General features: G+C 44.1%; 3 protein-coding genes and 1 non-coding gene across 4 annotated transcripts; all 4 read left to right on the top strand.

The window, feature by feature from the left end:
- The first annotated feature begins 7,464 nt into the window (after positions 1–7,464).
- LOC135887443 (intraflagellar transport protein 56) lies at positions 7,465–94,931 on the top strand. Its single transcript, XM_065415203.1, has 18 exons — positions 7,465–7,517; positions 7,637–7,774; positions 8,337–8,429; positions 26,114–26,228; positions 42,708–42,757; positions 47,765–47,910; positions 50,101–50,272; positions 50,688–50,762; positions 55,385–55,487; positions 59,384–59,439; positions 63,076–63,129; positions 63,582–63,645; positions 71,527–71,615; positions 76,588–76,671; positions 78,230–78,299; positions 89,754–89,860; positions 92,915–93,048; positions 94,820–94,931. Exons 1-18 carry the CDS (start codon positions 7,515–7,517, stop codon positions 94,929–94,931), a joined length of 1,665 nt encoding a protein of 554 aa, XP_065271275.1. The 5' UTR covers positions 7,465–7,514.
- A 25,390-nt stretch (positions 94,932–120,321) lies between these two features.
- UBN2 (ubinuclein 2) lies at positions 120,322–222,733 on the top strand. Its single transcript, XM_065415717.1, has 17 exons — positions 120,322–120,771; positions 126,005–126,097; positions 132,679–132,780; positions 153,899–154,036; positions 155,788–155,900; positions 164,658–165,156; positions 170,736–170,806; positions 171,625–171,754; positions 173,207–173,325; positions 174,041–174,154; positions 176,157–176,300; positions 189,085–189,135; positions 191,142–191,184; positions 193,177–194,715; positions 219,090–219,336; positions 220,022–220,111; positions 222,243–222,733. Exons 1-17 carry the CDS (start codon positions 120,322–120,324, stop codon positions 222,290–222,292), a joined length of 3,993 nt encoding a protein of 1,330 aa, XP_065271789.1. The 3' UTR covers positions 222,293–222,733.
- Positions 222,734–232,611: 9,878 nt separating this feature from the next.
- TRNAR-CCU (transfer RNA arginine (anticodon CCU)) lies at positions 232,612–232,684 on the top strand. Its single transcript has one exon. It is a non-coding gene; the product is annotated as a tRNA-Arg (tRNA).
- Positions 232,685–236,003: 3,319 nt separating this feature from the next.
- Positions 236,004–237,043, top strand: FMC1 (formation of mitochondrial complex V assembly factor 1 homolog). The gene is made up of 2 exons (XM_065400914.1): positions 236,004–236,166; positions 236,741–237,043. Exons 1-2 carry the CDS (start codon positions 236,029–236,031, stop codon positions 236,942–236,944), a joined length of 342 nt encoding a protein of 113 aa, XP_065256986.1. The 5' UTR covers positions 236,004–236,028; the 3' UTR covers positions 236,945–237,043.
- Positions 237,044–251,269: the final 14,226 nt, after the last annotated feature.

A 251,269-nucleotide genomic window follows, 5' to 3' on the forward strand; every position in this document is an offset into this window, starting at 1 on the left:
TATTTTTATACTCCTCCCTGGTCATTTGTCCAATCTTTCCCTTCTTGTAAGCTTCTTTTTTGCGTTTAAGGTCAGCAAGGATTTCACTGTTAAGCCAAGCTGGTCGCCTGCCATATTTACTATTCTTTCTACACGTCGGGATGGTTTGTTCCTGAAACCACAATAAGGATTCTTTAAAATACAGCCAGCTCTCCTGGATCCAACATAAAACAATAATTCTGAAAGATATGAACTGCCCCATTCATCTCAATTATGTGTTGGCTCAGTTTACCAATGATGATTATTTAATTGTCAACATGGTTAACTTGCTGTTTCAAAACAAGTAAGAAAAGAGAAGAGAGATCACAGACCTGCACAATTTACTGTGAATGGTTTCTCCTTTGATGCCATGAGCAGACCATTGAAAGCAAAAGGCCAGAGCGACAGTGGCATATTCAGATGCATGTGAGCCCAACCAATGGAGAGGCAATCCCACAGGCACCAGCACGGCACACAAGCATCACTCAATGGGGTGAGCCAATATTAGAGAGCTTGTAAGGCATCAAAGCTCGGCAATCCAGCCAACCTTCACTTCTAGAGAAGTGGGGACCAGGTCTGCTCTGGTTGTGAGTGTGGTCGTTTCCTCCCTGGCTCTAATGGCTTCTGCTGCTCCCTTTGCTACATGTTGTCTGCAGACTTGGCAGATGTCATTTACACCTCATACATGGTAGGTTGCAGGGCTGCTACTGGCAGGTCAAACTTCTGTCATTTATTGAATGACTACAGAGTTTCCTTCTCAGAGAGATACACCAGAAATGCATCTTCCATAAAATCCTTTATGCTCTGCCCTGTAAGGCTGAGGTTAGCTGAAATAAGGTATGTTGCACACTGTGCCACCTCATGGCTTAACAGCATAATACAGTTTAGCATTCCATTACATCTCCCCCTTTAATATGTTCCTACCGTTTACAAAATGTACCTACATGTATCTTTGAAGTTCAGTATAAATTAGTCTGTTAAATATCTCTGAATCATACTGGCTTTTTAATTACACAACCTGAACGTGTAACAGCTTGGTCATCTGGGTGTCCATTAGTTGCAACAACTGAATGTGGTCAGTTTGGAATCCACTGTCTGTAGAGTTTTCTCTGTCGATTGTTCTCTCTGAGAAACAAACTTTAGATGCCAATGGTTTCTGTTGAACTCTCCACTTTTGGTCTCAATCACATATCTGGGCTCTAAAGTTATTTCTCTTTATGACAGCTGAAGTTGTCCATCCTCTCTCTATATCCAATTTGACATGAACATGGTCACCAGATTCTAGACCCAGCAGTTCTCTGAGTGTTGTGTGATGTAAACGTGTTTATAAGCTCTTTTTACTTTTATCTGATTTAGTTACTTTTTTCATGTCTGGCCACTTTGGAAATAGATTCTTTTCAAAAGTTGGAGCAGTAGTTCTGAGTTGTCTTCCCATCAGAAGTCATTTTGGACTCTATCCCATAGCTGCTATTGATGTTGACCTGTAGCTCAGAGAAAAAGGAATATATCTTCCTGTTCTAGGGTTTTCTTGGCTGTCTGTACAGCTCTCTCAGCCTCTCCATTCACTTCTGAGTAACATGGGCTGCTAGTAATATGATCAAAATCGTATTTTGTTCAGAATGACTTAAATTCTGCTGCAGTGAATTGTGGTCCATTGTCCATCCCTTGTTGTTCTGGAATGCCAAAATGAGCAAAAGTGCACTTCAGTTTCTTGTGACATGTTATGTCTCTCAAGTACATTATTTCTATATACATGGGAAAATAGTCCCCTACGACCAGGTAATGATATCCTCTGTATTCGCATAAATCTGAAGCTAGTCTCTTCCAACGTCTGTTTGGTAGATGTGTTGTTATTAAAGGTTCTTTGTGTTGTGTTTGTCTATTAGTTCTGCAATGTTCACATGCAGATACTTTATTGTTTATATCCTTGCTGATGCCAAGCCACTGCACTGGCTGGTTGGCCCATATATGGCATTTAGTTAATCCTTGATGTCCTTCATGGATGAGGTTTAATATTTCTTCTGTCATTTCATTTGGAATTACAATGCAGTCGTCTTAATCTTGAGTCCCTTCTATTTACTTAATTGTCTATGTACCACAGAGTAGTCTCTTATCAGTTCCTTAGTATCCTTTATAGTTGAGCCAGCCGGCCCTAATGTAATTTAGAGCTTATTAAAGTTGCATGTCTGTTGAGGTTGCTTTTTGTAACCTCTTTTCTGACACTGATCTGTGTGCATCCCCGTATGCCTTTACATCATCTTTGAGATCACAGGTAGCTGAGTGTGTGACAGTCTATACCAGGGGTAGGCAACCTATGGCACGCGTACCAAAGGCGGCACGCGAGCTGATTTTCAGTGGTACTCACACTGCCGGGTCCTGGCCACTGATCTGGGGGGCTCTGCATTTTAATTTAATTTTAAATGAAGCTTCTTAAACATTTTTAAAACCTTATTTACTTTACATACAACAATAGTTTAGTTATATATTATAGATTAATAGAAAGAGACATTCTAAAAACGTTAAAATGTATTACTGGCACGCAAAACCTTAAATTAGAGTGAATAAATGAAGATTCGGCACACCACTTCTGAAAGGTTGCCGAACCCTGGTCTATACGATCACGTTCATCACTTTTACAAGACTATGGTAAATTCTGTACAAAGTATGCCTTGTGAGGTAACATTTGAAAATTCATAATCTGCTGAACATTATTACCCCATTGAAATATATGTAGCAACACTGTATGTGATGTTATGATATTCTATTGTATGATTGTTACTGAAATGTGTTGTAATTCTGGGTAAAGCCCACAAACCAGTTTTTCAGAGACAAAGACACACTGGCCCCAGCGACGTGTTAAAAAAAACTATCAACTGCTTAAGCGGCCATTGTTCAGCAGGAGAAGGTGTGATTTCGAAATTTACATTGCATCACAGGAACATTTCAAGCCTCGCATCCACAAGAGACTGCTTGTCGCCTACACCCCAGCTGAGGGTAATCCTCAAAGAAGGGAGAGGGATATAAGAATGAGAGACAGTGACCTCCAATTCACCTCTCCTCCTCCCATCTCTCTGCTCATGACATCAATGAATACCAGAGAGACTCTGAACCAAGGGGGAAGGGGGCAAGGGAGGAGTTCCAGGCTGAAAAGAGGATCCAGTCTGTAAAATTTACTGCAGCATATGGTGAGACAAAATCTTTTGCTTTTAAGTTCACTTGTTAAATTAGGTATTAATTTGCGTTTTACTCTTTTATTTTCTTTTGTAGCCAATCCTGACTTTTATGCATCATCACTTGTAATCACTTAAAATCTATCTTTCTGTACTTATTAAACATATCTTATTGTTTTGTCTTAACCAGTGTTTGAATTAAAGTGTGTGGGATAACAAGGCTGGCACATTATCATTTTCCTTTGATGAAATGATGGACTTTCTATGAACTTGTACTGTTCAGGAGGGTGCTGAGCAGCACAAGATGCACATTTCAGGGAACAAGGCTCAGATTAAGAATTTGCAAGTATCGCCCGATATGTAATTCATGAGTGAATGGTCAGAGTGCTCATGTATTTAGCTGGGAGTGAATTTACGTGCTGAAGATTGTGTGAGCAGGCCAGGGGTGGCTTTTTATACAGCAAAGCAGTGTAAAGGCCTAGGGATTTGTTGAAGGTTTTGTTGTGTTCTTCCATTGAAGATCCATATATCAAAACATGGCTAGAGAATTGAAGGGGCTCAGCTATTCAACAGTCCAAATCGTACCCTGGGTAACATCACAGTGTGATGCTGGGTTCCATGACAGAGTGTCTGCTACTACGAGATTTTTCTCAGGAACATATTTAGAAGTTGGGTTAAATCACACTAACCTTATTAATAGACGTGGACATCTCAGCAGTGCTTGAGCCAACCCTTTTCCATTGATGAGGGTTTTATGGTCTTTTATCATTGTAAATTAATCCAATCCACACAGATATCTGTAAAAGTTTTCATATGCCCATACACTTGCCAGGCCCTTGTTTTCATTCACTCTGTATATCTTTTCTGCTTCTGTGAGTGTGCGAGAGCAAAACACAACTGGCTTCCACACAGATTTGTGTTGTTGCAACAGTATACCACCTAGGCCATAGAGGTGTTTGCATCCACACTGACCATTGTGGGTTTGTTCGCATGTTGAGACTGGAGCTGCTGAAATAATTTATTTTGCCTTTTAGAAGGCAATGTCTTGATTTAGCCCCCATAGCCAAGATGCATTGGACAGTTCATGCAGTGATTTTGTCACTGTAGAAAGGTCTTGTAGGTATCGACCAAGGTAATTTACCATGCCCAGTACACTCTCAGTTCTGGTACATTTGTTGGTGCAGTCCATTCTCAGATTCCTTTTAGTTTCTCAGGGCTCAGACTGAGTCCATCTTTCTTTATTGACTGTCCCAAAAGCTCAATTTGGGGTAGGCGGAAAACACACTTTTCTTTAACTTCAGTCTGGTCTGACTGATTAGGCCTAGGGCTTTGTTGAAGGTTTTGGTGTGTTCTTCCATTGAAGATCCATATATCAAAACATTGTCCATGAAAAGTACAACTCCGTTCGTGTTCGTTAACAGTTCTGCCATCTTTCTTTGGAAAATTTCAGGTGCACTGGTAATCCCAAAAGGTAATCTTCGAAAGTAAAATCTCCCAAAGGGGTTGATAAATGTGTCAGTTCAGCACTTTCTTTGGCTAGAGGAATTTGCCAGAGTTGGCTCGAGGCATTCAGCTTGGGAGAATACTTTAGTTCCTTTCATTTTGGGAAGGAAATCATCCAGAGTTGGGAGAACATATTTTTCTCTCCCAGTTGCTTTATTAAGTCTTTTAAGATTCACACAGATTCATATTTTTCCACTTTCTTTATAACTACTACCATTGGGGCACACCATACTGTTGGTCTTTGTAAGTTGTTTCTCTGGCCCATGTGTTCGGAGTACTTTCAGGGCTAGTCAGGGCTGTGTCAGGTGACTTCCATTCTGGGAGGGGTTGAAGGTTAGACGTCCGCTTCTGGATCATTTAAAAGTCACTAGTGTTTCCATGAATATTCAGTTTCACTCTCCAGGCAAGCTCTGTGTCATGAGATGTGATAGACGACAGAAACAATGGGTTTTGATTGTCAATAATATGAGTTAACACCCTGACGGCTTTGGTGCAACAAACAACTGCAAAATGTCCATATTTTGTGCAGTGTTGGAGAAGCCATGTTGGTCCCAGGATATTAGACGTACAAGGTGAGTGAGGTAGTATCTTTTATTGGACCAAATTCTGTTGGTGAGAGAGACAAGGTTTTGAGTTTATGCAGAGCTCTTCTTCAGGTCTGGGGAACTTATTCAGAATGTCACAGCTAAAGACAAGATGGAACACATTGTTTAGCACATATTTCAAGGGACCGTTCAAGGTGAAGTGGCCCATTAACACTTCACTTACACCATTTTAATAAGCCATAAAGCCAATGTCTATTCAGACCATGATATTTAGTTTCTAGCAAAGTTAAGAATTTAAGCTCCCAGACTCGTCTTTTTAAAGTTTTGTGCTGGTTTCCTTTGAGGACGAGGACAACAATCTATAACCCACTAACAACCCCCTCAGCTGCTCTCCCACTTCCTTTCTTCCCTATGCCTGGAGGAAAGTTAATGGGCCATTTGGGGAGGAACTCATCTACAGGAACTCCTCACTTAAAGTCCTTCCTGTTAACGTTGTTTCCTTTTTACATTGCTGATCAGTTTAGAGAACATGCTCATTTAAAGTTGCGCAATGCTCCCTTATAACGTTGTTTGGCAGCCGCCTGCTTTGTCCACTGCTTGCAGAAAGAGCTAGTGATGGGGACTTGGAACGAAGATGGACAGGCCCCCCATCAGCTCCCCGCTCCCCTAAGTTCCCTGTGTGGCAGCCGCCCAGCAGGCTATCAATTGCCGGCAGTTCAGCTGTCCCTCCCCACACTGCTGTGTGTTGCTCCTGCCCTCTGCCTTGGAGCTGCTCCCGGGAGCCTCCTGCTTGCTGTGCATGGTGGGGGGGGGGGGGGCGGAAGGGGGACTAATGTCAGGGTGTCCCCCCCCCCGCTTCTGCCCCCCTCCTGCCCCATCTCCATAGAGCAGAGGGGGGACACAACAGGGCTCAGGACGGAGGGAGCTTTCTGGCAGCAGCTGCTGTTTCAACTTGCTGATCTACTTAAAAAGGCAATGTACTTATAGGAGGTCAGCGTACTTAAAGGGGCAATGAGCATCTCTCTCTCTCTCTCACTGAGTGTGTGTCTCTGTCTGCCATGCTGTCTCCCCTCCCTCCATTTGTGCTGCCTTGTAGAGTGTGAGGCTACATTAACAACAATGTGTTAACCCTTGAAGGCTCACCTGTTCTAGTTCATCATTTAGCAGTAAGGCATTCCCTGGGAAATATCCCACCCTCTTCCACCCACTGACTTCACCATCTGAACCAAGCTTCACAATCATCATTGCTGTGTACAGTTTTGTTTGTTTAAAACTTATACTCTATGTGTGTGTGTGTGTGTGTGTGTGTGTGTGTGTGTGTGTGTGTGTGTGTGTATATATATATATACATAGTCTTTTGTCTGGTGAAAAAAATTTCCATGGAACCTAACCCCTCTTATTTACATTAATTCTTATGGGGAAATTGGATTCACTTAACATCATTTCGCTTAAAGTCGCATTTTTCAGGAACATAACTACAATGTTAAGCGAGGAGTTACTGTATTGAGTTGTCTGTAAAGGTCCGCGCACACTGATGGCAGTGAAGAGTACAGTGATGACATCACATACCACATGCTGATACATGTCATGACATCACCACTGAATCATTTGTTCCCTGGCACAAAAATCAGTAGTTCCCTGTTCTGATTTTCATTATTTAGTGTTATATCCCATGTAGAGCCTCTAAGCATGTTGTCAAAGGATGTTACTATGTTCTCGCCTGACAAAAGCACTGGTGTTGTACCACAGCCCCAAGTTTTCTGCTGCACAATCACACTATTACCAACCCCAGGCACTGAAAAAGCAGGAGTCAGACACCAAAAATCTGTTCTCTTCGCTTTCTTGATTGATGAGCCTCTCAAGCGTGCCTGGGTCCTGTTTTCAAGCTTGTCTCCATACCCCTGACGGCTGGGCTTGTATTATAAATGAAAACTCACAGTCTCATCTCAACCGCTCGTCCCCACGAGCTGGGACATTAACCACAAATAAATAAATAAATAAATATTGTGACACTGCGGCGATAAAATTACACCCAGCTCCTTGGGTTGCTATGGAGATAAGCGCGCGCCACACCGGAAATGTCCCGTTCTGAAACTCTCCCCGGAGAATCCAGCGGCTCCTCTTTTGCGCTAGCCGCGGGGTCGGGGCCGGAACTGTGAGCTGGGACGTGAGTTCCAGCCGGGCCCTATTCGGTGTCTCACTGACTCATTCTTCCCTCCCCCCCGCGCCGTTACCGGGGTAACGGAGTCGTTGGAGAAGCGAGGAGCCCAGGGGCAAGATGGTGAGGGACAGGGCGGGGAGGGGGTCGCCGCTTGTGGGACCCAGGAGCGGGGAGGTCTGACGCCCCCCAGCGCCTCCCCGCTCTCACCCGGTCTCCCCTCTTCTTTCTGCCCCCTCCAGATGCTCTCCCGGGCCAAGCCGGCCGTGGGGGGCGCCCCGCCGCAGGGTGACAAACGGAAGAAGAAAGGCAAGAAAGTCCCGCAGCTGGAGGAGCTGCTGGCCCAGAGGGACTTCACCGGCGCCATCGCCCTGCTGGAGGTAACGGGGGAGCGGGGCTCGGCCTACGGGGCTCTGCGCTCCCGCAGCTAACGAGCTAACTCCGCCAGTCTCCCAGACAACGGGGGTGCGAGTGGGAGGGGCCGCAGGTCACCGGGTCAGTGCAGGATTGGTGCCCAGAGCACAGCCACCGGGGCCTTGCCCAAACCCTTCTCCCAATGACTGGGGTGATGAGGCTCCTTCTGGCAGACTGTTCCCAATTGCAGCAGAGCTCCCTGTTTGGAAAAAGTTCCAGCTCTTTCAACTTAATTTGTTTTTTCTGTTCTTTCTCACACCCTAGATATGCCCCCTGCACCCGCCTGAATAATCACTTGCCCTCCTTTACGTTTACAGCTTTAAAATATTTGTACAGAGACTATGTGACTGGATAGAAACTGCCTGTCCTTGAAAATGTGATATTGACACTGCCTGACTTCCGTGTCCAGGGTTGTCAAGCCAGCAGAAATCATCCTAATATTAATTTTATAAATGAATTTGTTTCACATGAGACAATCCGACAAAATTTGACAGCTGGTGTCATTTTTGCATCCCTTTTTCTTTGAAGTTTAAACGGCATGTGGGGGAACAAGATGAGGACACCGACCTTTGGATTGGATACTGTGCCTTTCACCTGGGGGACTACAAGAGAGCATTGGAGGTGAGATGAAGAAATTCTGCTTCCTGCTGGAGAGAATCAGGATGTTGTCCTAAAGTGGTGGCAGCAGGCAGGAGAGATGGTTTTTGGTGGTGCGGAAGAAATGGGCCAGGCCATTTGTGTATAAATCCAGCAGCAATAGAGCAAACTATACAGAAAGGCAGTTTGGATTAGGGAAATAGGAGTTTCTACACTGAAACAGTCTATTGGTCCAGCATCCTAGTTAATCTTTGCCCCAAAGCCTAACTTGTCCTTTTCTTAATTTCATGACATTCTTTTCCCTACTTGGTGTGTACACCTTCAGAAAATAATATGTGGAAAGTTATTTTTGAGCTGGGTGGAACCTTGTTATGTGTTGAGTGTTGTTATGTGTTGAGTTAAAACCTTGTTGCGATTGATGGGTATGAATACACTCTTCAGTTAATTTATCCTTACAGTTATGCTAACCACAGCCCCCCACCTAAAAGTAAAGGGTTATGTGAACCCACCGAACAGGTTTGGACTGTATGGGCATGGCGTGTGTGTGTGCGCGCTAAATATTGTTTTTGGTGGGGGTTGGGGGCACACATGCACAGGACCAGAGAGACACAGAGACTACCTGGAAAAATCCAAGCAAAACCTATAACCAAATGAGACCCCGAGAGAAACTTAGAGAGAGGTTCTGGGATGCTGGCTGAAAAGAAGCTTGGACCTGTAAGCTAAGAAACTCCTCATTTTGCCTTCGGTTAATCCTGTACACCTCTACCCCGATATAATGCGGCCCGATATAACACGAATTCGGATATAACGCGGTAAAGTAGTGCAGTGCTCTGGGGGGGCGGGGCTACGCACTCTGGCGGATCAAAGCAAGTTTGATATAACGCGGTTTCACCTATAACGTGGTAGGATTTTTTGGCTCCCAAGGACAGCGTTATATCAGGGTAGAGGTGTATTTGGAAAAGCAGGACTTTGATGCAATCTTGTTTATTTACAAGGAATGTACACAGGAATTGTGAGATTCCATCTTCAATACTTCCAGCAGGAACATCCCCAGGGCCCTGAACTTTGAATATCCATTCAGGTCAAAAAGAGACAACACAATCATATCCCCACCTTCGTTATTTAACCAAGCGGTAGTATTACATATTTAATTATTTTTAATCTTTTTTTCTCGGTCCCTCTAGCCCCTTAATTGATATGAATTTTCTGATGTCTGCATAAAACCTTCCTTTTACCCCCAAAGAGTTGTCAAGGTTATTAGAAAATATGTTTATTCAAATAATCTATAGATTATCAAGTTGCTTGCATCATATAGTGCCTATTGTACTCCATTTGGGTAAGAAGGTGCCTCTGTGGGATTCTGCCTTCTCCCCACTATCATCCCCATGACCCTTCTGCCTCTCCCACTGTGAAATAGAATTTGCTGCCAGTCCTGGATCACTGAGCCCATACTCTGTTCTCAGGTGTGCCCACACATCACTCTCTCTTGACATCTAGCAAAACCTAAGTCTGCTTCTCTTGACTATCTTGCCTTGTGCCATTCTGAAACGAGCCTTCACAGCCTATTAATTTGTTTCTATACCCTCCCATTTTCACACCTCCCTTTAGCCCTGGGAAAAATACTAAAGTGAATTCATAGAATTAGGGATCACAGGGGAAAAAACATCCCTCCATAGTTTTAGAGAATTATGCTGTGAAACTATGATGACTTTTTCCCTTATAGAATTAGATGGAGATTTTTGCTCACATGTACAGGGTTAAATGGGTTTCCAGACTTGGGTTGGAATCATAGAATATCAGGGTTGGAAGGGACCTCAGGCGGTCATCTAGTCCAACCCCCTGCTCAAAGCAGGACCAATCCCCAACTAAATCATCCCAGCCAGGGCTTTGTCAAGCGTGACCTTAAAAACATCTAAGGAAGGAGATTCCACCACCTCCCTAGGTAACCCATTCCAGTGCTTCACCAGCCTCCTAGTGAAAAAGTTTTTCCTAATATCCAACCTAAACCTCCCCCACTGCAACTTGAGACCATTACTCCTTGTTCTGTCATCTAGTACCACTGAGAACAGTCTAGATCCATCCTCTTTGGCACTGCTTTTTAGGTAGTTGAAAGTAGCTATCAAATCCCCCCTCATTCTTCTCTTCTGCAGACTAAATAATCCCAGTTCCCTCAGCCTCGCCTCATAAGTCATATGCTCCAGCCCCCTAATCATTTTTGTTGCCCTCCGCTGGACTCTCCAATTTTTCCACATCCTTGTAGTGTGGGGCCGAAAACTGGACACAGTACTCCAGATGAGGCCTCACCAATGCCGAATAGAGGGGAATGATCACGTCGCTCGATCTGCTGGCAATGCTCCTACTTATACAGCCCAAAATGCCGTTAGCCTTCTTGACAACAAGGGCACACTGTTGACTCGTATCCAGCTTCTTGTCCACTGTAACCCCTAGGTCCTTTTCTGCAGAACTGCTTCCTAGCCACTCGGTCCCTAGTCTGTAGCAGTGCCTGGGATTCTTCCGTCCTAAGTTCAGGACTCTGCACTTGTCCTTGTTGAACCTCATCCGATTTCTTTTGGCCCAATCCTCTAATTTGTCTAGTCCCTCTGTATCCTATCCCTACCCTCCAGCGTATCTACCACTCCTCCCAGTTTAGTGTCATCTGCAAACTTGCTGAGGGTGCAATCCACACCATCCTCCAGATCATTAATGAAGATATCGAACAAAACTGACCTTTGGGGAACTCCGCTTGATACCGGCTGCTAACTAGACATGGAGCCATTGATCACTACCCCTTGAGCCCTATGATCTAGCAAGCTTTCTATCCACCTTATAGTCTATTCATCCAGCCCATATTTCTTTAACTTGCTGGCAAGAATACTGTGGGAGACCATGTCAAAAGCTTTGCTCAAATCAAGGAATAACACGTCCACTGCTTTCCCCTCATCCACAGTCAGTTATCTCATCATAGAAGGCAATTAGGTTAGTCAGGCATGACTTGCCCTTGGTGAATCCATGCTGACTGTTCCTGATCACTTTCCTCTCCTCTAAGTGCTTCAAAATTGATTCCTTGAGGACCTGCCCCATGATTTTGCCAGGGATTGAGGTGAGGCTGACTGGCCTGTAGTTTCCCGGAGATGGAATATCCCTTCCCAACCAGCCCTGAATATGTCTGCAAGATTTTTGAGGATATTTCATTTTACCCTTATTCTGGAACAATGAGCAGGGGACAGAAGTCAGGAGCAGGTTGAAATATCTCACTCGGTTAATTCTCTTATCTACAATTGCCAGGGATGCTTGGAATTGGTAGACCTCAACCTTTTCCATCACCATAAATATTGGAATTGGGTAGGCTAAAGGGCATGAGTTGGCAGTAATGAAACTTTCTTTAGTTGCATCTGGTAATATCTGCTTGTGGAGACGGAGAGACATTCCGTAAAAAAAATTGTTAAGTTTATCCTGTTGCATTGAATACTTTGTAGGGGCTTACATTACTAGAAGGAAATCCAGGATGAATTTTAAATTTCGAACACTCTCTTGGATGCAAGAGTAAAAGAGGACCTGACACATCAGTAAATAAAATAATCCAGTCTGTCTAAATCTGTTTCACCACCAGGCGGTGATATTGATTCAGGTCTTTAAAAAGTGCCAGTATTTGTATTCATCTCTTCTGCTGTCTGCTAATAGAGGCATTAGGAGCCGGTCTGTGTTTATACACATATACATATACACGTGGACCAGCTTTTAACTTAAAATGTAAAGTGGCTTGGAACTTTTTTTATGCACATGTAGAGAAGTCTCAATTTTTTTCACTGCGTATCTCTCCATCCCCACAAACAGATAGTTTCCAGATGTAACTAAAGAAGATTTCGGTGATTTTTTTATCCTCACAGCTGTCTTTCACAAGGCACAGAGTTGCTTGATATTTAAAAAAAAAAAAATAAGAAAATTAATTTGTTAAAGGCGCTGAGCATAATGTGCTTTGTTCTACACAAATGACTGATGAAATTAAATGGTTTACATGGCAACATTCAAGCATATGGAATGAACATAAATGTAGAAGGAAGTTAGAGGTGAGGTATTACATATCCAGTACCTTTGCATAACTGTGGCTGATTACTTTAAAATCTTAAATTTGGACCCCGTGTCCAACAGTGGTGTTGTAATACTTAATGTGCATTTTATTTTATTTATTTTTGCTATTATGGAATTCCTGATACTGTCTTTTTATGTCCATATTTTAGTCTGTGCAAAACCACGACTTACAGTTATTTAAAAAGGTATATACTGGAATCTACAACAGATGAGTTCCATTATCGAGTGGGGTTTCCTGGCGGATATGATGTCACCAGAACAGTGCATGCCACGGTGTGACATGGAATAGGGAGCTTTAAAGGGTCAGAAAAGATTAGAAAAAAGTTGTTTGTGCTGATGTCCCTTTTACCCTCGTTATCTGGGACATAGAATATATTACATAGCCCCGCAGTTAACTTTATACTGTTACTAGTCCCCTATTGGCCATTCTATTGACTTATTCTATAACGTGGTCAGGGAGGGACCAGTAGCACACATTCTATGTCAGAATCTAATATGAAATAAAGGTAATAGAGTTTGAGGCCAGAAGGGACCACCAGATCATCTAGTCGGACCTCCTGTATGTCACAGGCCACCAACAGCACTCTCACACTAAACCCAACCACTGACACTAGACCAAAGTATTACAGCACAGAAGAGACCCAACTATTATGTGGCACAGGCAAATAATAGGAGGAACTGCAGTGTATGAGTGGCAGGGAAATGATTAAGTGAGATCTAGCTAGACAATCCTGGTAAGGGACCTGTATCCCTTGCTGCAGAAGAATTCCCAAGGTTCCTGCCAATCTGACCTGGGGAAAAATCCCTTCCCAAACCTGCATATGATCAGTTAGACTCAGCATGTGAGCAAGAATCTGCCAGCTATGCCAGTGAGGGAGAGAATGCTCAGTCCCACCTTAGAACACTGGCCCACCCTGTCCAGTGTTCCCCTCCATCTGTGGTCATCTCTCATCCTTCAGAGGAAGGACACAAAAGCAGGCAAGCAAATATAAACCCAGAATAGATTGGGGGATGAGGAAAATCCCTTCCTGACACCTGCAGGGGACTGACTGAAGCTCTGAAACATGAGCTTTTTGGAAACATAAACTGGAAGGAGTTCTATTGGGAGGTTGTTCCAGAACCTCGCTTCTCTGATTATTAGAAACCTACTTCTAATTTCCAGCCTGAATTTGCTTATGGCCAGTTTATACCCATTTGTGCCTATGCCATCATTGTCATCTAACTTAAACATCTCTTCACCCTCCCTGGTGTTCACTCCCCTGATATATTTATAGAGAGCAATCATATCCTCTCTTAGCCTTCTTTTTGCTAGTCTAAACAAGCCAAACTCTTCCAATCTCATTTCATAAGATAGGCCCTCCATTCCCCTGATTATCCTGGTAACTGTTCTCTACACACCTGTTCCTGTTTGAATTCATCTTTCTTGAGCAGGGGTGACCAGAATTGTATACAATATTCTGAAAGAGGTATTATCAGTGCCTTGTATATTGGCATTAATACTTCTCTTTCTCTACTGGAAATGCTATGCTTGTCAGGAATCAGGGTCTGCAACAGAGCTAGTCTGGAAGCAGCGCCTGCGGCAGAACCAGTCTATGGGCAATCTAATGAGTGCAGCTGGCCTGTAGTAGACTGCCTGAGTGGCTACACTGCCTGATTGATTGGAAGGGTCAGAAGACTGGATCTTAGGCCCAACAGTAGCAGCAATTCAGCGGCTGCTCAAAGCATTTGCCCAGGGCTGTGATAGCTCCTGCCTTGTTCCAGCCCTGCTCCTGCCTTGCCTCACTCCAGATAACCCAGTTCTGACCCAGGACTTGTACTCATGGCTCCTTACTCCAGCTGTGACCTTAGGCTTGGGCACCTGGCTTCCGATTCCTGGGTATTGATTCCTGCTCTGACCACTAGGCGTGACTCCTGCTCCAACTGCTCACATCCTGGCCACTGACATAATCTGATATATCCTAGTTTTGCCAGAAGCTGAGATTGGGTGACAGGGCATGGATCATGGATCACTTGATGATAACCTGTCTGTTCATTCCCTTTGGGGCACCTGCCATTGGCCACTGTCAGAGGACAGGATACTGGCCTTGATGGACCTTTGGTTTGACCCAGTATGGCTGTTCTTATGTTCTAGTATTTTTCTTTTTCACAGCCACATCACATTAGTGGCTTGTAGTCATCCTATGATCTACCAGCACACCCAGGTCTCCCACCTCCTCTCTCACCTTTGTTCCAACTGATGAGGCCCCAGCTTGTGGCAGAAATTCTAATGATTAGACACTAAGTGCATGACCTTGAATTTTGTACTATTGAATTTCATCCCACTTCTTTCAGAGTAGCAGCCGTGTTAGTCTGTATCCGCAAAAAGAACAGGAGTACTTGTGGCACCTTAGAGACTAACAAATTTATTAGAGCATAAGCTTTCGTGGGCTACAACCCACTTCTTCGGATGCATATAGAGTGAAACATGTATTGAGGAGATATATATACACACATACAGAGAGCATGAACAGGTGGGAGTTGTCTGACCAACTCTGAGAGGCCAATTAAGTAAGAGAAAAAAAACTTTTGAAGTGATAATCAAGATAGCTCAGTACAGACAGTTTGATAAGAAGCAAGTGTGAAAATACTTACAAGGGGAGATAGATTCAGTGTTTGTAATGGCTCAGCCATTCCCAGTCTTTATTTAATCCTGAGTTGATTGTGTCTAGTTTGCATATCAATTCCAGCTCAGCAGTCTCTCGTTGGAGTCTGTTTTTGAAGTTTTTCTGTTTTAAGATAGCCACCCGCAGGTCTGTCATAGAATGGCCAGACAGGTTAAAGTGTTCTCCCACTGGTTTTTGAGTATTATGATTCCTGATGTCAGATTTGTGTCCATTAATTCTTTTGCGTAGAGACTGTCCGGATTGGCCAATGTACATGGCAGAGGGGCATTGCTGGCACATGATGGCATATATCACATTGGTAGATGTGCAGGTGAACGAGCCCCTGATGGTATGGCTGATGTGATTAGGCCCTATGATGATGTCACTTGAATAGATATGTGGACAGAGTTGGCATCGGGCTTTGTTACAAGGATAGGTTCCTGGGTCAGTGTTTTTGTTCAGTGATGTGTGGTTGCTGGTGAGTATTTGCTTTAGGTTGGGGGGTTGTCTGTAAGCGAGGACAGGTCTGTCTCCCAAGATCTGTGAGAGTAAAGGATCATCTTTCAGGATAGGTTGTAGATCTCTGATGATGCGCTGGAGAGGTTTTAGTTGGGGGCTGAAGGTGACAGCTAGTGGTGTTCTATTATTTTCTTTGTTGGCCCTGTCTTGTAGGAGGTGACTTCTGGGTACTCGTCTGGCTCTGTCAATCTGTTTTTTCACTTCAGCAGGTGGGTATTGTAGTTTTAAGAATGCTTGATAGAGATCTTGTAGGTGCTTGTCTCTATCTGAGGGATTGGAGCAAATGCGGTTATATCTTAGAGCTTGGCTGTAGACAATGGATCGTGTGGTGTGTCCTGGATGGAAGCTGGAGGCATGTAGGTAAGTGTAGCGGTCAGTAGGTTTCCGGTATAGGGTGGTATTTATGTGACCATCGCTTATTAGCACAGTAGTGTCCAGGAAATGGACCGCTTGTGTGGATTGATCTAGGCTGAGGTTGATGGTGGGATGGAAATTATTGAAATCATGGTGGAATTCCTCAAGGGCTTCTTTTCCATGGGTCCAGATGATGAAGATGTTATCAATGTAGCACAAGTAGAGTAGGGGCGTTAGGGGACGAGAGCTAAGGAAGCGTTGTTCTAAGTCAGCCATAAAAATGTTGGCATACTGTGGGGCCATGTGGGTACCCATAGCAGTGCCGCTGACTTGAAGGTATATATTGTCCCCAAATGTGAAATAGTTGTGGGTGTCTCTAGTTGCGGACAGTCTCTACGCAAAAGAATTAATGGACACAAATCTGACATCAGGAATCATAATACTCAAAAACCAGTGGGAGAACACTTTAACCTGTCTGGCCATTCTATGACAGACCTGCGGGTGGCTATCTTAAAACAGAAAAACTTCAAAAATAGACTCCAACGAGAGACTGCTGAGCTGGAATTGATATGCAAACTAGACACAATCAACTCAGGATTAAATAAAGACTGGGAATGGCTGAGCCATTACAAACACTGAATCTATCTCCCCTTGTAAGTATTTTCACACTTGCTTCTTATCAAACTGTCTGTACTGAGCTATCTTGATTATCACTTCAAAAGTTTTTTTTCTCTTACTTAATTGGCCTCTCAGAGTTGGTCAGACAACTCCCACCTGTTCATGCTCTCTGTATGTGTGTATATATATCTCCTCAATACATGTTTCACTCTATATGCATCCGAAGAAGTGGGTTGTAGCCCACGAAAGCTTATGCTCTAATAAATTTGTTAGTCTCTAAGGTGCCACAAGTACTCCTGTTCTTCATCCCACTTCTGTGGCTCCAGTCTTCAAGGTCATCTAGATCTTCCTGTATAACATGCCAATCCACCTCTGTATTGACTATGCCTCCCAACTTTGTATCATTAGTAAATTTCATTAACACACTCCTACTTTTTGTGCCATGGCCCCAGCATTGGATAAGATTGGTCCAAAGAGCAGTCCTTGAGGAACTTCACTAGTAACTGCCCTCCAGTCCGATAATTTCAGCACAACTTGTTGCCTTCTCCCCTTTAGCCAGTTTCTTATCCATTTTACAGTTCTTGTACTAATCCCCATCTTTTGTAATTTAACTAATAATTTCCTATGTGGTATCATGTCAGAGCTTTACTGAAGTCCAAGTATATTAGATCTGCTCCATTTCCCTTATCTAAAAATCAGTTTTCTTCTCAAAGAAGGAAAATTTGGTTAATCTGGCATGATTTGCCTATGGTAAACCCATGTTAAATTACAGCCCCCTTCCGTTTACCTCCATGAATTTAATTATTCTTCCCTTCACAGTTTGTTCTACAGCCGTGTGTACTACTGAGGTTAGACTAACAGGTCGATAGAAGCCTGGATCACTTTTTCCCCTTTCTTAAATATAGGTACGCCACTAGCTATTCTCCAGTCATACAAAACTACCCTAAATAAATTTATTAAAAATCCTTGATTCCAGACTACTTAACTCACATGCCAGTTCTTTCAGTATTTTGAGTTGGACATTATCCAGTCTCCTCAATTTGAGTGTATTAAGTTCTTTAAGTTTTTCTTCCACCTGTGGTAATTTGCATATCTGTACACTCTCTTCCATCAGCTGTCCTGCCTTTTTGCCTGTGTTCCATTTTATCATCCATATTGAAAATGTAGGCAAAGCATTTGTTTTAGTCTTTGGACTATACCTAGATTATCTTTAATCTCCTCTCCATTCACACTGCAAAGCAGCCCAACCTCCTCCTCTTTTTAATTATATAACTAAAAAGCCTCCTTGGCAAGAGCTAATCCATCTTGACTTTTAGCAATTCTCACTTTATTACTATATTTTCTAACCTCCAAGATGTAGCCTTTTTTGCTTATCAGTCCCTTTTTGCATTACCTATAGGCTCTCTGCTTACTCCTAATAACCTTTGAGGTAATTATTCATCCTACTGGGTCTGGAGCCTTTCCCCACAAGTTTTTTTTTCTCCCCACCCCCATTCCCCTAGCTCAGGATGCAAATTGATGATAGCTTGTGTATAGTTGATTTAAAGAAATTCAAAGCCTCCTATACATTTAAGTCAGTGATACTCAGCAGGCAGCCCATGGGCCAAATGTGACCTGCCAAGACTTCCTATGTGGCCCGCCAGCTCACTTTAAAAAATGTTTATAATTAAATCCATGAACTGTGATGCGCTGCCAATCATCTGCCTATGACTTCCTTAGTAAGTAACTTACCGATAGTGCTTAATTTGTAATGAAAGAGGTACTGGGGCTCAGCCCCGGCAAGCCCCAGCACAAATTAAGCACTGGCTGGGTGGCTGGAGAGTGGCAGTTGCTGGCTGGGTATCACGCTCTGAAGGCAGCGTCAATGCAAGCAGCAGCACAAAAGTAAGGGTGGCATGGTGTGTTGTATTGTCACCCTTGCTTCTGCGCTGCCCCTGCCAACAGTGCTGCCTTCAGAGCTGGGTGGCCAGAGAGTGGCAGCTGCTGGCTGGGCACCCAGCTCTGAAGGCAGCACCACCGCCAGCAGAAGAGCAGAAGTAAGGGTGGCAATAGCGGTGGCTCTGCCTTCAGAGCTGGGAGGCGAGAGAACAGTGGGTTGCTGCCCAGAGGTGCCAGGGCTATCAACTGCCAAGCCTAGAGGTGCTGTGGCTCAGCCCTGGCAGGCCCTGGCACAAATTAAGCACTGCTTACTGGATCTTAAGTTCATGCGATAGCATGGGCTGTGATTGAGCCACCCATTTTTTCATTAGTGATGGAAATGGAGTCAAAAATAAATGTGAGTGGAAGTAAATGTGACAGTCGACAGTGAAAACTGAGCTTTTAACACAAACTGGACCGCAGATTTTCTTTCTATTATGACACCTCATTTAAACACAAAACATTTGTGTTTAATATGCCAAACCACTGTATCTGTCTGTAAAGTCATTGATGTGAGGCACCACTTCGAATCAAAACACAGTCATTTCAACGTGTCCTATCCTCCCGGCAGTGTTGCAAGTTGTGACAAAATTGAAAATCTGAAGTCTTCATATCACTCTTCAAATGTCATTCTCACAATATCAGTGACTGTACAGGGAAAAAAATCAATGGCTGCTTCTCTTCAGATGATGTTGGTACCAGCTAAAAAGAAAAAGTCTTTCCTAGATGCCAAGTTTGTGAAGGAGTACATATTGGAAATGCTGGAGGAGCTTTTTGCCAGAAATAAAAACAAAGATGACGTGAACCGTGTGAAGCAAGTTCCTCTGTCTGATTCCACAGTAGTGTAAAGATTGGAGGTAATTTATGAGGATTGTCTGTCAGGACTGTTTTCCGATTTGAAAAACATGTCTCTTGTGGTGGATGAATCAAGCAATTTAAGTGACGCTGCCCAGCTATCGCTGTTTGTTAGATTTTATGATAGTGAAATTTTCAAGGAAGAATTTTTGTGCTTAATCAGGGCTGGCCTTACCATGAGGCGAACTGAGGCGGCCGCCTCAGGTGCCAGACTTTGGGGGGGCGCCACTAGGACCCAGAGTGTAGAAAATTGTGTCTGCTTCTGGTGCATATGTATTCTCTCTGCTCTAGATGCACAGAGATGGTGGAGTGCTGTGCTGGAGGAAGGAGGACACAAGAGACATAGCAGGCAGGCAGGAGAAAAGGTGAGAGGGAATAACAGAAAGCAGCAGGAGCTGCAGGGAGAGAGAGGAGGAGGAGCCTCTTATGTACCTCTCTAGCACCCCCAGGAGCCTGGACTGATTAACATCAGCTTCTCAGGGAGCTTCCTGTTTCCTGCTGCTTCCCTGAACCCACCTGAGGAGAACAGGCAATTGGAGCCAGTTAGGCCCTTAAGATGCTGATATCTTCCCTCTCTCAGGCCCTGCTACCAGCCTGCTTATTTGTCCCCTTCATTTGAGTGTTGAGAGCCACTATAACTGGCACAGAACAGCAGTCATGAGTGAAAGAAGAAAACGCCCCTCTGGGGCCGCATTCAGAAAAAGAAAGAAAGCAAAGGAAGCTTTTCTATCTAAGCAGGAAGGAGCTCTCCTAAGATAGACACACATGTTCATGGTGAGCCTTCTGGCCCCAGTGAGGATGTGAGTGGTGAGGAGATGCCTGATCTTCCAGTTAGTCAGAGTGCAGGTGACCTGGCAGCTACTGCAGCATCCATATCTCCATCTCAAATGGATGTAACCATGCACATTCCTGAAGAAAAGTGTAGATCAGAGAAGTCTGTGGTGGAGGCGCAAGAAACAGCTGCTGCTGAGTTTAGTTCCTTAAGTCTAGATCATCCAGGACTGTGGACCCACTTGAGCAGTAGCCTGAGAGACTTCCTTGTACTGCATGGGCCACAGCAAGTGAAAAACTTCATGTTCCCCAAAGACAATGAAAATAGAAGTTTCCATCCAACATATTACTGGCGTGAAATCCCCAATGGTGACAAAGTGGAGAGGCCATGGCTTATGTACTCAAAAACCCAGAATGCTGCATACTGTGTTTGTTGCAAACTCTTCCAATCTAATGTTCCAGCCACATTGGGTTCTACAGGAACAAAGGACTGGAAAAATCTGGCTAGAAATCTGGCATGCCATGAGAAGGCAGCAAACCACCAGAGAGCATTCCATAGGTGGAAAGAGCTTGAGATGAGACTAAGGTTAAAGGCCACCATAGATGATCAGCATCAAGAGAAGATTGCATCAGAGTCTCTTTACTGGCAAAATGTTCTGAAAAGGCTTATTGCCATTGTGAGAATGCTTGCTACCCAAAACCTAGCACTGCGTGGCACTTCAGATCAGCTGTATGTGCCAAACAATGGAAACTTCCTTCAAATTGTGGAGCTGATGGCTGAGTTTGATGCTATATTCCAGGAGCATCTAAGAAGAGTCACCACCCAAGAAATGTACACACACCACTATCTTGGAAAAACAATTCAAAATGAGATCATACAGTTACTGGCATCAAAAGTCAAACAGAAGATTGTGGCAGATCTGAAGTCTGTTTACTCTGTTATTCTGGACTGCACACCTGACATCAGCCATACGGAACACATGCCTTTAATGGTGCGTTTTGTAACAACAACAGAATCTAGTGAAAATGTCTCTGCAATGGTGACTGTCAGAGAGCATTTTCTAGAATGTATTGACATTGATGATACTACAGGAGCTGGTATGACAAATATGCTTCTTAAAAAGCTGGAAGATACGGGAATTGCGATAGCTGATGTGAGAGGTCAGGGCTACGATAATGGTGCCAACATGAGAGGAAAGAACAGAGGAGTGCAGACACGGATCCAAGAGTTAAACCCTCGAGCTTATTTTGTCCCATGCAGTTCTCATTCATTGAACTTGGCAGTCAGTGATGCAGCATCAGCTTCTAGTGAGGCTGCTGAATTTTTTAGTGTAATTCAAAGCATCTATGTATTTTTCTCTGCATCAAGTCATGGATGGCAAATTTTGAAGCAACATCTGGGAACATCCTCTCTGACACTGAAACCACTGAGTGCCACACGATGGGAAAGTCGAGTGGAGGCGATAAAGCCTATCAAACACCAAATTGGGAAGATAGATGATGCCATAGTTGCCATTATGGAGGATAATGCTATGACAGGAACTGTTCTTGGGAGAACAGTGGCAGAGGAAAATGGAATCACCAGAAACATACATAACTTCAAATTTCTGTGTGGCTTAGTGTTGTGACATGACATACTGTTTGAAATAAATGTTGTAAGCAAGAGACTCCAAGGTGTTGACCTTGATATATCTGGAGCAATGGAACAACTGGACAAAGCAAAGTCATACCTACAGCCTTACTGGTCAGATGAGGGATTTCAAAAGTTCTGAAGAGTGCACAGAAGTTGGCAGAGGAACTTCACACTGAAGCTATTTTCCCACCCATTCAAGAATACACAAGAGTCACCGAAGAAGAAGACATTTTGATTGCAAGGCACGGGATAATCCCATAAGAGACCCCAAACAACAATTCAAAGTTGAATTCTTTAACCAGGTGCTAGATTGTGCAATACAGTCAGTTGAAGAACGCTTCATGCAGCTCAAGGAACACAGCAGTATATTTGGGCTGTTGTATGATATTCCAAAACTCCTCACTGTACCTGAAGAAGATCTACACCAGCAATGCAGGGCACTAGAGACAGTGTTGACACATGATGACATGCGCGATATTGATGCGAGTGATTTAGGTGATGAACTGAAAGTCCTTTCAAGATACATTTCAGCAGGATCAACTCCAAAGGCTGTTCTGGAATATATGTGCACAAATAAGATGTGTACCCTCTTTCCAAATGCTTTTGTTGCTCTGCGCGTACTTCTAACACTTCCTGTAACAGTTTCCAGTGGAGAACGCAGGTTCTCCAAGCTGAAGTTAATAAAAACACATCTACGCTCCACAATGACACAGGAGAGGCTGGTCGGCAGGAAGCAGTTCAAATCTTTGCAACCAAGAAGGCAAGGAAAGCACCACTTTGATTATTCAAACAGATAGATAAAAATGTCAGTGTTTACTATGCAGACAAGAAAAGTTACATTTGCTGTTCAGGCTTTTGAAAGTTAAGTCAAGTATCAGAGGGGTAGCCGTGTTAGTCTGGATCTGTAAAAAGCAACAGAGAGTCCTGTGGCACCTTTAAGACTAACAGATGTATTGGAGCATAAGCTTTCGTGGGTGAATACCCACTTCGTCAGATGTGAAGTGGGTATTCACCCACGAAAGCTCATGCTCCAATACGTCTGTTAGTCTTAAAGGTGCCACAGGACTCTCTGTTGAAAGTTAAGTGTTACTTAAGATTTTTGAACAAGGCATTTTAAGTTGTTAGTTCTCCTCTATTGGGGTAGGTAGAAGAGTAGAACAGGAAGAAGGCAGAATTGAGACCTTTCAAAGTTTTGGCCCAAGCGAGGGGGCATGGGGGCATCATTTGAAATCCCCGCCTCAGGTGCCAAAATGTTGTGGGCCGGCCCTGTATTTAAAACCAATAGAAACCTACACCACAGGAGAGATCATTTTTGAAAAGGTAAAAGGCTTTTTTTGGGGGGAGGGGGACGGGGGGGGAAGGTTTGAATCTGCAGAAAATAAACTTGCTTGTTATAGATGGAGGTCAATCCATGACAAGGAGATAGAAGGGTTTTGCTTGACATTTGGCAGCGATACACCCTTAGTTAAATACACTTCACTGCATCATTCACCAGACTGTCCTGTGTGTGCCTTTCAGAGGAATCTTGAAATCTTTCAGACTTAACAGGAAAGGTGTTGACCTTTCCCACTTTGCGTGTTCTTGCTACAGATGAAACTGTTACTCCGGAGGGCATTCTGCTTCAAAAAATTAAAAATTCTGCGCACAATATTTTAAATTCTGCAATTGTTATTTGTCAATAAATAAATGCAGAGGCTCCAGCATGGCGGTGGGGAGCACAGGCCACTGGCTGCACGAAAGTGGGAGATCACCCTGCAGCCACCTCACCCCCGGGACACAGAGTCAGCGGTGAGGCTGCACCCTACCCTGACACAGCACAAGGCCTGGGCTTGCCCCAGAAACACCCTGGGGCCCTGCCCCTCTGTGCCAGGCACACCAGATGTGAGGCAGGAAGGCTTAACCAGGCAGGATCCAAGTATGGAGGGGCTCAATGTGGGGGGGATCCAGGTGTGGGGTGAGAGGATTCTCTGTGGGACAATCTGGTTGCAAGCAGCTCAGTTGGGGGGTCTAGGTGTGGGGGGATCTGGATGCAGAGAGGCTCATCGGGGGGGGGGTTCCAGGTGCAGGGGCTCCATTCTATATCCAGGAAGTTAATCTCCCATTATGATACTGTTCCTGGTTGTATTTATCTTTCCGAATAATATTAGAGATCTCTATCCATATCCCAGTCCAATCCTGAGGGGTCTATAAGCAGATCCCTAACACTGTCCCAGTAGAACCTTTTCGACAATCCTTCCCCAAAGTGATTTTGACCCAAACAGATTCTGTTTTGTTCATGCTATCACATCCTAATTCTGTACAGTTTACTGCATCATTGCTGTATTTTGCTACTCCACCACCTTTACCTTTATTTCTATCTTTCCTAAACAGCACACACTCTTCAATACATGTATTCAAATCATGATTACTATTCCACCATGTTTCTGTAATCCCTATAATATCCAGTTTGACCTCATCCACCAGTAGTTCCAGTTCCTCCATTTTATTACCCAGATTCCTTGTATTCTTGTACAACCATGTCAGTTGTTTCCCTTAGACCTCCCCCAGTTTTCTAGCCAGATTAGGTACAGTCCTTTCACTAACACAGTGGTCTCCAAAGTGGAGTGCGCAAGAGGATCCTTGGGGGTGTGTGGTAGGAGGAGCACTTTTTTTTTTTGCTTTGGCACGGCAGGGGGTGTGTGCTCAAAATTTTTTTACTGATAGGGGTGCGCGATCAAAAAAGTTTGGAGACCACTGCACTAACAGACTGCAGTCAATATTTGTACTTTTCTTCTTGTTGTCCATACTGTTACTTTCTGATGTTCTTTTATCCCTTACTGTATCTTCATTTAACTGATTTTCCTCCTCCTGTGCAGTGAAGCCAGGCATGGAAATTTCGCAAGTCTCTCTCAACTTTCTCCCAACATTCCTAATTTTAAGCCCTTCTTATCAATTGTGCCAGTGTTGATCTCAGAAGGTTAATGTCCCAGCTGCTCAAGTGGAGTCCATCAGTCAAGAAAAGTCTTCTTTCTGTGAGTGCCTCCCAATGGTCAATCATCCCAAAACCTTCCTCATACCACCAATCCTTGAGCTAGCTGCTGATCTTCATTATCTTGTCACCTCTTCACCCTTCTCTAGAGACAAGTATTCCGCTGAAGATCACCTGAGCTTCTTTAAGTGACTTACCCAGCCTAGCATGGTGGTCATTGATCCATTCAGAGTCTCTGATCACATAGATCTGTCTCTTCCTGGTGTTGGTATGAATCTGTCTTATGTTCTCTCTCGCAGTATGCTCTAAATTATCCTCATTTTTCCTTGGTCTCAGTTCTTGGTTATCTGCATCTCTTCCTCTCTTCTGCAGGGACTGGCTTCCCTTCTTTTCTTCCTTGCCACCCCAGCTTCTGCCTGTTTCTCCTCTTTGTTCCCCAATGCTGCAAACCTGTTAACTCAATTTCACCACCACTAGCCAATCTCTTCCTCTGCCTTGTCCTTGTGGTCACATTGTTTCATGGATCACACTCCTCTTCTGTCAGTCCACACAAGGTCCTTTTTGTTTGGCAAGTGTCTGCAAATCTTGAATTGTCTGTACCACCTCCTCTCTCCTTTCCTGCATTGCCTTCAAATTCCTGTCCCAAAGGTAGTTCATACCACTCACTTACTTTTTCGTACTTTGGAAAAAATTAGCTGATCTGTATCATCTGGTAACACTTTGTCCAGTATCAGAAAGGGAGAGTAATATTGTCTACCTCAGCGGTTCCCAAACTGTGGTACGTGTACCCCTGGTGGTACGCGAGACATCTCTGGGGGGTACACGGGAGAAATTGTGTATAGGTGGATTTCATTTATTAATTATTTTATTTATTGCATTTTCATAATAGGCTACCCAGACAAAGCTTTAAAACTCTGTGGGAATTTGTTATATAAAATATGGTAGTTAATTTACTTCAAGATGTACCAGTGAGAACACAGAAACGCTGATGAATAGAGCCCTCACTTCCAATCACCGTACAGTGCGGGTTCAGTTGCCCAGCAACTGTCCAGTATAACTGAGCTCAGAACGTAGTCAGGGTTTTCAGTTGTATACGTCACACTATAACTATATCTGTACGTAACAGTGAAATATAGACAGATGGCTAAAGACAGGTAGTGTTAAGAAGAACATGTAAAATATCAGTGCTGAGAAGGAATGGGGTATGTGGGCAGCTGGTAGATCTGGAAGGGGGTATGCAATAAGAAAAGTTTGGAAACCTCTGGTCTACATAATGCTTGTCTTGCTGTCAAATGTCTGGGACATCACAGAGAAAGTGTCTCAAAAACCTTCTGTCTTTCAGGAGTATGAGGCTTTGACCAAGCAACCAGGTTGCAACCCTGATGTCTGGGTGAACCTAGCATGCACTTACTTCCTTTTGGGGATGTATACACAAGCTGAACAGGCAGGCTTGAAAGGTGAGGTGTGTCTCTTGGATTGACTGTGGTGGGAGTTTTGGTGACTTAAAAACCTTTACAATGTGTGACATTGCACTCCATATGATTTTATGAAAATATGCTAATGAGTGTGAATATAATGTAACTGGAATATGCTTCATGCAAAAGGACTCTTGTAAGGTATCATTACAAAGCCTATAATTTACTGAGTGTGGTCATCCAATTTGTATAAATGTATCATTCTTGTATCTGAAACTAGAAATATGAACTATAACTCTTAGGTCCTATTGTAATTATGCAAAGTGTGGGCCACTAATGGTGGTTTGGAATCTTGATAGCTCCCATCAACTAGAACAATTGGTTGTAAATGGCTCTGTTTACTTGCAAGCCTTCCTGTGAGCCAGGCCAGGAAGAATGAAGGCTTGGGGTCTCACAGGACATGTGGCCATTTCACCTGGTACTGGAATCCATCTTAAACCTGGTGCTTTTCCATTTAGAAGGGGGCCCAGAGAGACAAAAGATTGTGCCAAAGCTATATAAGGGGTTGGAACAGAACAAAGGAGGTTCCAGTCATGATAAATCCCCTAGTTACCACCTGAGCTGGAGCGAACAAGAACTGTACCGGGGAAAGGATTGGGCCCAGACTAGGAAGGAGTCCAGTCTGTGAAAGAAGCTTATTGGAACATCTCTGAGGGTGAGATTTTATCTGTAATTAGTTTCTTAATGTATTAGGCTTAGACTTGCGTGTTTTGTTTTATTTTGCTTGGTAACTTACTTTGTTCTGTCTGTTATTACTTGGAACCACTTAAATCCTACTTTTTATACTTAATAAAATCACTTTAGTTTATTATTGAACCCAGAGTAAGTAATTAATACCTGGGGGAGCAAACAGCTGTGCATATCTCTCTATCAGTGTTATAGAGGGCGGACAATTTATGAGTTTACCCTGTATAAGCTTTATACAGAGTAAAACAGATTTTTGGGGGGTTTGGATCCCATTGGGAGCTGGGTGTCTGGGTGCTGGAGACAGGAGCACTTCTTAAGCTGTTTTCAGTTAAGTCTGCAGCTTTGGGGCGCGTGGTTCAGACCTTGGGTCTGTGTTGCAGCAGATTAGTGTATCTGGCTCAACAAGACAGGGTTCTGGAGGCCCAAACTGTCAGAGAAAACTGGCTCAGAGGTAGTTTCAGCGTATCAGGTGACAGTCCCAAGGGGGTTTCTGTGACCAAACCCATCACACAATGCATCCTACAGAAAGTATTTTATGCTTTTGGAAAGTAAGATCTGAAACAAGAATGCAAGAAGCTGATTTATCCAACATCTTGGCAGGGGGTTAGACTAGATGACTTTTGCGGTCCCTTCTAACCCTATGATTCTATTATTCTAAGCTGATGTTCAAAGCTGTTTTTATTTAACAAGAGGGTTGTAATGTCTCTTGCTCTGTAAGAAAGTCTTGGGCAGGTGAAGCATCTGGAATTGAAATGGTCTATTAGAAATAAATTTCTCCTGATTATGTAATGACTTGGATAATGGAGTGGAGCGTATGCTTATAAAATTTGCAGATGACACTAAGATGGAGGAGTTGCAAGCACTTCAGTGACAGGATTAGAATACAAAATGACCTTGATAAATTGGGGAACTGGTCTGAGGTCAACAAGATGAAATTCAATAAAGATGAGCACAAAGTACTACACTGAGCAGCTGGTTAACCGGGGTGGGGGAGACAGAGAACTCAGGATTAAATGTTCGCAGACCTTATTGCGACTCCCCAAGACCCCCTAGATCAATGGAGAGGTGGATGTTGTACTTGAGGTCGGAGAGGGAAAAAGAAATGAAGCTCTCCAGAGAAGTAGTTGGATTGGCCAAAGACAGCATCACAGTTGCCAGTGACAGTGTTACCATGGCAAAAGACATTGTGGAGAAAGGCAGAGATGCAGAGACAATACACAGCCAGAATGCTCTGCTGCAGCATGTGCTGCTGTTGGGCAGCAGGCAATGCAGTGCTCTAAACCAGGACACAGCCATGTCCTGTAGTCCCTGGGCAACATAGGGTACTGGGAACATCAGCATCTGCTCCCTGCAGCCGTGCTGCAGAGGTCTTTCCCTTCACGGACCCAGGGCCGGCTCCAGGGTTTTGGCAGCCCCAAGCAGCCCCCCCCCCCCCCCCCCCCCCCAAAAAAAGCCGCGATCGCGATCTGCGGCGGCAATTCGGTGGAAGGTCCTTTGCTCCAAGCGGGAGTGAGGGACTGTCCGCTGAATTGCCGCCAAATAGCTGGACCTGCCACCCATCTCCGGAGTGGCCACCCCAAGCACCTGCTTGCCAAGCTGGTGCCTGGAGCCGGCCCTGCACAGACCCACACTCAGGAAAGTGAGAACAGTTGCTCCTGGGAGCCAAGCTCTTTTGAGCTATCTAGCACCCCTGATAACTTCAAGCCTTGCTACTCAACACCGGAAGGCCCAAGAACAAGAAGAGGTAGAGGCCAGGCATATACTTGCTTGTGGCTTACCCCCCTCCTCTTGTGTTCTGCCCTTCACTGCATTGTGTCACTTTGAATTTTGTTTTATTATTGTTTTAATTAAAGATTTATTTCTGGTGTTATATAATAGACTGTTTAATAATAAAATCTGTAAAAGGTTCACTCATAAAAGAGTCATCAATGCATTTTACATAAAAAAATATCCCTAAATTTAAAATAATTCTGAAAAACCCTATGAGTTAGCTAGGCACAGGTGCAAAGTAAAATAAGGATTGCCACATTGTTCCACTTCCGCCACCCCTAAACATGAACATAAGAATGGCCATACTGGGTCAGACCAGTGGTCCATCTAGCCCAGTGGCCTGTCTTCTGACGGTGGCTGGTGCCAGGTGCTTCAAAAGTAATGAACAGGACCATAGGCGCCGACTCCGTGGGTGCTCCGGGGCTGGAGCACCCATGGGGAAAAATTGGTGGGTGCTCTGCACCCACTGGCAGCTCCCCGTCCCAGCTCACCTTCACCCTGCCTCCTCCCCAAGCGCGCCGGGTCCCTGCTTCTCCCCCTAGCTCCCAGCGCTTGCCGCTGTGAAACAGCTGTTTCGCGGTGGCAAGTGCTGGTTGGGAGGGGGGAGGAGCGGGACCACGGTGCACTCAGGGGAGGGGGCGGGGATTTGGGGAAGGAGTCCAATAGGGGCAAGGAGGTGGCGGAGTTGGGGCGGGGACTTTGGGGAAGGGGTTGGAATGGGGGGGTAGGGGCGGGAGGGGGCAGAGTCGTGGCGGGGGGTCGTGCACCCACCGGCACCAGGAAAAGTCGGCACCTATGAACAGGACTACTCAATTTCAGTGATCCATCCCATTGTCTAGCCCCTGCTTCTAGCAGTCAGAGGTTTAGGGACAGCCAAAGCATGGGGTTGTGTCCCTGACCATCTTAGCTAGAAGCCATTGATGGATCTATCCTCCATGAAATTATCTACTTCTTTTTGAACCTAGTTATATTTTTGACCTTCAAAACATCCCCTGGGAACCAATTCCAAAGGTTGACTGTGTGGTGTGTGAAGAGATACTTCCTAATGTTTTTGTTTTAAACTTATTTCCTATTATTTTAATTGGTTGACTCCTGGTTCTTGTGTTTATGTGAAGGGTAAATACAACTTTTCTCCACACCATTCATAATTTTATATTTTATAGACCGCTATTGTATCTCCCCTTTGTTCAGCTTGTAAAAGAGATGACTGTCTCAGCCTTTTTATTCTCTCCTCATACGGAAGCTATTCCATGCCTCCAAATAGTTTTTGTTGCCCTTCTTTGTACTTTTTCCAGTTCTAATATAACTTTTTTGAGATGGGGGCAAGCAGAACTGCATACAGTATTCAAGGTGTGAGCATACCATGGATTTATATAGTGGCATTATGATATTTTCTGTTTTATCATCTATCCCTTTCCTAATGGTTCCTAATGTTCTGTTAGCTGTTTTGACTGCTGCCACACATTGAACAGATGTTTTCAGAGAACTATCCACCATGACCCCAAGATTTCTTTTTGAGCAGTAACAGCTAAATTAGACTTAATCATTTTGTATGTGTAGTTTTGATTTTTTTTCCAAAGTGCATTACTTTGCATTTATCAACATTGAATTTCAGCTGCGATTTTGTTGCCTAGTCATCCTGTTTTCTGAGATCCAATTGTAACTCTTTGCAGTCTGATTTGGACTTAACTGACTTGAGTAATTTTGTATCATCTGCAAACTTTGCCATCTCACTGTTTACCTTCTTTTCCAGATCACTTATGAATATCACTGAACTGCACATCCCAGTACCCCACTATTTACCTCTCTCCACTGTGAAAGCTGACCATTTATGTCTACTCTCTGTTTCCTATCTTTTAACCTGCTACTTATCCATGAGAGGACCTTCCCTCTAATCTCATGATTCCTTGTTTTGCTTAAGAGTCTTTGGTGTTGGAGTTTGTCAGAGGCTTTCTGAAAGTCCAAGTACACTATATCAACTGGATCACCCTTATCCCCATGTTTGTTCACCCCCTCAGTGAATTCTAATAGATTAGTGAGGCATGATTTCCCTTTATGAAAGCTATGTTGACTCTTCTCCAACATATCGTGTTAATTTGTGTGTTTGATAATTCTGTTCTTTATTATAGTTTCAACCAATTTGCCTGGTACTGAAGTTAGTCTTATCAGCCTGTGATTGCCTCTGGAGCCTTTTTTTAAAAATCACCATTATGTTAGCTGTCCACTAGTCATCAGGTACAGAGGCTGATTTAAGCAATAGGTTACATATCAGAGTTAGTATTTCTGCAGTTTCATATTTGAGTTTCTTGAGAACTTTTGCATTACTCACAATCCATCCCTCCCACCCTCTCCAAAGGTTAAAAGCTGGTTATGCAGCTGCACATTTCCAGGCCTGAGACTCAAAGTAAAAGCAATAGGCAGCCCTGACAGTATTGCCCTGGCTGTTTCCATTTTGTGTTGGATGTCTTGCTGGCTGCTCAAACTGCTGAGCAAGTCTCAGCGCCTCAGCCTCCAACCCAAGGTTTTCTCCCTTACTTTCACAAATATTATGCAAAATACAACATGCTGCTATAATCTTAGTTACGTTTTTTTCTGCAGCTTTCAACCCATTCTATGAACAGTGCCACCTTCATTTCAAATGGCCAAATGCACACTCCAGTGTCATTCTGCTACTATGGAGGCGATAGTTAAATAGTTGCTTTCTTCTGTTAAAGTGGCCTGTGAAATGCTTCACCATAGAAGCAGAGAATAAATCAGGTGTCCCTGGATAATCTCCTCGGAAAGGTTATTCCATTGCTGAATGCTCTCAACTGAGAACGTTTTGTCCCCAACTCTCACATATTTCATGCCGGGTTTTGTGTTCTGGATTGTCCCAAAGGAGAGCAACTGTCTTGGACATTTATAGGTTTAAATTTTGTCTTTAATGTATCTGGGGCTTTATCCATTAACTGTTTTGAAGGTTAGGGCCAAGGTCTGAAAATGGCATCTGAAACTGACTGGGAGCCAGTAGATGGACTTGGGCATGGACCTGATGTATTCACAGTGACCTAGACTATGGAGGAGGCAAGCAGCCACATTCTGTACCAGTTGGAGTCTGGTGCATTGCCTTCATATTCAGCTAATTACAGTAATCCAGCGTGGAGATGACAAATGCATAGATCACTGTGGCCAAGTTCTCGTCCAGGAGGAAGGGGTGAAATATCCTAGAGAGCAGGAGGTGAAAGAAGGTTTGTTAGACACTGATGATACCTAGTGAGGAGTCAAACATCAGCCTTAGGCTTTGCACAACTTTGACTAGGGGCTCTCTGCTTTCAGTGAAAGGGGGAACAGGGTCTTGGCTACTTCTTAAAAGTATTTTCTCTTTCCAATCAGCATCACTTCAGTCTTGCCTGGCTTCAGCTAGAACAGTGGTTCTCAACCTATTTACCACTGTGGACCGCATATATGGCCCGCAATGTGTTATGTAGGTCACATCCAATACTACCTGTATGGCCCTGAGGATTTCACATGGGCTGCAGCTCTGTGCTGATTGGGCTGCAGGTTGAGAACCACTGAGCAAGAGTCGGCTGATCTTCATTCAAGAGTTCATCTCTTTGAACATCTTAGCCTATTTTCTTGTCTTGCTTTTTAAGCTCAGTGGGAGCTGCAAAACAGGAATAGGTGACAGTTTCTTCTTCAGCTATTTCTAAGTTATCCAGATTGGAACAGATGAAAAGTGTGTTTTAGTTATGCCTAAATAACTGGAAAAACAATTAAACTGACTTATTTCAAATTTACAGTTCAGAAAACTAAAACATTTGGTCAGAGACCAACTTAATAGGCAGAAGGTTTAAAACAAACAAAAGGAAGTATTTTTTCACACAACACACAGTCAACCTGTGGAACTCCTTGCCAGAGGATGTTGTGAAGGCCAAGACTATAACAAGGTTAAAAAAAGAACTAGATAAATTCATGGAGGATAGGTCCATCAGTGGCTATTAGCCAGGATGGGCAGGGATGGTGTCCCTAGTTTCTGTTTGCCAGAAGCTGGGAATGGGCGACAGGGGATGGATCACTTGATGATTACTTGTTCTGTTCATTCCCTCTGGGGCACCTGACATTGGCTACTGTCAGAAGACAGGATACTGGGCTAGATGGACCTTTGGTCTGACCCAGTATGGCCCTTCTTATGTTCTTATGTAGAGGAAAATTACAATCCCCACTGAATATGTTGGATACACTTCTTAGCAATTGAAAGAGAGGGTCTTCAAGTATGCATCATTGTGGATCCCCCAGTAGTTATGCATGCACCTTATTTGCGCAAATCTGATTTTTTTTTTTTAATGGCATTGTTCATTGGGGCAGTGCATGTGCCCTGTGCAAGGGCATAAAGGGTGGAGTGGCCACAACCCTCCCTCCTTCAGTTCTTTCTTGCTGCCCATAGTAGCAAGGTGGAATCCAGTGAGTCTCTGACCCGCTACTCCTACTGAGCTCAACCTTTTTCAAACAATTCTGTGAAGAAATCTATATTCGCCCTCTTATTTTTTTTCTTCTTCAATTTGGACATTCTAAAACCAACTCCTACCCCATACAATGGGGCTAGGCACTCTCTGCCTACTGCTATGGCAGACTTAAAATCTTCTAGGTTTAAACCCTGTCTGATCTGTGACTTACTCATCCTTTCTGGTTGATGGACATTATTGCTGCTTATTCTGTTTGGAGGAAAGTCACATCTCAAATAAGTACACCTCTACCCCGATATAACGCAACCCGATATAACATGAATTTGGATATAACGCGGTAAAGCAGTGCTCCGGCGGGGGGGGGGGGGGGGGAGGGGGGGCGAGGATGCGCACTCCAGCAGATCAAAGCAAGTTCGATATAATGCGGTTTCACCTGTAACGCGGTAAGATTTTTTTGGTTCCCGAGGACAGCGTTATATCGGGGTAGAGGTGTATGTGGTTTGTAAATCTTTCTCAAGGACTTGGAGGTCAAGGGACGCATGACTGAAACTGTACTTGCTTGAACAATCAATGTACACCACCTAGGACCCGGAAGAGAATACTACCTCCAAAGAACAAAGAGAGTACTTTTCAGTGAGTGCTCCTTCTAGTAGGCACCACACCACAGGGTTGATCAGGAATGGAAAAAGAAGGGGAAAAAACGCTGTCAAAATTGGTAGACTGGCACTGAGGCCAGCTGACATTAGGTTGGCCTGAACTCCAGCTCTTCTAGCACAGACAACTTCATTATTGGAGCCAGCAATTGTGTCCGAACCAATGGGTGAGGCTGAAAGGCAAAGCCAAACAGAGCCTAGACATAGTTCCAAACATTGGGCAACACCCATCTCGGAAGGAGGAGAAGAGATTTGTCTTGTGAACCCCAAGTTTCACTTCATTTGAAAAGTACTTGCTTACAGAATCAGACATAAAAATACAAATGTGTCACAACATGCTATTACTGAAAAATTGTTTCTCATTTTTATCATGGAATATAAATATTGTACTTACATTTCAGTGTATAGTGTATGTAAAGCAGTATAAACAAATCATTGTCTGTATGAAATTTTAGTTTGTACTGACTTTGCTAGTGGTTTTTATGTAGCCTGTTGTAAAACTAGGCAAATATCTAGATGAGTTGATGCACCCTCTGGAAGACCTCTGTGTATTCCCAAGGATACATGTACCCCTGGTTGAGAACCACTGGTCTAAGTCATTTGCTGAGGTGGGAATGACAGCAAATCGGCACTAACAAAGATTCTAGAACCAACCACTGTGCCGATTATGGGCCTGAGGTACACTCTTACAGAGCACCCTGGATCACCTCTGGAGACATCTTTGGCATGGGGCTGATACCTGATATCAGAACTAAGCCCAGTTTATTACCACAGGGCTTCTCTTAAGATAAGATCTCCCTTCCTTCTCCCACAGGAATTGGCAGGGGGAGGCATGCTGCTGGAAATAACACAGCACAGGAGAAGGCAAGTCCAGTGATAAAGAGAATGTGGGCAGGCAGCATGAGGCTGACAGCCCATTGGGAGAGGGTTGTTTTGTGGCATTGTGCACAAGAAAGGCTAGCAAAGTGGGAAGGCTCTTCTTTCATAAAGGAGAGGGAAGGAGCAGGAGCTATTGTTGGGAGGAAGAAAAATCTAGGAAGGGATAAGAATGAGTCTAAAAATCACCCATTAAATTACTTTAAATATCTACAAGTTAATACAAGGAAATTCCATCTCTGGGAAGGGGACATTTTGGGATGAGCTCTGCTTTCATGGTTTAGGATGTCAATAGAATTATTGTCCCGTGTTACAAGGAAGGCTTTGCTCACTCTGCAGGTTTGTGACCACACAGATACAGTACCTGCATAATTTTCCTTTTTTGTAGAGGTGCCACATACATTCATTTATATGGTGCATTAATGGCCAGCTGGGTGGGTAGGGCAGAGATGGGGATACTCATTAGTTGGGGAGATACAGCCAAGGGAAGGTTTTTGGAAGAAGGACTTTCCCAGCAGAACTTAGTAGCTCTGTAGGATAAGCAACTTCAGTTGTGGGGCTCTTAAGGTGTACATCTTAAGAGCTCCACAGCTGGGGATGTGTGCCCTATGGAGTTCCCAATCTTGGCAGAGCAGGGTCTGCTGCAGTGAAGTTTAGGAGCTCCATAGAGGAGGTGCCTTCTGTAAACTCCCCTCCTCTTCTTGGTTTGAACATTAACAGCTTCCTGTATGCAATCTCCTTCTCAAAACTCCCTGTTCTTCCTGCCAACTGTTGCCACATACGCCTTTACACAGAGAAGGAAGAGAGATTTGTTGTGATAATTGGGTCTACAAATTTACTCAATTGTCAGCTCAACTGTAAAAAGAGAGTATTAGTTCATAAATATCACAATAACTGTCCTATATCAACAAATGTTGATGAGAAAAGATGCAAAAATGAGACAGACTGAATTAGTCCAAACAGAAAGGGTTATAGATATAACTTAAGGGCTGTGTTATGGTCATGCTTGGTAAACAAGAAGAATGTGGATCCAGAAATCAGTGAACCAAAGTTGGTGTGGAACTTGCCTACTTGGTGGAAAAAATAATGAGGGATTGGGCTGTTTTACCCATCACTCCATTTTGGGGGACTTAAAAAAGAGACTTTGGGAGAAAAATTGGCTACTGGAGCGAGCTTTATCATCATGGCTGCTACTTCCACCATCTCCTGGGACCTTGTCCCTTTGTCGTCCTGATCCTGAAAGATGTCCTGACAAAACCATGCCAGAGAGAGGGAGCCAGATGACATCTCTTCCTCCATCAGTTTGGCTGAAACCTGAACACACCTGGAAGGAGAGACTTTGTCTCTCTCCTGCACCATTCCCATGTGTTCTTTTTCCTTCCCTGCCTTATTTCTTCTCTCTTCTATCCCTCTCCTTTTTCCTTCTATATAATAAGAGTCTGGCTTACCCATCCAAGCCTGCATATTTTGCAACACTGTTAAACCTGTGACCAGAAAGAAGCAACTAAAAGGGATGCCCTACAAAGCCCAGTGCTGGTACGAGTTTGCCAGGTCTCAGAGTGGCTGATAAGATTGTGTGCTGGGCCTGTGTTTCTCCATTAATGAGGTTGCAAGTGAAAGTTAGCACCAGAGTCAGAAGCTAGATTTTCTGTTCGTCCCTCCTCCTCACCCACACCTTTTGTGTGTTTTTTTTCTTGTTTTGTCTTTTTAGAAATGGGATCAAATTTTAACAACAGCAGCAATAACAGCTCCAGCCCATCTCAACTAATTTATAGAATCATAGAATGGTAGGACTGCAAGGGACTCAAGAGTTTTTTAGTCCAGTCTCCTATTCTCAAGGCAGGACTAAGTATTGAGTGGAGAGGACTCTTCTCTTTTTCCCCAAAAGGACAACAGATATCTTTAATACCATCTAGGGCCTGGTCTATACTACGAGTTTAGGTCGAATTTAGCAGCGTTAAATCGAATTAAGCCTGGACACGTCCACACGACGAAGCCCTTTTTTTCGACTTAAAGGGCCCTTTAAACCGGTTTCTTTACTCCACCTCCGACGAGGGGACTAGCGCTAAAATCGGCCTTTGCGGGTCGGATTTGGGGTAGTATGGATGGAATTCGACGTTATTGGCCTCTGGGAGCTATCCCACGGTGCTTCATTGTGACCTCTCTGGACAGCACTCTCAACTCAAACAACAAGGAGTCTGGTGGCACCTTAAAGACCAACAGATTTATTTGGGCATAAGCTTTCGTGGGTAAAAACCTCACTTCTTCAGATATCTGAAGAAGTGAGGTTTTTACCCACGAAAGCTTATGCCCAAATAAATCTGTTGGTCTTTAAGGTGCCACCAGACTCCTTGTTGTTTTTGTAGATACAGACTAACACGCCTACCCCCTGATACTTGACTCTCAACTCAGATGCACTGACCAGGTAGACAGGAAAAGCCCCGCGAACTTTTGAATTTCATTTCCGGTTTGCCCAGCGTGGAGAGCACAGGTGACCATGCAGAGCTCATCAGCACAGGTAACCATGATGGAGTCCCAGGATCGCAAAAGAGCTCCAGCATGGACAGAACGGGAGGTACGGGATCTGCTCGCCATATGGGGAGACGAATCAGTGCTAGCTGAACTCCGTAGCAGTAAACAAAATGGCAAAATATTAGAAAAAGTCTCAAAGGCCATGAAGGACAGAGGCCATAACAGGGACGCACAGCAGTGCTGCGTGAAAATTAAGGAGCTAAGGCAAGCCTACCACAAAGCCAGAGAGGCAAACGGAAGGTCCGGGGCAGAGCCGCAAACATGCCGCTTCTACGCGGAGCTGCATGCCATGCTAGGGGGTGCAGCCACCACTACCGCAACCGTGTGCTTTGACTCCATCAATGGAGAATCACGCAACAGGGAAGCGGGTTCGGGGTATGAGGAAGATGATGATGAAGACAATGAAGATAGCTCACAGCAAGGAAGCGGAGAAACCGGTTTCCCCAACAGCCAGGATATGTTTATCACCCTGGACCTGGAACCAGTAACCCCCGAACTCACCCAAGGCGTGCTCCCAGACCCTGAGGGCGCACAAGGGACCTCTGGTGAGTGTACCTTTGTAAATATTACACATGGTTTAAAAGCAAGCGTGTTTAATGATTAATTTGCCCTGGCAATCGTGGCCAGTACAGCTACTGGAAAAGTCTGTTAACGTGTATGGGGATGGAGCAGAAATCCTCCAGGGACATCTCCAGAAAGCTCTACTTCATGTACTCCCAAAGCCTTTGCAAAAGGTTTCTGGGGAGGGCTGCCTTATCCCGTCTGCCATGGTAGGATACTTTACCACGCCAGGCCAGTAGCACGTAGTCTGGAATCATTGCATAACAAAGCATGGCAGCGTATAGTCCCAGTGTTTGCTGGCATGCAGACAACATCCGTTCCTTATCTCTCTTTGTTATCCTCAGGAGAGTGATATCATTCACGGTCACCTGGTTGAAATGGGGTGATTTTATTAAGGGGACATTCAGAGGTGCCCGTTCCTGCTCGGCTGAACAGAAATGTTCCCCGCTGTTAGCCACGCGGTGGGGGGGAGGGGTGAAGTGATCATCCCAGAGAATTGGGTGTGGGGGGGGGGGATAGTTGGGTTTGTGCTGCATGTTAACCCGGAAACCGCAGCCCCTCCTTTTACATTGCAAACCCATTTTAAATGGCCAACCCAACGGGTGTTTGGTATGGGAAATGAGGGTGCTACTGTTTGAAACCATATCCACATGTTAAGAAGGTTAAAAAAGCCAAAAGACTGTGGCTTACCATGGCTGCCTGCAAGCCGAAATCTGTTGCCTGGCACTGTGTGAGTGATCTCTCACACCAAACCGGCAGGCCCTCAATATAAGAGGAAAAATGCGACCTTGTAACGAAAGCACATGTGCTGTGTAATGTGAACAGCAAAATTTAACGTGAAAGAGTGTACCCATTGTTCTCTAACATGTCTTTTTTAACCACCTCTCCCTTCTCCTCCACCAGCTGCAAATGTTTCTCCTTCACAGAGGCTAGTGAAGATTAGAAGGCAAAAATGGTGGACTCGGGATGATATGTTCTCGGAGCTCCAGATGTCCTCCCACGCTGACAGAGCACAGCAGAAAGCGTGGAGGCAGTCAATGTCAGAGTGCAAAAAAGCACAATATGAATGAGAGGAGAGGTGGTGGGCTGAAGAGAGCAAGTGGCGGGCTGAAGAGGATAGGTGGCGTCAGCTTGCTGACAGAAGGCAAGAGTCGATGCTCCGGCTGCTGGAGCATCAAACTGATATGCTCCAGCGTATGGTTGAGCTGCAGGAAAGGCAGCAGGAGCAGAGACCGCCGCTACAGCCCCTGTGTAACCAACAGCCCTCCTCCCCAAGTTCCATAGCCTCCTCACCCAGACGCCCAAGAACGCGGTGGGGGGGGCCTCCGGCCACCCAGTCACTCCACCCCAGATGATTGCCCAAGCATCAGAAGGCTGGCCTTCAATAAGTTTTAAAGTTTTAAACTGCAGTGTGTCCTTTTCCTTCCCTCCTCCCCCACCCCTCCCGGGCTACCTTGGCAGTTATCCCCCTAGTTGTGTGATGAATGAATAAAGAATGCATGAATGTGAAGTAACAATGACTTTATTGCCACTGCAAGCGGTGCTCGAAGGGGGGAAGGGAGTGTGGTTAGTTTACAGGGAAGTAGAGTGAACCGGGGGGTGGGGGGGAGCGGAGGGTTCATCAAGGAGAAACAAACAGAAGTTTCACACCGTAGCATGGCCAGTCACAAAACTGGTTTTCAAAGCTTCTCTGATGCGCACCGCGCCCTGCTGTAGTCTTCTAACCGCCCTGGTGTCTGGCTGCGCGTAATCAGCGGCCAGGCGATTTGCCTCAACCTCCCACCCCACCATAAATGTCTCCCTGTTACTCTCACAGATATTGTGGAGCGCACAGCAAGCAGCAATAACAATTGGAATATTGGCTTCGCTGAGGTCTATCCGAGTCAGTAAACTGCGCCAGCGCGCTTTTAAACGTCCAAATGCACATTCCACCACCATTCGGCACTTGCTCAGCCTGTAGTTGAACAGGTCCTGACTACTGTCCAGGCTGCCTGTGTACGGCTTCATGAGCCATGGCATTAAGGGGTAGGCTGGGTCCCCAAGGATAACGATAGGCATTTCAACATCCCCAACGGTTATTTTCTGGTCCGGGAAGAAAGTCCCTTCCTCCAGCTTTCGAAACAGAGCAGAGTTCCTGAAGACGCGAGCATCATGTACCTTTCCCGGCCATCCCACGTTGATGTTAGTGAAACGTCCCTTTTGATCCACCAGGGCTTGCAGCAGCATTGAAGATTACCCCTTGCGGTTTATGTACTCGGTTGCTTGGTGCTCCGGTGCCAAGATAGGGATATGGGTTCCGTCTGTCGCCCCACCACAGTTTGGGAATCCCATTGCAGCAAAGCCATCCACTATGACCTGCACGTTTCCCAGAGTCACTACCCTTGATATCAGCAGGTCTTTGATTGCGTTGGCTACTTGGATCACAGCAGCCCCCACAGTAGATTTGCCCACTCCAAATTGATTCCCGACTGACCGGTAGCTGTCTGGCGTTGCAAGCTTCCACAGGGCTATCGCCACTCGCTTCTCAACTGTGAGGGCTGCTCTCATCCTGGTATTCTGGCGCTTCAGGGCAGGGGAAAGCAAGTCACAAAGTTCCATGAAAGTGCCCTTATGCATGCGAAAGTTTCGCAGCCACTGGGAATTGTCCCACACCTGCAACACGATGCTGTCCCACCAGGCTGTGCTTGTTTCCCGGGCCCAGAATCAGCGTTCCACGCCATGAACCTGCCCCAGTAACACCATGATTTGCACATTTCTGGGGCCTGTACTTTGTGAGAGGTCTACGTCCATGTCAATTTCCTCATCACTCTCGTCGCCGCGCTGCAATCGCCTCCTCGCCTGGTTTTGCTTTGGCATGTTCTGGCTCTGCATATACTCCAGGACAATGCGCGTGGTGTTCATAGTGCTCATAATTGCCGCGGTGATCTGAGTGGGCTCCATGATCCCAGTGCTATGGCGTCTGGGCTGAAAAAAGGCACGAAACTATTGTCTGACGGAGGGAGGGAGGGGCGAGTGACGACATGGCTTACGGGTACAGGGAATTAAAATCAACAAAGGTGGCTGTGCATCAGGGAGAAACACAAACAACTGTCACACAGAATGGCCCCCCCAAAGATTGAACTCAAAACCCTGGGTTTAGCAGGCCGTTGATTTCACGGAGGGAGGGGGAAGCAAATGAATACAGAAAAAATCTGGTCCATCTATTTTTTACATCTTAACCTGGCAGCAGACGGTGCAGCATGACTGATAGCCATCGGCATCTTCTGGGTGCTTGGCAGAAAATGCTGTATTATGACTGCTAGCCATCATCGTCAAGACGGTTCAATAGGACTGCCGGCAGGACTGAGTCTCCAGGAGACAAAACATGTCTATCCAGGTGCCTCTGACCGAACTCACTGAGGAATATGACGATGACGGATATCAATCGTAATACACCATCCACTGCCAAAAGGCAAGGAGCTGCTGCTGTATAGCAATGCAGCCCCACGTCTGCCAGCACCCAGATAGCCGATGACGGCTACCAGTCATACTGCACCGTCTACTGCCAAAAGGCAATTAGCTGCTGCTGTGTAGCAATGCAGTACCACGTCTGCCGGCACCCAGATGACATATGGTGACGGTGAGCTGAGCTGAGCGGGCTCCATGCTTGCCGTGGTATGTTGTCTGCACACGTAACCCAGGTAAAAAGGCGTGAATCAATTGCCGTTGCTCTGACGGAGGGGGAGGGGCCTGACGACATGTACCCAGAACCCCCCGCGACACTGTTTTTGCATCATCACGCATTGGGATCTCAACCCAGAATTCCAATGGGCGGCGGAGACTGCGGAAACTGTGGGATAGCTACCCACAGTGCAACGCTCCGGAAGTCGACGCTAGCCTCGGTACTGTGGACGCGGTCCGCCGACTTAATGCACTTAGAGCATTTTATGTGGGGACACACACAATCGACTGTATAAAACCGATTTCTATAAAACCGGCTTCTATAAATTCGACCTAATTTCGTAGCGTAGACATACCCTAGGAGACTGGCAGTCATGGGGGTTTTCCCTTCTAAAAATTCTCTCCAGCTAAAGGAACAAGGGCTGTTGTTAAAAAGAAAGCCTTATTTACTATTTTACATTTCAAATGCTTTAACTGTTTTTTCCTTTTCTGTATCTTTAATAAAAGGTTAAAATGATTTTAATGGTGTATTTGCCATGGTACTCAGCAGTCCAAAGTCTCTGTATACCAAACCCTGAAACTTGTTTAAAACTCTTTAATGTTGGACAGTGACTGGGTTATAATACCTTTGACACTCTGGGTCCCATTTATTCCATCTAAATTGATATAAGTTAGAGCTGATTTGTGTTAGCAGGCCTAAATAGATAGTGTTGTAGCAGGATGGTGTAGTGCCTGGGTTCTCTGCTGTGCTAGGCCTTGCCTCATAATTCCAGGAATATTGCCATGTAATTTTTAAGGGTCTTGCAACATAATTTACATCAATTGTGGCACATAGTACTTGAAGCCTTGATTAAGGGTTGGTTGCCTGTATTTCTTTAGAGATGCATTGTGCTCAGCGTGCTTTGTATAGCATCTTTCATACAAACGCTATCAAATGTACTAAATGTTTTAGAGAGAAGTAATAAAACCATGGAGTTAAGGAAGACAAGAGGCAAAGGCATGGGAAAAATGTGTGTTCAGCAGAGAATTAAAAAGAGCTGTAGAACTGATGAAGATGAGAAATACAGGAAGACTCGTAAACAATGTCAAGATTGTGAGAAATTGCGAAGAAGTTCAGCTATAGGCTATGTGGGGTGGGTGGGTGGGTCAGTGAGGTGTGCTTGGGCAAGCTAGTAGTGTATATGAGGGGGTCTTACAAACAGTGAGGGAAAACTTGAATTAGAAATGTTCCTTGTGTTAGTACCAGGGCTCTGAAACGTACTGTTGGATTTTCGTTTCAGCACCTAAAAGTCGACTCCAGAATCGTCTGCTCTTTCACCTAGCACATAAGGTATGTATGTCTCTTTGCTCATACTTCGTGTTTCTTTCTGAATTTTGATCTGTAATTGGTGCTGGATTAACAACCTTCCAGAATGCGTCCTCAGGATAGGTACATCATGGGTAGCAGCAGAACAAACCTTCGCAACCACTAACACAACTGCATTATCTGACATGGAGGAATCATCTGTAGGTGTAAGAGGGGAGCTCAGAGAAGACACCGGTCTGCTAGGAACTAGAATGAGACCCACCAGTTCACTTCACATAGGCCTAATAGAAACAGTCTGATGGTATTTTTTGGCCGTTGCCACCCTAGGACCTGATTAGAACCATTAACATAAAAGGCAGCTACTTCCACTTCCTTTCTTCTAAGATCATCTAGTTCTTCCTAGGTGGGGCGCATCTTGGAACTAACATTTTAAGTAGGGCTGTTGATTATTCGCAGTTAACTCACGCGATTAACTCAAAAAAAATTATTCATGATTAAAAAAATTAATCACGATTAATCGCACTGTTAAATAATAGATTACCAGTTGAAATGTATTAAATATTTTTGGATATTTTTCTACATTTTCAAATATATTGATTTCAATTACAACACAGAATACAAAGTATATAGTACTCACTTTATATTATTTTTTATTACAAATATTTGCACTGTAAAAATTATAAACAAAAGAAATAGTATTTTCCAATTCACCTCATATAAGTACTGTAGTGCAATCTCTTTATCGTGAAAGTGCAACTTACAAATGTAGTTGGTTTTTTTGTTACATAACTGCACTCAAAAACAAAACAGTGTAAAACTTTAGAGCCTACAAGTCCACTCAGCCATACTTCTTGTGCAGCCAATCGCTAGGACAAACAAGTTTGTTTACATTTATGGGAGATATTGCTGCCTGCTTCTTATTTACAATGTCACCAGAAAGTGAGAACAGGCATTCGCATAGCCCTATTGTAGCTGCGTTGCAAGGTATTTATGTGCCAGATATGCTAAACATTTGTATGCCCCATCATGCTTCGGCCACCATTCCAGAGGACATGTTTCCATGCTGATGATTCTAGTTAAAAAAAAAAATGTGTTAATTAAATTTGTGACTGAACTCCTTGAGGGAGAATTGTATGTCTCCTGTTCTGTTTTACCCGCATTCTGCCATATATTTCATGTTATAGCAATCTCGGATGATAACCCAGCACATGTTGTTCATTTTAAGAACACTTTCACAGCAGATTTGACAAAATGCAAAGAAGGTACCAATGTGAGATTTCTAAAAATAGCTACAGCACTCGACCCAAGGTTTAAGAATCTGAAGTGCCGTCCAAAATCTGAATGGGATGAGATGTGGAGCATGCATTCAGAAGTCTTAAAAGAGCAACACTTTGATGCGGAAACTACAGAACACAAACCACCAAAAAGAAAATCAACCTTCTGCTGATGGCATCTGACTCATGATGAAAATGAACATGCGTCGGTTGGTCCGCTCTGCTTTGGATCGTTATCAAGCAGAAGCCATTATCAGCATGGACGCATGTCCTCTGGAATGGTGGTTGAAGCATGAAGGGACATATGAATCTTTAGCGCATCTGGCATGTAAATATCTTGCGACGCCAGCTACAACACTGGCATGCGAATGCTGTTCTCACTTTCAGGTGACGTAAAAAAGAAGCAGCGGGCAACATTATCTCCTGCAAACTTGTTTGTCTGAGTGATTGGCTGAAGTAGGACTGAGTGGATTTGTAGGCTCTAAAGTTTTACATCGTTTTATTTTTGAATGCAGTTATTTTTTTGTACATAATTCTTTATTTGTAAGTTCAACTTTCATGCTAAAGAGATTGCACTACAGAACTTGTATAAGGTGAATTGAAAAATACGATTTCTTTTGTTTTTTACAATGCAAATATTTGCAATCAAAAATAAATATAAAGTGAGCACTGTACACTTTGCATTCTATGTTGTAATTGAAGTCAATATATTTGAAAATGTAGAAAACATCCAAAAAATTTAAATAAATGGTATTCTCTTATTAACAGCGCAATTAATTGTGATTAATTTTTTTAATCGCTTGACAGCCCTAATTTTAAGTAAAAAGACTGGTAAAAGATATAAAAATCTCCTGAGCTATTTAGTTCCCCCAAAACACAATCTTGTTTATAGCAGGGAGATTTCATTTCATTTCAACAATGATTGAGGCACAACCTTCACTTTGCTGCATCTTGGTATGTTCAAGAATAATTAAACAGATTTTAGAGGTGTTGGTCTGTCTTATCCTAGCCCACTCATGAGAGCTCCTTCACTTCTACCCTGCAAATTGGATTGCTTTTGTTCTATAAATAGATCACAGTTTATTACTAACAAGGGAACTTTTATCTCCATGGCATGAACCACTTGTGAATAAGTGGCTCTGTCAATTTAGAAACATCAAAGGTTAAGAAAACAACCACACCAAGATGTGCTTTTTTCAGAGTAAATGTATTGATAAAATTGGATTGTCTTTCACAGTGGCCTTTTAAACTTGACAAAAAAACAGATAAAATGCTACTATTCTAAGCCCTCCACTTCCCAACAAAAGTCTTTATTATGTATGTATTATGAAGTCGCTGTGATTTTTGTGAGACCTTATAACCTAAGCAAGGTCACAGAAATCCCAAGTGCTGCAAGAAGTGGTATTTGTTATTCAAGCTCCAAATCTAGCAAAGCGGGTAAGCATATGCTTAACTTTAAGTATATGAATATGCTTAAAATTCAGAATTTGCTTAAGTGCTTTGCTGGATTGGGTCCTCATTAGGTGTTTGGGCATCAGTAGGTAGTGCATTATTCCCTCTGACTCATTTTTGTGCCATGCCCCCAACATGCAGCAAAAGGGCACTACTTCTAGAGAAGCTGTGTTTTGGGTGAGAGATAAAACCCAGATACTGGCACTTTCTGCAAAAACTCCTGTTAACACTGTTGTCCCAGCCAAATTCTAATTTGGATGGTTGCATTCTGTCTACCTAAGTCTCTCTGCTGGTTTATTTGAAAACATAATTCTTTATTTCCTTGCCTAAAATCTGTTGTGTAGTGGCACTGGCACAAATTGACTAACACCCAGAGGTGTCTACGCTACAATGGTGGTTGAACAATCACTATGAATATAGTCTGCAAAGTACAGTAGATTCTCAGAGTTACAAACACCTTGGGAATGGAGGTTGTTTGTAACTCTGAAATGTTTGTAACTCTGAACAAAACGTTATGGTTGTTCTTTCAAAAGTTTATGACTGAACATTGACTTAATACAGCTTTGAAACTTTATTATGCAGAAGAAAAATGCTGCTTTTAACCATCTTAATGTAAAAGAAACAAACACAGAAACAGTTTCCTTACCTTTTTAAACTTTCCCTTTATTTTGTTAGTAGTTTACATTTAACACTATACTGTATTTTCTAGTCTTGTCTTTTCTTGTCTCTGCTGCTGCCTGCTTGCGTACTTCGGGTTCCAAATGAGGGGTGTGGTTGACCGGTCAGTTCGTAACTCTGATGTTCGTAACTCTGAGGTTCTACTGTACTTTAGGAGGCTTTGGAATGAAAGATACTATGAAGCATAGGTGGCGAGTTATATGGGCCCGTGGTGCGCATGCTCCACCAATATTCAAGAAGGTGGGCCCAGCTCCACCAATGTTTGGGCTTATATTTTCAGAGCTATCCCGTCCATAAGATGGACTGAGGCAACGACCCCGGGCCCTGCGCTTTGGGGAGACGTGGGGTCCAGGGTGGCCTGAGGGGTTAGTGGGGGGCCTGGTGCTGGCAGCAGCGAGTGACCTGGCCCCAGCCCGCCCCATTCTGCTCCGCTCTGCCCCACCCCGCCTCTTCCCACCCCTGCTCCGCCCATGCCCCTCCCCCACTCCATCCCTTCCCCCAAGTCCCTGCCCCGCATCTTTCTGGCTTTCGCTCCCTCCCCCGAGCGACGCAGGGAGCTGGCGGGGCAGAGCAGGGTGGGCCGGGGCTGGGACCCATTCTGGGCACCACCAAAAATTATATAAACCTGGCGCCCATGCTATGAAGATATAAAATTACTGTTTTTGAGCACTGTTGGCTGTGCTGAAGTGTTATTGCATGACCAGCTCAAGCAAGAGGGAAAGAGATATGAAGCAAAGATGAGCAGCTAGATATTTTAAATGTGGGAGACCTATCAATTTAAAAAAAAAAACAACCCACCCTAATTTAAAAACCAGCAATAATAGCAATAGAGCGGGTTCATAATTACCATTGCTAGCAGCAACGTATATAAGAAGGGGAAGCATCAGAATTGTAAGTGACTTGAATGGTCCGATTAAATGGACATTCTTGGCTACTTTATAATTTTGATGCAATTGCAAAATTGTTTGTTAACCATGCTCTCTCCATTTTACATTTGCGCATTTGTTATGTAAAATGCAACAATTCTTTTAAATGGAAACTATTACATTACACTGTATGGAATCACAGAAATTGGAGATGTGAGGTCTGGGGAAACAGAGAACTAGTCAGTGCTACAAAATAGTATTGTGGGAATTGTCTTTGCAATAGCCTTTTGTTCAGCAAGAGTTGTGGGTTTTTTTGTTTTGTTTTTGGTGGAGAGGGATGGGAACTTATTTCCTGAGAACTAAGCTTTGGATCCAAAACCAACAAATCTTAGCTCAAATTATAGTAGTAAAATGTTATATTACAGATTTATTTTGAGTATGGAGTATCTAGTCCATCTCCCTGCTGTTACCCCCTACATCGTGGCATATCAGATTTAAGTATGTCTGAATCAGACTTACAGTTGTGTGTTTAGGCTCAGTTATTTCCAATGATGGCATTCTACGTCTTCCCTCAACAGATTTCTCCATTGGCTAAACAAGTCTTAAAGTTAGAAAGCAACTCCTAATGTCTAATCTGAATCTTCTCTGCTGCAGTTCAATCTCACTTAGTATTGTTGTATGCCCTTCCTGATTAATATGACTAATTGCTCTTGTTTTCCTTGCTGAACTCTTTTGGAGGTTGTCTGTCTCTTTCTCTTTAGTTCAGCGATGAAAAGAAATTGATGAGCTTCCACCAGAATTTGCAGGACATCACAGAAGATCAGCTCAGTCTGGCATCTATCCACTATATGCGGTCCCACTACCAAGAGGCTATTGATATCTACAAACGCATACTGCTTGATAACCGGTTGGTGTCTCTTTTTCTCTTCCCCTCCATTCTCAGCCTCACTGCAGTATCTCTGACGAATTTGTGTTTTCATTCCATGTAGTTGCTTGGCTTCTGGAAACTTATTTGTGGTGGTATCGACACTTTTGTGTCTTTCCCTCTGTGAGAAGGGGACAATGCAGCCATCTCCATTTTGTCACTGGAATCAGAACTGTTACACCAATAAGGCACAAGGGGAATGTGTCCATCCCAATCCCCTATTTTTAATGTGCTTTGTTCTGTGACCCATCCTGGGACCCCCTTTCCTGTTTCTTATGAAATGCTACAGAATTACAAGCAGAGCAGAAAATGTTCTGAGTGTGTCTTACCCACAATACAAAGCATGTACCTGTCGCTTTAGTTTTGTTTTGTTTGGCTCATTGCCTGCCTGGCCCTGATTTTTAGTTACTGAACTCTCTTCCACCTCAACCTTCATAAGAAATCCTCAGTCTTGTTGTTTTTATTCAAGGGATCCTGTGTGTCCTTTTGAGCTCTGAGGATTCTTTCCATTCCCATTTATCCTGTTATTACCTCTGTCCCAGGATTCCACATTATAGCCACCAACCTCAGCCAGGAAGTGGATAAGGAACCAAACCTTTGGAGATGTTGCTGTTGAGCAGCACAAGGCATGTGTTTTCCCCCAACCACATCTTCACAGACAGTTTTTAGTGTGCTGCCTGCGTAATATTCTCTAGATGCTGCTGGCCTGGGAAGCAGGGTCCAGAGTCAAAGGAAGGCTTGGCAATGTATAAACTGCTATTCTGGAACAGGTCAATGGTCTTTTGCCTCTGCAAGTGTGTAATGCTGAATGCTTCAGAGAAAGCTGAAATACCTCCATAATACTTATATCATTGTGTAATTCTGTGCTTTGGGAGGAAATTTCAGCCTGACAGTCCCTAGGCTATGATCAGCTTATGCCCTGAAACATAAAGATCAATAACCTTTGTGAGACAAGGTGGGTGAGGTAATATCTTTTATTGGACCAGCTTTTGTTGGTGTGAGACACAAGCTTTTGAGCTTACACAGTTCTTCAGGTCAGACCAACAGAAGTCGGTCCAGTAAAAGATATTACCTTACCCACCTTGTCTTTCTGATAACTAGAACTGACACGGCTACCACAACACTGCATACGGTAACCTTTGTAACAGTTATCCTACAAATTGTTGTTACTGCAAATGTTTTTCTTATTCCTGTAAATGTCTAGTCCTTTTTGGCTTGATACCGTGCAGTAGTGAGTTTCACAGGTTAATTATATGTGACATAAAAGTAAATACTAACATTAAAGAAATCTTTTTGAAGTTTTGTATGCATACAATATACTTGGCAAAGGAAAACAGTCAAATTACCTTGTATACATTATGTGGATGAACCTTAGGGCAGGTCTACACTAACCCCCCAATTCGAACTAAGGTACGCAACTTCAGCTACGTGAATAACGTAGCTGAAGTTCGAAGTACCTTAGTTCGAACTTACCTCGGTCCACACGCGGCAGGCAGGCTCCCCCGTCGACTCCGCGGTACTCCTCTCGCCAAGCAGGAGTACCGCAGTCGACGGCGAGCACTTCCGGGTTCGACTTATCGCGTCCAGACAAGACGCGATAAGTCGAACCCAGAAGTTCGATCGCTCGCCGCCGAACTACCGGGTAAGTGTAGACCTACCCTTAGTTCATCAGTCCAAATAAAATGATTGCGTTCTCTCTTACATTCCTTCACATGGGGTTATCGCCAATTCCCAAAATAACAAGCCCCAAATTTCACAGGTCATTCTTGTATGCACGAGTGGCTTGGAAGAAACTAGCTCGTTTCACCCTCATGATGTTGGGATAATGTGTTGTAACATTGACTCAATACATGTTGAATCATGGTGTCTGTGCATGACAGAGAATGTCTTCATATGTGCAAATGTCACAATACAATTACTTCCTCCTGTGGGACAAATGCAGTTGGCATCCCTGCAGACGCAACCCTGAATAGTTTTGTGCTTGTCTGTAGGAGAAGCTGAATCCAGAAAGTCACATATAAGGCTGTTCTCAGGAACTCAATATTTGTTGTATTTGTAAAGGGTACATGGGAAGGTGAGGGAAAGTCATAACAGACTTTAATATTCCTTTTCAGCACAATTTTCTGTCAGGAGATGAATGCTTCTGTGAACACTTCCTCTTTTGCCCTTCAGGGAATACCTGGCTCTCAACGTATATGTGGCTTTATGTTACTACAAACTGGATTACTATGATGTGTCACAAGAGGTGCTGGCTGTTTACCTTCAGCAAGTTCCTGACAGCACCATAGCTCTTAACCTCAAGGCTTGTAACCACTTCCGTCTTTACAATGGCAAGGCTGCTGAGGTATCTATTGGAAAGCCCTTCTGGCTTGTCAGTCTCATATGAAGTCCCATGCAAGTTTATTTTCCCTGTTGTGTTATCTGCCTTATACTTAATCACAGTTATTGTCAAATGGCATTTTATCATGTCAGTATTCTCCCCCAAAGGATATCACCTATCCATAGTCCTCACATTGTTGGGCACTTAGGTTTTCTGTTCGCATGCTGGCCTTTCCATTTTCTCAATGCAAGTTTTGCTTTACATTTGTATGAATTATCCATTTGCAACAGTCATCACGATGAAGTGGGGGGTTGTTTGTTTTCCTCCACCAACCCAGCTTATCACAGCTGGAGTTGCCTTCTTATCAGATGTGGTGTGGATCTGCACTTGTGGGGGGTATTTTTGATAAACTTTTTATAGGTATAATATTTAATTTCAGGCAGAACTCAAGAGCCTGATGGACAATGCCTCGTCATCTTTTGAGTTTGCTAAGGAGCTCATTAAGCACAATCTGGTGAGTAATGGATTCATCTAAGCTGTGGATCTCAAACTCTGGTCTGCAGAGCTTTTCTTAATATACCACTATTGAAAACTGGGAATTAAGCAGTAGGAGGTGGGGTGTTAAGAGGTTATGTGAATCCATAATATAAACAATGGAGGCAGTCTGATCAATACTCTTCCCACTTTTATTTAATCAGTTTCATTTTCTGATGCTTTCCTTGTCTCTGTGCCACGTTCAAGACTAGAACCTGCATTCCTACCCCCACTTTATACTTTGTCTTCTGGGGCAAAGTTGTTGCATTACACCATTCTGGTCTTTTTACATTGTCATGGCTTGTTACCATGTCATGAAAAAATGTTGCTTTATCCTCAAGGATAAGTTAGGATGCTTTAAATGTCCTGTGAGCCTGTCCTTGCAAGATATTTGGGATTAGGCTTGGCAAACCAGTCAATTGACTGCCTATTATTTGATCATGATCAAATATTTGTCATATATTCCAGCAAGAATGCCCTGATATAGATGGCAGCCTATCTTTTTGATTGCATCATGGTGCCATTCTTTCTTTCTTTAGAATGTCATTTAATTGTATTTCACATTTTTTTGAGTTAAAATAACTCAGTTAAGTACTGTTTTTTTGTAATTAGGCATACATATCTATCTAAGGCTAAGCCTGTTGGAGACCATACAGTCTTACTCGTTTTGTTATCGTTCTAATAAATCAGTGGTTTAAAATATTTGACCATTTTTGATGTTGTTTGACCAATTATTTTTGGACTGGTCAAATCCCCAACCCTCCTTGAACAGCCCTGTCAAAATCAGGACTTCAATGCAAAAATCAGAATGGGTGAGGATCCTGAACAATGTTGTCTAACCATGGTACAATGTCAGTGGAATTAAAATGTCTCAAGATAATAGTCTCTATTTGCAAAGTTAATGACTAGGAACTCATGGTGGGCAGATACTGAGGCAAAGTAAAAATATTTGTGTTTGAAGTAGGAGATATACTGATCATCTGGCAACATTCTACTCCAGTGATTTTATTGCTACTCTGGTGAATGACCGGTTGTAGTAGTTTGCTTTTATTTGATGTTGGTGAGTTGCTCAGTTTGGCGTGCTCATTGGATGGAAGAAGGCAAGGACATCTGGTATGGGTTTTAACCAGGCCACAACTTTATTAGTCAAATTACATCCAAAGTTTGCATTGGAGGACACCCAGCATGGTCACTTGCACCCCATTGACCCTTTGCCAATTCTTAGGGGCCCCCTCTTCAGGGGGTGCCAGTCATCACACTAGGAAGGTCTGTGCATGTCTCCAATTGCCTTGTAGCATCCCTCCTCCTTTCTGAGGTTGAGGCGAGAGGGAGCCTCGACCCCTTTGCCTGCACCACCATCAAGTGCATTGGTGGGGTGGGTTCCCCAGGATAATGTCCTGACCCCTGGTTCTCATTTTCCCCTAGGGGTTAGACATGATGCCCTCAGGATGCCCACTATGTTACCTTTTTGTATCTGGAGCCTAAATCAGCAAGTTCCTGTACCCGGTACCTGCCACAAGGAGGTGCCTGCCTTAGCTTGGCTGCCTCAAGCCCACTACCTAGAAGTTTGGCCAACCCAATACCAAGAGCATCCAGAAACAAATTGGCACCTGTATCAGAGAGGTGCACTCCATCCTCAATAAAGCTCAGCTGCACTCTGGGCTATGTGGCCATGTCTGATAACTGAAGCACCTCTGGACCCCAGCCATGTTGATATTTTCCAGCTGGCCTTCCTTCAGGCCCTATCCACCTTTTGTGGGTATGCTGCAGTCCACCAAACCCTGCAGTCCAATATCTCTAGCGATACTGTCCCCATGCCAAGAAATATTTGCCAGCAGTCCAATATCCCACTTAGCCTTCAAAATCAGTTTGAGGCCAGGGCACGTTCTAAGGTCGTTCTCCCCTAAATGGATAATTATGATGTCCAGTGTGTCCTTTCGGTGCGCCAGCCCATGCAAGAGGGACATGAGTTGGTCCCAGGTCATGCACTGGCTGCCGTGCCAAGACAAAGTCATGTCCCGCCTGAGGCCCAGCTGCGAACTTCTCGCCCGAATTACATGCTCTCTTATAAGCCCAGTGCACAATACCATGCCCTCAATCCATATTCTCAGCTGTGTGTGTGCTGTGTGATCATTTTATGTGATCAGCATGGGGAAGGAAGCAGACATGGTTAAAACCTGTGGCACTTACAGCCCATCCCCGGTGTTGGCTTCCCCTCAGGCAGCTGCATGTAAGATTGTAGATCGCCAGCGTCCTTTAGCCTGGACTTCTAATGCGCACAGATCTAACTGGGTAGCCACTGTGTGGCCCCCATACAGAACGAGTGGGAGCCGTATTCTCTTGGTGGCAAGCTCAAGAATGACAGCCCCTTCCTAAACACTCCCACAAACTGGAATTTGGTTAGGAAGGAACATTCCCCATGCAGGAACAGGGAACCCTCACCAGGTGGCTGTTGAGTCACATATGCCTGCAATGCCTGTACCAGACATGGATCCATCTCACCAGAGTGGTGCAGAGCAACAGCCTCGCTGACCCCTCTTTGATTGTTTTTTGACCTGCGGACCTTGAGCTGTAGAGAGTCAGCTTCCCATTGTACATTCTGTAGTTTGATATCCTGCACTGAAGAGTCACCCTTCGCTGATGGGACCAGCTCACTGACCCAAAAGGCCCCAAAGAAAGGCTGCCTTGAAGAATATAGCTTCACCCCCAACCCAAATGGCAGATCTGAGGAAGAATCTTGACTAATTGTCTAAGGACCTGCAAGGTCACTGGCTCCCTAACATTGTTCTGTGTCCCAGCAGCCTAGGCCCAACCTCCAGCATCCTACAGGCCATGAATCCCTGACGGGGTCCAGATGACCTGCAGACTTGCAGCAAAAGGACACCCCAGCTAACTGGTTAGCTGTAGCCAGTGATGCAAGCCCCCACCTATATAGCAAGCCCATAAACTGCCAAATTTGTGGTTCTAGTATAGACCAGGCCCTGGGAAGACCCACAACCTCCTTGAATGCCTGAAACTCCTCAAACACTGTCATGTAAGCCAAAAAGGTGCACAGTGCAAGATTCCGTAGGGCTGCCAGCATTAGGTTGGGCACCGCCATGGCCTCCAGTGCTAGTGTTCAGAATTGGTCAACATGCAATCAAGAAAGAGTGTCCGCTATATCATTGTTAAGCCCAGGTATGTGCTTGGCAGTGAAATAAGTACAGCATACAAGGCAATGGAGAATGAAAGACCTCATCAATTCATTACCCTGGCCGATTTAGTGGACTGAGAGTTCACCACATGAACAGCCGCTAGATTGTTGCACCAAAACCTGATCCTCTTGTCCTTGAACTCCCCATCCCAGATGGTGACTGCCACCAAAATTGGGAAGAACACCAGGAATGTGACTGATGTCTTTCAAAATTCCAGACTCCCTCCACTCCTGGGGCCACTCACGGGCACACCAATGCTCCCTGAAATAGAAACCAAAACCTATCCCTCCCACTGCAGAGGATGTGAGGGAGATTTCCATACCATTTGACAGATATGAGGCACTGTCCCAGACTGAGGTATCAATAGAGGAGGTTTTGGAACAAACTGATAAATTAAACAGTAACAAGTCACCAGGACCAGATGGTATTCACCCAGGAGTTCTGAAGAAACTCAAATATGAAATTGCAGATCTACTAACTGTGGTACCCTGAAAATCCTGTTGGAGCTGGAAATTTCTCAGGGCCTGTCCTTTCCCATCGTAGGAGCCACCAAAGCACACCCCTTGCTAGACTTGGGGCCCTCTTCTTTTTGTTCAGTAAGCTGCACTGTGATTGACAAACTTATCCAAATGTAGGTTGCCAACCCTCCAATATTGTCCTGGAGTTTCCAGGAATTAAAGATTAATCTTTAATTAAAGATTATGTCATGTGATGAAACCTCCAGGAATACGTCCAACTAAAATTGGCAACCCTATTGAAATGGCACATTGGCTGAACCACAAACCAAGTCACAACAAGCTTATCCATAATTTTTTTCTAACATATTATGCATTCAAGAGTTAAAGCTGTTTTCTGATTTCAGTGGTGGAATTATGTTTTGATCCTTTTACCAATGATTCAGCAGGTGATAAGCTTCCTTCCCAAGTCACACCTGAACCAATGTCCCATATGGTGTTGTGGGAGGAGGGAATTGTCGTGTGAAACTGAAGACCTGACTATTTTTGGTCATTTAAAGATCACGTGACACTTTTCACATGTCTAGGATTATTAGCCCTAATATTTTGGTATAATTATAATTAAAGTGAATTGTAATTTTCCATCTATATTCCCCTTGCAGTATCAGTTTAGTTCATATTCTGCCTAACTTGTTCGACACTGTTATGTGTTGTTGCGTTGAACTGTTGAATAGCTGATGTGTTCTGCTCCAGGAATAATTACTATTTACTGATGGGTTAAGTATTTTTGTAAAATGTGAGATGTTTATAATTATTAATAAACTAGGGGTCCAGCTAATGCTGAATCCATTGACTATAACAGGTCATTACTGTGGAAATTTCAAGGATGATTATGAGATCACAGACTGGAACACTCTATAGGACTAACAAGATGGGTGCTTTCTTTTCTGCAGGTTGTATTCCGAGGTGGGGAAGGGGCTCTGCAGGTTCTGCCACCCCTGGTTGATGTTATTCCTGAAGCCAGATTGAACCTGGTGATTTACTATCTCCGGCAAGGTAATGAAATCTCCCTCTGTCTCTCTCTTAGATGCAGGGATTAAAAACTTTTCTTTTTCTGTGACATCTGTTCATCATCTCACAACTAGCCTTCTTCAAATGGGCCACAGCATTCTTTGCACTATTTCATCTGTGGTAAATAAGCTAATGTCTTACATACTTTCTTGACTTCTGAAGGAAGTCCATTTGCAAAGGGCTGAACAAATCCACTTCAGCAGAAGATCAGAGACTTTTTTTTACACTAGTGAAACACTTCCCCTTAAGCCTGCTAAAATGCTAAAAATGTACACAGGATTGCCACCCAGGCAATGCAAATTATTTCTGTAAATGTGGCACAAACAGGCTGTAAAAAAAAACCAGTTTCTTCTCTTCTGGGGACCAGAAACAAGGCTGCAGTCTGCGAACAAGACAATCCATTCTACACACATTTGCCAACTGTTGAAAAATGTAGGTAGATTCCCGGGACAGCAAGAGTTTCTTGTGTTTCCAAGTCATTTCTGTCTTTGCTTTGGGTTCCTTTTGTATTTTTTATTGGTTACAATGCCTCCCTCTCCCCTGATGCTCATCACCACTGTATTTCTCCATTGAGAAGTGGATTGATTGATGATTTGGTGTTAACTGCAGGAACCTGTGTAATGGGATATGTTGATCACTTTTCCACTCATTGACTTCCTTATTCATGGTATTTCATCATCTCTGCATGACTAGTTATTTAGAGCAGTGTACTTAAAAGCAGTAGATGTTATCTCCTTTGTCTTTATGGTTTAGTCCCACACATTCTGTTTTATTGTCTTTCAAAGGAGGTTGCAGTAATGTTGACTATTTCAGCTAGTAACCTTTACCACTTTGTCACCTAGTTGTCTAGAGTTGGGGCTGGTCTACAATGAAAAGTTATATCCGCATAGCTGTCTCTCGGGTGTAAAAAAAATCTACCCCCCATAGCAATGTAGTTAAGCCAACCTAACTCTAGTGTAGGCAGTGCTAAGGCAATGGAAGAATTCTTCCATCAACCTAGCTACAACCTCTTGGGGAAGTGAATTAATTACAGGGATGGCGAACCCATCCTCTTGCTGTAGTAAGTGTCCTACACTGAAGCGCTACAGGTGCCATAGCCTTGGTCAGGTTGGTTCTTTTTAGATGAAAGAAATAAAACTGTGATAACCCCACAAAACTCAAAATAATCAAAAAAACTTTAGACTTCTGACCTAAGGAGCAGAAATAAACCACACCGTAAACCTTACATACCAATAAGTGCATCAAGGCATTTGAGTGGCTATAAAAGTATTAAAAGAAAAAGCTCTATGGGCCTTCTGTAGCTTAATTATATTGATTCTGAAGCTTGATGTGCTGATTTTTAGCAACATATTTATGCCATGCCAATAAGATTATTGAAATTTAATCCCTTTGTCAGAGGACATGTCTCAAATGAGTTTTCTGCTTGCTATTCACGTGCATCCTAGACTGTCTCTGTATCTGCTATGGCAAAGTACCTTCTTCTCCTCAGCAGGCTCAAGTCCTTTTTAGCCTTGGAGACACAGGCTTGGGCAAAGCAAATCCTCGTAGGTGGCACAGGGTCTGGCTATTCCTTCCCTCAGTCAGTCCCTTGTGTTGTTTTTCTTCCCTTCTAGGGACAGAGTGCAGCCTTCCTTGCTGGAAGGGTTCAGAGCCTTGCTGCACCTAGCTTACTGGCAGCTTCCCTGCTTCTCTCACTCTCTCCCACCCCCCTTCCACACCGGGGAGGGTTTAAAAAGGTCTCAAACAGTTGGAGCCAGCTGAACCTAATTGGTTCCCTGGTCAGGGCCGGCTCTAGGCACCAGCAAAACAAGCTGGTGCTTGGGGCGGCACATTTTTAGGGGCGGCATGGCCGGCGCCAGAATGCCGCCCCTAAAAATGTGCCCCGGCCGCCCTAACTCACCTTCGCTGCTGCTGCCGCTCGCGCGCCGCTACTCGCCCTCCCTCCCAGGCTCTCAAGCCTGGGAGGGAGGGGAAGCAGCGGCGCGCGAATCAGCTGTTTCGCGCGCCGCGGCCGCTCGGGGTCTCCCCCTCCCTCCCAGGCTCTCAAACCTGGGAGGGAGGGGGAGATACCGAGCGGCCGCGGCGCGCAAAATAGCCGTTTCGCGCACCGCTGCTCCCCCTCCCTCCCAGGCTTGAGAGCCTGGGAGGGAGGGGGAGAAGCGGCGCCCGTGCCGCGGCCACTCGGAGTCTCCCCCTCCCTCCCTCCCTCCCAGGCTCTCAAACCTGGGAGGGAGGGGGAGATCCCGAGCGGCCGCGGCGCGCAAAACAGCCGTTTCGCGCGCCGCGGCCACTCGGAGTCTCCCCCTCCCTCCCAGGTTTGAGAGCCTGGGAGGGAGGGGGAGACTCCGAGTGGCCGCGGCACGGGCGCCGCTTCTCCCCCTCCCTCCCAGGTTTGAGAGCCTGGGGGGAGGAGGCAGGGAAGGGGCGGAGTTGAGGCGGGGCCGGGGGTGGGGTAATTAAAAAACGGGGCGGGGGGGGGGGCGGCCAAAATTGTTTTTGCTTTGGGCGGCAAAAATCCTAGAGCCGGCCCTGTCCCTGGTAACCCCTTTTCCAGCTGAACCTTATTTCCCCATGGTTATCTCTCCTCCGTGGTTTGGGAGAGGCTTTTTAACCCCCTGGGACTAATTACTACCCCCCCCCTTTTGTAGCCATTTGTCCTGGATTTGCCACACTGCACATCCAGTTGGTACTCAGCTTCATTACTTGAGCTGTCACAAATTTTAGTACATAGATGTGCTCTCTTTTCCTATTGCCATAAATGGATATAGCTCACTTATGGCACATACTGTACAGAACCTCATTAATATCATTTTGCTAATCCACAAGCCCTTTAATTCTCACAAAAATGGCAATTTCACCTGATTTCTCATCAAAGATTTAATACCAGAGATCTGCAGTAAGATTAAGTCATATTAAGACTTCATTACTTTTACAAATTGTACTAAAATGCATGTACTAGTGAACCAATAATACTTGGTATTTAAGAGCAAAGTATTTAAAAAAAATTATTGGCCTCATATGTACCTAGGTACCTCATGAGTATGTGAGGTTTGATTTATTTTGTAGTGTTTTGAAGATGTAAATGGTGTATAAGTATTATACAATGAAGTATCATTAAAGTTAAACTGTACTTGTCAAAATACATGAACAAAATATGCTATTCTATAGTACCTTCGTTTAAAAAAAAAAAATTTGCTTAATTATCAACACCTGGTAATTTGCAATGGATTTCCTGTTTATTAGTGTGAATTAACTTTGCTGGGTAATTGTGTGACAGAAAAGCCCCGCGCTAATATATACAAGTGAAGGGGATGGAGTTAAGATGTTCTAAGACTGGATCCTTTTTTTTTTTTTTAGAATGTACTTGTTTTAGTATATAACTTTTTTGTGTGAGTAAAATTCTTTAACTTTTGCACTAACAGTGCTTTTTACATGGGAGAATTAGGGTCAGATACACTAATTTGCCAAATGTTGAGGTATTAATAATGAAACCGTAAAGTCTGTATTCAGAAGCAGCTAACCCAGTCTTGCCCTGAGGGAGGAATAAACATGTTAGGGGAGACAGGAGTATGAAGGATTTATTATCTTGACCTTGCACTATTGAGAACTCATCCACTGGACTATGAACAACGGGCCAAGTGATCTCTGTACTAGGGAAAATGTAGTAATAAATAAGCTATTACTCAAACCATGTGTTATACAGGCTCAAGAAAGCCACCACCAGCAAGGTATACATTTACACAGATTTATAGTCCCCTTACTCCTCCCCTTCAAATGCTTTATCTATCTGTGACTGGGTAAAGGAATGTTGTGGAGGATGAGTGGTCTGTCTGAATACAATTCACTGTGGTTTGTCATGCATGTAACTTTTGGTATTTCAGATGATGTGCAGGAGGCTTATAACCTGATTAAGGACCTGGAACCTACAACTCCACAGGTAATTTGAGACTTATGGCATGGTTACTTAAAGAAAGAGTTTGTAAGTTGGGGTAGAATCTGCCATGTCCAAGCCAGTACCCTGACGATTCATCCCCTTTAACACCCTGCATTCATCCTTCCACCACCTTTCACCAGTGCTAAAGCTTTGTATGTGTGAAATATATACATGCATGTATTATTTTATTTATCATGTTTATTATGGTAGTGTGTAGGAGCCAGTGGAAAACAGGGCCCCATTTTGCAAATGTAAATGCACTGTACAAATGTAGAATAAGAGACAATCCCTAACCTGAAGAGCTTACAGTCTAAATAGACAAGACAGACGCAGGGTATAGGAAAGGGATAGAATGCAAAAACAGAGTGAACAATGCGGCGGTGGCAAATGTAATGTTAGTTTTGCGATTTTGTTATTTAAATCCTTTCAATTGGGTTATGTTAAGTGTATTAGCTAGACAGGAAGAGTGATGGTGGGAGGTGTTGGAGGAACAGCCAATCAGCACAGGAGAAGGAATGTTCGGAGTGAAAACTGCCGTGTCCTTGGCTCCTGCTTGAACTGCTCTCTGCAGCTCCTGGACTGACTTATGTCTCTTGCTGACTCTTCCCTGCAGTTTTTTTCTCAAAGATCACATGGCTGGGGAGGAGAGGGAAGACTTTATGGGTCCTTGTGAAGGGATGGGGTTGTCCTCTGCATAGGTCTGGGTCTGGGAGGTGCTAGGGGGAAGAGGTGGTCCCAGCTGGGCCTCATTTCAACACCTCATCCCAGTTCAACACTACCTATTTGAACTGCTTTCTGCAGCTGCTGGGCCAGCTTCAGTCTCTTGCTCCTCCCTGCATTTTCTTTCTCAAAGCCCACATATTATAGAAACACATGCACTGTATAAATACAGTGGATCTGAACAAGAGAAAATGTCTAAAATAGACACTGAGGAAGACATACTCTGGAAGATTATATGATACAGTGACCAAAACTCCTGAGACCTGTGTACCCTAGAACTTCCACCATTGCTGATGGTGGAGTAGCACCAGCAATGAATTATGAGTCCTAGTTTTAGCAGCATTGGAGCAGCTACTGATGGCTTTGCCACTCAAATTATGCAAGTCATCCCAAACTCATGCTGATAAAAACTTTTGTCCACTCCACTTGTTCATGTGTTAGCTGTTTGTGTTCATGTATTCTGTATCTATTTATTGGTAATGGAGGTGTGCTGTAAATGTTACATGAACATGAGATGAGAGTGGCAAAACTACAGGCAAATTATGCAGATCATCCTAGATGAGTACCAATACATCTTTTATACCACACCACAGCCATTGTGAATTGTGCATATGCCATATATGTTACAGAAAAAATGTTTTACAAAGTTTTAAAATGTTTATTGGTACTGTTTTATTATCTCTCTCTGCCTGTAAAGCCAGGCTCCTGTAGTTATCATGAGTCCCACTGTGCAGGCTTTTTAAGAGAGAGAAATTATAATGAATAAATGTTAGAAAGATTTAATATTACCTAAAAGAGCTTTTTCAAAAATAATGTAATTTTTAACATCTGACATTTTAGGATCTTCCATGGCTCGAATCAAATGCTGGTTCCCACTGGCAAAATGGAAATCTTTCTATAGCAATGGAATAAATTCCTTTATTTAGCCCTGCAGAGACCTTCTACAACTGTAAATCTGTCACTGGTTCTAGATTGAATGTTATCAAGTCCTGCTCCTCAGTGTTTGTCAGGAAATTTATATTTCAGGGAAAAGAGGAAACATTTCTCTGGTAGGCTTTTTTGAAAAGGTGACTGGAGCTCTTTGGGTTAAGAATGATAGATCCATCTCCACATGAAGGACTTCTTCTATGTGTGTGTCTGATTTATAAATACATTCCTCACATACATGCTGGTACTCGCCACAAGGCTGATAATATACAGTATGTTAATACGCATAAGAAGGGCCAGATTGGGTCATACCAATGGTTCATCTAGCCCAGTGTCCTGGCTTCCAAGAGTGGCCGGTGCCAGATGCTTCAGAGAGAATGAACAGAATCGGGCAACTGAGTGATCCATCCCCTGTTGTCCAGTCCCAGCTTCTTGCAGTAAGAGGCTTAAGACACTCAGCACATGGGGTCATAGGCGCCGACTCTGTGGGTGCTCTGGGGTTGGAGCACCGACGGGGAAAAATTGGTGGGTGCTCAGCACCCACCAGCAGCCACCCGCCCAGCTCACCTCTGCCTCTGCTCCACCTCCTCCCCGAGCGTGCCGCAGGGAAGAGCCGGGGTGGGGATTTGGGGAAGGGGTCCAATAGGGGCAGGGAGGGGGCAGAGTTGGGGCGGGGACTTTGGGGAAGGGGTTGGAATGGGGGTGGGGAAAGGGTGGAGTCGGGGTGGGGCCAGAGGCGGGGTGGGGGTACGAGCACCCACTGGCGCCGGGGAAAATTGGTGCCTATGCATGGGGTTGTATCCCTGGCCATCTTGGCTAAAAGCCAATCCGAGTGGTTCTCAACCAGAGGTCTGGGGCCTCCTGGGGGGCCACAAGTAGGTTTCAGATGGTCTGCCAAAATAAACCAAAGAGCAGGGCCGACGTTAGACTCACTGGGACTCAGATCAAAAAGCCAAAGCCCAAGCTGCATGGCGCTGAAGCCAAAGCCTTAGCTTTGCGAGGCCCTCTGTGGTGCGGAGCCACAGGCAGTTGCCCTGCTTGCTACCCCTAATACCAACCAGCCCTGGCTTTTAATCTACTGGATATGCAGAAAATCAGTTGTTCTGGCTGAATGCAGACAGATAAGTTGCATTCTGGCTGAATGGTCCAGTGACCTGTGTAAAATGTAGTGAGTTTCTCAGTCCAGCTCCTCTTATTTATTATTGGTAACATGCCATTGTTGTGCTAATGGACAAGTTCCACCAAAAACCATAATCACAGTTGGCATTAATTGTCCCCCTCTTTGCCATCTCAGCAGAGGGGTTCAAGAACTGCAGAGGCTTCAGAGGTGCCTCTCTCCAGGGCAGTGTGGAGGAACTATATATACATATGTGGGAAAACTTGCAATGCTTCTGCCTTTGCTGTACCTGACTTACAGGCAGAGGACTTCAGCCTCCAGCACTGTCAATTTAATACCTTTTACCAGCACCAGATTTAATTTTTCATGCTGGTTGAAAGATATCAGTCTGTTTGACAGCCCTGGGGACTCAAGTTCTCTTTATTCACAGGGTAGATGTAATACTGGCAGAGGCAATGCAAACTTCCATACCCTGAGGCAGAGACACATATCCTCCTCCCTGGAGTGACCACTTATACACCTGAAAGGGGAGTTCAGTCTACTTGGGCCCCTCTGCTGCGACTGATAACAGCAGGACAATTCCTGGCAATTTTGATGGTGTTTTTATAATGTTGCTGTCTCTACACAGGACCTTGATTCAGAACCCTAGCTCATTTCACTTAAACAACTGGCTCACATGCAGGATTGATTTTTTTTTTTTTGGTTATTATTTATTACACGCTGCTGGAGTGCAGTCATATCTGACTACTAATAAAATGAAGTTTGAATAGAGTTGGCATGGGCAGGAACAAAATAATTTCTAAGTTGCCTGCAGTTGTTTTGTATGTCTTCTGAATTCTTTAACTTGTCTTCTCTGATCCTCTTGTTTGTTGCAGGAGTACATACTCAAGGGAGTGGTGAATGCAGCCCTTGGACAGGAAATGGGCTCAGTGAGTAAAACCCCTCTGGTGCTCCAGCATTTACATCAGTACTAGGGGAGAAAGAAATGTGGTATCTGGAATGCAGCTAATGGGAAAGAGGTGGTACTTTCACACTCAAATCCCATGCTTTCTGAGTCCCTTCATTTCTTCTGTCTCCATAATTCACAGTCCAAAGTGAGTGAATTGTGAGTTTCTGTTACTAGCTCTGAGACTCATTCAAACTGAACTGAGCCTCTCTATCCTGCTTACAAAAGCCTTGCTTCCTTTTTAAATGATTCTGTGTATATGGGTCCATGCAATAAGATTCCTTCCTTCCTTGTTTATTGTACCTCTGTCCCCATCTTTCCCCTCACCCCACAATATGTGTATTCACCCTACTCACCCCCCTTGGAGCATGCGTTCATTCTGTCCCATGGCACCACTCCATGCTCTGGATCTCATGTCATTTGTTTCTCTCCAAGAGGGATCATCTGAAAATTGCTCAACAGTTCTTCCAGCTTGTGGGAGGATCAGCCAGTGAATGTGGTACGTTTGAAATTTTCTTTCTCCATTATGTAAATGCTCTTCTACTGATACTACAGTATATACCAGGGGTTCTCAACCTTTTTCTTTCTGCAGCCCACCTAAACATGCTATAAAAACTCCACAGCCCACATGTGCCACAACTGTTTTTCTGCATGTACAAGCCAGGCTGTCATTAAGGGGTAGCCAGCAGGACAACTGTCCAGGGCCCCAACCCACAGGGGGCCCCACGAAGCTAAGCTGCTCAGGCTTCACCTTGAGGCCCAGTTGTCAGGGCTGGGCTGGTGGGGCTTTGGCTTTCTGCCCTGGGCCCCAGTGAGTCTAATGCTGGCCCTGCTTGGTGGACCTCCTGATACCTGCTTGTGGCCCCCAGGGGGCCTTGGACCCCTGGTTGAGAACTGCTGGTATATACTGTCTTATAATAGTGCCTATGCAATTGCTGACTCTCAGCATGTCTAGTGCCAGGCATTGTGTTGCTGTAGTTATGCTGGTAACAGCATAATGTTTCCACATAGTACATCTGCTGTCATACGAAACTGAAGATATGCTCTGACACACATGTGCACACAATTTTCAGCATCTTATAGACACCTACATTGTTCCAGTTAGAGCAATGGGTTTGTAATAAAACAGGATCTCTATCAATGTAAAATGGTACTTCTATCATAAACAGTCATATTAACAGCAGCATTTGGGCTGGAGATGGGCCCAGTGATATACCAAATACACAGTACAGTAAAAGCTGTTTTATCCGGCACTTGGCTAACCGGAAAGCTCTATAAACTGGCATTTCTGATCTTCATTAAAATTCTGGTTTATAGTCCAGTTGCCGTGGGGCCGGCAGGGGGTTGGGGTGCTGGAGGGAATGTGGGTTCTGGGAGGGAGTTTCAGTGCGGGAGAGGGCTCAGGACAGCAAGTTGGGGCACGGAAGGAGGTGCAGGGTGCCAGATCTGGGGGGTGCTCACCTTGGACGGCTCCCCGCAAGCGGCAACCTGTCCCAGCTGCTCCTAGGCAGAGGCTTGGCAGGCGGCTCTGCGCGCTGCCTCCACCCACAGGCACCACCCCCGCAGCTCCCAATGGCTGCGGTTCCCAGCCAATGGGAGCTGCGGAGCTAGCGCTCAGAGCAGGGCAGAGCTGCCTGCCGTGCCTAGTAGTAGCTGGGACAGGTCGCCGCTTGCGGGGAGTCGCCCAAGGTGAGCACCCCCTGGATCTGACACCCCGCACTCCCTCCCGCACATCCCAACCCCCAGCCACACACCCCCTCCCGCACCCAAACTCCTCCCTCTTAGTTAACTGGCATTTTTTACTTAGCGGCAACCCCCATTCTCCCAACATGCCAGATAAAACAGCTTTTACTGTATTATCTTCAAGTAGCATATTTTTGTCTAAATTAGAGTGTAAGCTCCTTGAGGCAGAGACAGTGTTTTATATGTTCAGGGCAGCACATGCTAATAGCATAATAAAGAGGAACAATAAGAACTCTCAGTGCAATGTTCTAAAATGTGCTATACTTATATATATTATAACACACCAGCCATTCTATTGCCTGCTTAAGGTCATTCTGTTGACCTCGGACTTTGCATTTGCTTCCCTAGATTTAGGATGGGGATTATAGTTTTACTGCCTTTGTATGAGAGCCTTTGCTAACATAGTTGGCCTAGAAGTCAAAATCTAGCACTTCCTTCTATTGCCAGTCCTTGGTGGTCTCCCAGGAGTAAAGAGCTAGTACCACTAGATTGTCTGTCTGTTTAAAGTCTTATACAGTGCCCTGGATCAGCATATCTAACTGTTACACAAAACTAGAAAGGAATGATGGTTTGTGTTTCGTAAAGTAAAGAAAATCCTGCGTTAGTGTTGGCGGGGGGGGGGGGGGGGGTTGGAAGGGGGCCAGATAAGTGATTGATAGCACCTTCACAAGCCTGTTAACTTACTGGGAATTTTCAAAGATCAATGGACAAACAGAAAAAGCAGAGCACTTTTTTTCTCTGCTGTGATTCTGGTCTTTCTACATCTCTCACTCTCTACAGAGATCCCAGGATCATACATGGAGATGGAAAATGTTTAAAAAACTGTTGAGAACAGGGTAGTTTATGAGAACTATGTCACACATTCAGCAAAGTCTTACAGAGGTCAGCGGTTAGATCTCTGTTGTTTCTGGTTAGATTACTGACTTAGAAAATTAAAAAGCACACAGTGAGCAGAGTTAGGGTATGAGTCCTTCCGTTCAGGAGCTGTGTAAGTCTAGACTTTTAATTATTGTGTGGTTTCAGAAAAACCCAAGAAGCATCCATTATATAGCAACCATTATCTACCTTTCTTCCGCAATAAAACCTGCCCAAAATCAACAGCTGTACACTGTATTTCGGCTAGGAAAAAAGATGGCTAAAACTATTGGTCACCAATGTCTCATAAACTGGAATTGACATTGCAAATGAGGGCACTAGACCGGGGTGGCCAACCTGTGGCTCTGGAGCCACATGCGGCTCTTCAGAATTAATATGCGGCTCCTTGTATAGGCACCGACTCCAGGGCTGGAGCTACAGGTGCCAGCTTTCCAATGTGCCGGGAGTGCTCACTTCTTAACCCCTGGCTCTGCCACGGGCCCTGCCCCCAGGGACTCCATCCCTTCCCGCCCCCTTCCCTGAGCCTGCAGTGCCCTCGCTTCTACCCCCCCGTCTCCCCAGAGCCTCCTGCACACCACGAAACAGCTGATCGAGAGATGCGGGGATGGGGGGGGAAGGCACTGATCGGCGGGGCTGCCGGTGGGTGGGAGGCACTGGGAGCGGGGTGGGGGAGCTGATGGGGGGTGTGTGCTGCTGACGTATTACTGTGGCTCTTTGGCAATGTACATTGTCAAATTCTGGCTCCTTCTCAGGCTCAGGTTGGCCACCCCTCACTAGAGGTTGCTTTTTTGTTTTTGTTTTTTACTGTCCCCTATACTCCTGGCAGTTAATGCCAGTGCTCTGAGTGATCTTTCCCAATAGCTCACCTTTCTTTAGCCTCATGCTAGAAAAAGAAATAAGGATCAGATTCCTTGGCGAGAGTAAAAGAAGAACTGAATGGGGGAAACGCAGTGAATTATCACATTTTTAACACTTTCACTTAATAAATGGTATATAATTTCTGTGGCTGAGCATAACTCTTAGTGAGTATCCAGTTCTCATTAGACAAACTTAATTCTTAATATGAGTGGATCCTGTAGCCCACTCAAGTGGCTGCTGCTGGCACACCTATAGCCGGTAGCTCTACCTCCTAGAACACAAGGATTGCACACGATGCCAAAATAATGGGGAGTAAGCACCCCCTCTTCATCTTCAGTAGTTTTAAGACCAAATCTGGCATTTGGTAAAGGAAAAACATCAAATCACTGGGAGGGAAAACTCCTTTCTGGACTTCATATTACCTCCTTTTGGCTCACTTTAAGTTACACAAAGTATGGAGCTTCTCAAAATGAGGTTTTTTTCCTCTTTCTGTGTGAATCACTTGGGATGGATTAGGTCTTTAAAATCCCAACTTTCCTATTTTACTTCCATTTCATTATTCAAAATGGAACAGAGCTAAGGCAAAGTCACCCATTCACTTCTTGCCATAACAAGTAGTATCCATGGTAAACCAGGGTTGGTGATAGTGGCACCAATCCATGACTATTTTGTGTTCTTTTTATTATCTTTTTAATACCATATTTTATATAGTCATCATCCCAAAGCATTCTATGAACAATAGTTATTCAGGAAATATTTCATCCAACACTGGTACTGTACCAGCACAATACTGGTCAGATATTTAACAAAGCACAGTAATGCTACTTATACCTAAGAACACGGAGTGAAGAATAATATTCTGTTAAAGTGAAATCATAGATAATTGCATTTTGCCTACATAAAATTATCCTCTAACAGGGAATTTGGGCAGAACACTGGAGCAAACAGACTTTCATAGTGTGCCGTTGAATTTTTGTACGACCACAGTTAGTCAGGGACTCAGCTTGTCTTTTCCCAAGATAGCGCTTATCTAGCAGCACAATATCATCAAAACAGTGCTGGGGCTTTAGTTTATTACTGACTCCAAGAAAAGAGTATGCTATACTGAATTATAGACACTGCTTCCTGTAGGTTTTCCTCTGGGTGTTTCCCCAAGTACTGATAAGGACCAATTACTTTTCTTAGATGTGATCGGATCATAACCTGAAGTCTTCTTACTTGTTATGGAATTTGTGCCCCTTAATAATGGTGAAAATCTCAGTTCAGTTTTGGACTCTTTCCTACTTCAACTGCCACCAAAGAACAATGAGGATAATGAACAGGAATGACAAAACTTTCTTGGCAGCTGGCCATGACTGTGGAACTTGCTGCAGGAGATCAGAATGACTGCAAACCTTGTCACCATCAGTGCAGAATGCAAAACTTACTTCTTCCACTTAGCTTTTCCACAATAACAAAAACTGTGAGGGAGAGAAACAGATTCTTCTTTAGAATTTGTAAGGTGCTCAGATCTTATAGTGATGAGTGAAGTAAAATTGCCTGAAATAATATGAGTTAGTAAGGTTTGTAATCTTTATGGGGAAAGTGAACTAAGTCTAGTGGAGTATTCAGCCCATCACATAATGATGGATGGGGACATGATGGTATCTCTGGCACATACATATGGAAATAACATACAGGATATTATGGTCTCTGGCCATTAATGGGAAAATAGTCCCAGTCTCCAGCCATTATGTGTTGTATGTTCGGAGTTCATAAACCAGTATATAGAATTTTCGAAGGGATAGTTTACAGGAAGGGAAAAAGGGGTGTCTGTGGCTATATTCTGAAAGTTCAGTGGGAGGCTGTATTTTACAAATATGGGAAAATGGGTGTTATGAAGAGGAAAAACTAGAGCGCTAAGATTAATGCCCCAGTTGACTGTGTCTTGGAAATGTGTAGTATTAGCCTGAGTTGTATGAGATGTATGGATATTACTTTAATAAAATGCATTTTTTTAAAAATAACTCTGCGGAGGGGAATGTGCTGGGATACGGTGATCTCCAACTAGAAAGTGGAAGATGAGTGGGAATTGGGGGTGGGGAGAATAAATCTCAAGAATTTCTTGACCCTTGAACATTCTTTTGTTATAAATTAATGTTCCATTACCTTGATTAATTTATAAAGAACATATATTCTTAACTTTTACTCTCCTTAAATATTTCTTTATATTTTGTTTGGATCTTGTATAATATAAATTGCTATGGATTTATGAACTTAAATATCTTGCTAGGTGTGTGTGGGGGGTCTCTTTCGGGATCTCTTTGTGCCTTCCATTGCCTTGAGGGGAGTGGAAGAACACTGAGGTGTATTTAACTTATTGCCCTGACACATGAAGAAGCATGTAGTGATGGGCATACATGTGAGTGAAGGGAAAATTAAACACACAAGCCAATTTCTGTTCCCAAGTAGGTACTAGAATATAATACATAGTGAAGTGACCTGGGAAGCCAAAGTGTAGAGCAGTAGTCCCCAAACTGTGGGGTGTGCCCTCTCCCAGGGGAACGCAGAGGAACATGCGGGGGGAGGAGCTGGCCAGCCCCCACGAGTGGTGGGGAGGGAGCACCACCCAGCTCCGACCTCAGCCCCACAGCTCCACTCCGCCCCCAGACCAGCTCTGCCTCCAGTGGCAGCTGCACTCCGCCCCCTGCTCTGTCCCCAGCCTAGCTCCAGCCCCAACCGCAGCTCCACTCCACCCGCCAGCCCAGCTCTGGCTCTGGCCCCTTCTCTGCTCCTAGCCCAGTTCTGGCCCCAGCTGCAACTCCACTTCCTGCCCAGTTCTGCCCTCTTTCCCTCTCTGCCCCCAGGCTAGCTCCGCTTCTAGCCCTAGCTCCTCCCACATCCCCAGTTCTGTCCCCAGCTCCGCCTTCAGCCCAAGTTCCTCTGCTGCGGAAGCCATGGCTGTGCAGTAATTGGGGGAGGGGGTAGCACGGACAGATTCCATTACTGGTAAGAGGGGGTGTGACAGGAAAAGTTTGGGCACCACTGGTGTAGAAAAACCACACTAGAGAAATCCTACAAGGAAGGACAATAAGATTGGAGTCTGGCTGTGGATAGAGAAGGGGAGCAAAAACATACCCATTTTCAGTTGGTTTCTTACATTCCCCATTAGTGGACTCTATTTAAACACTCAAGTTGTTGTTTCATTTTTACATTCAACCAAAGTGTGTGTGTGTTTTATACAAAGACATCACACCTAGAAGTGATATTAAGGTATTAAATTGCAGAGCCATGTGATAACACTTTTGATTGCCTCCTAATCCTCTGTCCACTAGAATAAATCCCCCTGGGATATGGATTAATTTTTCAGGGCTCCCGAACAACTTCAAACTGCTGCTTCATTAAAAAAGCAAAAACAAAACTTTTTTCCTCTCAAATGGGGAATTTTCCATTCCATAACTCCAGCCCAAGGCCCAGATAAAACCTTCAGCTAGGGATGGATTTTCTGTGTTTGAAAACTGTCATAATATTGGAGTTAACTATACATCTACCCCCTTCATGACTTCCTCAAGGGCATACCCTTAGGTCTCAAGCCTTTAGCTGTACCCTTTTTTGGGGCAGGAACCAGTGTTCTTCTCTCTCCAGATCCGAATTTTAGAGCTGCAGTCCCCTTACAATTCACTGTGATGATTGTCCCAGCCAGTCTGACTTTATTTCAGCACCTGCAGTTCTGCTGTTTCTCAGGGACAATAACAGTTAATCAGTGACCAGTCAGCTTTCACAAAGCATAGTACAATTATTTATGACACAAGCATTACAGAGAAAACACATTATAAAACAATAAACAGCCTACATATGTGCTAAACTTACCAGCTATTTCCATCATCCACATGAAATCCTGATAGGTCCATATACATATTTGTCAGTTCTTTGTTGCAGAATGGGGCTGTCCTGAGTAAAATCAAGCTGACTCTGTACAGTTTGGGGCTTTTGTCTTTCAGACCTCCTGAATCAGGTAAATTAAGTCAATGCTACTTCTCCCAGGGGGTGTAGCTTCACCGGTCTGGATATCTGCATAAGCAGCATTGGGAACTTGCATTAATTATTAACATCCCTCCTCTAAGTGATTCCAGATTACATAGGAACCCCACCCAGTGAACCAGGAACACAGAGATACACATGACGCTTATTGATACAATAGTCAATGAATATCCCCTGGGTCCATAACCTTTGGCTCATCTCAATACATGAGATATTGAGGTTTCCACACTTCCAGGGTCTCACATCTGTCACAAAAACGCCACAACTTCCAATCCTGTTATCTCTTGACCCTGCAGGACAAGAAATGGAAGCTATATACCCATATACTAAGTAGTATTGCCTGGTGGATAGAGTACTGGACTGGGACTCGCGATGTGGGTTCTATTGGTGGCTCTGCCACTGGTTGTCTGAGTGACCTTGAGCAAATCACCTCACCTCTCTTTGCCTAATTATTCCCCATCTGTAAAATGGGAATAATGATACTGACCTTCCTTTGTAAAGTGCTTTGAGATCTACTGATGAAAAGTGGTGTATAAGAGTACTGTGTTGTTAGTATACCATTGTGAAGGGAGATTAACAGTTTTCCAGTGGGACATGGCAAGGCCTGGTATGGAGTCCAATATAAAGGACTTGATATATGTGAACATTTTAGGTTTAGAAAAGTTATTTTGGGAAACAATCTTGCATTATCTGTGGAGCAGGATAGGGAAGGATGACCAGATGAACTAATAGCTCTTCTTCATCTGTAGTGTAGCCCCTTGTCTGAAAGAGGCAGGTTATACTTTATTCTAGGACTTTGTTGGCAATTTGGGAGGCAGATATCCAAGTTAATTTTCCACCACCACCCAATTTTAAATATCTGCCTTTTCCTCTCATGCCTTAGATACAATCCCAGGGAGACAGTGCATGGCCTCCTGCTTCTTTCTGCTCAGACAATTTGATGATGTCCTGATTTACCTCAACTCAGTCAAGGTCAGTAGAGCACCTTAACTACTGCTGTGTTTACCAGCTTTTTCTGGTAAGAGCTTTTTCTCTCAGGCCTTTGTGTGCATAATTCCCATTGAGCGAAGAAGAGCTCTTACTTATCTGGGGTGGGAAACTTTCTTTGGGTGGCTGATCTTTTTTTCTATCTTTTCTATCTTTTGTTGTGTTGTTGTTGTTGTTGAAGTGAAAACAATGGCACATTCTTGTATATAATATTGATATACATAATATCAAGAGGTTTATCTTCAGCTGCAAACCAGCGTTCTCTACTTGCTGAGTGACAGGAGCTGCCTGCCTTCCAAACTCAACCAACAGAGGGAACTAATATATGCATGGAAAAGCCTGACTTTGTAGCCTTTGATTAATTTAGCGTGCAAATTGCACAAGTCACTAATAACAGGTTATTTTGCTCAAGCGGCTACACAAATTTATTAAAGGAGATGAGATTGGTGAATCACACACAGACACGAGGACTTTATTTAGTACTTAAATACATACAGGTATAATAGCAATAATAGAAAAGCAAAATAAGTATAGCAGAACAATCCCCTGCATTATGCATTCTCACAACCATATGGAGACAATCGGAAGTATTAGCGGATGGAAGGAAAAGTAAGTGGAGAACATCAGAAGTGAGGTATGACAATCTAAACTTCCGCATCCTGTCATGCTGATATGCCCACTGGGGTTGGTCTGACAACCTTTTAATACCCTTTTTCCTTACATCCCCCATGCATCCGGTAACCATATTTAGATTGCCTATCAGCTCCTGTCCATGTGTGGCTTTCGGGGAAACCATAATTGGGGTTCTGATTGCTGACATAAGCTATTTGTGTCAATACATTTCCCAATATTTTCAGCACATTAATGTGGTTAACCTGATGGTTACATATACCAAAAATCCCCTAAAAATCTGTTATTTCAAGCTTAAACTCCTCTTTTGTGGTTTGTTTATCACAAGATGCCGATTACTAAATCTTATAACCTTAGGTCAAGCACTTTAGGCTAACTATCTAGGCCTCCTACTTTTGCAGAGCCTATAACACATATTTTTACATTTGTTTTCCCTACTTACATTACATCTTTAATTATTTTTATCATCAACATCTTTACACATTTTAACTTTCCCTAACGTATAGGCTATAATTTGATTTTAAACGTAAACCTTCCAAGAGCAAATCAGGGGTCAAGGGTGAATAACCTATCCCATCCAGCACAGTGCAGTATTGCACACACACACATACTTACATTTGTCTGTCATTTGCATGCCTGAAGGAGCAGCTTCCTGAGCTCAGTTGGTGAAGAGATTCTGATTTGCACATGAGCAGATCTTTCCTGGGCCCACCCACTAGAGGACACCAGTGTACACAGGCGCACACACACACACACCCTCCCCTATTCCTTTGATCATTCACTTGGAATATGTACAAACAGTTCCTGTAGTTTATTTGATATTATTTATATTATCTCAGTATAATATAGCAGAGTTCGAAGTAACTTTGGAAATGGGAAGTAGATGAGAAGGAAAGCAGATTAGAAATTAAACATGCAGATGAGATGACTAAAATAAAGGCACTAGATCATGAAGCTGACAAACAATGACTGTTGGATTAAAGGGCAGCTAAGGAGTGCCAGAGAAATAGGGTTCTGTACAAAGCCAGTTCCAGAAGTCTAGGATAACCCAGCCTATGAGTGCTTGAACATTCCCTGCTGACTAAGGCCTGGTGCCAGTTGGCACCAGGCCCCTCCATACATTCCAAATCAAGGGTGATTAGGTTAACCCCTTGTATACCATGCATTGCCAGTGCTTTCAAGCATAAAGAGCTCACAAAAGAATCTAATATGTCCATACTTGCAGATGAAAGATGTGTCCCTAGGCATGGCTAAACATTAACAAGGGTGGGTAAGGGAATAGTACTTTGATGCTCCCAAACAAAGCAGCCAATGATCTTTTAGGTCCTCTCAGCCCTACAACTTTTATCCATGATTTTGTAAACACTTAGAGGCCAGAGCAGTTTAACTGGATACATGTAACAGGACACATTTTTTGCTCTAAGAGCCTTGTTTGTACATCTGCACTTACTATGCTATCTAACTATGTTTATCAGTGCATTCTGGGGAAATCTGGGCAACTACCCAGTAGTGCCTCCACAAGTAATAGACTGGGCTGAGGGCATGCAAACAAAGCAATTTCAGCAGCATGTGGAACAATGCACTCTGGGACGTCATATCAGAGAGCCTGGAGGAAGGAGGGCAGGTTAAACTGGTTATATGAATATAACTAGAGCATCCACTTCACTCTGTAAAAAGGAGTGCTGAACTGGATAAAGGAAGCCAACCATTTGCCTAGAACTCTGAGACTTGGTCTACTCCAGAAAAATGTGGTATGCTAATAACCACTTGCCCCTCCCACCTTCTCATTGTCCCCCAAGAATGCATGGAACACATCACATGTCTGCACATATACATGTTTCCAATGGCATGCAAGTGATCATAATGCTGTTTCGATTAGACATGCTTCAAGCAAAATTAATAGGGTTGCCCAGAGGATTCAGGGGGCCTGGGGCAAAGCAATTTTGGGGGCCCCTTCCATAAAAAAAAGTTGCAGTACTATAGAATACTATATTCTCGTGGGGGCCCCTGTGGGGCCCGGGGCCTGGGGCAAATTGCCCCACTTGCCCCCCCTCTCCCCCCGGGCGGCCCTGAAAATTAACCACCATGTGGTCCACCTCTGTCAGTCTCCTCTAGTGCAGTGCCAATGTGCTCATCAAGAGCAAATAAAATTAGGATGCATAAGGAATGGGAAACAGATTAATACAGAAAAGATGGTGCCAATATATACATTGGTGGTACGCCCTCAATTGGAATACCGTTCAGTTCTGGTCACTCCAGGGGACATCAGAATTAGAGAGGGTTCAGAGAAAGGTAATGAGAATGATTAGGGACATGAAAAAATTCTCATATGAAGAGAGATTGAAAAAGTTTGAAACTGTAGGCTTTAGAGAAAAAAAGAATAAAAGGAGACAGGAGAAAAGTATACAAAATAATGATACAAAGAAGGTAGATTGTGAACTTCTATTCACTCTCTCAGAGAACAAGAACAAGGAGAGTCAGTGGAATTGTGGCAAATTCAAAACGGATCATTTCGAAGGAAATATATTTTTCAGATAAGACACAGTTAACCTGTGGAATTTATTGCCACCAGATGATATTGAGGCCAACCTCTTAGCAGGATTCAAAAAGATTGGACATTTTATATACCCACTAGACTATCCAGAGTTATAGCAATAAATATTTTAAAAATCTTTTTGAAGGAATACACACCCTTATACTTGAGAGCATAAGGTGACTTCTAAACTGCGGGGATTGGAAGGAACTGTTCCCTGGGAGTAGGCTATCCCATACTGCCTACTGCAGGGTTTTTTGCACCTTCCTCTGAAGCAGCTGGTACTGGCCACTCTCTAAACCAGGATGCAGGCTAGATGGACCACTGGTCTAAGCCAGGCTGGCAACTCCTATATTCCTATAGCCCTAATGGTACAAATAGTTCTCCCACTACTTCCTACCAGTCAGGTCTTAGGTGGCCTGCCCAGTATGGTTTATGCTTTGTAGCACAGAGGCCAATTTTGATGGAAGCCACTTAGGTTTACAAGTAGAGCTGAGAACACTATGGAACTCATTTGCATTATATTCCCCCAGTAATCATCTTTATTAGTGACTGAGTTAAAACTGCATGTCTCAAAGGACGCCGTGCTATGAGTGTGCCAGCCGGTCTGAGGGCAACATGCTGGCACTGATGACCATCTGGGGAGATGAGATAATCCAGGCCAAGATGAGTCCTGGTCATAAGGAACACGTTAGTGTACAGCTGAGTGTCTGAATGGCTAGCTGAGATGTACATTACTCAGAACGGCACACGGTGTTATGAAAAGATCAAGGGACTTAAGGTCCAGTTCTACAAGACCCAAGATAACAATAGTAAGTCTAGTGCAGGGTAGAAAATGTGCCTGTTCTGCAACCAGAAGGGCATGGCTACTGTGAATTCACAGCAGCATTAGTACTTACACAAGGTCTGTTCCCCCCCAATTTATGTTCACTTCTGTAGTGCAGATACAACCTAACTGGGGTGAAATGCTGTTAGCTGACCCTAGTTGCTGTCAGAGTTTTTAATCATGTTTATAGCTGACCATGTCAATACCTGATAACAGACTCTCTTAAAAGTTGTATAATGGACGTGGCCTTATTTGTGCTGATTCCCACAGCATAAAGAATTTTGAGATGTAAAGTCACAGGAAGGGTAGCACTGAAATTCTCTGGCATCCAGTGCTGAAGGACTTAGAAGTGAACTTTGAGTGAGAAGGCTGGCTGTATTTGTACAAAAGGAAGTGGTGATGCAGAGAAGCTAGCTTCTTGCTTACCAAGTTTCCCTAACCCTGGGACTTGTTCTAACCCTGACAAAACCATTGTTGAGGGAGAATACTCAGCACAGTATTATGATTCTGAATGTCACCTAGCTAGCCTCACAAAACAAGAGAGCCCCACTGCTCACTCTTTTAAACCACTGGAGAGTCAGAGCTACCCGTTCACCAGCCCAGATTTTAAGGTGTTGGGGAAATATGAGGGGTCATGGAGGAAGTGGCCACAGCTTCATAGCAGGTCTTAGCATGCCCAGAATGAAAGCCAAACCCAACAAAAGCTGCCACCCTGTAATTTTTGGCTTGGAACATTCTCCAAACCAACCATGATTAATACCCAGGAATGTTTCAGTTTTGATTGTAATCACATAGTCAGGATGGAAAGCCCCTCCATAATTCTTTAGCCACTGTTTGTAAATGCCTAATGTTTACAGTGTATCATTTGGGTTTTTTTCCAATTGTCTGCTATAGGCTGACTCAGATTTTTGGTCTTTATTTTTAATGTTGTACACCATGGTTTTCTGTCTGGCTGGCTTATTTTCCAGAGTTATTTCTACAATGATGACACTTTTAACTTTAACTACGCCCAAGCCAAAGCTGCCACTGGCAATACCAGCGAGGGTGAGGAGGTATGTATATGCTTTCTTAAAAAAAAACAATGGAATTATTTCTTACGTAACCTCCTCCCCCCACACACACACTTTCACCCCCACACTTTTTGATTCTGCATATTGTGTGGAAATGGAGCTGCTGCTTCCTGCAGGAATTGAGATATATATCTTGCTTTCAGTGAACCTTATTCAGGGGAGTCGGAATCCTGCTAACCTCACACGATTGGGTATGTGGGGATCATGCTGTGAGTGCAGCGCTCCAAGCTATCTCTAACTGATCAAGGAATGCTCTCTTGATCAGTGTTCGGTGTACTGTGCCTGAGATCATAGGCATACTTGGGGCTTGTAGGGATCACTGAGCAACAGATACCGGATAGATGAGAGCTTTAGGTGTCCCCCTTGGAGGTTTGTGAGAAACAAACTTTCTTCCCCTGGGAGGAGGAAAGCAAGAGGAAATGCTCCCCATCCTATTCAGCAGCATCCATTAGTACTTAAGGAGGTTTATTTCTCCCCAAACATAGCTTTTGGGGGGGGGGCATCTGATGTTGAATTATCCCTGAAATGCACAAAAGCAATTGGCTGTTGGGAAGAAAGAAGAGAGATTTCCCACAAGGGTTAAAAAAGTCAGAGGACAGACCAAAAAAAACCCCAAACCCATGTGATTTTATTTTAAGCAAATCGTGTGATTTTTATAGACCAAAAAAAAATGAAATGGTTTTCTTTTGAGTTTTAAATTTGAGTCCCAGGAGCAATATGGTGACAGGTTTTTCCTGAAAGACTGCTAGAGTTGACGCAGGTAATGCACTGTCTATACTAGCACTGTGTTGATGAAAGAATGTAGACTTTAGCTTTGCGTTGTTGGGGGGTTGTTATTGCATTGATGTTGGTGGGTACCTGCGTCAAGTGTGGTGTGGATAGATGCAAAACAAGTCAACTTAGGTCAACCTAACGTAGTGTAGACCAGGCCTCAGGAACTCAACAAAATCATCCCAGCCCTCCTTAGATGTGGAATGACTGTAACGCCACTATATGTTGTAAAAAGCTAGTATTTTGACACAGAGCCTTGATAAAACTAATGGTTAAGGACTGTTATTGCTAGTCCAGGAATGCTCTGTTACATACAATATGTGGCAGAGGGGTGGGAAGGGATCATCATCACAGTGAGACTTCTGGTATTTTAGAAAGACGCTGATTTCATTCTTTGCACTGCATTCTAAATTAATGCATTCTCAGTTGTTGCCTATGCAAACTAGTCTCTTCTCTCAGCCCCCATCTTCCTTTATGGCTGGCTTGCTATGTACCAACACCCGCTGGCAGCTGTTCAAGTGAGGCCACACCATAGTTTGGCATTTTAGAGCTCCAGATAATACCATGATAAATGTTGTACTGTTTGAATTCCCCACTTACCAGACACAGAGAGATGCCCCTATGGATTACAATTTCACACTCTTCCCATCAAGCTGTTGTTGAGTATTCTCCGGCCTGGGCCTTGGCTACATATTGGAACAAGGACATGGTCTACTGTGTATATGGGAGAGCAGATGCACATAATTTTCTTTTTCCTTCTTTCCTGCAGGTGTTCCTCTTGATCCAGAGTGAGAAGATAAAGAATGATTATGTTTACCTTAGCTGGCTGGCTCGTTGCTGTGAGTCACTTTTCTTGCAAGATTGCAGGGTGTGGATCCTCCTGTTTTGCATTAGTGTTGCCAATCCACCTTCCCTAATAGTTTTTAATGTTGTGGGTGGATTTAGTACTTATGAAAGTGAAGTGCAAATAGCACTGGCTCTAGCAAGCTGTAGTGCGAGCAAGTATTGTGCAAGCAGTATATCTTTGGCTGCATAACCACTCTTATTTCAGTTCTGGCCCAACACAGCTCTGCCAACGCACCTCCTTCCTGACCTGTAGGACCTCATCCTTCCAAGTCTAGGACGTTGTCTGAGCAGAGATTGCCAATTATAATAGATTACATTAATTGCTATTAAATTAATATTGGTTCGCTCCAGTTTTTACAAAATCCTTCTCATGGAAAGGTGCTAATATACAAGTGATGTATAATATAAAACCTTAGAGGAATAGGAAGAGGTGAGAGGAAGGGAAAGATAGTCTAGTGGATAGGGCACCAACCTAGCAGTCGGGGCCTGGGTTCAATTCTACAGACTTCCTCTGTGATCTTGGATAAGTCACTTACACTTGTGCCTCAGTTCCCCATCTATAAAATGGGGACAGTAGTTCCCTAACTCAAAGGGGATGCTGTGAAGATAAAATCCATTCGTGACTGTGCAATGCTCAACTACCTTGGTGAAGAAGACCATAGAATATCTAGATCGATAAAGAACATGGTGGCTGTTACTGTGATTTGAGAGCACATGGGCAGTACCACTGTTTCAGAGCAGAGTACCCCAGAGGTGGCCTTTGCTACAGGCTTGTGCAGCTCAAATCTGGAGACTTTTCCTGAAGCAACTCTTTCCTTGTAGCCTCAGCACAACAGTAAGAATGTTCATTAGACTGCCCTTCTCCCACCCCAATGACTTCCAGAGCAGCAACAGTAGCTTCATTATGCTGTGTTGGAGGTAGAGTCACCATCTATGCTATGCCCTTCCCAGACAGGTAACTGGAGACTTCTACACCACACACATTGACCAACCATCCCTGATTCTGCTTGGGGACCTCACAGTTTCTTACTTCATTAATCCATAAATCTAGAATATTTGTTTATTGTGAATTTTATGTTTTGACATTTACCCATTGTGACCGGGGTCCCAGGGGAGCCACACTGAGGTTACTCAATTAGGGCAAACTATAAAGAATGGGGCAGACAATCCCCAAAGCTGGTGGATATTCCAATACCAAGCCATGTGGCAAACCCAGGACAAACAGCTACAAAGGGGGTAGTAATCAGTCCCAGGGGGTTAAAAAGGCCTCTCCCAAGCCACTGAAGAAAGAGAACCATGGGGAAATAAGGTTCAGCTGGGCAAGGGGTTACTAGGGAACTAATTAGGTTCAGCTGGCTCCAACTGCTTGGGACCTTTTTAAACCCTCCCCGGCGTGGAAGGGGGGGGGAGAGAGAGTGAGAGAACCAGGGAAGCTGCCAGTAAGTTAGGAGCAGCAAGGCTCTGAACCCTTCCTGCAAGGAAGGCTGCACTCTGTCCCCAGAAGGGAAGATAAACAAGCACAAGGGGCTGACTGAGGGAAGGAATAGCCAGCCCCTGTGCTACCTGCAAGGATTTGCCTTGCCCAAGCCTGTGTCTCCAAGGCTAAAAAGGACTGAGCCTGCTGAGGAGAAGAAGGTACTTTGCCACACTTGGTGTCAGAAGTGGGATTTAGTGAGGCGTTGTGGCAAGCCATCTCAGGGCAAGGTAAATCACACACGCACACATGCACACACGCACACAAAATGGAGGACGTAGTGAAGGCGTTGATTCAGGCCACTGCAGCCCAACAAGAGGCTACCAGAGTACAGATGACAGCCCAGCAAGAGTCAGTACGTGTCCAACAGGAGACAAACCAATTGCTGATGAACCAGGCGGCCCAAGATCGAGCCACCCTGAATGATGTAGTGAACCAGTTGAAAGCCCTGACCGCGCTGACGCATGGGCCCCAGGGGACCCGGCCGCTACGCGCAAGCAACTATTTACAGAAGATGACAACGGATGACGATATAGAGGCGTATCTCCTTGCATTCGAGAGGACGGCACTGCGGGAGGCTTGGCCCCAAGATCAGTGGGCAGGCCTCCTGGCTCCATTTCTGTGTGGGGAGGCTCAGAAGGCCTATTTCGATATGACCATAGAAGCAGCTATGGATTACCCCCAGCTGAAGGCGGAAATCCTGGCGAGGTCAGGGGTGACGCCGGCCATAAGGGCCCAGCGCTTCCACGAGTGGAAGTACCGGGACGACAAAGCGCCGAGGTCCCAGCTATTTGACTTGATCCACCTCGCCCGGAAGTGGCTCCGCCCTGAGACCCATGGGCCGGAGAAGGTGGTGGAAATCCTGGTGTTGGACAGGTACATGAGGGGGTTGCCACCGGGCGTACGAGGGTGGGTCCGCCAAAATGATCCCTCCTCGTATGATGAGCTAGTTGCCCTTGTAGAGAGACACTTAGCAGCCCAAGAACTTTCTCGGACCCCCGGGGAAGGAAGGCGCCAGAATCGGAGACCAGTCTCTGCACCGAGGCCCCGGTTTGCCCTAGCGCCAGGCCGGACAATGGAGGGGAGGAAGGAGGCAGAAGAGCAGCCCGTGGTCCCGGAGAGACTTGAGGACTGGGGGAGAAAGACTCGAGAGATAAAGCCCAGCAGCCCGAAAAATAGGGGGCTGCCCCGAGCGGGGTACCGATGTTATGCCTGTGGCGAAATGGGGCATATCGCTGCCCAATGCCCGAATCTAGGAGAGCCTATGCAATGCGAACTGGGAGATATAGGGGGACCATGTGATCTAATAAGTCTAGTCGGGGTTGCGATGGTCCCTCATAGATACACTAGGCCAGTTAAGATGAATGGTATAAAGACCACAGCCTTAGTAGACTCGGGAAGTGCAATCACGTTAGTCTCGGGGAAGCTGGTCAGACAAGACCAACTATCCCGGGCCAAACGCTCGGGAATATCCTGTGTGCATGGGGATGTCAACTATTATCCAACCATCCCCGTAAAAATAGAAGTTTTCGGAAGCCCCACTAGGTTGACGGTGGGAGTAGTTCCAAAACTCCCCTACCCTGTCCTTATCGGACGAGACTTCCCGGGGTTTGATAGCCTACTCCCTGGGGAGAAGGTAGAAGAAAATAATGACCCTGGGACCCAGGGCGTGGCCCAGATCGTTAACCCTCCCCCAACCTTCCATGAATTTAGCCAGGATTTGTTCTCCCCGCCGGGGAAGTCCAAGAAGACTAGGAGGGAACGGAGGGCGGATAAAAGGAGAGGGACAAGGGTCCTGACCCAGTGCCAGAAGTCTACGCTTGTAGGGGAAAGAAGGGGCTCGACTGACAGTGGGACTGGGTCGGCGATCAACAACCCTATCGCCGGACCTGGTTCCCCAGGGGCTTCCCCCGAGGGGGAGACGGAGGTAGACCCCCCCGAGTTTAGACAAATGGGGACCGCACGCGGGAATTTCGGTCAGGATCAGGCCAATGATCCCATATACCACAATATTCTCAAAGAAGTAGTCGAGGTAAATGGGGTACCCGTGGAGGGGAGAGTTAAGGGCGCGGGGCCATATTATATGATTAAGAATGACCTGCTATACAGAGTAGTCCGGGTCCAAGAGCAAGTCATATAACAACTCTTGGTCCCACGGAAGCATCAAAGAGCCGTAATGGAGCTGGCCCACAGCCATCTGTTCGGGGGCCATCTAGGGGTAGATAAGACCCTGGATCGGATTCTACAGAGGTTTTTTTGGCCTGGCGTTTATGCAGCAGTCCGACGATATTGCACATCCTGTCCAGAATGCCAGATACATGGGCCCCGACCCCACTTAAGGGCCCCTCTGGTACCTCTGCCAATTATCGAGGTCCCATTTGAGCGTATAGCTATGGACATAGTAGGGCCATTGGAAAAGTCAGCCCGGGGCCATCAATACATTCTGGTAGTACTAGATTATGCCACCCGATACCCCGAGGCCATACCCCTACGGAATACCACGTCCAAGACCATAGCCAAAGAATTAGTCCAGATTTTTTCCAGAGTAGGAATACCTAAGGAGATCCTGACGGACCAAGGGACCCCCTTTGTGTCTAAGCTGATGAAGGACCTGTGTACAATGCTCCACATACGGACCCTTAGAACATCGGTCTACCATCCCCAGACCGATGGCCTGGTCGAACGCTTTAATAGGACATTGAAGAACCTGTTACGTAAAGTGATTAGTCGTGACGGGAAAGACTGGGACGCCCTGCTGCCTTACTTGCTGTTTGCCGTACGGGAGGTACCTCAGGCTTCCACTGGATTCTCCCCCTTCGAGCTGTTATACGGTCGCCACCCCAGGGGCATACTGGACCTGGCTAAAGAAGACTGGGAAGAACAGCCGAACCCTGGGAGAAACGTTGTTGAACATGTGTTGCAGATGAAAGACAGAATAGCCCAAGTCACCCCCCTTGTGCGCGAACACATGGAGAAGGCCCAAGGGGCACAACGGACAAACTACGATCGCCGAGCAACGACCCGGAAGTTCCAGGTGGGGGACCGGGTGATGGTGCTCATACCCACGGCCAAGAGCAAGCTCCTGGCCAGGTGGCAGGGGCCATACGAGGTAATAGAAGCGATAGGAGAAGTCGACTATAAGGTCCGACAGCCGGGCCGCCGGAAGCTGGAGCAGATCTACCATATAAATCTGCTGAAACCTTGGCACGATAGAGAAGCTCCGGTGGCTGCACTGGGGGTGCCATCCCCTAAAAGCAACCAGCCCGACCTGGTGGGGATATCCCCGGAGTTGACTCCGGAACAACGATCAGAAGTGATCAGCCTGATCAAACGCAACCAGGATGTGTTCTCCGAAAAGCCGGGCAGGACTACGGAGGTTCACCATCACATCCTCACGGAGCCTGGAGTGAAAGTGAACATTAAGCCATACCGGATCCCAGAGGCCAAGAGAGAAGAGATTAGGACAGAGGTCAGGAAAATGCTGGCCTTAGGAGTCATTGAAGAATCTCATAGCCAATGGTCCAGCCCCGTGGTTTTAGTGCCTAAGCCAGACGGCAGTATGAGGTTCTGCAATGACTTCCGCAAACTCAATGAGGTGTCCCAATTTGATGCCTACCCTATACCCAGGATAGATGAGCTGATTGACAGATTGGGAAAGGCACGGTTTATGTCTACCCTTGACCTTACCAAGGGCTATTGGCAGATCCCCCTGGCCAAGGCCAACAAGGAGAAGACCGCCTTTGCAACGCCAGAAGGTCTATATCAGTACACTGTTCTCCCCTTTGGGTTGCATGGGGCCCCCGCTACTTTCCAACGGCTAATGGACAAACTGTTGCGACCCCATGGGAAGTACGCGGCAGCCTATCTCGATGACGTCATCATATATAGCCCCGACTGGGAGACTCATGTGGAGAAGGTGGAAGCGGTCCTGGACACCCTCAGGAAGGCGGGGCTGACTGCCAATCCCTCCAAATGTTCGATCGGGTTAGCTGAGGCTAAGTACCTTGGGTATATAGTGGGGAGGGGCGTGGTGAAGCCCCAGCTCAACAAGTTAGAAGCTATACAGGAGTGGCCCCGACCACTCCGGAAGAAACAGGTCAGAGCATTCCTGGGACTAGTGGGGTACTATAGGCGGTTCATTCCCCACTTCGCCACCAGGGCATGCCCATTAACGGACCTAACAAAAGCTCGGGGCCCTGACATAGTAAAATGGTCCGCTGCGGCCGAGGGCGCTTTTGCGGATCTGAGGACGGCCCTCTGCACAGACCCCGTACTAGTAGCCCCAGACTGGGGGAAGGAGTTTATCCTACAAACCGACGCCTCTGAAGTAGGGCTGGGAGCGGTGCTTTCCCAAATGGTCGGAGATGATGAACACCCCGTCCTCTTCCTCAGTAGGAAGCTCCTACCTAGGGAACGGAAATACGCCGTGGTGGAGAAGGAATGCCTGGCTGTGAAATGGGCCATAGAGAGCCTCCGCTACTATCTACTTGGACGGAGATTTACCCTTGTCACAGACCATGCCCCTTTGCAGTGGATGCACCAAAACAAGGACAAAAACGTGAGAGTAACAAGATGGTTCCTGTCGCTTCAACCCTTCCACTTCACAGTACGACATAGGTCTGGGACCCGACATGGCAATGCGGATGGCCTGTCGAGAGTGCACTGCTTTCCGACCCAAGTAGCCCAACCCCGTAGTGTTGAGCAGGGGGGGGGATATGTGGCAAACCCAGGACAAACAGCTACAAAGGGGGTAGTAATCAGTCCCAGGGGGTTAAAAAGGCCTCTCCCAAGCCACTGAAGAAAGAGAACCATGGGGAAATAAGGTTCAGCTGGGCAAGGGGTTACTAGGGAACTAATTAGGTTCAGCTGGCTCCAACTGCTTGGGACCTTTTTAAACCCTCCCCGGCGTGGAAGGGGGGGGGGGAAGAGAGAGTGAGAGAACTAGGGAAGCTGCCAGTAAGTTAGGAGCAGCAAGGCTCTGAACCCTTCCTGCAAGGAAGGCTGCACTCTGTCCCCAGAAGGGAAGATAAACAAGCACAAGGGGCTGACTGAGGGAAGGAATAGCCAGCCCCTGTGCTACCTGCAAGGATTTGCCTTGCCCAAGCCTGTGTCTCCAAGGCTAAAAAGGACTGAGCCTGCTGAGGAGAAGAAGGTACTTTGCCACAGCCAACACAAAACAGCTTCTATAATACCTTACTGGTTACCAAGAAACCAAAACACAGTTCCCTTAAAGCAACCCAGCCTTGGGCTTCCACCCAGACACCCAAGTCAGATATGAGAATTACTGAAAATCTTATTCATCATAGAAGAAAGTTCTACCAATCCCAAAGGATCAGACACATTACCTCTCAGGTTAAGGAATATCTCAGATCTTACCCAAATACATGCTTACAGCCAATTCTGATTAACTAAACTAAAATTTATTAAAAAAGAAAAGAGAGAGAGTATTAGTTAAAAGCTCAGTATACATACAGACTTGAGTACAGTTCTGAGATCAGTTTTATAGTAGAGATGGTAAGTTTTATAGTTGCAAAGAGTTCTTTCAGAATTAGTCCATAGGTTATAGTCCAACATTCATATTCAGGGTGATCCAGGTGGGACTGGAGATCTGTGTCTTACAATTGAAACTTCCCCTGCGTAAAGCATCAAGCAGATCTGAGATAAAAAGGATCAGGACCCAAGGGTGTTTTATACAGTTTCATGTCTTCTCTTGACAGCTCGGAGTTCTTAGGTGAACAATAGGCAATCATCGAGACTTTGAAGTAGACTTATTTCCTAAGCATCACCGGTAACTAGCTACAGGGATTAACATAAGGCAATTACCTGTTTTCCACCATTCGCAGGTGATTTGCTATACATTTCAAAGAGAGTTCAATACAGTGATATCACTATATTTACAGTTCATTTAAATGTTAAGATCTTCTTTTGATCTCAATTAATAGAATACAGCAAAGACAGGAACCATTTGGTTACATTGTTAACCTCTAACAATATACAGGTCTGTCTCATCTTACGCGCGGGTTCCGTCCCGCGGTTAGCGCGTAAAGCGAAAACCGTGTATAGCCAAAACCCTATTGAGTTCAATGGCGGGCGAAATCGCCCACACTACAGGTATAGTATTAAAACTGTTGTTTTTCTCTTTTTTGTTTTTGTTTTTGCCGACCACGTAAAGTTGAAATCGCGCATGTTAAATGCGCATAAGATGCAACAGACCTGTATATGTTAACACACGAAAACACAATCGTTATCTACCAATATGTCCCTAAAGGTTGAATTTGGGTCATTTATCCTGCAGGATGCTTAACCCTTTCTGGCCATGTGTCACACCCATGGATAAAGTTTTACCTGATGGGAGAACCCAAGATGCAGAATGAAATGGTGGTGCTGATTCAGTAGGTGGTGCGCTTCCATTTAATTCTGTACTAAAGCAATTCCCTACTATGGTGCTAGGGATGCTGTAAGATCCTTGTGGTCATGAAAAGATCCCATGGAACTTTCATAAGAATAGTTAATTATTCTTGGGTACATTAGGTAATTGTAGCATTAGAAATTATTTTCTTCATGCTAAGTTTCCACTGAAGTTTCATTAGAGTTCCTGTATTCTTCCATATCTCTTAAAATGTTGAGGTGTGCTTCTAAATAGCTGCCACAATTTATTACAGGGGCAGCTGCTTTCAGTGGTGGATGAAATTATCCCTTGATGTGTAAAGTATATATATTACTTTGAGATCCTTCTGGATGAAAGATGCTATAGAAATGTAAAGTATTCTAGCATATTCATTTCTGAATATGAGCAGATATTGTAGGAACATAAGAATGGCCATACTGGGTCAGATCAATGGTCCATCTAGCCCAATATCCTGTCTTCTGCCAATGCCAGATGCTTCAGCGGGAATGAACAGAATGGGGCAATTATCGAGTGATCCATCCCCTGTCCTCCAGTCCCAGAATCTGGCAGTCAGAGGCTTAGCCATCTTGGCTAATAGCCACTGATGACCTATCCTCCATGAACTTATCTAATTCTTTTTTTAACCTAGTTGTACTTTTGGCCTTCAGATCATCCCTTGGATATTTCTGTCCTCAAATATTTGCAGTAGGCTAGAGATGCTGGAAATGCAACTGATTCAGGGCTGTATGTAATATGTGTGGTCTCGAGCTATTGTACCAATTATTTAGACCTTATCTCAAAGAGGAGGTGAAAAGCCATTACTGTTTCACTTCCCAGTATGGCGCACTGTTTCTCTATATGCACAGATTGCTAGTTGTTACTAAATTATAAAGGCATTTTTTCCCCATAAGGAATCATGGTTTGTGAGATTTTCAGTGCTCAGACATCTGGTCGTCATATGTGGGGCTAAGACCTGTGTCCTCTCTGCTGAGTGTGCTACTACTGAAGCTGAAGAAACAAAAATCTAGTCTGGTGTCTCAGTTTCTGCCATACCAGGAGAGTCCAATAATTACCTGTTCTTATGTACTATCTCCAATAGTGGCCATTTCAGGATATTTGATAACAGGATGTAACTTCCCCATAATGCACCTACTTGTACAATACTATACCATGTAGGTTGTGAAGGAAGGGTGGATTTTTTCCTGACTCCAGTTGGTGAACAGTTTGTGCTCAGACATATGAGAAGTTCTTGTAATTTTTAATGTAGTTATCCCTAGATTATAGTTTTACTTAGAATCAGATAGAGAGAGGTTGGTTGTGCAGAGAAACTACTCTGGAGTATGTTTCTAGTGCAGTGTGAAGGGATTTATATTGGTATCTGATAAATGTCAGAAATGATTGTTACTCCACTTGACTTCTGTACACATAATGCCAAGCATTCCCTCACCTTGAAGAGCACAAGAATTTTCCCCATATTAATGACCAGTGCACAGAATGAATATTTGGTGGAACTCTGAGAGGAGGTAGACACCTGATCCAAGGGGATTTTTCCCCCTTCACAATAAGAAAACATTGGGATATGCCTGGAATTAATAAGCCAAACTTTAGGTTAAATACTTCCTTACCTTCAGAGGATCTGTTTGTGGAATTTTCTGTCTCCAAAAGTACTGGATGAAACTCTTTTACTGGGATTCATGAAAAAGTCTATTCTGGCACTTATGACTAGTTGTGTTATACCAGAGATGTTTCAGGTTAATGGCTGGTAGCAGTTCTTGCTCACATATGCACTGTTAAAATGACCACAAGATCTATGGAATCTGGAAAGAATTTCCTCATAGGGTGCACAATGGCAAGGATCTTGTGGATATTTTTATCTTTCTTTGGACTAATGAGAACTATGGGGATTCAGTATTTAAAATGAGGTGGGTGCCAGGCATTCGGGACATCAGTCCTTCATGTCTGTCTTATTTTCTATGAACATGAGTGGGTAATATTAAGTCTCACTGTTCAAATAGATTAGAGAGTAGGAGGATGTCACAGTCCAGTACCCTATAAGAAATACATTCTCTGTTTATTCAACATTCTCCACTCTATGCCCCATAATAATATCTGACATCATGGGACTTCAGCAGTGGTAGTTAGTTCCACCTCACGCATGTCCTCTACCCAAAACTGAAGAAGTAAAAGGATTTAAGTGAATTTCAATTGCTTAATTGTTGTCTAAATGCTGTAATTATTAGCGCATGTGTTGCAAACTGGATACAAACTCTTTTCAGATTCTGTTCAACAAACATGGTTGACTTGTGTCCAGACAACAGCTTACTCTCCTCCTCTCTTTACCCACCCCTCCTACTATAATCATATTCCAACCAAGTTTGTGCATCTGCATCATTGATTCTTCCTACTCATATCGTAAGTGTAGTCTGGGAAAATCTTGGGTAGCTGTAGGTCTCCTACACTGCCTAAGCAGAGGGATAGAGTGTCCTGAGGACGTGCACAAAGACTCTTTCAGCATGCAAGGAAATTTGTTTTGGATGGTCCTGCACAGAGCTCTTGGAAGGAGGAGGAGTCAGAGAGGCACCATTAGAGCATCCTATCAACACAGCAAAATAACAGTGCTGATCAGTGTCAGCCCAGGCCTCTGGCAAGGGTGAAACACTGTTAGCTGCTGTGGTTTAACTATTAACCATGCTACTAAGTGGTAACAAACACAGTTAAGTGTTGTAGTGTGGACAAGGGCTTATCTTATAGATTCTTATTGAATACATGTACAAAACATACTCTAGACTTTTTCCTATTTGTACTGTATGTCATCTCTAAAATCCACCATTCCAAGGGAATACGCTCACTTCAAAGAATGCTGGTTTATCCTGCCCTTGCACAGAAGCTGTGGAAACAAGCAGCAAAGTCATGAAATTGAACTTAGAGCTATTGGTAGTATCTGAAACTAAAGAGGTTCATGTGTTGAGCTGTAGATAACCTTTTGAGTCTAAAACTCTGCAGACATAGGTGGCTAGGACTTCTTTAATTTTGTAGTTACTGTGTGCAAACTAAGATAATGAGAGCAATATGAACTTCTGCTTCAAAGCCTAAAATGGGGATCAGGAATTGTTTCTTTCATGTATAGCATTGTATAACTAACGATGTGTTATATGATTTCTCTTGGGTTTTATTTCCATCCCCCTTTCCCTCATCCTGTTAAACATTTGGTATTGTCTGCAGTCAGGGGTAGAATACCAGACTAACTAGAGCAATGGACTGACTTGATGTGTCACCAGGCTGGATGCCAGACTAGATGGACCATTGAGTTCCAGCATAGTAAGTGCTGTATCTGTGAAATATAAATCTGACGTGGTGTAGATTTCATAACTCTTCTTTCTTATGTTTGCAAACTGTAGCACTTTACCACCATCATTGATGTGGCTGAGGGGATGGTTAGCTTTCATTCAAACCCCATGTGTTTCAGTAGGGAGCAGGCACTTTGGTGAAGTGGTTGATAACATTATGAACATTTTAGCCCTGTTGTTACTGGGCAGTGCACTATGGCATTCCTTCACCTTCTCCAACTTTCTGTTCTCATTGTAGATATCATGAATAAGAAGCCTCGACTGGCCTGGGAGCTCTACCTGAAGATGGAAACCTCAGGAGAGTCCTTCAGTCTCTTGCAACTCATTGCAAATGACTGCTACAAGGTGAGTCTTCTCTTTGAGGCCTGGTATCTAGTTTGTTAATTCTGTGGCACTACACTCAGATGCCTTGTCTACAGCAGACTCCTCTTCTTAAAATTCCTCACCATTGCTACCTTTAGTGAAGCTCCACAATGTATAGAGGCTGGTAGAGATCTGTCAACATTTAAACCAGCATGTCTTCTAGTTAGACTGTTGACTGGGCTACACTAGGGCTAATCACAATTTCTACCTCTAGTAGAGTTTCAATGGTGGGAGCAATGGGAAATTTTAAGAGAAAAATCTAATATAGACACAACCAGAGGCTATAAGTTGGAGTTCTTTCTGGGACAGCAGATTCTGCCCTTCCAGCCCAGATGTGAAGCTTACAACCTGATCCCCCACAAACCCACCACAGGGACCTGCTACAAGCTTCCCAAGATACACAAACAAAGGAACCCAGGCAGATCCATCATATCTGGCCACAGGACTTTTACTGAAGGAATATTAGGTCTCATAGAAACCATCCTCAAACCACTCAGAATTATAGCGTTGGAAGGGACCTCAGAAGATCATCTAGTCCAACCCCCTGCTCAAAACAGGACCAATCCCCAGACAGATTTTTACCCCAGTTCCCTAAATGGTCCCCTCAAGGATTGAACTCACAACCCTGGGTTTAGCAGGCCAATGCTCAAACCACTGAGCTATCCCTCCCCCCACAAAGGCCCACCTTCCTCCAAGATGTTACTGACTTCCTCCAGAAACTCCAACATCAACATTCTCCCCCAGAACACTATCCTTGCCACCATGGATGTCACGTTCCCTATACACCAACATTCCTCACCATGACAGCATTGCTGCCTGCCTCAAATACTTACAAGATAATATACAACCCTCAAAGATCCACCTAAACACATCGCCAAACTCATCAAATTCATCCTCACACACAGTCACTTCACATTTAACAAACACTTTCTCCGAATATTGGGAACAGCCACGTGTACTAAGATGGCCTCCCAGTATGCCAACCTCTTCATGGGCCACCTCGAGGAAAATTTCTGGAAAAATGCACCACAAAACCAATGATATACATAGTTACATCAATGATGTTTTCCTCATCTGGACAGATGACCTCAGTTCCTTCAGATTTCCACCACAACTTCAACCACAACCGCCCATCCATCATACTCTCTAGAAAACACCCACAACAGCATCAACTTCCTGGATACCACAGTCAGCTTCAGCAATGAGACCCCACAAATGATTGTATGCAAGAAATCCACAAGAAATCACTACACTTACCTCCTCAGCTCCTGCAACCACCCCAGACACACCAAGAAATTTGTTATCAACAGCCAGGCATTTAATCACACTCAAAACTGCCTTCACTAAACAAGGACACTCCACCAGAGAAATAGATCACATTGTGGAATGGGCCATTCAGATACCCCAGGAGAATCTGCTTCAATACGGGGGGGACGGGACCCCATATACGGGGTGTCATAAAACAATTACAATTATAGAAGTTGGTTCAGTAAAAGGTTTTACCTTACCTACCTTGTCAGTCTTAGCACAGATGCTCTGGTGTTTGTTTTTCCACCTTCAAGAGTAGGTACAATAAACTAATAGATGAGATCAACATCTTCAGCCTCTAGCACTGGGATTCTTGCCCACTCCTTTAGATTGAGACACAGGCCATGAAAGATTTCAAAAGCACATTGATAATTGTCCTGTGATAATGTAGCAGTGCATTGCTGGAAATTGTCTCTCTCCCAGGACTGGTGTGCACATGTGTTTAACCTTTTTTCACTCTTCCTATGAGAACAAATATGAAGCTAAATCTGTCTGTGATTAGATACCCTCTGAGGGAGTTGAGGCTATGTTCCCTGATTAATTTCCCACAGGTCCTCCCCACTACAATCAAGGCCTTGTCCAGACCAGGATTTAAAGTTAGGTTGTTAGCATGTGTTCGCTAACACAGGCTAACTAATATGTTTTAGAAGTCTAGTGTAGACAAGGCAGCATATACTTGAATGTATGCTAAACTGCCCTAGGCTTGACTTGACCAACTAGCACATATTAAAATATACGCTGCCTTATGTACAGTAGACTTTTAAAACATGTTAGCATGTTACATCTTTTAAAACCCACCTTAGAAAAGGTCCAAGAGAAGAAATGAGAGTTCCCCATCTGTACCAATCCAGGTGCCCCTAGACCTATCCTGCAAGTGGATAACTAAGGTGGAATAGTTGGGTGTACACATGATTTTCCCGTCGGTTCAGGAAAGCTCTGAATTGCAACACTACTACATTTGATTTTTCTTCTACTTTTATAGCTAGGGGTAAAAATTAGTTCTGAACTAATACCCCAGCAGCCTTCAGAGCTGTATTTATGGCCAAATCTAGACTAGGAAAATCCATTATGTTTCAAAATATGTGGATAAACTTGTTTTAACTAACATGCTTTTAAACAAGACTTTGCACCTAGGGTATACAGGGAAAGTCATGCATAAAGACTAGGGCTGTCTTTCATTGGACTAACTTCTGTTGGTGAGAAAGACAAACTTTCGAATTTATATCAGGTTGACGATGCTGTGTAAGCCTTAAAGTTTCTCTCTCACCAACAGAAGTTGGTCCAATAAAAGATATTACTTCATCCCCCTTATCTCTCTAATATCCTGGAATCAACATGGCTACAACATTACATACAAAAATAAGGGGATGATATTTTCGACTAGCTCTATTAGCTCATAGTTGAATGTGGTTTACCTAGTGGGGAGTCTAGAGTTGATCATGACCAGTTAATAAAGGTCACAACTTGGCCTGTCTATACTGTTTAAAATCACGTTAGATAAAACTATTTTCCTAGTCTGTACATAGCCTATGTGGAATTGGAATGTACCTGTTCTAGTTACAGACTACCTGGAAAGAACAGGAAAATGCATGCTGTTCCCATGACTTGTTCCTCTTGTTAACACCAGACAAACAGCATCAGAACCAGCCCGTAACTTTGGATCTCATTCTGTATAGGCAGTCTTGTGACCTGAAATGTGTAAAGTTTTTTTTTTTCCTTCCTACACAGATGGGCCAGTTTTACTATTCAGCCAAAGCCTTTGATGTTCTGGAGAGACTGGACCCTAACCCTGAATACTGGGAAGGCAAGAGGGGTGCCTGTGTGGGCATCTTCCAAATGATCTTAGCTGGCCGAGAACCTAAGTACGTACCGTTGCTGTGTATGAACTTTTCTCGTTAGTCTTCCGTTCCCAGCTAGCTGTAGCTAGAACCGCAGTCACAGCTGCTTTTGTGAAGAGATGCATGACTTCAGGAACAGATGTCCCCTAACCCTCCATTTTTTTTGTCTTTTGAAAGAGACCTGTACTGCCCCAGTAGTTGCACACTCAATAACCATTTTTGATCTCTAGCTTCCAGCACAACAGGGACAGGATATGTGGTGGAGGATAGTCTATCAGCTAGTGCTCTGCACTGCAGGGACCTCAAATAGATTGCTGGTCATTGTTCTTGTAGTAGCTAAACTACAGACACAGCATGCTTATTCCCTAAAGACAGGGAGGGAGGACCTCATTTCACTGATTAGGGAGAGGTATTGATGGCCTGTGAATGGAAGTCATATCCACTCCTCCTTGGTCTTGGAATTTCAAGGATGGCAGAATTAAAATAGGTGGATGGTTACTCACAACTCCAGGAGGGACGAAGAACATGTTTCTGAATGATAAATGAATGTTTTTAGTGAAGGCCTAATCTCTCTTTCTGCAAATTTTGTTCAATCCAAGCTTAGCTTGGATATTGGTTTGATTAAACCTCCAAGAGAAAAGAGGAAATGGTCCTTCCCATTTATTGTTTTGCCTTTGGCCTACCTCACTGGATAAGGGAATGAGGGAGGATAGAGGGGATACCTTCTGTTCCTGTTCTCCAGTAAAAAGTCTGCTGTGCTGCTGGGTGACCAAGCTCTGCAAGCAGTGGCATTAACTAATGCACCCTCCAATTTTCCCTCTGGCAGAGTTCCTGTACGTTCTGGTTAAGATTCACATAATCTCTAGAATTCTTACTTTTCTCCCCATTTGGGGCCACACAGAGGAGGAGTTGCAGTTGCTTTCTTAAATGCATACCTTTCAAGAAAACAGGAGCACCCATAGCCCTGGCATCTGTTACTGTCTCCCTTGTCTGCCCTCCATTTTCTAACAGTGCCCCTTACTAAAGTAGTGAAGATACACTAGTGCACCTCAGTCTCTGAACTGGAATTGAGTTAATCCTTCCACAAAAATCTGAATTCTGCATGGAGATGGCAGACATCTGAGAAACAAACTGATTTACTTATGTCAGGTCTTGTTCCCCCTAAATGCAAACCACCTCAAACTATGAATTAATTCATCAGATATCTCTAGCTAAACATGATTAGATCTGGTTAGTAGTTGAATGGGAACCCTCCAAGGAAAACATAGGGTATTTCAGGGAGTCATGCTTCTGAAGGCAGCACTCTTATTTCTTAGTAATAAAAAATACATAATGCTTCATGTTGTGAAAACACATTGACTAATTAGTGCTGAGCAGTGCTCCTCTGTTGAAATAGGTGTTGCTGTGCTGTTGAAGTTGTCTGTCAGATGGCCTGAAAAACTGAAGCTCTAACAATTTGCCATTAAATGTCTTGTGACATTTTTTGCAAGAGTAGGAATGTTAAATTTTATATCCTGGCAAGCTACAGTATGAATAATAATTTTTGCTGATCTAGAATTTCCCTTCTAGTTCCAACTAGATACAATATTCTTTATTTCTTGATTCATACTATTGTGTAGGTTTACTGTGGTGTTTATTAGCTGTCACCTTCCTCCTCAGTCGTAGGTGAAGTAGATTGCATACCGAGAGTCTGTGCTTTGCAATCCTTCAGGATGTAAAGATGCACAGAAATTTCAGCTGTTTCTAACCAAGTGCTCATCACCCTGCTTTAAACCTTTGTCTTCTGTCTTTTCAGAGAGACACTGCGGGAAGTGCTACATCTCCTAAGGAGCACTGGTAACCCTCAGGTAGAGTATATCATCCGCATCATGAAGAAGTGGGCCAAAGAGAACAGAGTGCCTGTCTAAGACAGCACACCACCAAGAAAACCAGGTCAGATGCCATCTTTTTGTGCATAGCGGAGGGCATGGAACCCAGCCCCTCCCCTTCATTCACCCTCCCACCCCACACACATCTTCCTTGTAGTCTTCGTTTAGGGCTGGCCTATCATCAAACATTAAAGAGACTGCCAAACATTAAAGAGACTCAGATGGAGCAAAAAGTGTACTGCAGTTGGACTGCACAAAATGTCTATGATTTTGATATGAAGGATTTCTTTTGGACAGAAGGGGTTTGAATTCCATACTCTTCCCTACCAGATCCGAGTGGCATTTTTTCTGTTCTACATCAATCCCAGTGTCTAGTTCAAGGGTTCTCAACCTTTTTCATATTTTGATTCCAATGTTCAGCAACTCAAACTTCTCCTCACAGGCACTCCAGACTCCTTTGCACCAGCTCCCACAGTATTGCATAAGATGTACTGTGGCAATTTGAGAGGTTTATATTTTAAAATAGTTCTCCTGGCCTTCAAAGAAGAACTCAGCAAATCTGCTTCAGTACAAAAGTGGTGAGAGCAAATGGAAGAAGGATTGTGTTATCTTAGTGATTGACTTACTATTAACAGTTAACATGTTTTTAATATTCCTGGCCTACTTCAGTGTGGAACACACCACATCCTGAGCAACAGCCATTTTGAGATGGATCCTACTGACTAATTTATAACCTCTTTATCTCTTTCCTTTTTGTCCAAAAGGATTTGCTATCCCTTGGCCAAAGTCAGTTTAATTCTGAACATGAAGCTAATCAACCACAAATGCAAGGCCCCAGAATTGCTTACTCATTTTCAAGGAAGATAGTTACAAGATTTGGGCAATTGCATTTCAAAGCATGAGGTTCTGATTGGCTGAGCTGTTTCTTGCTATAGAGTCTGACCCTGCAAACATTTGTGCATGTTAGTAAATTTGCTCATGTGAGTTGTCCCACCAGTTTACCTCTCACATCAATAAAGTTATTCATGTATGTTTACAGGATCAGGCCCTTCACCAGTCACTACCTTAGACAGCAATGTATCGTGCGTTTGCTTGACAGTTTTGCCCAGCAAATACTCTGCTGTGTTTCAAGGTGGTCTGGAAAGGGAACTGGGGAGAATCCTTTTCAGAATAGACCACTTAATCCTAAAGGAGATGAAATTCTAAGAAGATGCACAATAGATATGATATAGAAATGAATTGTAGGGCTTACAGTACATAATATCTGTACATTATTTGTAAAGGAAAAATTACTTAACTTATAAAGTATTTTTGTACCTTGTGACAAGATATTTCATTGAACACTATGATGTCTGTACCTTGATTAAAGCTTATACTTGGATTTTCAGTCTAACTTCTTGCTTGGCTTTGTTGCCTCGTGATGAGGCTGGCAATTGAGATGGCAAATTTATTTCACTGCAGAGGTGGGTGGATGTATGATTGACTGACTGCCAAATCAGCATTTCATGATCAGATGAAGATGAACCATGTTAAAGCATACTGGCCCAACGGCCTATGTACTGACCTTTGATGTTAGATCCTGAAATGAGGGCGGCTGGATAACCCTTATATTTGTAAGTGGTTTTGTTTTTGTTTTTCTTACTCCTGAAGAGATTCTGAATTCTCCCCAGCTTCTCAGGAATAGGCTCCTAACTCTGAGGATATCGCTAGGCCTCCTCTGCTGGAGCTCAGGAACTTCAGTTACCTTTTATCATCTTACTGTAGCAGAGACAAAGGTGTTTCTCCAGCATGCCCAAGTCTTCAAACAAGAACTTCCACCTGTATCATCGATGTGATGTCTGGCATGATTTGATAGACTGTAGGCCACCTGCTTTTATATGAAAAGAAGGAAAGCTTCCATTTTAAGGACCCCCACCATAATAGTGATGGGAATAAGGTCCTCAAACCATGACAGGAATAAGGGTAGGGTCACCATGTTGCAAAAAGAGACCACATAATGGATCAGTAAATGCTTTCATTAAAGGCAGTTACATAAAACATTCCATTTGTAAGAGGCATTTTTATTTTCCTTTCCAGTTTAATTAACTTAGAAACAGATTGGAATGGCTGCTGTGAGCCTTGGTTAAAGCTATAGAAAAATTAATGTAGTGGCTTTGTGATAGATGTTAAATGCAGCTAATTATTCTGTTCACTGATGCTTAACCAGCAGGAAAGCCTGATAGCCTCTAGATGTAGGCTGGTAGACAACAATCATAAAATCGTAGGACTGAAAGAGACCTCGAGAGGTCATAGAATCATAGAATATCAGGGTTGGAAGGGACGTCAGGAGGTCATCTAGTCCAACCCCCTGCTCAAAGTAGGACCAGGTCTTCTAGTCTACACCCTGCATTCAAGTCAGGACTAAGGCCTGGTCTACACTGTGGGGAGGGGGGCAGGGGGGTGCGAGCTAAGTCGGTCTAAGTTACGCAACTTCAGCTACGAAAATAGTGTAGCTGATGTCGACGTACTTAGAGCTACTTACCGCAGTGTCTTCACTGCGGTAGGTCAACTGCTGACGCTCCCCCGTCGACTCCACGTATGCTTCTTGCTCTGGTGGAGTACCAGAGTTGACGGGAGAGCGCTTGGTGGTCGATTTATCGTGTCTTCACTAGACGCGATAAATCGACCCCCGCTGGATCGATTGCTCCGGACGTAAGTGTAGACATGCCCTAAGTATTATCTAGACCAGGGATAGGCAAACTATGGCACGCGTGCCAAAGGCGGCACGCGAGCTGATTTTCAGTGGCACTCACACTGCCCGGGTCCTGGCCACCGGTCCGGGGGGCTCTGCATTTTAATTTAATTGTAAATGAAGCTTCTTAAACATTTTAAAAACCTTATTTACTTTACATACAACAATAGTTTAATTATATAATATAGACTTATAGAGAGAGACCTTCTAAAAACGTTAAAATGTATTACTGGCATGCGAATACTTAAATTAGAGTGAATAAATGAAGACTCGGCACACCACTTCGGAAAGGTTGCCGACTCCTGATCTAGACCATCCCTGACAGGTGTTTGTCTAACCTGCTCTTAAAAATCTCCAATGACGGAGATGCCACAACCTCCTTAGGCAATTTATTCCAGTGCTTAACTATCCTGACTGGAAGTTTTTCCTAATTTTCAACCTAAACCTCCCTTGCTGCAATTTAACTCTATTGCTGCTTGTCCTATCCTCAGAGGTTAACAAGAACAATTTTTCTCCTTCTTCCTTGTAACAACCTTTTATGTACTTGAAAACTGTTATCATGTCTCCCTTCAGTCTTCTCTTCTCTAGACTAAACAAACCCAATTTTTTCAATCTTTCCACATAGGTCAAGTTTTCTAGCCCTTTAATCATTTCTGTTGCTCTCCTCTGGTCTTTCTCCAATTTGTCCACATCTTTCCTGCAATTTAGCACCCAGAACTGGACGAAATTCTCCAGTTGAGGCCTTATGAGCGAGGAGTAGAGTAGAAGAATTATTTCTCATGTCTTGCTTACAACACTCCTGCTAATACATCCTAGAATTATGTTTGGTTTTTTTGCAACAGTGTTACACTGTTGACTCATATTTAGCTTATGATCCAATATGACCCCCAGATCCCTTTCTGCAGTACTACTTCCTAGGCAGTCATTTTCCATTTTGTATGTGTGCAATTGATTGTTCCTTCCTAAGTTGAGTACTTTGCATTTGTCCTTATTTCATCCTATTTACTTCAGACCACTTCTCCCGTTTGTCGAGATTATTTTGAATTTTAATCCTATCCTCCAAAGCACTTGCAATGCTCCCAGCTTGGTATTGTCCACAAACTTTATAAATGTACTCTCTATGCCATTATCTAAATCATTGATGAAGATATTGAACAGAACTGGACCCAGGACCGATCCTTGTGGGACCCCCCCCTTGATATGTCCTTCCAGCTTGACTGTGAACCACTGATCATTACTTTCTGGGAACGGTTTTCCAACCAGTTATACACCCACCTTATAGTAGCTCTATATAGGTTGTATTCCCTAGCTTGCTTATGAGAAGGTCATGTGAGAGAGTATCAAGAGCCATACTAAAGTCAAGCTATGCCACATCTACCACTTTCCCCCATCCACAAGGTTTGTTATCCTGTCAAAGAAAGCTATTAGGTTGGTTTGACATGATTTGTTCTTGACAAATCCATGCTGATTATTACTTTCATAGATTCATAGATTCTAGGACTGGAAGGGACCTTGAGAGGTCATCGAGTCCAGTCCCCTGCCCGCATGGCAGGACCAAATACTGTCTAGACCATCCCTGATAGACATTTATCTAACCTACTCTTAAATATCTCCAGAGATGGAGATTCCACAACCTCCCTAGGCAATTTATTCCAGTGTTTAACCACCCTGACAGTTAGGAACTTTTTCCTAATGTCCAACCTAGACCTCCCTTGCTGCAGTTTAAGCCCATTGCTTCTTGTTCTATCCTTAGAGGCTAAGGTGAACAAGTTTTCTCCCTCCTCCTTATGACACCCTTTTAGATACCTGAAACTGCTATCATGTCCCCTCTCAGTCTTCTCTTTCCCAAACTAAACAAACCCAATTCTTTCAGCCTTCCTTCATAGGTCATGTTCTCAAGACCTTTAATCATTCTTGTTGCTCTTCTCTGGACCCTCTCCAATTTCTCCACATCTTTCTTGAAATGCGGTGCCCAGAACTGGACACAATACTCCAGCTGAGGCCTAACCAGAGCAGAGTAGAGCAGAAGAATGACTTCTCGTGTCTTGCTCACAACACACCTGTTAATACATCCTAGAATCATGTTTGCTTTTTTTGCAACAGCATCACACTGTTGACTCATATTTAGCTTGTGGTCCACTATAACCCCTAGATCCCTTTCTGCTGTACTCCTTCCTAGACAGTCTCTTCCCATTCTGTATGTGTGAAACTGATTTTTTCTTCCTAAGTGGAGCACTTTGCATTTGTCTTTGTTAAACTTCATCCTGTTTAACTCAGACCATTTCTCCAATTTGTCCAGATCATTTTGAATTATGACCCTGTCCTCCAAAGCAGTTGCAATCCCTCCCAGTTTGGTATCATCCGCAAACTTAATAAGCGTACTTTCTATGCCAATATCTAAGTCGTTAATGAAGATATTGAACAGAGCCGGTCCCAAAACAGACCCCTGCGGAACCCCACTTGTTATGCCTTTCCAGCAGGATTGGGAACCATTAATAACAACTCTCTGAGTACGGTTATCCAGCCAGTTATGCACCCACCTTATAGTAGCCCCATCTAAATTGTATTTGCCTAGTTTATCGATAAGAATATCATGCGAGACCGTATCAAATGCCTTACTAAAGTCTAGGTATACCACATCCACAGTTTCTCCCTTATCCACAAGACTCGTTATCCTATCAAAGAAAGCTATCAGATTGGTTTGACACGATTTGTTCTTTACAAATCCATGCTGGCTATTCCCTATCACCTTACCACCTTCCAAGTGTTTACAGATGATTTCCTTAATTACTTGCTCCATTATCTTCCCTGGCACAGAAGTTAAACTAACAGGTCTGTAGTTTCCTGGGTTGTTTTTATTTCCCTTTTTATAGATGGGCACTATATTTGCCCTTTTCCAGTCTTCTGGAATCTCTCCCGTCTCCCATGATTTTCCAAAGATAATAGCTAGAGCCTCAGATACCTCCTCTATTAGCTCCTTGAGTATTCTAGGATGCATTTAATCAGGCCCTGGTGACTTGCAGGCATCTAACTTTTCTAAGTGATTTTTAACTTGTTCTTTTTTTATTTTATCTGCTAAACCTACCCCCTTCCCATTAGTATTCACTATGTTAGGCATACTTATCACCTTATTATCTTATAAGCAATGTGAGCTCATGGGCTAATTTTAAACTTTCTTTTAAGAGTTGTATTTTTGTGACAATTAGAATTTCCATAATTGTCATAGTTTAAATATTTCTTATTTTAAAATGTCTTAGCTGGTTGTGACTATCTCAGGTTGATCCATGACCAACTAAAACATTTTGATACATGCTGGTCGTTTTTCTTTCTTTTTTTTTAAACAAGTTAAATTCCTCTTAGCAAGTACTGTAAACAGTGTTACTTAACATGACTTCCAACGCATTTCCCCAGTGTAGATCAAGTCTATGTGCTGACATTAAAGGTGATCTGAATTAGGGGAGGGATTGAACTTTTTGCTTTATAATGTATAAAGAAGACCTGAAAGGTTTAGTTCAGAAAGTTCTTCTGCAAATAGTGTCCCTATGCATGCTCCACTGTAGGTGCGCTTACGCCCCCCTGCACCTTTGATCAGAGATTTCTCATAGTAGTGTCTGTTCAGCCCTCACATGCATGTTACTCAGTCTCATGCTCCGTGCTGTCGTTATATAGCATTGTACAGGCGCGCCCTCAGTTCCTTCTCAATTGCCTCAGCCTAAGATGGAGGCTTTGCAGTTGTCTGTCTTGAGTTTTACCTCAACTGTGTCCCCTTAGTTAATTATAGTTGTTCTTAGTAGTAGTAGTTCAGTTTAGCTATTGTGATGGAATCACCGGGGCACAACATGGAACTGTGGGATCATTGTGCCCCCATAACTCTCCAGACTGGGCTCTCTCACACGCTGCTTTGTTAGTGACAAGCAGCAAACCCCTCCAGGTGCTATCACTCAGCCACCAGCATACAGACACACACACAGCTAAATTGCATGAATGCTCTCTAAGCCATTCATGAATGATATAGAGGGAGACACCAGCAAATCCCCCCAGCTTTGCACCCCAGAAATGTACCATCTTACACTGCTCAAGACTTTCTCTTGAACAATGCAAGCTCATTATTTTGCCACTTTGTCAAGGGATAGAAGACATGAATCAGCTTTTGTAATCAGAGCAGATTCCCCAAGCACTTTAGACAAACTCACTAGTAAAGATAAAAACATTAAAATAAGTTTATTAACTACAGAAAGACAGATTTTTAAGTGATTATAAGTGGTAGGCATAAAGGTCAGAGATAGTTACCTTAAACATGCATTCTAAATTCTAACCTTTCAGACTAAGCAATATTTGACTCAAATAGCTTTTCTCACCCCACTGGATGTCACAGGCAGGTTACAGTTCCTAATACACAGGCTGAATTTCCTTCTCACTCTTGGACCAATCTCCCCAGTTCAAAGTCTTTGGGTAGGTCTACACTTACCTGGTAGTTCGGCGGCAAGCAAATCGAACTTCTGGGTTCGACTTATCGCGTCTTGTCTGGACGCGATAAGTCGAACCTGGAAGTGCTCGCCGTCAACTGCGGTACTCCAGCTCTGCGAGAGGAGTACGCGAAGTCGACAGGGGAGCCTGCCTGCCGCGTCTGGACGGAGGTAAGTTCGAACTAAGGTACTTCAAACTTCAGCTACGTTATTCACGTAGCTGAAGTTGCGTACCTTAGTTCGAATTGGGGGGTTAGTGTAGACCTGCTCTTTGTCTTTCCAGCATTCTTGTTGCCTTCAGAGTAGGTGGGGGAGGAGAGAGGTGGTCTCATAGAATCATAGAATATTAGGATTGGAAGAGACCTCAGGAGGTCATCTAGTCCAATCCCCTTCTCAAAGCAGGACCAACACCAACTAAATCATCCCAGCCTGTAGTGGTCCATGGGATTCTTCCTTCCTAAGTGCAGGACTCTGCACTTGTCCTTGTTGAACCTCATCACATTTCTTTTGGCCCAATCCTCCAATTTGTCTAGGTCACTCTGGACCCTGTCCCTACCCTCCAGCATATCTACCCCTCCCCCCAGCTTAGTGCCATCTGCAAACTTGCTGAGGTGCAATTCATCCCATCATCCAGATCATTAATAAAGATGTTGAACAAAACTGGCCCCAGGACTGACCCCTGGGGCACTCCGCTTGATACTGACTGCCAACTAGACATCAAGCTGTTGATCACTACCCATTGAGCTTGACAATCTAGCCAGCTTTCTGTCCACCTTATAGTCCATTCATCCAATCCATACTACTTTAACTTGCTGGCAAGAATACTGTGGAGACAGTATCAAAAGCTTTGCTAAAGTCAAGCTATATCACATCCACCACTTTCCCCATATCCATAGAGCCAGTTATCTCATCATAGAAGGAAATGAGATTGGTCAGGCATAACTTGCCCTTGGTGAATCCATGTTGACTCTTCCCGATCACCTTCCTCTTCTCCAAGTGTTTCAAAATGGATTCCTTCATGATTTTGCCGGGGCCTGAAGTGAGGCTGACTGGTCTGTAGTTCCCCCGGTTCTCTTTCTTCCCTTTTAAAAATATGGGCACTATATTTGCCTTTTTCCAATGGTCCGTGACCTCCCCCGATCGCCACGAATTTTCAAAGATAATGGCCAATGGCTCTGCAATCACATCAGCCAACTCCTTTAGCACCCTCGGATGCATTAGATCTGGACCTCGGATGTGTGCTCGTCCAGTTTTTCTAAATAGTCCCGAACCACTTCTTTCTCCACAGAGGGCTGGTCACCTTCTCCCCATACTGTGCTGCCCAGTGCAGCAGTCTGGGAGCTGACCTTGTCTGTGAAGACTGAGGCAAATAAAGCACTGAATACTTTAGGTTTTTCCACATCATCTGTCACTATGTTGCCTCCCTCATTCTGTAAGGGTCCCACACTTTCCCTGACCTTCTTGTTGCTAACATACCTATAGAAACCCTTCTTGTTATCCTTCACATCCCTTGCTAGCTGCAACTCCAATTGTACCTTGGCCTTCCTGATTACACCCCTGCATGCTCTAGCAATATTTTTATACTCCTCCCTAGTCATCTGTCCAAATTTCCACTTCTTGTAAGCTTCCTTTTTGAGTTTAAGCTCACCGAAGATTTCACTGTTAAGCCAAGCTGGTCGCCTGCCATATTTGCTATTTTTTCTGCACATTGGGATGGTTTGTTCCTGCGCCCTCAGTAAGGCTTCTTTAAAATACAGACAGCTCTCCTGGACTACTTGGCCGCTCATATTAGCCTCCCAGGGGATCCTGCCCATCAGTTCCCTAAGGGAGTCTAAGTCTGCTTTTCTGAAGTCCAGGCTCCGTATTTTGCTACTCTCCTTTCTTCCTTTTGTCAGGATCCTGAACTCAACCATCTCATGGTCACTGCTGCCTAGGTTGCCACCCACTTCTACTTCCTTTACCAATTCTTCCCTGTTTGTAAGCAGCAGGTCAAGAGGAGCACAGCCCCTAGTTGGTTCCTCCAGCACTTGTACCAGGAAGTTGTCTCCAACACTCTCCAAAAACTTCCTGGATTGTCTGTGCATAGCTGTATTGCTCTCCCAGCAGATGTCAGGGTGATTGAAGTCCCCCATTAGAACCAGGGCCTGTGATCTGGAAACTTCAGTTAGTTGTCCGAAGAAAGCCTTGCCTACGTCATCCTTCTGATCCGGTGGTCTATAGCACACGCCCACCATGACATCACCCTTGTTGCTCTCGCCTCTAAACTTAACCCAAAGACTCTCATCAGGCTTTTCTCCAGTTTCATACTGGAGCTCTGAGCAATCATACCGCTCTCTTACATACAATGCAACTCCTCTACCTTTCCTCCCGTATCTGTCCTTCCTGAACAGTTTATACCCATCCATGACAGTGCTCCAGTCATGTGAACTGCCCCACCAAGTTTCTGTTATTCCAATCACATCATAGTTCCTTGACTGTGACAGGACTTCCAGTCTTCCTGCTTGTTTCCCAGGCTTCTTGCGTTTGTGTACACGCACCTAAGATAACTAGCCGATTGCCCTACTTTCTCAGTATGAATCAGGAGGCTTCCCGTCTTGTACCCTCCTCCTTGTGTTTCCTCCCGGTATCCCACTTACCTCTGGGCTTAGGTCACCATCATGATGCCACTGGCCCTTATTTTATACTCTCAATTCATGTCCCAGGAAAGTTACTGGCCCAAACATGTCCTGGTGTGTCTTGCTGAGTCACAGAGTTGAGCAATCCCCATTGTGTGGTGCTTGCACAACTGAGTCACAGAGTTGAGCAATCTTCTTTGTGTGGTGCGCAACTGTCTCTTGCAGAACTGTAAATCTCTTGTTTACAATTCTCCTGCTGTTCAATGGCTCGTGATGGTCGCTTAACACCCATTTGGGGGTGGGTCACCCCTTGTTGCCTCTGGAAAGCCAGCTGTGGTCATCTCCCAGACTTGCAACATATTTCAATAACAACTATCTAGCAAAATCTCAATTTCATAATATATATACACACATATACACCTCTACCCCGATATAATGCGACCCGATATAACACGAATTCGGATATAACACGGTAAAGCAGTGCTCCGGGGGGGCGGGGCTGCACACTCCGGCAGATCAAAGCAAGTTTGATATAACGTGGTTTCACCTATAACGCAGTAAGATTTTGTGGACAGAGTTATATCGGGGTAGAGGGGTGTGTGTGTGTACACACACACACACACACACACACACACACACACACACACACACACACACACACACACACACACACACACACACCAATGAGTTTAGCAGATCATGACCTTTCATATGATACCTTAACAAGGCATGCTTTGTATGCAATATCACAACCATATACGAATGATGAATATGGGAGTTACAGGTTGCTACCTTGAGGTACAGTGCATCACAACTATAGTAGTTTTAAAAAAACCTTTACAAAAATATTTTTATAGATAGATAGTTTCTTCTGTCCTGGAGTTTTACTGTACTGGAAGGGTCTGCCCGGTTCTCCAGGTTTCAAACATTGCCTGTCATGCTGGGAGGCAATCCAAGTGAATGCCTTGGGGAATCTCATATTTCCTAAAAGTGCAACTTCTGTCTGGCATTAAAATCTAGAGCCAGAAAAAAACAGGAGATCAAACTTCGACCCCTTATGATGGAGACCTCACTGCACCCAGCATCTGACCCAAGCCAGGGGACCACCCCCCCACTTCCTGTATGCCAGTTTCTGAGTAAGTTCACTGAATCCAAGCCTCACTCCTCAAGGATATTTAAGAGGAAGATCCAAGAATCCTCCCGTATGACTCCCAAAGACCATCCCTCGAGTTCTCCGGGTAGGAATTCTACCTCAAAGAAGTCATGGTCTCTGATGACTCCAGCCATTTCAGCACTCATTTCTCTCCAACCTGGTACCCGCGAAACTGCTTGTTCCTCAGGTACCAAGGGTGCTGCTGTCAGACCTAAAGACTATAAAGTCTCAGGCTCCAAGAGGTCATCGGTATTGTCAGTGGAGCTAAGGCGGCAAGAAGAGCTCTACTTCTCGGTATCAAAAAAGCCCACTTGAGAGCTGTCTGGACTCCTCTCGGAGCAGTCGAGATTCATGATTCTGTCAACTTCCTCAGCCATTATCGCTTCAGCAGGGATATTTTGTCCATTTTTGGAAGTAAGTGTAGCATGTAGACTGTTTTCTGCTGTGTAATAGCACTCTTTTGACTTCCTCTGAGCAGTTTGTTTCTAATCCTGTGAACCATCGAGCAGCAATGCTTTGAGATAAAGAAGTCTGAGATTAGGGTGAAGGATCTTCACGCCTTTCTGGGAGAGGAGATGAGGAGTGACCTGGAGAGTGATTGGTGAGTAAACAGCCAGCTGTATCAGGTAAGGAAACCATGCCTGTCTGGGCCATATCAGAATTATTAGAATAACTCGGCCTTGTCCTTTTTTATTTTGAGGAGAACTTTGGATATTAGAGAAGTTGGAGGAATGTGTATTATAGACCCGACAGCCACTGAAGGTGAAAGGCATCCCCCAAGGATCGATGACCCAATCCACCTCTTGAGCAGAAAAGGGGATAAGTCAAATACAAAATGGAAACTGGTAGCTACAAAATACAGCCTGAACCCTGAGAGGAGTTATTGTACAGCTAATGTAAAAGAGGAGAGATTGAAGCAGAGACACTTTCTTCTTCAATATCCAAAATACAAGAAAGTTCAAAAAAGCTCTTTCAGATTATCAGGAGTCATAAATGACTTCATCAAACAGTGATGAAGCAAAACTGTACCTGATGCTGTGAGAAAGGAGAGTAATGGTACAGATGGCATGGTGTTACACAGCAATCTGCCACTGGATCAGTAACAAAAAATGGACACGGGATCAAACTCCAAATATGTATGTAACCCTATCTTGGATGGGTCCTACCCACCTGACATAGCTGAGGAAGGTGTTTTTTTCTTAAACTTTGGCAACACCTGAATAACTTGTCATACCAATAAAATCTCACTAAATCATACTGTGGGGGAAGGAAGGGTAGTCTTATCTCCTTAACTGATAGAAGCAAGCTCAAGGGGAGGTGGTCTCCTTGACCAGAATCTGAACTGGTCCAATAGAGCAGCATTCCTCTCTTACTAATCCCTGAATCTAGCATGTGGCCATATAACCTTTAAGAACTGACAGTTGGGCCTGAGCAATCTCCCGGTGACAGATATCAAATTTGTTCTGTGGCAAAAGCCACATTCCATTTTTAATGATAGTCTGTGGTATACATTTAGGTTTACATGCCCCCTCAATCTGCAGTGGATCTCCCTCTGATGTCAACAGTTTGCAGTAAGGTCAAAGTAGAATATGGCCGTTAGCTAAACTAAGTTTAGTTATTCAGTGTCTTCTTGGATATTTTTACTTTTAAGAGCACAACTTTTCTTCTTTTGAGTGATGTTCCATGTGTGTATTCCACATGTGGGATACACAGGTTCCACCATGTGCCTGAGTCTGGAATTTTTTAGTAAGCAGTGTCGGTTGGTCCACACATGCACTGTAGTTCTCCTTGTGCCCCAAACTGAGGATATATGGGATGGTGCGGACCGACGCCTCTCCTGTTCTGTCTTACTGCTGCATGGTCTAAGTTGGAATCATCTTTGTCCTCAGCTCCTTCAGCTGCTGTCATTTCTGTAAATATATTGTAAATTGTTTAGTATTTTTCTCCTTTTTAGACTCCAGTATAGTTTAGTGAAGTAGTTGTTCCCCTTTTTCCCCCACCCTGGGGAATTTGCTCACTTCCCCAGGAAGGCAGGGATTATGCCCAGAGTCTCGGAGTTCAGAAATTGTTTCCTGCCCACGCTCTTTTTTCAGTGAGCAAAGAACATCAACGCTGTCGCTACTGCCTCAGCAAGGCTCACATCTCAGACAAGAGCACCATTTGTCTCTCCTTTTCCCCCAGAACTCGTGAGGGCTGGGAACTGAGACTTAAGAAACACCTGAGGGCCAGACAATGAGACCCCAATCAGATCCAGGCTGGGGAAACCGCATGGTACATCAGCCTCATCAAACAGGCAGCACCCCTCCAAGCACAAGCTCAGGAGTGGAAGCTAAGACTTCTAACTGTAAAAAGAAGGCTTCCATGAGAGTAAGGGGCACTCTGATAGGCAGAGGGACAAATCATCTTCATCCAAGACTGCCCCGAAAAGAAAGCATCCCTCCCCAATCTCATTAAAGTCGGGAGACTCTGTGTGCACAGGTGCTAAAGACTTAGGCATGAATAAAACTTCTTAGCAAGAGAAAGTGGTGTGTAAGGCTATGGATTTGCTGGTTCTAACATCTAATGCACAGGAAAAACATCCCTCTGTTGCTTCCTTCCACATCCAGAGCCAATGCAGTGTCTATACCAACACAGCCCTGGAGGGATCCCATTTCCACTATGACCAGGGATTCGACAGATCCACCAATGGACTGACCCCACACCTCAGGGTCTTCTGAGACCTATATCTTCCCCAGAGGACATTTTTGCTCTCCCCTTTCATTCCTCCTCTCTGGCCTATCTCTGTTCAGGGACATAGAATAGCTTTCTCCTTTGAAGTAACTAAGGGTGCAGAGCTGTTCTCCCCTCACACCTGCAAGCCTTGGCACGCAACCATTGGTACTGTTGGTTCTGCTGGGAATCTAGGATCTGACCTTTTCTTCTGATGAGTTGGAAGTTCCTCAGGAGTCTCAGAGGTATCAGGCAGAGATGGTCCTGGACAGAAGCCCTAGAAGATTAGGTTTCATTCTCCTGCCAAGAATGATTTGCGAGAGACTGGTAATACTCTATGCCATGCAGCCCTCCCCAGCTGGTTGATCCCTCCTACTGGCACTATTGGGGCCCATGGGATCAGTACATGAGCTGTATTTGCCACCATGAACCAGCTCTGTTGGAGTATTCAGAGAAGGAAGGTAAACTGGATATGATGGTTCCAGGGACAATTTCATCATTTTCACTGGCTAAGGATCACCTGAGGTATGGCTTCCTTCCCATTACATTAATATCTATGGCAGGTGTAGGCAACCTATGGCACGCGTGCCGAAGGCGGCACGCGAGCTGATTTTCAGTGGCACTCACACTGCCCGGGGCCTGGCCACCAGTCCGGGGGGCTCTGCATTTTAATTTAATTTTAAATGAAGCTTCTTAAACATTTTAAAAACCTTATTTACTTTACATACAACAATAGTTTAGTTATATATTATAGACTTATAGAAAGAGACCTTCTAAAAGCGTTAAAATGTATTACTGGCATGCAAAACCTTAAATCAGAGTGAATAAATGAAGACTCGGCACACCACTTCTGAAAGGTTGCCGACCCCTGATTTATGGAAAATCCATCAAGACAGAGCTTAAATCATCCTTATTGCACCCAGCAGGCTGAGACAGTTCTGGTTTACAGACCTAATGAAGCTTTTGTCTCAACTGCCCATTAACACCTGCCCATTTCTAGATCGTCTAACACAGCACAAGGACACTTTCAGACAGACACCCCAATCTGGAACCACTGCAGCTCAGAGCCCCGTAGTTGGATGGGCATCAATGTAGAGCACTTATGTTCCAGAGTGGGGCAATCAACCCTTAACCAAAGCAGGAAAGACTCTACTAGAAGATGTTATTCAGCTAAATGGAGGAATTTCTCCTCTTGGGCTCAGCAAGGCCAGTTATCTCCAGAATCTGCTGGAATCCCTGCTGTCCTGGAATACCTATTTACCCTTAAGGCTTCAAGTCTCTCTTTGGGTTCATTTAGCAGCAATCAATGCTTTTCATCCTCCTGTTAATAATCGCACAATCTTCACTCATTCTGTCATAGCTACATTTTTAAAGGGGGTCCTTTGATCCTTTCAACCCCATGGGTGGAGTTTGTGTCCCAGTGGGACCCCAATTTTGTTCTTTCATCTCTCACCAGACCTTCCTTCGATCCTCTAGCAGGTGGAGGGTCTGCAGCTCCTCACAGCTGCCTGGCTGCGTGGCTCTTACCATGGCTGGGCAGCAGCTCTGAGGCCCCAGCCAGAGTCGGGTTGGGGTACGAGCCACGTGGGGAGCCGCGAATCATCCACACGCCTTGGGCAGGGGGCCCGCAGGGCAGATACACGGGCTGGGGGCTACTCTTGGCCCCCCCATCCTGGGCAGGTGGAGGGTCCATGGCTCCTGGCCCACTCCGGCTTCCGGCTTGGCCAAGGGCCCTGACCCCCCCACTTTTGGGAAGGCTCTGCTGAGGCTGTGCCCAGGGAACTTTTACTGCAAAAATTAGGTGATGAGTCAGCTAAGTGCCTGCAAGGTTAGGTGGCAGCCAAGTGGCAGTTATGTGGATCGCACTGGAGCCTAAACAGGGATTTAGGCATCCAAGTATCTTTGTGGATCTGGCCATTATAAAATGTCCATCATTTAAGTAACTCAAAGCATTTTGCAAATCAGTGTGAGAAAGGCATGAAAGAACTGTTTAAGAAATTGGTAAACAGAGGCAAAAAACAGTTGAGTGATTTTCCTAAAATCCCACAGCAAGTTGGTGGTAGTGCTGGGAAAACAACTCAGCAGTTGAGTCCCAATTTCCTGCTCCATTTGCTCCCCAAAAGGTTGATTTGGATCCACTAATCTTTCTGGTTCTCATGGAGACAGCTTACAAATATTCACCTAAGCTTGTCCTTTCTCTGGGGGATAACACTGCTCAATGCTTGTTCCTGCCCTAATAGCCCTCCTTATCTTGTTACCTGTTCAGTAGTTTGAATTGCTTTGGGGAATTAATGAAGTACTGGTAACAATTAAAGATGACATTGAAGAGGAAATAGCTAGCTGCTTAATAAGCAGTCTGTTCTGGTCTGAATGTGCCCAATTTTATTCTCATCTAGTTTCAAAAGCAGGATTGTGCCCGCTCACTACCTGCATAAGATCCCTCAAAGGGAAAACATCTATAATACAAATATATATTTTGTACAATGTGTTACTTACAGGCTTCAAGCAAGAATGTTAACAGCTTCTCTTTTAGAACTATTGCCTTTGTTTTCAGAAGTTCCCATTTTCAAGTGTTTGCTGAAAAGGATTCCTCATCAAGGATAACCCTCCTTATTCATGTTACAAATGGGTGTGGTGGCTGCTTAAAACAAAACTGTGACTCATGAAAGTTTTGTTTAAAGCTTGACTGTGAATATAAATAAGACACAATAACCTGGCTTCAACATTTCGAAGACAGATCTGCAACCTTAGACTGCCTCCAGATGTGCTGGTCTGATAGAACAGCTTTTTATATCAGTCAGGTATCCCCTTCAGGCAAACTTCTTTAAAGAAACAGTGCAAATAAACAAAACAGCATTTAAGACAAAACTCCAGGGGACACAATCCCTCCTGTCCCTGAAAATTACCTGGCATTTCTAAACTGCAAAATGACCAACCCTGACTCACTGTTTCTACCAATATGTAGGTAGACAGCTCAGCTGAATTTTAGCACCACAGTGGTCACAATCAGCATTTTACAGGCATGTGTTGCTCAATTTAAATGTCTCTTTCAGCTAGCCCAGCAGTTCTCAACAAGGAGTCTGGAGCTCCCTGGCTCAGGGGGACCATGAGCAGGTTTCAGGGGGTCCACCGAGCAGGGCCGGCATTAGACTCACGGTGGCCCAGGGCAGAAAGATGAAGCACCACCATCCAGGGCTGAAGCCTGGGTCCCTGAGCCTTGCCACCCAAGGCTGAAGCTGAAGCCTGAGCAACTTAGTTTTGCAGGGCCCCCTGTGGCACGGGTCCCTGGGCAATTGTCCTGCTTACTGCCCCATAACCCCGGCCCTGGCTTTTATATGCAGAAAAACAGTTGGTGAGGCACAAGCGGGCCATGGAGTTTTTACAACATGTTGGGAGGCCTCAGAAAGAAGGTTGAGAACCCCTGAGCTAGCCTGTTCACTGAAGGCTTTTTTTAAAAACAATGTTTATCTTCTATGTTTTCAGGTTAGTGGGGTCCTCTCTTCAAAATCTTTTCTGTATTTTTCTTCTATGTATTTCTTTTTGATTTTCCAAGTGATCTGTTCATAACCCCTCAAAAGGAAACAACAAGCACCTTAATTAGCAGGCCTGTTACATGTCTTCAGTGGTCTACAGTTCCCAGAAACAACAACCAAAAAAACCCCAACCCAACCTGTCATCACTTTTTACCATAGAGAGTTGTTTTGGTCTCCTGGAACTTATCCTTCATCAATGGGAGAAATCCAACAGCAAAGGTGCTACTTCTGTCACAGGCTTACTGTTTACCAGCGGGTTTGCCTCATATTTTGGGTGTTCCAAGTCCATCAATGTGCAGTGCCTTCCCTGACTTCAGCAAAATGAAGCAGCTAAACATAAATACACTTCTAAAGGTAAAATGTGTTCTATAGCTACAGTACCTGTCTATGTATGAAAACTGCTGTTACTTGCAAAACTCCTCGTTGGTCACTGAAGATTTGAGCTCTAACCAGAAGCTGCCAAGTGGCTTCTGACCTTAGCCCAATGAGCTATAGGTCCAAACTTCCTCCTTCAAACAGTAAGGCTGTGACCAGATTACAGAATGCAAAACCTTGTATGGAGGAGAGGGCTATGTTTCACAGCCACTGCCCTGAAATAGTGATTTTATTTGGACCAATACCCTCATTAAGTATATCTTTATTATACATGGCTAAATGCAGGTTTTCTGCACGTCCTCACTGTCGGGTATCTCTGCATCTATCTAGAATCCTTCTGAATTATTTTACTTCACCTTCATCAAAGAAATACCAGACAACTTTACATATTCATCTCAAAATTACTGTTCTTCTGAGGGCTGGTAAACTCTCTTCCTTCCTTATAATTTAACAGATGCCTCCTTCAAGAAGAGAACTTCAAACTCCCTCCAGAAGGCTTGCTCACTGCATTGGGTATTTCAGTCTCTAAGTCTTATGCAGACAGGAAACCTTCAAAATAAAGAAGCAAAAAAGGGAATCTGTATTCTGTACTGGATCACTTAAACGTTGGTCTGAATGGTTGCATCCTGAGGAGAAAAAAAATAAATGGTCATGACATGTACATTTACTACACTTGTCTTTTATAGTTTATGACCCCACAATGAATGTTTATCTTGAAACTTGCAAAGATAATGTATCCCGCAACAGGACTTTGACTCCAAAGAATAGAGTGGATGACAAAGCAGAAAACTCATAACTCACTTTGAGAGAGGCTTCTGATTCCTCTTTCCAAACTACTTTGTTGTATGGTAAACCGCCAGAATATCCTGCTGGTGCATTCAAACAAATCTCTAAAGACCAACAACAGCAAAAATGTTTGAATTGCCTTAAAGAATTGTGTTCTGTTTATATTTCATGCAACAACTGATTCCAGTGACCACTCTTATTGCATCTGCTGCCATGTGTCTTCTTTTCAATCTCTGATCTAGATATACTATCCCCCAGCACTTCTGGGCTCTCTGATGATGCAATATTCTTAGGAAATTCTCTGGATAAATCCATTAATGAAACTATTAATCTGAAAAACCTTCAGACAATCTGAAAGACAAGAGAAGAACTTTCACTGTAGGCTTATACATAAGGCTTCTGGCTTTAAGTTTGCACCATAAAACAATCCAGATTAAAAAAGAAATTGGTTTTTATCCAATAAACTCTGGAAATGGTGCACTATGGAGGTGTGATTTCTAACGTGCACTAATGTGTTGCACATTAATTGGTCTACATCGACCCTGCTGGTATGCACTAAAGCACTACATTAAAGCACACTAGGGAACATCTCAAAGAGATTACTCATTACAGTATATGATACTGAAATAAGTAATAATATACATTACTCATTACCATATGTATAAAAAGAGCTCCACAAAACCCCAATTTTTGGACATCTATATAAAACTCAAAAATTGCTAAAAAATAAATCCTGAAAAATGAAATGACTAAACCCCCCAAAACAGAAGTCCTATTTATACAAAAAGAGACCACTCTCCTTATCAGATAAGTTGACTTGTTCTTGGTAACTTCAATTTAAATCCAAAGAAAGATCCAGACCTAAGATTACAATTATCTAGTGCCAAAGGAATAAGGAAATATGTTGCTGCAATCTCACAATTTAAATTAGACATATACAACAAATAACAGTAAGCTTATCATGTAACGCAAGTCAAGAGGAGGAAAAATACAACCATGAAGACTGTGGCATAGGTGCTGACTCTGTGGGTGCTCCAGCGCCGGAGCACCAACGGAAAAAAACAAGTGGGTGCTCAGCACCCACTGGCAGCCCCACCGATCAGCTACTTCCCTTTCCCCGCAGTGCCTCCCGCCTACCGGCAGGCCCTGCTGATCAACTCCTCCCCCATCTCTCCCAGGACCTCCCGCCTGCTGGTGATCAGCTGTTCAGCAGCATGCAGGAGACACTGGGGGAGGAGCAGGGGCAGGAAGAGGCAGGGTGGGGGTGGGGCTTGGGGAAGGGGCAGAGCAGGGGCAGGGTGGGGGTGGGGGTCGAGCACCACCTGGGAACTCAGGAAGTCGGTGCCTCTGCCTGCCAGAACCTTGCAGGCACTATTTCCTGTTTTCTCCTGTCAAAGAAACAAACATTCAGACACTGTACGCAAAATCTGGCCAGGGTGTGTATGCAAATATGACTCTTTATACCCAACCTCCACACTGAACGCAAATTCAAGGTAGTTTTCCAGCTACTATGTATTGATTAAAAATTTGAGCTGGTCTACATTTATCATTTCTCTGAATGTAGATAGCCAGTTTACCAGTGATTTCTCTGCCTTCCGACCAACAACTTAGTTTTACAGTAGGTAGCCTCCTAAGGGTTGTCTTCAAATTTGCAATACAAGTTGTGCCCATGCTCAACCTAGAGGATAGTATCCATGTGTTCCTTTTTCTAAATAAAAACAATCTTCTGTTGGCTCTCACATCCTTGTCAAATTGAAAAGAAGTATTCAGCAAAAGGGGTTCACAGCAGCTGGCTCAAAGTTCCATGGATCCCACACAAGACCGGTTACCTGAGCACCAAGTTCCTCCCTCAATAAGCTTCAGTGAAATATGGAGTTTAATCTCACAGAACCTAACCTAGCCCTAAAATTTCAATCTGGCAGGGTCAGTAAATCTTGATTTGATGGTTTCCTATGCCTGTCCAGCGAGTAGAGCAGGGATTCTCAAACTTCATTGCACAGTGCCCCCCTGCTGAGAACAATAATTGCTACACAACCCCTGGAGGGGGGACCAAAGCCTGAGCCCACCCAAGCCGTGCCATTCCGGGACGGGGGGCCAAAACCAAAGCCCCACCCCTCTTGTGGGGGAGGGAGGGGGAAGGAGAAAGAGTCGAATCCCAAGGGCTTCAGCCCCAGGCGGGAGGCCTGTTACTTGAGGGCCCCCCCACACATACTCAGGGCTCAAGCCCTTGGGCTTCGGCCCCAGGCAGTGGGGCTCAGGCTTCAGTCCTGGGCCCCAGCAAGGCTAATGCCAGCCCTTGCCAACCCCATTAAAATGGGGTTGTGACCCACTTTGGGGTCCCGACCCACAGTTTGGGAACCACTGGAATAGAGCAATGCCATTTGACCCCATCAGATACAAGTTTCAAGAAAACAATAGAGGAAAAGTGATTTTACAAATCATATGTTTTATTCATTATGGTGCCGGAGTCCAAACACAACTTGCTTTTATGAAAACCTGGATGAAAGCTGCAAGTTTTCAGGGCTGAGAAGTCCTCTTGGATAGCAACACTTGCCAAAGACTGCCAGGCTTCAAAGGGAAATCCTACATTTCTCAGAGTTACAGTCCATCAGCAGTGTTTTTCCTATTGCTTCTTTCTACTCAGAAACAAAGCAATAGCTTACACTTTCAAGTAAAAAAGTATGATTTGCACTATCTTTGCCCAGGCTATTTGAATTCAGATGAGAGAAAAAACAGTGGCTAATCTATGCAACTGAAAGACTATGAGGTGGGCTGAGCAGGAGGACAAGGGAAACTGAGAACTAAGTTCATCCTCCACAACATCTTCAAAACATAGGACAAGCCACCCTGGCCCCATTTATCCAGAATAAGAACACATCCTATGTTGTTCAACCCTGAAAAAGTGTATGGCTGACTGCCTCTTAAAAATCTACATTTTAGACTCTTACTCCCCTTTCTCGGATTGCTAACATGGCAAACTTTTAAAAGTTATTCTTAGTATAACTCCGTACCTATCTCCTGGGCCCTGGCTTTCCCTTTCTAGGATATGTCTATATCTAAGTGATGGTGACAATGAAGCTTCAAAAAGTTCTTGGCAGGAATTGTATGGACACAAGATATTTTCATGCTTTGTTCCCTGTTAGTGATTTGAAAGGATTTGTGGGATTTAGCTTGTTTTTGTTTTGGCATACTTGTATGTCCCCACCAGGGCTGTCAGGATTTCCCCCCCCCCCCCCCTCCCTGTAATAAGTGACTCTCTCTTTTCCTTGCTTTATTTCCATACTATCCCATGCTCTTGCTTACCCCCTTATACCAGCAGAGCTCAACGGCTATCAGGATCACAGAAATACAAAGCTGCAGGAAACCTTGAGAGGTCATCCACTCCATCCCAACACACTGAGGCAAGACCAATTATGCCTAGACCATCCCTGACAGATGTTTGTCTAACCTGTTCTTAAAAACCTCCAATAATGGGGATTCTACAACCTCCCTTGATAAGCTAGTCCAGTACTTAACTATCCTTATAGTTAGAATGTTTTTCCTAATATCTAAAATAAGGGTCCCATGCTGCAGGCTAAGCACATTAATTCTTGCCCTACCTTCAGTGGACATGGAGAATAATTGATCACCATCTTCTCTATAATAGCCCTTAACATATTTGAAGACTTATCAGGTTCCCGCCCCCCAGTCTTCATTTCTCAAGACTAAACATATCCCATTTTTTAAACCTTTCCTCATAGGTCAAGAGTTTTATCTTTTTTGTTGCTCTCCTCTGGACTCTCTCCAGTTTGTCTACAACTTTTCTAAAGTGTGGTACCCCAAACTGGACACAATCCTCCATCTGGGCCATCACCAATGCCACATAAAGTGGAACAATTACCTCCCATGTTTTACATACAACAGTCCTCTTAATACACAAGATATAGAATATTTGCTTTTTCTGAAACTGCATCACATTGTTACTCATAATCAATTTATGATCCACTATAACTATGAGATTTCCTGCAGTGTTGCTGCTTACCCAATTATTTCCCATTTTGTATTTGTGCATTTTGATTTTTTCCTTCCTAAGTGTAGAACTTTGCACTTGTCTTTACTGAATTTTATCTTGTTGATTTCCGATCAATTCCCCAATATATCCAGGTCCTTTTGAATTCTAATTCTGTCCTCCAAAGTGCTTTGAACCCTTCCCAGTTCGGTGTCATTTGAAAATTTTATAAGCATACTTTCCACTCCATCATCTCAGTCGTTAATAAACATATTGATTAGTTCTAGACACAGGACAAACTCCTGTGGAATCCTAGTAGATATGTCGCTCCAGTTTGACAGCAAACCACTGATAACTACTCTGAGTACAGTTTTGCAAGCAATTTTGCACCCAATTTATAGTAATTTCATGTAGATCACATTTTCTTAGTTTGTTTATTAGAATGTCATGTAGGATTGTGTCAAAAGCCTTACTAAAATCAAAATATATTTACACATAGTACTCCTCCCCCCCCCCCATCCACTAGGCAAATAACCCTGTCAAAGAAGGAAATTAAGTAGGTTTGGCATGATTTGTTCTCAATAAATCCATGTTAACTAGTATTTATCAAAATTATAAATTAATCAATTTGTTCCAGTATCTTTCTGAGTATCAAAGACAGGCTGACTGGTTTATAATTCCCTGGGTTCTCTTTGGTCCTTTTTTAAATATAGGTACTTTGTTTGCTCTTCCCCAGTCCTCTAGCCTCTCATGCATGCTCCATGAATTTTCATAGATTCCAAGGCCAGAAGGGAACATTGTGATAATCTTGTCTGCCCTCGTGTATAACACAGGCCATAGAACTTCCCCAAAATAATTCCTAGAACAGATCTTTTAGAAAAAATCCAATCTTGATTTTAAAATTGCCAGTGATGGAGAATCCATCATGAACCTTGGTAAATTGTTCCAATGGTTAATTACTCTGTTAAAAAAATGTCCTGTCTGAATTTGGCTGGCTTCAACTTCCAGCCATTGGATCTTGTTATATCTTTCTCTGCAAGATGGAAGAGCCCATTATTAAAAATTTGTTCCTCATGCAAGGAGATTTTAGCACTGGCACTATGAGACTGCTAGTACTCAAACTGAAGTACCCCAGGGTCACATAGCTTTTTTCCTACTCACTATCTAGAGGTGCATCAGGAGCTAGTCATCTTATTCCCTAGTGTTAACTGGTAGTCTGTAGCAGGCACCATTGTGTGCTTTATCTGTTTGGACATCAAGCCACAAGCATTTAAGATAATGTTCTTTAAAGTTATCAGTTATCAGAACCAGGCAATGCCCTGACAGAGTGCCACTCCTGTTCCCCTTTTGCCCACTTGATCCCTAAATAGGTAATAGTCATTGATTTTTATCATTCCAGTTGTGCAATTCATACCATCAAGTTTCAGTAATATTAACTATCTCAAACTTACGCTCATAAATGAGGAATTCCAAGTCTATTTATTTTACCCAGGATCCTGGCATTGGTATATAGCCAACGAAAGAATTTATTTTCTTCATGCCCTTTGGTTCCTTGATTAATGTTCTCAACATTGTGATTCTGTGCTAAATAAGTGGGCATATCTTCCCTCTTTTTACCCTCCCCTTTTGTTATTAGTTTACAAAAGGGGAGGACAAAAAGGAGAAAGATATGAGTACTCATTCAGTTCTTGAAGGTAACTCATGGTTCCAAAATTGCTTCACATAGTTCCTTAAGTAAATCTGAGGTGGATTTCAAAAGGGCCAGACCATCTGAATACATCTAATTTATCATAATATTTTAATCTGTTATTTCCCTCTTCTGGCTTGTGTTCCTTTTGTCTTATTGTTAACATTGTGTTAAACATCTAGTCATAACCTTTTTAGTGAAGACTGGGGAAAAAAAGGTATTAAACACATCAGCCTTCTTGGTGATGGTGTCATCCATTATTCACTCACCTCTCCAGTGAAGTAAAGGCCTTACACTTTCCTTCCTCTTTCTCCTACTGTATTTTAGACTCACTTCTTATTGCCTTTTATGGCCCTTGCTAGCTGTAACTCTGTGCTGTGCCTTTCTGATTTTATCACTACATCCATGTGCTAGTCTTTTGTACTCCTGGCAATCTGTCCATGTTTCCACTTTTTGTAAGATTCTTTTTTGATTTTCCGGTTATTAAAGAGCTCCTGCTGCAGCCATATTGGTCTCATTCTCTCCTGTCTTTCCTCTACAGGGGGATACTTTCCTGTTTTGCCTTCAAAGATGACAGCTGAGCCCCCCTGGCTGGTTTGCGCCACGGGTAGGACTGGGCCCGGCACTCCTAGAGCAGGAGAAGGATTTTACTAAACCAAAATGTGCAGTCCCCAACGGGACCGGGGCTCGCTGGGAGACCTCTGCTGGTGGCGCCGTGAGGAAGGCCCAATCCGGGCAGCTGAGTGAAGCGGGTCAGGACTCAGGAGCCAGCCCCTCCCCAACCGCGTCACACGCACCCGCACCGGACGGGCCCAGCCGCTGGGGTGGGCCCCGCTGCTCCCTGGGGAAGGGGGATGAGGGGACGCCTCTGGCGGCGTGCCCGGCAGCTGGGCCCTGCGTTTCGCGCTGCAGCCCCGCCATGGGGGTCACGGTGCGGCCCAGGTCCGTGCCCCACGCAGGCCTCGCGGCGAGACACCCCCACTGTCCAGCTTGGCTCTGTGCAAAACCCCCATGCCGTGACCTCCGCACTCGTGGCCCTTTAAGAGCCTTACCGCAGGCAGCGTGCATATTTCCAAGGCAACTGTGGGCGGGAGCAGGCGTCAGCAGCGGGTGGGCGCTGGGGCTGCCGTGACGTAGCAGTCGATGAGCAATAACAGCGACGTGGGGCGGTTCGCCCGTGGCCCACGTCGTCTTGCGCATGCGCGACCTAGCGGCCTGCTTCTATTTATGTGGGGGGGCTCCAAAATGGCGGCGGTAGCAGCGAGGAGAACGTAGGGGGCAGCTCCGATCGGGTGGGGAGGGAGGGAGAGGGAGGAGGAGCCGGCGGGGGAGTGTCGCCGTGCGGGTGAGGCGGGGGGCCGGTGAGCGGGGGGGGGGGGTCGGAGGATGGCGGAGCCGCGCCGGGTGCCGTTCATTAGTCTGGCACCCGTGAGGCGACGCGAGGGCGAGAGCCCGTCCCTGGAGCGCGAGCCCGGGGGCCGCGAGCCGGAGCCGGAGCAGCCGCTATTGCTAGGGCGCGAGGTGGTGCCGCCGCCCGACCAACAGCATGAGCTTTCCCGGCCGGAGCCACAGGCTCAGCTGCCGCGCGAGACCAGCCCCCGGCCGGAACCGCCGCGTGAGACCAGCCGGCCTGAGCAGCAGCGCGAGCCCCCCCGGCCGGAGCCGCCGCCGGCGCAACAGCAACAGCGCGAGAGCAGCCGGCAGGAGCCGCCGCCGCCGCAGGAGGCACCACCGCCACGCCAGACGGTCCGCCTGGAGGTGGTGCTGAAGGACCCAACCGAGGAGAGCTGCGTGGAGTTCAGCTACCCCGAGCTGCTGCTGTGCGGGGAGCCGCGGGTACGGGACCCCAACTCCTCCCCGGGGAGCTGCGCACAGCGCCCGCCCCACAGACGCCCTCGGAGCGGGGCCTGCTCCCTCTCCCTGTCTGGCTCACAGCCGGCCGCGCCCGCAGCCTCTCGGCTCCGGCGGCGCAGATAAGGCGCTTGTTACTGAGCGACTTTTAGACGGGGGTGGGCTCCGCCGGAGTTGGATCGGGCAGCGCGCTGCTGAGGAGCCCAGTTGCCCTGCTCCTCTGCCGTGTGCCCTGTGCGGAGGACGGGGCTCCATCTCCGCACTTGCTGGCTGGTGTCTCAAGTACAAGTCCCCTCCTTAGGCTCCAATATGCTGCCCCAGTGCGTGGGGGAAGCCTTGCTATTATTACGTGCCTCTCCCAGGTCTTTCTCCCCTGTGAGCTGGTCAAGTGTTGCCTTTCCTGCTGTTATAAGCTCTGCCAAACAGCTGCAGAGTGAAACTGACAGCTCCTGTCAGGTCACAGTTGTCTGCAAGGTTTTCATCAGCAGGATGAAACTGAGTCAGAGCTGTGTGAAGTTCTTGGCTTGGCAAAAGTACAGTGTTAGCAGTAGCAGTGCTGGAGCCATGCGTCTGTAGACTCGGGTTTATTGGGAATGTTAGAACTGCTGAAAACTTCACTTAATGAGGAAAAAACCCTGAATTCTGGGGGGGAGGGGTCAAAACTGGTGGGGTAGACCCCAGAACTCCCCAAGAAAAGCTACTCATTTGGCACTGGTGAGTGGATTACAAAAAAAGCTTGTGGATACAACTTCATGGGAAATAGGCAGCACCTGCTGCTCATCAGAGACCAGCATGTGGAGCAATGCTAAAGTAGATACTCTAGGCCTATCCTATTCTTTTCAGTTCTTGAGTGTTGAATGCTGCCCATCACCATAATATCTGAGCATTTTTTTTGTATAATATGCTGGCAGTAGTGAAGTCGCTAGAGGACTCGTAATTGTTGCTTTTCTTTCTTTTAGTATATAGAAAATTCTCGGGTATGTTTTCTCTTTTTTGGAGGGGGGGTGAGGAAAGGGGGTAGCTGACATCTTTCTGGTTATGGTGGATATATTGATTACAAAAGGCTTAAATGCCATTGTCCGTAGCACCACTAGACTTGAACATCCAGAGCATTGAGTAGATAAGCCCCGGGCTCTCATTCAAAGCCTTTCAAGAAGGTGGTACTACAACCTTATATTCTACCCTCTTTGACCTTTTCCTCTGGAAGGAATAGCATCACTTTATCCTTGAAATATAGAGGGATTACAGAAAATCAACAACTTCACTCCTAATTATTTCTTTGGGATCTACTTCCCATAGTGAGATCCCTTCCTACAGCTACTTTGAGCATATAGTGCCAGTTCAGGCTACTTAAATGGCTGGTCTGCACATTGGTGGAAACCTGTATATTGCATATGGGGCTGTATGGAATATTACAGTACCAAATTTGTTCACTGTTCCTGTAAGAACATTAAGGAGTGTTAGGAGAGGGGGTTGGAAGTTGATGTTAAATGTTCAGAGGTTTTGTGTTTGTGGAGGTTGACTTCTTCCCAACTTTTCTTTAGTCCAGTTTTCCCTGATGGTCTTAATATATTTAATTCTGGTAACATATAATATTCATATTTGGCTGGTAGGTAATAATCTGATATACTTCATTTCCACATCTCTTTTCCCCTCTTTGAAAGCAAGAGAACATGAAATATGAGTTTTGACCATTGTTAGTGGTTGTGCTGACAACGGCCTTGCCTACACTAAAACAGTCGTATTGCTTTAACTATGCAGTATAGTTAAAGTGTAAACTTCTGCTCGTATGCATATGGATATACTGGTTTTTAAAGGTGCTTACATCAGTATAGCTATTCCTCTAAGGGAATGGGAATAAGCTATACTAGTCTGAATCCACCCTGGGGTAGTACTGGTATACCTATACTCGTTTAAAAAAAACATGCCCCCTCAGTGATCGTTATACCAGTACAACTTTCACATATAGACCAGTTAAAAAAATATTGGCAGGTTAGTGGATTTTAGTACCACTGGGATGAGAAGGAACATGTTTCACGTTAGGTATTGGAAAAGACAAGAATTATACATGCTCTCATGTTTATCAATTCCCTGCAGAGTCCTACTTTATAATAACAGGTCATGATGTCTTCTCTCCCCTGAACAGTGTGAAACCATCAAATGGTGAGATTTTTTTCCATAAAGAACCTCCATCCTTTTGAAGTGGTCCTTTGAGTTTTCATTCCTCCCTTCCTCTTTTGAAATTGTTGAACAGTAGAGGTTTAAAAAAGAAGTGTTAAGGTAAAGACAGGAGTGAAAGTCTACTCCATTAAATGAGGATAACAAGAAAGGGAGAAAACACTTAATCCAGCCATATTATAAAGGCACAATTGTGACTCCGTAGCTACTAGTATTGAATTTTTCACTGAAAGCAGGGAGATATGAGACGAGAGGGTAGCCCTGCAAGATACAGGGGCCATAGGCCTTGGGGTGGTGATAATCTCTTTTGGGCCTGCTGTTTTTCAGTCTGATACTTCCCACTTTTCTGGATATGTTACAGATGCAATTTTTCAGAGCAAACTAAAATAACAGGGAAATGGCTTTCATGGTGTTTAAATGAGAGCCAAGTTTAAATGAGAACTGATGACATTTGTCGTGTAGAAGAACCACACTAACGTTTTGCCAGTTAATGCAGTGAGGAAAATATCCTTATTAAATGAGCCTTAAGAACTAACACTCTTATCCTTTATGGCTCTTTCAATAGAATCTCTTTGGGCCTATTTCTTCCTTTCCAGCAGAGATTGAAATTGTTATTGGCACTGTTGGCTTTTTTTTTTTAAAGTAGTTTTAGCTTTTAGAATTTAGCATAATTTTTAGCAATACACCTCTACCTCGATATAATGCTGTCCTCGGGAGCCAAAAAATCTTACCGCGTTATAGGTGAAACCGCGTTATATTGAACTTGCTTTGATCCACCGGAGTGTGCAGCCCCGCCCCCCGGAGCACTGCTTTACCGCATTATATCCGAATTTGTGTTATATCGGGTCGCGTTATATCAAGGTAGAGGTGTATATCAGATTTTAAAATAAGGTCTTTATATAAACTTGTTGAGTTTTACACATTACTATTGCACAAAAGAAGATTCGTTTTTGAAAGCTTTTGTTTGCTCCCAACTTGCTTATAAGGAGTTGCTGAACAGTTTGGTGTTGTGTAACAAGATAGGGAGTATACCTTTCCATCTTACAGTCTGATAGAACTGGAATAGCCCGAGAGGAATCCCCAAGAGACAGATGATTACTGCAAGAAGTGGAAGGGCATTTCACAGTTTTGTCATACATATTTCCAAAGGAAGTTATATAACTTTTAAATGTCATTATAATAATTGACCCCTTGTTGGCAGACTCAGTGAAGAGCCCAAAAATTTAATGGCCATGAAGAATGAATTCCTCTTTCCAGCCTAAAGATGGGTTTCCCACCCCAAGTCAGAAACAGATGGCGGGTTTACATGGAAGAAATTTATGCTGTCCTTGCTCTGTTTTTCCTCTGGATAGATGGAGAAATTCATTTGTCAAGGCTTTTAGTTTAGTGCTGACAAGATGTGCTCTACTAACTCTTAAGTATGAAAGATTGTGGCATGTGATTAGCAGGATGTCTTGGTAAGTTGCAGTAGTAATAGTTGTCCTTAAATGTTAAGAAGCCTGGGTATTAACTAACAAAAGTGATATTACAATCTAGTGTGGCTTTTAGGGTCCCAACAGGAGGAAGATTAACCTAGAAATAAAGGGCTGATGTATGCCAGTGTAAGATTGTGCTTGTTAAGTTGTTACCTCTGCTGCCAATGTTTTGTCTTCATGTAACATTTAAAGTATAAGATATATTCTCTAACTTAAGTATAGACCAGGATTTTTCCATTTAGGAATGAAAGTGACCAAGGGGTTAAGTTTAGTTAATCCTGCAGTAAATTTTAGATACCATTACAGAATTTCTTAGATAAGTAATTTCTTCTACCCCTTCTCTAAGCACTTGGTTCAAAAGCCCTCTGAACTTTAGAAATGTGGGCCTTGCAGACCCACTTCACTGTGGCCCCATCACACTGAATTAGAGAATAGTTCACAATCCTTCGTTGGGCTAGAATTGCAACTAGTTGGTCCTAGGTTGGTCTTCCATGTCCTAATTAGAGTAGGCACTTATCTTTCTGTAAGTTTAGAATGTCACTAATTTTCTTATCCTGAAGTGCTAAAGTAAAACTAGAATAGAAAGGCCAGGCTCAGCAAAATTAGTTGGCATCCATTAAGGACTGCATTAGCCTGAAAAAACATTCTGTGGACCATTTTAGTATTTTTTGTTACAACTCCCCTATTCTATAGATGAAATCTTGTCTGAGGAAAGTAATCCTGCTTCCTTTGCTACCCCTTACTCCCGAACAAAAATCCTTATGTTCTTGTCTACAGGTCCCCCCTCGTCCCCCTGCCAGTCCTTACGTCAGTTTATCCATAGCTGGGTGAATATGGCTTTTTTGAAACCAGTACCTCTTTCCTGTTTATTTGTACAGTGAGGTCATAATCTCTAGTCTGCATCATCCCTATGGCTGCCATAGCAGCAGATGCGGACAGTATGTACTGTGACTCCTCCTGGCTCCTTCAAACAATAAGGAGATGGTGAGAGAATGCAAAGGGAATTACCCTCTTTTCCATTTTGGCTACGCTTTATTGAGCGTCATAGTTCTTTTGCATTGCTTCCATGCTGAAAACATACCAAATTCATCTTTTTTCATCACAAAATATCACATCCAAATGGTGTTGATAAACAATAAGAGAGTACATTTAGTTGGAGGTAATTCTTCCTTTTGTTGCTCCTCAAACAGCAGTTCTCCCATGTCTGCCAAATGCTGAGGCTTGCCAGGTAGGATAACTACTTGGGCAAATGGGTATACTGTACCTTGGAATATGCCTGATTTCAGATATGCCAGCAAAAGAGTTATGAACTGAAATATAAGATAGATGAGTAAAAGGGCAATTGTGTAGCTCTGACTGATCTGAATAGTTCTAACTCCTTTTTAATAGCTATTGGAAACAGAAAAGTTCCTCTGTATATTTAAAAAAAAAATTTTTTTTTTTTGCAAAGTGAATTCTAACTACTTAGGCTATTAGAACACAATTTGATATTAAATAAGGCTTCATTTCATCATGTCTTTCTGTGAAACAGAATGAATGTGTAATTTCCACCTCTCTTCTCTCAGAAGAAACCTACCCACTCAGAAGATCCATTTAATGATGAACAACGTGAGCGGTATGAGGTGGAAACGCTGGCCAAGAAATTTGAGGCAAAATATGTGAGTATTTTAGCAGAGCTACTGTAACATCCCATTTTTTAGTAATAACATTGGTTGCTAACATTTTCAGGGTTTTTTTGGGTATGGTTGCTACTCTGACTTCGCAGCTGCTTCTTATACCTATATCAGTCAAGTTTCTCATCTTATTTAATTTGCTCAGTTTGTAATGGACACACTTTCTGTCTGATAAGGCTATACTAATGAAAAAAACTCAACTAGATATTATCTGTGCCTTGGAACATATTCTTAGGTGAGTTCCCTAAGCAAATATCTGCACCTGTTATACAGTGGTTTGTACTCATGATAGATCTCTCAAGGGAAGAAGTCAGTTGCACTTCTTCAGTACTGGATGGGAAATCTCAGAGGAAAAACGTATGTGCTGCAGAATACAAGGATGGTGACAATAGATGGTACTCTTCTCTCTATATTTGTACCAGTGATGCAGACCGCTCTGCAAGAGGATTCTTTTCCCCACGCTACCATCACAGTCCACTTCTAGTCTTCAGATGTGTCCGTCATTATTTAAAACCCAAAAAAACCCAAAAATTCGGATGGTGCAGTTTTTTGGATGAAAGATAAAAATGTAGGTACTGACCACTGTGGTTATCGTGATTAAGACCATGATTTTGCCACAGGTATTTGTATTAAAAGTCACTGACAGGATGCGGGCAATAAACAGTAAATCACAGAAATGTACACATACTAGTTCAGTTTTCATTAAATCAATACAGAAGCTTTTAAATTGCCTGTTAAACCTTATATAATTTTGACAAGATCTACTGACAAGATTAATTGTTAGAGGGTTCAAATGGTCATTTACTAACAGAGCTTTCCATGATTCTGAAAGCCGAAGCTTGTATCCTGCCGCTCTGGGCTGAAGCCAAAGCCTGAGCCCCGCTGCCTATAACTTAGCTTGTTACCCAGTAATGCCCTGCTTGTTACTCACTAACGTTGGCCTCAGCAACAACAGTGCACAAAACGCTATTTTCAACACTTGTACTGCAGATGTTAAAGGAAATAAGTGATTTCTCCTCCAATCTAATGCTTTTTAATGGAATTTTCAAGAACCCTAGACATCTCTTAAAATCACCAAATCCGTGACCTCTGTGACAGAATCGTAGCCTTACTGATGATCTTTTTTCCTAACACTAGTTGTGTAAGCCCTATTTGATACGATATTCTCTTTTTTTCCTGAATTGTTGTGTAGTAGTATTGGGCACTGTTAAATAGTTGGTACATTCTACCTCAAATGTAGATGCAGCAAGATAGAGCCATACTTGTTTTGGGATGCCTCTATTGGAAAGTATAATAGAAATTTCAGTCTTTAATGAGTTTTATCCGGCAGCTGCCACATCACAATAAACTTGCAGGCTGCTGGGGACAAGCACTAAAATAGTACTGAGAGTAATTTGAACAACACTGTGTAGTAATGTAAACAAGCCAGGGTGGATAAAAATCAGTGATTTTTTTTTTTTTTTAAGATTTTAAAAATTTAAATCAAAATAATTTTTTCTTTTTAAATAGGTTGTCATAATTTCACATATGTAAAGGCCTAAATTTACTATAATCTATTAAAATCACTTAAAAATATTAAGTAGTATATTTGGTGCTGAAATTTTCAAGGAAGTCAAACCACTGAACTGGGGGAAGTCATGGGCTAAGCACCTGGAACCAGAGTTTGACAGCAGTAACTGCCGGTGCAGAGAATATTTTTCATTTCAGTTAATTCAGTTAGTTTAGTTCAATGAGTAGTTCATTCAGAGTTGAAAAACTGATTGGGAATGAAAAAGGAGGAAAGCTTGTTTTCTTCTTTATCTGTGGATAAAAAGTAGGCATGAGAGGATGAGATCTGCTAGTTCTAAAATCTTGAAGGATATGGTGACCAGAAACAATCACTAATTGCACTAATTTACTAATTGCAGATATTTTCTTTGTTTAATAAATCAGTGAGTTTTAAATGCAAAAGTTCTTTTGATTAAACTTGTTTCTTGTGTCTAGCACCTTTTAAGGTAATTATATTAACTAATAAAAAAAACTAAATGCGGTTGTGCCTTTTTTTATTTATTTCCAATTTCAATCCAAATAGAACTTGACAGAAATCATAAGTAAAAATTAATCATCTAGTGAATAAGAAATCGCCATCTACTAACATTAAAAAAAATCAGAATCCAAATAAATATATGTTAAGATATGTAATCGCTTAAATAAATGTGTATAGAGTATAGCCTCCTGGTTAGTAAAAAAATTACTGAATTTAGTGTAAAAACTACATTTAGTTGCAAATAAGCATGTTTGAAATGGTCACCAATGAATGAGATGCAGTTTTTTCTTTAAGAAAATAGCTAAAAAGTACAAATGCAAAGCATGATTAAAATCAGTTGTTTAAATCAATGTTCCCTGCTTGGTAATTCAAATCATGATTAATTTATTTGAATTGCTTTGATTTTTAAATAGTCCAGCGTGAAAAAAGCTTCCACTAATAAATGTCAAAGTAGAAACCAAGAGATGATAGATAAGACCACACCCAGCCAGCTCCTTAAATTCACATGGATAGTCTTAGATGATACATTATGAGCTGGCAATAAAAACAACTTAATCGAATTTAGAAGACTAACAGCCCAGGATATTGAAGTGTGGTGCCTTTCACTAACAAAAAGACTTTTGGTATTAATGTCCCTATGTAAACTGATTTTTCTGACTTCTCTGGAATTTTTCCTATCAAAAAGGCAAGTTTCCTTAATAGGATAAGAAACATTCAGTCTATATCAATATATTATACAGAGATAATTGTGTTTTAGACACAATGCCTTAGACGTGTTATGGGGGATGAGATTGCTAATGAGGAGAGAGGACATAGGTATGTAAAATGTCTGGTATAGAAAAAGGCAGTTGAATACTATTGTTTACCCTGTCCAATAATAAAAGAGCAAGATGGCACTTACTGAACTTGAGAAAAATTTAAAGTGTTAAAAACAATATTTATATACAGTATATCATTATGTTATGAAATGCATTTCCTTGGTAATGTCTTGAAATATTGTGGAGAGACAATTTTTTCATATTTAAAGGTGCAACTAAACTCCTATCCTAAGGTCAGTTTTCACCTCCCATTTCCCTTGTAACTTTAAAAAAAAAAAAAATGTTCACTCACAGTGAAGTAGAACTTTTTTCTGGTTTGTAGAGATTTAAAAACTAATTCTTTTTGGAAAATTAACTGGTTAATGTTTGTATATATTGAGAATGGAGTTAAATGCTCTAATTATGGCTAGGTCCACACTACCTGCCCGATTCGGCGGGTAGAGATCGATCTTCTGGGATCGATTTATCGCGTCTCATCTGGACACGATAAATCGATCCCAGAAGCGCTTCCCTGTCGACTGCGGAACTCCTGCTCGCCGAGAGGAGGAAGCGCTGTCGACGGGGGAGCTTGCCTGTGCCGCGTGGACCCGCAGTAAGTAAACTTAGTTCGATCTAGGAAACGTCGACTTCAGCTACGCTATTCTCGTAGCTGAAGTTGCGTTTCCTAGATCGATTCCCCCGCCCCAGTGTGGACCAGCCCTATGAGTGTTTATAGTGTCAGTCACTAAAGTATCCAGATCAGAGTTCCCCAAACTGTGGGGCACGCTCCCCTAGGGGGCATGAAGGAATGTTCGGGGGGGGCACAGCGGGGCCTGGGCCAGCCCCTACAGGGGGCGGGGAGGGAGCACCACCCAGCCCTGCTCTGCTCCAGCACCAGTCTGGGTCCGTGGCCCCGAACTGCAGCTTGGCCCCCGACCATGGCTCTGATAGATTCCATTACTGGTAAGAGGGGGCATGACAGAAAAAGTTTGGGGACCACTCATCTGGATGCTGTGTTTCACCGGAACACCCTGTTGATTCAGCTGGTAAATAGCCAGCATCAGAACCTTATGCATAGGCTAGTTTTCAAGCAGACTTGTGTGTGTGTAATATATATAAATAAATAAAAATCAGGCATAAGTCTCATTGAACCAAATAAAGAAGGGGAAGGGAAAAAGCATGCCAGTAGAAATTTTTTCCATAAAAGTAGATGCATTCTGTGAGCATTTGAACAGGGACACCTTTACATAGCTGCTCATTTGGTCAGGCAGAATTTTCTAGGTGGATTGACTCCTGCAAATGTTAGACTTCAACACAAAAAGTATGCTCTGAATGGCCCCATTCTCCACTTGATCCATGCAGCCACTTCCCTTCCCTGACTAAATCAAGTCTATGGTCCATGCTTCACATTACTATCTAAATGACCAATCCATGTAATTCTTCTAAGATCACGCTGAGCTTTCAAACACCACATAGATTACAGATGCTAAGAGGGAGAGTGGACCCAGAACCTTATTCTTTCTTCTGGATGTAGAGGCTTAAGTCACTTAAAAGGATGGAATCATCAGGCACAGTTCAACTCATTAAGTTTTGGGTGCATATTGTGCAATGAAGTATTTTCATTGTCTTTTTGTGTTCAAAATAATTCAATACATGGTTTTCTGCACATCACGTTTAATATGATGAAAAGACACAATTACACAGTGCATACTTTACTATGAAAAAAAGTAATGAGCTGAAAGGTACTTGGTCCTTCCTCTTCAACTGCCACTGATATCTGCAGCTAAAACTGAATAGGCTTCTGATTCTGAAACTTATCTAAGCGCAGTCTCTGTGCATCTTAAAAGCACCACCTTTATTTCCACATTGGTAGGTGGGGTCTCTTGAATAACTTTGATGAGAGACATAGGCAATACCAGGTTTCAGAGTAGCAGCCGTGTTAGTCTGTATCCGCAAAAATAACAGGAGTACTTGTGGCACCTTAGAGACTAACAAATTTATTAGAGCATAAGCTTTCGTGGGCTACAACCCACTTCTTCGGATGCATATAGAGGGATATATGCATCCGAAGAAGTGGGTTGTAGCCCACGAAAGCTTATGCTCTAATAAATTTGTTAGTCTCTAAGGTGCCACAAGTACTCCTGTTATTTTTATAGGCAATACCTTGAGTGATGTATATATCAGATTGAATTAGCTGAAATGGATGTAATCTTTGACTTTTTCAGTGAATGGCTTTGATTTGACTAGGGATTTTCTTTGACGTTGTTACTTGATTATTTTTGAAATGCAGCGGATTGTAGTATGTTGCTACATCTTGTCTTAATTCGTACAGGTACAGATGATAAAGTTGCATGTGAAAAGGTGGAAGCTTTGATGTTTTTTTGGAAGTTTGGATGGCCAGCACCAATAATAGTCTTGGGGTACTAAGAGTTTTGGTTAGTGGCTCAGTGTTAGGACACTTCACTTCATTCCAACCCAAGAATCCACTTTCTGACAACTTAAGCCCAGGTTCACCTGGTTTGGATACATATGGTATCCACAAGCAGGTCTCAGACTCCAATATCTCAGGTGGTGTCTACAAGTGGGTCTTACAGTTGTGACTGCAGACCATCTGCAGCAGAATGCGAGCATGCCCACGAGAAGCACTCTTTCCCTGGTAATATTGCTAGAGGACCATATTAAAATTAGGTGTTACAAAATTAAAACCAGGAAGCTCAAACCAAAAGCTAAATTTGCCCTTGTATATTTTTTCCTTAGTTGCCATTTGCTATTGAAAGGGATATGCTCAAGTCATCTTATTTAAAAAAAAAATTTTTTTTTTTTTAAGACAAGAGGCTTTGTTCTTCACATTTGTGTTTGTCTGCCTGCAGCTATAATACTTTATGATGAGGGCTGTCAAGTGATTAAAAAAATTAATCTCGATTAATTGCGCTGTTAATAGAATACCATTTATTTAAATATTTTGGATGTTTTCTACATTTTCAAATATATTGATTTCAATTACAACACAAAATGCAAAGTGTTCTCACTTTATATTTTTGATTACAAATATTTGCACTGTAAAAAACAAAAGAAATAGTATTTTTCAGTTCACCTACTACAAGTACTGTAGTGCAATCTCTTTATCATGAAAGTTGAGCTTACGGATGTAGAATTATGTTTAAAAAAAAAAACCCAAAAACTGCATTCAAAAAAATAAAACAATGTAAAACTTTAAGGTCTAAAAGTCCACTCAGTCCTTCTTCTTGGTCAGCCAATTGCTCAGACAAACAATTTTTTTACATTTGGAGGAGATAATGCTGCCCGTTTCTTGTTTACGATGTCACCTGAAAGTGAGAACAGGCATTCACATGGCACTGTTGTAGCCGGCATTGCAAGATATTTACGTGCCAGATGCGGTAAAGATTCATATGTCCCTTCCTGCATCAACCACCATTTGGTCAATCTGATGTAAACTTTGTTCGTGGTTTCTGGTGTTGATGTTATAAAGAATTGCACGTCCAACCAACTAATTTTTTGCATAAGTTAAAATATAGCCACTGGATATTAATGGCTTTTTGGTTTCTATATTCACTAGTTCAGAGTTGTCCCAAGTGTCCAAGAGGTGGAAAACTCTATCTGATTAGTAGTCTCCTAAATTGAGCCATCCTTCCAGGGTTCCTGTTCCTGTTTCACAGACTTCATTTGATACCAGAACAGTGTGATTCCCAGACTGGCTTACCACAGTTTTGTTTTCTTTGCAGGGTGGGAAGTGTCATAAGCATCGAAAGGATCGCTTGCAGGATCTGATCGATATAGGTTATGGCTACGATGAAACAGACCCTTTCATCGATAACTCTGAAGCTGTGAGTAAATCTCAGTTAAGCAGCAATAAAGATGTGAGGCAGTACTTATTTCTAAGGAGGGTGAGGGGAACATACTTTTTACTCTCTGCTGTGTGAATGGTATGAATCCAAAAGACAAATGACTTCAGGCACCCAAGAAACTACTATTGTATTAATTTTATGGTCATTCACAGGCATCATTGCATCAGAAGATCAAAGGTTCACTGTACATTAAAATAAGTTGTTTGCCTTGTTACTATCCCATAAATGATTAAAACCAGCGATTTTAAAAATCAAATTGACTTCCTTATTGATGAAATAGTTCACTTTATCATACTTCACTCAGCTTTGTTAGTGAAATTAAACTAGTTTTGTTTGACTAGGTCTCCCGTTCTGGCAAAGTGCTGGTATGTTTGGGTTTCCAACACTTCAGAAGAATGTTTAAGTTCTCCTCCTCTCCTCCAAAAACAATCACCTTGTTTTCATTAACTTTAAACATTTTGTTATTGAAATACAGTAACTCCTCACTTAAAGTTGTCCCAGTTAATGTTTTTTCGTTGTTAGTTGCTGATCAGTTAGGGAACATGCTTGTTTAAAGTTGTGCAATGCTCCCTTATAACGTTGTTTGGCAGCCGCCTGCTTTGTCCACTGCTTGTAGGAAGAGCAGCCCGTTGGAGCTAGCTGGTGGGGGCTTGGAACCAGGGTGGACCGGCAGCCCCCCTATCAGCTCCCCTAAGTTCCCTGTGCAGCAGCCGCCCAGCACGCTACCAATTGCGAGGCAGTTCAGCTGTCCCTCCCCCTCCCCCCACTGCCATGTGCTGCTCCTGCCCTCTGCCTTGGAGCTGCTCCCAGGAGCCTCCTGCTTGCTGTGCAGGGAAGCAGGGTAGAGGGGGGCTAATGTCAGGGTGTCTGCCTCCCCCTACCCTTGCCGCACCCCTCCTCCTCCCCCCCCCCCCGGGCTTACTCCTTCTCCATATAGAGCAGGGTGGGGAGAGGACAAGGCTCAGGATGGAGAGAGCTTGCTGGCCACAGCTGCTGTCTCAACTTCCTGATTTTTTTTTTTTTTTAAAGGCAATGTACTTAAAGTCAGCCTACTTAAAGGGGCAATGCGCATCTCTCTTCCTCCCCCCCCCCCCCCCCACACACAGGGTGTGTGTCTCTGTCTCTGTCTGCCATGCTGTCTCCCCTCCCTCCATTCGTGCTGCCTTGTAGAGTGTGAGGCTACATTAACAACAATGTGTTAACCCTTGAGGGTTCATCCCAATGCTAGTTCATCATTTAGCAGTAAGGCATTCTCCAGGAAATATCCCACCCTCTTCCACCCTCTAACTTCACCACCTCAACCAAGCTTCACAATCATCATTGCTGTGTACAGTATTAAATTGTTTGTTTAAAACTTATACTGTGTGTGTCCCTGGAACCTAACCCCTCCCGCCTATTTACATTAATTCTTATGGGGAAATTGGATTTGCTTAACATCGTTTTGCTTAAAGTTGCATTTTTCAGGAACATAACTACAACCTTAAATGAGGAGTTACTGTAAGTACATAAGGAGTACTGGTGATACACCATACTTGCTTAACAGCAAGGTTCAATAGCTTATTTAACCCACACTTCAAAAACTGGACATCCAGTTGAAATGAAGTAAATAGAAGCATTAACTCAGTCCAGGTAAAATCTTAGATGGAAATTAGGCTACGGCCTAGTCTAGACCTAAAACTTAAGTCAGTCTAACTATGTTGCTCACGGTGTGTGAAAAATTCACACCATTGAGCCAACCTAAGCCCCAGTATACACACTGCTAGGTCAACGGAAGAATTTTTCCATCAACCTAGCTACTGCCTTTCGAGGGGGTGGATTTACTACAGTGACAGAAAAAACCCTTCTGTCACTGAAACAAGTGTCAGTGCTGCTGTGTAGCACTTGTAGGGTAGACCTATCCTAAGAGGGTATTTGAAGAGAAGTTAGTCAGATATAAAAACAAATAGCAGGAAATTCTTTAAGTATATCAGAAGCAGTAAACTTGTGAGGAATTCATTGAATATCAGGCAATTAAGGGAGCAAACACGCTGAGGGAAATTCTATTGCCCGGGATAAGTGAAGTGCTATCCAGGCAAGTAAAAATGTAGGGCTTCCTGCCTGTAGGACCAGGGCAATAGCAGCGGTCTGGGTGTAGGCTGAGTCGTATCAAGCCCAGCAGTATTGAGCTGCTATTCCTAGAGGAGGGTGGCCAGAAGGCTTGAGAGAGAATGGAGCAAAGAGAACTGAAGTGAGTCCTAGCCAGAGGGAAGGAGAAGGAAATTGGACCCAAGAGAAGTGCATTGGTTGGCATGTGTCATGCAAAGCCTCATTTGAATGTGATGTTGGTTAGTACTTTAATCAGAGGCAGAAATTAAGTCTGGGCTTTTTAGTGATAGTTGTGCGCTCAAATGCAATTAGAATAGCTAGAAAGACAAGGAACAATTGATTTTTTGTTTGAGGGCCATTGTGCATTCTCACTGAGCTGTGGAACTGCCTCGAATAGCAGTGTCTGTTGTAGGGTGCTCAGGAAATCTCATATGAGGATGACTTCATTGCCTTATTTAAAGGAGGTCAACCAGCTCCCACCCACCTCTGTTCATTTGCTGCCACTACAGAGAGCAAACTGAACTCGCTTTCATTTCCTCAGGCTAGAACTTCCCTTAGTCTAGCTTGATATTTACAAGAAAATTGTTAATTTAGAGTAGCATAGAACAGTTTAGTGAAGACACCCTTCCCATGTCTTGGGAACCTGCCAGGTCCCAAACCAGGCTAAACTAAAAGTGACATGGAAGACCAAATCAGCATCATCTATTCAGATCCCAGTAGCCTTGATGGTGATGCAGGCAGCCTACATTTTGGTGCCTACCCTCACTCAGCACCACTGCCCTCTTCTCTGACACCAAACCTATCCTCCATTGCCCCTGTCTTGGCACTGAGATCCACTCAGAGGCCCATCTGGCTAAAAGGAAGGAGAAGAGGAAGCACATCTCCCCACAAGAGAGACATAAGCAGAAGAAAAGGAGGAAGTACTCTCTCTTGACTCCTGAGGGCCTGGAAGACACTTAAATAGTACTTAAACTGTCACCTCTTCTCCACATGCCACCAGAGCTAGACATCTCAGCACCAACTGGACTCCTCATTGCTTCAGATCCTGATAAAACTTTGACCTCTCCGTGCCCGAGTTGGGAATCCACCATGGAGGCTACTAGCTGCCCCACCGCATGGTTTGCTGCCTGACTTTGCTGACTTCTCCAATCTCAATCTGGAACTGCTGCAGGGTACCTTGGACTCCTTCAGAATTAAAACCGGAGGGTCCCCCAACTTGACCTCAAGATTCTGGTCCTCTTCCCTTGCCTCAGATCCAGACAGTCTTCACCTCGTCTTGTGGCCCTACATATGGGACTCCATGAAAGACCTGCTGGAGGCTGCAAGATCAACGCCGGCATAGACCTTCACACTGACATCAGTGCCAATACTTCTTTCAGCACTGTGTCCTCCTCTAGCATCAGTGCTTTTACTAGCATCTCTTTTCCTCACTTGATGTCAATGCAATCTTCCTTGCTTTCACCAGATTCCTCAGATCGGCAGGTAATCTGCCTATAATCTGAGAAATACAATGAGATTTCTTCAGAGGAACCATATAAATCCCCTTTAGAGAAACATACAGATGGCACCTCACTAAAGGATCAGATTAATGCTTCATCTCTTTTTCCCTTCTGACTAATAAATGTTTCAGAAACTATTGGGCAATGGCAAATATTACTCCAGCTAGCTGCAAGCAGGGGTCACGGCACTGGAGAAATCCTGTGATTTCCCCCTGTTCAACATATTACAGATGCAGATTGGGGAGAAACTGCCTCTCCTATTGGCTTCAGCCTTCTCAGTCCAGCCAAAAATACTTTTTTTGGCCCTGCTTGTATCCAAGATAGCGATAGGATATACCCTGTACTAAAAGGTTTCAAAGTAGCAGCCGTGTTAGTCTGTATCCACAAAAAGAACAGGAGTACTTGTGGCACCTTAGGGTATGTCTACACTACGAGAGTAGTTCGATTTTAGTTAAATCGAATATGTGGAGTCGATATTACAAAGTCGAACGTGTGTGTCCACACTAAGGACAGTAATTCGACTTTGTCAGTCCACACTAACGGGGCAAGCGTCGACATTGGAAGCGGTGCACTGTGGGCAGCTATCCCACAGTTCCCGCAGTCCCCGCTGCCCATTGGAATTCTGGGTCGAGCCGCCATTGCCTTCTGGGTAAAAAAATGTGTCGAGGGTGCTTTTGGGTAACTGTCGTCATCCAACCGTCACTCCCGCCCTCCCTCCCTGAAAGCGCCGGCGGGAAATCAGTTCGCGCACTTTTCTGGTCAGTGACAGCGCGGACGCCACAGCACTGCGAGCATGGATCCCGCTGTGACCATCGCTGCAGTTGTGGCCGTTGTCAACGCATCGCAGCTCATCATCGACCTTTCACTGAGGCAGATAGAGAGAAATCAGGCGAGGAGGCTACGGCACCGGGGTCAGGACCTGAACTCCGAGAGTAGCACACGCCTGTCTGAAACCACGACACCCAGTGCCGAGGACATCACGGTGGCAATGGGTCTTGTGGATACTGTGGAACGGCGATTCTGGGCCCGTGAAACAAGCACGGACTGGTGGGACCGCATAGTGCTTCAGGTCTGGGATGAATCCCAGTGGCTGCGAAACTTTCGCATGCGGAAGGGGACTTTCCTCGAACTTTGTGAGTTGCTGTCCCCTGCCCTGAAGCGCAAGGACACCCGGATGCGAGCAGCCCTGACTGTCCAGAAGCGAGTGGCCATAGCCCTCTGGAAGCTCGCAACGCCGGACAGCTACCGGTCAGTCGCGAACCAGTTTGGCGTGGGCAAGTCTACCGTGGGGGTTGTTGTCATGCAAGTAGCCAAGGCAATCGTGAAGGTACTGCTGTCAAAGGTAGTGACCCTGGGAAACGCGCAGGCCATCATAGATGGCTTCGCCGCGATGGGATTCCCAAACTGCGGTGGGGCTATAGATGGGACTCACATCCCTATCCTGGGACCGGACCACCAGGCCAGCCAGTACATCAACCGAAAGGGCTACTTTTCAATGGTGCTGCAAGCACTGGTGGACCATAAGGGACGTTTTACTAACATCAACGTTGGATGGCCGGGCAAGGTTCATGACGCTCGCGTGTTCAGGAACTCTGGTCTGTTTAGAAGGCTGCAGGAAGGTATTTACTTCCCGGACCACAAAATAACTCTTGGGGATGTGGAGATGCCTACAGTGATCCTCGGGGACCCAGCATACCCGCTAATGCCCTGGCTCATGAAGCCCTATACTGGCGCCCTGGACACAGAAAAAGAACTGTTCAACTACCGGCTCAGCAAGTGCAGAATGGTGGTGGAGTGTGCTTTTGGCCGTCTCAAGGGGAGATGGAGAAGCTTACTGACTCGCTGTGATCTCAGCGAAACCAATATCCCCATTGTTATTGCAGCTTGCTGTGTGCTCCACAATCTCTGTGAGAGCAAGGGGGAGACCTTTATGGTGGGGTGGGAGGTTGAGGCAAATCGCCTGGCTGCTGATTACTCCCAGCCAGACAGCCGGGAGATTAGAAGAGCCCAGCGGGACGCACTGTGCATCCGGGAGGCTTTGAAAGACAGTTTCCAGACTGAGCAGGGTCACCAGTGAATTTTAAGTTTGTGGACTCAGAACCTGAACTTGCCACCGTTTCTTTACCCAGTTACCGTTGACTATCCTCTCCAGTTACATACCCCCTTCACCCCCTTCCCAAAAAATAAAATCTGTTCTGTTTTGTTAATGAACACCGTTGTCTTTATTACTGTTTTCGCGGGAATGTTTTAAACCTGGGACGCAGACTGTGGCGGGGTGCGGGTTTACTGTTGTGATGCAAATGATGCTTCTAAACTCCAGGAATGACGGGTTCCGCAGTGGTGGACTGGTTGTTTCAACAGAGCCTGCCAGCCCTCCTGGGCGGGACAGCGTGTATGTGTCGGCTATGTGACTGTCTGGCAGGGGGAGGAGGGTTACAGCTCCCCTGCTGCGGGGCTCTGTGATGCATTAGATCTGTAACTGCCCTCCCCCGCCACAAAGTCACAGAGCAACCCCCCCCCCCCCCAGAACACGAAAACCACCTCCCAGATTGAACAGGGTCACTAGTCACTGCACTGGGTATGTGTCCTGATCCTGGACCTGACCCCGCCTCTGTACCCTGGTAAAGGTGACTGTCCTGTCCAATTACCATGCCCCTTCCCCTCGTTCAGACAGACTCTCCTCCAAAATAAAATCATGGAAACAGTAATTAACAGAAACGAATATTTTATTATGAACCACACATGAAACGTGGGGGTTGAAACTTGCACGGGGGCTTCTGTGAGGTGTGTAGGAAAGGACTTTTAAAATTTTGGGGAATGAGAGCCTTCTAGTGCTAGAGCAGTCTGCAGGGGTTGACTGAAAGTTTTAACGGCCCTTGCCGCCCCTCCTTCTTTGTACTTTGGGTGAGGGGGGTGTGGGACTTGGTGGCGGGGGAGGGCGGTTAGAGATAGACCGCAGCGGGGCTCTGTCCTCCTGCCTCCGGTCTTGCAGAACATCCACAAGGCGCCGGAGCGTGTCCGTTTGCTCCCTCAGAAGTCCAAGCAGCTTTTCAGTAGCCTGCTGGTCCTCCTGACGCCACCTCTCCTCCCGTTCCATGACTGCTCGGTGCATTTGGGACAAGTTCTCCCTCCACTGTGTCTGCTGGGCTGCCTGGGCTCGGGAACAGCTCATTAGTTCTGAGAACATGTCCTCCCGCGTCTTCTTCTTCCTCCTCCTAATCTGCGCTAGCCTCTGGGAGTGTGCTGACAGGCTGGGTTGGGAGACAGTCGCAGATGTGTCTGTGTGAATGGGAAAAATGGAGTGAATTCCTGAGACAGATAAATGAAGTTGTGTACAAAGAACCTAGTCTTTCTCTGTGAACAAGACCATGCACTGCACCTCTCACATGCGCACTCAGGACAAGGTCGAATTTTCGGCCATCGCCTTCAGTGCCTGGGGTCCTGCAGTGGTCTTGCAGTTATCTGAGAAGCGTGGCAGGACACCTGAACTTCTGTAGCGTGCAATCATGGTAAGCCGTAGACTTCTGGCTGCTTAAAACTGTACTAGTAGCACTGGCCTCCTTTCACATTGAAAGCAATGCCAGTCTCTGCTGCCAGCAATCAGGACAGCATGAACTATGCCCCTGTCCCACCCCCTCGCGGCTGTTCCAGGGAAAGATCCCTGTATGCTGCCCCTCTCCCTCCACCGCGTGGCTGTAAAGCAGTCCCAATACTAACATTCCCCTCCCTAATTCAAAGCAGGGCGTAATGAGCGACATCACCCTGCTGAGGATCTCGGAGTCCCAGAGGGAAAGGATGTTTCGAGAAAGCCTTCAGAAACCAGGGCCGTTTGCCGCTATGCTCTGCAGGGCAATGATACCAGACTATCTGATGGTGTCGTGGCGCGGTAACGTGTCCTACCACGGAGGGCCCAATAAGATCGCCCTACCCAGGAACCTGATGAACAGGCTGGAAATGTACCTTCTTGAGACCTACGAGGAGTTCTCCTATGAGGATTTCGCCTCCATCCCCGGCCATATTGACCGGATTTTCGCGTAGGTGCACTGGGACTAAAGAGTGGAGCGTCTTGGGCAGCATAATCATGACTTACCGGACATTGTAAAAAAAATTTTAAATACTTGGGACTAAATTGTGAAGAGCCTAAGGCAGACAAATCATGAAAAACCCTTTGTTACGATTGTAAATATTCCAGTTTTTTTGCAGTTAATTGTTTACATGTTTAAGCACTTTAATAAACAGCCATTGTTAATATTATAAATATTCTAGTTCTTGTAAAAATAAATGTTTAGATATTTAAAGCACTCACTGCTTGATCCTTCCCCTGATTCTGTCTCCGGGGTAAGGGATGGGGACGGTTGGTAGGGGATCTCGGTAAGGGTGATGAAGAGCTCCTGGCTGTCGGGGAAATCAGCGGTGCCAGCGCTGTCGACTGCCTCGTCCTCCTCATCTCCTTCTTCATCTTCCCCGTCCGCTAACATGTCCGACGAGGAACCTGCCGCGGACAATATCCCATCCTCAGAGTCCACGGTCAGTGGTGGGGTAGTGGTGGCGGCCGCACCTAGGATGGAATGCAGTGCCTCGTAGAAACGGGATGTGTGGGGATGGGATCCGGAGCGTCCGTTTGCCTCTTTGGTTTTTTGGTAGCCTTGTCTCAGCTCCTTGATTTTCACGCGGCACTGCGTTGCATCCCGGCTGTATCCTCTCTCTGCCATGGCTTTAGAGATCTTCTCGTAGATCTTTGCATTCCGTCTTTTGGAGCGCAGCTCTGAAAGCACGGACTCATCGCCCCACACAGCGATGAGATCCAAGACTTCCCGATCAGTCCATGCTGGGGCCCTCCTTCTATTAGATTGCATGACCATCTCTGCTGGAGAGCTCTGCATCGTTGCCAGTGCTGCTGAGCTCGCCACGCTGTCCAAACAGGGAATGAGATTCAAACTGGCCAGACAGGAAAAGGAATTCAAATTTTCCCGGGGCTTTTCCTGTGTGGCTGATCAGAGCATCCGAGCTCGGACTGCTGTCCAGAGCGTCAACAGAGTGGTGCACTGTGGGATAGCTCCCGGAGCTATTACCGTCGATTTCCATCCACACCTAGCCTAATTCGATATGGCCATTTCGAATTTAGCGCTACTCCTCTCGTTTTGGAGGAGTACAGAAGTCGAATTTAAGAGAGCTCTATGTCGAACTAAATAGCTTCGTGGTGTGGACGGGTGCAGGGTTAATTCGATGTAACGGCGCTAAATTCGACATAAAAGCCTAGTGTAGACCAGGCCTTAGAGACTAAGAAATCTATTTCAGCATAAGCTTTCGTGGGCTACAGCTCACTTCTTCAGATGCACAGAGTGGAACACACAGACAGAAGATATTTATACATACAGAGAACATGAAAAGGTGGAAGTACGCATACCAATTGTAAGAGGCCAATCAACTGAGATGAGCTATCAGTAGCAGCAGAAGAAAAAACTTTGAAGTGATAATCGAGATGACCCATAGAAGGTGTGAGGAGAACTTAACATGGGGGGGGGAAAAATTCAGTTAGTGTAATGACCCAACCTTTCCCAGTCTCTGTTTAGGCCTAAATTAATTGTGTCTAATTTGCATATTAATTCGAGTTCAGCAGTCTCTCTTTGGAGTCTGTTTTTGAAGTTTTTTTGTTGCAAAACTGACACCTTCAAGTCTGTCACTGAGTGATTAGAGAGGTTGAAGTGTACTAAAAGACACTAGTTCCTGCTGCAACATCCTTTGGCAAATTCCATGATTGTATCTGTAGTATAGGAGATTTAAGTGCAACAAGGCATCTTATAGGACACTTAAGTGCAACACTCTGTCAGAGAGAGATGACATATGGATGTTTTGTCAGGAGAGCTTACTTACCTGGTTAAATAGGCCTTTGAGTGGCCAGCTATAATGGTGTATTGTCCCACTACAGTTATGCTTTGTTTGATGTCATAAGCCCCAGCCTTGAATCCTTGTTCAAGGAACAGAAGGAAGTGGCCAAGACTCTGGTCACCAATAGTTGTATGCTTGCTTGAAGAGCAGCCTAGGTTGCCTTAGATGCCAGTGCAAGAAAAATGGCCACAGGAATGGCTCTTGGAAGGTACTTCTGGCTGAGGGCTTCTGGTCTCGTATCTGAATCCTGGGGTGGGGCTGGGGAATTCCCTTTTGAGGGCACTGCCACTTTTAGTGACAAAATGATGAAGACCTAGAGATGATCACGGCCACTCTCCACTCCCTGCAATTAATGCAGTCCTCTTCCTCAACTCTGAGGTTTTTCTACCTGTCATTTTGCTTCCAAAGACAAGCTCCCAGGCAACACCAAGGGATACATCCCCAGAAGTGATATCAGCCACCTCTTAAACCTGCTACTGACAAATAACCTCAGCAGTATAGAAGTAGGCTTCCTCCCTGTGCATCCTCACAGCCATCAACATCAGCTTCTAAACAGCAATTTTGACTGTATGTTTGTCATGTACCATGCCTCCAGTCTGCATCTCCTCTCCATATATTCACACTTTTGGACTTTGTCTTTCTGCAGCACCTGTTGCATGATTACTTCTGATTGCTGGTTACTGGACACCATTTATGACAGATTCCATCTAGTTTCACACATGACCACCTTGCCACCCTCACCTTTCTCTTCAAACACCCATCCTATAAGAGAATCCTGGTGGAAGAAGTGGATTTCCTTTTCAAGAAGTGAGTCAGAGAGGTGGGACACTGTGAACAGTGTCCGCAGGAAAACTCAGGGAAAGTGAGAATAAATCCTATTTCCTGATCCCCAACAAGAGCAACTTTCTGAGACCCATCCTTGACCTCATAATCCAAAACGGATCTTTAAAAGCATTCAAGTTCAGGATGCTCTCTCTAGGGGACATCTCTTCCTTATACCAGAGAATAGGTGTGCAGCTCTCAATTTAAAGGATGCCTGTTTTCATCTGGCAATCAAACATGCTCACGTCAAGTACGTGAGATGGGGCACAAGATGCTACCAATTCAGAGGCCTGCCTTTTGACTTGTCTACAGCCCCAACAAGTGCCTCACAGTGGCTGGTGCAAACCTCAGACACCAAGGAATATTTGTCTACCCGTACTTCGATGACCGGCTCCTGAGGGCTAACTCACCGAAGGACCTCTCCTCAGAGATCACTACATGTGCAACTCCTTCCAGTCTTTGGGACTGTTAACTGGAAGAAATTGACACTTCAACCTGTACGAAGAATCATTTTAATCAGAACAGTCTTGGACACCACTCAGGCCAGAGCCTTTCTTCCACAAGACAGTTTTCAAATTCTAGACCCTCTGGCAATTCTCAGGGAATAACAAGTATGTAATACGTAAACTTTTTTTCCCCTAACAGTACTAGGCCTGATGGTTTCATCACTCTCTCACACCCTTTGCTTGTCTGAACATGAGACTTTTACACCACTGGCCATGCCAAATGTACAGTCTTCAAAGGAGACTATTCTCAAGTGCTCCAATAGCTTCATTAGTGGGAACAGGCAATACTGCAATACAAATAATTCACAGGGACCATTGTCCTTCAGGGGATACCTTTTGCTCTCCCCTCCCTTAACATCATAATCCTCACCAATTCCTCCAATCTGGTCTGGGGTGTGCATTACCAAGACTGCCAAGGACATAGGCCAGGAAACACTTGAGTCTACACTTCTTATCAAGATACTGGAACTTAGGTCAGCTTGGTGGGCCCTCAAAGCCTTTCAGCTATCTCTGCAGCACTGTGTAGTATGCGTGCTTACAGACAACACCACTGTCCTGATTCACAGCAGCAAATAGGGAGGAGTATATTTGTAGCTCTCTTCTTGCTTCCACAAATATCTTTGGCTGTGTTGCATCCAAAGCCACTCAGTAGCTCTTTGCCTTGCAGGCGAGGCGAACGTGTGGGCAGACTTGCTTAGCAGGAAGTCTCAGGATCATCAATACAAGCCATCCTTGAATGCAGCAGAGCCAGTGTGCTATTTCACAGATGGGCCCAACCAATAATAGATGTATTCGTGACCGAACAAAAGACCAGATGCCAAGTGTATTGCACAAGAGCACTCTGAGACAAAAAACCTTCTTAAGGATGTTTCTCTGTTGGGCTGAAGCAAACATCTTCTATATGTCCTCCCTTCCATTCTCTTAATACTCAGGGTCATAAGAAAATCAGGTCAGACTGTCAACATCCTATTAATAGCCACAGGGTGGCCTCATTAGCACTGGTGTCTAGATCTTCTGCAGATGGCCCAGAGAACCACCATACCTGCTGCCTTCTATCTCTGGATGTCTGTCTCAGTAGCAAGGGAAGAGTCTGCATCCCAGCTCAGAGATGCTCCATCTTGCAGTGCGGAGGCTAACTACCTGACAAATGTGGACAGTTTCTGATTTTGGAGGGTTCAGACATCCTTTTACAATCCAGGAGGTTCTCGATCTTAAAATGCAATATGCAAAAATGGAAACAGTTGACTGTCTGGGTCATAGGTAAGGGAATCACTCCATCTCCAGCTGAGGTCCTTGCAGTTCTAGAGTACCTCCTACATCTTAAGTTTCAGGACCTAGCCATACTCGCCATAAAAGTCCGTTTGACAGCAATATTTGCTTTCTTGCAATTTTGTTAGGGGCAAATCCATCTTCTCTCATCCTACGGTATCCAGGTTCCTTAAAGTTATGGTAAATTTACTTCCTGCCTCTCCTTTCATGACACCTAAATCTCGTTTTAATGAAGCTGATGGGCCCTCTCTATGAGCCTCTTGTACGAGCCTCTTCAACATTTATTAATCAAAACTAGCCTTCCTGATAGGTATTACCCCTTCTAGAAGCATGAGATCAGTGCTCTGATGGCCACTTATCCATATACTAGTGCACAAAGACAAGGTCATTGTGATGCCCCATTCCAGCTTCATGCATAAGGCGGTCTCAAATTTCCACCTACCTCAATGTATTTCCCCCCAATCCCATTCCCACTTAAGAAACTTGTCTACATACTGTAGATGTAGTGAGGGCACTCTTTTCAGGTTAAAAAAAAAAAAAAAAAATAAGAGCTCTTTAGAAAATACTAATGGGCTATTTGTAGCATTTGGGGAGAAATGCCAGATAGAACCCATTACCAAATAGACTTTCATATTGGGCTAGGTGGTGCATAGAACATTGCTACAGGTCAGCTAGGAAACTAGTACCCCTTGATTTAAAGACCCATTTTGCAAGACCCACTATGTCAGTGATTTGCAGAGCAGCAACTTGGAGTTCAGTGCACACTTTCACCAGACACTGATCCTTGGATTTAGCATTATGCTCTGATACATAGTTTGGGAAAGGAGTGCTACAGTGCACATTTAGCGAAGAACTCCTTGCCTCTGATGTACTTCTGGTAGAGCACTGTTTGATAATCTCCTGCAAATTAGAATACTCAGAGGCCCTCAAAGAGAAAGAGGTTACTTACCAGTAGCTCTTGTTCCTAGAGTTTCCTCTGTGTTCACAGTACCTCTCCACCTTCCCCTGTACATCTGAGCCCTACATAACATAGGACTTTGCAGTTGGGAGATGTTGTCCACTGTATGTAAGGCCTTGTCCACACTACACAGTTTTGTCGGCAAAAGGTAGCTTTTGCTGACAAAACAGTGGAGGTGTACATACCACAAAGCTTCTTTTGATGGCAAAACTCTGCTGTTTTGCAAACAAAATAAAACCACCGCGACGAGAGGCATAAATCTTTTTGTAGCAAAGTTAAAGCGACAAAGCATCAGTGTAGATTCTCCTGTTCATTATGTCGACATAACTAGCCTCCCCCAGTATCCCACAATGTCCACCGTGACCACTCTGCTCACTGTGCCCCTCCCCTTTCAAAACTCTGGGAAACTTTGACATTCCTCAGGGTGGAGAGCTCTCAGAGCTGATGAGGATGCAGCTCCTGGTATCTTAGGAGTTTGTGGGAGAACTCGAAGGGAATCACAGAACCATTAATGTGAAATCAGCTGTCAGGCAGAGTGGGCAGGTGGTGGGATGGTGTTAGGGGAAGAGGCTGCTGTCTGAACTAAAAGACAGCTTGCCGACCCACTCTCCCCCAACATACACTGTCTCTCACATATACACTCCCCACATACACAATCTCTCACACGCTTCCCCAACACATACACTGTCTCCCCCCTGACATGCGTGCTCTCTTTCTCTCCTCCCCCCGTACACGTCAGTTGAAAAGCAGCTGGCAATTTAGTAGGATGCCCATGGAATGATGGGCTTGAGAAACCTGCATCATGTGACATTGTATTTGCCCCAGGAGGCATTGCAAACGCTTCCCAAAGTATCCTGTGGCCAGTTGCATAGTGGGATAGCTTCCCAAAGTGCACTGCTCTCTGTGTCGGTGCAAGAGCTGCTAGTGTGGATGTGCTCTGCCGCCAGACACAAGGATCATAGTGCGGACATGCAAGAGCGGTTTAATTAAAGCACTTTAATTGAAGCAGCATAACTTTTGTCGACACAATTCTGTGGTGTAGACAAGGCCTAAAAAAGTGCACTGTTACCCTCACACAAGCTCTCTTGGCCACTCCTCAATAGACACAGCTTTTCAGGGCACGTCTGTACCTCGATGCCAGGAGTGCCATATCCTATAAGTGTGAATGCACAAAGGTGTGTCTTGAACAGTTACTAGTAAGTAACCTCTCTCTCTGTCCTGCTTGGGGGGGGGGGGGGGGGAGAAAGAGAGAAGGTAGGTGGTATAGTAGCTTCTAGAACCTGGCAAATGTCATGGACAGTTAGTTTAAGATGAAGAATAAAGCTATATTGCAAACTACAGTCAGATAGTTCAAAGGCAGTTGTTTTTGCCCAGCAAGCCTGAGTAGGCTTTGTAGTAAAATAAACAACAATTTGATTATTGCTATTTCTATAAAGTGTAATTTGATTCCCTTTTAGAAGGGAAAGGGCCTCTGTACTACTTGTTTGCTACCAATATAATAATTGCGATTGTAGGCCTACATTCAGCAAGGTACTTAAGCAGGTATCTAACTTCAAGCATGTGAGCAATCCCATTGACTTTGATGGGACACCTGAGGTGCTTAAAGTTAGCAATGTGTTTAAGTACCTTGCTGAACTGAAGCCTTTGGTGCTGTCAGGGCCAGGTAGCTTCATAGTGCCAAATATTAATTTCCAAACTAAACATCTGTATTTAAAAAAATTACACACCGACTTGGTTGACTTTTTTTTACAAAGAGAAATGTCTGGAAAACATCAAATCACCCTGAGTTCCTTGGGTTTAAAAATAAAAATAAAACCAAATAAAAATAAAATCCTGAATCACCAGAAGGCAGTACTGATGGCCCTGAGCCAAGTAATCTTAAAGCATGTGGTGCAAAAGAGTATGTTAAATCAATATGAAAAACTTAAGACACTTTCACAATTCATGGAAATCTAAATATCATTAATTTAATATCAGATATTTTTTTTAACTTGCCAAATGCATGCGTCTTTCTGAAAAGAGTAGTCCTCTTCTAACTGTTACATGTATGTGACAGCTCTGCATGTGAAATGTGTGGAAGCAGAAAATGGCAATTTGTCCATAAAAAAGCTCTCACTTCTGTAAAATGAAAAATGAGATCCAGAAGTTTGTCACCTTGCTTAACGTCACTTATTCAGCTGCTAAATGCAACTTCCGTTTTTGAGATCTTGCAGTTGCATGAAAGGCAGTGATTGTGCCCTATTTGGAACATACTGAAGAAATTGAGCTGGGGGTGAGACGGTCCGAGTTAAGGAGATCAAGACAGGCAGGTTTGTGGACACGTGTTTCATGATGGACATAACTACCACTGTGACTGAAGTCTTCCTTACTTTCCGAGGAGGGGATCTCTTTTTGAAAAGCTAGAAAGTGCTTTGTTGGAGTTCATAGTAGTACTGAAAGACAATCCTGGCCATTATTTTTGAAAACTTATCCTTAGGGGCAGCAAACCTGAAAAGTAAATATTTCTGGATCTTTAGAGCTATAACTGCAGAACAATCAGATCTACATACTTGAAGCAGCCAGATTACCAGGCTACGGCAACTACCAGTCACATGGTTTCAATTTCTTGACTCCATACAGTGGGCTAATGATTGTGAACTAGGTCTAAGATTGACAAAAATTACAGATCGTGAGAGAGGAGGTAAAGGAGAATGTGCTATATCAGTGGTTAACTCTGTAGTTACACTTGAATATTATCAAGCTTACAACAAATGACATTGCATGTGCATGTTTAATAAAACCTTTTAACCACTAAGCCCACCTGCATTTCAGGATAAGTTGTGCTTGATGGAAATGTGTTCTCATTGTCCTACAGCACTGTAGTGGAAGAACATGGATTTTCCACAGTGAGCTTAACAAAAACAAACCCATGTGTCTATATATACACCAAACCATCTCCAGGACTTAACACAGATGTGACTGTATAACTCAGTGTGAATGTTTCTGCCCTGTCAGTCTTTTTTCTACTGGCTTGAAGCTGGAGTGAGGGATACAGTAAGTAAAATATTTGTGGACACAACAAATGGTAGTATTAGTAAAAGGCTGAATTAGTGTTACTACCTATGACCAGATCTAGATTTCAAAACCAAATGGACATCCATAATATTTAGGTATTTGAATTTTTATTTAGGCTGCATTAGAACTGAGACTATGGTAGTTCTCTTACATAAAGAGACAAACCTAAATATTTCTGACTGAGATTCAGACATGCTAAACATAAGAGCAAAAATAAGGAGCCCTTCCACAATAGTCTAAAACAGAATGACTAGAGTGCATGATTGTCTAAAGAACTGCCTTCAGACAGTCGTAACAGCAATTGATTTCATTTTTAACTTTTGAGAATGAGTCCGCAACCCAAGAGAGGGACAACCTTTCTTAAGGCTGGCCACACTGGGTCAAACCAGTGATCCATCAAGCCCAGTATGTTGTCTTTTGACTGTGGCTGGTGCCAGATGCTTCAGAGGAAGTGAACAGAACAGGGCAATATACCTAGTGATCCATCCCTTCTTGTCCAGTCCCAGTTTCTAGCAGTTAGAGGTTTAGGGACACCCAGAGCATAGGGTTGTGTCCCTGATCATCTTGGGTAATAGCCATTAATGGACCTATCCTCCATGAACTTACACAATTCTTTTTTGAACCCAGTTATACTTTAGGCATTCAAAACATTCCCTGGCAATGAGTTCCACAGGTTGACTGTGCGAAGTATTTCCTTTTGTTTGTTTTAAACCTGCTGCCTATTAATTTAATTGGTTGACCCCTGATTTGTGTGTTATGTGAAGGGGTAAATAATACTTCCTCCACACCATTTATGATTTTATAGACCTCTATCATATCCCCCCTACTAGCCATCTCTTTTCTAAACTGAACAGTCCCAATCTTATTAATCTTTCTGCATATGGAAGCTGTTCCATAGCCCTAATAATTTTGTTGCCATCTCTGTACTTTTTCCAATTCTAATATATCTTTTTTGAGATTGGGCAACCAGAACTGCACACAGTATTCAAGATGTGGGCATACCATGGATTTATATAGTGACATTATATTTTCTGTCTTATCTATCCCTTTCCTAATGGTTCCTAACATTGCTTTTTTGATTGCTGCTGTACAGATATTTTCAGAGAACTATCCGCTATGACTCCAAGATCTTTCTTGAGTGGTAACAGCTGATTTATACCCCCATCATTTTGGAAAACACAATCTCAACTATACATACAATGTGCATTACTTTGCATTTATCAACATTGAATTTCATCTGCCATTTTGTTGCTCTGTCGCTCAGTTTTGTGAGATCTCTTTGCAACTCTTCTCAGTCTTCTTTGGACTTAATTATCTTGAGTAATTTTGTATCATCTGCAAACTTTGCCACCTTACTGTTTACCCTTTTCCAAATCATTTATGAATATGTTGAACCTCACTGGTTCCAGTATAGATCCTTGGGGGACCCTGCTATTTATCTCTTTCCATTTAGAAAATGGACCATGTATTCCTACCCTTTGTTTCTTGTCTTTTCAACCAGTTACTGATCCATGAGAGGACCTTCCCTCTTATCTCATCATTCATTTCTTTGCTTAAGAGCCTTTGATGAGGGATCTTGTCAGAGGCTTTCTGAAAGTCCAGGTACACTATATCCACTGGATCACCCTTGTCCACATGTTTGTTCACCCCCACAAAGAATTCTAATAGATTGGTGAGGCATGATTTCCCTTTACAAAAGCCGTGTTGACTCTTCCCCAACAAATCATGTTCATCTATATAATAATTCTGTTCTTTACTATAGTTTTAACCAATTTGCCTGGTACTGAATTTAAACTTAACAGCCTGTAATTGCCAGGATCGCCTTTGGAGCATTTTTAAAATTTTGGTGTCACATTAGCTATCCTCCTGTCATGTGATACATGCTGACTTAAGCAAAAGGTTGCATACCACAGTAGTAGTTCTGCAATTTCATATTTGAGTTCCTTCAGAACTCTTGGGTGAATACCATGAAGTCCTGGTGATTTATTACTGTTCAGTTTATCAATTTGTTCCAAAACCACTGCTACTGATAGCTCAATCTGGGACAGGGCCTCATATTTCCTCCCTAAAAAGAATGGCTCAGGTGTGGGAATCTCCCTCAAATCCTCTGCAGTGAAGATTGATACAAAGAATTCATGTAGCTTCTCTGCAACGGCCTTGTCTTCCTTGAGTGCTTCTTTAGCATCTTGATTGTCCAGTGGCCCCACTGATTTTTGGCAGGCTTCCTGCTTCTGATGTACTTAAAAATTAACAGCAATTTTTTTTTAGTATTTTGCTAGTTGCTCTTAATCTTTCTCATCAGACAACCATATCTGAAGTTTTAGCTTCTATGGTCCTGTGATAAGAATTTTCCCCCTAGCCTGACAGCAAATAAAGAGGATTAGGACATTTCAAAGAAATAATTCAGCTTCTTTGCATTAGGAACAAGGAGGAACAAATTGATACTATTATTATTATTCATCCTTCATTGTTCTGTTCTTGATTTTTTTCCCCCTCCTCATTTTATATCCTTTCATGAAGTGATCTCATATGCTCTTATATCTTCAGTTGCCATCTCCATCCCAGTGACTCACATTCACTTGTTTGCTCCTAATTTGTCTCCATCTGTTCAATTCTGGATCTTGGCCTGTCTCCAACATTTCCTCTTATTGGTGTGTCTCAGCTCAAGCTGACATAGCCAAAGAGCAATTCCTTTTCTTTCTTGAGAGCCACCGCTTTCTCCATTTCTTTCATATTTGACAAGCACCAATCTCCCTGTTGCTTAGGCCTGTATCTTTGAGGTCACCTTTGACTTTTCCATCTCCTATGCCTCATACCTCTAAGACACATCCAAATGCTGTCTCTTGTTCTTTCAAAATAGTTCAATAATCCATTTGTCTCTATCCATACACTGCAGTTGTGATAGTTCTTGTAATCTTTTCTTGTAGGTATTGTAAATGTCTTCTCTCTGGACTCCTAGTCACAGGTGTTGTACAGATTTCCCATTCTTTCACCATTCCCCATAAAAAATGCTGTCACCAGAATCCTATTTCTCACCCCTCAAGCTGACCATCTCATCCCTTCCACTCCCTCTTCCGCTTCATCAATCTTAAGATGTTTGTTTCATTTTCATTGTCCTGGATAACTCAGTGGTTTGAGCATTGGCCTGCTAAACCTAGGGTTGTGAGTTCAAGCCTTGAGGGGGCCACTTAGAGATCTGGAGCAAAAATCAGTACTTGGCCCTGCTAGTGAAGGCAGGGGGCTGGACTCGATGACCTTTCAGGGTCCCTTCCTGTTCTATGAGATAGGTATATCTCCATATATTGTTATATTATTTCATGCTGCCGCTCAATGCCCCATTCTTCCAGTCCTCTTGCAAGCACTTCTTTCATGACACTCTGTGGAATGTTGTTCCTGAGTGAATCAACAAGACTGCTACTCTCTGTGTTCAGAGCCTTCTTGAACATACACTGCTAGCAAAATATCTACAAGAAATTGACTGAGTGAGGGTAAACAGAGTAGGAATAAATCTATAGTTATCAACATGGCCTGTCAAGGATGGTCTGGGTGTACTTGGTCCTGCCTCAGCTCAGGGAGCTGGACTTGACTCCTCAAGGTTCCTTACAGCCCTACATTTAGATGATTATACTGCATAAGGTTAATTTTGAGGTGGTATAGTGTTTTGTGCTACCATTGGTGGTATGTGACACATTCATGAGCTAGGAATGGTAAGGTGGTAACTTTTGCAGATGACCATTCTGTAGGCTACTTGAGAAGATAGTGAGGCATTTCAGATGACTCTCAAAGCCAGTTGAATGGGCAACATGATGGTAGATGGTATTTAATGTTGACAAAGTAAAGCACGGTGGAAGTAATTATATGAACTATTCAGAGACACCGTTGAGTTCTAATTAAGTGTAATTACACAAGAAGACAACCTGGGTATCATTGCAGACAGCTCAGTGAAACAAACGCTACACTGAGCAGAGGTTCAAAAAAAGCAAATACAATATTTTCAGTATTATACTTTTAATATTTTAACACTGAACATATTATAAAACCCCTACATAAATTGATTATAAATATTATAAAGCTTGTAAATAAATTCCTGGACCCCCCCCTTACTTGCAATGTTCTGTTCTATCTAGTCACCTTATCTCAAAATATATATCAGAAATAAAGGGTCTAGGAAGAGGCATGCATATTTTCTATGATGAAAATAATTAGAAGCATGGAAAGATAAGGACCATTTAAAGATAAATTGAGAGAGGATCATGTTAGAGGCATGCAAAAAAAATGAATGGTATAGAGAAGGTAAATTGGGCATTCTTTCTCATACTAGAAAAATAAGGGTGAATTCTGTGAAATTGAAATGCAAACACATTACAAATTGATAAATGGAGATATTTTTATTCAACTTATAATAAATCTGTGGAGTCTGTGGCTAGCGGATCTTGGTGAGGCCAAGATCTAAGTAGGATTTTGAAAAAATCCAGGTATATTAAATATTAAACCTGCATACTGCAGGATGTAAGTCACCCAGTAACTGATGGAGTTGTGAAGAAATATTCTATGTTGACCTTTGGGTGATTATTCAGTAACTGTCTGCTACATGGTTTCATGTACCGTCATCTGAACCTTCTGGTAATAGACACTGTCAGAGACAGAATATTGACCTAGATGGACCACTGTTATTACATCTCCTAACAGGTGGTGTTTTTTGGTGTGCCACTGCTTCCACTCCATGAATAGTGTGTTATCAACACTGTGGTGACCCTAGCCTTCTCCCAAATATGAATTTTTATTAGTTTGCTTCAAAAGCAGTGGATTGGTACTGTGACACTAGCATTCCACAGCCTTGACAAATAACTTTTCAGCAGCATTGGTATGTTTATGATTTGAAATCTAGCAAGTTATGTAAGATGTTTGTGTTTAATACCTCATGTTCAGAGACTGTATTTAAGTAAGTGAATTGTTTCCTATTAATAAGGTGATAGATGTTGGTTAATTACCCGACTCTTCTATTTCCTGCCCAGTATGATGAATTGGTTCCTGCATCTCTGACAACCAAATATGGGGGATTTTACATCAACACGGGAACACTGCAATTCCGCCAGGCATCTGATTCAGAGGATGAAGACTTTGCAGAGGACAAAAAGCACAGGCCACCTAAAGTAAGTGATCTTAGTTTCTCTTCCTCCTGGAATTTATGGCTGATTTGAAAATCAGGAAAGGCTTCATAATCTGGCTACAACAAAATGAGAAGACTGAAAGCTTGCTGATAAAGAGATATAGGTGATGCAGGGGTGAAAGTGGGCCGGTACGGCATACCGGTAAGAAGCCGGTACCAGCCCGTACCCAGCCGACGTTAAAGCGCTGCTGTGGCAAAGGACTCTCTGACAGGTACTACCAGCAGGGCTGCCGACTGGGGGGGCAAAAGGGGAAGGTGCCCCGGGGCTGGCGATTTAAAAAGGCCCCTCCCGGCTGCTGCTACTGCAGCAGTGGCCAGAGCCCTGGGCCCTTTTAAATCACCGCCGGAGCCCCGGGCGGTGCGGGCCAGGCAGCATAGATGGGGTGGCTGGGGGAGGCTGACCCCCAGCCCTGCCCTTTCCACCCGAGGCCCCACCCCTTCCGGAGGCCCGGAGTCAACCCCCCGTACCGATAAGAATTTAATATTACTTTCACCCCTGATGTGATGTCAATCTCATTACACCTCTACCCCGATATAACGCTGTTCTCGGGAGCCAAAAAAATCTTACTGTGTTATAGGTGAAACCGCGTTATATCGAACTTGCTTTAATCCGCCAAAGTGTGCAGCGCCCCCCCCCCCCCCCCCCCGAGCGCTGCTTTACTGCGTTCTATTCTAATTCATGTTATATCGGGTCGCGTTATATCGGGGTAGAGGTGTATCTTGCTGCTCACGTATAAGGGGCTGGGACGTCACAAGGTTTCCTAACATAAATAACCTGAGATTTCTGCAGGCTATTCAGCCTTCAAAAGCTACGCAGCGGTTTAAAGCCAGCAAACAAATTGGACCCATACCATTTTAAAAAACTTGTTGAAGTCTGCTCATGTTATTTTGATAAAAACCAACATCGCCATATAAAAGAAAGTTCAATGTGAATTCCTCAAAATAACATTTACAATTTCATGAAATTTTGCAAGATTAAAATTGTTCCTAATGCCCCAAAAAAACTTGGAAAAACGTTCCCAAAATATTTCTCTTGAATGTTACTTAAATGTAGTTCTGTTCTGAAAAGTGACTGCTTTTTATTAAAATTTACTCTGTCTGTTTCTGTCTCTGGCTGGTTACAACTCATTCTAGAATCTGTTTATACTACCCGTTGGACGGGGCCAATGGGATTGCATGAGTTCTGTGTCCTTCCTAGAATTTTCCATCTTGTCTGATGTTGTTGCCTGCTGCTGGAATTTTTCTTTACTTGGCAGAACAGTTGTGGAACCAGACATGATGTCTTTTCCAAGGCTGTTGTTGAATACATTCAATTATGTATCTTTTTATTTTAAAAAAATACGCTGTTAATATTCAAGTATTGCCATACACTCCAATAGCACAAGGGTGGAACCTTATTCACATAGCTGGAGTAGCGTAACATAGGTCGACTTTACCCGTGTAGTGAAGACAAGCCCTTAGTCTAAGAACACTTATGTCTAATTTGTCATCTGAAATGGTGAGAAGCAAAAAGAAAGTACATAAGAAAATATGTAATTGAGGCCTTGAGCTCTTGGTGGGCTAAACTGGTGAAGGAGTGCCCTTCACACTCTTTTTTTTTTTTTTTTTTTTTAATACAGTTGTTTAATAGTGATGATGTCAGATCTGAATTGCTAGACATGAGGCTGAAGCACTTATTATTGTATAAAAACATTGTAGAGCAGAGGTAACACTATCACCTTTTTGGTTCTTTAGGTATCCAAACTGAAAGAAGGAGAGGACCGTGGGATTAAGAAGCGGAAGCGGAAAGAGGAGGGCACAGAGAAGGAGAAAAAGCCTCGGAAAATGAAAGTTCCTAAGCAGCTGGGGTAGGTCGGTCTGTCAGGTTTTTAAAGGAGAGGGCACCTCACTGCAACAAGAGAAGCAATAGCTTAATGTCCCCTCATCCCCTGTTCAGTTCGTTTGCCAGTCTTGACTTTTTTGCTGAATATAGTTAAACATAAATAGGGTAGGCAGAATTTGAGTTTTATTTTTTAATTTTGAGGGATATGGATTTTTTTAAAAGCTTTTTTTAGATTTTTATCTATTTAAATTTTCACAGCTGTGGAAAATTATGGAAGGGGTCAAACAATTATTTAATGACAGATGGTGAGATTCAAAAAAGTTAATGCTTTATCACTGTTGGAAAAAAATTGTTAGCATCACATGTCAAAATATACAAAGGAAATATCCTTAAATCAGACTTTAATAAGTTCACAAACTTTATTTTTCTTACTTTGCCTATCTGAATTTCCATTATTATAGATAGAAATATTTTTTCGTGGGTTTGTGTATGGAGAAATCGACGTTGGCTGACACTTACCGATAAAAATCTAATCCTTCCAAGCCTAAATGTAAAGTTGTGACGTGAATATCAAAAGAACAGTGAGGGAGTGGGCTAGAAGTGGGATCAGTCTATTGTACTAAAATGGATATATGTTGCTGTTTTAGGGCTAGGGCAGTGGTGTGTGTCTGGGTGTTCGTGGTACAGCCTTTATATAAGATTTTTCAGTCCCTATCCAGGGACTTCCTAGAGTTAGCACAATAATGGAGTTTATATCATACTTCCCAATTTAAAACTCCTTTTTCAGGGGCTTAAAATAATGTGACCATAAATTTTGTAAAAATTGTTCTGGGCTGCAGCTTTACAAGCAATATCTCTGCTCAATTAGTCAAGTTTGATTTATAAATTTTACTTTTACCATTCCTATTTAAAAAAACGAACAAACCAAAAACTTGTGTGGAGAAAGTCAGTTGCCTAAAGTTGGAAGGAAACCCAAGTGTGACAAGATTAAAATGCAAGTTTGAGACTGTTCCTCTCAGTAATAGTTGAAACTTAAGAAAACAGAAATTTGTCATGTAATTAGTCTAGAATAGAATATGATGTTGGGTTTATTTTAGTTGCTTGGGTAACTAAATGGGCACTGATCTAGTTTTCTGTCCAAAATTTTATTTTCCTTTTGATGAAGAGTGGGGGAGAATTTTACAAATTTAATATGGACAAAAATGTTTTCACCTAAATAAGAAAAATAATGGATATTTTTCCTCTACATTTATCCTGCAGTATTGTCAACCAAGATAATATTAGTGTATGCGAATCAGAAAGTGAAAACATGCAGGCTAGTGTGTCACTGAACAAACTGAAGCCTCCATCCTGCAAAGACTTATGCATGTTCTTAATTTTACACACTCTGAATAGTCCCATTGATTTCCATGGGACTACTCACTAGTGCATAAAGTTAAGCATGCGCACAAGTCTTTGTTGGTTGGAGGCTTCAGTTTTTAATTTCTGGCCCATCACTCTGCTTCACTTGTGAAAATTTGAATAGCTTTAATTGTTTTAATAATCTAAAGTGGTGATATTAATCAGAAGTACCGTATATACTCATTCATAAGCCAAATTTTTTTTAGTGAAAAAGGGACGCACCAGAGAAGGGGGTCAGCTTATGAACGGGTATAGAGAGGGAGAGGTGGGACACAGCCCCTCCCCCCAACAGAGGGAGCAAGGAGAGGCAGCACAGCCAGCAGAGACAGAAGGGAAGAGGTGGGGCCAGAGTCTCTCCGCTTCTGGCCACCACGCTGCTCTTCCCCCAACCTCCAAAGCAGCTGCAGCTCCGGGGCTGGCAGGCTTCAGCTGTGCCACTCGGCCCCGCCCCCCAGAGCAGGCTGTGGCCGTAGCGCCCGGCCCGGAACGTGCTGCAGCCATGCCGTCCAGTCTGGCCTGCCAGAGCAGGCTGCAGCCGCGCTGCCCAGCCTGCCGGAGCAGCTCCAGCGAGGTCAGAGACATCCTCCCCAGATAAGGTGGGAAGGGATGGGATGGGGAGAGTGTGGGGGTCCCAGGCTAGGGGTGGGATCATGTGGAGGGTGGTCACAGGGGTTACTCCCCTGACTCCCAGCTTCTTCCCCTCCCCCCCCCCCCAAATTTCCCCACCAGTTGCTGTCCTGGCCCGTCAGGGTAAGCAGCTGGCGCGCTGGGACACTTTGTTTACTTAGGTTTACCTCCGTGCCTGCGGACGCTCAAGGTAAACAAACCATCTCGGCCCCCCCAGCAGCTTATCCTGATGGCTCAGGAGCCAAAGTTTGCTGACCCCTGAATTATAGGGTCGGCTTATGAATGGGTTATAAAAATTTTCCATTTTTACTTATCCATCTTTGTGGGGGTCGGCTTATAAACGAATCGGCTTATGATCGAGTATATACGGTATATGTATTACTCAAGGTATTAAAGGTTTGCAAAATGAGGCCTTTAAGTTCAAAGATTTGTTCTTTTTGGATGAAGAACTTTAAGTAGTTATGTAGAATGGAAGTTTTGGACATCGGACATTTTTTAAAATGCCAATATATTGCTATCATAACTCTACCATTCCCATCTTCAGTATTCCTTCAGCATGATTTTTATCATAAGGAATTTAAGCAGTCTTCTACAAGATGAAATCTTAAATCTGAAGAGTGATGTAAACCTAGGTGGTGTATATACATATACTTGTGTAATTGTCTCATCCATTAATATCTGCTTTTGTATACCATGGTGATAGGGTTTTCAGAGAGCCTGATGTACACAGACAAATATAGAAATAGAGTTATGACACTCTCTGTGCTGTTAGTCCAAAAAGGAGTTTGTTTCATGCTGTACTAATAGCGCCATCTTTAGCTAAGGTTACACAGCCATTTTGATTATAAAGACCCTGTTTTCAATTGCTTAGTTATAAGTATGCCAAATTTTAGCCATATGGGCTGAAATTTCCCATGCTGGGTGCCTTCCTCCGGCTGGCTTTTTTGTTTGTTTAAGTTTCAGCAAAAATGGTTCAGTAGTTTGTGAAAATAAGATTAGGAAAAAGTAAGTGGTTTTGCCCGTGTTAAAATCAAATCCAAAAACTGTGTCATTGAGAAGTTTTAGTGCCACCATGCTTTGGAACAGTGACTGGAAATTTGGCAGGGGTGTCATCCTGGCCTTGGACGTGTCTTTCACTGTTCCTGTGATTAAACCACACACATTTGTCCAAGTTCTAAAGATCTGAAAAAAAAAAATCTCAATTCATACATGCTCAATAGAGTCTTGTTGGAGTTTGGCAGCTAAATTCTGCAGAGCGACAGGGACTGAGCAAGACTTACTCTGCAGTTGCTACTTCTGGCTGCAGTGGCACTGAACAGATGACTTCAAAAAAGGGAGACTGTCTCTCTTTATAGTCTGTGTTCCCATTGTTGGGGCTCAGGCAGCAAGGAGGAAAAAGCCTTCTGACTTGAATGCAGAGGGGATGAGAACTGGACCTGGGATGGGTGGCAGTAGAGGGAGTAGATTGGGACAAGAGGATGGGGGGAGACTGGGGCTGAGATAGAACTGTGGAAGTAAGAGCTTGCCTTGTGGGGGAGGGAGACTGGAATTGGGAGCCAGCTGTGGGGAAGGGAAATGTGGGCATGAGAAAGGATTGGGAACCAGTTCAGGGGGAAGACTAGGATTCAGAGCCATTGCAGCAGGGAAGAGAGATCACATGAGGAGCCAGTGGTAGGTTGGGGGCTAGGACTGGCTAGGTAAGGAAGTAAGGAGACTGGAGTGAAGAGCCTGGGGAGGGAAACTGGGAGTGGGAGCTGAGGTGGAGGAATGAAGACTCAGGCATGCTGTTCAGAGGGGAGGCTAGTACTTGCTAGGTGAGAAGACTGAGACCGTGCCGAGAAGCTAGAGGGAGGATACTGATACAAAGAGCTGGTGGGGAGGTCAAAGAGAAGATTGGGATAGGTATAACTTGGAGAGCTTGGGGCAGAAGGAGTCAGGCTTGAAGGGACCATTAGAGTGCACTCCCCTCCAGAACCTGGAATGTAACCCAAAATTCCCAAACCTTCCATTACCTCTGCTGTCAGCAAATATCTGTGAACCGTATTAGCAGTGTTTCTTATCCACTTCTAGTGGCTGGTCCATATACATGATGACAATCTGATAGTGCTATCAGTAACTGTGTTAGCTTAAGTGGCAGAGATGTGTGTTGTGAATCTAAAGTTCCAACTCTGTTATTGCCACCGGTTCATCTTGGTTCCACATGATGGAATGTCTGTTTTTTCAGTTTGTTTTTTTAAAAACCAAAGGGATTGCACACAACTTAAAGTTAAAAGAATGTTAAGTTTGCAAAGATAGGCACTCAAGTTAGCAAATGCAGAATGAAGGTTACCTGTGCAATCATAATTTGGTCCCCTTGTCCATATGTGTTATAGCCTTTAGTTACGTGATCACATATTATATGACTTTGTAAATGACTGGAGGATTGCTAATGTGATGCCAATTTTTAAAAAGGGATCCAGAGGTGATCCTGGTAATCACGGTTCAGTAAGCCTGACTTCAGTACCAGGCAGACTGGTTGAAACAATAGTAAAGAACAGAATTGCCAGACACATAGATGAACATGATTTGTTGGGGAAGAATCAACTTGATTTTTATAAAGGAAAATCATGCCTCACCAATCTACTAGAATTCTTTAAGGGGGTCAACAAGCATCTGGACAAGGGGGATCCAGTGGATATAGTGTACTTAGATTTTCAGAAAGCCTTTGACAAGGTTTCTCACCAAGGGTTCTGAAGCAAAGTAAGCTGTCATGGGATAAAAGGGAAGGTCCTCTCATGGATCAGTAACTGGTTAAAAGATAGGAGACAAAGGGTAGGAATAAATTATCAGTTTTCAGAATGGAGAGAAGTAAATAGTGGTGTCCTCCAGGGGTCTGTACTGGGACCAGTACTATTCAACGTATTCAGAAATGATCTAGAAAAAGGGGTAAACAGTGAGGTTGCAAAATTTGCAGATGACACAAAACTATTCAAGATAGTTAAGTCAAAAGCAGACTGCAAAGAGCTACAAAGGGATCTCACAAAACTGGCTGACTCAGCAACAAAATGGCAGCTGAAATTCAATGTTGTTAAATGCAAAGTAATGCACATTGGAAAACATAATCCCAACTGTACATATAAAATGATGGGGTCTAATTTAGCTATTACTACTCAGGAAAGTGATCTTGGAGTCATTGTGGATAGTTCGCTGAAAACATCCACTCTGTGTTTAGCGGCAGTCAAAAAAGTGAACAGAATGTTGGGAATCATTAAGAAAGAGGTAGATAAGAGAAAATATCATATTGCCTCTCTATAGATCCATGTTATGCCCACATGTTGAATACTGTATGCAGATGTGGTTGCCCCATCTCAAAAAAGATATATTAGAATTGGAAAAGGTTCAGAAAAGGGCAACAAAAATGATTAGGGGTATGGAACGGTTTCCATATGAGAAGAAATTAATAAGACTGGGACTTTTCAGCTTGGAAAAGAGATGATTAAGGGGGATATGATAGAGGTCTATAAAATCACGACTGGTATGGAGAAAGTAAATAAGGAAGTATTATTTACTCCTTCTCATAACACAAGAACTAGGGGTCACCAAATGAAATTAATAGGCAGCAGGTTTAAAACAAACAAAAGGAAGTATTTCTTCACACAATGCACAGTCAACCTGTGTGGAACTCCTTGCCAGAGGATGTTGTGAAGGCCAAGACTATAACAGGGTTCAAAAAAGAACTAGATAAATTCATGGAGAATAGGTTCATCAATAGCTATTAGCCAGGATGGGCAGGGATGGTGTCTCTAGCCTCTGTTTGCCAGAAGCTGGGAATGGGTGACAGGGGATGGATCACTTGATGAGTACCTATTCTGTTCATTCTCTCTGTTGGAAGACAGGATACTGGGCTAGATGGACCTTTGGTCTGACCCAGTATGGCCGTTCTTATGTATGATTAGTAGACTATATATAGCTATAAAGCAGAATAGTGTTTGTGCATCTACTTTACAAGTCTCAATAATGCATTATAGTGGCTGTTGTCATTGAGATAAAACTTCTTATGGATGGGAAGGTTGTTTTGAGTTTCTTCTCTCCCCAACTTCAGAGCAGCAATACAGATGCAAAGTTGAGACTGGATTGTTGCTCAGACAGAAATTTGCAGTCTAGGTAGGTGTACATTAACGAATTGCATGGAGAAGGCATGTCTATTCTGCCCTGCATGTTGGAGTAAGGGGATGCGAATAGCAGTGTATACTAAAAAGCTATGCTTTATCTCTCCTATGAGGATGCCGGGGTGCAATCTTAAAGGTCCTGAGTTCACACTAATATAGATGTGAGTTCACGCCCACAGCATCTCCATGGGGGAGTTACAGAGCCGCACTTTGGTACATACTGCTATTCACATCTCCTTAGTCTGAACGGTGGGGCATTATAGACATGCCTGAAGTTTGGCATCAGAATTGTATACCTTAGCTGGTGATTTCCACAGTTTATTTTTTATAATAATTGTTCTCTGTAGTAGCACTTCCAACCATAACTGTTAGCTAATGAAGTTCTTGTTTGGAAAACCCAGGATTTTGCATTAGTAATTTAATGTTTAAATATCCGTAGTAATGCCACAAAACCTTGAGCAGGGAAGAGAGACGCAGGAGAAATTAAGTACAATAGAACCTCAGAGTTACGAACACCAGAGTTACGAACTGACCATTCAACCACACACCTCATTTGGAACTGGAAGTATACAATCAGGCAGCAGCAGAGACAAAAAAAAAAAAAGCAAACACAGTACAGTACTGTGTTAAATGTAAGCTACTAAAAAAAAGGGGGGGGGAAGCAGCATTTTTCTTCTGCATAGTAAAGTTTCAAAGTTGTATTATGTCAATGTTCAGTTGTAAACTTTTGAAAGAACAGTCATAATGTTTTTTCAGAGTTACAAACATTTGAGTTATGAACAACCTCCGTTCACAAGCTGTTTGTAACTCTGAGGTTCTACTGTATGCAAAAGGAGCCTGGAGTCCATGAAGATCAGCACCTCTGCTCTGCCCAGGGCCCCTTACCAGCAATATTTTCTCTTCTCTTTTCTCTTCTTCTCTTTTCCCTTCCCTCTTTTTCATGCCATGAAGTCTCCTTCCCATCCTTAGTCTCCTTTTTTTCATTTCGCCCGTCTCTTTGTGCCCTTGCTTTCCTTTGCTCCATTCACATTTGTTAATGGCAGGTGCCCACAGAGGCGTGCAGTGAGAAAGGAAACTATATAGAAAGTGTTGCTAGAAAGGTAAGGTGGAAAGCAGTATTGTTGCTCTTTATGCCTCCAGTCTCCTCCTCCCCGCATTTCTCCATGCCTCTCCTATACCATTCCCTGTAGTTTTCTAACTGTGTATATCATCATCAGATTTCATGTGTAAAGATTTCAGTGCTGAATGTTTCAGTGCTTGAAGTGCTGTGATACTCTGGCATTCATGCACTAGTGAAATCCTAATATGTTAAATGTAGCGTTTGAGCGCCAACTTCAAGTAACTCATTGATGTTGAGCTCTAAGATGATACTGAATTCCGGGTTGATAATGCCAAATAAGACCGCATTTGAGGCACTTGCAGCATGTTTTTTTCTAATGCAGACTTTTCTCCTCTGATTCTACATTTTCTCGCTGTAGTGTATTCCTTTTTACACCTATTCCTTTTTACTTCTGCTATATGTTGTCATTCCTTTATTTATCTCCTAGTCTACTATTTTTCATCTTTTCACCATGTTTCTTCTCGTGTACGTCTTCTGTTTGCTCCCTGCCACTCCACCTGCCCTTCTATCCACAACTAGACTCTCCTGTCCTGCCTGCTCCCGTTACATTTCATAACCACATCAGGTTTCCCTTCTCAGTAAATCTCTGTTAACCTCTTCAGTCCCTACCTTCCTGCTCCAGGCATCCATCCTATCCAGTCTTCCTACCAATGCAGGCTTTGTTAGTTGAGACTTAAAAATATGTATCCAATGGGACAGTGTCATGTTTTCTGTTATCTGATCCTGGAGAACTTTTTATAGTCCTCCAAAATCTTAAATATTTGTAACAAACAGGTACGGTAACTAAACTATCTTTTAGTTTGATCCTTCCTAGTCTCTCTGGATAGTACATAAAGATAAAGATTCTTAGATTGACTCTTGGTAAATTCTCCATGAACTAAAACTGACCTGTTTGTGAGTGTCTAAGAATTAACTCTGAAAACCTGCTATTGCTTATAACGTGCTAAAAAAATAATGAGAAATCGAGGAAATATATAGGAACTTCATTTTGATTGAGTAGGATATAAACATTAATTCTACACTTTCAAAATTCTTAGGAAACATTTCTGCCATATGATAGTTAAACATACCAAATCAAAAGCAAACTGGTCACCATTCAAATGGTTTGGAAGGCAAGACAGAAAATAGCTTTAGAATATAAGTTTAGACTCTTGTCTTAACTATGGCGTCTACTGATTCCTCCATAATTTGCTCTTCACCATTCATAAGGATAAGCTTTACTTTGTTAATACTGTATTGTGTGCAAGATTTAGTAGTGGTGGATGATGAAGAGATGGGCAGCATGGAAAAGGAGCAATTTGGTTGGCAACGAGGTCTATAATGTTTTGATTGGGTAAAAATCTCATGGTGCATGCACGCAAGGCTGACTTTGCTCTTCTTCCCCACTGGTTATTTTTGAGCTGTTGTGAATTCCCACATGCTTGCAGAAAGTGACTTTGGCATTGGCAGTTGTATGCGTTCTAACAAAAGTTTCCATTCTCTGCAGAGTAATGGCTTTAAATTCACACAAATCTGAAAAGAAGAAGAAGAAGTTATACAAGGACTCGCTTTCTTTGGCAGCCATGATCCGGAAGTTCCAAAAGGAGAAGGAAGCCCTGAGGAAGAAAGAATCCAATCCAGAACCCCCAGTGACTATTGCCACCTCCACCCCTAGTAAAGCCCCTTCCTCCTCTGCTACCACAGGAAATGATGTCTCAGACTTGAACCTCAGGGTTACCGATCCTGTCCTCTCCATTTTTGGTAGCACAAATGAGCATGAGCTCCTGCAGGAAACCGAAAGTGCCCTGGAGATTCTGGGAGAGATTGACTTTGACAAGCTGCTTGATGGCACCTCTAATGGCAGCCCAGTGTCTGAGCCATCAGGAGAGAATGGAAGTGCCACTCAGCCAACCAACACCTCTCAGGTCATGACACCAAAGCAGGTGCCTGCCCTCCCAGAAGGCCTGCCTGTCCTTCTTGAAAAGCGCATTGGAGACCTACGAATAGTAAGTGTAAACTCATTGGTAGGGGATTGCATTCAGGGACCCTTGAGAGCCGAGAGGAATAGTTACAGTCTAAGCTGCGATGTCATACCCTTTAAATGCTGGTAGAAATATCAGGAAGGGATCATAATTGTTTGGTTCACCCCCAGGGACTGAGAGTAAGATTAAGTAGATGAAACTAAGCAAAGATGATGTAGGTTGAATATAAAGGAAATATATGCCAGAAACAAGATCTATTGTTTAGTTTATTTCACCTCACAATAGCTTGTGGAATGCTTTCCATAGGGAAGTAGTGGGAACATCATTGCTTGAGCTAAAATGACTAGACAAAACAGTTGAATATTCTGTACAGAAAAATCCAGCACTAGTGAGGTTTGGGCTTGGATAGTCTAGATGACTTAATAAATCTTTTCCATCTTTAACTCCTAATTCCTTGCTCATTTATTTTGCTAATAATGTCTTTTTATTCCTGCCCTTCTTGCCAAGTTCAATCAGGAAGGAGTAAACCTGTGATATTTTTAAAGAGACTTTCTCACTTTGTGTCAGGGAGAGACACTTGAAAATATGTCCTTTCAGTTTCAGTGGTAATTTTTAGAACTTTGACTCTTTTGCTAGTTTTAATGATTTCTGAACATTTTCATTTGTAGAGGTAGGAAGGAGGACAGAATCCAAGTTCATTCACAAAGATACTGTCAGGTTTAAAATATTTGAGGATTTAGTTTTTTTAAAATCTAAGTTATTTTATTGTCACCTTAATCTTATTGAAACTGAAAATATTAATTTTTTCACCATGCTGCTTATTTACCGTGTGCATATCAATTTGAAGGATGAAAAATAAACTAGTCAGTTTTTCTTTGGGTGATTACATGTCCATTCCACTTCAGGGATGCGCGCACCCAGTGCACGGTCAATTTTTTCCTTCAAGGATACCCATTGAGGCGGCACATGCATCCCCAGCTACCCTGCACTGCTGCATGGTAGTATAGAGGGTGGGGGCTGTCCCTGACCTCCCCCTCCTCAGTACCTTACTGCCCATGACAGTTGTCATGCAATTGCAAGTTCTGTCCTTCTATTTATATATAACTTGTACCCATTTTTATTAGTTTAGTAGTTTATAGTGTTAGCGATGGTTATAAGTTTTTCTTTTAAATGTTTTTCAAAAACTTCAGTTCCCATTACTGGGAACCATACTAGGGCATGTCTTGGTCACTAGGATTTAAGCCCTGCTGCTCCTGCAAGGAGCTGATGCCACTGAGTGACTTGCATTCCTGTTGCCTGAAGCATCTTGGGGAGTTGCACTTCAGGGATCAGTCTCAATTTTGTAGGGACTTTAAACCTAGAACCAAGAAAGACAGGACAGGTGGACTTAAATTTCTCCTTATGGAAGAAGCGCTGTACCTTCCTGCTTCGAATGGATGCTGAGTGTTTTGGCTTCAGTGAGGAGCACTCGACCTGTATTGTCTGAGTCTCTGCACTGGTCACCTTTCCCAGTGCTGAGGAAGCAACATCACAGGTCTACCTCCAAAGGGAGAGGGAGAATCCGTGGCACCGAAGTTCAGCAGGCATGCAGATAATGGAAGTAAAGAGCACTCGAAGCTGAGACACTCCATGAGGCAATCATCTGCTCAGGCAGGACTGTCGAATCTGGCACAGGCACTGTCGCATCCAGCCCCTGAAGTGGCACTGTGAAGCTCCTCTGTGCTGTCTGTATTGACCCATCAACCAGAGGCAATCTTGGTGCCATCAACTCCAGTGGCTTATACTGCTGCAAGTGACTTATTGAGCCTCTCGGTACCATTGTCTCAGGTGGTGTGGGAGACCTCTTATCTGGTACCAAAGACCACAGGTCAAACTTTGCCAGCTACTACAATACAGACTTTGGTACCATGGGCGCCTCTGGATATCCAAGAGCCTCATTGTGTGGTGCCATCAAGAGGGAAGCTGGAGATGATTTCTCTGGTACCATCATCCCAGGACTTCCAATGCTGATCACCAGCACAAACATGAACAGCGCCTCCCTTCCTTCTTGGTCAGAAGAGACGGATTCATCTTCGGACTATGAGGTCATGTCCTGTATTTCTTCATTCCCCTCTGAGATCTTAACATCCTGGCACCCAGAGCAGGGTCTGTCCTGACTGACCTGTAGCGATCCATGGCCTGGAAGTAATTAGGCTCCTGGGCCTAACCAATTGCTGTTTTGGAACCCTTGAGAATTTCTGCCTACTTCCAGGTCCTTTCCATGCCCACTCCATTCTGCTTCATCAAGTAAGGTCAAGTACCATCCCACCAAGGAGAGCATGCCTGGTACCAGGCTCAGTACCACGCAGGAGGATGTTGCTCAGGGGAATCTCCCTTTTGAAAAGCCAGGAGAGGGTCTACCTCAGCCAATTTTGGCTTCATCCTGTTCACCACCTGATGAGGCAGTGGTTTCAGAGGATTCATCACCCCCAGCTGTTGACTATTTGGCCCATCAAGACCTTTTAAAAAGAGTGGCTTCCACCTTGAATATCCAGGTGGAAGAAGTTTGAGTCATCCCACAGGCTGATTGACATTTTAGCTACTGCAGGACCTTCTTGGGTGGTGCTTCCAATTAATGAAGTTATTGTGGAGCCCACCAAGGTTTTGTAGCAAACTCCGTCTTCCCTTCCTCCCACAGGAAAGCTGGCCAAGTACAAACCCTTCAAATGTGTATGGAGAGGTGTGTGTGGGAGTGGGGGTTGTTTTTCCTCCTCCTCAACCAGCTTTGACCCTGGTTACAGATGCTTCCGTCCTCGGGGCGGGCTCAGCTGGGTTCCCTGCAGGTGCATGGTTTGTGGTCTACACAGGATTTAACTCTGCATATAAATGACAGAGAATTAAGGGCCATTCAGCTGGCTTGTTGAGCCTTCCATTCCCATACCAAGGGAAGAAATCTGTGTATACTTACAGACAATATGGCAGCTACATTTTATGTGAACAGGCAAGGAGGGGCATGCTCAACTCTATGCCTAGAGGCAATCAACCTGTGGGACTTTTCCATCACCAATTAAATCAACCTCAAAACCTCTCACCTTCCATGCATGAAGGACAATTTGGCAGACCAGTTAAGCAGATTGTTTTACCAACCACCATAAGTGATCTCTGTCTAGGCATTTCCAAGTCCATTTTCCAACTGTGGGGGACTCCCCAAGTAGACCTCTTTGCAACGAAAGTCAATAGGCAATGTCATCAGTTTTGCTCTCAACAAGATCACAGCCTGGAGTCTCAGACACTTTTCTGTTACCCTGGACAAACCTGATTTTGTACACATTTCCTCCAGTTCCACTCTTTCCCAGAGTATTGTTAAAAATCAGATAGGACCATACAATGGATCAGACTTATAGCTCCAAGTTGGCCTTGGTAACACTGGTTTTCCACTTGATCAAAGTTAGTCACTCTGCCAGCAGACCCACATCTAATCTCTGTGGACCACAGTCACCTCCTCCACTCCAAACTGCGGGCCCTCCACGTGACAGACTGGATCGCTCTGTGGCTAACCTCCTAGGAAGAGGCTTGTGCAAGAGGAGTTAAGATATGCTTTTAAATTATAGAAAATAATCCACTGGGTATATTTACTTAGCAAAGCGGAAGGGATTCTCCATCTTGTCCCAGCAGAAATCTGTTTTCCCGATCCGGTTACTAATGCATCATATTCTGGATTATCTATTATCCCTAAAACATTCGTTTAATCAAAGTCCATCTAGCAACTATTTCGGCTTTTCACCCTCTGATTGATAATCATTGTCTTTTCCAGCTCTGTTGCAATTAAGTTTTTGAAGGCTCTGGAGAGGTTGTACCCACTTGAACTTGGTGTTGTCAAAACTAATGGATGCTCCCATTGAAACTTTAGTTATATTTTCCTTGCTATATATCTCAGTGAATGTAGCCTTTTTGGTGGCAATCACCTCAGCCAGCAGATTAGGTTCATTATGTATTCTAATGAGGTGAGTGACATATCTTTTATTGGACCAATTTCTGTTGGTGTGGGACACAAGCTTTCGAAAGTTTGTGTGTGTCTGTCTCTCTCTCTCTCTCTCTCTCTCCAATAGAAGTTGGTCCAATAAAAGATATTGCGTCACCCACCTTGTGTGTCTAATGTCCTCGGACCAACATGGCTACAACAACACTGCATATGTACTTTTTCTGGTCCTCTATACGTGATCTACAAGGACAAGGTTTACATGCATTCACATCCAAAGTTTCTTAGAAAGGTAGCGTCTCACTTGCATGTCAATCAATCAATATACCTATTTTCTTTCTTTCTGGAGCCTCATGCTCATAAGGACGAGGAGAGACACCACATTTTAAATGTCAGGAGAGCATTAGGTTTCTATTTGGACAGGACCAAAGAGTTTAAATCATCATAATTGTTTGTGGCAGTTGCTACTGTCAGAATAACACATTGACTATGGAAATAGATTGGAGAACATTTTTCATTTTTAAAAAAATTGACATTCTCTATATAGTCAATTCACAACTGCTGTGTGATTATCACATTATCTGTAGTCTCACATATTAGAATGATATCACATTTGCACAGTGCTCCAGGCATTCACAAGCGCATCCTTTTTCAGTATCCTAACATGCTAAAAATAGCAGTGAAGATGCAGCAGTATGTGTTAGCAACGCATGTACCCCGGGTCTCCAGGCCAGCTTGTACAGCCTGTGCTAAAGCCCATGCCACTGTGTCTTCACTCTTATTTTAGTCTCTTTACCCACATTAGCTTTAATCTAGCTATGCCTACCAGAGCTGCCAATCATACCTTCAATTTCAGTGTAGACTGAGATCAATGGGAAGGAGTAGGAGCAAGACCATCTTCCCTCCCACTCCCCATAGGGCTAGGAAGATACAGGAACAGAAGGAGGGAGCACAGATAGGATCTCCACTCCATAAAACCAAAGCTGGAGAGAACACTGGACAGCACCATAGAGGAGGAAGTGGATGTGGCTCCTTGTCTGCATGATTCCTTCACAGGGGCTCCATCAGGAGCAGTGGAGATAGGTCCTCTTAGGAAGGCAGAGGATTTGCAGCAGGAACCAGTAATCCTAGGGAGGAAGAGAATCCTTAATGAACTGAGAGGAGGGATTTCACTGTTGCTTCAACTGTTGGTATAATTTATTGAGTCGTGTTTTTTCCTTCAGGTGAACCACTGTCCCAGTATGATTTTATTTTTATTTTTTTTACGGGGGAGGATATCACTGCTGGTGGAATCTTTTGGAGGAGACATTAAAACAAAGGTCCTAATAACTTTTCATTGAAAGGTCCTTTGGCACTTTTAGCAAGAATGGGGTACTAACCCCAGAGACCTGATCACATTCTAAATTGAATGATTGTTTTGCCTATTTGCGCTTCTCCTGCAGTATCAATTGGATATAGTAATATTCTTCACTTCCTGTTCTAAATAGTCATGTAGTGGTTTTGTATTTCACTGTTACGGTGGGTGTATTTCAGGACAGGGTGATATATGGCCATAAAGGTAGTTTGTATATTATTTAAGTCTGTAAAGATCTTTAGGGTAAAATGTGCTATAAATTTCTTGGTACTTTTATTGCTCTCCTTCCAGGCTGCCAAGCTGTTCGATGAAGAAGGCAGGAAGAAATTCTTCACACAGGATATGAACAATATTCTGCTGGAGTAAGTGTTCACTTCTTCAGTTCTGTATGTTTTGGGATGTTATCTTTAAATTACTCCTACAAAGACCTAAAGGAAACTAAACAAGTGGGGAAGACAAGTTAATCTAAGCCAGTTAGTGACCAGCTGAAGATCTGTACTGGTGACAAGAAGTTCCAATACAGAGATGCATCTGTATGGTTTATCCAGTGTAAAATATTTTTCAGTGCCCTTGGCCTTGAGTTTGTTAGCAGAGTTCTGTGGAAGTGTGCACATCACTTCCCTACAGTCCCATGTTTTCATAAAATGAAATAATTTCAGATTTTATTAAGAAGGCAAAACCTAGCCCATTCTAATTCTCTAATCTTTGCAGCCCAGTGTCTGGTGTGGGAAGGTGATTTTTGTTTGGGGTGTTTTTGTATGGTGGGGAGGGTCTTATATGATCATAGTGTAGGTTGAAAAAGAAATATTTTAGAAAATGTTGTCAGATTATTTCTGAATAAATGTAACAGCCACAGTTGATTCATTCATTCATGGCATGAAATTGGCAGAGTAATTGCAAATATGAATGGTATACAAAACCATGTTTAGTATTGCCAGGGTAATATGCATCATATTTTTCTGAATGTACTCTCATTGTTAGCTAATGGACTTTCATCTCTCTCTGCAAAAATTAGTCTTAGTGACACACCTATAGAAAAACACTCCACCCTCAATGTGTGTTTGTATGCATAACTAGAGTATTTAATGTATGTAAAGCTCCTTAGGTTTCTGCATAGTTTCCATCCTCACCCAGGATTGCCTCACTAGTTAGCTATCTCTTGTTTGTTTGTTTTGGTCAGTATTGAGCTGCAGTTACAGGAGATGAGTCCTATCGTCCGTCACAACGTGTACTCCCATCTTGAGGCTTTTGTGCCATGCAATAAGGACACACTGATAAAGCGTCTGAAGAAATTACACCTCAATGTCCAGGTAAAAGGGGAAGAGAGTGGCTTCTGCAGGAGTCATGTATGTAACAGTAAGAGCAGGGTGTGAGAGACTGAAAGCAAAGCTAGTTTGCCAGGTATATCAAGACCTTTATGGCGATGGACCTGCTTCATCTTGAAGGCTAGATGAGATTAGAAGTCAAGAGGGCTTTGGCTGTGCCTGGTTTCTAGCTCTGCTCTAATGGCAGATTACACAGTTAATAACACACAATGAATGGACACACAAATTGGGGTACCTGATTGTACAAAATTCCATGCAAATCAGTCATTATCATAACAGGAGGTTAGCCAATTTAACCCTTTTTGTGAGTCTGAATATGCTGCTTTCATAGAATCATAGGGTTAGAAGGGACTGCAAGAATCATCTAGTTTAACCCCCTTTTGTACTTATTATGACTGTTAGGTGATTTTTGTGCTCCATTTTCACAGTTGCTTTGCTTTTAAATATGCGTGTGTATATTTTCCCTTTGAAGATGAGTAAATGAAGGTATTTTGTGATCTATGATTGAATAGTAAAGCTGCCCTGGTGGTCTATTTAATGCATTGCTACTTGTGTGAGTAGTTAGAGTAGGTGGAGGAAGAACTCGGGACCACACCTTGTTCAGGGCCTGGAAGTGTTCCAGGGAGGCAAAAGGCTTATCACCTGTGTGGTATGGGGGAGGGGAGGGGGCGGGAGAAGGAGTAGACAGTGCCACATGTTGCATGCTACAACGTCCTCTTGCTGGTTGTAGGAATGTTGTTAAAGTCGTTCTTGGCAAATGGTTGCAGTGGCCAGGGATAAAATAATTAAGAGCAGGGAAAATGGTAGGTGCATAATATAATATCAGCTTAACATTTGCTGGAGTTTTTTTGCTACGAAGATGATCATTCCTCAAAATTTGGCGGTCTTGCATATTGCCCGAATGGCTTGTGTACAACTGGGAATTTTTGGCCACCTTAATTTTAAATTACTTACTGGCAAGTGTTGGTACCCACTTCAGTCCATTTTTCTTACTTTTCTATCAAACTCTTTTAGCCCCTTTTTGGTAAAAAGGGTCATCTGAAGACACCAGGAAGTAATGCTGTGAGAAATGCATAAAGATAGAAATGTTTTTCTTTTTAGATATTTGCCTTTTTTTTGTCTTTTGGTTCAAGAACATCTCAGCTGTATTAGCAATTAAACAGTATACTATTGTTTTGTATCATTGTTAACCATAATGTGGTAGTTCAGTGCCATTTTCGAGAACCATGTTGGAATTTCCCATGCTTTTTTGTTACTGCCATTAAGCAGGTATTGCTTGAACTGGTTCTAAAGTTTCCATATGTTTTGATGGGAATATTGATTAGAAATCACTCTTAATGCCTGATTGAATCTCTGAGCAGCAGCTCATAAAACATCTTGGGTATGTCCTTTCCAGTGCATGTACCAAGATTACTTTGGTGTTTTTGCCCCTTCCAGGATGACCGTTTGAGGGAACCGCTGCAAAAGCTGAGACTGGCTGTCAGCAATGTCATGCCTGAACAATTATTCAAGTATCAGGAAGACTGTCAGGCTCGCAATCAAGCCAAGAATGCAAAGTGTGTACTTTTGAAGTCGGGATATTTGTATTTGGTGAGGGGATTCATGCAGGAAACATAGGTTAAATTTCCATGTTTCTCAATTCTGGGGTATAAATACTGCAAAGGCAATGTACTCGGACCATATAGGGGTGTAAAAGGAAATTGGGACAGTGCAAAGTACTCATTGATTCCTTCAGCTAATTAGGTAACACTGTCAATTAACTCTGAAAAGAATTCCCATTAAGTGACTTTGAGGTAAGATCTTAAGGATGGGAGGAAAAGGAGGCTGTAACATATCAAGAGTGGGAAACAAGAAGAAGATGGAGTTGAGATGTATTTTTTTACGTTCTTGATTATTTTTGTCCTGATTATTAAAACTGTTACCTCTTCACTGCATGAGGGAAACTGATTTGGGCTTGGGGTTGGGTATAGGAGTAAGAATTGACTGGTGAGCATCCTCCATCTGTCATCACATTCACAACACTAGACTGGCAGTGAGCAGGCCTGAAGGAGTCTACACAACTTGCCCTGCCAGCCAGAGGTGGTGAGAGTCACATGGAGAGATGGGGTGGGAGGGTCTTGTTTGCCTCTTTGGGAACGGTGTAATGAGAACCTGAGGGCTGTGCCCCAATTTGTACAGCCTGGTAAGAGAGAATTCATGCCTTTCTTAGGGGAATACATCATGTGTCTGTGTCTTTAAGTCCTAATTCTCTCACAAAAAAAATTGTTCTAGATTGCAAGCAGAAGATGAACGAGAGAAAAATGGGTCAGAGGAAGATGATGATGAGAAGCCAGGAAAGAGGATTGTTGGGCCAAGAAAGAAATTCCACTGGGATGATACAGTGAGGTGTGACATAACATTGCCCTTTTTCACCTTGCAAAAGTTTTTTAACCTGCCTGTGGGGACGCTGAGCCACAGCACCATCTAATAAACAATCCCAGTCAGAAACAGACTCGATAGAGATTTGGGAAAGGGACAGGGGCAATTATAAATGGCTTTATAAAAAAGATAGGTGTGAAGGAAGGCATCTCAGTTTCCCATGCAGCTTTGTTTCTGAAACTTGAGGGGTGAGGGACCTTAATCCCCACTCCAGTCCCTTTATACCACATAAAAATGCTGAAGCAGTATAAAAGGCCATCAGTTGCGTAAAATCCTGTATCCGGCCAAAGGGAGGATATCCCTGAATCAGGAATTTCAGAAGACAGTTGAAAGGCTGCATCCCAAGGACTCACCTTAAAAACTTTAATATAAGAGGATGTGCTGGTGGTGGGCCACATTACATAGCACTTTTGAGATTCTGGACAGCACCTGGAACCTCACCTGACATACTGATGACTTGTCTACTCCAGGAAATTTAACAGTTGCTAAAAAAACAAACAATTTTCAGTAAATGGATCTCACTAAATCAGTATTTAAAAATGTTAAATCTCCCAGTCTAGGCAAGACTTAAATTCACTTCAGAGCAGAAACTAGCATTAGTGAAAGGGGCTGGATTTGCAGCTCTTGGACAATGATGAAGTCTTTTCCCATCTACATCTATGGCCAATATATCACAAGCTGACCTAGAGAGACTACCTCTAGGGTCAAGAAAGGAGTTCAGTTTTTGTCCCATTCATTCAGTCTGTCCACCAAGGCCTAAAAAGCAATTTTTCTGGTATAGCTCAGTGTCAGGTGCTTTAGTGACAGTAAAAAGACAAGGTCCCTGCCCAGATGAGCTTGCAGTCTCAATAAACAATGTACTGTGATGTGGAATATGGTGTATCAATAGAGCTTTTAGGCATCCTCTGTTCTAAGAAGAAATTGGAGCCGTGACAGACCAAGTGTGGGAGAACGTTCCAGACATGGGGATGCCATATAAAAGAGGACATGTTGTCAAGAACTGGAGGGCACAGAAGGCAGAGGATGTTAGTCATAAGTCAGGCTGTATGTCTGTCACGGAGTCCGTGACTTCTGCAGTGGCACTCCGGGGCTGCCTGAGCAGATCAGGCAGCCCCTGGGCCAGTCGCACCAGCTGTTGTTGGGGCAGTCTTGGGCTACCGCGCTCCCTCCACCCCCAGCAGCAGCAGTTTGGGTGTGGGAGGGGGCTCAGGGCTGGGACAGAGGGTTGGGGTGTGGAGCGGCACTTACCTTCGGGGCGGCTCCCTGGAAGCGGCCGGCATGTCCCTGCAGCTCCTAGGCAGAGGGGCTTTGCACGCTGCCCCTGTCTGCAGGCACCACCCCTGCAGCTCCCACTGGCTGCGGTTCCCGGCTGGTCAGAGCTGCGGTGCCAGAGCTTGTGGCTAGGGCAGCATGTGGAGCCCCCTTGGCCTTCCCTCCCCCTAGGAGCTGCAGGGATATGCTGTCCACTTCCAGGGAGCTGCGTGGAGCCAGCTAGGGAGCCTGCCAGCCCCACCAACCCTCCCCTCTCAGCACCAGCAGGGGTCTTGGGCTGCATGCCCCCGCCCCGCACCCGTGATGGTCCTAGGCCGCCCCCCGGCCCAAGTTTTAGTTAGGGGTATATAGTACAAGTCATGGACAGGTCATGGGCCGTGAATTTTTGTTTACTGTCCATGGCTTTTACTCAAAATACCCCGGACTAAAACATAGCCTTAGTCATAAAGCCTGGATGGAATTAAGAGGAAAGTGGAGAGGTGGGTCATCAATACCAGTTACAATGGTTGTCTTTTATATTAGCATCTTTCCTACAAAAGTGGACTGAGACTCATGAGCTCTTTTCACAGAGGGCAGTGAACAGCCCATTACATGGCAACAACTCTTCCATTCCTCAGTCTCTTTCTGCTGAGCATTCAAATTGACTTTTGCAGTTCATTATATGGTTCATGCCTGGCTTCTTTCTCTTTCTCAACAGGGCTTTGTTGTGTAACCTTGTCAAGATCAAGCTGGGATGCTATGAGCTAGAGCCAAATAGAAGTCAGTCTCCTGAGGATTACCTCAAGACCTTTATGGAGACAGAGGTGAAACCACTTTGGCCTAAAGGCTGGATGCAGGCTAGGTAAGCTACTTGCTTAGTATCTCCGATTGCCACTGTGTAACAGCTTCTTGAGTCTCACTTAGGGTGACATGCTTCTACAGACTATTGGTATAAAGGACACTGTCATAATTTTAAAATACTGTAAATATCCTGTTACTGATAACATTTTAGGTCATTGAAGCTGAAAATTTAAAACCATCTAACTTTCATCACTGATGCAGTTTATTTTTTTGCATTTCACCTGGTTTGAACAATGTAGCTACTTCAGGTTTGCTCCTTCGCTCTTTTATACTAACATGATGCTATAATTTTTAGGTTCCCTTATGGCAGTGGTTCTCAAACTTTTGTACTGATGCCACCTTTCAAATAGCAAGCCTCTGAGTGCGACCCCCCCTTATAAATTAAAAACACTTTTTTATGTATTTAACACCATTATAAATGCTGGATGCAAAGTGGGGTTTGGGGTGGAAGCTGACAGCTTGTGACCCCCCCATGTAACAATCTCCTGACCCCCTGAGGGGTCCCAACTCCCAGTTTGAGAACCCCTGCCTTATGGGGAATGTTTTGGTAAAGCATCTCCTAATTGAAATGAAATGTTCCTAAAAATATTTTAATTATGTTCTGTAAGTCTCTTCTAAATATACTTAAATATTGTGCCACACTACATGACAGTGTCCCTTTAGAGGGTGGCTGGCAGGCATCTTTCACCTTACCTTGTTAAAGTAGTGAAGGTCACCGTAAAGTGACCAGCTGTGCTTTAAACTGTGCCAGTTACACTGGAACATAGTTGTAGGAAAATTGACAGATTTTACAAATCAAATTTGTTTCTGTATTTACGTAGAATCTTGAGGGCTGGAAGAAGAGTGCTTTTAGCGGAGGGTTACTCCCTCTGGTGGTCTGCCAGAGATTGAGTTTACTAACCTTCAGAGCATGGTCCAAGGCACATCTTTTTGGGGAAATACAGGAGATTATGGGTGATTGCTGGGGAGACTTTTCCTGTGATGGTTTGGGTGATATAGGAAGTGGAGCTGTCTGTGTAATCTCTGACCAATTTAACATGTGACTAGATTATGATTTTAATTTGTCAGTGCTCTGATACTATAGCGAGAGTGCACAAAACATTTTATTAATAATCCTTTGTACTTTTACGGTAACTCCTCACTTAATGTTGTAGTTATGTTCCTGAAAAATGTGACTTTAAGTGAAACGATGTTAAGCGAATCCAATTTCCCCATAAGAATTAATGTAAATAGGGGGGGTTAGGTTCCAGGGCAGCTTCTCTTACTCTGCAAGCACCAGGGGCGGAGGGCTCAACCCTCAGCCCACCCACTCCATCCCTTCCCCCAAGCCCCCACCCTTGACCCGCCTCTTCTCCCCCCCACCTCCTCCCCCTTTACTTCGCACGCTGCATCCTGGCTCCTCCCCCCTCCCTCTCCTCCCCTCCCCTCCCTTCTAAACGCTGCAAGCCAGCTGATTGCCACGTTCGTTCGGGAGGCAGGGGAGGGAGGGGGGAGGCGTGCTGAGTCCTCGCTCCTCCCACCTCCCTCCTGCCCTGGGCAATCAGCTGGCTTGCCGCATTTGGGAGGCAGGGGAGGGAGGGGGGAGCCTGCCGCCGAGTCCTCGTTCCTCCCCCCTCCCTCCTGCCTCCAAAACGCCACAAGCCAGCTGATTGCCACGGGCAGGAGGTGGGGGGAGGAGGGGGAAGGCGCTGATCCGCGGGGTTTGCCGGCGGGCGGGAGGCGCTTGGTGGGGGTGGGGGGGGGGCCGTAGGGAGGCTGCCAGCTGTGGAGAAAGCAGGCAGCCAAACAATGTAAGAGTGGAGCATTGCACAACTTTAAATGAGTATGTTCCCTAATTGATCAGCAACGTAACAATGAAACAATGTTAAGCGGGACGACTTTAAGTGAGGAGTTACTGTATTTCTAAACTGCCCCTGCTAAGGCGCTTTGGATGATGTGCAATGACGTAAGTAAAGTACAACAATTTCTTAATCTTGTTAAAATTCAAATAAACCAATGAACCAAGGACAATACAGAAGGGGAAAGTTGGAGGGACATCATAATGAGGCTAAAATGCAAGTTTGAAATAAAGTCCTAAGGTGTTTCAAAAATAGGAAGAGATGAACTGAGTCAGATGGCAAAGAGGTGAGTGAATTCCATACTTTAGGGCCCATCACAGAAAAGGCATAATTGCCTGCGAATTCTAAGACATAATTAGTCTTGGAAGGATAAGATTTTTGTCAGTAAATGTCAATAAATGTTGATTTCCCCATACATACAAAACAATGAAAAATATTTCCATAGATGATGAAAATTTACAGATAGGAAAAGAAAAATGCTGCATGAGAACTTTTTAGAGTCAAAATCCAGTTATTTAGATTTCAGAATTAGGCTTGTTACAAATGGACTAGCAAATAAATAGTAAAAACATATATGTTTTGTTGATTTAAGGATATTTACTTTGTATATTTTGACATGATGTTGACAATTTGTTTTAACATTGATAATGCTTTAACTTTTTGAATCTCATCATCTACTCTCATTAAATAACTGACAGCCCCCCCCCATAACTTTCTGCAACTGTGAACATTTAAATCGATAAAAATCTTTTTAAAAAGCTTAAAAAATGAATTATGCCACGCTTAAACAAAATAGTTGGAGTCCTAAAAGGTGGATGGTGTCAGAGTTTTGACGATGATCTGAGACTCAAAGAGGAGGTCCTGAGTGTAGCCAAAAGGCAACACTACTTACGACTGAAATAAATAACCAACCAACAAGTTTATAACCTGTCTACTATTGCATAGCAGCCAATGTAAAGAATACAAGGGAGGGTGTTGATTTTCTTTAACCAGTGAATAAATGTGCTAATGGATAAAAACTTTCATGTTCACATGAGTATGTCTGTTATTACTATTATTAATGTGTTTATTATTTATATAGTGCTGTAAATATATCTGTCTCTTTACAAACAATGAAGCACATGCCCTGTCCAGGAGTGTTTACAATCTAAGATAGACAAGACACAGGACAACAGTTTAGGTAAGAGAGGGTCAGGAGAGATTATAATTGGTAAGGAAAATGAAGTACCTGAGTGCTGTTGCAGGGTTATCCTAGGATAAATTAAAGTGAAACCTGTGCATACTTTGCTACTGAAAACATTATACCACATCTGGCATATGGCTTTCGATGGGATGAATGTGTGAAAAGTGTCTTCAAGATTTTTAATCTTATTACCTCCAGATGAGTGGTCTCAACAAGTTGGGCTATGAAGGAGAAGAGTAGTCTCATCTAAATTACTTCTGCCCAACAACAAGATTTCTGTTTTATCAGAGTTAAGGACTAAGCAGTTTTATATATCCATCTGGTAATTACGTGACAGAAAAATAACTTGCTGAGTCTACAGAGCAAGACATACGTAATTATATATCCACATTCTGATACAATTGTATCCTGCATTTAGAGGCTATTTCACCAAGAGAGCTCATGTATACTGAAAAATGTGGAAGATATGTGGTATACATCAGGGATGTTTCCTATCAAATCAGACATGACCGTTTTCCATCACTATTAAATATGACTCCTGGGTAGTTTTAGAACACATCAGCAAAGTTTTAGTCGCCAAACAGCCTACTTTCAGTCATATCAAAATTGCTGAGAGGTCTAGCATGCCCATCTGACCCTGCTCTAAAACCAGCAGAATATTCTCAATCATGGTTTCACTCCAGAAAAAGAATGGACCAATCTACCCAGGTTGTCGTTAATTTTAAGTTTGCCTATAAACCTGAATAGCAGTTTTCTCAATAGCTAAAATGGAGAAATTAGATTGGCCGGTTGACAGTCACTCCAGCATCAGATGGTACCTTCTTGAGGAGGGGGTGGGCCTCCATGTGTTTGAGGGTGACCAGCACGCATAATTAAGCATGTTGTTGATAATGGTACCATATACACACTATTTGCTATAGCCAGCCAGGTTGAATGATGGTCATAGTTCTCAATGGTGAGTCTTAATGAGCCCAGAAGACCACAGGTATCCCCAGCTTCCCAACATGTACACAGGAAGAAACAGTGCAATCAGAGAGTACAGAAAGACCAGCCTGAAGCCAGTCCTGTCTACAAACATCATAGCATACTTGACTGTAGGAACCACAAACTAGACACAAGAGTTCATGGTGTGTCTGTCTCTGAGGATAAGGAACATTTTTGTGCTGTCTTATCTTTTATGTATACCCCATAAATTCCTTGTACAGGAAATAATCTGACTTCAGGATGCTTCCCTGCCATCATCTCTAATCTCTGCCCCAGCTGCTTCAGCTCCCACAGATGGAACCATGGTGGTCTCTGAGCACAAGAGGCAACCAAGTTTATATAAGTAAAGCAGTCTAAAGCTGCTTAACACAGATGGTAATAGCAGTGGCTGAGCTGATTGATTTCTTCCAACACTCCTGAAAGGGAAAGTTGAGCATTTCTTTACACCAGTTAGCAGGAGACAATCTGTCAGTCTGAGGGGCCATGGAGGAATGAAAATACTCTGGTGTGGCATAGCTCCTGCACTGAAACGTGAGGTGGTAATGCAGTTCAGCAAGATGACTGAATACCCAAAATAGACAAGATCCAAAGACAGGTATATGGCTGTCCTTATGGGAATGCACTTATATTTCTGTCCAAAAATCTGTTTTCTAAACATTAATAAGCACCCCTGTGAAATAGGAAATGTCCATATTTTATTGATGGGGAACATGAGACACAGAAATGCTAAGTGACTTGCCAAAGGTTTTGCAGCAAGCCAGTGAAAGAGACAAGAAGAGAACTTGGGTCTCTTGACTCCCAGTTGCCTGCTATAATTACCAGTCCATGGAGAAGAAAAGCTAAGGCAAAGCAGGATAAATTGATCTTGTGACCCATGTTCCATTGCAGTGACATTATAAGAGAGAGAATAACTGATGTAGACTTGATCATTATGATGTGTGATTCATGCTGGTGTGACAGCTTGACTTTTGAATGTTGTGCCATTTTTGATGCATCACATTCTGATTGGCTTGTGTTTCAATTAATTGAGCTATAAAATATCATTTTAGGGGGAGAGAATGGTGTATGCAAATCAGGTTTTGGAGTGATGCTGGCAGGAGATTTTTTTTACTACATCTGATGGACTGGTCAGCAGTCAAGCTACAGTATATTCTAATGGGTATAGTAAACCAATTTGTGCCAACAAAAATTCGATTCAGCTGTGTAGGAGATAAAATTGTGCAATTTGCTACTGCCCTGCAAGATCAGTATCTATCTGTACAATTTCTGGAGTATTGGCAAGGCTGTACATAGTGACTAGGAAGAGGAAGAAATTTTAATATAACTTTTTACAGAAACTTTTTTCTTTAAGTAAGAATGGGCATCAGCAGACTCCAGAGAGAGTACTTTGTAGACCTTTGTATTTAGAAAGCTGTCCATGGAACCTTTTAATCTAAAGGTGTACATGGGAAGGAAAAAGTGAGGGGAGGGAGGGTTGCTGTTGTCTGACAATGGTGAAGATGACCTCTAACAAACCATATATGTGGTGTAAATAAGCAGTTAGCACTTAACATGTGGAGTATCTCTTTTATTAACCAGCCTGCCTATTTGATGTGTTTGTAATTATTCTTCTTCGAGTGCTTGCTCATATCGATTCCAATTAGGTGTGCGCGCGCTGCGTGCACGATCGTCGGAGAATTTTCTACCCTAGCAACACCCGGTGGGTCGGCTGTGGAGCCCCCTGGAGTGGCGCCTTCATGGCGCTGGATATATACCCCAGCCAACCTAGCGCCCCCTCAGTTCCTTCTTACCGCCCCTGACGGTCGTTGAAACTGTGGAGCGCGGCATAGCTGTTCTCCACTCTCCCTAGCTTATCCTGTTATCGCTGTAGATAGTTGTAGTTATAGTTGTTGTATAGTGTTAGATAGTTATTCATTTTAGTTTTTAATAGTTGTAAATAGTTAGCGGGGGTAAAGGGGGTTGTTCTCCCCCCTTTTCCCCCCGGCGCATAGCCGGGCTCATGCCCAAGGCTCCTGGCTTTAAGCCGTGCGCATCCTGCGCTAAGCCTATGCCTACGAGTGATCCGCACGACTCGTGTCTGAAGTGTTTCAGAGAGTCCCATCAGACAGATAAGTGTAAGATCTGTAAGGCCTTCAGACCGAGAACCAAAAAGGAGCGGGACTTTAGGCTTAGGCAGCTCCTCATGGAGGCGGCACTTAGCCCGGATCCTCCCTCGGCGCGCCCAGCCCCGGCACCGAGCGCCTCGGTGCGCAGCACCCCTGCGGCACCGACCGGTACTGCACCGCTGGCGGAATCGGACAAGGCCTCACGGCACCGGCCTCCTTCGGCACCGCACCCGCCACAGGGGCCTTGGCGCCGGTCCCTGTCTCCGGGACACAAGAAGTCCCGCAAGGCGCAGGAGACTGCTGTCCTGAAGACGCCGGCTCCCCCGGTGCCGGGGGTAGAGCCGCGTCCGCCTTTGGACCGCCAGAAGCAAGTGCCTGCTACACCGTCGACTCCGGCACCGCGGCCGTTGAGTCCGGTGCGGACTGAATCACCACCTCGGTCGGCGGTGGAGCCTTGTCTTCCTTCCACCCCAGAGACCTTCGCGACGGCGAGAGACCTTATTGCTCTCACGGAGCCGGCACTGCCCCAACCTCCGGCACCGTCGGCTCCTCGCGCAGTGCAATCCAGGGGCAAGCCTGCCCTGGTGCGCCCGCCGTCTCCGGACGTGGACTCACGGCACCGCTCCAGGTCTCGGAGCAGGTCCCGACGCCGCTCGCAGTCCCGGCGCCGACTATCGCCTCGGCACCGGTCGTACTCGCGGCCAAGATCATCTTCGCGGCACCGCTCTACGTCTCGGCACCGTCACGATCATCGGTACCGATCGGACTCCAGACGTAGTTCTCGGCACCGGTACGAGCGCCGCTCGAGTTCGAGGGGCCGCTCCCAGTACCAGGTCTACTCACGGTCGTCGTCGTCTAGGTCAAGATCCGGATCTCGGCACCGACATAGCCACCGGCACCGATCCCGATCCCGGTACCGCTCACCGGCACCGCACAGGGACCAATCACCTCAGGACCGGCACCGATCGGCACCGTATCATCTTGAGCCGGTTTCGACGCGTTCCGCACCGCCTTGGCCCTCAAGATCAGCATCTCGCTCCTCTGATGGGGCCTCGAGATCGGCATACCCTCCTCAGGGTCAGGCTGCTGCGGCTGACTTGGGCCACTGGCAGGAGGCGGCGGAGGACCCTACACAGGGACCTACGCACTGGTCGTTCTGGACCCCGTGGGCGTATCACCAGGCGCAGGGGGCTCCACCATCAGCCTCTCGCTCGGCACGCTCTGAGCCCAGGGTCCCGGAGGCCACCATCTCCCGCCCTCCCCCAGGGGGCATGGAGGCTCCCGTGCCTACACCACCTGAGGCCCTGGACCCAGGGGCAGGCGATGCTCCGCTTCAGGGACTCCTGGAGCAGGACCCGCCATTAGACCCCTTGCCACCTGAGGCATCCTCCTCATCTTCCCCAGATGAGGCGGTGGCGGGCACAACCGCCACAGGCCCGCCCCCGATAGATCTTCGTGCCCACCAGGACCTATTACATAGGGTGGCGCGTAATATGGATCTCCAGGCGGAGGAGATAGTAGAGGTGCAGGACCCGGTGGTGAGCATCCTCTCGGCTGATGCCCCATCCAGGGTGGCATTACCTCTGATTCGGACGATTCAGGCTAATGCCACTACAATATGGCAAACTCCTGCCTCTATTCCACCCACAGCCAGAGGGGTGGAAAGGAAGTACTTTGTCCCTTCCAAGGACTATGAGTACCTATATACTCATCCCCAACCGTGTTCACTAGTGGTGTCATCGGTGAACGCAAGGGAGCGTCACGGCCAGCAGGCTGCAGCGCCCAAATCGAAGGACGCTAAGCGCTTCGATTTGTTTGGGCGTAAGGTGTATTCAGCGGGAGGGCTACAACTCAGAGCGGCTAACCAGCAGGCGCTCTTGAGCCGCTACAACTTTAATTCATGGAGCTCTATGGGGAAATTTAAAGAGCTGGTTCCCCAGGACTCAAGGGAAGAGTTCGGGGCCTTAGTGGAGGAAGGTAAGAAGGTGGCACGGACCTCCTTACAGGCCTCCTTGGACATAGCGGACTCGGCCACGAGGACGCTGGCCTCAGGTATAGCCATGCGGCGAGTCTCCTGGCTCCAGGTCTCGGGCTTGCCTCCGGAACTGCAGCAGACCCTGCAGGATTTACCCTTTGAGGGCCACGGGCTGTTCTCAGAGAAGACGGACTCTTGGCTGCAGAGCCTCAAGGACTCGAACGATCATGCGCTCCCTGGGGATGCATGTCCCAGGGCCCCAGCGCAGACCCTTTAGGCCCCAGCCTCAAAGGTTCTACCCTCCCCCGCCTCGTCAGAGACAGGACTTCGCCAGAAGGCGGGGCCGAGGTGGTAGGCGAAGGTCGACCGGCCCTCAACCCGGTCAGAACCAGGGGCCGCCTAGGCCACCTTCAGGCCCTAGGCAGAACTTTTGAAGGTGCGGTCGAGGACGGCGCCCCAGCCACTACCCAGGATCCAGCTCCCTCCTTTCGGGATCGCCTCTCCCGTTTCCACCGTGCTTGGTCCCTTATAACCTCGGACTGTTGGGTCCTTCGCACGGTGGAGAGGGGAATACGCTCTCCAGCTTTCTGCTGGGAAGTAGAAAGCCCTCTACACGGACCACTTACTTAGCCAAGTGGAAACGGTTCTCCTGTTGGTGCGAGCAGCGAGCCACGTCCCCCTTGCAGGCGCCTATTCCTCTCATACTTGAATATCTCCTATCCCTAAAACAGCAGGGCTTGGCGATATCTTCGATCAGGGTTCACCTCGCCGCTATTTCGGCGTTCCACCCAGGAGAATTCGCTTCCTCGGTCTTCTCTAACCCGATGGTCGTTAGATTCCTCAAGGGCTTAGACCGACTGTACCCACAGCAACGCCAGCCGGTTCCGACGTGGGATCTCAACCTGGTTCTCTCCAAGCTCACAGGGCCTCCGTTCGAGCCATTGGCTACCTGTTCACTCCTGTACCTATCCTGGAAGACAGCCTTCCTTGTAGCCATCACCTCAGCACGGCGCGTTTCTGAACTCAGGGTGCTTATGTCCGAGCCCCCATACACTGTTTTCCATAAGGACAAGGTGCAGCTTCGCCCCCACCCTGCCTTTCTTCCCAAGGTAGTCTCACCTTTTCACGTGAACCAGGATATATTTCTCCCGGTCTTCCATCCTAAGCCGCACGCTACTCGCCAAGACCAGCGTTTGCATTCTTTGGACGTACGCAGGGCCCTGGCTTTCTATATTGACCGTACAAAGCCGTTTAGGAAGACGATACAACTCTTCGTTGCAGTGGCCGACTGGATGAAAGGCTCACCGGTCTCCTCACAGTGCCTGTCCTCTTGGATCACGTCCTGTATTCGTCCTTGCTACGACCTGGCCGGTGTCCCGACTCCGCGCCTCACCGCTCACTCCACGAGGGCCCAGGCCTCCTCAACTGCCTTCCTGGCTCAAGTCCCGATCCAGGACATTTGTAGAGCTGCAGTTTGGTCGTCAGTCCACACATTCGCCGCTCACTATGCTCTGGTGCAGCAATCCAGTGACGATGCTGCATTCGGGTCAGCGGTTTTGCACACAGCAATGTCTCACTCCGACCCCACCACCTAGGTAAGGCTTGGGAGTCACCTAATTGGAATCTATATGAGCAAGCACTCGAAGAAGAAAAGACGGTTACTCACCGTTGTAACTGTTCTTCGAGATGTGTTGCTCATATCCATTCCAAACCCACCCCCTTTCCCCACTGTCGGAGTAGCCGGCAAGAAGGAACTGAGGGGGCGCTGGGTCGGCTGGGGTATATATCCAGCGCCATGAAGGTGCCACTCCAGGGGGCTCCACAGCCGACCCACCGGGTGTTGCTAGGGTAGAAAATTCTCCGACGATCGTGCACGCGGCGCGCGCACACCTAATTGGAATGGATATGAGCAACACATCTCGAAGAACAACAGTTACAATGGTGAGTAACCGTCTTTTCTCGGTATGTTCCATTATTTATACCATTTTTTAGCTTTGGATTGGTGTTTGTTCAGCAGCAGGAACTATATAAACTGGAAATTAATGAGGCACTTTATGTTGAATCATGGATGGATGGATAAGCATGTAACATTCCAGATGAGAATGGTTTGCTAATATAAACAAGAGTTCTGAAATATCTAGATTCTGTGGAATGACAGGTTCAGCTCAGTTCTTTGCTCTTATGAACTAAATAATACATTGAATTCCCTGTAGTTTATTGCATGCAGGGAGACTGTCAGAGGAAACATTCAAATCAATGTCTCGTCTGTTCTGCCTGGACACTTAAGCTCTCCTGGCATTTGGTTAGTAGGCTGCCCCAGTGTCATTGGCCAAAACCTGTCAACACTCCCCTATCCCATCCCACTGTCATGTGATGTGCTATATGCCATCTGCCTTACTCCACCTCAGGGGTTATATTTCATTGGTGTGCATGTGTATAGATGAAGTGCTTTGGGATCCTTCAGGATGAAAGGCATTATATGAATGTAAAATATTCTTGATAAACAGTCAGTTTACTGATAGCTTTTTTTCTTCAGCTGGATCACCCCTCCCTCCCCCATTGAGTGTTGTGGATGGGGTGCAGAAAGTGTGGTGCTGTTGTTTTTTCATCGTTTTGAGGCTTTCATCTTTCTTGGAGGGGATTTTGCAGTTAGTGTTCTGGCACAGCTGTTGTGGGAGCCCTGCTGCAGCCTGTGCATGTAATTTGAACTACATAGTTCTTTTTGAGTGTCTTAAATGGAATATTCTCTTTAGCTTAAACTTTTATATATTGTTGAGCACAGTATTTCTGCTCAGAAAATTCAATATTTCCAGTTCATTTTTTTTGCTTTAGAATTTATGCTGCCCTGTCATTTGAGTATTGTCTCTAATTTCAGTTCCCTTAATATAGACCCATTACTTTGCGTCTTTAGAGCCTTGTAATTTCCACCCCAGATTCCAGGTTGTTGGTGGTTGGTGTCTCTCTCAGTGGAGGAAAGGATCTTAAGATAAAGAAAAGGCACAGGGAGGAGATTGAGGAGAGGTAAAACTGTTTGAAGAAGATAGTAGTAATTAAACCGAACAAAACAAACTTGTAGAGGAGGAAGTTCATGTTCTCCCTGGATTTTCTTTCTTGGCATTCAGTGGCTTGGGAGCAGGAACAGTGGATGGGATGTGAGACAAGGTTGAAGACTGGTAAAATTGATGGAAGTGAAAGGGAGTGTAGGACTAGAGAGCAGCTGTGAGAATGAAGTCAAAAGAATTAACAATGGAATTGAGTAAAGGAAGGGGTTTGGAGCTGTAATGAAAAGATACTTGGGAGAGTTTTCATATGGGATTTGAGAGTTTCCTTATGGGATTTATGAAATCCTGCTCTTGGACCTGCCTCATGCAGCAATGCCTCATATATACTAGGAAACAAGTTTTTCTGCTGTGGTGTACCTCTACAGCAGGGATTGGCAAACTTTGGCACGCGGCTCGCCAGGGTAACCACCCTGGTGGGCCAGGCCGGTTTGTTTACCTTGCATCCCCAGGTTCGGCCGATCGTAGCTCCCACTGGCTGCGGGAAGCTGTGCGGGCCGAGGAATATGCTGGCCGCTACTTCCCGCAGCCCCCATTGGCCTGGAGCGGCGAGCCACGGCCAGTGGGAGCCGCGATCGGCTGAACCTGCGGATGCAGCAGATAAACAAACTGGCCCAGCCCGCCAGGGTGCTTACCCTGGCGAGCCGCATGCCAAAGGTTGCCGATCCCTGCTCTACAGGGTGCTACCAACGGTGGAAGCTATTTAGACAGCTGTTCAGGATTAGGTGAAATGGTGGGTAAGCTGCCTGATGATGGAAGCAGTGCAGAAGAATGCTTCATTGTCCTAGTGTAAATGCCTTGCCTAGAGGGGTCGGTGGGGTGGGAGGGGAAGGAGGAGGGACTGTAATTCACCTCTGATGCAGCTCCATCAATGGTAGCAACAGTGGAAGTTCTAGTGTAGACAGCATGTAGGTATTTTTAACACTATGTTGTTCAACCTGTCTCAGAGCAGGATCTGATGACAAGGTAATAACACCTGAACCCTATCTACATTAAAACATCCACTGTTGCTATCATTGGTAGAGCTGTACTTGTTGACTCCATTGATGAATTTTGGACAATGTCGAAGCAGCCTAAGTGATGTCATTGTGTGTAGCAATTTTTTGGTATTCTGTACATGATGCTGAGATGTTTGGGAGCTAGCATGTCTTTTGGATTCTGCTTTTCTCCTCCCTCATGGTAAGGAAATTATGGTGTGTAGACCCTTGTAGTGCCAGAAATTAATTTAAATCAAGGACCATGATGTTTCCCCATTACAGTATGTTGAAATATTGATGGGATTTTTTGGTTGTATGTTGCACTGAGAGCCTTGGCAAGGGGAGGGGGACATTTAAAATATGATACTTCTATCCCATTGAAGGTAATACTTGTCTACATTGCTTTCTGCCAGCTCAGTAGTTATCTATATTGAATATGAATTGTAATCTGTTTTGCAGCATTCTTCTGTTCATGGTTGACTGTTTGTTTTTAACTATACCAAGACAACCATACAAATAAACTGCTTGCTTCGTGCTTAGGGGGCAGATAAACAAATGGCCTATCTGAAAATCCAGTGGTAGATGAGTTGCTAGTAACCATGTCATGGTTGCTCATGTAGAATCACTGTATGTCTTTCTCTTTCTCCCTCTCTCTCTCTTTCAGGATGCTCTTTAAAGAAAGCCGAAGTGTTCACAATCATCTCACTTCTGCTCCGTGAGTACAAAGCTGGCACCTGCTGGTATCCCTTCCTTGTGCTTCAGTTGTCTGGGTAGCTGTGGCGAGCCTTGTGTGTTGCTCTGTTCCTTAGGTGTTCAGACAGATTCTGGCTTATTTTCACTGCTTTTACCTCCTGCTTTTTGTTTTTGTTTTTGCTTGAGGAGCTTTAGAATACACCAGGATTTTTTCTTTTAATGATTTAACTCTCTGACCTACCACTTTGGTGTTCTTGAGGCACTGTGGTTTGCGTAATTCAAGCGTGAAGTGGTTAAAAAGCTGAAACAGATATTAATACTGGTATAAAGCCTTTCATCCAAGGATTTCAAAGTGATTTATAAATCCTAAACTTCGCACCACCTTTGGCAAATAGGAATTGTAGCATGTGGGTATTTCTTTCACTCTTTCTCTCTCCGCTCCACTCCACAAAAACACATCTACTAAGATATCCACTCTGATTTGAATGAAAATCTACCTTCCCTAGCCCTCAAACACTGCTGCTCTTGTCTGTGAGGAGTTATTGTAGTTCAGACAGAACTGGAATAGTCATTTGTAACTTTGAGCACCAAGCAAATTGTAACTCCTGTAATAACCACAAAAAAAAACCCCAACAATTCTGTGTTAATCTTACAAATAGTAACAGACTAATGGTCCATCAAGTATAGTATCCTGTTTCAGAGAAGTGCATAAAAACAGTACAGTGCACTAAACTATTTAATACTTTTGAGGAAATGGAAGGGCAAAGGTATGTGTGTGGAGGAGGATGCAGGTAGGAGTATGGTACTCCTCAGACTTTGCAGCTGAGGATTATTAGCCCTTATTGTTGTTGTTCGAGCTGGTATAACGGCAGGTACTATTCATATTCATTTAAATGTTTAACTTTTTTGCATCTTACTAAACTGGTTGCCTCAATAATATCACAGAGTTCCAAAAGTTAATTATCGACATTTTGCCATTTTATTAGCTAATCACACAGAAATTCAGTCTTTATTGCTCTTTTGTCCTTTTTAATATTTATTTTTCCTTTATGATTTGATAACAAAATATAGATGTGAAAACATTCAGGACACCCAGATGCCATAGGTTGTTCTCAAATCTAATAGCAGGGGTATGAGGCACTTTTATCTATGTAATAAGATTTCATGGTTGACTCAGACATTAGGCTTCAAAGTGACAATATGAAGTGACGGAAACCGCTACAAGCATGTTTGAGAGTTCTTTTTATTCAGAATATCACCAGGTTCGATCATCATTAGGATTTGCAGTCTATTACCATCTAATTCACAAGTTTTCAGTCATTTTGACTTTACAAACTAAACCCATGCAACAGCAAAGCATGTATCTATGCCACGTCAAGAGTTCTAGACCATTGTGATAGCAGTGGTAACTCAACCAATCACCACCCTTACTGTATATCTAATTTGCATGCAACAGTTTCCTTGATCGCATGAGGGAGACTGCACATTGGTGGATTACTTCTTCCAACTGCCACACCTGTGGAGCAGCACAGGCTTTCAGTACGGGTATAACTATCATAGATCACTCCAGATTGCACAATGCTATAGCTGTTACCCAGTAGGCAAACACAGTTGTGACTGAAATAGGCTGAAATATGAGTTTACATTAAACAGTGTAGTCTCTCTTATAATTTGGAATAAAAATATTCTCTGCCTCAAAAGGGCAAAATGAGCCTCTCTTTTAACTTGGTATATATGAGGCAGAATTGATAGTCAGCAAGCATATCAGATGCATCTAAGGAAGCACAGGGAAGCATGACAAGCATGCTAGTGCACTACATATTATCTCTGTTTCCTCCTTTTTGCCCGTTCCCTCCCATCCTTAACTGAACTTTTGTCTCAGGGACCTTTGCAGTTTAAATTGGGGGGAGGAACAGTCTTCTGTAGTCCTGTGAACTTGTTGCTCTGATGATTACGTCTTCTAGAATTAGAATGACTGACCCTCTGTCTTTTCTCTTGATTTGTGTGTCTGTGTCTTTCCTGCTTTAGGGCAAAGAAGAAGGTGATTCTGGCACCTAAACCCAAAGTGAAGGTAAATATTGCAGCCACCCATGCAAACGTTCAGGAATTGATGTTGAACATGGTGCATGGTAAAAATGTTCCTTTTTCCTAGCTAAATCACTAGAACTGGTTGAAAACTTTGCAAGAGAACAGTTTTCCATCAGAAAATGCTGACTTCATGAAATCAAAATGTTTCATGGGAACATTCATTTTCTGTAGAAAATTTCAACAAAATCAAACTTAACATTAAGGTCAAAGTTTTGCTTCAGTTTATTATATTATGAATTATAATATATAACAAAAGTCTGTTTTGACATAAATTATACATGAAAGTCAAAACAAAGTGTAAAAGAAATGTATAATTTCAGTAAGATCAAACCAAAATATTTCAGAATAGTTCATTTCTCAAAAATACTGAGATTTCAATTTTTCATCCCAATTTGGGATTAAATCAGATTTTGGAATCTCAGAATTTCCTATGGGCTAGAAATTCCATTTTTTGACCAGCTCTTTTTATCACACACTTGATCCAGGTTCTTTGAGCGGACCCATTTGGTAACCTCCCTAAAAGAGCATATGCACATTTTTTTTAAAAAATCTGCCTCCTGTTCGTTGTGACCTCTCAAGTGTTTGGCTTCATGGCGCTGTTGGCAAGGAGGAAGTATAGTGGAATCCAGTTAACATCAGTTTGCACAATGGAATCTTTGATCACATACTAAACCATTTAGCATGAATATATTGCTAATGATCCTGTTTTATATCAATTGAAAATCACTGGTTACTTGTTTCAATCACCACTTAATTGCATGTGGTGGCATCACATGCAGTTACTCACTTTAGAGACTTATGCCATAGGCTTTAAAGTGGGTAATATACCATTTGGCTTTATTATAATTTTAAGTTATAAAGACATTAAAAATGGACTGTAAGAAGGTACTAAATGCATTAAAGTAATACACATTTTTTTAAAAATGCATGTGCTTTGGTGACTTCATTTTCGTCTTAAATTAGGTCATAGCACTGGAAAATTTTGCATATTTGGGTGGACAAGTTCAGTGTAGTAAGCTGATGTAGCCTCTAACTAGGCTTACTATTTCCTCTGAGTTCCATTGTAGTTATGGTTGAGCTCAGATTTGCCTTAACTTTCAGCATATTGAAGACTAGCGCCGTAAGCCTCTATAATACAGTTTACTCTTCTTTACTGTGATATTCCAAGTGGAACTACAGCTCTAGGTCTTGTTCCTGTGAGCAACACTAGGTATACTGCTAACATACTCCAGGAGTATGTGGGCCTGGTACAGTAGATCATGTTGTCACTTTGTTACATTATATACACAGGACTGAATTTGACTGAAACTACCCATTTTAAAACGTTGCATTCTAGAACCACTTCCTTGCTGCACCATCTCTTCCTGTGTGTGTTCAGTCATGCAGGCAGAGAAAGGTGGGACAGTCTGCCACAATGTAAAACCTTATTGATGCCTAGATATTAAGGGGTGAGTGCCTTAATATACTAAATGTCAGTTTCTTTATAGGTCTTTTACAAACCCTGACCCAGATCCTCAAAAGGTATTTAGGCATCGAACTCCCATTGTAATCAATGGGAGTTAGGCATCTAAATACCTTGGACTCTGTTCATAGCATGACCATTATCTGGGATTTTGCGTCAAGATGGCATGCAGGCCATTCCCAATGCCTTACCACTTAACTCACATATTTACATTCAGTATACTTAATATGATCGCTTGTAGCGCATAATACCTGTTCCTCATAACTGAATATGGTGTTCTCCCCTTCCTGTACCCTACTACCTGGTGAACAAGGTATTCTGTACTGCAGCATCTAGGTATCCGATAATGCTGAGACTATCTTTAAAGGAAAAATACAACAGTAGAGCTATGCTTCTGGATTTGCAGAATGATAGCATTGCACTAAAGTTACGTTGATCTGCTTTGGAGAGGGCATTGTGACTTCCTAATGTTTTTTCTCTATTTTTATCCCATACCCCGCCACCCCCCACCAGGATTCCAGTCCAAAGAAAGAGCAGAAAGCCTGTACATCTTTGGTGACTTCAGCTTGTGTTACTAATTCCAGCGCACCTATCAGTACGGTAGCTAGCTCTATCTGTACATCAGCTCCAGAGACTATCTGTTTGGATGACTCACTGGATGAAGACCTCTCTTTCCACCCACCCTCTTTGGATTCTATATCTGATGCTTTGGCAGTTATCAACAATGGAGCCAAGATCTCGCCCGTGGGGTCCACCATAGACACACCAACCTCAAGACCTCGTCCTGGGCTGAGAGAAGAGAAGCTAGCAAGCATCATGAGTAAGTTGCCTCTAGCAACTTCAAAGAAGGTAGAGCCAACTCAGAGTCCACATTCATCAAGTCTTATCGCTGGTCACACAGGACCAGTACCAAAGAAACCCCAGGACTTAGTTCACACGGGCATCTCTTCAGGCCTTATTGCTGGCTCTTCAATTCAAAACCCCAAGGTTTCCTTGGAACCCTTGCCAGCCAAGCTACTTCAGCAAGGACTACAGAGGTCAAGCCAGATCCAAGCTGCTTCCTCTTCGCAGACCCATATTTCTTCTTCCTCCAAGGCCCAAGCAGCTACTTCCTCCTCCTCCTCCTCTCAGAGGTGCAAGGATGCTGCTATCCTGGTATCCTCTTCAGAGGGCCAAGGTGGTTCTTCCTCAACATTACAAGTGACAAAGGTGCACCAGCATTCGGCTGTCCAACAGAAATACGTGTCTCCTCTACAAGCAACTATTAGTAAGTCACAGACCAATCCAGTGGTGAAACTGAGTAGCAATCCCAAGCTCTCCTGTTCATCCCCAGTCATCAAGAGTCCAGATAAGCCAGTAATGTACCGCCTTCCTTTGTCTAACCCCTCATCTGGAAGTGGTTCTCAAGTATCCCACCCTCTAGTTTCTCGGACAACATCCAGCACCTCTACCTCTAGTAACTGTTTTGCCAAGGCTATGGTGTCGCAGGGTTCTTCCCATGGTTTCAAGCCTCCCTTCTCCATAGCTGCCTCTCCTAAACCTGCTGCCTCTCCCAAGCCCACTTCATCCAAACCTTCTGTCACACCCAAGCCCACAGCATCACCTAAATTTCCATCTAAATCAACCTCATCCTCCAGGCCCACAACATCACCCACTTCTTCCAGTTCAAGTGCACTAGTACCCCAGAGTAGTCACTCCAGTAGCAGCCCCCTTCATAAACAGCCCAGTGGAGTAAATATCAGCAGGCAGTCTCCCACAATGAATTTGCTGCCATCTAGTCGCACCACAGGCCTTCAGCCTGCAAAGAACCCTCAGGCCTCTTCAAAGTTGCCCAACTCTTCTCCCTCTGGGACTATTGGCAAAAATAACTTGAGTGGAGTCGCAATGAATGTACCTGCCAGCAGAGGCAGTAACCCTAATTCAAGCGGAGCAAGTAGGACTAGTCTCTCTGGGGGAGCAGGAAGTGGAACACAGGGTGCTACTAAACAGTTGTCGACGCCACACAGACCATCTTCTGCCTCAGGGTCTCCAGTTGTAGCAGCCAGCGTGCAGGTATGTATCTAACGAGACTCAATTGTGGGACTCCTAATGAGATTTATTTTGAAGTTTCTTTTTGTCACTATCCTTTCTCATAAATGTGATTGAAAATTGGTCATGAACATGTTTTCACTAAATCTTTCTAATGCATGTGCTGAAATGGTTTCACACTGGTGAAAGGGGTGTTTCCTCACAGGGGGCAGGGTTCCAACTGACCTTAGGGTTCGGGAGGGAAGGAATTTTCATCACAACATATATTGGCAGGTCTGTGGTGTAAGGGAGCAGAGTTTGTCTTCTCTAGAACACTGAGAAGAGAGATGTTCGATTCTGTGGACTACAACTACTTAATGGTATTTCTGGAGACTGCAGTGGGATCAAGCATTGGTAAACTGAGGCCATTCCTGTCTACATCTTCTGTGTTTGATTTCCTTTATTGTAATGGCACGATAAAGAAGGGTGTCAAGTACATCTGCTGCCACTCTTCCAGGATTGACTTGCACAATGAGAATTAAGTTGGGTAGGGTTAGAATAGCAAGTGTGACCTCTGTTAAGTTGATGGATAACCAGCATAGTTTTAATATTTATGCTAATACACCTCTACCCCGATATAACACGACCCGATATAACACGAATTCGGATATAACGCGGTAAAGCAGTGCTCCTGGGGGGCGGGGCTGCGCACTCCGGTGGATCAAAGCAAGTTCGATATAATGCGGTTTCACCTATAACGCAGTAAGATTTTTTGGCTCCCAAGGACAGCGTTCTATCGAGGTAGAGGTGTACATATTATTATGTATGCTATGGAATACTTTCAGAAGGAATATGAAAGCCCAGGAGTACACATATATCCTGGAAATGAACTAAGTAAAAAGGGCTTGGGCAAGATTTGCTTGTACATTAATCTTACATGGGCTGTTTTTATTCGCCTTCATAGTTGCTCATATGAAATAGAATTTGAAAATATGCCTTGGCCAGACTTGACGAAGCTCTGGTACCACTAACCAGGGAAGAGAATTTACAATTTCCAGAGTATTCTGTTCCACTTCGTAGGAATAATTAGGTTACTGGCAGGTTTGGGCAAAACAGATTCTCAGATTAATCATCTCTCCAGATCTGAGATTTTCAGTTCTCAGGTTAACATGTGAGTAAAGCTAGAATGGAAATAACTACCTTTTGTTAACACATTGTTCTCCACACTCTTATCCATAGGCTATTGTTTATGCTTTTACAATTTTGTGTGACAAATTCATGGCACACATCTTTCCTCTACTATCCCTGCTGCACAGAAGAACTGAAGAAAGTAGGAAATAATAGACCCTGTGATGATGTAATTAAACACTGTATCATAATGCATATGCACAACTATGCTGATTTAAAGGCTAGGTCTACACTACGGGGGGGGGAGGGGCGGGGGTTGACCTAAGATACGTATTTTAGGTCGACTTATCTGGCTGTGAGGACGGCGGCGAGTCGACCGCTGCCGCGCCGCCGTCGACTCCGCTTCTGCCTCTTGCTGCGGTGGATTTCCGGAGTCGACGGCAGAGCCATCGGAGATCGATTTTATCGCGTCTTCACTAGACACGATAAGTCGATCCCCAATAGATCGATTGCTACCCGCCGATCTGGCAGGTAGTGAAGACGTGCCCAAGTTGCATAGACAACCATAAATTTGACTTTTTCTAACTTCTTGAGAGCTTGATTTTGCAACCTAAATAATAATCCTTTAACATGACTTTTTGTATGTAGCGTCCTAGATTTTTTTTTTAAAAGAAAAAAGTAAAAACAGATATTATGTACATCTGTAATGGCCTCCTTCATAATGCATCATCAGCAGGATTTGAACCCTAAATCTGTGCTGCAGTGCTAAAGACTTGTAGCACTTACAGGTCTCACTATATTAGCTGGCAGCAAGAAAAGTCTGTTTATGCCACAGTAAGAAGGGATTTACAGGCACCATATGCTGAGTTTGGAGGTTTATGGGGGAGTCTGGCCCATTTTTTTTTCTTCCTGCTTGAGGAGTTGGGAGAGCTCCTGCCCCATGTGGTGCCCCCACCAAGGAAGGTGGATGTGATGCTGGGGCCATTCACTGAGTTTGAGGATTATGGTTCATAGATAAGGCCAGAAGGGACTATTGTGATAGTCTAGTCTGGCCATAGGACTTCAAACAGGAATTAATTCAAGGAATTAGAGTATCTTTAAAAAAATAAAAAATCCAATCTTGATTTAAAAATTTCCAGATTTTCACCACCCCTTGCTAAGTTATCCCAATAGTTTATTACACTCACTGTTAAAAACTTGTGTTGCATTTCTGGACTGAATTTGTTTAGTTTCCAGCCATTAGATTTTGTTTTACCTTTGTCTGCTAGATTGAAGAGGCCCCTATTATCAAAGTTTTATTTCTCATAGGTACTCATGCACTATGATCAACTCACCCCTTAACCTTCTCTCTGATAAATTAGATTGAGCTCGAGTCTTTCTCTATAGGCATATTTTCTAATCCTTTAATTGTTTTTGTGGCTCTTATCTGAATCCTCTCCAACTTATCAATGTCCTTCTTGAATTCTGGACACATTATTCTGGTAGCAGTCACACCTGTTCTGAATTCAGAGTTAATATAACCTCTCTACTCCTATTCAGTATTCACTGTTTATACATCCAAAGATCACATTAACCCTTTTGGCCATAATGTTACACTAGGAGCTCATGTGTAACTGATTATTTCCATGATCCCCTAGTCTCTTTCAGCGAAACTGTTTGCCAGAATAGATGCTCCTTCCTGTAAGTATGGTCTGCATTCTTTGTTCTTAGATGTATGACTTTACGTTTGGTTATTGAAATGCCTGTTTTGCTTTCTTCCAACTTTCCAAGCAATCCAGATTGCTCAGTATCTGTGTATCTGTATCCTCTTCATTATTTACCACTCACAAAGTTTTTCTGTCATCTGCGAACTTTGTCAGTAATGGTTGTATGCAGGTCATTGATAGAATAATTAAATAATAAAGGACCAAGAACTGATCCCTATGGCACCCGACTAAAAACACACCTGCTCAGTGGCTCCCTGTTTAAAGTTACATTTTGAGACCTGTCACCCCATTTTTAATGTTTAATGTGTGCCATGTTGATTTTTGCATAGTTGTAGTTTCTTACTCAAAATGTCATGTGGTACTCAGTCAAATGCCTTTAAAGGTCTATTATGTCCACATTATTACCTTTATCAACCAAACTTCTAAGCTTATCGGAAAAAGAGATTGTTACTTTGACAAGATCTATTTTCCATTATATTACTCTTTTAATTCTTTATTAATTGAGTCCTGTGTTGGTTATTCCATTTTTTTGTCTGGAATTGATGTCGGGCTGACAGGCCTAAGATTACTCGGGTCATTGTGTTTACCCTTTTAAAATATTGGCACAATAGCTTTCTTTCAGTACTTTGGAACTTTCCCAGTGTTCCAAGACAATCAACTTACTGACAATCAACATTAATGGTGCATTCAGCTCCTCAGACAGCTCTTTGAAAACTCTTGGATGCACAATATCTAGACCTGCAGATTTAAAAATGCCTCAAGTAGCTGCTGTTTTAACTTCTGAGTTACTGCTGGAATAAGTATTTTATAATCATATGATATGAACAAATCATCTGTATTTGGGGAAAAGCCAGAACAGAAATATTTATTGAACACTTCTGCCTCTTCTGCATTATTTTTGACATTTCTACCATTTCCATTTAGTAATGGACCAATACCATTGTTAGGATTCCTTTTGTTCCTAATATATTTTTAAAAACACACACACAAAAACCCAAACCACACCTCTTCCTTACTATCTTTATCTCTGCTGGCCATTGATTTCTATCTTGTGTGCTTTTTGCTTTCCTTATTTTTCTACAGTATTTTCTACAGTGGTGTTCTACAGTATTTTTCTACAGTTCCTATTGTCTAATTTATATTCATTGCTACCAGCATCTTCTTTTTTCCATTTATTTTATATTATAGCTGCTTTCACTTCCCCTATAAGCCAGGTTAACCAACGCAGTCCTTTTTTTTTTTTTTTTTTTCCCCTCCCCCTTCCCCTCTCTATTTGTGGATTTGGGGGGCATTTAATAAAATGTTCTTAAAATGGTTCCCAATTATCATTCACATTTTTCTCTAAAAATTTTTCTTCCAATGATTTGGGTCATAATTGTTTTCAGATTTGTGAACTGGCCTTTTAAAGCACCCAGTATTTGTATTAATGGTTTTTGGACTTCTTTCTGTTTGCACATAAAAATACAACTCTCTCCAGTCATGATCACTTTCACCTAAGCAACCACTAGGTTTTATTTCTGTGATCAATTCCACTTTATCTGTCAAGATGAGGTTTAATATAGAATTGCCCCATGTTAGATGCAACAGATTTTGAGTTAAGAAATTGTAACCTTTAATTTTAGAAATTCCTAGAATGTTTTAGTACTAGCCATATAGCAGGGCCACCTTACCTGTTCTGGTTTCAGGCTAGCTGCTACTTCTGTTTCTCGTTTCAGTTTCCCTAGTAACTTCAACATAAAATTTCATGTATTGAGTAAGAGCCCTTCTTGGGGTCTGTGTTTATTAACTAAGTTTTCAAAGAAGCATGAACTCCTACCCAGTCTTCCTTGCTTGCTCACAACCGTTGGTGCAGGGTTTGTAGTCCTGTCTTTGCTGAGGCTATCCTCTAGCAGACTTGCTCTCTATGCTCAAATTTTCCTAGCTGGCTCCCGCTTCCTGCAGGCCCCAGGCCCTCTGCCTGGGAGCTACAGAGAGCCTCTGTGTTAGAGCTGCTTATTTAGCCTTGCTGCTCCTTTGACTCTCGAGCGAGCAGCCATGCCCAGGGCTTTCTGCCTGAAGTCTTTCCTTCTCTTTCCTTTGGCTTTCCACAGGCTTCTGTTTTATCTCCACCTGATTTAATCACATGACCTACTTGTCATGTGACTGTCCAAAGCCTTGCCCATCCCAAGGCAAGCTCTCAATATCTACCAGAACCTCATTTCCATTGACACCAGACAGTTTGCTTCTCTGCCTGCAGTATCTTTAGTATTCTAGGCCGCCTCACATTTTCTTGATGCTATGTGCAAATAGGCAGGGCTTACAGTCACTGTTCATATAGAGCAAACCCATCTTCCATGTCCCACTTGCTCACAATCAGTGCACTCAATTGGCAGTGCCCATGCCTTCTTTCCTTTCTGTATCTATGGCAGTTGACCCACTCTAGTTGCTGGACCTCCTTGATGCTGCTATTGCCTGGATGCTTTGAAAAACTGAAATCAAAACTCCCACAGATAATGCTGCCTCTCCATATGCTGGCTCAAGAGGGTGAATGTCTCACCACCGATGAAGGTCTTGGTGCCTACAGTTTTACCACACTCCATAAGATGTTTCATGGCTCTGATCATTCTTTCCTGTAACCCTGGGTGGCCAAACTTACTGACCCTCTGAGCTGCATACAACAATCTTCAGAAGTTCGAGAGCCTGCCAGGGCTTGGGGCTTCAGTCCTGCTCCTGCTGAAGCCCTGAGCCCCGGCAGGCACACCCTGCGGTGCTGAAGCCTCGAGAACCCCTCCTCGCTGTGCAGAAGCCAGAGACAACGTGGCGGGGGGGGGGGGGGGAGTGGCACATGGGGTCTCGTGCCCACCCAAATTTTTATCAGGGTTTGCTGGCCTCGCTCAGTCACATGCTGCCACCGGGCCCCTTCCCTGCATAGCAGCTGCTGGAGCTGGGCAAGCTGGGAACTACGGCCGTGGGGAGAGGCAGCGTCAAACTGATGGGAGCTGTTGCTTTTGCTGCTGCCTCTCCTCGCAGAGCTAAAGCAGTGGCCCGCCTCTGCAGCTCCCAGCTGTTAGCTCTGTGTGAAGAAGCAATGGCAAATGCCTGGGAGCTGCAGGGAGGAGCCACTGAGGGTAAGAGGAGGTGTGTGCCTGTGGAGGGCGTGACTCAAGCTGCTGGGGGGTGAGGGTGCCTACTGAGAGTTGAGGAGCAGAGACTTCTGCCAGAAATGACTAGTCCCGCCATCCCGCTGCAGGGCAGAAGCCCTGAGCTCACCCCTCCCCCACAGTCTGATAGGCAGAGAATGGGGGGCGGGGGGAAAGGGTTTGAGCTGGGGGGCTCCATGAGCTGCACTTTAACTGTAAAGGAGTCACAGTTTGGCCACCACTGCTCTAACCAGTTCTCTTCACTGCTTGGTGTCCTTTGCCTAAGCCTGCAGCTGCTCTGCTTTCCCTATGAGCTCTCTAAGCTTGCTATGTTCAGCTTCCAGCTTAAGCTTCTTGTCCTCTCCTGTTCACAGAGCCTCTCTTGGTTTTTCTATCCAGACCCCTCTCTCCACCCTTGGTTAGAGAAGGCCCCTTTTTCTCCTGCTGTGTTGCTTCTGCCAGCAGGTTATAGTGTTTCCCCATCTTCACCTCTCTGCCTGGGAATTTATTTCCTTTTATCTTACTTACCATATTCACAGGTCTTCAAGGGGAAGACCCTCCTGAAGTAGTGATCCACCTTTCCAGACCTGAAACATTCAAGCAGCCCCTTACCCCTCTATGTCTCTGCCTTTCAGTGCCTCTGCTTCTTATATATGTCCCTGAGGTTTGTTTTCCCTGAGCCCACTCCCAGTGTTCGCACTGCCACCCAGGGCACTCAAACCTCTGATGTACAGGTTTTCTACCTCTGAAACACATCAGGACATTCGTCTCTTGCTGGTGACATTGGTGTTCCTGTCATAGCTCCTGGGTACCAGCCATGCATCTTCCTGCTTCTGTTGGCTCTCCAGGAGTTGTAGAATGTCCTCCATCCTTTTCTTTTTACTAAAGGGGGTTTGTCAGATTAATTCTGCAAACTACACCAGTTGTAGCAGCACTGCCTTACCCAGTCTGGCTTTGGGGTAGCCATTGCCTTGGTTTCCCCTCACTCAGGTTGCATCTCCCTACCTCCACCCTGGATTGTTTGCTGCAATGATTTGGCCCTCCAAATGAGTAAGGTGCACTTTTTCTTTAATGACTTATTTGGAGTGCCAAGTCACTACACCAAACAGTCCAGACTGGAGGTCGGAATACAAAAGTCTTCCACCCCAGACCCTGAGGGTCTGTCTTCAAGTTTTAGACACTCTTCAGCCCACCCTTTGGGCCCAGCTTTTAGTACTTCCCAAGTTCTGCTCAGTCTCTCCCTGAGCCCTTTCTCGGCTCTTTGGAGTCTCTCCTTGCTCTCTATTGAGCAGCAACTCCCAGGGCTTTCTAACTGAAATCTTTTCTTCTCTTCCCTTTGGCTCTGCACAGGATTCTGCTCTTCAGGTATATGTCAGGGTGAATCCCACTGTAGGCATACATGCACTTCATGCATGTGAGACTGAATTATTTCCATTAGCAGTGTCTGTCTGGGGTTGCACATGCACCCTGAGCTGAACTGCCTTATGCTCCCACACAAGGGCATAAAGGGTGGGGCAGCTGTGACCATCCTTCAGCTCCCTTTTAGCACCCACAGCAGCGAGACTGAACCTAGCGCCGTCCTATCTGCTGACAACTCTAGCATGGTTTCATCAAAACCTCTGAAAAATTCCAGAGCAACCTTTAAAACTTTACTTTTAACCTTTGGGGCTCTTTTAGCCTTGTCCAGATTGAAATCCTTTGACCAGAACCCCCTCTGTAGATTGCCTTGTATAAGATGGAAGAATCAAAATTAGTGGGCTTCAAGCCCTGCCATTGTGTGACAGATTTATCCCACTTAAAGATGAGCACTACAGGTGCCTCCTTTTGCCTGGGTGAATCCTACATCCCAAGAAAATCTTGGGACACACAGCTTAAGCTTCATCTCTTAGAACAATCTAGGAGGATGGCATCAGACCCAGAAAATCCAGGCTCAGGAACCAGCCAAACCTGCACCAACCAGGGCTCCAATGAGTAGGCAGGTGACACCCCCTAAGACTTCAGCAGAGACAGCCACACTGAGCAAAGAAAAAGCACTGACAGCAACATAGATATCTAAGGCATTGCCTCAGATGTTGAAACAGATCACTGTCAGATGCTGCCCAGAACATCTGGGTAGGAGTTTGAGGAAGAGCTCTGTCTCCTCCCATGCCATGCAGAGAGGCATCAGAAGGTATTGTTGAATAAATCTTCCGAAGCTCAGTACCGAAGAAAAATGTGTGAGAGCAAACTGCATTGTATCAGACTCCTTTGATACCAGACCCAGTACCAGAGGCCCATTGCCGGCACCGATCCCAGAACTGGGGAAATGAGTAGTGGAAACAGTCATTGACATAAAGATACCTACAAGTACAGACAAGAGCTCTGGCATTGACAGGGCTATACTGTTCAGTTACTCATCATCGGAGCACACTTTTTCTCACACACCAAGAAGAGAGTCATGTCCCATACCATCCCTGAGTGGCATTACCAGGAGAGTTCTTCTGCCTATCAATCACCCTCCTATCTGTATGGTATGCTTCCATTACCCTTCTGGGGCTACTGGGTTCAGTCTTCCCATTCCTTGAGGAGCCACTTTCCCCCTTCAAGAGAGAAACGATCATCTCCCTCCACTACAGCTTCATTGACAAGGCCCCAGACACCAGAATACCCAGAAGAATGGGACCTGGAGGCAGAGACCCACTAACACCCAGTGTTGCCTCCTAAAGACCTCTTCTCATTGCCTGATGAGGCAGTTGCCTTGGCACCAATACAGACATTGGAAAATATTAAAGCATTTCAGGAGCTCCTATTACAATTTGAAGACATATTGGAGATGGAGATTTTGGTCACATCGGAGAAGTATCACAGACTATTCAATATCCTGTCAGCTGCAGGCCCTGCCCAAATTACTATCCCCATAAATGAGGGATTACTAGACCAAACTAAAGTTCTATGCAAACACCAGCCATTGTACCACCCATGGCAAAATGTATTGAAAAAGGATACCAGGTGTCACCCTCCAGGTGTGAGTATTTTTATTCGCACCCCCTCCCTGGCTCTCTAGTAGTCTCCCCCGCCCAAGAGAAATTACATTTGGTCAAGAACACACCAATAGATAAAGATCCCAAACAATTGTATCTGTTCAGGAGAAAGTCCTACACCTCAACATTACTCCAGCTGTGAGTGGCCACTTGCCAAGCACTCCTAGTTAAATAAGTCAGTGCATTACACTTACTAAGACATTCCAGGAGCCTTTTACAAACAGAAGTGGCCTTGTTTCTCTGGGTAGGAGCCATAGAAGAGGTGCTTCAGGAATAAAGGGGAAGATGCTTCTCTGCTGGGTATTTCTTTATTCCAAAGAAGAAAGGAGGACTTTGTCCTAATTTAGCCTTCAGGAGACTGAACAAATGCATAAGTCACCTCAGATTCAGGCTTGTAACACCTCCATTATTCTATTTCTCCGAGCTCAAGACTGGTTCATGACTCTTGACTTGCATGATACATACTTCCATGTTGCTATTCACTCAGTTTGCAGAAGTGTCAAAGATTTATGGTGGTACTCAAACATTAGTAATACAGAGTTCTACCTTTTGGACTCTCCACAAGACTGTGACTATTCACCAAGTGCCTGGCAGTAGTATCAGCACATCTGAGGAGGGAGGGACTTCATATCTACCCATACCTGGACAACAGGCTCAGGGGAAAGCCCCAGGATGAGGCAGACAGCCATGGAGTAAGTTGTTTATCCCTAGTCTCTCTATTAAGGCTCCTGGTGAACTATGAAAAATTGCAAATCTCACCATCATAGGCGACAGAATTCATAGGAGCACTACTTGACGTGCAGGCAGCATGAGCATACCTGCTGGAAGACAGATTCAGGTCCCTTTTACATGAGACAAGGGTGAGACCATCTATGACAGTTCACACATGCCTAGCACTTCTAGGACACATGCCAGTGTATACTTAATGTGATGTCACTTTCCAGACTTAGCCTGTGCTGTAACGACCACAGGCAAAGAACAGTGTACTCCCTAGACAAACACCATACTTACGGATTAGTTACAGTACCACCCCCAGTCTGCTAGAACTTACCGTGAATGTGAGGAATTAACTGTCCTTTTCAGCCCCTTCCTTGACAGTGACGCTTATTATGGATGCCTTAGGGACAGGTTGGGCTGACCACCAGAATCACCTCCAAATATGAGAAGTGTAGTTCCCAAATCATCTGAAATTAAACATAGAATCATAGAATATCAGGGTTGGAAGGGACCTCAGGAGGTCATCTAGTCCAACCCCCTGCTCAAAGCCAGACCAATCCCCACAGGAATGATCTAGAGCTAAGGGCCATCAGGCTAGCCAGTATTGTGTTCCTACCTGGAACTCTGTAGTGCAGATCCTGATAGACAATACCTCCATGCATCACCTATCACTAGTTCTTCATCCCCCAGGGGTCAACATTTCAGATTTCTTGAGCAGAAACATGGTAACCAACCATTAGTGGTCACTGCAGAAATCCAGCCTGGACTGATATTCCGGAGGTGGTGTACCCTGATCATAGACCTATTCACCTTAGCAGAGAACGCCAAATGTGAAGCCTTTTGCTCTAGGGGGCAACATGATTATAGGATCTCTGCCAGACACTTTTCTCTTTGAGTGGTCTCATGCTGTCCTCTGTGCCTTCCCACTGATTCCCCTGATCCCCAGGATAATATCCAAGATCAGATGGGACAAGGTCACTGTCATGATAGCCCCATGCTGGCCAAAACAGTTTTGGCAATCACACTTACACTAGATGTCCAGCCAACCTCCCATTTGCCTCCCCTCTTACCCAGACATAGTATCTAGGGTGTCAGATGCTGCATCTGGACCCACAGTTGCTGGATCTGACAGCTTGGATGCTGGCTAGATGAGTATCACTGACAGGGAATGCTCCAGACAGGTGCAAGAGAGTCTTATGCAGAGCAGGAAGGCTTCCACAGGAAGAACCTACTCTGTGAAATGGAAATATTTTTTTGTTTTGGTTTGGGTTTTATTTAATATGGCCAATTTAGAACTATGTGAATCTGGTCAAAGCCCCAATCCCAGTGATCCTGTACTATGTGCTACTTTTGAAACAGTCAGGGCTGACATTTCACTCTCTCAAAGTCCATCTACCAGCAATATCTGTGCATCTTGCACCAGTTCAGTCACATTCTGTTTTCTCTCACCCCAGAGTGTCTAGAGTCTTCAAGAGCCTTCTCCATGCCTGCCCTCCAGTTAGAGACCCGTTCCTTCCTGGAATCTCAGTGTGATCCTCTTGTAGCTCATGGAGCCTCCCTCCAAATCTCTATCAGAATGTTCAATGTACCGTACCACCTTACCATCAAGATGGTCTTTCTAGTCACCATTATGTCAACACAGGGTCAGTGATATTTAAGCCCTTATGGCTGGACTGCCGTGTATGTCATATCACCATCATTTCCCTGTGAAGAGAACAAAGCCCAAGTTCATTCCCAAGTTTGAAGATTTCACCTGAATCAGACTATCAATCACCTTACCAGACTTCTTTTGAAAACTTCACTCCTCTCCAGGAGAAAAATTCCATACCCTGGACACTTCCAGAGCCCTACTCTACTATCTAGACAGGACTGAGCCCTTAGCTCTCCTCCTTGTCTTTGTGGCCATATCAGGTATATCAAATGGCCCAATTAATCTCTTCTCAGCTACTTTCCAAGTTGATTACACAGTGTACTTCCACCTGTTACCAGCTCTCCCTCTGAATGTCAAGGCTCACTCCACCAGGACATAGGGGACCTCATCAGTCTGCTTCAGAAATGTGCCAATTTCACAGATTTGTAAGGCAGCTATGTGATGTAACACACTGGCCTTCATTAAACATTATGCACTTGACATGGCAGCTAGGGCAGATGCCAAGTTCAGAAGACCCAGAACGTCTATCTTTAAATCTTTATTTGATTAACAGAACTGATAGTCCTCTTAGCCATGCAGAGGAGAATACTGCTTTCCAGGCCACCTACAATGGGATCTACACTGACACACATTTGATGAGGAAAATATTGTTATTCAACCTACATAACTGGTTCTTTGAGGTATTGTAGTCAGTGTGGATTCCACAATTAGCCCTCCATCCCTGCTTTTCTGAGTCCTCAGCTGCACAGGCTTTGAATTGTGAGAGAACTGAAGGAGGATTGCAGCCATCCTCCTCTTTTATGCACTTGTGCAGGAGTATGAGGAGACTCCGGGCATGTGCACAGCCCCAGCAGATGCTACTAATGAAAGGAATTCAATCTCATGTATGAGCGGCACATGTGCAACTACAATGGGATCCATGCTGACTACAACATCTCAAAGAACTACAGTTTCTATAGTGTAAGTAACATATTTATCTCGACCCCAAAGAACTGATTTAGACACATGATCTGCCTGTCGTGTGACTTTGCTAATCTTTTCCACCTGGGGAGGTGAGCAAAGTTTCACAGTTGGGGCTGGTTTCATCTCCTTTAAAAGACCACTTATCCTACTATGGGCATCATGAGATTGTAAATACATGTCACTCAGATTGACGTCCACCATAATAATTCAGCTTTCTTTCCAACACAGTATAGATAATGCTTACGGAGCCAGTCAAGTGTTCTCTAGTGTGATTTTGGTGGTCTGTAGGAAACCACAACTAGTACCCCATCTTGTGCTTTATCTTTTAGGATATTGATATGTAAGCATTCCAGATCATTTTCTTCTGAGTTGTCAGTGACTCAAAAACAGTTAATGCCATTTTTGACCCCTTCCCCTTTTGCCCAATCAGTGCTCCGTAAATAGTTTATAACCATTGATTTTAACATTCAATTTATGTGAATCTTCCCACCAGGTTTGAGCAATACCAACTAGGCTGAATTTATGCTCATAAATGTTTAAATTCTGATTTCTCTTATTACCAGATTCCTAGCATTGGTAAACATATGCAATTAAATAATTTTCTTTCTTCATGTCCATGGGCCGGGGAGGAGCCTGGCTCAGTGCTCAAATAGCACCCAACCATTCCCGTTTGGTTTGTGTTGTTGCTGCTGCTTGATGGCAGCATGAACCCAGCTCTCTAGAATGGTTCTTAAGTTATGTTTTAGTGTGCTATCAAAATTTTTCTGAGGAGTGTAAGTGACAGAAGGGAAATGGTCATTTTTAATAACTTACATCTCAGTTAAAACTGAATGAATTTTGTGAGACAAAGAAAACAGACTTTTCTATCATGAGGGCTTTCTCCCTGCCAAATTTGTAAAGACCTGATGCAAATAATGGCGGTATTAGAACTTCTTTAAAAAGTTGAAAGTTTTATAATGTAAAGCCAGGTAACCTAATACTGGGGTCACTACTAGCTCCTCTTTTAATGAATATCCCGTTTAAGAAAATGTCATGCAGCTGTTTGAAAAATCGTACCAACAAAAAACCAATTGCTTGTGCTCTCTGACTCAGTAGAAGCAATTAACTAACACTGTTATTAGTTGCATTAAACCCCAGTTGAGAATTGTAGGATTGGATTATATGTATGAGCGCACTTTTTTTTGCTCTGTTGGAATTGCTGTTAATACAAAAAGAAGCAAACAAATAGTTAATTTCCAAGTCAACTAAAAATATGGGAAAGGAGGACAAAAATAAGGGACATTTATTTTCAGCATTCTAAGAGAGTTGGTACGACTTACAATGGAAAATTAAAATGTAAAGTGTTCAGTGTGTTTTCTCAGAATGAGAAATTCCAGAATAAAAATAAAAAACTATTGAAAGGCTTGTGAAAAAGTAGCATGCCATACAAGATTGAATTAGTGGTCCATGTATAAGGCCCTGTGCAGATACACAATTTATATCCATAATGCTGCGGGGCTTTAGTGACAATGAGAGAGACCAGGAGGGCCATGGCCAGCAATCAGGCCAGGAACTGCAGAGGCGAAAGCAGTAGCATGTCAGGCCACTGCTTGCAGGAGCAAGCGCCTAGCCCAGACAGCTCCTCCAGCGTGGCTGTGCTGCCCTCAGCCCTGCCGACTGGGGTGGGCACCAGGCTCACTGACAGCTGTTCCTCGTCATGCTGGTATGTGCAAGAGGCTCGCACACTCCCGGACAGGAGTCCTGTCCACACTAGTATCGATCTTTGGGGACTTACTGATTAAACGTTGGCCATAGCAAAGAGTAAGAGTTTATTCTTACTGTTCATATTTGTCTCTTAGCCTTCCCTACATTCAGAGTTTCTCCAATTTAACTTTAACTAAAGGTGTGATTTTAAACAGATGCAGCTTTTAATATAGATAAGGATTTAGCCCATTTCTAATGCCTGAGAGTACTTTTACAATGTACGCTGTGGCTACTTAAAGCTTTTTTGAAATTCCAAAGGCTTTTTAAATTCCAAATAAACTGTCAACTGGTTTTCTTTTATTCACCATTTTCGCAACACACATGAAGAATTTCTGTAGATTGGGAAGGCATGACATCTTTAAGGAAGCTGTGCTGGCCTGTTCCTTCATAGATGAATTTGATAAGTGTTTAATAATTCTCTTTTAAATTATCTTTTCAACCAAGTTGCCTGGTACTGAAGTAAGGCTCACTGTTCTGTAACTTCTAGGATGATATCTAATATCTTTTTCTTAATTATAGGTGCAACATTTACTATCTTCCATTCCTCAGGTACAGTTGCTCATTTGGATGAGATTGCATATTTTTGTTAACCACGTAGCCACTTATTCTGATGTTCTTTCAGAATCGGTGGATATACACTATCTGATCCAGTAGACTTCTTGTTTAATTTATCAGTGTGTTCAGGTGTCTCCTCTTTTGATACTTCAATCTCTGACAGCGCTTCATCTTTATTACTGGGAATGGGGGAGGCATCTCCCAAACATCCTCCATGCTGAAAACCGGAGAGAAATCATTTAGCTTTTCTACAATGTCATCATCTTCTCTAATTAATAAGAAACCTAGATGATAGATTTTTAAATATATGTATGTCTTTTCTTCTTCTCCCTTGTGTCAGATGGGAATATCTACATCACACTGTCTGGGTTCTGGAAACTTCCTCTTTAAACCCTCCATATCCCCCTGCCCTACTATTGTTGCCTGCCCTTTTATTGCTTTATATCTATTTACATTCACAACAACATTTTGGTCTTGTAGAACTCTATTTGATTGCAGGAATTGCTGTTGGGTGGTGTGAGGCATTGTCCTCTATCCCCACCCCACTCACAGATCCTTTTGGTCCATGGAAATCCTCATTTAATAAAGGCGATTGTGTGTTTGAGATGTGTATTACTTGTAAACCTTTTAAGCCCTATTGCAGACTCCCCAGGCTAATGTTTTCCACATCAAACACACTCTGGCCCTTATCTTTGGGTCTGTCCAAGGAGCACTCTGTGAAAATCAGGGTAGGGACAAGGGTAGCTTTGTACTCCCCGCCCTGACCATCAGGCACCAGTCCAGTCCCCAATATACACGCTCTAATTTACTCCAGCAGCCAGTGGTCCTCAACAACCATAATTGTGTTGTCAGCTTTCACAATTGTTTCGCAAATCTCACAGTATTAGGTATTTTACTTAAAGCTCCAGTTCCTGGAGTCATGTTATTACATAAAAATCTCAGCTTACATTTTTTTAAGCAAGTTTCTAGCCTTCATGTTGGTGGAGAAAAGCTTCAAAATGTGACCCATGTGTAACCTAAAGGCTCAGAAATCAGAAAGTGAAGAAAAATAAACAGATTTTTAAGCCAACCTCATAATTTGAATCATAGGCATAATGGAACACTGGCCATGCCCCTGTCCCAGTGTCCAGAAGGAAGATAGTGGCTCTATGCCAAGTGAGATTCCTCCAACGTTGGGGTGATGGGCCAACTTGTGGCTGGTTAACCTATCTTTAAGGGCTGTTTTGCACTGCCAGAGAGGCACCAGAATCCCTAATGCACCAGAAGTGGAGAATCATCTCCACTTATCCAAAATGAAGGATGATGATGTTTTATTTCCAAAGGTTTGTAGGGAGGAGGAAATGAAACCAAAGCCTGCATTCTTTGAGTGATGGTCCCTATTATGTATCCCGATTGTAGGTGCGCATGCATGCCATGCACCATACAGGTTGATGCCTCTCCAGTTCCCTCTTACTGCCACATGGCTGGAGTTAGAACCCCTGTTCCTCTGCGATCTTAGTGTTTACACTAAGAGAGCTTTTATTCTACCGCCTACATAGTTCTTCTTCGTTGTTTTTTGTAGTGTAGATAGTTTTACATAATTCTGATAGTTACTTAGTGATAGTTTTCCCTGGTTGGCGTCTGACCTCGACCACCTCCTCCTCCCATGGACTATGCCTTCCAATCCTGGGTTTAAGAACTGTGTTTCCTGCCCTCGCTCATTCTCCATGAATGATGAGCACCAGCACTGTCTCTGCTGCCTCAGGGAAGCCCATATCGCTGTTTGCTTTTCCCGCCACAGAGCTGGGAGGTGTGCGACAACTTCACCTCAGAAAGCACCTCAGGGAGGAGGCCACAGCAGACGGCTGTGGACGCTGCCGTGTACTGTACTGTACTACAAGCTGCGTTTCCTCCTGCATCCATGTATCCACCTCCACACTGATTACTGCTCGCTACTCACCCACGATTGGAATACATACAAGGACCATCACTCAAAGAAGAAGAGGTTACTTACCTGAAACTGGAGGTTCATCGAGATGTGTGGTCCCTATTTGTATTCCAATAACTGCCCTCCATCCCCTCTGCTGTGGACTAACGTTATCAGCGGTAAAAGGGTCACTGGAGAGGCGTCGACCCGCACGGCCTGTTATAACCTTGGCTCGGAGCACAAGGAGACACATGACGTGTGGGTCAACAGACACTGCTACAAAAACCCTCTGGCGCATGGCCTGCATGCACATCCACGATTGGAATACAAATAGGGACCACACATCTCGAAGAACCTCCAGTTACAGGTAAGTAACCTCTTATTCATTAACTCATCCAGCCAGTATAAACTTGCAGCACTTACAAACCAGCCAGCAAGCCAACTGTTCAAGTCTGCTTTGAAAGTGTGAACAAAGAAATCCTTTTAAACGAAGTGCCGTTGTGTACCCATGGTATTGATCAGAGAGCTCTGAGAAAGTTTGTTGTGTTTTAATGTCACATCCGTAGAACCTAATGCAGCAGTTTATTTGAAATTTTTTAAGATGCACTAAAATCCTTCTCCCAGCTTTCAAAATAGCTTTATTTTTTTCTGTTTAGTCACCCTCTTGCAAGCTTGAAACTGACATTTTCCCTTATTGTTCTCAGTGATTTATTCTGATGTATGCATTCTGGTTGTAGTGTAATACTTGGGAGTGCTGGTGCTGTATGGGTTTTTTTGCTTAGTTTTACCATATGGCTTTTACCCCTTCCATCTTATGCTGTAATCTCCTCAGATGTAAACCAAAGTGGTCGTACCTGATCAGAGCTTGCATTAGAAACTTCCAAAGAGGAGACCCAGCAACTCATTTTTGGAGACTGTGTGATCTAGTGGATAAAACACTTAAACTGGGACATGGAAGACCTGTGTTCCATTTCCGGTTCTGCCACTGGCTTGCTGGGTAGACCTGATACCTCCTTTTGTAAATTGCTTTGAGATCTACAGATGAAAAGCATTTATATAAGAGCAAAATACAGTTATTAATTTTTATTAAAGAATACCCAGGCTTCTGTAAATAAAAGGTATTCATGATTTAGTGAATGATATTCTTCCCACTGAGCTGTTACTGTACCAATAGCACAGTATCCTGTTGTGAGGTGCTGGGTTTCTGTCAAAGTGTCATCTTTAGAATGAGATGTAAAATAGAATGCTTGACCACTCATCGCTGTTAAAGATTCCATGCTACTTTTGGAAGAGTAGGGACAATGGCTCTGGTTATTTGGCCAAATTCCAATTAGGGTAATTGCATTCTGCCTATCTAAACCAAAAATTAGTCCTACAGTTACACCTAGAAAGATTCTTTACTTTCTGTTAAACAGCTGCAGCATTTTACAACATATGACTTGTGGGGATGGGTATATATGCTATCTGTCATAAGCAGCAATACGCTTTTTAAAACATGCTGTTTATTTCACCTCAAATCAAGAAAACCATATACAACATCAACTAATCAAAGCATTTATTATGTATGTGTACAGGATGTACACAAAGTATTAAAGGCTTCAGTTCCCCGACACATGCACTTTTGTTAAAGTACAGTGCAAGTAAAAATACACATAATCTACTGAAATGCACATGAAGCAGATAGGAGCTTGATTATTAAGGTTTTCTCTACAGATGAACAGAAAGTAAACTGTCTGACACTCAATTTATCTGTCTCAGAAGGATAAGGAGTTGACTGTTAGAATATGAACCTGTGGTTCCTGGAAGAATAGGTATTTCATACTTGATATTTTCTCCATTAAGCTATTACCTGCTGAAGGCTGGAAGTTTTATTTCTGTGGAATGTCTTTTCCAATTAATGGAACATCCAGCCACATTGCGTAACTACATTGGCTTGATTTCCCCCCCCCCCCCCTTAAAATGTAAAATAGTAAATTATGACCATTTGAATGTCAACATAGTTACTGCAACCTTCTCTCCAGCTTGTCAGACTTGGATATCTTCCTGTTCCAGTTAATCTAAAATGCAGTTTCCTTTTCCTGACCATGTCTCTTGCTTCTCAAATTTCTGCATTTTCCTGCTATATAGTTCCTGCTATTTTCCTGTATGAAGTTCAAGCTTCTCTTCACCTTTATGGTTCTCAATAATTTCACCCTGGTCATTTTTTTGCCTTCATCTCCTTCCACTACCTTCTTTGCTGCTTTCTGCACCACCTGATAGGTCTGAAATACCTTTCCCATTAATAAACAATAATCTCCCCTCAACTTCTGTATCAAGAAGTACTAAAGCCAACTGTGTCTCCTCCCCGGTCTTGTTTTCACTTGTGCCTTTAGTTGATGAGCCCTTTGGTAGAGGCATGTTATGTTTGGCAGTGATCCATTTATAGTAATATTTAAAGGATGAACACAACTAGGTTTCAGAATAATAATGTGGATCACATTTTGCTGTGGTGGTGGTGGTGGTTCAGTCTGTCTGTCTGTAGATTCAGGACAGAATTGCCGTTCACATTGGGAAGGTTTTCTTCACAATGAGGGAAGCTAGTAACTTGTTTTAAATGAAAGTTTATATTTTATAATAACCCCCAGCCCCTTAAAACAACCACCCAGCAATGAGTGATACCAGAAAGTTGACAGTGGTTCAAGCACCTTCATACCTTATGGGTGTGATCGTTCTGATTATTTTAGCTTCTCCAGATTAAGTATGGAGGTTTGTCTCCTTTGTCCACCGAGCTCTTGTTGAGAATATCAAAGTTTTCTTGTATGACCAATCTGAGATCAAGTGGGGAAAAAAGCAATGTAATTGTCTTGAACTCTGTCCTTAGTGGTCCACATTACATACACAATCCTGTACTGATCCATCAGATCAGACGGTGTTCGATTGACAACGGTAATTGAAGTAACTTAGACTTCTGAACGGTATTTGACTTGATATCACCACATTCTGATTTAAAAAAATTAGCACTATACAAAACCAATCCCATACATATTTAATGGATTAATAACACGTTAACTGATGGCTCTCAAAGGAATTGAAAATGGGGAATAGGAGTCCAATGGCAATAATTCTAGTGGAGTCCCATAGGAATCTGTTTTTGGTCCAATACTATGCACAAGAATGTAAGAATGGCCATACTGGGTCAGACTAGTGGTAAATATAGCCCAGTGTTATGTCTTCCAACAGTGGACAGTGCCAGGTGCTTCAGAGGGAGTGAACAGGACAGGGCAATTTTAGTGATCCATCCCATTGTCTAGTCCTAGCTTCTAGCAGCCAGAGGTTTAGGGACACCCAGAGAATGGGGTTGTGTCCCTGACCATCTTGGCTAGAAGCCATTGATGGCCCTATCCTCCATAAGCTTACATAATCGTTTTTTTAACCCAGTTTTACTTTTGGCTTTCACAACATCTCCTGTCAGAGTTCCACAGGTTGACTGTGTGTTGTGTGAAGAAGTACTTCGTTAGGTTTGTTTTAAATCTGCCGCTTTATTAATTTCATTGGGTGACATCAGGGGTAAATAACACTTTCTCCACACAATTCATGATTTTTATAGACCTCTATCATATTCCCCTTCAGTCATCTCTTTTTCCAAACTGACCAGTCCCCCAGTCTTTTTAAACTCTCCTTATATGGAATCTGTTCCATACTCCTAATCATTTTTGTTGCCCTTTTCTGTATTTTTTCCAATTCTAATATATCTTTTTTAGGATGGGACGACCAGAACTGCACACAGTATTCAAGGAGTGTGCATACCAAGGATTTATTTAATGGCATTGATATTTTCTGTCTTATTATCTATTCCTTTCCTAATGGTTCCTAACGTTCTGTTAACTTTTTTGACTGCCGCCGTACATTGAGCAAATGTTTTCAAAGAACTAGCCACAATGACTCCAAGATCTTTCTTGAGTGTTGACAACTAATTTAGATCCCATCATGTTGTATGTTTAGTTGGAATTGTTTTCCAGTGTGCATTATTTTGCATTTATCAGCATTGAATTTCATCTGCCATGTTGTTCCCAGTCACCCAGTTTTGTGAGATCCCTTTGTAACTCTTTGCAGTCTGCTTTGGATTTAACTATCTTGAGTAAGTATTCAATATCTTTATCAATGATCTGGAAGAAAACTTCATTGTTGGTAATGTTTGTAAATGACACTAAAATCAGTGGAGCAGTAAATAATGGGGACAGGTTAGTTCTTTAGAGCAATGTGGATTGCATGGTAAGCTGGGCTCACTCAAACATGTGTTTGCAGCTAAATCCATGCAGGAACAAAGAATATAGGTCACACTTACAGGATGGGAAAATGTATTTTGGGTGACTGTGATTTGAAGAAAAGGACTTCAGGGTCATGGTGGATAACCAACTGAATGTGAGCTCACAATGCAATGCAGCTACTTAGAAAGCAAAGGCAATCCTTGGCTGTATATGCAGGGGAATATTGAGTAGAGTAGGAAGAGATGTATGGCATTAGTGAGACCATTACTGGAGTACTGTGTTCAGTTCCGTGTCCATGCTTCAAAAAAGGCAAATTGGAAATGATTCAGAAAAGAGCTACAAGAACAATTCAAGGTCTGGAAAATCTGTTTTATAGGGGGACATTAACGATCAATCTATTTAGCTTATCCAAGAGACGGTTGGATCCGGATAACTTGATCACTGTCTAGCTATCTTCATGGGGAGAAGATTTCTGATAGTCGAAGGCTTTTTAATCTAGCAGACAAGACATAAAAAGATCAAATGGCTGGAAGCTGAAGCTTGACAAATTCAGATTTGAAGTGAGGCACAAAATTTAAGTTAGAGTAATTAGCCATTGGTGGATTCTCTGTTGCTTGAAGTAACTAAATCAAGACAGAATATCCTTCTAAAAGATGATGTGGCTGAACCAGAAGTTATAGGTTTGATGCAGGAATCAGTTGGTGAAATTTTATGGCCTGTGTTGTGCAGGATGTCAGCACAGATCAAAAAATATGGTCTTTATGGCCATAAAATCTATGGCAATGGTGGTGTTGGCACCTAGCAGCCATCTTTGAAAAGTAATTTTTCTTCTTTGAGTGGTTTTTCAGGTCCCTTCCATCTTAGGTGTGTGTGCACCACGTGCCCCATTGCTAGAGATTTTTCTCTTGTATCCATTGGGCCACTCTAGCGCCCTCTGGAGCTGCACGCTTATGCGCTGGTATAAGGTGTGCTGCTGGCCCCGCACCCTCGCAGTTTCTTCTTACGGTCGTTGGAACAGTCCTTCTTACTTCAGAAAGGCTTCTTCCTAGTGGTTTTCAGACTTTTTCTACATTTGTGGTTGTCATAGTGTAGTGTATATAGTTTCAAGCAGTTTTAGTGTATATATTTAGTGTGAATAGTTAGTTCCTATTGTAGAGGGACTTCTTCGCCCAAGGGGCTGGGCCTGCCCCAATCCCCATGCTTCAAGCCTTGTGCCTCTTGTGGCAAGCCTATGTCCGTGAGTGACCTGCACTCCAGCTGCTTAAAGTGCCTGGGCAACACTCGCGTGAAGGACAGGTACCAGATCTGTTGGGACTTCAGATCCTCCACCAAGAAAGAGGGGGACATCAGACTGAAGGCTATCCTCATGGAAGCTGCCCTCAGACCGGTCTCAAAGCCAAGCCGCTCCGATTTGGCGCCGAGTACTTCGGCGTCGATGTGAAGTGCTCCCCCGGCACTGAGCTCTTCCCGTCACCATTCTCCATCTCCAGTGCTGAGGAAGAAACATAAGAAGCAGCACACTGAGAGGGCGCTCATTGGTGCAGAAGAGAGGCAAGTGGCGAGAACAGAGTTTAGTGAGACCCATGCTGGGCCACTCTTCTACCCCCGGACCAACGCCGAGGGCATTGAACCTGGTGCGGGACCCTACATAGACACAAGGAAGCCAGCATGGTGCTAACGGACTGATGGTACCATCGACCCCAGAGGCTTTTCAGGCGGCTAGGGACCTTCTCTCTCTTCCGGTTCCGCCAACCCCAGTGGGGCACCTACCAGCTCCAGTGTCTGGAAGCAGGAGGGAACAGGGTGCGTCAGACACCTTCCTGGCACTGGGTCCCCCAGCACCATCTAGGAGCAAGCCCTACCTGATCCCAGCATCCCTATTTCTGGCATGCCACCAGTCCCCAGATCCCTGGCACCATGTAGAGGCAGAAGTGGGTACCACTCCACCGTTGTCGCCGAGAGAAGAATCCTCTTAGGAGTCCAAAGGGAACCTTATGTACCGCCGCAAGCCACCAACAGTACACAGCCTACTCTCCACCAAGCTTCAGTGCCAATCATTCAAAGCTGAAGCTAGTCCAAAATAATGGCAGCCTGATTATTAAGTGGAGATAGCTTGTCCTACTGCTGCTTCATGAGCTGCTGTTGGTTTTGACCTTTTAAAGCTGTAAATGGCTTGGGTCTGAGTTACCAGAGGTCACCTCTTTCATTGTGCCTTGCAGCTGTAGGTGAGATCAGAGGCACTTGAGCTGGAACTCAATCTGTATATGTCTTCAGTCCCGGAATGTTCTTCCCTGCCCTTTACTCTGCCAGAGCCTGGATTTGTTTACTTTTGAATGTGCTGGAAAGCTCGTCTCTGTTTCTCAGACATTTCACAAGAAAACAGTTGGAAGAGATTAGTCATAAAGTTTAAGGTCAGAAGGGATCACCAGATGATCTAGCCTGACCTCCTATATATCACAGGCCACCAGCACTCACACACTAAAGCCAACAACCAAAATTAGACCAAGTATTACAGCCCACAGGAGACTGTGTGCCAGAGGCAGAGAATAGGAGGGACTGAGGTACACTAATGCCTAAAGCCTGTGCAATCGCAGGGAATTATCATATGACTTCTGTGTCTTTGCAGAATTGGTAACTATAATGAGCTGGACAGTTGCTGGTATTTAGATGGCAGGCTAATTAATGCATTTTGGAGGGTATTGAAACCTGAATATTCTTGGCTCTTCTTGCTTCCAACCTGGAGATGAAATTAACACAAATGTAATTTGGATATCAAATGGTATGCAGAGATTATATTTTCTCTGAGCAAGATTTTTTTTTCCTGCCTTCCTTCTGAAATTCTCATTAGTGTGATTATGGCCACTTATTTGCAGTGCCATGTATCTCTTGAAATTGAGCCATTTTTAAATAGAGTTGTGGCTTTCAGGACTCCTTATTGTAAGTATCTTGTTATGAAATCAAAAAGCTGTACTCAATGTTTTCAAAGTATATGTTTTGAAGGGGAAGAGGTTCCATGCCTCCAAAAATTTCAGAGCTACTCTTACTAAATTAAAAATAACAATGCAAAAAATTAATGGGAAATTTCTTCTTTAGAGCTCTGAGTAATCTCCTCGTGTACAACCAACAAAGAAATGGTGTTATGCCTAGACTGAAGGCAATCATAGGGTGACCAGATGTCCCGATTTTATAGGTACAGTCCCGATTTGGGGGGCTTTTTCTTATATAGGCATCTATTACCCCCACCCCCATCCTGATTTTTCACACTTGCCCTCTGGTCACCCTACAATCACAAGAGATGAACAAGAATGTCATTATGCCTGAATCTTATAAAAGTGAAAACTGTGCTTATGTAACAAGCCAACAATGTGAAGAAAAACTCAAACATTGATAGCAGATACTTTTAAGGAGTTCAGCTTGGTATTTTAAGGAACACCAGATATAACAAAAACATTTCAATTCTTTAAATTCTGTTAACTTTCTATTCTTGGTTTTGTCCCAGTAGGGCCTCGATTGTAAACTCCTCGGATCAGGAACTGATGTTTTTTCTCTGTTTGTACAGCACCTAGCACAGTGGAGTCCTGGTCCATGACTAGGGCTCCTAGGTGCTACAGTTATACTTTTAAACATTTGTTTGTTATTATTTGTAACCCCTGTCTCTGTACAGTCAACAGCAGGAGCATCGTTACTGGCAAATGCCTCACCTCTGACTCTTATGACATCACCCCTGTCTGTAACCAATCAGAATGTGACGTCTGCACCATTGACCCCTTTTGGGATGCTGGGTGGCCTTGTTCCTGTGACTGTACCCTTCCAATTTCCCTTGGAGCTGCTTGGCTTTGGGACGGACACAGCTGGAGTAACAACCACCTCGGGATCTACCTCAGCGGCTTTCCACCACAGCCTAGCTCAAAGTAAGTGAAACTAGTTATTCACACTGCAATCTAATTCAGCGGTAACTGCATCCTTCCTTACTTCATACTTTGCGAACTCAAATTGGGAAGGAAGTGATGGAAACACCATTGCCTGACTTCCTTTAAAGTTGGACTGGGCAAAGTACAGTGTTATAATGTGTTATATAATAAGTCTCTAGTTGTGTATGATTCTAAAAAGTAGTCACAATTTTCTTCAAGAAGATGACCAGTATACATGTCCATAGTATACAGTAGGATTTGAACTTGCTTTTTGTATTCGTTTGTAGAAAAAGCCTTTAGACTTTCCACTTGGATTATTATTGGAGGCAATAGGACCTTTCTGTGTACTGAAATAGTCCAAAGGATTGCATTTCTAACATGCCCCCTGCTCGGGTACTGAATAAAACACATGACTGAATGGACCAACTTTTGGTGATGTTAACCCATTGGCCCTTTATTCCACATGTGATAGTGCTATCATGTAATTCTTGATATCTCATTTAAGGTTTGGAATCTGGCTTAAAACAAGTAATGGGAATGTGCTGATGTGCATATACTTATTTATGTAGTGCCCATCAATATAGCTCTGAAAATAAGAGGCTGCTTTTTTTAAACATGACCGCCTTCTTGTATACATTGGGTTTGAATTCCTGCTTTTTCCCCTCAATCTTTTCATTTCATTCAGATTTACTGAAGGGTTTGCAGCCAGGTGCCCAGCATGCAGCGACGCTGTCTCATTCACCTCTGCCTGCTCACTTGCAGCAAGCTTACACAGGTAAGGAAATCCTTTCCCCTCCTTCATTTCTCAGAAGTTAAAAACCTAAAGGCCAAATTTATCTTTTTGGCCTGAGAATTTATCTGGGCTTCAGCTTCCTTGCTGGGGACCAGATTGATGATGATCTGAAGATAACGAAGACAACAAAGGAAGTGGCTGGAATGTTCTCAGGTTGCTGTAATGGCAAATGGTGCACATGCTATTGCAGTTTTATGTGTGGAAGTGGAATGGTGGGTCTTTCATGCATAAGTTGTCACTGCCATTGCCTCAAAAGGTCAGAAATCTTGGAGGTAGTGAACTTTCTTGCACTGGAAGCTAGAGACCTAAGATTGCAATGAAATAGAATTATTAATACCCAGTAAATAATTATTTTTTTGGTTACAAGATGAATGAGGGACTTATTTGAGGAGCTATTCTTCCCCTTTGGAGGTGACGCTGAACTTCCATTTACCAGCTTCTTGATTTTTCTTTAATTCCTTTGTATATGTACAACACCTCATACTTTCAATAGGACGAGCAGGTTGAAAACTCCTGACAGATTAGCTCAGACAAATATTGTCCCTTCTGAGAGGATTAGTTTATTGGGTTTTTTTGTTTTGTTTTGTTTTTTAAGGCAGTATGGTCTAGAGCAGCGGTTCTCAAACTGTGGGTTGCGACCCCGTTTTAATGGGATCGCCAGGGCTGCCGTTAGACTTGCTGGGGCTCAAGGTCAAACCCTGAGCCCCACCTCCTGGGGCTTGGGCTTTGGCTTCAACCCTGGGCAGCAGGGCTCAGGTTACTGACCCTCAACCCAGGACTGAAGCCCTTCGGCTTTGGCCGCCCCCCATGCCCATGACAGTGGGGCTTGAGTGGGCTCAGGCTTCAGTACCCCCTCCTGGGGTCATGTAGTAATTTTTTTTTCAGAAGGGGGTTGCGGTGCAATAAAGTTTGAGCACCCTGGTCTAAAGCAGTGGTTCTCCATCTTTTTTGGACCATGTGACAGGGTGCTGGGCAGGAACTGCTGAGCCAGCCCTCTGTCATGCCAGCTCCAATTAAGGGAGGTAAATTGGAGCTGGCTAGAGAAACCTGTGCCTGATTGGCAAAGGGGAAACAGCTGCCAGCCTATTAGCCTGTGGCTATATACAGGCTCAGAGGACGGACGGACGGAAGCCAGAGAGGGGTAGCTCTTCCCTTGTGGGTGCTGAGGCTAAGGAGTCCTCAAGGCTGAAAACCCCAAGCTGTATAGGGTGAGAAGGTGGTGGGATTGCACCCTGTAAATAAACTGCACCGGTGATTGCTGAACCTAAGGATCTCTGAGTGGTTTTGGGATCAGAGCAGAGGCAGGACCAAGGGGGGCCCTGCTTTGCCCTGTTACAGTCCACAAGCTCAGTATGGCTGAAAAATCATTCCACAGTTGTAAAGGATTGTGCAATTTAGGACATGGAATTTCCTTGGCTACTTCATGAGTTGTGGCTCAAACAGGGAGTGGGGGTCTGAAGTGGGCAGAGTGGAGCTGGGCTTGTTCTTTACTCCACCCACACAATGCTCAGCTCCAGGGGTTTTAGGGAGTGTTGTTTCAAGAGCCTGTGAAAACAGTTCAACCTTTCTTAATCAACTGTTTGCAATAAGTTCCATAGGTTGATTTTTATATGCTTTATTGCAAAGAGTGCTAGAGAGACCTGAGGGTTAGACGTAGCACTCTCCCAAACAACAATTTAGCTGTTACTTCAAGAAAGAATAGTGTTTTTTCTGCTGAGTGTTAAGCATCAACTATTATAATGTAAATTAAATAAGCTGGTGAGAAGATAAGGGAATCCTCCACCCCATGAAGACAGCACATTTTAGTAGTGTTTGAGTTTGGCATCCCCACTTTAAATTTATTTTTAAAAAACAAATAGAAACCGCCCACATCCTGTAGACAACTTATCAGTCAGTCACAGCCTTTGGTACAAACAAGTACGTTCATTTACTGCATGTCACAGTTGTGCACTCTCACTAGCTGCTGGAATTCACCTATTCAGGGCATCCAATAGTATTCTGCAATGCAGGTTGCTTTATTTATAGTGTAACTCACATAATCACAAGAGAACTTTATACCTGTGTTTCTTTGTTCCTCTTCTTTCCCCCTTCTACCCCTACCCCCAAATTCCAGATGGAGGCCAAAGTAAAGGGGACACTAAGTTACAGCGGAAAACCCAGTGACTTCTGGATGAGCACGGGAGCATGAAGCGGTTCTGATTGGCTGATGGAATCTGCCCGGTTGGGAAAGTGCTTACATGGTCACAGGGCTGCTGTTTCTGTCAATGTTTACATACTCTGATCCCAAGCACTGTGGTGAGAGGAAAGAAGAAAAAGAAAATACTTGATCAAATAGAGGAGGAAAAGGAGGAAAGGCTTTCATGCAGATTGATCAGAGTTTGAGCTTACCTAAAGAAACTCAGCCTTTTAAAATCTATTCTGACTGGCAAGTTTCAGTTGTCAAACCCACGGTGGCACAATGTTTACTTTCTGGGTAATGCCTAATGATAAGGAGGAAGCATGAAGAGAGATGGAGTAAATTTCTCCATCTATCCTGGGAGGTAGGAAGCTATCCACTTTAACAATTTGAAGGTCCCTGCAAAAGAATATAAATGGGCCCTGAGTGTATCATATGGTTGTGGACCATATGTAGTGCAGACCAGAGACGGTCTCTGCTTGGGCACTCTGTGGCATAAATAAGAGTAAACTTTCCACAGATAGTTTCTGATACAGACATTTGTCCAACATTACCTCTTTGGAAAAGCCTAATGAATACAGGCCCTGTTTGGTTTTGTTGGTCCTGTGGCTAAAGCAGTCTCATTACTCCCCAGGCAGAGCTCCCTTTCAAAGAGAGAATCTCCCTGTTGGAGAGGCAGGAGAAGAGTAAAGAGGGGTTTCCATTAGTCTCTACTCCCAATTTAATTTTAGCATAGAGTGATTGGTATTTAAAGAAAAAAAAATTCTGTCTTTTTTTACATAAAATGGAATCTAAATTTTGTTTCAGATCAGACAGCATTCTTATCTCCCCACACCTAATTTTTTTGGAAGATGAACACTATGGTTTTCCACCCTTAAACTTGCTTCATTTCTTCAATTGGTTCTCCTTGTGTATCTCTGCTATTTACAGTGTAGAATCTACATCCTTCATAAAACACAAGGGCACTTCCTCATCCCTGCTGGATCCGTTCTCTCTTCCATCCAACTACTTTCAAAAGCTAGACATGGTAGTAAACCCTTCAGCTAAGGAGAACTGGATGAGGCTTACTTCAGAGCCAAGTTATACTGCTTCAAGCATTAGCCAAAGAGGAATCATTCAAAAGTGACCTGGGGTGCCTTTTCTCCTCCTGGGGCTGAATGTGTTGTCTCTTTAGCATTCCCGGCCTCTGCTGGCCTGGGGTACTCATGACCTGAACTCTGCCCTGCATGGTAATACAAGACAGCAAGGCTGGCTTTCATTTTTGGATAGCAATATATTGGGTAGTCCATTTGTATATTTAGGAAACATTTAGCACACATTGCACTTTTGACAATAGGACAGAAGAGGTTCTTAGATTAAAACTTTATTGTTGAGTCCCATCTTTCTATAAGTGGAAAGAGAAGCATGGCAGAAATTGCAACGTAAAAGTAAGAAAGTATGGGATCTTCTGATCTGGAATATCACAATTTCTGATTTGAGGCCCTTTCTCTTGCAAACCCAGTATATTCCTGTGATCAAAGATACTGGAATTCTAGTCTGTCTTGAACTTTCCAGTAGTTCTGATCTGAGATTGTACTTATGACTGATGGTCACCTCACACCTTCCAAGTACAAACTTTGACCTCTGGCTATTAAATCTCTAGTGTTTTTGCTAGACCAACTTTTAGCTTTCCATTTTCTTTGACATGTGAACTATTTTTCTTAAGACCAGACAACAATTCTTTTTTCTATTTAGATCTCTTTAATTTTATATATATATAAATTATATATAAACATGAATTTAAAATATATATTGTATATATCATATAAAAATAAATAAATGTTGGGTTGAGCCCAGCAATAAAGGATTTTGCACAAGGAATTTCTGTAAATGACAGATTGAACCAAAATAAGATCCATTAGGTTTTGAATTTCACCCCTGTGGCACTAGGCAAATTGTGTTTTTCTGCTAATGTAAATGTTCTGTAGGTGGCATGTTGGCTAGACAAAATTACAACTCTTAGCATCAAGGTTAATTTCAAAAAGGGTGTATATATTCATACAGACCCTGGCATTCCTACTCAGATGAAAATTCTCCAAGGCATAAGATTCCATTAACTATTCCGAGGGTAGCATCTAAGTTTTGCTTTTGTGTGATCTTTTACCCCGGGAAGGGAGGAAGGAAGCAGATTCTGTGAGGCCAGAATTCTTTGACCTATGCCAAACATACCACACACTTCTAATAGTGCATGTAGCTGAGGGGGTGAAGTGGAGGGCCACCCAGCAGCAATATGTGGAAAAGACCCCCACCCCAAGAGAACCCTGCCCTCTTCTATACTTCCTCCCTCAAGGTGTCTCACTCATATTGCCATCCTTTACTTTCATACTTTTTTTTTTTTTTTTTTTTAAAGTGAAATTCTAGATCTAGTGACAGGTACACAGTTGACAGTCCTGGAGATTAGAGCCCTTTATCCGTACAGCACAGACAATGACAGCACAAGTTTCCTTCTCCCCATCCCGCAAGTGTGCCTCATTTCCAAGGTATTATCTCTAGGATTGAGAGGGGAGTTCAGTCTCCACAGCCCATTCAATCGTTGGCCTGTTTTCTGAGAATGGTAACAAGAAGGCATATTAGTACTAGTTTTGGAAATAGTCGTATGATGTGAAACTGCACTGAGGTCCCAAACTCACTTCATATAGGCCACTGAAACAGTTCTTGGAGTATAACTATTTCTAGTCACTACCAGTCTGGTGGGCCACTTTGGAATCAGTTGACCCAAAGGAGAAAGATTCTGTATTCCAACCCCTTCTCTATTCTCCACTTGCTCAACCCAGAAAGGCCAGGTCAAAAGATAACTACAGAGTAATTCCCGGGATTGCAGAACAGGGGAGCATGTGAAGGATATCTGCAGCATCCCAATGCAAAATTAGACTAATACACTTTACTACTCCTTGCACAGCAACTTGTTGTTTAAGCTGTTTTTCAAGAGTTACTACTTTTTAAGGGCCTTTGGTAATGTGTATAAGCTGTTGTACATACTAAATAATCCTCAGTATTCACAAGCAATAAGAGCCAGTTGAGCTGTCTTTCTGGGCAGCCAACCTTAATTTGGGGATTGTATGTGAGCTGAAGTATCAAGCTCACTCTGAACCTCAAATAATTCAAGCAATAATTTCAAACACAGGTTTTAGATGCTAAAAACCCTTTGGGTAATGCCTTCTGCTACATGTTCCAAAGCTCCAAAAGGCACAGGTAGCAATTTTAAATCCTCTGGGAACTTTGCAAAGAATAGAGAAAGGAGCTAGGCTAGGTGAACCACAAGCTGCAAAATTTCTAATCATTTGGATCATTATTGCTGTGTTCTCCACCTCCCCAAGATAGATGTTGATGGCCTAAATTGTTATTTTTTGCCCATCATTCTCTATTAGTTTGCTGTTAAAATGCATTAGTAATACTGAGTCACAAAGTCATGAGTGGATGCTGTGGGTTTAACATCTGTTTTCAGCTAATCAGAAGTGACTTTTAATTACTTGGGTTCTGCTTTTTGTTTGAATCCTGTCAAGGCTGTTTGGTGCATAGATTTTGGGTGAAGCAGGCACACAGGGTCTTGTTCCTTTCCCCCACTCCAACTGCCTGACACTTCCTCCACACTCCTCCTCCACTTGGTCCAGGACACTTGAGGACATGAAAGCAGAGAAATCCCGCAACTCTCCCAAGCTGCCATCAGTTGTGCAAACCATAACCTTCTGGGGGTTGTCTCTTAGGACTCCAACTAACTTTATCACATTTGCTGCTACATTTGTAAAATGAACTTTTGGCTGTATTTATTAGCGAATTTTAATCTAGTTTACAGTTCGTTTTTGGAGTAGTTTTGCCCACAGATGGATTAGGAGTGATGGGGTGTTTGATTTTTTTTTTTTTTTTTTTTTGAGTGCTTTGTTAAAGGCACAGTGATCCCTCTTCTATTATTTTAGTTTTGGACTTTCTTTGAAGATTGAATTGCAGGAAAAAGCAAAACCTGCAGTCAAGCAAAGCTCTGGAAGGTTTACACCCCGGACTCCAGCTCCCCATTTTTTGCTGAGATGGGGATCACAATAGGGACACTTGCTGTTTTGTTTTCTTAAAATGAACCAGAAGGTAAATGTGGTAGGTAAATGACTGGTTAATTAACACTTTATGCAATTTTAATTTTATAGAAGTTTAAAAATAAAAGTTGGTAGATTCTGATTGGTCCTAGCTCTGGTGAAATGGCTGTTACCCCTCCATGACTTACTTGATTCAGGCCTTTGTCCTTTGTTTAAGTGCCTTTTCTTTATTTTATTTCCCCCTCTCCCTTCATTTAAACTGTTCTCAGAGATCCTAAAGTGCTGGGAGGCATTTGGGAGAAAAATCTTAAACTTGCCAAGAAGACTTTATGCTGTTATACTATTTTCCCTTTTGTAAAAAGTGTGTGTGTGTGTGTGTGTGTGTGTAATAAGTTATAGCTGCTGTACCATGGCCTTCCTTCTGTATGCTCTCTCACACACACAAAGCAGTATTCCTAAGAATCCTATTTTACTTCTGAAAGGTGGACATTTGGGCACAGATGACAGTATAGTAAGCCGTGTGTGTGAGAGAGATAGAGGAGTTGGTTAGTGGGAAAGGAATGTGATGCATTTCCCTTTGGAGGTCTGTTTGAATCTTGTTTAGGTCGCAAATGAAATTAGTTTGGTAGTCGGTCTGTCTACCTGTAAGTATTAGTCTGTCTCTCATAACCACTCCTAGAGTTTGGCACAATTCCCCACAACTGATAGTCTTTTTAGTAGAGGAGACAGCTAAAATACTAGGTTGAAACAAGTCTGAATTGAGATGTATTACAGGGAAGCTTGCATGGTGCTATCCACATCTGCCCGACAATAGTCATTCTATCACTCTCTAGCTTAAATGAGTACTTAAATTCACCAAAGTTGTGCCACTTTCTCGCATGCAATAGAAGAATGGAGTGGGCTTCCTTATATTGTTCTCAGCAAATTAGTCTCAGTAAAACCTTGCTATAATCCACAAACTGCTTAAATCACACACCAGAAAAAGTGCATTTTTCCAGCTCTCAGCAAAGATTGGAGTAAGGTGTCTTCTACAAATAATGAAGTCTCAACAAGATCTGCTAATTAACAATATAAATAATTACAATACAGCTTAACTACAGTGATCAAACTAAATGAACATATCTGTTTTATTTGTTAAATTTTGCTTGTTATATAATAAGCAATCTACTAATAAGTGTCCAAGTGATTTAATGCAAATTAGCAAGGTTTTACTATATGCTGAAAATAATTGAACAAATGTCTAGCTTGCATTTCTATAAAAACTTTCAGAGAAATCAGTGTTGACTAGTCAAAAGCAAAAGCAAATGTTGACTAATGCTGAATGTTGCTCAACCTACAATAACAAACATAAATAGGCTATGGTGGTTCTGTGAAGTATTTCTACTAGGTAGTGACAGGTTTGGTCTGGTTGCAATATGGAGGGGGAAAGAGTGGGCTTTCCCCTTCCAGAAACCAGATCAAGGTTTGAGAACTTCCCTCCCTAATTAGGAGCAGAGTTAATCTAGAAAGCAAGGTGGGCTGTCAAGTACCAGGGTTTGGTTTTGTGAGAGAAAATGGGGTATGGCTGTAATTTTAGTTTTTAACCTTACCTGAAAGCTTTTTTTAACCTGTTGAAAATCATGAATGTATCTATATAAATTAGTGATCCTGCCAGCACAAAGCAGCCCCAAAGCTGGCTTACCCAACTTTCCTGAGACCCAGCAATTTCTGGCTGTTAACATAGCCCCTTGGGGTTATGGGTAGGTGAAGTAACTTAGAGAACCTATGAATCTGCTCCAAGGGACCAGCCTGGCATGCAGCTGTCCCAGGATTGGGGGAAAACACAAAGGTGCTCTCCAGCCATGTGTGCACGCCCTACCTGAGTTGTGCTGTGCTCTCCTTAGCTGAGGCAAAGGATGTCTGTCTACATTTTTAGTATCCAACATGTGATAACTGTAACTCTATAGAGCAACTCTTAGAATGAAGAAAATCTTTTTTCCTACTTATTCCATCTTTCTAGAAATGAATTGCAGCTTCTCCTTTTCTCTCACCACCCCCTTCTGGCTGTAAAGCAGTAAGCTGCTAATAAATTTTTATTACTAATGAAAGTGTCCAGTACAAGTGGGGTACACTACCTTTGGTTAACTTTGACAGTGTTCTTGACTGCCCAACAACAAAAGAAAGGATGTGAGAGGGGAAGATCTGTTGTCCAACCAAAACAAGTTGGGAGATACTACCAAGTTTAAGATAAACCAAATAGCTGATGACACCCAGAGCTTATTTGGGACTGATTAGTTTTCACCTATGGGGGGGGGAAAAACTGTGTTGTGTTCTCAGCTTTTTCCAGATAAGGCCTTAGTTTGATTAGTAGTCATGAATATCAACTATGCAGATGAGTATTCTTTACATGTTCCAGTGTTATGTACACTCCTCACCCTGCCCCCATTAACAAATGTTAAACTTCTACCCAAAGAAACATGACGTAGTTTTTGAATGTCTATACTACAAAAAAGTATTTTTTTCTAACAGGGAAAATGAACTTTGTATTCAAAAAGAAAAAAAAAGAAAAAACCCATTCTCTGGTGCAAACTCTAGTGTCAGAAGTGTAATGAAATGGCTTTTGAAGGGAGACTAGGTTTGATTCTGAGAGCTTTTTAGATAGTTGCACAATATTCAGCTCTGCAGAACTGGACCAAGAAGCCACAACAATCTGAAGTAATTCTGATGTATAGATTACACTTTTGGGTGGGTGAGGGATTGATTTCCTGTACCCTTCCTACCACCGAAATATAGGATTTAGTAAATGCAATGTTTAGTGAACTGACTGCTTCTAATTAAGGGGAGATTTTAGCTAGTCAGTGGCTGGATCTCTTATAGGTGGAATCTCTTCTAAATAGAGGCTGAATTGGGATCCCCACTGCCTTCTCATCCACTGCTCAGTGTTGCACTTGTTACAGCAGAACAATCCAGCTCAGAGGCAAGAGCTGTAATGAGTCTGTTTTAAAGTCAGTATTTCTATCTTGCTGTAGCAATTTGTGCAATTTTCTTGCATACATTCTCAAGGTTTAGACTGGGATTTGTTTCTCTCCAGAATATTTATTTAGGACTATTGATTTAAAGAAGTAAAATACATTACACTATTAATTATTCCTCTCTACTTCCCCCCCAAAAAGTCTCTGCTGAGCATTGTTATATTTTAGCAGTTAAATTAGTCCCCTTTCTATGTGATTTTTCTCCCTCTTTCAGCCTCCTTCCCCCAAGGGTTGGGGGTCAAATGCATTTTGTGGTTAAGTAATCCTTAGAATGCTGGCAATTTCTAGGCTACCAGTTAAAGATGCTTACTATAGGAGGGTATCTGTTGTTGTAATTTAGAGAGAGAGAGAGAGAGAAAGCACTGTACTAGAACTCTTCCTTGTGAGCAGACATAGGCGAGTCCTTTTACCTCTGCTTAGTGAAGGGATTTGCTCAACAGCAGAGCTTCCAAGCTTAAAAGCTGCTTATTCTAATTGCAGCAAGAGTCCTCACAGTGAAAGGGTTTAGGCTGCAGTATCCTTTTTGCTGTTTCATTAAAAAATATATGAAAGAGTTAACCAGCTTAATTCTACTTGGCTGGCTGGTGCTCTTGAGAATGTAGATTATGTAAAGTGAGGGGCTGAGGGCCCTTTACATGGGTACTTTCCTGACTGTCATTGCCAAGTTTAGAACAAAAAATTAGCAGGCGAGTGCTTATTGTGCCTCAACTAAACTTAAAAAGAAACGGTCAGTATACAGACTTTTGTGATCCTCCTTAATACCAAGAAAGGGAATGTACAATTCCTGTGCGATGGCAGACATATTTGAAGTGGGGATTCTGTGATTTTTTTTTTCTTCATTTTATTCCACACGAATTCACATGTCTACTTGCTCCTTAGTACCTGCTTACTTCAGAACATGGGGAAAAGCCCTTGGCTTGGTGAAAGGAGAGCGGGCCCATGTGCTTACCTGATGAACTCCCCTGTGAAATGCTTCCCCCATGTGACAATAAGCATGTATAGTAGCTCTTGAGGAGAGGGGCCTGAATAACCAAATCCAGCTACTTATTGGTGACGGGTGCCAATTACTTTGGTTTTTTTTTTTTTTTTTTTTTTTTTTTTTTTACAAAGATGCGTTCCACTAACTTAAAGGGATACTGTATTTTTAAACAAGTGATTTTTGATTTCTCTCTCCTTATAAAACTGGACCTGAATACAAGTTTTGAGTTGATTTTTTTTTTTGTAATAATCTCAGGACCTGAAAGATTGTAGCATTTAGTGTGTCTTAAAAATTATGTACTGTACCAGCCATGGATTTTGTAAATACACTTGTCTCCCTTTTTTCTATTATTTTAGTTTAAAAAAAAAAAAAAGTGTGTAAGGCTCTTTGCCAGAGGAACTGGTGCCTGCTTAATTTCCATCCTGAACTGGAGCAGGAAAATGGGGAAGCTGCTGCCACAAAAGTCTGCACCAGTTCCAAATGTGTATGCTTGCTGATCCGTTTAATACATCCTAGCCATTTAACTGGGAAGCTAGAGTTTCCTGTGTGTATTCGCAACTGTGGCTGGCAGCGCTTTGGCCACCTGGGAGGTTCCTGATAAAACTCTTCACCTTGATACTGTGATGTTTTCACTTTCCTCCCAAATATTCAGGTTTATTGTCCTGCATTTTGCAGGACAGTTTGGATTTTTTTGACAGGTTGCATATCTGACATTCTGCAAGAATAGCTGGTGCAACATAATTCTTTTTATCATGCTTTGGTCCCGCATGATAAAATAGCAAAGAAGGCAGTGCTATCCCATAACCACATATGTGCACTCACTCTTGCAGATCTCAGTGTGGTAACTGAATCTACTGAACCTGCCTCACAGGTCCCAAACATGTTCTGTCCCTCCCTACTTTCACTATCCTAAATAGGGTGCTGAGATTTTTTGGCAATAGGCTTGCTCTGAGATTCCAAGTGTAGCTAGCAGGCCTATGTTCTAAAGTAAGAGCCTTATTCAATTGAGGGTAAATGTTTCCTGTCCTTAATTGGGACAGGGTTCTTTTTCATGAGTGTATTTTTCTTTTGTATGTGTCACGTGTCTGTGCTGTATTAAATAAAGAGGAATGTACATATTAGCACTGTGTGTGTGGTTGTGAGATAGATAACTTCTCAGCATCACAAAGACGGGACAATTTACATCTAAGTTTTCTGCTATAGCTGCCTTCATTCCAACTGTTAGTTGAAATAAGTTACAGTTCCATCAGAGACCCATTGTCAGGTAACATGATCAATCCCCCACTGGTTGGGGAAGAACATATATTGTTTCAGAAAGACGCCTCATCTTCAGACTGCAAGCAGCAATAATGGGACAGAGCCTGAGGAAGATTCACAGCTATACGGGGGGGGGGGGTGGGTAGCTATGATTAAATAAACATGTAAAGGCACTGGCAGGGGTGTTAAACTACATCTTATCTTCCCCATCCCACAACACACTAGCCCCCTCCTCCCTCCCGACACGGCCAGGGCTGGTTCTGCATACGGCGGTGGTGCTGGGTCAATAGGGCTTGTTCTCAACTTTGCTCCAGCCCCCTAGTTTGTATCTAATCTGCTCGGTTCTGACCCTGAAGAGCTCTGCACTAAACTTTGATTGGCCCATCAGTTTTAGCGCAACTGGCCTGCGACTGCAGACGGGCGAGTCTTAAATTAGCCGGGGACAATGTTGGCCCAGGTTTGGTTGACCACTTAACCCCCAACCCCACGTGTCAGAAGCTGCTGACCGTGCACCAGAAAACTCAGTCCGCCCGGGCCTGGGATCGGCGTGTGTTGGGGGGAGCTGAGCAGCGGTACCTGCTCTCCACCGGCACAAGGCGCCACTCGCTCCCCCTATGAGCCACCCAGTATATGGCAGCCTGGCGCGGCGCCGAGCGGGGGCCGGGCATGATCTCACGGCCGCGGCCTCCCTAATTCAACGTAGCGGCCAGGTTCTAAGGCCACGCGCCGCCCCCAGCGCCATCATCGCCCGACCGTACTCACCGTCTTCGGGTAAAACTACACTTCCCAGGGTTCCGTGCGGGGAGAACTGCCATTCCCATGACGTAGTGCGCCACGCTGGTGCGCAGACACGATAAGTCCCAGAAGGCTGTGCGCACAGCTTCCTGTCTACAGTTGACAAGAGGTTGGTAATAGATTGACCAATCGGTGTGCGTTAAAGGGAGGGGGTCGGATTTAGGGAGAAATGAGCGAATGAAGAACACGTTTATGTGGTAGCCCCAGTGGCCTAATGGATAAGGCATTGGCCTCCTAAGCCAGGGATTGTGGGTTCGAGTCCCATCTGGGGTGAAGAGAATTTTTTCCCCTTCCCCAAACTATTTATCCGTGTGACGCGAATTGGTCCTCAGTCGGATTTTACTCAGGACAGGTCTTTCCACACTGTGCTTCAACTCGAGGGTGGACTGACGTCACTGGAGGTGACTTGTTCCCAATATAGCCTTATGCATAACTCTGAACACTTGACGTGAGATGAGTTGAAGCGTAACAGCTCATCCTCCCAGCTGAGTGTCTTTGACTGACTGCCCCACAGTGGGGGGAGGAACCACACTCCTATCTTATTGAACCTGATCAACATACAGTTTTATCAACTCCAAGCCTTTAAATATCATGCGTTTGGCTTCAAAATTATGAGACTTTAATAAACGTGTTTTTTTTATTTACCCACATCCCAGAAAGCAAATAAAAATAACCCAAAATTTCTTATTTTAAAGTCTCATGATTTTTTTAATGCTTGGGGTTGATAATATTATATGGCAATCAGGTTCAATAAGATAGAGTCCTCTGGTTGCCCACCCCCTCCCCCCCTCTGGGAACATAGCTTTTGGCAGATACAGCAAAATGAGTTGGTTGGTTCATTAACAAGTGGAAGACAAAATATATGGCTCTCAATGTCACAAAAGTAACCATTAGACTGGATGAAGAACCCCTAGAACGGGGTGGGCAAACTTTTTGACCCAAGGGCCACATCTGGGAATAGAAATTGTGTGGTGGGCCATGAATACCCACAAAATTGATTGGGGGTGCAGGCTCTGAGATGGGGCCAGAAATGAGGAGTTCAGGGGGCTTGAGGCTGTGGATTGGGGGGAGGGCTCCACTGGGGTGAGGGCTCTGGGGTGGGGCTGGGGATGAGGAGTTTGGAGTGTAGGAGGGTGCTCCGAGCTGGGATCGATGGGTTTGGAGGGCAGGAGGGGATCAGGGCTGGGGCAGGGGCACGAGAGGCTCAGGAGTGCAGGCTCCGGGCGGTACTTACCTCAGGCAGCTCCTGGAAGCAGCGGCATGTCAGGTCTCTGGCTCCTACGTAGAGGCGCAGCAAGACGGCTCTGCACGCTGCCCCGTCTGCAGGCACTGCCCCTGCAGCTCCCATTGGTTGTGGTTCCTGGCCAAAGGGAGCTGCGGGGGCCGTGCTTGGGGCAGGGGCAGCATGCAGAGCGGAGCACCCTGCCTGCCCCTATGCGTAGGAGCTGGAGAAGGGCCATGCCGCTGCTTCCGGGAGCCGTGTGGAGCGGTCCCCGACCCTTCTCCCCAGCTGGAGCGCCGGAGTGGGTCAAGCCCCAGACCCCGCTCCCCAGCAGGAGCTCGAGGCCCGGATTAAAACGGCTGGTGGGCCAGATCCGGCTTGCGGGCCGCAGTTTGCCCACGCCTGCACTAGAAGAAGTAAGTTATTTTACCTAGCTAAGGAGTGAGATGTGTAATGATGATGACACCATGCTATTTGACACACAACAAATATAAAAAACCACCAAAAATGTTCATAAACTTGAAAAGACTTGAAAAAGTAACATGATTGGCCCTCACACAAAAATACATTGCTGTTTTTTAATGCTAGCATCTTGCCTTCCCTCCTTTATGGCATCATGGAAATCTATAGAAGTTGATACAAAAATCAACTCATAGTAAATGCCTATGGAAGATCTTCAAAGTCCATTGGAAAGAGTTTCTTGCAACATCAGAAACTCATAAGTAGAACAATCTAACTGTGGCATGAAGACAATGGACATATTTAGGACACACATTAAGAATGACAACAACATGACTTCCATGGCAAGTGATCATATGAACAGGCCACTTAGAGAAACATTATACAGACCAACTGAAAAAGAAGCCAAATCCATCAACATGACACTCAGAAGCCTGAACAGACCAGCACAAGAAAGAAAGAAATGGCAGAAAATGATGGATGTCTTGTGCTCCAGAGGATGAAGGGGAGAGGTGTATACTTTTGTTTGTCTGGTTGGGGGCTAGGGGGAGTGATATTGTTGTTTGGGGGGGAGTTGGTGGTGGTGGGATTTTTTAGCTTTTAGGATTCATGTTTTTGAGGTTTTCTCCACTACCGAAGAAATAGAAACTTTAAATTAAAGCTGAGAGACTCATGTACTCATTTGATTCCAGTGGTTGGGCTCATACAAAAACAGATAGCAAAATTCAAAATAAAGTAAGTTAGTAACACTAGTTTGTGAGCACTGAGCTGCACACCAGTTTGTTGCTGTAGATCTGCTCACAAGGCCCTAGGACTGCAAACATTCATTTGTTATTAAAGTGCTACTCATCAGTCCTAAGACTCCAGGCATTCAAAATACAGCAAAGGAGGCTTAAAAATAGCTCAGATGCCTAAAGCTCAAGTAAAACACACAAGGAAAAGTGCAAGTCACTTGTTTAGCCTGGATTAATGAATTCCTGGTCTCCTGCCCCGCATGAGTAGGTAGCCCAACTAAGTGTCCGTCTCAGCTTGTCACTCGCCAGCCTGCTAGAGCCATTTCTCTGTGTACGGGCAGGGTCATGTGGCGGGTTGGGTTTGTGTGTCCACTCTCCGTTTTATTCACAATTTGTTATGGGCTAATTTCCCTCCGGCTCAGAGGGGGAGTCCGGGGAGCTTGGCAAGTGTCACGAACTACCCAGAGTTGCGCGTGCCCCGTGGTGGGACGGTAAATGCACCAGGCCCCTGCAGGTAACACAGGGAAGGGGGGCGGTGCCTGGGACTCAGCGACTGACAAAGGGCGCCGGGCCCGGCGGGATGTCTGGGCACTGGGCACCCCGGCGCGGGGCCCGCCCCCACCCGCAAGGCCCGGGTGTGCGACACCCCGGGGACGGGACACGCGCACTGGCGGCGCAGGGACAAGACAGCGCTGTGGGACAGCGGCCCCCAGTCCCTACTCGGGCTACAAACGGGGCGCGGGGGGGCACTAAATGCGCGGGGAACGAAGGTCGCTGGGGCTGGAGGCAGAGACCGGGCCAGAAACTCCGCCGCGCAGCCAGCGCGACTCCCCGAAGCGCCTTCCCTCAATTGCCAATCCGCCTCGGTGCTCGATAGCCCGCCCTGCCAGCGCGTTTGGTGGGCGCGATCATGCAACTCGGCCCTCTATAGCGCATCCTGGCGGTGTCTTTCCTGAGGGAGATTTGCCGGCTTGTGTGGCGCCTGCTCTCTCCAGCCGCCCTCCCTGACCGCGATGGATAATTCAGCGCCCGATTGCGCCGCCTCCCCAGGTTTGTTTCAGTTTTTTAGCGCTCGATTGCTTTCCCCTAATTGGGGGGGGTCTGCGCCAGGTGGCTGCTTCCCATTGGCTGATTGGTGAGGCGGCTGCACCCCATTGGCTGAGGGCACAGCGAGACGGGGGCTGAGGGGGAAGATCAAGAAGATGGCGTCTCTAGGCTCGCCACTCCGTACCCTGCGGAGCCTCCTTCGGGAGCTGCGCTACGTGAGCGCCCAGGCGGGCCGCCCCTACCGGGACATGGCGGCCTATCAGCACCTCAAGGAGGCCTTCCGCGCCCACCGGGTACGGGGCGGGACGCCGCTGGCCGAGCCACCCCTCCCCCCGCTGTAGGAAGCTGCCGGCAACACCCCCGTGGCTCCGCCCCTCCCGCGTGGCTGGGGAGCCTCGCTAAGCTCCACGCGGCGCTCAGAGTCCGTCCCTCGCCCCCAGGAGCCAGGGCTGGGCGCGGCTCTCTGCTGCCCCCTGCAGCTGGAGTCTGGCCGGGGCTCCGCCGCCGCCTTCCTCGCCTTGCGCCAAGTCAGGCTGCGCTCTTCGGCCGGGGGCCTCACCCTGGGCCCTGGTTTGCCGGTCACCCGAGCCGGCTACTCGGGCGAGGCCTCCGGAGTGGAGCTGAGCTGACACAACAGTCCCGCCGCTGCAGGAGCCGGACGCTGGCTGTGCAGCGCTAGGCGGAGCGAGCACGTGGCGCGCAGCCAGCCCCTGGGTGCCCAGGTGCCTGTTTTATACACGCCCTTCCCTTGGTGGAGGACGTTGAAGCCAGAAAGGTCACTGCGTGTCTTGAACAGCAGAGGCCCGTTAGCTTGGCTGCTTGTCGGGTATGTGCTAAGCCTGTTGTTTGGCTTCCTCCTGTCTACAGATCACCAGTGAGAAACTCTGCAGGGCCCAGCATGAGCTGCATTTCCAGGCTGCTACTTATCTCTGTCTTCTGCGCAGTGTCCGTGAACACCTAGCGCTTCACCAAGTGTACCACGCCAGAGGAGAGCGCTCCACTGAGGAAGCTGCTGGCCTTGTGGGCCTTAAACTGCCTCAACAGCCAGGAGGGAAAGGATGGGATCCATAGGAATGGAAGAGTTCACTAGAATGGTTTCAGAGGGGTAGCCGAGTTAGACTTTTGCTTTGTTACAATTCCTATTTATTGTTAAATAAAAATCAGTTTATTGAAACTTCTTTATTTAGGTTTCCTCGCTTAGGTTTTCTATTATTCTTAGGCTTTGTGTCTCCGTCAGGTGAGAATCTATCTCATCAGATGCTAGTTTCTGATTTGACAGACCAGGTCCAGGGAATCAGGGCAAAACTCTTCCCCTGACATGAGTGCTGATTTGTCTCATTTTCTAGAAACTTTCCTGAATCTCTGGATAAGATTGTGCTTGTCTAATGTTACCTAGATCCTTCAAACAGTTATTTTCTAGCTGCCCTCTATGTAGTAATTGGCCGTTTTGAGAGTGAAGACAGCTTTTAAGAAAAATACCAGAGGATTCCTAATGAGCACAAGACCTCAGATCTGTGCTTAATCGGAAAGATTTTACTAGCACCTACCACCACAGTAGCCAATGCAATAGTAATTCAGAGAGAAGAGCACCACCTACCGAATCATCAATTTCTACCATAGCTGGGTTTTTTTAATTGCTTCAGGGAATAGAATTGGGCTTTTTCTAATGCCTTCAATATGTTGTATATTTTAATTGTTTCACAAAAGAGACCTGAGGGACACTATAAAAAGCGACAGAGTCCTGTGGCACCTTATAGACTAACAGACATATTGGAGCATAAGCTTTCGTGGGTGAATACTCACTTCGTCAGTAGTACATCTCACGTAGAAAGGTCCCAGGCCATTTAGGGGTTAAGTCAAACTACTTAAAAGTCAAGAGGCAGCCAGTGCATGTCCCAGAGAACAGATGTAATGTACTCACAGAGCTGTTTTATTTAACAAGTCAGCTGCTGCATTCTGCTCTAGTTTCATTTTCTAAATGGATTTACCCTAAAGCCTTATGCCAAGCTCATTGTGGTAGTCTGATTTAGAGATGATAAATCACTCCAGCCAGGTCTGAATCTATGAGGAAATGTTGCAATCTCTGGGCCAAACGCACATGGGAAGGAGCACTCCAGGTTGCTTCTATCTGATTCTATGAAAACAGTTGGAGTTTAGCCATCCCTCACCCTTCAAAAGGTTCCAGTGTTTGGGAGGGTTCAAGCATCATTGGAGCCAAACGGGGGGGTGGATATAACCTCCACTAACTCCTCAAGATGCTTTCCCCTGCCCAGCATAAGCATTTGGATTTTATCAGGACCACTATAGGCTGTTAAAAGCCAAGATGGATATACACTGGGAATTGAAATGAGTAATGTGATTGATTTCCACAGCACTATTAAGCGTGCCTCACTGCTGGGTCCAGCGAATGTGATGAAAGGTAGCTGTACTATGTGCATCTTCCTTGTCAGATTCAAAAGCTTGGTGACACATGTAAAATTACCAGATAGCAATGTAAATTAGCTGAATGAGTGTGAGACAAATTGATGATGCTTCATAAAGAGAGTGGTAGAAAAGCAGAGTGTGTTGAGGTTAAAACCTAGTACTACTAACTAGCACTAAGCACTGGCTCCCTGGGCCAACCACCTTTTCCTTTCTAGCACCGCAACCTAGTTTTTCCTCCTGTGGGGGGTGGTCCTTCATATACCTCTTGAAACCCTCCATACACAAACATATAAATATACATATTATTCCCAGCTTTACTTCCCCATTGCTGTAGTGATGACCCTGTCTCCAGCTGAGAAGCGGGGGGGGAGGGGAGATTTCCCTTCCTAATTTGGTTATTTTTCAGCAATGCAACATACTTTTCCCCCTTTCACCTCAAACTTTTATCAAGAACTTCAAATCTATAATCTTAAATCTGTTTTTTGTTTTACATTTTGGTTCAATACTAGCCATGTGTAAAACTATTTTAATGTGTTCCTGGACACAGACAGAAGAGTCTTTGGCTCTCTTGGGACTTAAATCAGTGGCTCTTTTGGGACACTAGATGGCAACATCGTTCTAGGGATTGGGTAACTGGGAGGTTTGTGAGTTTGGATGGATAGCCATTGCAGAGTTATCTTGTTTTTATACTGGAGATCTCTTTGGTTTGAGCTAATTCCAAGAGCTCTTATATCATTGCTCTGAAAACGTAAGAAGCAGATCCAGCCCATTGGTCTTGCCAGTTATACCCACAGGGACCTCAATTTTAGGGGAGGGGTTTCTGAAGAGCTGCTGTTATGACAGTTATCTTTCTACCTGCACTGCCATAATTTCATTCTGCATTTTAACATGATCTCTCTCTGAACTTACTTACCCTGATATGAAAAGGGGAACCTTAAGGTGATGCTCAATTCCATCCAAACAAAGGAGCTCAGAGGGGGGAAAAAATAGTAACTTGTAAAAAAAAGTATTTGCTCAGGCATACATTGTTGCAGGTGGTTTGACACACTATGCATTCACACTCACCCCACACAATTCCATTCAAGTATACTTTATTGGCATTAAAGTTATACAAATATTACCACACTGTAAAAGGCAAAACAAAAGTATGTCTCTCGCAGACGTAGATGCATTAGTCCATAAGCCAGGCAACTTTTTGGTACCATGGGGTGGACAAATTCACATTTTCTTATTTTTTAAGGTCCATGCATACACATTACAAAAATAGGTGGTTGACCTTTATGCGTGGTAGTTTAAAGATGGAATTGTATGGTTTCCAAGGAAACTATGCATGTAAGGGTAGACACTGGGTGAAAAACAGATATGGGCCATATTTTGACTAAAAATGAATACATCTTCACTCAATCTTGGGTAATTTTGTTCCATTAAAATAATGAAAACTATGCTCCGTTGCCATGGCAACCACTAACAGCCTAACCGGGGGGGAGGGGCTCCACACCATGCTTTATGTGAAAACATGTTATGATTCTACAGGCATTAAAATAATTATTTTTAAACTTACATCTTAGGTCACACTACTTTACTGTATACAACTACCTACACATTGATTTTATGTATTTTTCCTCTGTTTGCTTTAGATTTGACTGTTAAGTGGTTCCTGAATGAACAATGGAATCTGATTTAGAAGTTCCCAGAAAGGGTCCATGAACAGAGCAAAGATCTAAAAACATGAGTGATATGTGATGTAGATGCTCTTTTCACAGAATTGACCAAACCAAGAGACTTGGAATCATGGACAAATCTTTTAAGAGCCATAGAGATCCAAAAATGTGCTACCATTATGCAATATAAAGACATCAATGAAGTACCCAACGTATTTTACCATCTGTGATAGGGTGTACAAACCCCACACTGAGCAACAAGGGCTTAAGGGCTCATTTTGGAGTGGTACAGCCCGGGCTCCCCTCCCCACAACCCCCTTGGCAGTCCAGGGTTCAGGCCATGACCACTAGGCCACTCTTCCCAACCAGACCCTGAGTGGAGACCATTACACCATCTCAATTGTTGAAAGATCACACATACAAGAAAACTTTGCAACAGCTTGAAAAACAAGCAGAACCTTGCAACTACAGTGAAGAAATTGGCCATAAATTGCACAAATCAATAAGGTGAATGGGCTCATCATCCACCAGAGCGTATAGAAAAAGTCTATATATTCTGTGACAAAGTATCCACGAATGTGAAAGGGACCAAGTTCGAAGAGCCACTGTGTCTAGCAGTAGATCTCAGGTCAGATAGGAATGTGTGGAAAAGAGCAAAATAGACAGACAAAGATACTGGCAGTTACATCAAGAGAGCTGGTAGCAGCAGAGGCACACTATCACGATCTTGTTTTGGAGCCTACACAAGATCAACAGAAAAGCACAAGCGTCATTAAGGTGAAGATGATGATAGCATATACTCTATGAAAGAAAAAACAGTATATGATAGGTTATTCAGTTATATCCATGCTGATTTATTTTCAAAGTCTTGTTTTGTATCAATGGTGAATCTGACACAGAAATTTGTGGCCAATATGAGCTATCTTGATATTAAAAAATATCAAGCCACAAACAAAGAAACCCATTCAGAGAAAATTAGAAGCAGGCTTCAGTAACAGCCTGGAGATTGTATCAAATAATCACAAACTTGTGCTGATACCAAACAACCTAAGGCAATATTAGATTCTCCCTGACTAAGAATGGCCTCTGAGCTGGATTCACTTTTCTCAGAAGAGCCTGATCAGGTCTTGATGCCATGTACCATGAACAGATGACTGGATTTGAAGAAATCCAACACTGAACATGTATAGCCTCCTCCACCAGAGAGGCCTGATAATGATTACACCCTAATGCCAAAATCTCACGGCCTTCCTCAAGATGTTGTTAGCAGGGGACAAAAACGAAACTATACTATCCTCACAAATTCAAAGATTCATACAGTCCTTTTCCCAAGATTTTATATATGCCATTAGTGAAGGTGTGCTGAAACTTGCCACGCAAATCCTATTACCATGGGCAGTGAAATCCCTTGTGACGGGTTGGGTCACAGAGACCCCCTTGGGACTGTCACCTGATGTGCTGAGACTACCTCTGAGCCCATTTTCCCGGCCAGCTTGTGACTTCAGAACCCTGTCTTGTTGAGTCAGACACGCCAGTCTGCTCCAACACAAACCCAGGGTCTGAACCACACGCCCCAAAGCTGCAAATTTAACTGAAAACAGCTTAAGAAGTGCTCCTGTCTCCAGCACCCAGACACCCAACTCCCAATGGGATCCAAACCCCAAATAAATCCATTTTACTCTGTATAAATCTTATACAGGGTAAACTCATAAATTGTCCGCCCTCTATAACACTGATTGAGAGATGGAGCAAACAGCTGTTTGCTCCCCCAGGCATTAATTACTTACTCTGGGTCAATTAATAAGCAAAAGTGATTTTATTAAGTATAAAAAGTAGGATTTAAGTGGTCCAAGTGATGACATCTTCATCATCTGGACACATGGGAAGGAGGCCCTTGAGGAATTCCACCAGGATTTCAACAATTTCCACCCCACCATCAACCTCAACCTGGATCAGTCCACACAAGAGGTCCACTTCTTAGACACTATAGTGCTAATAAGCGATGGTCACATAAATACCACCCTATACCGGAAACCTACTGACTACTCTACTTACCTACATGCCTCCAGCTTTCATCCAGACCACATCACATGATCCATTGTCTACAGCCAAGCTCTAAGACAGGGGTAGGCAACCTATGGCACACGTGCCGAAGACGGCACGTGAGCTGATTTTCAGTGGCACTCACACTGCCCGGGTCCTGGCCACCAGTCCGGGGGGCTCTGCATTTTAATTTAATTTTAAATGAAGCTTCTTAAACATTTACTTTACATACAACAATAGTTTAGTTATATATTATAGACTTATAGAAAGAGACCTTCTAAAAACGTTAAAATGTATTACTGGCATGCAAAACCTTAAATTAGAGTGAATAAATGAAGACTCGGCACACCACTTCTGAAAGGTTGCCAACCCCTGCTCTAAGATACAACCGCATTTGCTCCAATCCCTCAGACAGTGACAAACACCTACAGGACCTCTATCAAGCGTTCTTAAAACTACAATACCCACCTGGTGAAGTGAAGGAACAAATTGACAAAGCCAGAAGGGTACCCAGAAGTCACCTACTACAAGACAGGCCCAACAAAGAAAGTAACAGAACGCCACTAGCCGTCACCTACAGCCCCCAACTAAAACCTCTCCAGTGCATCATCAAGGATCTCAACCTATCCTGAAGGACAATCCCTCACTCTTACAGGCCAGTCCTTGCTTACAGACAGCCCTCCCAACCTGAAGCAAATACTCACCAGCAACTACACACCATACAACAAAAACAACAACCCAGGAACCAAACCCTGCAACAAACCCCGGTGCCAACTCTGTCCACATATCTGTTCAAGGGACACCATCATAGGACCTAACCACATCAACCACACCACTGGGGGCTCGTTCACCTGCACATCTACTAATGTGATATATGCCATCACGTGCCAGCAATGCCCCTCTGCCATGTACATTGGCCAAACTGGACAATCTCTATGCAAAAGAATAAATGGACACAAATCTGACATCAGGAATTATAACATTCAAAAACCAGTAGGAGAACATTTCAGTCTCCCTGGTCACTCAATAACAGACCTAAAAGTGGCAATTCTTCAACAACAAAAACTTCAAAAACAGACTCCAACATGAAACTGCAGAACTGGAATTAATTTGCAAACTGGACACCATCAAATTAGACCTGAATAAAGACTGGGAGTGGTTGGGTCATTACCAAACCTAATTTCCCCCATACTAATTTCCCCCTACTGTTACTCACACCTTCTTGTCAACTGTTTGAAATGGGCCACTCTCATTACCACTACAAAAGTTATTTTTCCTCCCTTGGTATCCTACTGTTAATTGAATTGTCTCGTTAGACTGACCTTCCACTTGGTAAGGCAACTTGCATTTTTAATGTACTGTGTATTTATACCTGCTACTGTATTTTCCACTCTTTGCATCTGATGAAGTGGTTTCTAGCCCATGAAAGCTTATGCCCAAATAAATTTGTTAGTCTCTAAGGTGCCACAAGGACTCCTTGTTGTTTTAGACAGAACAAAGTAAGTTACCAAGCAAAATGAAACAAAACAAGCAAATCTAAGCCTAATACATTTAAGAAACTGAATGCAGGTAAATCTCACCCTCAGAGATGTTCCAATAAGCTTATTTCACAAACTAGACTGCGTTCTAGTCTGGGCCCAATCCTTTCCCCTGGGACAGTCCTTGTTCCAGCTCAGGTGGTAGCTAGGGGATTTCTCATGACTGCAGCGCCCTTTGTTCTGTTCCACCCCCTTTTATAGCTTTGGCACAAGGCGGGAATCCTTTCTCTCTCTGGGTCCCCACCCCTCCTTCTAAATGGAAAACCACCAGGTCACATGTCCTGTGAGACCCCAAGCCTTCATTATTCGTGGCCTGAGTCACAGGAAGGCTTGCAAGTAAACAGAGGCATTTACAACCAATTGTCCTAGTTGATGGGAGCCATCAAGATTCCAAACCACCATTAGTGGCCCACACTTTGCATAATTACAATAGACAGAGTTATGTTTCATATTTCTAGTTTCAGATACAAGAATGATACATTTATACAAATTGGATGACCACACTCAGTAGATTATCAGCTTTGTAATGATACCTTACAAGAAACCTTTTGCATGAAGGATATTCCAGTTACATTATATTCACACTCATTAGCATATTTTCATAAAATCATATGGAGTGCAATGTCACACCCTCCTCTTGAATTTACTGCCAGAGACTTGGACGCTGTCCGTGCCCAAGGCAGTACACCTAAAATTCCTCTTTGGGCTCCCCTCTGGGGCAGACACTGTGTCCCCCAAAAGGAAAAGAGACCCTGATCCAGCTAACAGCTATGACAGACCCTTCACTTGCCAGCAAAATCCACCCCCTCCCCCTTTTACTCAGGTTGGGCTTGCTTCCAGCTACAGAGTCCTTGGGGTCTGTTCCCATTCCAGCAGTCACCAGGACCCCAACTTCCACCTTCAGGATACATGTCTCTTTGTACCTCTTCCACTTCATTACAGCCAGTTCATGCTTTTGGCTTTCAATTTGTGCTTGTCTCTGGGCCTCAATTTCTTTTTCTTTTAAGTCCAGGGTTTGCTGGTGGGCAGCCTTTTGTGCTTCAATTTGAGCCTGTTTCTGGGCCTCAAATTCTTTGTTTTTTTAAGTCCAGGGCTTTCTGGCTTTCTCTTTCCTCCTTAGCAGTTTGTAACCTGTGCAGTTTTAGCTTCTTCTGAGCTTTACTCTTACCTATTTTGCTGATTTTCCTACCTCTATTTTCCTTACCCAAAATTAGCAAACAGAAAATAAACCAGTAACCACTTTGTTTGTTCTCCAGCCACCACACTCAAAAGTCACTTAAAATCACTACCAGTGTCTGAAAGTAATCAGCTGTGCACAGAGCCTACCAACTACGCCACTGTGACGGGTTCAGTCACAGAAACTCCCTCAAGACTGATGCTAGATGTACTGGGATACCACCAAGAACAAACCCCCCTGCCAGAGAAGGCTTCCCTCCACTCCTGTCTTGCTGAGTAAGACACTCCAGTCAGCTTCAACACAGACCCAGAGGTTGGGCCATGACCTCCTGCAGTTCACTGAAACTGAGATCCACACAGCTTAGGGGCTTCTTAGTTAACAGAGACTTTCCCAACACCCAGTATTCAGTCTTTCTGGGAGCCTAAACCCCAAATAAATCCATTTTACTCTGTATAAAGTTTATACAGGGTAAACTCATAAATTGTCCGCCCTCTATAACACTGATAGAGAGATGGAGCAAACAGCTGTTTGCTCCCCCAGGTATTAATTACTTACTCTGGGTTAACTAATAAGCAAAAGTGATTTTATTAAGTATAAAAAGTAGGATTTAAGTGGTTGCAAGTAATAACAGACAGAACAAAGTAAGTTGCCAAGCAAAATGAAACAAAACACGCAAGTCTAAGCCCAATACATTAAGAAACTGATTGCAGATAAAATCTCACCCCCAGAGATGTTCCAATAAGCTTTTTTCACAGACTGGACTCTTTCCTAGTCTGGGTCCAGGATTCACTCACACCCCTGTAGTTACTGTCCTTTATTCCAGTTTCTTTCAGGCATTTCTTTGGGGTGGAGAGGCCATCTCTTAAGTCAGCTGAAGACAAAATGGAGAGGCTTCCAGGGCCTTTTATATTCTCTCTCTTGTGGGCGGAAACCCCTTTGTTCTTCTGTGCAAAGTCACAGCAACAAGATGGAGTTTGTAGCCACCTGGGCAAGTCACATGTCCATGAATGATTCAGCTTTTTGCAGGCCGACGCCATTGTTTACATGTTAGTTTGAACATTCCCAGGAAAGCTCAGACGTGGATTGGCGTCTCCCAAAGTCCATTGTTAGTTAAGTGTTTCTTGATTGGGCACTTACTGAGAATAGTCCTTTCTCAAGAAGCTGACCAAATGCTTCACTGAGGCTAATTAGGCCTTGGCTTCACTTGCATATGTACAGCGCTGTGAGTTAAACCTGACTTCGTACAGCTGAGTAGGGAAAGCGCTGCAGTCTGTCCACACTGACAGCGCACTGTCGTGGCCACATTTGCAGCATTTGCTGCGCCATTGGGAGCGGTGCATTATGGGCAGCTATCCCACAGAGCACCTCTTCCCATTCTGGCGCTGTGGGTTGTGGGAAGGGGGCGTGGGTGCGGGGCATTCTGGGTCCTGTCCCAACCCCCTGTGATGCATCGCTTCGCATCCCAGAAATCCCTTTGTTTCCGTCCACCTTTGGCGCCATCTTTCAACTGTTTCTGTGCAGCGCAATCTGTTGTCTGTGGGAAATGGAGCCCGAACTGCTGAGGCGTATGCTGACTTATCTTGCCAGCACGTCACGTTTGGCTGTCGAACTATTCCTTAAGATCCAAAGTGACAGTGAGAGTGAGGAGTCTGACGATGCTATCAAGCCACGTAACGTGTACGACACAAAATTGCTTGTGGCATTCATGGACATGTTTAGCACCGTGGAACGCCGCTTTTGGGCTCGGGAAACAAGCACCGAGTGGTGGGATCACATCGTCATGGAAATCTGGGATGACGAGCAGTGGCTGCAGAACTTTCGGATGAGAAAAGCCACTTTCATGGGACTGTGTGAGGAGCTCGCCCCCACCCTGCGGCGCAAGGACACAAGACTGAGAGCTGCCCTGCCAGTGGAGAAGCGGGTGGCTATTGCAATCTGGAAGCTGGCAACTCCAGACAGCTACCGGGCAGTCGCAAACCAGTTTGGAGTGGGAAAGTCGACAGTTGGAATCGTGTTGATGCAAGTTTGCAGGGCCATTAATCGCATTCTACTCAGAAGAACCGTGACTCTGGGTAACGTGCAGGAAATAGTGGATGGCTTTGCACAAATGGGGTTCCCTAACTGTGGAGGGGCGATAGATGGGACGCACATTCCTATTCTGGCACCAGCCCACCTAGGATCCAAGTATGTTAATCGGAAGGGGTATTTCTCTATGGTTCTCCAGGCGCTTGTGGATCACCGTGGGCATTTAATTGACATTAACACAGGCTGGCCCGGAAAGGTGCATGACGCACGCATCTTTCGGAACACTTGGCTGTTCAGGAAGATGCAGGCCGGGACTTTTTTCCCAGAGCGGAAGATCATGGTAGGGGAAGTCAAAATGCCCATTGTGATCCTTGGAGATCCCGTTTACCCGTTAATACCGTGGCTCATGAAACCCTACACAGGGAGCCTTGACAGCAGCAAGGAACGGTTCAACTACAGGCTGAGCCGGTGCCGAATGACTGTGGAGTGTGCCTTTGGCCATTTAAAGGGCCGCTGGCCATCTCTGTATGGGAAGCTGGACTTGGCCGAAAACAGCATCCCCGCAGTTACATCCGTGTGCTGTGCCCTCCATAATATTTGTGAAGGGAAGGGTGAAAGCTTCACTCAGGCATGGATCTCCGAGGTTGAACACCTGGAGTCTGAATTTGCACAGCCAGAGAGCAGGGCTATTACAGGGGCCCAGCCCGGGGCTGCAAGGATTAGGGATGCCTTGAGGGAGCAATTTGAGGCTGAAAACCAGCAGTGATATCTGGTGCCCTGCATGGGAGTGAAGTGCAGTAGTTCCAATCTTTAGGAATCAGTGTTTGCTAAGCAGACAAGCAGACTTGCAGTGCCTGTTTATTTCCTGGGCTAAGGAGTCTTTTACTTTATGCAATAATAAAGAATGTTTTCCAAGCCAAAAAATCCATTTATTGAAAAGAAACAAGGGGGTGGAGAGGGGAACGGTACCATCACAGATTCGCGTTTGTCCTGCCTGGTGTGCTGTACAGTGAGTGCTGCACTTCAGGATAGCTATACTGCATGGTGATGGGGGCTGAGTGCAGAGGGTAAGGGTTGTGGTTTTCAGGGCTGGGTGGTGAAGATACTGGTGTTGGAGGCAGCTGGTGGTGTGAAGAACACGGAAGTTGGGGAAAGTGGGTTGGAGGCGACAGTGGGGCACAACGGAAAGAGTTTTGGGACAAGGGCTGTGGGGGGGGGGGGTGGCGTTTGCGCTTGCAGTACTGCTCCTCTTTCTGCATGGCTACGAGCTCCTGGATAGTGTCTGCTTGGCGCTCCAGGATGCTTATGAGCCGATCCGTGCTTTGCTGCCGGTGCTCCGTGCGCTGCTTTTTCCTGGCGGATCCTGCTTTCTCTCTCCCTCCAGTTCTGTGCTTTCTCATTTTCTTTAATAGATTGCCGCATCACTTCTTGCAGCATGTCTTCTTTGCTTTTTCGCGGTCTCTTCCTGAGTCTTTGCAGTCTCTGAGCAGGCGATAAGAGGGTTGATGCAGCTGTATAGGCAAAATGCAACATTTAACAGAGGCAGCATTGTTTATACCAGAGTAATGATTCGCCCCGCACTTAAGGAGTAGAAAACACACAGGGTCTACACAATAGCATAATTTTCCCGTCCGAAACAGAGCACACATATCCCACGGGAGCCTCAAAATGGTGAGTAAGGGGGACTGATTGTTTCAGGGCTGCACTGTCCTCTGGGTTTCTGTGCCTTGAGGAGAGCCAACAGCTTCAGGGGGCAGCTACACTGAACACTGTCCCAACATTTTCCACAGGAGTTCGTCCTGGACGATATCTCGCTGCTGAGGGTGACCTGGGAAGCAAGGGAGGGTCTTCTGCTGCAATGCGGCTTCCGCCCTGGCCCTATGCAGCTTGCCTGTGTGCACCGATGGTCCCCCCGCCCCTCGCGGCACAGTGGCACGGACACGTTAGCCTGGCTGGGACAAGGACCACGATGGCTCTCCCGATAAACCTGCACAAGCGCATTGCACACATTCTGGATGAGACATTCAAGGAGATTACCGAGGCCGATGACTGCGATGTGATAAACCACATCAATGCACTATTCCGCATCTAGGCATGCATTCCTAACCCTCCCCTCCCAGAGAGCCCGCACCAAAAAAATTCTTTCCCGAAAAAAAACCCACTTACCGGGAACCTGCTCTTCTGTTTGTCCTCCACCAAATACCGGCCGTTGCGACTGGCTACCTTTCTCCTGGCTCGAGAAGAGCTCCTGGCTGCATGGCTCCAGGGATTCCGGGGTGTCTCATCCGGCCCACCACCCTCACTCCCATTTTCCTTCTCCTCCTCCTCCCCTGCACCGGCTCTGAAGTGTCCCTGGTGGTGCTCAGAGTGGAGGTGGGGTTAACCCCAAGTATTGCATCCAGCTCTTTGTAGAATCGTCAGGTTGCGGGGGGAGCACCCGAGCGGCCATTTGCGTCACGGGCTTTGCGGTAGGCACTCCGCAGCTCCTTCACTTTAATCCTGCACTGCAGGGCGTCCCGGTCATGTCCTTTGATACCTTCCCGAAGGTATCGTAATTCCTACGGCTGGAGCGCAGCTGGGACTGGACAGCTTCCTCCCCCCAAACACTGATGAGGTCCAGCAACTCGCCATTGCTCCATGCTGGGGCTCGCTTGGCGCATGGAGGCATGGTCACCTGGAAAGATTAGCTGATAGCACTCCACGCACGGCGGGCTGAGCAAACAGGAAGGGGATTTTTAAAATTCCCAGGGAATGTAAAGGGTGGGTCACATGGTTGGTTACCTGAGGCCAGGGCAGTAGAGTTTGAACTGATGACCAGAGTGGCTAGAACGGGCATTGTGGGATATTGCCGAATACTTCTGGAGGCCAGTCACAGCACATTGGGCGGCCTCACTGGCGCCGCAGCACAATACTCGCTATTCCTCTCGGGGACGTGGAGTACATGCAGCGCTGCAACCACGGAGATACAGCGCTGCAAATGCTTTGCCAGTGTGGACGGGGAGTGAGTTACAGCGCTGGGGGCGGCTTTACAGCGCTGCAACTCACAAGTGTAGCCAAGGCCTTAGAATCAAACACATTGAAATACAAGTACATAGCCAATATTCATAACTTTAAATACAAAAATGATACACACATATAGACAGCATAATCATAACCAGCAAACTACAACTTTTCCATAGGCACCCCACTTGACTTCCTCTGTACAAGACCTGGTGCAACCATAGGTCCCTGGTTGCAACAATGATTTATACAGTCACAGTTCATGTCAATAATGTCACATCCCTCACAGGCAACATGGAGTTGATTAAGATACTCAGCCAACAGGTATATCATATAGTCAGATGAATGAAATGAAATGAACACAGCCCCGTGTCTACAGAAGCGGGTTAATGAGGATGAATCAGGTGTGGCAATACCATTCAACATTCTGCCCTTCATCCCCACATCTTTGGCATATGATAACGTCAACAGACTTGAGGAGATATTCAGTGCAAGGACATCACTGAATAACTGGTATTGCAGTGCAGCCTCAGACACCAACTGTTAGAGAACCCAAGAAGCCCCCACGAGCAGAGAAAGTAAATTGAGTTTTTCCAATATTTGTATTATTGTGGGCTTGATGTCACTTGTCAATGTAGTTATGGCAGAACATACAATAACATTAGTAGCATGGAAAAAGCTTCAAAAACATGAAAAGAAACATTTCTATTAGATTATGTAGTATTTAGACTTCAGGAGTGGTTTAATTATCTATTTTGTAGATGGAGCTTGAAATTAATGCTTTTAACCTGATATCAAAATGCAACTGTTTGATTATATTTTATTCAACACGTTCATTACAAAGTGTGTTTCCTTTCATTGAAGTCCTTATACAACAAAAATCTGCATATTAAGAATATTTAAAAAAAACCTGATGGCTAACCAACAACAACAACCAGGCTCTGGTCTACTAAACGACTCTGTAAGAAAGTCCACCATAACTTTTCAACGTCCGTTGACACAGAGCTATTCACAATACAGGAGGAGATTTTGCCCATCCAAATGTTACCAATGGAGTATTTTTTCGGTTTAGCTCAGACTACACCAGGCGTGTTCGAGCGGCTCGAGCGGGCCATCGCGGGGACCGCGCAGCCACGCAGCTGTTCTATGCTCCTCAGGTAGAACGCGGATTGTACTAGTCTTGGACGGAGTGGGGGAAGGGAGAGGTTCTTCAGTATTTATCGAAAGGGAAATGCAACGATTGGGTTCGCCCGACTCGAGGGGGGGGGGGGTGGAGAGGACGTCACACAGAAAGAGAACGAGAGCCCCGTGTCCAATCAGCACGCGCGCTAGCCCAGCCAGACGAAAGGTTCTGGAGTCCAATCAGGAAACGCGGAGCCGCTTGTGTCACAGACACAATGTCTACTCACCCAATCAGCAGGTGCTCAACCTGATAGCGCTGACGTCGAAAGGGGCGGGAGTGGAGAGAGCGCGCGCGCGCGCTGCGCGGCTTTCCGTTACCGCTGGCGCGCGCGTGTGTAGCAAACGT

Source organism: Emys orbicularis, chromosome 1 (assembly GCF_028017835.1).
Source record: "Emys orbicularis isolate rEmyOrb1 chromosome 1, rEmyOrb1.hap1, whole genome shotgun sequence".
Taxonomy (NCBI): domain Eukaryota; kingdom Metazoa; phylum Chordata; order Testudines; family Emydidae; genus Emys; species Emys orbicularis.

Excerpts from the sequence above, each read along its gene's own strand:
- LOC135887443 (XM_065415203.1), top strand. Across the intron at positions 50,763-55,384 it reads AGCTCATTAAGCACAATCTG|GTTGTATTCCGAGGTGGGGA; the intron begins GTGAGTAATGGA and ends TCTTTTCTGCAG. Across the intron at positions 63,646-71,526 it reads AGGATCAGCCAGTGAATGTG|ATACAATCCCAGGGAGACAG; the intron begins GTACGTTTGAAA and ends CTCATGCCTTAG.
- UBN2 (XM_065415717.1), top strand. The coding sequence starts at position 120,322 with ATGGCGGAGCCGCGCCGGGTGCCGTTCATTAGTCTGGCACCCGTGAGG. Across the intron at positions 170,807-171,624 it reads ATGAACAATATTCTGCTGGA|TATTGAGCTGCAGTTACAGG; the intron begins GTAAGTGTTCAC and ends TGTTTTGGTCAG. Across the intron at positions 191,185-193,176 it reads CACCTAAACCCAAAGTGAAG|GATTCCAGTCCAAAGAAAGA; the intron begins GTAAATATTGCA and ends ACCCCCCACCAG.
- FMC1 (XM_065400914.1), top strand. The coding sequence starts at position 236,029 with ATGGCGTCTCTAGGCTCGCCACTCCGTACCCTGCGGAGCCTCCTTCGG. Across the intron at positions 236,167-236,740 it reads AGGCCTTCCGCGCCCACCGG|ATCACCAGTGAGAAACTCTG; the intron begins GTACGGGGCGGG and ends TCCTGTCTACAG.